This window comes from Moschus berezovskii, chromosome 7 (assembly GCF_049115385.1).
Source record: "Moschus berezovskii isolate FMDL1 chromosome 7, NW_MosBer_1.0, whole genome shotgun sequence".
Classification (NCBI taxonomy): Eukaryota; Metazoa; Chordata; class Mammalia; order Artiodactyla; family Moschidae; genus Moschus; species Moschus berezovskii.
The window spans coordinates 15,416,609-15,695,117 of record NC_142466.1 but is presented as its reverse complement, the minus strand read 5'-3'; the positions used below and the strand labels follow the sequence as shown (position 1 = coordinate 15,695,117).

The following is a 278,509-nucleotide window of genomic DNA, read 5'->3' as shown; positions in this document are numbered from 1 at the left end:
TGTTTGTAAAAGAGCTGTCCTTTTTGACCGATTGTTTTAAACAGATATTTCTCCATTAAACTTCTACTGAGCAAATGGTTAGTAAACGGGTTGGTTGTTTCTTTAACTGACAGCACAGACTTCAGATATACTGTCAGAGCTGCCTCTCCTGGGAGCCAGCGGCCAAACGCAGGTGACTATTTTATGTGAAGTGTGTCGAGCAGGAACACTCTGACTGTGCTGGGTCCCCAGATCCAAAGCCTGCAGCTGTGTGATTGGACCCAGCGGGCGGGATGGTGGAGGGGCCAGGCTACTGCACCCCACCCTCAGTTTCTGACTCACTAGAAAGTTGCATCTTGAACAATTTCCAGGTGATGCAGCATTTGCTGGTTTGGGACCCTCTGGATGGGGTCGAAATTAACTCAAAACATGTTAAGGTGGGTAATATAGTTCAGCCAAGAAACCTCTGGTCCACCCAAATGGAGTGACTGAGGTGAGTCAAACATCTATACAGATAGATAGGGGGCGTGGGAAATCAATAGGGAGGGTAAGGGGCTCTGTTGGGGAACTCGGGGGAGGGGGTGCCTGGTGAGGTGAGGGGTTACTGGAAGCCAGCGAGGACTGTAGCTCCCTCTAGTGGTCAGAAGGGAAACAGCCACTCACTGTGCAGGGTAGTACGGTCGGCGAGATTGAACAACTCTCTCCCTTCCAACTCTAGCCTGGCGTCTCCTGTTGGTCAGACTCAGCTGGAGCCAGAAAGTTAGGGGGTCCTCGGATGCAGCCACAAAGGTGGGCCTGGGAGGGTCCAGAGCTGCAAATGGACGATGTCCAGCCCAAAGGCAGTAAACCCCTTTAAAGGCGGGGTGCAGGAAGGCGGGGTCGGGGTGGCGGGCAGCAGCAGGAAACCACAGTGATTCTTAGTCTTTCTTAGATTAAGTGGGGCAAGGACAGGGGAAGGGGGAGAAAGGGGCCCTCTGATCTACACCAAGGGAGGAAAAGGCCAAGGACAACCTCTCCCACAAGGCTACTGAGCTGGATTGACTTTGGCAGAAATCTAGTTCTTAGGTCTTCTCCGAACAGCTTCACACCTCCCTGCTGGGTGCTGTGAGGGGGTCCTAGGACCCCCTCCCAGGGCAAGACAGAGCTTTCTGTGCCAGCTCCCCTTCCACCCAGGCCAGCTCTGAACCAGCCACGTGTGCCATCACAGGACACAAAACCCACGGGTTGACGGGGGCAGCCCCTGTCACTCCCCAGGGCTAACACACACTGCACAAGCAGAAGGTGGCTCGTCCTCTCCTTAGGCACTTGCCGGCTCCCCAACAAATTCAGGTCCACAGCCGGGAGCTTCTCCCCACTGTCAATAATGCAAGCAAGAGAGAAAATGGTTATTTTCCTAAATCAAGGAAGTCACTGATGTAAAAAGTCAAAGAACAGTGGTTGCTTTTATGAGGAAAAGAGGAATAGCACCTTGCTAGAGGGCTCCCCTGGTGACTCAGACGGTAAAGAATCTGCCTGCAATGTAGGAGACCTGGGTTTGATTCCTGGGTTGGGTAGATCCCCTGAAGGAGGGCATCGGAACCCACTCTAGTATTCTTGCCTGGAAAATCCCCAGGGACAGAGGAGTCTGGAGGGCAACAGTGCATAGGGCCAAACAGAGTCGGACACAACTGGGCAGCTAAGCACAACACAGAGCTACAATGGCAGTTTCTGGAATGCTGGCCACAATCTGTTTTTTTAAGGAATGGTGGATACTTAGGTGTTTGCACTGTAATAAACCATTAAACCGTAAAAATTAAAATTAGAGATTAGGAAGAAAAAAGAAAATGGTTATCTCCTAGATTACAATCCTAGTGCCATTATTTCCCAGATGATGACTTTGGGCAAGTTTTCTAACCTCTGGGCCTCAGCTTCCTCATCTGTAAAATGGGAGTGATGAAATGAAAATAAATTAATAAATTTTTTAAATAATTTTATTTTAAAAATAAAGTAAAAATGGGACTGACAACAGTAATTCCTTCGTTGGTTATCCATGTAAGCACTTGGCCAGGTCCCTGATAAATGTTGCCTGCTGTTACTATAAGCAAATGAGTGTACACACTTCTCCCCCAGGGCTTTTGCTTGCTTAACACCAAAGATAATGATAATCTTATCATCTGCAGGGCAAGAGGGCAGAGGGACAGGCACACATCAAATCAGACAATGTACCATTTTATTCCTTATAAAATATATTTCATATTGTTGCTGTAAAAACATTATATTTCACATTTTTAAAAAAATTTTTAACAGTAAAAATAATACTTGGAAGACAGCTGGGGGAAAAGGCGCCAATAAAGACAAGTTCACAGATGGGATTTATCTCCCTCTCCTTTTTTTTTTTTTTGCCCCTGGTAAAGTCAGAACCTGCGAGGCCCAGAAAGTAACAGGACAGATTTCTTCCAACAAGTCAGAGTTTCCACATCCAAACCCATTATGTCCGTCAAAGAATCTAGCCTGAGGCCAACAGCAACACTGTGGATGTTGCTCAGAACGTGTTCCGCAATTACACAATTGCTTTCACAGCCGGCTTAGAAGTCAGATTATTAAATCTAAGCCATTTTACTCACCTGTTGGTCCCTGTGTTCTGCACCTGTGACCTCATTTGACCACCAGGAAATGGCAAGTCACTCCAGTCTTCTTGCCTGGGAAATCCCACGAACAAGAGCCTGTTGGGCTACCATGAGGCTGCAAAGAGTCAGACAGGACTCAGCGACTCCACCACTACCACCACCACTATTCACTGGACTCTCTTTGCACGGAAGGTGCGAGCATGGGTGCAGATTCAGTATCATTAAGGCTGCTCAAAGCAGGCACCACAGACTCCAAAGGTACTTCCAAAATATTGTGAATAAGCATAACATCCCCGGAATAGAGTTTCCCAAGACGCTTGCTTTGCCAATCCGTCCTGTTAGTTTCCAAAACACACTTGTCGCCTCTTATCTTCCATCAGATTCCGCCTCCCAGGATGGGCCGGGAAGTAGGGAGAGATACAGAGATGAAGAAAACAGGCGTGACGGTGGGATCAGTTCACAGACCACCCCCTGCCCTCCGAGAAGAGACTAATGGGACAACCCCGGGACAGACCACACGTCAAGAACCCACACAACAGCCACAGATGGAGCAGAGAGGCTATGCCACCACCAGGCCAACAGCGAAAGCTGCACCAGAACATTAAAAAAAAGCAAAAGACCTCAGTTCTGAAATTGTTGCATCAATTTCTTCTCTCTTCCTTTTCTGCCCTGTGCAGCAGTGACCCGAGAAACCTGCCTTACTTCGAGAAAGTCTTGATATCCAGTTGCACCTACATGGTCCAAACTGAGGGGGAAATGAAAACAGGGTCTCCCAAGGGGAGATCCAGCAAAAGCTCTGCGTAAGTAGGCAAGGGGAGACGCTGTTGGGCAGGGCGCCCCCACCCCGCCCCTCCCTCTCAAAGGTCCCCTCCCCAGGTGGGTAGGGCCTGCAAGTGTACAGGGCAGGGAGTGGGGAGTCAGCGCTAGGAAGCTGGGAGCTTGAAGGAGCACGAGGAAGAACCCAGCACCTCTTGCTGGCCTGATTTCCAACTTTACCAAGGGACAGAATTCCACATACATTTTTTTTTTTTTTTACTAAGTTATAAAAATATACCCCATCACCACCAAAGACACTCATGGGTAAGAGTGCCTTTCCCTTCTGTCACCAAACCCAGGTCACCATCACCCATCACACCCCCGCTTCCCATCTGCCGGTTTCCAACGTGAGGCGTGTCACAGACAGAAAGGCATCTATTGGGTTCCTGCAGCCAGGTGAGCCCGCCTGGAACGGGAAGGACAGCCTTGCTCACAGCCAAGGGCTGGATGCCGCTGTGCAAGCCCCAGAGAGCTGGCCTCATAGTAGAGTTCCCTGAGCCCCTGACATTTGGGACGTGGGCCCTGAGGAGTCCCCAAAACCAGTCCCACTTGGCAGAAAGGTGCGGCTTTGAGCCAAAAATGAGCCCTCCCTCAGCCCTGCTCACCCAGGGACAGAACCCCCTGCCTCTACTTCTCCTTCAACAAAAATGGATTCATGTATTTAGCTCTCAAGTCATGCAGTCCTGGGTCCCTTCCATTCCTGAGGCCTCCAGTAGATGCTAAATCAACCCCAGTCCCCGTCACGTGACCTCCTCAGGCCCCCTAACCTGCCCCATCCCACCTTCAGGCAGAAAAGACACCCAACAGGTGCCTGGAACCATGACACCACATCCAAGTGACCCACCCCATCACAATGACTGGACCCAGCAGAAGCCCCCTGAAGAGTCCTGTCCTGCCCGTCACCTTAGGAAGAAAACCAGACGGTCCCCAAAGGGCCAGGTGAGCCCGTGGAGCCACGGGACAGCTCTGTGCCCTCTCACCGTGGCAGAAGCTGCCACCTACCTTTCTGTCTGTTCTCTTCACCAGTCCGACCCTATGGCCTTGGAGGAACATGGGAAAATCCATGGTTCCCATGAGACCAAGAGGGACCTACCTCAGGGCAGGATCTCTCGGCCAAACAAAGCGGGAATCTTTCATCAGAAAGAGGCTCCTGAATACACCATAAGTGAAAACACAGTGTTTCCGGAAGGGTGTCTTTCAGAGCTGGTGGGGAGGGGTGGGTGTGGGTTCACCTGGGGAACAGCAAAGAACTCTCACTGAGGACTACACCGTCTGGTCTCTTCTCAAGGAAAGAGTGGGCAAGGTAGTCTTGATCTGCCACACTGTATGATGTGAATTCTTTTTAGCCTTTTGGCTCAGCTTCCTGGGGACAGTCTTTTTACAAACCTACGAGTCTAGGCTTGGAGAAGAGGCCACACCGTATCTGTTGGGCTGCAACCTGACCTGAGGGACCCCAGATTGGAGCAGCTGGCACCAGAAAAAGGGCTTTCCTTGGATTATGGTGGAAGCTGCTGGGTGAGGACAATCTCTCCCTTCTCCTAGATCTGGGTGGAGAAAGGGGGCCGGCTGCACCTCAGAAAGCTCACACATCAGCCCCGTCTTCCCACCCCAGCCTCAGCAGGTCCTGTTCTCTGAGTCATCAGCCAGAAATTTCTTTTCCAAAAAAAAAAAGAAAGAAAGTAAATCCATGTTGCTCACAGTCCCTTCTGGAAGAGTGGAGAAAGCAAAGAATCCACCAGCTCAGCAGGAAACATAATGAGCTGTTCCTTCCTTCCATACGGTACACATTAATCCCCTGGGGAGATGGGCTGTGGGGAGAAGAGGGGGCGTCATTTCTTTGGTCTCTGGTTTGCTGCAGAATACCCTTGGTCAGTTTTGGCTCTCTCTTATTTTAGGGGAAGAAAAAAAATAATTATTATTTTGTTTCTATTAAAAAAAAAAAAAAATTCCCATGAGGGAGGGGAAAATGTTTTGAGTATTCAACCTTAGCCAATAGAGCCCAAACTCCCCGTGTCCACTCTGTAGCTTTTAGGCTTCTGCTGTGGGCTTGGGACCCATCTGCCTGTGTCCCCAGGCCGCCGGGAGGGGCCGTGGTTCAGTCCAGGAAGCGCTGGCAGGCCTTCTTCCAGCGGCAGGCGGTGCACCACTGGTCCCGGTGCTCAATGCCGTACACCTTGCGGCACTTCTTAGCTTCCCCACGGGCTTTCCTGCAAGACAGGGCGACGAGGGGACGGTCACCCGCTGGCCAGCCAGCAAGGGGAACCACCGGGGCCGGAGGACCGACGGCCTCCCTTGCATCTGAGACATCCCCCACTGGCTCCCTGGGACCAACCCGGGGGACGAGGGGCGGGTGGGGACAGGAGCCCCCAAGGAGATCTCGGGAGAGGACAGGCTCACCTGGTGGTGCTCTGGGCCCGAGGCGGAGACGTGACGATCAAGTGAGACTTCACGGCCGGGGGAGGCTGCTGGGGCTCGCTGAAGCTTAGCGACCGGCTCCGGACCTGGGCGCAGGGAGAGGGGCTGTGAGCATGAGGGCAGACGCGAGGCAAAAGGACCATCCCGGGGCACAGCCAGCTACCCCCACCCCACCGTGTGCCCAGAGGCCTCCTCTAGAAGAGTTCAGGGAGAGGTGAGCAGGACCAAGAAGGGAGCGGAGGTAGAGAGGGAGGAGCCAGCCTTGAAAGGCACACTCCAGCCAGGAGAAGGGGCCCCAATCAGGAAAGCCACTCAGCCTGGTCCCTCGTGGGCTGCCACCTGCAGATTGAGAAGAAGCTACCATACTGGGGCAGAAAGAGGGACGGCACAGCCTCAGCGGCACCTCCGGGCACGTGGGTTTTACAGCGTGTGGTGATGCCTTCCTGCAGGAGGCGTTTCAGACTGCAGCACCCTAAGGGTCTCTCAGTCGTGTCCAACTCTTTGCGACACCATGGACTGGAGCCCGCCAGGGCTCTTCTGTCCATGGGGATTCAAAATAGCTTCCGATCTATTTCAGTCTGGGGGCGAGCAACCTAACGCGCTGGTCCGCGGTGGCCCGGGGGGCTCTGATCCACCTGCACAGCCCCCCACACGCCCCTCTCTCCCCTCTCACCCTCCCTCTTGCTCTCCAGCTTCCCCATGTCCTCTCCCTCCTCCTCCTGGCACCAAAACCTTACCAAGCACCACCAGGGGCTCAGGGTTAAATAGGGGCTGATCCCACCTGGCCTCATGATCTTGGCAATAAACTGGGTCTGGTGCTCCCCGCCAGCACGCCCCTCCCACATTCCATGGGCGCCTGTGACCCTCAGTGGTGGGGGGGCAGTGGGCAAGGGTATGAAGACCTTCCAGAAGCTGGGGTGCAGGAGGCAACGAGCTCAGGGGGAAAGGCCTCCAGCACGGGGTCTGTGTGGCTGAGCCCCCAGCTGGCTCCGGGGCCCCTGGAAGGGCTGCGGCGCTCGGGGCGCTGGGCGCACTCACCGGGGACAGGGAGGAGGCGCTGGAGGGGGCGGCGGCCCAGCTGATGCTGGTGTAGATGTGCGGGGAGACCGGGATCTGGAACGGCGGCAGAGCCTGCGGAGACAGCGCGCGCTGGCCAGGGCCCACCTCAGGACGCTCTCAGGGCCCTCTTCCCACCCCAGCGACCTCACGGTCTGCAGCAGCAGGTGCACCTCACACTACAAAGCCCCGGGACACCCCAGAATGCTCCTCCCGCAAGAAACAGCAGAGCACCGGCTCTCCAGAGTTGCCTCTGTCTCGGGCTCCAGTCTCTTTATGGAGCTCTCCCCGTGGAGCTGGTTTAGGTGCGAGCCTCATGACTTGATCATCTCCACAGATTAACTCCTTGGCAGGATCACCTACCAAGAACATGCTCGGGGCAGCTCCCCCAGAAATTCGGCCTTGTGAGTAGGGGCACAGGCACCGCACTAACGGTCTGCCGTCCCCTGGGGCAACCGCGTGGAAGCAGCGACTCTCCAGGTCAAGGTTTGTTTCTAAAAACACCAACCACCCTCTCCAGCTCTCATGTCACAGGGACAGCTGGAGGCCTGAAGGGCCACCTGAGTTGAAATAGCTGAGCAACCACTCATGACCACTCGTTCTAATGAGGAGGAGAGTTGGCTCGCTCTCTAAAGGCTTTCCAACGGAAAGCACTGCTTCTTAATTACTAACTTGCAAATCACCCTACAGTCAGAAAAAACCAAGCAGTAGGGATCAAAGGATTTTAAGAAAAACTTGCACATGGCAAGCAGTCTCTGGCACTTACTACATGCGGTAAAAACCACCCTAAATGCCACCCGCTCCAGGACTGCTTTCCCAACCCAATGGGGATACCTTGGTCTTTACAGCTACTGTTGTTTAGTCACTAACTTGTGTCCGACTCATGAACTGTACCCTGCCAGGCTCCTCTGTCCATGGGATTTCCCAGGTAAGAATACTGGAGCCGGTTGCCACTTCCTTCTCCAGAGGATCTTCCCAATCCAGGGATCGAACCTGAATTGCCTGCATTGGCAGGTGGATTCTTTACCACTGAGCCACCGGGGAAGCCTCGTCCTTTCTGTACCCACAATTGCTTGTGCCTCCAGTAAGATATTTTAACTACTTATTATAATTAATCATAGTTACACATTCATTTCTCTCTCCAGCTAAACCGTACACTTCACAAGCTCAAGAATTATATATCTTATTCTATCTGCAAAGCTTATCCTGCAGCTTGACACACAGTAGGTATTCAAAAAAATGAGTGCCAGATTATTTAATGTAGTACAATTCTGAGAATTGGGGATTTGCTCTCGGAAACCCTACTACACTAGTCTACCCTCTTATAACCAGCGATGGACCAGTTCCCCCGTCCAAATCCATCAACCTGGTTTCTCAGGGATTCAGCCAGATTTCTTAACCACTGAATTCAGCCAGATTCGGTAACCACTCATGACAGTCACCAAAGTCCAACTCTGGAATTCCTGTGTTTATTGAGTGTGAAGTCATTTTCCTTATAGAAGTAAGAGATGGGTAATTCAGCTGAGGACTCAGCCTCCAATCAGTGTGGTCAGTGGCCTGTGATCAGGCTGACCAGTGACAGGCACGGAATGCCTCATGGCCCCTAGGCTGAGCTCCCAGGGGGGTCCCAATACCTGGTATGCATGGTCGGCCTGAATGTGCCAGAAGGAGCCAGGAGCTGACTTGCTGAGAGCACCGGAAGGCAGGTAAGACTCCAGGCCAGGGTGATCCGGGCCTGAGGACTGGGTTTTGGGAGGAGGCGGTGGGGGCAGGATGGTGAGGGGTGGGCTGGTCACGCTGGGGGTCGGAGCTGGGTCGGCTGGGGGGCCACCAGCCGCAGCAGCTTCCCCCTTCAGCTGCACCTCTGTGTAGTAGAAATCCTCCTCCCGCTTGAACTGGTCAGAGTCCACGGTGTCCCTGCAGGGGAGGGAGATGCGGTGACAACCACGGACAAGCTGCCCTGGTCCAAACGCAGGGGACAGCGAGGCATGAGGGCAGCGCCTGCTCAGGGCCACCAGCAAGTCACAGGAGAAGCCTGGGAGGACAGGTGGGAGCCCAGGTCCCGACACGGGCTCCCAGGGACTGCACCCTGGCACGTCAAGGGGAATTCTTTTCCCTAGCACTGGAGGCTTCTCCTATGGCCAGATCTGCTTCACGCTTTGCCCTGGGTCCTCTCTTGACCCCACTCACTCGCGGTCACACTCTCCAGCAGGGCAAGGACTGTGAGTCGGTCCCCGTGGCCGTATGCAGCCCCAGCTCCCCAAGGGGAAGCAAGAGGCTCGAAGTAACTAACCACCCTCTGTGTGCCCAGAACTGAACCATCTTCCTTCTGGGGTGAGAAGACATACCCATCAACAGCATCAACATCTACCACCACCACAGGAGGGCCTCCTTCCCAGCAAAGATCCCAGCAAAGGGGCTGTTCCACGGGGCCCAAGATCAGGGATGGGTGGGGTCCTCAGCCAGCCAGTTTCTCAGGAGCATTTGGGGGTGTGGGTCTCAGGGAATCAGCGGGTGGAGGACGTCTGAAGAACACCCTAGGCAGAGGAGCTCTGCGCGCGCACCTACCCCAGGTGGAGGGCTTTCACGTGGCGTTTGATGCCCACGATGGAGCGCAGGACTTTGCCACAGCTGGGCCACAGACACTTATACATCACCTTAACCGAGTTCTGGAAGGAAAGAAACAAGGGATGAGGAGGTCATGTCCCCTGCTCAGCCTCACCCAGCAGGGCTCAGCCTCACCCAGCGGGGCCCAGCCCCACCCAGCAGGACCCAGTAGGAGGCTCAGTTGAGTAAAGGGATTCCCAGAGACCAGAGAGACCGACAGACAAGGGCAGAGAGCTGGTCCTGGGGGCCGGCATCAGTCTGGAGTGGAGATGAGGGTGGGATTGGGGGGCGGGGGGTGGAGGAGAGGAGATGCAGTGGGGGAGGGGAGATGGGCTGGGGGACAGGGGAGGACCTGATGGAGGTCTCTGCAGGAGAGCCAGGTTGGGCAGAGGTGAGAAGGCCAAGATGTGGCATCGGAGAGGAGAGGCGGGCTTCTGGGAATATCAAGAAGAAAGAGGAGCAGCAAAGGAGAGCTGAAATGATGGCCCAGGGTCTGGGACTCTGAGCTCCCAATACAGGGGGGCCGGGGTTCGATCCCTGGCTGGGGAACTAGATCCCGCATGCCACAACCACGATCTGCTGCAGCCTAATTAATTAATTAATTTTTTAAAAAATGGATCACTGGAACAGGATGGAGCCCGAGAAGGCCCGGGAAACCAGGCCTGGCCTCTCTGCAGCTGAGCTTGAAAGCTCAGGCCACGCACCTTTCTTTTTCGGGGAGCTGGTTCATCCAACAGGAAAGCGTCCGGATCGGTCTCAAATCCATTATCAGTCTGGGGAGAGCCGAAGGCGTCCCCCAGGTACTTGGGGCTGGCCTGGGGGTGGGGGGGCGAGGGGGTGGAGACGCCGCTGCTCCCGCTCCAGTGCCCGCTGGTGGTGCTGCTGCCGCTGTCCGACACGTCGCCGCTCTCCTTCCACGGGTCGCAGGCAGTGCGGGAGGCTGGAGGGGAGAAGACAGAGGATGCTCGGTGCCTGTCCCTTTGCTCACACCAGATTCTTCACGGACAGCCCAGGTCGGGGGCAGGACACACTAGTTTAGAGTCTGGGTTCCTGGGCTTCCCTGGTGGCTCAGTGGTAAAGAATCCACCTGCCAATGCAGGAGACACGGGTTTGATGCCTGGTCTGGGAAGATCCCACAGGCCAAGGAACAACTAAGCCTGTGCACCTCAACTGCTGAGCCTGTGCTCTAAAGCCTGGGAGCTGTAATGACTGAAGCCCGAGCACCCTGGAGCCTGTGCTCTGCAACAGGAGAAGCTGGCTCACTGCAGCTAGACAGTAGCCCCCAGCTGCCACAACTAGAGAAAAGCCTGGGCAGCAACAAAGACCCAGCACAGCCAAAAATAGAGATATAAGGAAGAATTAGTTTCTTAAAAAGGCTGGGTTCCTGAATCTAATGCCGGGTTCTGCTTGCCTGGCTTTGTACTCCAAGGGGGAAAAACAAAAACCGACAAAGCACCCCTCCCCTAATAAAGCCCTCTCCTTTCTGCTGCTGCTGCTGAGTCACTTCAGTCGTGTCCGACTCTGTGAGACCCCAGAGACGGCAGCCCGCCAGTCTCCCCAGTCCCTGGGATTCTCCAGGCAAGAACACTGGACTCCCCTTTCTGGGCTTCAGTAAAAATGAGGAATGGGTCCCTTCGTTGCAGCACCGTCTGTGGGTGGCAGACTGCTCTGTTCTCATGGACCCTTCCTGCCACAGCTGTGCTGATAATCACTGACCGCCAGACACACTCTAGCTGTATTTTGTGTGCAGGTGTCCCCCAGTTTTCGAAAGTTCAATTTATACCTTTTCCTTCGTATGCAAGACCTGCAGTCAGCCCTCCAAATCCCCAGTTTCCACACTGAAAATATTTAGGAGAAAGAATTCCAGAGAGATCCCCACACAACACTTGAATTTGCCACACAGCAACGAAACATTTAAACAGCAACATTTAAAAGGCATTCACATTGTCTTTCCAACTACTTACAGCATTGGACACAGCATTTACCTTGTGTTAGGTACGATAAGTAACCTAGAGATGATTGACAATATGCAGGAGGATGTGCATAGCTAACATGCAAGTACAATGCTGTTTTACACATGGGACTTGAGTATCCATGGATTTGGGCATCCGCAGGGGTCCTAGAACCCAGGACCTGTTTTCACTAACTGAAAGAAATCTAAGGAGGACTTTCACTTTATGAACAAAGGTGACAACAGTATTCAATGCTGGTTCTGCAGTGAGCTGTTATGGAGGCAGGGCGCCCCAAACAGTGAGAGTGGCCCCACCAAGCCCCTTCCGAGCAACCACACTCAGCATCTCAGCACCCAGCCCCCAGAGCTTTGAACTGAACCTGTGAGTATCTGTGCTTTATCACAGTGTATTTTGTGCATCCGTTAGCAAGAGGCGGCCTAAGGTAATGGTTTCTTTGCCTTACACCATAGTTTTCGAAAGTTTTCACAGAAATGCTCTACTTTCAGATAGCAGGGGAGACCTGTATTATTAATGGAAAGATAACCTAATCAAAACATGCTTCTCACTTTAAAGGCAGGGGCAGAGCAGGGAGAGGGGTGAGGAAAAGCCTCTCCTGCCCCTACCCGGCTCCCGCACACAGACAAACGGGCTGGGCACCACTTGGGAAGTTTTCCTGGCAGTGGAGTAGCATGCAGAGGCCAGGAGAAGGGCTTGTTAACCAGGCTTTCTCAAAAGATGCCTTTTGATAATTTAAACCCAGGCAAGTTACATCAAAACCTGCGTGAGAAAAGCAACCATTCAGCCAGCTCTCACAGCTGTCGGGAGGTGAAGCCTTTACCAGAGCTGGCTCCTGCTTTTATCCACAGGGAACACATTTAGAGCAGGAAAGACAAGCTCCAAGAACGGTTCAGACTCATCACGAGATGACAGGAGGCCTGCACGCCTGACGGGGCCTGAACTCGCTGTCCTGATCCCAGCAACACATCTGAACAGGAAGATCAGTCAGACATGTGAAATTTTCAGTTTTTAAACTGCCCCCCTTTGGGTTGCTTTAAGCCCAGCCCAGACTCTTCCATGCCTGGGCCATAAACCTGTACTGACAACTTATTGATCAGAGACCCATTAACACGTCTTCTGTTACCCGAACATTATGGATCGGCGATGGTGTAGTATTCACTGACATGACAAATCGGCGGTCGCAGGCATTGGTTCTACAAAAATTCTTTGGTCAATAATGTGCTAGTTTACACCGTTTTGTTGTTGTTGTTCAGTCACTAAGTTGTTTCTGACTCTTTTCAACCCCATAGACTACAGCCCACAAGGTTCTCTGTGAGATTTTCCAGGCACGAATATGGAGTGGGTTGCCATTTCCTACTCCAGGGGATCTTCCTGACCTAGGGATCGAACCTGCATCTCCTGCATTGACTAGTGGGCATTGGCAGGTGGATTCTTTATCACTGAGCTGCTAGAGAAGCCCAATTTATACCAGAGGAGAACCTGAAATTTTGATACACAGAAAGAGCAAGAAAAGGGGAAAAACCTGTGACACATTCAGGTATGGTGGCCTTGTCCCCAAGCCCCAACTTCCACATGGGCAGTGGTCCACAAGGCCTCCTTACCCTGGATTCTGAGACCATCTACCACATCCCCTGAGGCCAGGATAAGCTGCCCACTGCTTTCCTCTCATCCTATTCCATATTCCAAACCACTTTCAGGCTAACCTAGACTCCCAGCATTCCACGTTTCCAATGCAGGCTCTCCTTATTTAAGTCTCAGATGCTAAGAGAAGCCTGCCCAAACAGAATGGGTCAAATGAACTCTCCCCTCCCTAAGGATCACTGTCAAGTCTCAAAGTTATGACTTCCTGCAAACTGACAGTTTATGACATCGACACATAAGGCTAAAGATAGGGTAGCCCTTCAGGAAAGAAATCAGGAGCCGCCAAGGATTCTCACAAGTCCACTAAGGAAATCAATCAGGGAGAGATGAGCGAAGGGGAAGAACGCTACATCTGGCATCAGAACAGGAGAAGAGAACAGGCCTGCCCCACAACACGCCGTCTTCCACGGAGGAACCGCTCAAGCGGCTGAGTGCCAACACTGGCAAACTGGCACATAAGGAAAAATGCAAAACAAAGCTAAAAAGCGAAACCCACAAATTAACCTGTATCTTTCAAGTGAGACAAAGTGTTAGTCACTCAGTCATGTCCGACTCTTTGCAACCCCATGGACTGCAGCCCGCCAGGCTCCTCTGTCCTTGGGATTCTCTAGGCAAGAATACTGGAGTGGGCTGCCATTTCTTGACCCAGGGATTGAACTCGGGTCTCCTACATTGCAGGCAGATTTTTTACCATCTGAGCCATTATGGAAGCCCCATATATCTTATAAGAGGAACATAAATCACTCTACCTTAGATGATACAATTTTCCAGGGCAGGGTCAACAGAGATTCTGTACCAGGAAAACAAAGTGTTCCCTGGCCAATGCACCCTGAGCTTCTAAGAAATCCTTGTAACGCCCTCTGCTCTCCACAAGCCCATGCAGAGCCTTCCTAACAATACAGATACCAGGAGGAATGGGTGGATTCTGCAAAAAGCAACCATGATTAGAGCAAGGTTTTGGTTGTGGTAGAGACCTCACCCTCCAGACTACGTCAACATAATTAGCTGCCAAGGGGGCCTGATCTTCCCACTTACTTCAACAGAAGATCAGAAATATGTTGTTATGGGAAAACACCATTAACAGACAATAACAAAATGTTTATCAAAGGGAACTTCAGATATCACAGCATATTATCAGTTAGATGAGTATATGCTAGCGTTGGGGTGTGTGTGTGAACATATATGAATGGATTATACAGACAGGTAGACACACACACACACCCCACCCCCACCACCCCACCCCCACCGAGGGGAATTTCAGTCAATGATTTTCTTTCCCTTTATGATATTTTCCTGGATCTTCTTCCTGTTGACCAACCTGCTCAATCTCCTAAACTTGCAGAGTTTCCTGAGAACTTAAAACTGACTCTGTGGGACTTCCCTGGAGGTCCAGTGGCTAAGACTCTGAGTTCCCAATGCCAGGGGCCAAGGTTCAATTTCTGGTCAGGGAACTAGATTCCTCATGCCAGAACTAAGAGCTCCCATGCTACAGCTAAACTTCAGTACAACCAAATAAATGAGTAACTTTTAATTGACTGCTCTCCTCCTGTGTTGCTGGTGTGGGCCCCAGGCATCAACAGAACGGGTGTGTGATGCTCTGCTCTTCAACTGGTGCTGTCAGACTGCAATAGCTTCTTCTAGCAGTCTAGCCATTGATGATAGGCCTTGGGTGAAATAAGTAAATCTTATCACTTCCTTAAACTTATTTTCTAAGTAGGGAGATTACTTCTGAGGGATGCTTTGTAAAGGCCACTTTCCACCTGATATGTTCAAAACTGACTCCATTATTTTCCTACAAGCTTTTAAGAAGCTCACGATTCAGTTAGATCTCACCAATGAAAAAGTTATTCCCTGGGAGTAAGTTAGGCCAGCCAGATAACAAATTAAAAAAAAAAAAAAAGTTCAGATTCACCACAAATCTTGTCAAACTACTAATATCCAGCAACACCCCTTCCTCCCATATTACTCATAACGTATTTGGCGGCGGGAGGGGGGGGTTGTGCTAGCATTTTCTTTTAATTTATAAATTTGTTATGAAGTCTTTCTATTGGTTTGCGTTAAGCAATTAGATTTATTTCAGACTTCAGATCATTTATTCCACACTAATTTACGAGGCTAAATCAGGCACTTGGAAGGGGGACGTGAATTGGCTGAGGCCACGAGGGGATCATTTAGTACATTCCTACCTTTACAACTAATGTTCCTCTACTGGCCTTGTGCAGCCTGAGTGCCTTGCTTGCTTACTCCCGTGGAAGAACTTACTCAGGTGGCCAGTGAGGCTCAGTCTCGCACTCAACCATCTTCATAATGCATCAGGAAACTTCTCCCCAGAGGAGGAAACTGAGGAGAAAAATGGAAGCCTCGAACTCCGAAAAAATGGAAGCCTCGGCCGCACCCAGAACCCATTCGGCCCTGTTCCTCACCAGAAAAGTTGGCCTCGCCCCCGGGAGGACTCTGTACGACAGGGCTGCAGGACAGGGACGTGAGCACCATGGCCGCCATCATCTCGTCCATTTCCACTGCATCCGACTTCCTGGATTCAGATGGGTGAGAGTCAGAGGTTACTTCCTGACACAGCAGGTCAGGTGAGCATCTTACATTCCTGGAATGTCCCTTCTATGCCCCCACTCTGATCAGTCGGTGTGTGGTCAAGTAATAGAGTTGAATAAAGCATTCGGACCTCTCCTCATTCTTCATGAAAAGTACTCAGTTCTGAGTGTCACTGATAATACCAGTCAACTCCAGGGAAAGCAGGCTGGGCCCCATCCCACTGCTGACACCCAAAGGCAGCTCCATTCTCCGCGGAATTCACTTCCTAACTCTCATTCTGCAGCTTAAAATTAGGAATTTTATTTGAGGGAAAGGAAGACATGCCCAAGCAATGAAATAAAGCAAGGGCATAAAAGACACCTGGCTAGAATTTGAAAGCACTATAATTACCTTCCTTTTCTATTTTTATATTTAAATTTTTAAACATTTATTTGTTTATTTCATGTATTTGACTGTGCTGGCTCTTACCTGCAGAACAGAGTATCTTCAATCTTAGCTGCAGCCTGTGGGATCTAGTTCCCTGACCAGGGATCAAACTCAGGCCCCCTGAATTAGGAGCAGAGTCTTAGCCACTGAACCACAAGGAAGTCTCTATGTTTACATTTAAGGGAGAACAATTCCACTCACCAACTCCCTTTCCCTCCCCTCAATATTAGTGATGAGATAATATGATAGCTTCTGAATGTCAACAGTATCTGGCACATCAGCCAATGAACAAAATATCTTCAGAAATACTAAAATAAATCTCCCAACAAACCTCAAATGCTTTCTTTATACAGCAGAGATCTATGAAATTTTACACATAATTTTCTTAATCCAAAGTTACACTATTTGAAAATAAAATGAAAGCCATCAAAAAGGTAATGCTAAAGTATGAAAAGTGAGTTCTGAAATAAATTTCCAGGTGGCACCTCTATTTCAAAGGACAGTATTATACACTTCAGATCCACTAAATTATACGACACGAAGCAGCTAAATCAAGACTAGTAATGTATTAGACATGTCAGTAGCCCCCTTTCTGAATGATTATTTGTATTTTTATTTCTATAGAATATAAAGACAAATTCTTTGCCAGTGTTCCACTGAAACAATCACAAATGTTATTTATTGCTCTGGTCTCAAGACGCAGAATGTACTGTCAATAACACACACAGATTGCGGGGGCGGGGAGTTCGGCTGCTTACACATCCTGTATAGAAGAATCTCTGGGCTTCCCTAGTAGCTCAGCTGGTAAAGAATCTGCCTGCAATGCAGGAAACCCCAGTCTGATTCCTGGGTCAGGAAAATCCCCTGGAGAAGGGAATACTCTACCCACTTCAGAATTCTAGGGCTTCCCTGGTAGCTCAGACGGTAAAGAATCCACCTGTAATATGGGAGCCCTGGGTTCGATCCCTGGGTTGGGAAGATCCCCTGGAGGAGGGCATGGCAACCCACTCCAGTAATCTTGCCTGGAGAATCCCATGGACAGAGGAGCTTGGTGGGGTTCAGTCCACCGGAGTTGCAGAGTCAGACACAACTGAGCGACTAAGCATAGCACAGCACAGAAGAATCTCACTAGCAGATTTTCTTTTTTAATCTGAAAAGATCAATGTGCATACAGAATATAACATAGAGCTTCCCTGGTGGCTCAGACGGTGAAGAATCTGTCTGCAGAGTAGGAGACACAGGTTCAATTCCTGGGTTGGAAAGATTTGCTGGAGAAGGGAATGGCTACCCACTCCAGTATTCTGGCCTGGAGAATCCCCATGGACAGTGGAGCCTGGTGGGCTACAGTCCAAGGGGTCACAGAGTCGGACATGACTGGGCAACTAACACAGTATAGTTTGTATTCTCAGAGGAAAAATTCATGTCATAAAATTCTAAAACAGGGACTTTCCTAATAGTCCAGTGGTTAAGACTCCATGCTTCCAGGGCAGAGGGCAGGGGTTCGATCCCTGACTGGGGAACTAAGATCCCACACACTGTGCAGTGGGACCAAAAACAAAAAAAATAAAATAATTTTTTAAAACTTCTAAAGCAAAGTACACATTTTTCATTCAAAATCAATTTAAACATCTAGCTGGGGCTCTGTAATCTCTTGACTGAGCCTACTGTCTGTTTTTGCCTGGTTTGAAAGTTAAGAATGGAATAACTTTTTAAAGTTTACTTGTTTATTTATTTGTTTTTGGCTGTGCTGGATCTCCCTCACTGTGTGAGGGCTTTCTCTAGTTACAGCAAGCTGCTGCTGCTGCTGCTGCTGCTAAGTCACTTCAGTCGTGTCCGACTCTGTGTGACCCCATAGACGGAAGCCCACCAGGCTCCCCCGTCCCTGGGATTCTCCAGGCAAGAACACTGGAGTGGGTTGCCATTTCCTACAGCAAGCTAGGGGCTACTTTCTAGTTTGTCGGGTGCAGGCTTCTCACTGGGGTGACTTCTCTGGTTACAGAAAGAGGGCTCTAGGGCCCTCGGGCTCAGTAGCTGTAGCTCCCAGGCTTAGCTGTGGCATCCTCCCAGACCAGGCATCGAACCTGTGTTCCTTGCATTGTCAGGTGGATTCTGAACCACTGAACCACCAGGGAAGTCCCTGGCTTAACAATTTTTAAGTGGTTTTACAAATCAAAAGAAGGATATTATTTCTTGACATATGACACATGGAAATTACATGAAATTGAAATTTGAGTGTCCAGAAGTTAAGTTTTATTGGAGCCCAACATGTACGCCTGTTTAAGTTCTGTCTGCAGCTGATTTCTCAAGATCACAGCCAAGCAGAGTAGCTGTGATAGAGACCTTGTGTCCCACAAAGCCTACGTAATATTTACTATCTGGCCCATTCTGGACATGTTTGCTGCCTCCTGATCTAAGACACTTTTCTCTCTCATTGTGAAAAACTAAGAACTAATTTTAGTTTAAGCTGGAAAGGGAAAAAAATAGCCCTCAGCCAGATGGAGTTATATATATACTCTTAACAGTTACCAGGGATTCCCTGGTGGCTCAGTGGTAAAGAATCTACCTGCTAATGCAGGAGACTCAGGTTTGATCCCTGGGTTGGGAAGATCTGAAGGGAAATGGCAACCCACTCCAGTATTCTTGCAAGAGAATCCCACAGACAGAGGAGTCTGGTGGGCTACAGTCCATGGAATTGCAAAATAGACAGGACAGTGCAACTAAAACAATAACAGAGTTATGGGGAAGAAAAGATGCCCTTTTAGGTTTTTTTTTTAAAAAGGATGCCCTCTCACTGTATCTCATCTGACTGGTATCTTCACTAATGGACAGACATCTGGAGTTCTACCTTCCTTCCCCAACCCAAGGCATCCCAAAGCCCCTACCTCAACACCCACGTATCTTTCAGAGCCAAGGTTCTCCCACACGAACCTCTTTGGGACATCAATGTTCCTGGACACAGGCCTGTAGGCTGGCGCCTGGGTTCCATGCTCTGGAGGTGGCACCTGGGGGATGCGGCCCTGTGGCTCGGCCAGCCACACTTCCTCCGCTTTGCAGCAGATCTGTAACTTCTGGTCCAACAGCCAGACAGTCACTTTATCCTCTGCCCAACTATGCCGCTCCACCAGTCCCGTGCACTCTTGACCCCCATACCACACACAAACCTGGAGAGAGAAAAAGACAGCAACCAGTGGTCAGCACTTGGGAGTTCTCACTCCACGTGTTCTAGGTCCTGAGACCCAGGAGCTATCTGCCACAAACTGCATTCTCTGACTCATCTTTAGTTCATGCAGATGCTCCCGGGTACCTGCTTCCTACCTGAACATCCAGACCAGCCAAAGTGGATCAGTTCTTACTGAAACAAATCTTCACAAATTCTTTAGATGGAGAGAGCAAAAGTATCAATTTCTGAGACTTCTTTTTTTAAACTTGGAGTCTATATACAACTAAAGTTGTCATCATCTTAAAATAGACTTATGTTTTCTGTAAGCTTCATGGTAACCACAGAGAAAAAATTCTAGTAGGCATACAAAAGATAAATCAAAGCACAGGACTACCAAAAAAAAAAAAAAACACCTCACAAAGGAAGACAGCAAGAGAAGAAGAAAGGAACAAAGGAATTATAAAACAGGGAAAAAATGAACAAGATAGCAATACCAAGTCCTTCAGTCAGTTCAGTTCAGTTCAGTTCAGTCGCTCAGTCGTGTCCGACTCTTTGCGACCCCATGAATCACAGCACGCCAGGCCTCCCTGTTCATCACCAACTCCCGGAGTTCACTCAAACTCATGTCCATCGAGTCGGTGATGCCATCCAGCCATCTCATTCTCTGTCATCCCCTTCTCCTCCCGCCCCCAATCCTTCCCAGCATCAGAGTCTTTTCCAGTGAGTCAACTCGTCGCATGAGGTGGCCAAAGTATTGGAGTTTCAGCTTTAGCATCAGTCCTTCCAATGAACACCCAGGATTGATCTCCTTTAGAATGGACTGGTTGGATCTCCTTGCACCCAAGGGACTTTCAAGAGTCTTCTCCAACACCACAGTTCAAAAGCATCAATTCTTCGGTGATCAGCTTTCTTCATAGTCCAACTCTCACATCCATACATGACCATGGGGAAAACCATAGCCTTGACTAGACGGACCTTGGTTGGCAAAGTAATGTCTCTGCTTTTTAATATGCTGTCTAGGTTGGTCATAACTTTCCTTCCAAGGAGTAAGCGTCTTTTAATTTCATGGCTGCAATCAGCATGCACAGTGATTTCAGAGCCCAAAAAAATACCTATCACTAATTACTTTAAATGTAAATGGATTAAATTTTCAAATCAAATGAATTTGGAATCTGTATCCATCCTCTTGAGTTCTTAACCAGACTTGCCTCTAAAGTTGTATATATCTGCTGGTTCCCAACTATTGCCTTGAATTGCTCACACCCTGCATTTTCCCCTTCAGAAAATCCTGAGTCTACCTGGGAGCAAGATGGTAGTGATGAAATGCAGACTGATTGCCTTCAGAGGTGCCCAGCAGTTGGCAGGTTCCTCACCTTATGGGAAAAGAGGTCTGGACCACACAAGTCTTGAAAGAGAGGCAGAAAGTGCAGCCTTTATTATCAGCTCTTGGGAAAGCAATGAAAGAGAAGCCCACTTATCTGGATCTAGTGATAACATGAGGCCAAACAGACCGAGTGATTACACAGAGGAGCAGACACTGGAACAGAGAATCCAAATGGCATTCCAACTAACCAGACACCTTCCTCTCTTGAAATGCCTCAAGGTAATTCAACAGTGCAATCTTCATTATTGTTGTTCAGTCGCTAAGCTGTGTCCAGCTCTTTGCAACCCCGTGGACTTCCCTGTCCTTCACCATCTCCTGGAGTTTGCTCAAACTCATGTCCCTTGAGTCGGTGATGCCATCCAACCATCTTATCCTCTGTTGTCCCTTTCTCCTCCTGCCCTCAGTCTTTCCGAGCATCAGGGTCTTTTCTGGTGAGTTGGCTCTTCGCATCAGATGGCCAAAGTATTAAAAATTCAGCTTCAGCATCAGTCCTTCCAATGCGTATTCAGGGTTAAATTCCTTTAGGATTGATTGGTTCAATCTCCTTACTGTCAAAGGGACTCTCAAGAGTCTTCTCCAGCACCACAATTCAAAGGCATCAGTTCTTCGGCGTTCAGCCTTCTTTATGGTCCAACTCTCACATCCATACATGACTGCGGGATGCAATCTTCTGTCTCTCATAAATCTGAGCTCCTTTCCCTTGTTTTCGTAAAGTTGTAAACTGGGGCAGATTAAGAGAAACTGAGCTCTGGCCATGCTTTGCACTGAAGTTCTGAGCTGGCTTGAGCCCAGAACTGTCATGCAGGAGCCCTGGATCTGCTAAGAATGGCTCAATCTCTTGAGAAGCCTGCTGTCCGTGGGCTCATATGGCAGCAGGGAAAAGGTCTGCACTCAAGTCACTGCCCAGAGAGTTTCTGGCCTGTCATTTGGGACACCACTGGGCTGCTGAACCCCAGCATGGGAACAGCGGACACTTGTCTACTTGGGGATCAACCTACCTTCTGCCCGGGGTGAAAGGCCACCTGCTGGAGGCCTGAGGTGCCCGGAGCCTTGAGGACTTCCTTAGGCTGCTCCTGGCAGGATGCATCCTTGGAGGCAACAAAGGGCTGGGGAGCCGCCCCCTCCAGGAGCTCTGCCTGAGGTTCCGAGTGTGGGGCAGCCCCAGGCGGTCCCAACACCCGGGCTCCCAGAAGGGACCGCTTTCCGAGGCGCCGGGACAGGACGCTGGCCATGCTGTTACCTTTCCTGGGGAGACAAAAGAGACACAGGGTCCTTTATCCGGTAGCTGGGGAATCAGGAAGATGCCCCCCACACAGCCTGAGCCCATGAGTGTCCATGAAAAACAATGAGACACTTTAAAGTAATTTTTACAACGGTTTTCTTTCTACAAAAGCTAAACACCTGTTACAAGTAGGATATCAAGAATATCCTAATAAGCAGAAAAGCAAATCACTCAAGAAGAAACTTCCCAGAGAAACACCCATGTTTCCTGGACAGTGTTCCAGGCTTTCTTCTACACAAGGGTTTACATACTTGCATTTCTACAAAAAACAGGATCACGGCTTGGTAAACGGGGAATTTTCACTTACCCTGTGTCGGCTGTACTGTATCATTAAATGTTATTCTACAAAAACTCTTTTGGGAGACAGAGCTGTGTTTTCTTAGGCTGCTACATCACTGCTAATTTAACAAATCCCTTATTATTGAGCCTAATGGCTGTACCCTTGGGTTGTGTTACCGAAACTTCTCTGCCCACAGCGAGCATCTTAGCAGCACCTCAGTACATACACCAAGGGTCACTTTCCAGGTCAGGATCCTATTAAGATAGTGAAAAGTCAGAGCAGGGGCCTCCCTGGGTGGCTAGCAGTACAAAATCCATCTGCCAATGCAGGAGACATGGGTTTGATCCCTGATCTGGAAAGATTCCCTGGAGAAGGAAATGGCAACCCACTCCAGTATTCTTGCCTGGAGAATCCCCATGGACAGAGGAGCATGGCGGGCTACAGTCCATGCAATCACAGAGTCAGACATGACTAAGCAACTAACAACAACTAAGTTAGAACAAGAGGGTGTCTGTCAGATGCTCACAGAATCCCACACTGAGCTGGCTTCAAAGCTGCAGACAGCCACAGAAGTGAGCCACGGTAACTCTCCTTGTTTTACACTTAAGGAAACTAACCCTGGGAGCTTGAGAGACTTATTCATGGTGATAAAGGTTGTTGGTGTCAGATAAATGAGATCTGGTGTCCTGATTACAAACCCAGATCCTCTCACTGCCTCCTACAGCTTGGGCCACTTGTGAATTCAGGGCTGATAGAAATGCAGGACCACAGGCCTGACATGGACCAAAGGAAGACCACTCCAGGCCTCTGCAGTCATCCCATGAAGGGCAGGAGCTGCTCCAAAAACTGGACATATCATTTCTGCCTGCTCAAGAGGTGTCAGCGCACCCTCCACCTATCATACTCCAGAAAACAGAGCCCTGTCCTCTGCATTTTATGGGGGGAAAAGCTAGAAAGGTGGCAAGACAAGACGCTTGGTGATGCTCCTTTGGTCAAAATCCCACTGCCTGAGAGGTAGGTTCTAACCACCTGGCACTCTATAAGTCCCAGGGCAGGGGAGGTTGAGGGGGAACCCCTTGACCTTCAGGAGCCCATACCATTCCAGAAAAGAGGAAGTCAATCTTCTAGGGCCTCTGAGAATCAAAACAGTCAACAAGGTAGCTCTTGGGAAATCCCACCTATGCTCCACAGCCTGTCTGCTAATAATAGTTGCAAATATGGAGGAGAAGTGTTTGACACATTTTTATATATGTTTACTCAGAGCTTCACAGGTTAGAATCAGGGAGTATGGTATTTCCATCATGAATTCCCTAGAAAGCAAAGAAGAGATAAGAAAAAGGTCAAAATCAGACCACACTACAGAATTCCTCTCTAGGTATCTAGTGACTTTATATTTAGTAATATTCTATTGGAAAGTTTTACTATGCATGTCATCAAAAGGAAGAAAAACATAAGAAGTAAATTCTTCACCACTATCAAAAAGAAAGTCTCCACTCAGTCACCTACTGTCATCTTCATGCATCAAGCCAGAAACAAGAACCTCTAACTCTCACTTTAAGCACTTCCCAGGTGGCGCTAGTGGTACCAACGCAAGAGTCACAGGTTGGATCCCTGGGTTGGGAAGATCCCCTGGAGAGGCGAATGGCAATCCACTCCAGTATACTTGCCTGAAGAATCCCATGGACAAAGGAGCCTGGCAGGCTAGAGTCGATAGGTTGCAGAGTCGGACATGACGGAGTGACTGAGCACACAGGCGCGCGTGCGCGCCCACACACACACACACACACACACAGAGTCACTCAGTTGTGTCCGAATCTGTGTGATCCCATGGACAATAGTCAATCAGGTTCCTCTGTCCACGGGATTTCCTAGGCAAGAATACTACAATGGATTACCATTTCCTTCTCCAGGGGATCTTCCTGGCCCAGGGATGGAACCTAAGTCTCCTGCATTGGTAGGCAGGTTTTTTGTCACTGAGCCACCAGGGATGCCCATAACCCGCTGTTTAACGTCGCTGAGCTGTAAGCAAAGCCACAGTGCCACTTAGAGACGTCAGATGGCAGCAACCATCCAGAGAAAGAAATAACCCTGCTCTTGACCAAAACACACACACACACACAAAACCCAGTGGCCACCCCCACTTTCCAGAGCAGGAAGTTTGAGGTTTCTACCACTGAACATGAAGAAAGGGTACTATTTCCAAAATTCCTGGGCTTCCAGTCTTCAGACGGAGCCTGAAATATTTGGCTAACAGTCTCTGATGATTTTTTTTTCCTAAGTCTTTTTTTTTTTTTAACGTAAAGAACACTTTTTATTTGGTTTGTGAAGCTGCACCTTCCAAAGCCTGCTGGATTTGCACAGCTGGTGAACATGCCCACTTCCGGCTTCTTTCCACATGCATTCTCTGGCCTTTCTCCTTTGACTGGCCTGAATTCCACCCTGAAATACATTTTATGATTTGCTTTATTTATAGTGCGCTCAAATCTTAATTTTTAAAAGCAGAAGAGAAAGAAGGAAGGGAAACTGCCTTTATTAAATGCCCAATAGCATGAGCTTTCACAAACTGTATCTAGTTTCATCCTCAGAACAACTTAAGACAAACATATGGTCTTTTATTTCTGATGAGGAAACTGAGCCACTGCCAGCTTAGGTTGCCAAGGCAACACAACCATGAAAGGCAGTCCCAAGGGACTGAACTCTTGCCTCGTTGGTGTCAAAGGGCATGATACTGCCATTAGTCCAGTAGGTATGAGATCTCTCAAAAGAAAACATTCAAGTTGCTTCTGACCTACATGGGTATTTTTTCCCTATGTCAGTGAACCTCGACAGGAAAAAAACAAAGCAAAACCAAATAAAACCCAGCTCCCAATCCTGCAAGTTTCAGCATCCATCTCCTGTGCTTTTTTCTTTCCTTGAAAATCCCTTTTCCACTTGCACCTTAGCCTTCTACTTACAAAATAAAGGTCAATGCTTTCCTCTGATCTTGTTTAACAGTCCAGGTCACTGTTAATCATCTAGTTGTTTGGGAAGAACTTTATACACATATTGCCCTCGTGAGGGTGCAGAGAGATACAGAATCAATCCCAAAAGTTAAGGAAAATTTTAGACAAACTTACAATGGGGACTGATAGCATGGAAGTGAAAAAATATGACCCTAGGCTAAATGGAGCCTGGGCGGGATGGCCAAGTGTGTTGACCAGCACTGAATCAGAAACACGGCTCGGGAGATAACACCATCCCTCAAGTCCTTCAGGAATTCAGAAGTGAACTCAAGCACCTACAGAGGTGTGCCAGGCTTCCCAGGAGGCGCTAGTGGTAAAGAACCCACCTGCCAATACAGGAGAGTGAGAGACGCATGTCTGATCCCTAGGGTCGGGAAGATCCCCTGAAGGAGGGCGTGGCAACCCATTCTGGAGAAATCTTGCCTGGAGAATCCCCATGGACAGAGGAGCCTGGCAAGCTATAGACCAAGAGTCGGATATGACTGAAGTGACTTAGCACGCACACACGCACAAAGGTCTGCCATGCAGCCAGGCAGAGGTGGCAGGTTAATACGGAATTTGCCAGGGACTTTCCAGGACTGCTTGTCACTTTATACCTTAGATCAAGGGTCCCAACTCTCTCCCAGTATGTTTCTATCAATATAACCACTGCCTCCTTCAAATCTTGCTTCCCTGATCTCTACTTTCTACTCACTTTCTTCAGAGCTACAGATGTTCCATATAAGCCAGTCAGTCCCTAACTTGCCACAGGGTTCTGGTACCATAAAGAGAAATCAAGAAACATCTATTTCAGGATAACAACAACAGTGTTTCCACAAGTAGGCAAATCCAACTTTACAACGTTACATTCTTGAGTTAGGGAAGTCCTTGACTAAAACATAAACTAATGCTAAAAAAGACTTCCTGGCTGATGTAGGGTTTTAAGAGAACCTGCTTCTCTTTGCTTCTCATCCCCTCTGCTGTCCCCCACCCCGCCAGGGTGCGGCTGGCTACCGGAGATGTATTTTGGTCCATGTCCAGAAGGGGTGAGCCCTTTTCCAAGCTCAGCAAACATCTTCTGATGTGCTAATAGCTCGTAATAAGGACATCTGCCATCAGTTTAATAACTGGAACAGACAGAAGAAAACAAACCCTCTCTGTGGTTCTAAGCTGCAAATGGCCATTTGACGTGTGACTGTTGCCAGACAACCCCTCGTGTGAGCACATCCACGTGTGTGTGTGCACGCCCTCATGCACAATGATTGCTCTCTTTAGCCTCCCATGGCAACCAGCTATGACATCACTGAGTAGTGCTTGCTGGACACAGGTCAGAGTCAGACTGATTCATTACACAACCAAAGGGGTTTTTTTTGGGGGGGAGGGGTTGTTTTGTTTTCCTGTTTGTTTTTGTCATTAAAGAGGGTGAGGCTTGGAGTAAGACTTCCATACACCAAAGGGTGGAAGGCTGCTGCTTCTCTAAGGAACAATTTGGGGACCAAGGTGAGGGGCGTCACTCCTCTGCTGAGATTCCCCACTAAACCTCAGCTTTCTCTTTCTATGATCTCCCCTGGGTAACGACTGCACAGAGCAACGATTTGAGTTTTTAGATCTTTGGCTAATATTTCGCATATTGTTCTTAATCTTTTATCAGCGTTGCTATTATTTTCTTTCAAATCTGTACAGTTTTCACTTAGTGTCTTCCTTCCACGTGACATTCTAAGCTCATGTAAAGGTCAAAAATGCTGCAGCACACCACATCTTTTATTGCCTCGTGGAATTCAGTGGAGAATGGGACAATTCATTGGTCCCAAACAATTCATTTTTCAGCAATCCTTGCCCAGGGATGATCTCTGCTGAGAGATGCCGCGTGCGTTCACAGCATACTGGTGGTTATATGCAAATATATTTGTGGTCCTCACCATCTGAACTTTGCTTGGCAGAGAGAAGCAAGTTGTCACACTTTGTCCTCACTGCCCAAATGCTACCTGGTTCTCAAGCTTTGTTTTCTTCTGGGTGCCTTCTTCAGGAAAAGTAAAAAAAAAAAAAAACCCACCTCACTTCATTGAGCATATATTGATTATTTCTTCCCAGAGGACCTTTTTCTCAGCCTGGTTTTGGACCAAAAAATCTCCAAGAGTAGCCAAGGGCCTGTGCTAAAACATCTAGGTCTCTCAAGTTACACATCAGGCCCTGTGACACCATTTTTTAAATGTGTAGTGTGCATTTTAGGTTTTTCATGGTATGAGCTTAAGATCATAGCATTGAGCATATTAGTAATTGATTCAATGCCAAGATTTCTAAATCAGCTGTTCAGAGAATGACCATTTGGATTCTCAAGTCATCTTAATCGTTGTCTTCATCTGAAGGTTTTTAAAAGCCTGATTATACTGTCTCAATGTATAACAGTTTAGACTGCTGGTAAAATTAAAATTAGGTGATCAGGACTGGCAGGGATCTTAAAGGCTGCCCATCTCCCCTTCAGGGCTGGATCTTCTCCACAGCATCTCCTGTAACCAAGTGTCCAGCCTTCCCATCGTTGAGTAATAGAAGTAACAGAAAAATGGAAGGGGAAAATTAGGGCCCCAAATAGCAGTGCTATTTTCATATCCCAGTATATGGGCTGCAGAAACAGGTCACCTGATCTGGTTACGCTGAATTTTCTCCAGCAAACAATAAATGACCCCGATCCACAAATACTTTTGCTGGTCTGACTGCACAAGAGCCATTCAGGTCAAGTAAGAGACCATTCTGATTGTGCTGCCCACAGGGAAGGAAAGGGTTTTCACAGTTCAGTTCAGGAACAACTGTACTTCCTCTTCCTTCACACCTACCTCCTCATCTGCTTACAAAACCAGCAGCGCCCTTTATTCACGGCTCTGTCATGCATGCACTGCTCTGTATGAAACACAGGGCTCAGGGACCTGAGACTCCAAGGGACTCCATCTCCCCAAGACAGCAAGCCCCTGCTTATCCCATTAAATGCATGATTTTGAACAGATGTTGCTATTCCCATAGGTAAAGAAAGCCCCAGATTAAAAAATAATATGCTGTGTGCACTTCCCTGGAGGTCTAGTGGTGAAGAATCCACCTGCCAATGCAGGAGATGTGGGTTTGATCCCTGGTCTGGGAAGATTCCACACGCCATGGAGCAACCAAGTCCAAGCGTCACAACTGCTAAAGCTCACGTGGTCAACAGCCTGTGCTCCACGAAAAGCCACCTCAATGAGAAGCCCTTAAGGAGCAACAAAGACACAGCGCAGCCAAAAATAAATAAGTAAAAATTAAAAAAAAGTTAAAAAAGTACTGTGTCGTAAGAAATAAGACCTGCTGCTGCTGCTGCTGCTGTGTCGCTTCAGTCGTGTCCGACTCTGTGTGACCCCATAGACGGCAGCCCACCAGGCTCCCCCATCCCTGGGACTCTCCAGGCAAGAACACTGGAGTGGGCTGCCATTGCCTTCTCCAATGCATGAAAGTGAAAAGTGAAAGTGAAGTCGCTCAGTGGTGTCCGACTCGTAGCAACCCCACGTACTGCAGCCTACCAGGCTCCTCCATCCATGGGATTTTCCAGGCAAGAGTACTGGAGGGGGGTGCCACTGCCTTCTCCAATAAGACCTACTACTCACCCTAAAATGATAGGCTGATGTCAAAAGTAAGGGTAGCATTTTAGCGTTTAGACTTGGTTCTAAGAAAGTACAGTAAGTCCCCAATATACAAACAAGTTCCGAAAGAGGGTTCCTAAGTCCAACATGTTCATAAGTCTAACAAAGTTAGCCTAGGTATCCAGCTAACACAATCAGTTATATAGTACTGTACTGTGATAGGTTTATGATATTTTTCACAAATAGTACATAAAAAACAAACACACATTAAAAAGAGAAAATTGCTTTTTATCTTACAGTACCTTGAAAAGTCACTAGTATAGTACAACAGCTGGCACGTAACAGTACCAGGTACATCACCGCTGCGTTTACACTTACTTTCAGATGTGTACATCCTAAATCGCTTCAGTTATGTCAGACTCTGTGCAACCCCATGGACTGTAACCTGCAAGGTTCCTCTGTCCACGGGATTTTCCAGGCAAGAATACTGGAGTGGGTTTCCATGCCCTCCTCCAGGGCATCTTCCTGACCCAGGGATCAAACCCAAGTCTCTTATGTCTCTTGCATTGGCAGGCTGGTTCTTTACCAGTAGCGTCACCTGGGAAGCCCTGCTTTTGGACATCCTGGGGTTCAAATAAAGACACTGTACTCTGTAAAGTACACAAAAGTACAACCACTTGTAGAGGACACACGCACGTGATAATGCATGCCAGACACGTGAACTAATTTATGAGGGGAAACATGAGAATGCACGTTCGCATCTTTGAAAGTTCACATCTTGAAGGTTTGCGTGGAGGGAACTTGCGCAGTGTGTTCTTGAAAACAGGTAGAGCATGCTGTCTAAGGAAGCGGGGATAGGTAAAAACACGCCTACAAACATGCCAGGCGAGGTGCAGGGCTGGGCCAGCAGTTTGCCTACCTGCACGGGGCACGCATGCACGTGTGTACATGTGGGTGCCTGCACTGTGGTTAAACCTGATTCGGCTATACCAAAACTATGTGAGAGTTCCGGGAGGAGGAAGGGAGATGCCTGACTGCTGACTCGGCATTCTACCCAGAGCCAGCGGGCAGGGGGAGGCGGGAAGAACCGGCCTCAGAGCCCTGACAGTTCCCTCCAGCAGTTTGCAGAGAAAGCGTCCCACCTGCACATTAACCCAAACCACCCAGGAATGCCTGAATAGCACTAGGGATTCCACGTACTTTGATACACACATCTGGGGGCTTCCTTTTTTCCCTGACCTCCCAGCAACTCAAGAAAACACGGAGGGACAGTTTAATCCCAATTTTATAGCTGAGAAAAACGAGGCTCCTCCAGAAGGCCACTGCTTTGCTGGCCTCGTCAGTTTGGTTGTCTGCAGCTTTTCCTAGTTCATCCCTGGACTCGTTCTCTCTTCCCCGAAAGTGGAAACTCTGCAGCAGGACAAAGGCTCAGATGGAAGGGCTTCGGAGTTCCCTGGGGTCTTCGCGTTGCCTTGTCTGATCCTCACAATGCTGTGAGGAAGAAAGTGTGAGCTTCATTGGGAAGAAGGGATCTGTCAGAGGTGCTTGTGTGTGTGCATGCTCAGTCACTCAGCTGTGTCTCAGTCTCTGTGACCCCATGGACTGGAGCCCGCCAGGCTCCTCTGTCCATGGGATTCTCTAGGCAAGAATACTGGGGTCGGTTGCCATACCTTTCTCCAGGGGATCTTCCTGACCCAGGGATGGAACCAGTGTCTCCTGCATCTCCTGCACTGGCAGGCGAGTTCTTTACCACTAAGTCACCAGGGAAGTCTATCAGAGGCACTTACAGTTATGAAAAGGGAAAACTGGCATCATAAGACCCACCTTCCCAAATCTAAAGCACAGAGAAGAGAATTTAAAATGCCCAACGGGGACGTCCCTGGTGGTCCAGTGGCTCAGACTCCAAGCTCCCAAGTGCAGGGGGCCCTGGCTGGATCACTGGTCATCAGAGAACTAGATCCCACATGCCACAACTAAGACCCAGCACAGCCGAATAAATAAATATTTTTTTAAATAAATAAAAATTTAAAAACAAAATGCCTAACAACATGGGACCCCTTAGGTAAGTCCCTGAGTGGTGCACACCCCAGAAAGGGAAGCTGTGTGACTGCGATGCCTGAAATGCTGATCCCGAGACACAGGGGCCCCTTGTGTTCCTGCCCCTCTGAAGGCAGAGATATGCAGGCTTTATTTCTTCACTGAAGCGGTTACAGCAGAAAACCCACGTGGAACTCAGCAGTCATTTGAATGAATAATCACCTACCCTGGCAATCCTATATAAACAGACTGGGGGTGGGGTGTGGGGGTGGTGTCAGGGGGGTTGTAGGGAAGGTGAGAGTCACCTGGTGACTTTCCTGGCCAGAATCAATAGGTAATAAGAAGGCAGGAGCCCTCTCCCAGGGTGGACACTCAGAGCACACAGGGTTACAGGTACCCAAGAAAGGAGCCACCTGGTCTGGGGGCTGGGTCAGGAGAGAGGGAGCCAAATTTATGGATCAGAAACCATGCACATGCAAGTAAGAATGGGCCAAGCAGAAAAGAGCAACATGGAAGGGAAGGGCCCAAATACCCCTCCAGAATCCAAGTCCCACCTGGGAGCCACCAGAGCCAAACATGAGCCAGGACAAAATAAAGTGTAGTCTTGGAAATTACAGGTAATGAGACAAGGAACACGTGCTGTTGGAATGACAGAACATTCTAGTGGCCAACAACACTTAAAAACTTGAAATAAGAGCTGGATAACTAACAGAACTGGTTCCAAGACCAGAATGGCTGACTGGCCAAGGGAACGTACCCCGCTTCCACGGATCAACTTTTTTTGCAGGGAGGGGAGGGCTGTGCCACGTGGGACCTAGTTCCCTGACTGGGATGGCACCCTGGCCCCCTGTATCGGGAGCTCGGAGTCTTACCACTGGATCACCAAGGAGGTCCTTCCATGGATCAATTTTTCATCTAAATGTTGCCTCCAGTCTGACTCCTCGCTTCCCAGGACAAGTTTCCTGTTTCAGCATGGGGGCAGTTCACCCACACTGTCACTCTGCACCTTCTCCTGGGAGACCACCCTTCGCTCCTGGGACTGGAGCATTTTCCCCAAGAGCCACAAGATGCTTCCCATCCCCCAGGAGCTCTGTGGCCAAGGGGAAAAATGAAAGGCTGGATACACCTGAGTGACTGAGACTCGCTCCTCAAAATGGAACCAGAGAAGCTGAGTCTGGGCACACTGCCAAGGGCAGCGCTTCAGGAAAAGCGCTCCAGGCAAGCCCATGACCCTGACCTGTGTGACGCCTGGCAACAAGCCACCACCTCAGAGTCTCAGTTTCCTGCCTCACCGTGAAAAACGAGACTGCTTCCCAGCGTCCGGAAGGGTCTCCACAGATGTGTCCCCTCCTCTGCTGCCTGGTTTCAGACCAGCCCTAGACAGCTCACAGACACGGCCGGCCACTCGGACAGCTTAGCAGCCACAGTCCAGTTGGCACCTGGGAACGGAGGTTGCGAAAGGCTGTTCAACCAAATCAGTGATGCAGCTACTGACTCTAAAGGGAATCAAGAAGCTGGCCATGGGGACTTCCCTTGTGGTCCAGTGGTTAAGACTCCTCGCTTCCAGGTCAGGGGGCATGGGTTCGATCCCTGGTCATGGAATTAAGATCTCACATGCTGCAAGACACAGCCAATATTAATATATAATATTATATGATATTATATATTATATATAAATATATTTTATTTATATGTTTATATTTTATATATTATTTATGACTAATGTATAACATATAATTATATATTATATAATATTATTTATTATAAAATAATAAAATACTTTTTAAAAAAATGCTGACCATGAGTGAGCTACTGATTAACTGAAATCACAACGGAACTGATTTCGGCAAGCAGGGGAACTGAGAAATTCAACATATTCCACTTAGAGGACAGCTGGCCATGGGGAACCAACCCCAGGGCTCCCAGCTTCGAGCTCAACACCCAGCTGGCCAGCTCTGCCCTGAGCCCAAAGCAGGGCCCATGTGACTCGCCCCTCACCTGGCTCTCAGAACATAGTTCCAAGTCTGCCCCCCTCCCCCCACCCCGCCAAAATCTCCGTCTTGGTGGCCTGCCCGGGGCGGTTCAAGGCCCGCTGCCAAGCCTCCCCGAGGCAGAGCGTGACCAGCGTGACCAGCCTCTGCGAGCAACCCTCCCAAATCTGACACCTCGGTCCCAGATCCCAGCTGCCTGGATCTGGACATGCATTCACCCGTGCAGACCCACCCAGCACACAGGGCAGCGCCAGCTCACCGGAAACCCAGGGAAAGGGGCACCACAGGACCCAAGCACCTGCGAGCTAAAATAATCTGCTGGTGCTAAACATACGTGCCAGGTTCCTGCCCGTGAACTGAACGGAATAACGAAGAAGCCTCAGCTTCAGACTCTTCTTTCAGAGAATTTTAGGCCTCACTGAGCTCCACTTGCATCCCACACCCAGCTCTTGTTTATCAAAGCACTTCATACGCTCAAGAGTGACACTCATAAATCTGTGCAGTACCATCAGATGAATGGATCAGAATCTGCTTCTTTCAGGAGAAGGCAAAAAAAAAAAAAAAAATCAGCAATTTGAAACCAAAGCCGTTTTTAAAAAGATGGTTTTTAGGATGAAGCTTGTAAACGCAGATGACTATGCATGTTAATATTGTCAGTGCTTGACACAGTTAAATCAAAATAAAATGCTATGGGTCAGAAAAAAAAAAATCTGCTGAGTGACTGGAGGGTGAGGGAGACAAACACGTTTCCTCCAGAAAACAGAAAGTCAGCCTAAGTGAATACCGTATAGAAGATGGTTTAAATAAATACACCGTGAAAATGGGCACAGTGAGGGAGGGGGCTTGACCCAGGCACAACCCACCGAGGGAGTGGCTTTCTCTGGAGTGGCCATTTATGGAATTCTCAGCTCCCCAGGTAGCTCAGTGGTAAAAAATCCGCCTGCCAATGTGGGAGATGCAGGTTCGATCTCAGGGTCGGGAAGATCCCCTGGAGAAGGAAATGGTAACCCATTCTGGTATTCTTGCCTGGGAAATCGCATGGACAGAGGAGCCTGTCTGTTGGACTACCGTCCACGGGGCCACAAAGAGTCGGACACGACTGAGCTCATGCACACACACGTCCCAATAACCGTGGGCCTGCAAGCCGCTCCAGTACTCTTGCCTAGAAAAATCCCATGGACAGAGGAGCCTGGTAGGCTGCAGTCCATGGGGTTGCTAAGTCGCACACGACTGAGCAACTTCACTTTCACTTTTCACTTTCACACATTGGAGAGGGAAATGGCAACCCACTCCAGTGTTCTTGCCTGGAGAATCCCAGGGACAGGGGAGCCTGGTGGGCTGCCGTCTATGGGGTCGCACAGAGTCGGACACGACTGAAGCAACTTAGCAGCAGCAGGAGCAGCAGAGGATGAGTTCAAAGGCTGCAGAGAGATGGAGAAACAGGCTAAATGAGTGGGCATGCCTGTCTGAGCTCAGGATATCTGGGCATCTACTCTCGGATGTTTTTCCTGAAATGGACAGAGGATGAGAGCACATTTGCTGGTGACTGACCCAAAGTAACAAAGTTAATGTGGACCAAACGGAAGGACCAGCGGGCCCATGCAAATGCACTCTGAGAAAAGAGAAGAAAGACCCTGGCATGTGGTGGGTCGCCGCAGTGGCTGCCCAGCACTGGTAAGCCACTGCTGGCCCCTGGGACCACATGAAATCCCACCCCAGGTCAGGCAGGCAGGGAGACTGAACTTAGGGCCACGCAGACAACTAGACTCAACAGAGAGGAAAGGCCCCGGGCTGTTCACAAGCCCCCAGATCACATTTATCTGCTTCGTTAGAACTGTTAGAGTCAAAGGTAAGAGAAACCCAGCATTCTGTCCATCCTGCAGCCTTTCGAAGACTATAGTTCTTCGGGAATGTTCTGAGAGCTACCATTACTCAAAGACAGAAGGGCTGGCCACTGGCTATATTATTTCACAGGCTGTATCTCACAATAGCCCAAGAGATAAGCAGTATCACCGCCTCCAGTCGACAGATGAGGAAACTGAGACATGGGAAGGCTGAGCAGCATTCCCAAGGCCACAGAGCTAGGAAGTGACAGAACCGTGTATAACTGAGTCACTCTGCCGGACAGCAGAGACTAACACAGCTGTAAACTAACTAGACTCCAGTACAACTCTTTTAAAAAGAAAGTGTTCCCTGGCGGCACAGTGGATAAGAATCCACCTGCCAGCGCAGGCAGGCCAGGTTTGATCCCTGTTCAGGGAACAAAGATCTCACATGACAATTAAGACCCAATTCAACCAAATAAATTTTTAAAAAATAATTAAAAAAAAAAAAAAAAGAAAGAGAGAGAGAGTCACCAAGATCCCCTTCCTAGAGATTCTGATCCCCCAGGTCTGAGAGAAAAGCCCAGGAAAGAATGGGAGAAGAAACCTCCATGGCTAAGTTCAATAACGTTAGCCTTAAAAATGGCACCAAGCTCTGGGCGGTGATGAGACAAGATTACAGGGAAAACTTCGCTCAAGGAGGGGAAAAGCTGACAGTGAAGCTGAACACTGACAAGGGCAGTGTAATACATTTAAGGGGGGAGGGGAAAGAGAAATCATGGAAGAGCTCTGACACAGGGACCTCTGTCTGTGTAGACTGGACTGTCATCCTACTGTGGTCACAAAGTCAAAAAAACAAACAAATCGTCTTGTCCAGCACCCATGCAAAAGTACTAAAGCAAAAGAAAACACGCTACCCACCGCCACCTATAAACTTAAGAGAATCATCCATACTGGGGACAAAGGTGGCTGCCCATGGAGAAAGAACTTGCGAAACCCCAGGACAGTCAGCTCAATGGGCTGTCATGGGGAGGGCACACTCAAAGGACCAGAAAGATTAAGGCCAATGAGCCCTGGGAGAGTCTAGCAAGTGAGAGAGATAAAACACGGTCCCAACCTTGACCGAAGCAGGTCAACACCCCCAATGAAGGCAATATAAATTGCCTTACTGGGTTTGGACAACTGTATGAGCGCAATCAGTGGGGGGCCCCTGGAGTCAGAACCAGAACTGTTTTCTAACCTCTGCGTAAGAAATCTGAAGGCGAATGCATGTGGGATGGCTAAGGTTGCAACGGGACCTTGCCCTCACCAGCTGGGTGACCAGTGGCACCAGCATGCTCCATTCAAAAGGGACAGAGCCAAGCCCTCCCTTGTCATACACCCTCCTAAAGGCATGGGTTTGGCCTGACGATGACTTTTCCTGTCTTCCAGGAGTTCTCAGAGATCTAGAGATGACTGGAAGAAGGGTAAACACAGATAGACACACTCCATCCTTCTCCAAGCACAATGGAACTGCTAACAGGAGTAACACAGACAGTGTTCTAGATTTTGTTTTAAGAACACAAAAATGCTTCCACAGGCCTGATCCTTAGCTTGCGTGTTGAAGCCACACTTTGTATTCTGAAGATGGATAGAGAACCATCACAGATGGGTTGAAGGTCTCCAGCCAGGGAGTGAACTAGGTTTAGAACTTACCATCTAGGGGCCACCACTGCTGCTCACCCATCCAGTGATTCTTGTCCAACACACTGGTCAAAGTCCTCGGGGAACCAGACCCAACTGACTATGGGGTTCAACAGATTCTCCCCAACACCCAGCCTCCCAGCCAAACTGTATACTCGCACACCCTGGGGCCTGCCCCATTCTTAGAAAACAACTGCTTTGTGTCTGAGCCCACCCGAAGAACTTCTGGCCTACATCATGCCTAAGCTCAGAAATGACCCTGTCTTTATTATTTTTTAAAATTAAAGTATCAGGACTTCCCTGGTTGTCCAGTGGCTAAGACTCCGCATTCCCAATGCAGGGGGCCCGGGTTCCAGCCCTGGTCAAAGAACTAGATCCCATGTGCCTCAACTAAAGATTCCACACGCCACAACTGAGACCCAGCACAGCCAAATAAATAAATACAAAAATAAAAATTAAAGTACCCTGTTACCCAGCAAGTCCCCTTTCTCATGGTCCCATGCGTGACAAACAGGCATGTCTGGCCATATTTACTGTAACAGCATTTGTATCAGTAGGGGGTTTGGAAATACCTTCAATGGCCATCAATTAGGCTAAATTAAACAACTGTTTGGGTGTGTGCTAAGTCGCTTCAGTCATGTCCAACTCTTTGTGACCCCATAGACTGTAGCCCACCAGGCTCCTCTGTCCATGGGATTCTCCAGGCGAATACTGCAGTGGGCTGCCATTCCCTTCTCCAGGGGATCTTCCCCACCGAGGGATCAAACCCACATCTCTCATGTCTTCCACACTGGCAGGCAGGTTCTTTACACTAGCGCCACCTGGGAAGCCCAAAAACAATGGTTTAAGGAAGGTTCTGCAGGAGTTAAAATCTGTGAGACCTATCCACAGTGACAGAAAGCCATCGCCAAGATGGAAGGGGGGTGGGGGGAACACAGCACTACTTGCAGTGCACTTTTTTTTCAGTTCTACAGGTATAAATGTAAGTATGTTAAGCATCTGAGAACACCAACAAACTCGTAACAGTGGTTAACCTCTGGGGAAGGACTGGGATTACAAGTGGTTGTTAAGGAAGATTTGGTTTTGCTCTGGAAGGTTTGCCTTTTTTTTTTTCCTACAGAGAATGTGTTCATGTACTACTTGTATAATGAAAATTGCATTTCACCAAGTGATTAAAAAAAAAAAAAAGAAACTGACCTTGTTCTGTACATTTCAGTCCTGTTTGGGGGCAATTTCTACCTAAATCTGCCATACAGTTCCCTCGGAGGCTGAAAGCAGAGTGGTGCAAAGCAATGGGCTGTGCAACACAGACCTTACTTTAAGTATTAGAATCCCAACTCTGTGACTCTGTGGATGGTTCAATGCATACAAGGAAGAGGCAAGAAAAAATGAGAAAAGCATGTCAGAGGGCTTCTGGGTAATATAAAGGGATGTCCTAGGAAAGATTTCAGTTGTTCGAGTTGAGTATTCCAGCTGTCCAACATTACACACTCACTCACACACACACAGACTTGCCCATAATGGCAGTGCTCACCCAACCACACGTAATCCACACCAGGGCCCCTAGCCAACCAGCTGTGCTTCAGACCCTTCCATCTAGGAATCAGGATTTCTAACATCAATTCCGATCCCATGGGTTCATGAGAAGGAAGAAGCTGACCACCACATCAGACAAGCTCCAAAATCTCATTTACTTCTGGGGACCCCCTAATCACACAAAACGCTGATCTTTTAAACAAACACACATACTCTCCACCTCCTCAAAACGCCACGCGAAAAGTCCATAGAAACACAAAAGTCTATTATTAAGGACCTAGGGTCACCCAAACTAGCCTAGGGTCTTAGAAATCAGAGTTGTGGTCCTTCTGGTTGCAGTGAGGATTCACTCAAAAAGGTCACAAGAACACCTCGGAGGTGATAGAAAGGTTCTGTCTCGGGAAGCATTTGTCAAAACTGATCAAACGGCACAGTTCAGATCTGAGCATTCCACTGTATGCAAATTACACCTCAATTTAAAAAGAAAACTGCCCCAGCACCGTTTCTCCCTGGCTGCAGCAGAACTCTGAGCTGTCCTATGAGCTATCTGAAATCTCTGCTGGGCAATGAAAAGTGCACAAGTACCATGGCGACAGTCACCATAAAAATAGATAGCAAGATTAAAATGGAGAGAGGACACAGGAATTTAAGAACGGCAAACCAGGAGCAAGTCGTGTTCGGCTGGAGAAGAAAAATAGAAAGAGGACAGGGAGGTTTTCATTCCACCACCACCACCACTCCCCCGCCCCGCTGCGCTTTGAAAAACAGCCACCCAGTGTGGTTGTTTTTACTAAAAGAGTTTTACGGCTTCCTAATACTCAAAGGACAAAAACGGCTGAGAGCTGTTATTTCTTATCGTGTTTTTCCTTAAAAAAAAAAAAACAAAATCTGATAGCCTAAGTTTTTCCCATACTCACTGTTATGTGGCCCAGGGAACTGATTCCGAGCAACTCAACAAGTGCAGTCGATGTGCCATATACTGTGTGAGATCCAAGTGATGCTGAGATAAAGGCGGCCTGAGCCCTTCATCATCAAACGCACAGAGATTTCCCACTTCAGTTCTCAGAGTTCTGTCTGTACTTTTCACATACATCTAAAACTGACGCCCCCCTAGGTATGCACCCCGAAATTATTCCACATGAGGAAAGCACTTTCGGGCTTCCCTGGCAGCTCAAAGGTAAAGCATTTGCCTGCCAATGCAGGGGACACAGGTTCAATCCCTGGTCCAGGAGGACTCCACGTGCCTGGGAGCAACTAACCCCACACGCCACAACTACAGAGCCTGTGCTCTAGAGCCTGGGAGCCGCAACTGCTGAAGCCGCCGAACCATAGAGCCCACGCTCCGCAACAAGAGAAGCCGCTGCGACGAGAAGCCCGCGGACCGCGACTGGACAGCGCCCCCACCCGTCTCAACAAGGGAAAAGCCTGCATAGCCGCAAAGACTCAGTCCAGCCAAAAAATAAAATTTTTAAAAAAGCACTTTCTTGCCTAATACTGATTGTTTCAAATGCCAAAAGGCAGGCATGAATGGCCTGGTGACATAAATCTTGCATTCTTCTCCAAAAGATGAGATAAACCTCTATTCTCCTTGCGGAATTTCTGAGAAACATTTGCTATGTGAGTTATCCCTGACAGTGCTCCCAACAAAAGGAATCCAAAAATACCAGCAAGAAAATCTAAAACGTTTAACCAGAGCGGATTCTAAATAAACCATATATTTAAGTAAAATTTAGGCAAAATTAAACTTCCACACGGAAGCAACAAATAAAAAAAAAGTGAAAACAAAAACGTTTACTCAAATCACAAATTTACTGTCTAATATAAAATAACACTAACATATGCATTTCTGGAAAATCCCACCCCAAAGTTTCTTTATCTGTTCCTTGCTGTCACTGTCACTAGATTCACAGAGCAGCCACAAGGGTCAGACTCATCCCTGGTGTCAGGATGGCATTTAACGTGCTGAGGGCCTTCCAGGCAACTCAGATGGTAAAGAATCAGCCTGCAATGCAGGTGACTTGGGTTCGAGGTTCGATCTCTGGGTCCAGAAGATCCCCAGGAGAAGGAAATGGCAACCCACTCCAGTATTCTTCCTTGGAGAATTCCCATGGACAGAAGAGCCTGGCGGGCTGTAGTCCGTGGGGTCACAAAGAGTCGGACACGATCGAGTGACTGAGCACAGTAACAGTAACCTGGTAATATAAATCTGCCTGGAAACCATGGGGAAGGAGACAGTCAAGGACACTTCCAGGTCCTCCCCAGCCAAGCAGAGGACCCCAGGAGTCAACTGAAGGCCCCCATCTTGATTCATTCACTATACTGAATACAACTGCCCAAAAAACACGTTAGTCTTCCATATGTCAACACACTTTGTTTATTGTTATTTGCCATCTCCACTCCACCTCTGTCTTCTCGGTCTTCCTAAAGACAAAATTCAATTTTCAGCAGTCCTGGCCACAAACTGACTCCTGAGACACCACTCAATAGTTCTCTTCTTCCTTTCTAAAATTACCCCAGCGGATTTCTTGAAAATGTTGGGACCCACTTATTAACATTTTCTAAAAAGCTTACAATAATGATGTTGACCCTAGTACTGTACAATTAGAGGTATATCCTTATTTCACATTGTCTTTCAGCTTTGACAAGTCACACAATAACCTAAGAATTGGAAAGGACTTTGGAAGCCAGCCTAATTCTTGTTCTCTTCTACAGCACCCTTAATCCACAGCATTCAGGCCAAGTTGAATACCTCCAATGATGGGGAGCTCACTACTCCATGGGAAGACATTACCACTGTTTGTCAGACCTGCCAACTAGAAAATTCCTCTGATGGTCCAGTGGCTAAGACTCCACACTCTCAGTGCAGGGGTTTGACCCCTGGTCAGGGAACTAGATCCCACATGCTGCAACTAAGAGTTCAAATGTCGGAACTAAAGATCCTGCATGGCAAAAAGGATCAAAGATTCTGTGTGCCGCAACTGAGATTTGGCACAGCTAAATAAAAAAATCAAATTAAAAAAAAATTCCTTTTCCGACAGAACTGAAATCTGGTCTCCCAGTCTTTATGGTTTAAAGGAACCTTAAAGCTCATCACCTTCAGTGTAATCATTCAACAGGTAAGGAATCACGTAAAGCAATCATTCTACAGAGGAAGAATCTGAAGCCAGAGAGGATAAAGTAATTGTCCCATCCATTGGTCATATTCTAACACGAGGAGCAGAAATGAAAAAGTCAATAACCATGAAAATATTTTAAAGCTCTACTGGGTACCCACGCCCCTGAGTATACTCCTGTCATTTCTAATCCCACAGCACCCCAGTCTCCTTCCTGTGGGTAAAGTCTTCTTTGTTCATGTTTCCTTTAAATCATAGCCCCACAGTGGTCCAGATGTCACAAGACCAGCATGGTCTTGACATTAGTGAGTTAATTATCTGGTTTTAATGTCATTAAAACCAGATCCTGTGATTGGACTGATGAATTTCTGATTCAGTTATGAACAGGATTTGAATTCTAAAATAGTGCTTGCCCAGTGGCTCAGATGGTAAAGAATCTGCCTGCCAAGGCAGCAGACCAGGGTTTGATTCCTGGGTTGGGAAGATTCCCCCTAGAGAAGGGAATGGCTACCCACTCCAGTATTCTTGCCGGGAGGATTCCATGGACAGTGGGGCCTTGTGGGCTACAGTCCATGGGGTCGCAAAGAGTCAGACACGACTGAGCAACTAACACTAACGTCTAAAAAAGCCTCATGTTACTCGGGGCTCCCATTAAACTTGTGAACAACAGAACAATCTCAAACTTTTCCCCACATGATCTGTCCCCTCCTTGGCACCTGGAGGGCCACTGGGGCCACACTGTGCTTGTCTGTTTGACTGCTGGTCTCCTGCTTTCAATCAGATCATCAAATTCAGGTCAGAGATTGAGTCTTCTTTGGTGACTCCAGTCAGTGCTTGACACATGGCAGGTAAATAACTCCAGATTAGTCACGGAATGAATCATCTGCCTTTACCCCATCCTGCCCCTGAACCATAAAATGTTTTTCAAAAACAGTGCTCAGGAGAGTCAAGAGACAAACCGCAGGCTGGGAGAAAATATTTGCAAAGGACACATCTGATAAAGGACTATCATCCATACTATACAAAGAACTCTTAAAACACAACAGTAAGAAAGCAAACAACTCAATGTTAAAAAGCGAGCCAAAAACCTTAACAGATTCCTCACCAAAGAAGACATACAGATAACCAAAAAAGCACATGAAAAGATGTGCTCACAAGTCATTAGGGAAATGCAAATTAAAATGATACCGCTACCCACCGATGAGAATGGCCAAAATCCAGATAACTGACAACGCCAAATGCTGGTGAGGATACAGAGCAACAGGAACTCTCATTTATTGCTGGTGGGAATGCAAAGTGGAGCAGCCACTTTGGAAAACAGTTTGGTGATTTCTTCCAAAACTAAACACTCTCTTACCATACGATTCAGCAGTTGCATTCCTTGGTATTTATCCAAAGGAGCTGAAAAATTACATCCACATGAAAACCTGCACACAGATGTTTACAGCAGCTTCATTCATAATGACTGCCCATACTTGGAAGCAACCAAGGTGAACAGATAAATACACTGTGCTATATCCAGATAATGGGATATTATTCAGTGCTAAAAAGAAATGCTGAAAAGAATCTTACTACCAAGCCAGGAAAGGATATGGAGGAAGATTAGATGCATATTATCGAGTGACACAAGACAATCTGAAAAGACAACACACTGTACAATTCCGATGATACAACATTCTAGAAAAAGCAAAACTGTGGAGCCAGTAAAAATAAACGGGGCTACCTGGGGTTAGGAAGAGGGATGGATGAACAGGCTGAGCACAGAGGATTTTAGGGCAGTGAAAATACTCTATATGATACTGTAATAGTGGATACATTTGTCCAAAATCAGAATATCCTAATATAAACTATGGATTTTGGGTGATTAGTAATTGTCAGCGTAGGTTCATCAGTTACAACAAATGTACCATCTGGTGGGGGATGTTGATGGCTGGAGAGGCTATGCATGTGAGGGGCAAGGAGTATGTCGGAAATTTCTGTATCTTCCTCTCAATTTCGCTGTGAATATAAAACTGCTCGAGAAAATAAAGTATATTTTTAAAAATATATATATGGGAGTGTTTTTCCCACTGTGACATACATACACCCTATAAAAAATATAAATAGCAAACTTAAAACATTAAAAAAAAAGTCACTCAACTCATCTATCTAGAAGTAACCAATATTAGTATTTTGGTATTAGAATTATTGGAATACTTCCTTCCAGTCATTTTCTATACACTTTTTTATTTTAAGATCTGAAATCACAGGGGCTTCCTGGGTGGCTCAGTGGCAAAGATTCCGCCTGCCAACGCAGGAAACACAGGTTCGATCCCTGATCCGGGAGGATCCCACATGCCTTGCAGCAACTAAACCTGTGTGCCACAACTACTGAGCATACTGCTCAATAGTTCAACTATTGCTGCTCAACTATTGCTCAACTATTGCTGCAGCTGCTGAAGCCTGCGTGCCCTCGAGCCCGTGCGACACAACACGGAAGCCCCCACCACGAGAAGCCCGCACATCACAACTGCGGAGGAGCCCCCGTTCGCTGCAACGAGGGAAAAGCCCACGAGCGGCAGCAAAGACCCGGCACATCCAGAATAAGTAGAACTACTTTCAAAAAAACTTAAAAAGATTTGAAATCACACTGTAGATGCTCCTTAACTTTTCGCAGAAACATCTGTCCATGTTATTTTAAAATGTTCCTAAACATGATTTTTAATGCTGTAATATTCCATGATGAAGACACATCCATCAGAATCACTTATGGATTACTTCCTGCCCAGTCACACTACTGGGGGTGTTTCCAATTTTTCATTATCGTTTAAGAAAAAACACTCCGAATAATCTCTGTGTACAAAACATCATGTACATTTGGGACGTGGTCTCCAGGAGGGGGATTATCTTACCAGAACGTATAAGCATTAAAATTCAAAATTTAAAAACTAAATCAGACTTTACATTTATCCCTTACGGAATTTGTTCTTTAAATTTGAGCCCTCATTCTGTATATCTCTGAATCCTGGTTTATCTACTAAATAAGCAGTTCCTCCCACCTCTACACTGTCAACAATGCTGACAAATATACCTTCTGTATCTTCATCCACAATGATGGAAACAAATGATGAACAGCTTAACGCCAAGAATAGAACCCTATGGCACTCATTTTTAGACCCCTTTCCAGGCTGACTCAGTGCCACTAATTAAGTTTTTGCATACAACTGTCAAATTAAATTAATACCACCACCCAGCCCACATTCCACCACTTATTTTATATGGACCATCCTACCTAGAGAAACTGATAAATACTTTACTAAAGCCAAAGTGTACCATAGCTGACACATGGCTTCTCTGATGTAGTAACTGAGCCGTTATATAAAACAGGAAATGGGGGACTTCCCTGGTGGTCCAGTGGTTAAGAATCCACCTTCCGATGCAGGGAATTCGGGTTCCAACCCTGCTTGGGGAGCTAAAACCCCACGTGCTGTATCTAGAGAAGCCCTCGCACTACAACTAGTGAGCCCACAGGCGTTCTGGAGCCCACACAATGCAATGAAAGACTCCGTGTTGCAACTGAGCTCTAATGTGGCCAGTAAATAAATAAATGAAGATATAAAGTGAAAGAGGGGCATTGGACACTTATTTTTAAAAAAGCAGGAAATGGGTTTTAATTTGATATGATTCGGCAGACTTCTGGTTATCCTTGCATCCTATGGTCACGTATTTTTAAGCAATTTGGCAAAAAGTATTTCAACTTTTTTTTTTTTTTTACAAAGACTGTATTTTAGGGGCTTCTCTGGTAGCTCAGTGGTAAAGAATCCACCTGCTAATGCAGGAGACACTGGTTCAATCCCTGGGTCAGGAAGATCCCACATGGGCAGCACAGCTAAGCCCGTGCGCCACAGCTACTGAGCCTGTGCTCCAGAGCCTGGGAGCCTCAACTACTGAGACCACACGCAGCAACTACTGAAGCCCACTGGTCCTCCAGCCCTTGCTCCCCAACAGGAAAAGCCACCGCAATGAGAAGCCTGAGCACCACTGCTAGAGAGTAGCCCCCGCTCGCTGAAACTAGAGGAAAGCCCACACAGCAACACAGACGCAATACAGTCCTCAATAAAGAGATTTTCTTAAAAACTGTATTTTAAAATAGGCCGCACATCTGTAAAAAGCAGGGTGGCTCTTCAGTCCCTGTCACCTGTGGCTTCCCCCGGGGATGGACTGTCAATCACGGGTACTTATGGACCCCCTAGTTTTCTAGGAGTCATTTGCACTCATACCTGGTCTTGAACCAATTATTATATAGTCATTATGCATCCTGGATTATCAGTCTCTGGGTCCTGGAAGCCCACCTCCGAGACCACCCTAGGAAGGATTTAAGAGAAGAAATGACACCGTCTCCTTTACCATTTCTTTATTATTGACTCACAGAACCAAAGCTCCTGAGAACCCAATGTCAAATGGCACTTGTGACTCACATCTCACCAAATTATTACCTCAACATGGTTCCCAGAAAGTACGTGCCAGGAGTCACCATCTAACCAGGCCAGCCAGAAGTGGAAAGGGGGAGAACTGAGAGATCCTGGGGGCCACTAGAAACCGGCCTCACCAGAGAATATAGTCCAAGGCCATCTCTAATTAGTACCATTCCAATCATCAGGAAAATATTTCAAAGTGCCAGCCGGCAGCAACTCAAAAAATACTACTGACAAGCCTCAAATAAGTCATCTGCACACAAAGCTCTCAAATTCAGTGTCACACTCCTACCCGAATCCTCTGGTGGCAATCCCAAATTCCCTCCTTGGCCTCTGAGTCTCTTGGAAACTCAGGTCACAAACCCAAAGGCCTGCAGAGCTGAGCAGGGAACTGATATCAACTGGATTAAAGCAGCGGAGAGCAGGGGAACCTGAATGGCTGTCGGCCCACCCTCCCCCACAAGGGTGGTGCTGTCTCCCATCTCCAGGGGTCAGCTGCCACTCAGTTGCACAGGCCAGCCTGATCTGACTTTTTAAGAGAGTTCCAACTTCAGAGGTTTATCTGGACTGCTCCTGATTTTTGAAAACCTCTGTGGGGCAGAAAACCTCCCAGGGACAACCCCAGTCTGCAAACTGAACACATTCTTCGGGCCTCCTGTTTACAACCCCTCCACTACCCTTTGATCCTAACCAACCTTTCCAGTCTGACTGCTCCCTCCTCTTTCACAAGGACCTCTTCTGCACACTGTGTACACCCCTAACCCCTGGCCGCGGGCTCCCACCTGTGCAGCATCATAGTGATAAACCTCCTACCTGTGAGGCACCATGAACTACCACAAAGGAATCACCCCAGACTTCCTTCCCTATTTCAGAAGTTTTTTCCAAGTCACACAAGCATAGCTCCTTCCCTTGTACCCTGTGGCTACTTATTTTTCATCTTGGCATTGCATCACCTTGCCTTGCTCCTTAATCACAGGCAGACCTTATCTCTCATGGAGCCTGTAAACTTTCAGTCCCTTCCTCATGCTTCCTTCCACCTTCAGCACTAATCAGAGGCGCTCTGCACAGAAGCAGTTTACTCAATACTTTTTCGATGTGAAAATGCTCTTTAACTGTTTTCCTAACTGTGAGTTATGATCCATTACAGACTCATTATGTTGACTTGGTGGAAGACAATAAGCATTTGTAAATGAAAAGTAATAGAACAGAAAATAAAAGTATCAGGATTGAGATTGACATATACACACTGTGCTGTGCTGAGTTGTGTCCAACTCTCTGCGACCCCATGGACTGTAGCCCACCAGGCTCCACTGTCCATGGGATTTCCCAGGCAAGAATACGGGAGTGGGTTGCCATTTCCTCCTCCAGAGAATCTTTCCAAGCCAGGGATCAAACTCGTGTTTCCTGTGTCTCCTGCGTTGCAGGCGGATTCATTAGCCACTGAGCCATCAGGAACTAACAAGAAGCTACCGTATAGCACAGGAACCTCTATGCAACTCTGTAATGATCCATATGGGAAAAGGAGCTACGAAAGAGTGGATGTATGTATATGAATAACTGATTCACTCTGCTGTACCCTGAAAAACAACATTGTAAATCAACGATACTCCAATAAAAATTCATTAAATAAAAATATCAGAGGAGATTGCACCAAGCAAAAGAGGTAGTACTCATGAACTTAAATTAGGTTTTTACATACATGATTGGGTGTACTAGTTTATGATGTAAATTTTATTTCTTAATGTAGGTCATGGTTGAAACAGTGTAGAAAACACTGTTCTGTAATCAGTAGATTAGTTCTAGCGGTGCTCCATGTAACATTTTTTTTTTTTGACAGTCATATATTCCCTAAAAAAAAAAAAAAATCTGATGGCCACCTCTCCCCATATGAGCCAGTTTGCCCTGCTAATTCATTGATCCTGCATCTCAGAGGAAGAAGGAGACTAAGTAGCTGCAATTACATTGTCACTCATTCTGCAACTCTGTGCAATCATATCCTTCAAATTCACCAGCCCTGGGATGTTGCAAGTTGAGGCTTGGGGAATTTGTTCAGTAAATCACTCTTGCTCAGCCTTGCAACAGAAAAGCAGAATTCAGAGCTCAGGAGAAGCACCCTCTGCAGACAGGCAGGTGGCTGGCTTCCTGCGACCCGGCTAGGGCTCCAGTTAGGAGGAACCTGGCCCTGGAAAAGGCACTATCCCACATTTGGGTCCAAAATTTCCTCCTTCCTCTTTTAGGTCATCTGGCTGTCCCCTTGTCTTGTTGCTTCCCCCACGCACACCTGCAGTGGGACACTAGGACTAGACTGAAGGTCTCTGTTGAGAGCAAAACTCAACACGTTTCAAAGTCCAGCAATTTATGTGCTTAGTGAATTCCATTCCGGTTCCCACCATTCTCCAATCCCTCCCTCCCAGTTAGAAGAAAAAGTGTCCATATTCCTTGGAGCCTCAATTCCTCTGAGCTGCTTTGCTAACTTCAGGTTCAGGACCAGGTGATGTCATCTGAATGGCAAGATAGAACAAAGCCTTCCAACTCAGACCCCAGATCCCCTCACCAACATCCTCTACTGCACCCCCCATGACCAGGAAGACACTCATCAGAGTGCCTTCTGTCCCCTGGCTCCAGCAGCCTTTCCCACCCTATACACCCTGGTTTCCCACCAATCTCAGGGCTGCAGTTGCTAGCAGGATACCTATGTTTCAACTTCTTAGCAAACAAAAGAAACTTCTCTGCAGCCCTAGTATCAATTACTTCTCTACAAAACACACATTTCCGATTTCTCCAGTTACCAAGCACAGCAGCTCCAAGGCCCTGGCGTGTAATCAATTTCCACAAAGAATTAATTTGCATTCATCTCCTCCTTCACCCTGCCCCTGTCAACAGATTATTTAAACCGTAATGCTTCTAAAACTCATCCACTTTTGTATTTCCAGTTACCCCAGTCCAAATCCTCAGCATTCCACAACTGTTAACAGCCTACTAATTTGTCTCGTAACATAACTTTTCAAAGGTCTTCCCTGGTGGCTCAGCAGCAGAGAATCTGCCTGCCAATGCAGGAGACTCGGGGTCAACACAGGTTTGATCCCTGGGTCAGGAAGTTCCCCTGGAGGAGGAAATGGCAACCTACTCCAGTATTCTAGCCTGGAAAATCTCATGGACCGAGGAGCCTGGAGGAGGGCTACAGTCCATGGGGTCGCAAAAAGTCAGACTAAACAACATTACTTTTCAAAATCTTTCCAAAGACCCTCTCGTGACATCACTCTCTGGCTCAGAAACCTTGACTGTCTCCCCAGTACACACAGAGTAAAGTCTCAGCCTGGCCTTCTAGGATGTTTACAACCTCCATCATTGTCCTTCCCCATCTTTACTCCTACTGCTCAAGAAACATCCCCAGGTCTGACCAAGGATATCTCCTGTCTCTCAGGAAAGTCATGTCCGTTTGCACCTTGTGGCCCACCTGAAGGGTCTCTGGGAAAACAGTTCTGTGATTCCTACCCTATTCCTTCTCTGAACTCCAACAGCATCTATTCTACACTTTGCAGCTTGACAGGTAATTGTGCCCTATCTTGAAGCCTTATTTCCCATGCTCAAGTCTTTCTGTCTCCCCTCTGAGATGATAAACCCTGGAGGGAATCATCTCCTGTATCTTTTACATTCTCCTCACTGAATACCTGTCTGAACCTCTTCTCCTCCAATATGCAATCCCTTTCTGACCTCTCACACCTGTTACTTCTTCCTCCCCTACCTCTGGCCTTTGCCAGAGTTATTTTCGACGTGCATAATTGACTTCATAACTTAGGACTCTAAGTCCAGTCCCCAGCTCTGACCTTGCCTTTGACAGTCCCCCTGTCCCCCATCATTTAGTCACTCAGGCAGTCAGAGTATATTAATTGGAACTTGAGCTCTCAAATCACTTCCACCTTTCCTTGGGTGCTCTCTCCCAGACAGCCTGGCATGGTGCTGAGAAGGCCTGCAGTCCCCCAAAGGTACCTATGGAATTGAACTTAATTGCTGTTTTCTGGTGTTTTGAGTGTCCTGGGACCCGGAATCTCTATTTACAGAAAACCTTATGAGGATGTCAAAAAGGCCTTGGATACCTGTTGACCACTTGCAGGCAAAACGCACCATATGGGGTGTAAAGAACGGATCGGTGGCCTGCAGGTAACCCCTGCACCTGGCTGCCTGACATCTGGAGAACGCTCGCCTGCAGGAAGCTCTCCAAAGTCACCGGGCATTGGCCAAGGCCGTCTGAAACCAAGAGGCAACGGAACCCCCTCGTCCCCTGGCAGGTGAGCTTCTTTAGATTTCTGAGTCCGTCCTAAAATGAAGGCGCTGAGCCCCGAACTCCCAGGCAGGGAAGAAAACGCTGCCTTGGAAACTGTTTGCACACGACAAACTCCCCGTTCAGGCCCCCACCCGGGCACCCCACAAGCCCTCAGTGCCTGCGCCCCGGGCTGCCGGCGAGGAGAGGCAGGGTGAAGGCGCGCAGAAGGAAGCAGGGGGTGGACAGAAGGGCAGAAGTGGACCGGGAGGGTGGGGGCCGGCCCCCGAGGTGGAGGGTGTGTCACGCCGCGCGTCCCGGAGCCCGGCACTCGCCCGCCCGGCCGCTCGGCGGAGCGGGCAGGAACGCGCGGGGCGCCGGCACGACTGGGCCTGCCGCCCAGCCGGAAAGGGTCAGGGAGGGGGCAGGCCACCCTCCGGCGGAGAGGCGACTCCGGACCGGCGCTCAAAGTTGGGGAGGGGATTCCTCGACGAGCGTGATAAACAAGGCGGCGCGCGGGAGGTGGGAGGGCGCGAGGCCGCCCCCCTCCCGGCCGGCGCGGCCACCGCCGCAGCGCCCCCGCGCCCCGGCCGGCCGCTGCCCCGGCGGCGCCCGCCCCCCGGCCCGCCGGCCCGGCCCCCGCGGGCGTGCAGAGCGTGGGAAGTTCCCGGGCCGCCCCCCGTCCCCGGGCTGCAGCGCCGCGAGGTCCTCGCGCAGCTCACCTCGCCCCGCCACGAGTGGCGGCGCGGGCCGGGCAGCTCCCCCTCGGACAGCTCGGCTCGGTTCGGGGCTGCGGCTGCCGCCGCCCCCGCCCGCCCGCCCGGCGCGGCCCACCGCCCCGCTCCGCTCCGCCGCGGCCGCCCGCCCGCCGAGGCTCCGTTCGCGCCCACCTGGCCGGCCTGCCCTCCCTCTCCGGGACACTGCGCTCACGTACGCGGCCGCGGCCACAACCCGGCCCGGATTCCCAGCCCGGGAAGGGAGCGGAGGCGCGCGCCAGCCAGCAAGCGCCGGGGCCAGGCTGGAGACACACCCCCTAGCCGCCCTCCCCGCGCGCGCCCCGGACCCCGGCGCCGCGCGCACCCGCGCCCGCGCCCCCGCCGCGCGCCCGGCGTGCACACCCCGGCCGCCAGTAGACAGTGGGCGCTCAATAAGTGCCGAGCGACTCCTCGCGCACATGCGCACTTGAACGTGACCGAGGGGCGACGCCCCCCGCCTCCCCCCACCGCCACCCCCAAATCCCACCCGGCGGCTGCAGCCCCGAACCAAACTTGAGTGTTTGCCTGTTTTTACTTGAACCGCCAACCGAGCCAAAGTTTCGCGCTGGTGTTTTTCCAGGCCGGGCTCTGGGACCGGCTTCACCGAGACAGGCCGAGCTCGCCCCAGGGCGGGAAAGGCCGCCAGCAGGCTCCGGGCGCCACCGACGGACGCTGGGCGGCAGCAATGGAGACCCAGGCCGCGCAGCCCCGGCCCGCCGAGCGAGAACGAAAGGCCGGAGGGAGTGAACGTTGCAACCAACCTTTCCATCTTCCTTTGCTTTAATGTTTTCTTCTCCATTTTATGACATTTTACTCGAGCTCACTCGTTTGTAGTTGTAAAGTGAGGCGTTTTTTTACTGTTTCTGGAATTAACAGGAGAGAAAGTTAACTATTAGCTTTCAGCCCTTATGTAAACAATACCAGTTGCTTTTGGCACCGTTAGGCTCTGGCTTTTGTATAATTTGTAACGAGGAGAATTGAAGCTGTTCCATTGTGTTGCTCTGTGTTTTTCAGAGATAAGACCAGAGCCACAACGGTAGTGAAGGGCCCTAGTGCCTGTATGCGTGGGCAAATAGATTCATATTCAAGTAAATTTAAAGGATAGAAGAAACCAATCCTCTACCCCCAAAAGTTTTAAAATATTTTTGGACTTACTTGTTGAGTTTGCAGTCAGTTCACCTTCAATTTGAAGTGTCCTGTTTTTCTTGCAGTGAGACGGTGGGGAGTGTGCAGGAAAGGACTAGAGGCTTTGCAGTCAGACAAGCCTGGTTTGCAATCCTGATTTTACTGTCGAACTACTTTTATGCTTTTCAGCAGGTTCTTTTTTTATCTGAACCTCAGTTTCTTTATCTGTAAGATGAAATAAAAAACATGGGTACAGTGCCTAGCTCACACCAAAGAAACACTAAATATTCTTTCCTTTCCCTCATGGTCCACCATTTGTTAACATAAGAAAAATCGCCTTTAAAAAACTCCAAAGTCCCTAAAGGATATCAGTGCTCAACTAGGGGTGACTTTTGCCCCCTAGAGACATTTTGGCAGTGTCTGGAAGTATTTTTGATTGTCACACCTGGGAGCAGTGGTGCTCCCAGCATCTAAACAGGAATAGGGCAATGATACTCCTAAATGTCCTGCAAGGCACAGGACGACCCCACAGCGCAAAGAATGACCTGGTCTGAATTGTCAACAGTGACACTGTTGAAAAATCCTGCTATAGGCTGATTCGACCATCAAACAATACACCAAAGACTGGTTCCCCCTTTTCCTTCTTATCAAGGAAACATTCTTCTTTTGCATTCAAAAGAAGAACAGAAAGCAAAGCATTTGGGGGATCACAGCAATGACATGAATATGCAAAACCTCCCCTTAATGGGAAAATGCAGATTTGAATTTTACTTTTTATTATTAAAGGAATATTCTACTTCATTAACAACCAATGTGTGCACCCTTATTATTAAGGTATCTTGATGTATTATGTATTACTCCAGTTCACAAATGTACTTCCCAGGTGGCACCTGTGGTAAAGAACCCACCTACCAATGTGGGAGACTCGGGTTCGATTCCTGGGTTGGGAAGTTCCCCTGGAGGAGGGCATGGCAACCCACTCCAGTATTCTTGCCTGAAGAATCCCTTGGACAGAGGAGCCTGGCGGGCTACAGTCCATAGGGTCACACACAGTTGGACACGACTGAAGCAACTTAGCACACACGCACAGTTCATGAACAGCTTTCGGTTCTGTTTCCCTTTCTCTTCAAACCATTGGTGCTTACCAACTTCTGCAGATTCACCTCTCTGCCAAGTCCCTCACTGATCCTGACATTTATAAAATAGTCCCTGCCCCCAAGGGACATCCAGCCTAGTTGGAAGTAAATGAATGCACGCACAATAATTAAGGAACAATACAAGATAGCATATAATTAAGCTTTAATTGCAGCACCCAGACCAAGGTAGTAAGGAAACTGATTTCCAGCAACACCAGGTGCTACCTGGCTGAGGTGTTCTGCCAATGTTTGTTGATTGAAATGAAATAGTGAACACTTTTGACACCAGATAGGACTCTAGGTAGTATATAAATTCTATTCCAGTCTTTAAACTGCTACCCTTTGTAAAGGGATGTCGGTGCCTGGCTGTGAGTTTATTATTCTTAAAACATCCAGTTCAAACTTGTCACCCAACCTATATATTTCTGAAAATGATTGAACTTTAATAAAACGGAAACAATCATTCATTTGACAGCTATGTCAGTGCCTGCTGTGTGCAGTGTGAGCCACCGGTCTCTAAATTTGCACAAAACCCAGAGCTTGTTCTGTTTGAGACAGGCCGTCCAAAGGCATGTGCTCTCTTACTGCATATATTGAATGAATATCCCCTTTGACTGCAGGTATGTACTTGTCAGTATGCATTCCAGAGTTTTGCACATTAATACAGACTCTGAACTTTCCCTCACAAACATCCATTCCCAAACGCATACCCGGCACTCGGTCTCCTGGCCCTGTCCTGAACACACCCCATAGCACACCAGAAACAAAGCAGGATGTGCTTAGAAAGATTATAACTGGTTGGTTTCCAATCTTGGCTCCCTCCCCTTAACCCCAACCACCAGCACTACCTCCAAAGTAGAGCTTACCCTCCCTGGAGGCTGTCCCATCTGAGAACTGCCCTTCCCTTGCTTTCTCCCATAGCCTGGCCCCCTATTAAAATGTAGGCACCTGGGGACTTCCCTGGTGGTCCAGTGGTTCAGAACCCACCTACCAATACAGGGTACACGGTTTGATTCCTTGAACCTGGTCCAGGACGTTTCCACATGCCTTGGGGCAACTAAGCCCAAGCACCACAACTCCTGAACTCTGGTCTAGGGCCTGTACTCTACATCAGAAGCCACCACAATGAGAAGCCCAAGCACCGCAACTGGAGAGTAGTCCCACTCACCACAACTAGAGAAAACCCACTCACAGCAACAAAAACCCAGTGCAGTCAAAACTAAACAAATACAACAAGCAAACATTAAAAAAAAAAAAATGTAGTCATCTGGTACCTCCTCCCCTTCAAAGTCATTAGCTTCTCAGAGCTGTTAGAACTGTGCTTGTGCTCAGTCATGTCCTACTCATTGTGACCCCATGAACTGTAAGCCCACCAGGCTCCTCTGTCCATGGGATTTCCCAGTCAAGAATACTGGAGTGGGTTGCCATTTCCTTCTCCAGAGGACCTTTCTGACCCAGAGATCGAACCCAAGTCTCCTGCATTGACAAGTGGATTCTTTACCACTCATTAAGCAGAGGTTCAGCAAAGCAGACTCAGGACTTATCTCTCACTTCTCATATTATATGGACACATGCATAGGAGATTTTCAGGGTAAATCTGAACTTGCCACTGTCTCCCATCACCTGATGACTGTTTCCAGGCTTGCCTCCCTCCAGTCCATGCTTTTACACCAGCCTCTTTTCTCTGGTCCAGACTCCTCAAAGGCTTCCTGTAGCTTTTATAATAAAGTCCCAGCATTGCTCATTAAGATCCTTCCTGGTGGGGCTCTTAGTTAGTTCTCCAGCCACTACTTGCCTCTCTCTGCCTCCACCCCCTTCACTCTGCACTCTATATACACTAAACTGAACTTCTGTCCTTTGCCTGAACAGACTTTCTCATTGCATGACCCAAGCTGTTTTCTCCGCCTCGAATACTCTCCATCCGTCTCTCTCATCTCTTTATCTTACTATTCCTGCCCATTCTTCAGGAGTCGGCTTAGACAGCACTTTCTCTGGCCTCCCCAAGACTGGATTACCTGCCTCTCCTTTAAGTCCAGCAGCACCTCTACTCGCCCCACCTTGCCCTCAACACTGCATCATGCCGAAATCTCCATTCCCTTGTCCTAACCTCCCACAAGTCTGAACATTCTAGGGACTTCTCTGGCAGTGGCTAAGACTCCACGTTCCCAATGCAGGGAGCCTGAGTTTGATCCCTGGTCAGGGAACTAGATCCCACATGCCACGACTAAGAGTTCGCATGCTGCAACAAAGATTGAAGGTTCCATGTGCCGTAACTAAGACCCAGCACAGCCAAATAAATTAAAGAATATTTTTTTAAAGTACTGAACATCCTATGCAGACAAGGAGTGTGTCCTGCCTCCATGCAACACCCAGCATTCACAGGGTACCTGGCATGAGGTGGGCACATGATAAACACTGGTGAATAATGAGCTGCTTGCTGAACTTTGGGGAGTAACTAGAGCTTTTCCATCCATAGTCCAGGCAGTTCCTAGTTGGAAGCATGCCTCAGATGCCCAGAAGATGTCAGGACGGGTGAAGACTTTCTAACCATTTATTAATTTTTGGAACAGGATGCAGCCTATGGAATGAACTCAGTTTTGGGGTTCCACCAGAGCCTCATTTGATACTTAACCTGGCTTCCTGAACACCAGTGATCTACTTGACACCTCCACTTGGATGTTATCTCAAAGGTCCATGTCCAGAGTCAGACTGCTAGTTTCACTCCCAGTCGGCTTCTCCCCATTCCAGTAAGTGGCAGTTCCATCCTTCTAGTTGCTCAGGAAACAAAGAGACAAGCGAGACCTTAGAGTTTTTTCTTTAATCCTTAACTCCTTTCATTTTCTTACACTCCACATCAAACCCACCAGAAAATCACTGAAATATATCCAGAATCAATGATATTTCTCCATTTCCAGTCCTCTTTCCCTAGCTGGACCACCATCTCCCTGAGTTGGATTTCCAAAATAGACTCCTATCGACATTGGCAGGCGGATTCCCAACCACTGAGCCTCCGGTGAAGCCCTCTCCTTGCTTTTTTGGTTGCCTCTCTACACTCTCTACTCAACACCACAGCAGCCAAAGTGATCCTTTTAAAACCTAAGTCAGATCATATTACTATTCTGCTCAGAACCTTCAACTGCTTCCCACTTCCATTACTAAAAGGTCTCCAGTCAAGTCTCTGGCCCCAAAACCTACCACGCTTCCCTGGCTCTCCCAATGCCAGCCACACTAGCCCCCTTGCCCTTCGTTAGACCCACTTTCAACTCAGCCTTTTCAAAGCTTTTCCTTTGGGCTGGACAGGTCTTCATCCAGGTATCCACATGGGCAGCTCTGCCACTTGACTCAGGTCCCTACTCAGCACTCTAATGGGAAAGACATCCCCTCCCTCACCTATCTAAAGCAGCACCCCCCAGCCATCCCTTGGCCTAGCTTTATTTTCCTCCTTAGCACTTATCACCGCCTGACAGGCTTTCTCCATTCGATTTAAGTTCAAGGAAAGTAGAGACTGTCGCTTTGTTTATGTGTCCCCAGCTTCTAGAACAGTGTCTAGCATATTGTAGGCATTCAGGAAATAATCACAGGACTTCCCTGGTGGCACAGTCGTAAAGAATCCATCTCTCAGCGCAGGGGTCATAGGTTTGATCCCTGATCCGAGAAGATTCCACATACTGAGGAGCAGCTAAGCCCATGAGTCACAACTACTGAGCCTGTGCTCTAAAGCTCTCAAGCTGCAACTACTGAGCCTGCATGCTGCAATCACTGAAGTCTGCATGCTCCAGGGCCTGAAAGCCACAACTAATGAGACCCTGTGCCAAGATTACTGAAGCTGTGCACCCTAGAGCCGGTGCTTTGCAACAAGAGCAGCCACCACAATGAGAAGCCCGTGCTCAGCAACTAGAGAGTAGCCCCCACTCACCACAACTAGAGAAAGTCCAAGCGCAGCAACGAAGACCCAGCACAACCAAAAATAAGATAAATAACTAAATGATTTGTTTAAAAAAGAAAGAAAGAATCATGAATCAAGGATAGGTATCCACTACTTTAATCTGACTCATTTGAAAAGACCCTGATGCTGGGAAAGATTGAGGACGGGAGGAGAAGGGGACAACAGAGATGAGATGGCTGGATGGCATCACCGACTCGATGGACTTAAGTTTGAATCAACTCCAGGAGTTGGGGATGGACAGGGAGGCCTGGCGTGCTGCAGTCCATGGGGTTGCAGAGTCGGACACGACTGAGCAACTGAACTGAACTGAGTCTCCTGGGAATACCAGCTATATAACCATTAGGATAGCAGTTGCTCAACTGCTCTGCCACCCTGCTTCTCACCCACTTAGACCAGGGACTTCTGTTACCTCTCTGCTACACAGTTTGAAACTCAGCTTGCATACCTCAACCTCAAACTAGCTATGAGTTTCAAATGAAAAGGATAATACTGCCAATTTTGCAACTGTAGCAGACTTGATGCTTTTCTGTTGATTGAGAAAATGTCACAATGTTTCCTAGTGACAAAAACTCCTATTTTAAGTTTTTCAGGCTAAAATGTATAAGACTTAGGAACTCTAAAGAGAAAGTCATTGGTAGGTAGGCCTGTGGCAATTGGCATCTTCTCTCTAATCTACCCAATTTGTAAGGCTTTCCTGGAGAAGCTGGGCTTTGTATTTCATTGAACAGGAAGGACTGATAGGTTGCAAGTAGGCTGTTCAAAGTTTAAGGATACCTGGAGTAGTTGCTTAGATCTACACAGCCACATTGTTGTTTAGTAGTTGAGCTGTGTCCGACTCTTTGTGACCCCATGGACTGTAGCCCACTAGGCTCCTCTGTCCATGGGATTCTCCAGGCCAGAATACTGGAGTGGGTTGCCATTTCCTCCTCCAGGGGATCTTCCCGACCCAGGGATCAAATCATGTCTCTTGCGTCTCCTACATTGACAGATGTGTTCTTTACCACTAAGCCACCTGGGAAACCCCTGCACAGCCATATTTTTGAGCAAACAAGCCCCCACGTGTGTGAAACTACCCACAGACACACCCCAGTCCATAAACACCCAGATCCCTGCTTATCTCTTCCCAGCTCTGAAACTAGGAATATGAGCAGGAGTACATATTCAAAGCAGGGAAGAAATGAGCTGGCTTTGGGAACGCAGACCAGAAAGCCCTGTGACTCTGGGTATGAAAGAATGTGTAAGCCCAGGCAGGCTCTCTGTGCACATCTGGTTTTCCCTTTTATGCTTCTGTGATTTCTATGACACAGGAAATCCACTCTGGAACAACTCTGTCTGCTTTCTAGTGAGTACATAAAAAATGAGGATTAAAAGTCTGTTTATCTCACTGTTGAGGGCAGGAAGATAAAATCCAGAACAGTACCAATTTGGGGGGTGGACAAACTCTGGCTTCATTCTCCACTGTGCCCCAGGGGAGATGCTAAGTAACTGAGACCAGAGGAATGAGAGGCCAAGCAAAAAAATTCTGCACAGGCTTAAGATTATCTAGGCATGGCTCTCACTCTGCAGCAGACCAAGTACAGGAAAATACCACGTGGTGAAAAAAGCAGTTCAGTCAACTCAACCAACATTAATACTATTGGAACCACTCTCAGTCTCACTGGGAGCCCTTCTCCATTTGGCTTTCACAGTGTAACCTTTGTAAAAAGAGAGAGTCTTCTCATAAAAAGTCCTTAAAGTGGGCAGAAGCAGCCAGCTTTCTCACTCCATGAGACAACACAGAGCTGTTTCAGAGAGGAGCAACATTAAATCAGGTGGCAAAGGACTCCAAAAGGGAAAAAGAGGACTGGGTCCCACCCCAGTGGGGGTTAGGGGTGAAGTTATCTCACGCCCTCGATAATAAGCATGACTAGAAAAACAGATTGGGAGAAAAGAGAGATCAAGCAAAGGCCCAACAAGCAGTAAGAAGCCAAGAAGTGCCAGAAAATTGTGTACTGTGAATGCACACCCAGGCCACTCCTTATTTTAGTTTCTTAGGTTCCAATCAATGGTAATTACTTTTCGGAAATTCCCTGGTCCAGGGGTTAGGACTCTGAGCTTCCACAGCAGGGGGCATGGGTTCGATCCCCATTTGCAGAACTAAGATCCCAGAAGCTGCCAGATGCAGTTAAAATAAAAAACAAAAACAGTTGTTATTTTTTTGCCCCATGTTGCTCTGAAGTCTTTTGTTTGTTAGTTTATTCTGTGCCAGGCAGCAAGTGAGATCTTCAGTCCCCGACCAGGGACCCAACCTGTGTCCCCTGCAGTGGATGCATGAAGTCTTAACCACTGGACCACCAGAGAAGTCCCAATCCTTCTATTTTTATTTTCCTTCCCATGACAGTGTACTCCATCCCCTCCGCAGCCTCCCAGAGAAGGGGTTAGTGGCCTTTTCTCTGGAGAGTTCACCCGAGTTTCATTTTGTTAAGCTGTTAACCTTCATCCCCTCAAATACCAACCATTCTGTTCACTGGCCCCACAGAAGCATTCTGCTCCTCTTCCTTATTCTTCTGTGAGACTAAACTCATGTTTGCCGCAACCCAGACTACCCAGATGGTTAAGAATGGCTCAGGGATTTCCCCGGTGGTTCAGTGGCTAAGACTCTGAACTCCCAATGAACCCAGGTTTGATCCCCAGTCAGGGACCTAGATCCCGTATGCCGAGACTAAGAATTCGAATGCGGCCACTAAGACCCGGCTCAGATAAATAAATTAATTTAAATAAATATTAAAAAAACAAGAGAGAGAGAATGACTCAGAGCCTGGCTACCTCCTCCAAGGTGGAATGATCATCTGGGAATACCAGTTTTGGACAAGTGACAGGCAAAGGGCACAGAAAGATCTGAACCCAATACACCCTATGGGATGACAGCACCACAGAGCACTGGGGCAGGCTAACAACCTCCACAAGGTCACACCAGTGATGTGCTAACTAACCATTGCCCAGGACTGGCAGTGATGAACTGGATGACTTCTTAACAAACAAAAATGAAAGAAAATTTTTGTTTGTTTCAGTCCATAAATCCATAAACCAATTAGACAAAACCCCAACTATAAAAGCCAGTTTTAAAAAGCAATTTCAAGGCTGCCAGTCATTGGATGACAATTTCTGGCTCTTCTGAATTAAACAGCAGCCACTGTTATACTGCAAGGAGATCCAACCAGTCCATTCTAAAGGAGATCAATCCTGGGTGTTCATTGGAAGGACTGATGCTAAAGCTGAAACTGCAATGCTTTGGCCACCTCATGCGAAGAGTTGACTCACTGGAAAAGACTCTGATGCTGGGAAAGGTTGGGGGCAGGAGGAGAAGGGGACGACAGAGAATGAGATGGCTGGATGGCATCACCAACTCTGTGGACATGAGTTTGAGTGAAGTCCGGGAATTGGTGATGGACAGGGAAGCCTGGCGTGCTGTGATTCATGGGGTCGCGGAGAGTCGGACACGACTGAGCGACTGAACTGAACTGAACTGAACTGAACTGTTCCCTATTTGTACCAGACATCTTACTGTATTTGCAGTCAGCACGGTTTTGTGCATCCATCACAGGTTGGCCTCTATCATGACCTGGTGGGCTGTTCAACTTCATAAGACCAGTTCTAAATCTTGCGAGGCTGAAGGCGATTGATAGACACTATTGAATTCCCTCTTGTTTTCGGCATAGATTGCAAGATCTGAAACTTAGACTCTCCTCCAAATTTGTTTCAAGTTGAAATCATTTATGGACAGAGGTTTCTACTCTTTCCATGTTGTTGTTCAGCCCCTCAGTCGTGTCTGGCTCTTTCCAACCCCATGGACTGCAGCACGCCAGGCTCCCCTGTCCTCGACTGTCTCCCGGAGCTTGCTCAAATTCATGTCCATTGAGTCAGTGATGCCATCCAACCATCTCATCCTCTGAGGCCCCTTTCTCCTCCTGCCATCAATCTTTCCCAGCATCAAGGGCTCTTCCAGTGAGTCAGTTCTTTGCATCAGGTGGCCCCAGCATCAGTTCTTTCAGGATTGATTTCCTTTAGGATTGACTGGTTTGATCTGCTTGCTGTCCAAGGGCCTCTCAAGAGTTTTCTCCAATGCCATAAATTGAAAGCATCAGCCTTCTTTATGGTCCAGTTCTCATCATAGACCTCTTTCCATAGACCTGCCTAAACTAATTTAGATGAAAGGAGTGAACCTTCCTGGTCTTCGGTTTTCTGAAGAAAGTCAAGCCAATACTCGCCTGTGAAACCCATAACTTACCTTGATAATATATGCACATAATCACCATAGTGATTCTCTTAACCTGCAATTCATCTAGCTTTAGGCCACGTCCTGCCTTAATAATCCTAATATATTAGAGTAGAAATCCTGTGAATTAACAAAATCCTGTTCAATTACCCTTTTGCATTATCCACCTGGGAGCACTCCAATTTGCCAATAATTGTTTTCAACATGGCCATTCACAATCTTCTCATTTATAAATTGTTGAACCATCAAATCTCCACCTTCTCCATCTGACAGTGTAATTGATTGCCTCTCAGATCACCCCTGACAAGCCTGAAATGATTCCCAAAGGCAACAGAAATGGCTAGCACCTAGGTTTTCAGCCATTTAGCATCCAAATGTGGGAGTGAAGATCTGCCATATATAGGAACCAGACTTCTATCCACTCCCAGACCATCCTAGGTTTTTTGTTTTATTTTTTTAACTAATTAATTAATTAAATTTTTGACTGCCCCAGGTCTTTGTTGCTGGGTGTGGACTTTTCTGTAGCTGAGGCGAGCTGGGGCTAGTTGTGCTGTGCTGACTTCTCATTGCAGTAGCCTATTTGTGCCGCACAGACTCCAGGATGCACAGGTTTTAGTAGCTGCAGGACTTAGTAGGTCTCAGGAGTTGCGGTGCATGGGCTCTAGAGCACAGGCTCAACAGTTGTGATGCTCGAGTTTAGTTGCTTCACTGCATGTGGAACCTTTCCAGACCAGGGATCGAAACTATGTCCCCTGGATTCTGAACCAGTTAGTCCCATCCCTCTGATATTTCTCTTCTTCCTACATGGCTGATCTCCTGATCCAAACTAATCACCCAAAGAGAAGTCTGGAAATTCACTAGCTGATAATCTGCCAAGCTTCTCTGATATGAGTACTCAGAGCCAAAACTGACTGGGAAATCATTACTATCATGTACTTTCACATCCGTTGGCCTCATGGCCAACATGCTAACCCACCACTTGATAAATGATAGTTCTCATTGTCACTCTGATCTCCTGTTGGGAAAGGTGCAGGAGGTGAGACGCGATATCACTCTCAGGGAGCCAGAGAGGTGATGAAATGCAGAGGACAGTCTTATGAAACCTGGGTGACACAGCCAGGAGAAACACCAATTCAGTTCAAAAAAGCCTGAAAAATAATGCAAATCTTTGTTGACATTTTCTTTAGGAGGAAGCCAAGGAGGAATTTCATCTCACCACACACAACGAAACTTCCAAAACTCCTCTTTTCAAGCTTCTGTCCCCCAGTTCCTCCTCCTTTTGGCTTCCGCTGTCCTCACCTCGTTCTCTTGTCTCCTTGTTACCCCCTCTCCTTCCTTCTCCTTCCTCAAGTGAAGAAAGAGGCTGCTCCTGACTTTGGTCTCTTAACTTTGTCAGAGATCTGGCAGCTGAGGGAGCCAGCCAAGAATCCTCTCCCCTGAAATTAGGGAGTGGCAAGGGATTGGTACTGTATACACTGAAATTTTAATGTTTCTCTTTTCTTCATCTCATGACAGCAGTATTAGTATCAGATCAGTTCCAGGCTCGCTGGGGCCTCCACAGTTTTATCCCCAGACCCTTAGAGCAGCTGACAAAGGATGGGAAAGAGGATTTGTCCCTGCTCTCTTTGGACCACTGACCGACTTTTATGTTGCTCCTCAAAAACTGACCATGACCCTTCCAACACTTCAGCTTGAACCCACTAATACAGTAGTTGTTACTGGACCCACTTGCTTTACCATTTCACTAAAAACCTTCTAATAATCTCATCTCAAAAATCTCAATCTTGGGACTTCCCTGGTGGTCCAGAGGCTAAGAGTCCATGCTCCCAATGCAGGCAGCCCAGGTTCGATACCTGATCAGGGAACTAGATCCCACGTGTTGCAGCTAAGAGTTCGAACTCCACAACTAAAAGATACCCCACGTGGAATCCACAACTGAAAAAAGAACAGCAGGCTGCAAGGAAGACTGATGACCCCAAGTGCCGCAACTAAGGCCTGGTGCAGCCAAATACATACATAGATGTTAAAAGGAAACACCCCAAACCCTCAATCTTATCCTCTCCATGACTCAGACTGTCACAACAGACCAAGGGTAAATGTTATCTACCCAACTCTGAATTCAGGTTTGTTGGCTGGTGTCCTGTTCACCATACAATAATATTGAGGAAGAATTCTAGTTTCTTCTGTTTATCCATATCCATGGGACTCTCGTTTGGTATGACTCATGGGAACTAGAATGCTGAAGAAGTGATAGTTGTGGCCAGCACCCAACTTCCATTATTTTCTGAAGGATAAAGAAATAATATTGTGCCAAACTTATTAGTCAAGCCTCTCTTTGGAAGCAAGTGACAGGAACTCAATTCATGCTAACTTAAGCAAAAAAAAAAAAAAAAAAGAGAGAGAGAGAGAGAATTTGTTGGCTCACTGAACTGGGAAATTCAGGAGTTTGGACTGGCCACAGGCATAGCCAGACCTCAGGTTTAAACAAAATTGTCAGGGTGTGTACTCCAAATCTCTCCTTTCTGCTTGCCTTTTCTTAGGAGTCCCCTTCTTTCCTATCTCAAACTACCACCACCCCCCAATAAAAACAGCTTTCTTCATACACTTTGGAACCCTGTTGCTGGCAACTACCAACTATGACATCCCCATTTAGCAACACCAACAGAAAACAAAACTAACTCTCTCAGTGTTCACTTATCCGTTCCAGGGAGAGCCTCTAATTGATTCTGCTTAGTTAAAATGCCCCACTTTGGACTACTGCTGCCAGAGCGATGGGTTACTAGGATTTCGAAGCTAAATCAAACCACAGGCAATAGAGGACTGATGTCCCCAGAGGAATGAATGCTGGAGAGACGTTACATGTGTCCACTACAGAAACGGGAGCGAGGGAGGGGAACACAGCATTTGGGAGTCAAAGGACTCATGTTCCTCTGCTCGTTTATCAGTTGGGTCATTTTAGCCTCAGTTCCTCAGGTATAAAATGGTTACGTGGTAGTTACTAGTTACAATCTTAAATGATATGTTACAGTGTCTCTGTATGGTACCAGGTGATTTTTCAGATAATGGAATACTGACTTAGTTGAGGAAGGCATTGAAACAGTGCCCTCCGTCCTCTTAATTTTATACGGATACATTTATAGAGCACTTTATATTTTACCACAGGCTTTTTTCATCTACCGTACAAATTGCAAAATGAAGTTCAAGAGGCTGCAATGCCTAGACTAGAAGCCGAAATTAACTTATTTGTGTAACTGCAGCCCCACGCAGACACACAAAACACATGACGATCCTGCAACTGAATCATTTCCTGGACTGAGAAGCGGCAGAGACCCGCTGCGGGACAAAACGCACGCAGGCATCCACCTCTTAAGGCAGCGATCCCTACGAGCACGTCCGCACAGCCTCTCCTCCGGGGAGGGGAGCCCAATCTAGGTTTCAGGAATTTCGGTCCTAAAGGACTGCGGGCGAGTGAGGGAGTGTGTATGTGGGGGGCGGGGAGGAAAGGGCGCGGGGGGAGGAGGAGAACTGTATAGGCTAGGAAATCAGAAACCCCCCCGAAAACAACAACAAAACCAAAGCTGTGCTTGGCATCTTCAGCTCGACCCTTCCAGGAGCGCTGCAGCCTCGGCACCTTCGCAGCAGTCAGTCCCGCCGCACGCCCCTCCTCCGCCCCACGCCCGCTCCGGCAGCTCGCAGATCCAGCTCCGCGTTTTCCCGGCCGCCCTCCCGCCCTTCGGGTTAAAGCTCCCCCGCCAGGAGTAAACAAGTCTCCGACTGGCAGCCGGGAGGACCGGCCCCCTCTCCCCGTTTCCTGCGCCAGCCTCAGCAACAGGCCCCGCCCTTAGCGACAGGCCCCGCCCCAGGCCATCGGCCCTCCCCCTCGCGGCGTCCGCCAGCGCTAGCCGGGTCCGGGCGGCGGGCCCAGGCCCCAGTCCGCCCCCGGAGCCTCCTCCCTGGGGACCCCGCGGCCTGCCAGCCCGCCCGCCCCAGGCCCGCGCGGAGGGATGGTGCGTGGCGCACACGTGACTCGTGTTGTGGGCGGAGCCTGCGCGGGCCTGGGCTGCGAGGGCCGGGGCAGGCGGGCGGGCCCGGCCTCGCCTCCCTCACTCTCTCCTGCCCGCCTGGGCCGCGGCCCGCGCCCGCCCCTCCTCGGGCCCGACTGGGGCCCCGCTCTGGCCCCGAGCCCGGAGATCGCTGCGCTAGGCCTCCTAGTGACTTTGCCACTGTGGCTGCTCCTCCTCGCGCAGCCTCCCGGCGCAGCCCGGCCGCTGGGCTCGCCCCCGACTCCTTGCCCCCAAGTCCCCACTCGGCAGAGCCTCTCCAGTTTCCTGCCCCGTCTGTAGCCCTGCGTACTCACAAGCCTGCACGGACACACCGCCTTCCTGCCTACACCAGCGGAGACGCCCTCCTGCACACACAGACCTGATTGTACAGTCTTCGCACACTTCTCCATTCATCACCACTCCGTAACACGAACATGAGAGGGATCCGCTAGCTAGCTCACCCAGCCCACCTCCCTTCCCTTTCTCTTACTCTGAAGGTGGGGGAAAACCTGAGGTTCAAAAGGTGAAAAGAGTTCCTAGAGCCGGAGCCAAGACCAGACCTCCGGGTGGCCAGGGCCTTTCTGTCTGCCCTGATCCTTGCCTGCTATTCAGGGTCAGACTGACTACCCAGAACCGGTAGTTCCAGCCTCGGTTATCAGTTAATACCCTCTAGATCTTCCCCTCCCCGGGGGAAAATGTATCTGTCCTCTACCTCCTGTCTGTCTCAGGGTAGCTGAGGAAATTGATCAGAACTGGCTGAATGGAAAACCTTTATCGAGAGACAGTTTGAGCCAGAGGTTGGAAGAGAAGACTTGGAGGCAGACGGCCTCAATTCCAGGCTGAGCCCTTCCTCCTACTAGGTGTCTTGGGCAAGCCATGTGACTTCTGTCTGCCTCTAGCCCCACGTCTGTAGATGGAAGATAATGTGAGGATGAACCAAGTTAATGTAGGAAGAGGCAGAACTGGCACTTTTCATATAATAAAGCCATCAAAGAAATTACTCTGGACTAGTCATTGTGCTGGGTTTCTTAATGCCCTATCCTCTCCTGGTGCTTCCCTCCGGGTATTGCAGCCAGATTAATTTATTGGACCAGGCTCAGCTTTGGAGGAGCGACTTCAAGCTCCACGCAGATAGTGACTGGAAGGGCAGAGGCTGTGGTACCCTGGTGGCTGGGACCTCCCCAGGCTGAAAGCCCCACAGCTGAGCTCTAAGCCAAATGGAAAAGGTGGTGTGCCAGAGGGAGGGCCAGGCAGGGAGCCTCCGAGCTCTGCCCTTTTAGAGTGCCCAAGGTGGGGTGTTTAAGTAGGGGGAAAGCTGGGATTCAGGGCAGTGGGGAGACAAAGGCCACTACTAGATAGAATGTCAAATACTCCACTAGTTCCTGACCTTTTAGCTCCTGACTCTTCCTTCAGTAAAGTCCACAAGTGAGTGTGTGCATCTAATCCTCCCTTGCAACTTTCTTGAGAACAGGCTCTGTTTTGAACTCCTTTTCTCATCCTAGCTCAGTACTGTGGACATAAGTCATCAACAAATGCTTGGATTTTTTTTTAATGAAATTATAACTTGCGTATCACTGAGTTGGGGGCTTGAGGAGAGGGTCCTAATTTTTAAGAAAAGGAGTTAAGAGTTTCCCTGTCCAGTACCCTGACTTCTGAGTTAATTTGCCCTGGGGTTACACAGAAAGTTAGAAACAGAAGCCAAGTCTCTGCTTTCGGTCCGATGTTATTTCCATGACATTGCACTGAACTTACAATGCAATTGGAAGGAAAAACAAACTCCCTAAAAGCTATAAAACAAAATAAGGCAGTGCACGGTTAATTCCTGACTGCATGGTTCAAATGGGAGGACTGCAATCCCCAGGGCCTGGGATCAGTCGGAAAATTCTCCCTGCAGGAGAGGGCACCAGTCTTCAAAGATAGGTAGGATCCAGGACTGTGAAGAGGAGAGACAATTCCTGGCGTTCCCTGAGGCCCTGGTGGTATTTAAAGATCAGTGAAGAAACCAGTCTGGTTAGAAGACTGGTTTGGGTTGGGTCCCGGGGAGGGAGGGGGGTGTCAGAAGGTTAAGTTGAATCCTTTTTTTTTCTTTTGGACACACTGCTTGCAGGATCTTAGTTTCCCAACCAGGCATTGAACCCGAGGCCTCAGCAGCGAAAGCAGAGTTCTAACCACTGGACCTCCAGGGAAGTCTCAGAAGGATAAGTTGAGATTTCAGGAAATTTCAAATACCAGGATAAGGAGTTTCGACCTTGGCCTGTGGATAATTGGGAACCCCTGAAAATAGACACCGAGCTCAGTGCTGCACCAAGACAAGACACCAACCAGCTATCTGCCAACTTGGTCTGATTTGCATCTTTCGTAGACAGTTGCTTGCCATATACGTGCGTTTATTTATACCCACACGAGAAGGAAACTCCACTCACCAGTTTGTCTATATTTGTTTCATCTCCAAATGTACATGATATCTGTGTGGGAACAGAGGAAAGAGAGGGAGACTCAGAGAGTGTGCGTGCCTGCTGTCGAGCAGACACTTTCATCTGTTGCTGTCTCAGACATCCCTGTGTGGAACCCTCACAGTCTTGTGGGGTGTGAGTTTTACTGCTGATGTAACTAACATCAGAGATGGTAAGTGTTACGTGACTTACCCAGATCACAGAGCTCGGAAGTGGTGAAGCCAGAATTCAGACTCAACTTTGATGCCAAAGCCCTTTCCAGTCCCCTGAGAAGGTACAGGAGTTGTGTTCCCACTCTCAGTTTCCTGCTTAGAGAGGTCAAGTGTGCAGATGACCCGCTAGACTCACATTTCTAGGAGTGCTTTCTCATCCCTGGTTTTCTATTTTTATGTTTCCAGGCTTCCCCAGTGGTTCAGAGGTAAAGAATCTGCCTGCAGTGCAGGAGACTCGGATTCAGTCCCTGGTTCAGGAAGATCCCCTGGAGCAAGGAATGCTACCCACTCCAGTATTCTTGCCTGGAGAATCCCATGGACAGAGGAGCCTAGCAGGCTACAGTCCATGGGGTTGCAAAAGAATCAGACATGACTGAGCGACTAAGCAACAACGAAATGCTTATCTATTCTTACCTTTCCTAGTCTTATTTTTAAGATCAGAACTCCTTGAATAGGCTTCGGCAAGCCCTCAACCCAATTTAGCCTTGACCTAATTGTGCATTATTGTATGTTCAGAGGGCTCCAACAGTTGTATAAGCTTCAGGCCAGATAAAACCTGGGTCAGCCTCATCTGGATGACTTAACTCGGTTATTTAAAGTAACCCAAGTTATTGTCTGAGACTTAGTTTCCTTGTCTGTGTAAAAAACATGCTAGATTCTGGTCTACCAGCTGAACATCTGTTGACACATAGGACTAAAGATACTGAAGTAACTTAAATAGCCTGATCTTTCCTCACCTTAGGCATAAAAAAAATTGTCTAATGGATCCAAAAAGACACATGTATCCCATTGTTCATTGCAACACTATTTACAATAGCTGGAACATAGAAGCAACCTAGATGCCCATCGACAGATGAATGGATAAAGAAGGTGTAGTACATATACACAATGGAATATTAATCAGCCATAAAAATGAATGCATTTGAGTCAGTTCTGATGAGGTGGATGAACCTAGAACCTATTATACAGACTGAAGTGAGTCAGAAAGAGAAAGATCAATATCATATTCTAATGCACATATATGAATTTCTGAATAATTTATTTACAGGGCAGAATGGAGAAACAAACAGAGAATAGACTTATGGACATGGAGAGAGGGGAGGAGAGGGTGACATGTATGGAAAGAGTAACATGGAAACTTATATTACCACACGTAAAATAGATAGCTAACGGGAATTTGCTGTATGGCTTGGGAAACTCAAACAGGGGCTCTGTATCAACCTAGTGGGGTGGGATGGGGAAGGAGACGGGAGGGAGGTTCAAAAGGGAGGGGATATATGTATACTTACGGCTGATTCATGTTGAGGTTTGACAGAAAACAACAAAATTATGTAAAGCAATTTAAAAAATTAAAACCTTAATGGATCTATTTATTAAGCAGTTCAGTTCAGTTCAGTTCAGTCGCTCAGTCGTGTCGAACTCTCTGCGACCCCATGAATCACAGCATGCCAGGCCTCCCTGTCCATCACCAACTCCCGGAGTTCACTCAAACCCATGTCCATCGAGTCGGTGATGCCATCCAGCCATCTCATTCTCTGTTGTCCCCTTCTCCTCCCGCCCCCAATCCCTCCCAGCATCAGAGTTAGGTCCAAACAATTTATTTTTAAATTTTAGCTGTACTGGGTCTTTGTTGCTGTGGGGTGGGGGGTGGCTTTCTCTAGTGTGGGCTACCCTCTAGTTGGGGTGCCCAGGCTTCTCATTGTGGTGGCTTCTCTTGTTTTGGAGCACAGGCTCAGCAGTTGTGGCACACCAGCTTTGTTGCTCCATGGCATGTGGGAGCCTCCCTGGCCAGGGATTGAACCTGTGTTCCCTGCATTGGCAAGTGGATTCTTAACCACTGGACCACCAGAGAAGTCCCCACCTGTATCCTTGTTCAAGGTTTGCCACAGTGTTACTATTCAGCCCTGTGCCTGTGCTCAGTCCCTCAGTTGTGTCCAGCTCTTTGCGACCCCATGGACTGTAGCTCACCAGGCTCCTCCGTCCATGGGATGTCCCAGGCAAGAATACTAGAGTGGGTTGCCATTTCCTTCTCCAGGGGATCTTCCCAACCCAAGGATTGAACCAACATCTCTTGCGTCTCCTGCATTGCACACGGATTCTTTACCACTGTGCCATCTGGGAAGCCCTTATCACTCAACCATCTACAGGAAATCCTGAAGTTGCCGTTCCAGCTGTCTCTCCAATCTGGGTCATGGCTATTTACATGCCATTAACAATACAAGGAATCATGGTGGTTTGTTGGAAGGCCTGGGCTCCAGTTCTAGATCTGTCACTTGAGAGGTCCAATGCCTTGACCATAAGTTTCTCTTTACAAAATTCCTTCGAGCTTTAAATATGTATGAATCTATACTCAATCTTTCTCCTGAGCAACCAGAGTTTTTTAATGAACTTGACTTTAAGTTGGCCTTAGAAGACCGCTGTTGTTCAGTTGCTCAGTTGTGTCCAACTCTTTGTGACCCCATGGACTGCAGCACACCAGGCTCGCCTGTCCTTCACCACCTCCTGGAGCTTGCTCAAACTCATGTCTGCTGAGTTGTTGATACCATCCAACCATCTCGTCCTCAGTCATCCCCTTCTCCTCCTGCCCTCAATCTTTCCCAGAATTAGGGTTTTTTCCCCAATGAAAAGGGAAATATTTCTTCTGTTGTACATATGTTGGATGCTAGGAAGCTGCAGAGTGTGCCATCCTCAAGTCAAATAAAAATCCCATTTTGAGGGAAGGAGAGAGTGAGACAAATTGAGACAGTAGCACTGAAACCTATGCATTACCATGTGTAAAACAGATAGCCAGTGGGAATCTTCTGTATGCTGCAAGGAGCTCCCACCCAGTGCTCTGTGACAGCCAAGATGGTTGGGATGGGGTGGGGCAGGGGGGAGGTTCAAGAAGGAGGGGACATATATATACCCATGGCTGATTCATGTTGATGTATGGCAGAAACCAACACAATATTGTAAAGCAATTATCCTCCAATTAAAAATAAACAACTTTAAAAAAATCCCATTTCAGACAAATTTATGAAAAAAGGGAAGAAAAATACAACAAAAAGTCTGTGCAGGGGGGCTTTTGGGGTGATGGAAATGTTGTTTCTTGATCTGAAGACAAGTAACTGGGTGTGTTCCGTTCAGGAAAATTCATCACACTGTACACGTTTGGTATTTGCATCTCTATGTCTGTGTGTGTGTGTGTAACACTTTACAAAAAGGGAGGAAAGCAAATTGCAGAACTGAAGCAATATATAAGTTACATTAAAATGTAACACAGTATTTTTAAAATTAAAAATTAAAACCAAAAAATCCTGACAATAAACTGTAAAGATTCTGTTCCTGTGTTGTTTGTGGTAAGGTCTGTTTTGGTTTTTTTCTTAATGGTACATAGTATGCTGCTGCTGCTAAGTCGCTCAGTCATGTCCGACTCTTAGCGACCCCATGGACTGCAGCCTACCAGGCTCCTCCATCCACGGGATTTTCCAGGCAAGAGTACTGGAGTGGGGTGCCACTGCCTTCTCTGGTACATAGTATTCCATAGTACAAATGCAGAATAGTTCTGTTTTGTTATGTTTTTATTTAATTTTGGGGGCTACACTGGGTTTGCATTGCTTTGAGCAGTCTTTCTCTAGTTGCGTGAGCAGGGGCTGCTCTCCTGCCGCAGAGCGTGGGCTCCAAGAGCACAGGCTCCAGCAGTTGCGGCACGTGGAGTCAGCAGTTGCGGTGCACAGGCTTAGTTGCTCTGCAGCACGTGGAATCTTCCTGGACCAGGGATCAAACCCATGTCCCCTGCATTGGCAGGCAGGTTCTTTACCACTGGATCACTAGGGAAGTCCTGTGATAAGGTTTTAAAATAAATTTTAAATCATTTGAAAGAAGAAATAAAGTAAACCTCTTGCCAGCTCCCAGGAAGCTTTAAGACTTGGGCCAGGAAGAGGGAGGCTCTGTTCCTTCTGCATGAAATAGCAGGATTTTTGAAAGGTGCTCCTTTGTCCCTGCTCTTCTCCCTGTCATACCACTGAGGGTCAGGTGCTGAGCCAGTGCAGGCCCATTATGGGAACTCCCTGGCAGTCCACTGGTTAGGACTCTGTGCTTTCACTGCTGAGGGCCCAGGTTCCAATTCCTGGCTGGGGAACTAAGATCCTATAAGCTGGGCAGCCTGGCCCAAAAAATAAGAGAGAGTTTATTAGGATATTCTGCAGAATGAGGACAAGCAAAATCCACATTGCTCAAGAATTCAGGATTAGCTAAGCAATCATCCTGAAGAGCCAAGAGACAGAAGTTTCTGCTCATCTCAGGGCACTGGTGGGTTACCCGTGCTCATCTCCAGAGCTTGGAGCTGAGGAAGCAACCAGTCACCAGAGGCTGCAGGAAAAAGCACTGGACACCCGTGTCCTAGCCTTTGCCTAGCCTCAGTGACTCAACTAGCTGAGTGACCAGAACACCTCTTCTTTAAAATGATGAGTAGAGGGCTTCCCTGGTGGCTCAGGGATAAAGAATCTGCCTGCCAATGCAGGAGACACGGGTTCAATTCCTGATCAGGGAAGATCCCACATGCGTCACACAGCAAGTAAACCAGTGAGCCACATCTGTTGAGCCTGCGCTCCAGAGCCTGGGAGCCACAATCACGGAAGCCTGCCCAGCGTAGAGCAGAGCCCATGCTCTGCAACAAGAGAAGCCACTGCCTGTGTCTCACAACTAGAGAAAAGCTTGAGAAGCAACAAGAGCCAGCACGACCATAAAAAAATAAATAATATCATTTTAAAAAATGATGAGTAGACACCAGCAAAGGTCTCTTCTGGCTTGATAATTCAGTCATTCTGTGATTTAGTGATGCTAAGAGAAGCGTTCGTTGTCTTAACGAAACTCCAAGGAAGTAAACAACCCATCCACTCTGAAAAGAATAGTGAAAGCAGTTTTTAAAAACATCACAAGGCCAGGGGCCCAGATGGGCGATGCAAGGCAAATATATGTATATAACTAATGTCAAAGATGAGTTTGAGCAGGCTCTGGAAGTTGGTGATGGACAGGGAAGCCTGGCATGCGGCAGTCCATGGGGTCGCAAAGAGTCAGACACAACTGAGTGACTGAACTGAACTGAACGTCAAAGACAAGGCCAGAACAGGAGGCTCCAATGGCAGCAGCAGGAGTGAACTGAATTACGGGGCTGGAAATGCAGGCCAGCCTAATGAATAGGACACGGGAAAACCACATGATGACACATGCGTGCCCAGATAGAAGTAAACATGAAAAGTGGGTGCTGCTGCTTTTTGATTCCATCAGTGCTGTGCTATGATTGGGAAGACCTTTACACAGGGGGTTAGAGTTTAAGGGAAAGTGCAGATCTTGTTCGTATTCACACTTTCTCTGCTGGTGCAAGGGGGTAAAGGAGAGAGCAACAGATTCTATCTGTGACAGAGTATCAAGGGATCAGACAAACCACTCTGACTTCAGTGTCTTCAACTGTAAAATGAGGGCCATGCATAATAAAACTTCCTCAAAGGGTGATTATGATCTAACTCTCAGAGCATGCCAGCTCCTGCTCAATAGAGTGGCTATTATTATTTATTCTAGTATTCATTGTTGCTAAGTCTTTAAGTCCTGTTGACTCTTTGTGACCCTCAAGGACTGCAGCCCACCATGTTCCTCTGTCCGTGGGATTTCCCAGGCAAGAATACTGGAGTGGGTTGCCATTTCCTTCTCTAGGGGATCTTCCCGACCCAGGGATCAAACCCTTGTCTCTTGCATTGGCAGGCAGATTCTTTACCACTGAGCCATATTACTTACTACACTATGACGAAGCTCCAGAAAGTCACTCAGAGTCCCTTCAACCACTCAGATTTGGGGAATCTAGTATTGTGACTTGCCAAGCAAGTCCTGCATGGAGAGGCACTCCAGTTTTGGAGAAGAAGAGATTTTTTTTTCCTCCTCTTGGCATTTTGAATTCACCTTTATTATAGCTCTTGTCGATTTAAATGTTAATATTTTGTGGAATAAGGTCACTTGTATGCACAGTGTTGTTTATTTTCTATTTTATTCTCTAAGGTCCCAGCAATATGGGACTTATTAAAAATTATTTATTTATCTATATTATTTTCGGCTATGTCTGGTCCTAGTTGTGGCATGCGGGATCTTTCCTTGTGGCACGATGCAGTCTCTTCACTGGGGCGCTGGAGTTCAGTCACTGTGCACAGGCTTAGTCACCCTGGGGCATGTGGGATCTTAGTTCCCAGACCAGGGATTGAACCTACATCTCCCGCATTGGAAGGCAGACTCAACCACTCAACCACCAAGGAAGTCCCTATATGGGACTTTTTTAAAAATTGAAAAGTATTTGACATATAACATTGCTGCTGCTGCTGCTGAGTCACTTCAGTCGTGTCCGACTCTGTGTGACCCCATAGACGGAAGCCCACCAGGCTGCCCCGTCCCTGGGATTCTCCAGGCAAGAACACTGGAGTGGGTTGCCATTTCCTTCTCCAATGTGTGAAAGTGAAGTTGCTCAGTCGTGTCTGACACTCAGCGACCCCACGGACTGCAGCCTACCAGGCTCCTCCATCCATGGGATTTTCTAGGCAAGAGTACTGGAGTGGCTTGCCATTGCCTTCTCCGACATATAACATTATGTAAGTTTAAATTGTACAACATGTTGAACTGATACATTTACAACGTGATTACCATTGGAGCATTAGCTAGCACTTTGATCACATCGTAAAACTATTGAATTTTTGTGGTGGGAAGAATTAAGATCTAGTCTCTTGACAAGTTTGTTTATAAAACAATATGGTTGTCCATAATCCCTGCACTGAGCACTAGATCTCCAGGACTTATTCATCTATAGCTGCAAGCATGTATGTATCATTACGGTAGCCCAATGGTAAAGAATCCGCCTCACAATGCAGGAGATGCAAGAGACTCAAGAGATGTGGGTTCAATCCCTGGGTGGGGAAGATCCCCTGGAGTAGAAAATGGCACCACGCTCCAGTATTCTCACCTGGGAAATCCCACTGACAGAGGAGCCTGGTGGGCTACAGTCTGTGAGGTTCCAAAGAATCAAGACATGACCGAGTGAATGAGTGACGGAGTGCACACAGACACACACACACACATACACACCCTTATACAACACCTTCCCTAATCTGCCACCCCCAGACCATGGTAACCACCATTCCATTCCATTTTTACCAGTTTTTTTTTTTTTTAGATTCCACATAAAAGTGATATCATACGGTATTGTCTTTCTCTGTCTGACTTATCCCACCTAGCATAATGCCCTAAAGACTGAATTATGTATATCTGGTATCTTCTTTAGCCATTCATCCTTCTACCCATACTTAGGAAGCAGAGATTTCTTTTCTTCCCCCACCTACCCTTGCCACATGGCTTGTGAGATCTTAGTTCCCCCACCAGGAAATGAACAAAATTCCCAGTAGTCTGGTTGGAACCCAGGCCTTTGGCAGTGAAAGTTCCGAGTCCTAACCACTGGATGGCCAGGGAATCCTCCCCTCCCCTGCCAAATTCTTAATAGGAATAATTACTTAACACCTGCACTTTGAGGACTTCTTGGCCTGATCCCACGGGAGCCTCTGCATCTATTAGCAGGCTGCATCCTGAGTATTTCCACATACTGTGAAGGAAGCTTACCTGGAGGGAGGAGGGCAGCTGGCTGAAAGAATTCTGGCTGATTCCTCTTTCATCTTTAAGATACCCATTGGGTGGTATCCTTTCAAAACTTCAGGGGAACAGAAAATGGTGGGGAAACTGAGAAACAAGAACTGGCCAAAGTCCCCAAGTAGTCTGAACGTCCGAGTCCAAAAGGCTCTGAAATTTTCTTTACGTTTTTAATGAAAGGAGGCACGTGGAGCAGAGGCTTGGTGCCTAGGAGAGACCAGGTTACTTATTCAAGACCTCGGAGTCTTTCTCTGAACAGTATACATGGGTGTATTAAGTCTGGCCATTCATTCAGTGAGACTGGAAATATAAATTAGTACAGTCTTTGTGGAGAACAATTTAATATTAAGAATCAGGAACTTAAAAAATATTTTTATCCTTTGAATCTTTAAAAAATACAGTTACATTTTGCTACAGCTGGCCAATGTTAGCACAGAATCATGCGAACGACGTGTTCATGGATACAAGGAATATTTTCAAGCTATTAAACACAAAAATCAAGATACCCCAAATAATTTACACAGAATTATCAACTATGTAAAAAGAAATACATAACGTCATATGAAGAAATATCCCCAAATGTCAATTGTTTGCTTGTGGTTAGTGGAATGATGTGTACTTTTTTTCCCTCTTTCTTTTTGGTCTGATTAGTTACACTTCTGTACTGGGCCCAGTTTATACAGTAAGTACATTTTACTTTGATTATGTGGTGGCAGGCGGAGGTTGAAGCCGACCTCAAGTCTCCTTGGGTTCCTTCCCAATTCTTTGAATCAGGTTAATTTCCCCCTTTTAAAAGCGTTGAAGCCTGCGCGGGGCCCTTCAGACTAGCTCTGCGAGGCTGGCAAGATTCGAAAGGCTGAGGCGCGGCGAGGAGGGCGGGCTTCCGCGCGGTCCTGCCCCGCCGCCAGCGCCGCCCGGCGGTCCTGCCCGGCGCGTCCCGCCTCGTTTGCACCCAGGACGCCCCCAGCCCGCGCGGGGCCACGGCTGCCAAGGCCCTGGGCGGCCCGACGGCCCTGCTCCGCCTCGCCCCAGGCCCGGCGCCCGAGCCCCGGCCACGGCCGGCGGAAGCGCCGGGGCCCAGAGGCAGCGCGAGGCTCCTCCCCGCTAGCTCGGCCTCCAGCGCGGGGCGGCGGGGGCGGCGGCGCGGACGTGCCCGGCCCCACGGAGGCCTCCCTGCGCCGCCCAGGCGCGCGGCCCGCGGGCGGGGAGAGCGGAGCAGACGCGGGGAGGGGACGCGAGGCCAGGCGGCCCCGCAGCCCGGACGCGCTGCCTGCCCCACGCCCAGCGAGGCCTCTTTGTTCCCGAGTTGTGCTCGGCCGGCGGATGGGACTCGCGTCTCCGGGCCGTGGGTGCGCTTCTGTGCCCGGGTGGCAGGCCTCTCCTGGCGTGCGCCCTCGCGTCTAGTCCTGCGGACTCTCTACCAACCAGATCGATCGTTAAGGTCCGCTAAGTCCTAGACTCCAGACAAGAATTTCAGTGGGCACTTGGCTTGTCCTCAGCCAGTCCCCTCACCTTCGTGGCCTTAGCTGTCTTTTCATCGACTTTGCTCCTGTCCCGCTGTCTGTCCAAGGCTAATTCTACCTCCCCGAGGGCCTTGAATTCACTTTGGCCCTGTCTCTAAATCCATCTTCCCTCCCCAGCTTCGGTAATCTCGTTCCACCGTACACTACCCCCGGCAAACACACGTGTCCTAGGCTAAGTGAAATTTCACCTGTGCTTGCTCCTGGGACAGGGTACCGCTCTATGCCTACCACTTACAAATATTCCCCAAAGAAAGAATAGTTTACACTTGGGGGTCACTCAGAAGCAGCTACATAAATTTGCAGGGTCCCTGAGGGACCTCATGCTTAGAATTTCAGATGGGAGGGAAGTTCAAGAGGGAGAAGACAAAGATATGCCTATGGCTGATTCATGTTGATATTTGGCAGCCTTAGTTGCTCACTCGTGTCCAACTCCTTGCAACCCCATGAACTGTAGCCCGCCAGGCTCCTCGGTCCGTTAGATTTTCCAGGCAAGAATACTGGAGTGGGTTGCCATTCCCTCCTCCAGGTTTGGCAGAAACCAATTATCCTTCAATTGAAAATAAATGAAATTAAAAAAAAAAAAAGAATTTCAACAGCATTAAACCAAGCTTTTGACTCTTCTAAAAGGCTTCCCCGGAGAAGGCAATGGCAAGCCCCTCCAGTACTCTTGTCTAGAAAATCCCATGGATGGAGGAGCCTGGTAGGCTGCAGTCCATGGGGCCGCTAAGGGTCGGACACAACTGAGAGACTTCACTTCCACTTTTCACTTTCACACATTGGAGAAGGAAATGGCAACCCACTCCAGTGTTCTTGCCTGGAGAATCCCAGGGATGGGGGAGCCTGGTGGGCTTCCATCTATGGTGTCACACAGAGTCGGACACGACTGAAGTGACTTAGCAGCAGCAGCAAAGGGCTTCCCAGGTGGCTCAGTGGTAAAGAATCTGCCTTTTAATTCAGGAGATGCAGAAAACGTGGGTTTGATCCTTGGGTTGGGAAGATCCCCTGGAGTAGGAAATGGTACCCCACTCCAGTATTCTTGCCTGGAGAATCCCATGGATAGAGGAGCATGGTGGGCTACGGTCCATGGGGTCACAAACAGTCAGGCATAACAGAGCATGCACGCACGCACACAGGTTATACACCCAGGATGTTGGCCTTGGCAGTACCCTTTCTGTCCTCAAGCCTATGCCCTAACCACTCCCCACCCCCATCCTCACCATCCTAACCACCCCTCCCCGCCATGTTTGTCCAATGCATATAAGAAACAGCAGAGAATGTCTTCATTGTGGCTAGTTATCAGAACTAGGGTTCCTTCCTTGGTCAGCCATCTCCTTTAACTTCTTTGCAGCACTCACGTGGCTGACGTCTCTTTTCCTTATAAAACCCCCTTTGCTTTGGTTTCTGTGATGCCGCACCGTTTGGTTTCCCTCCCTCTCTAATGCATTCCTTTAGGTGCTTTGCAGGCTCCCCTTCTCCTGCTATACTGCATCTGTGCACATTCCTAAAGTTTAGTTCCCCAGTTCCTGTTTTCTGATTCCCTTGGAGAGCTTACCATTTCAATCATCACCTTTGTGCATATAACTCCCCAGCCTTGATCTCCAGCCCAGATTTCCCTCCCAAGCCCTAGTCTTGCTCTTCTAACTCTTAGGTATCCTGGCAACTCAAATGTCACAAGTCAAAACTTGAATATTGGGAATTCCCTATCTGTCGGGTGGTTAGAGGGCTTCCCAGGTGCCACTAGTGGTAAAGAACCTGTCTGCCAATATAGGAGACCTAAGAGACTCAGGTTCAATCCCTGGGTTGAGAAGATTCCCTGGAGAAGGGCATGGCAACACACTTCAGTATTCTTGCCTGGAGAATCTCATGGACAGAGGAGCCTGGCAGGCTCAGTCCACAGGCTCAAAAAGAGTTGGACATGACCGAAGGGACTTAACATGCACACATGCCCGCGCCCAGTGGTTAGGACTCTGAGCTCTCACAGCCAAGGGCAGTGGGTTTAATTTCTGGTTGGGGAAATAAGATCCCCAAGCAGCCCAGCAGGGTCAATAAATAAATAGTAAAAAATTGGGAGGGACTTCCCTAGTGGTCCAGTGGCTAAGACGCCATGCTCCCCATGCAGGGGTCCCGGGCCCCCTGGTCAGGGAACTAGATCCCACATGCCACAGCTAAGAGTTCTAGTGCTGCAAGTAAAGACTGAAGATTGTACATACCTCAAGTAAGACCCAGTGCAGCCAAATACATACATATTTTTAAAAACAATAATTAAAAAAATTTTTAAGTTGAATGTATTCCTCTTTGCCCCTTCTTTCTCTTCCTCTTTCTTTGTAAGAAATGAACAAAAATAAACCAAACCTGGGACTCTTCTAAGTGCAGGGTCCGATACAACTACACAGGTGGTACTGCCACAAAACCAGCACCCTTTCAAATATTCTCTTCACAATGTATTTTAGTCATTAGATAGGAAACTGGCAGATACAGATGAAGATCAAACCCTGAAGTTAACATGACAAGTAATGAGATAAATCACTTTGTTGATGCAGTGAGAACACAGTCACTTCTGTAACAGTCTGATCAGAGATGTATCGCCGGGGTCTAATACGGAGGAAACCATGCACAAACCTAAACGGGAGGACAAGCCTATAGAATGGCCTGTAATATTAAAAAATGTCACAGCCGTGAAAGTAAAGGAAAATCACAGAGCTTTTCTAGATGGTAGGAGATTTGAAAGATGTAATAGCTGAGTGCACTGAGTGGCCCTATGTTGTGTCCTTTTCTTAAGAAGGGCATTATTGAGACAAGGGTGAAAGTCTTATCTCAAATATCTTGTACTATTCTTTCCGCGTAAATTTTTTTTATCTTGTTTTTGTGTGTGTGGGAGCCGCATCGGATCTTCACTGCCGTGCTTTGGCTTCTCGAGCTGCAGTGCACACACTCAGAAGTTGCAGTGCACAGGCTTAGTTGCTCTGCAGCACGTGGGATCTTAGTTCCCAGACCAGGGGTCAGGATTGAACCCATGTCCCCTGCATTGGAAGGTAGATTCTTAGCCACTGGACCAGCAGGGAAGTCCCTCTTTTGGTATAACTTTTCTCTAACTTGAAATTATTGCAAAAGATAAAGAAAACTTGCCATTACACATCCCCCTCCAAATTAACTTTTCCTCTGCTTCTGCTGCTGCTGCTAAGTCGCTTCAGTCGTGTCTGACTCTGTGCGACCCCATAGACGGCAGCTCACCAGGCTCCCCCGTCCCTGGGATTCTCCAGGCAAGAACACTGGAGTGGGTTGCCATTTCCTTCTCCAATGTGTGAAAGTGAAAGTGAAGTCGCTCAGTCGTGTCCGACTCTTCACGGACTGCAGCCCACCAGGCTCCTCCGCCCATGGGATTTTCCAGGCAAGAGGACTGGAGTGGGGTGCCATTGCCTTCTCCGAACTTTTCCTCTAGGCATCTGTTAATAGCAGCAACTGTCTCCCAAGTGCTCAAGTTCAAAAACTTTGAGTTCACCATGGATTCCTCTCCCCTGCTGCTCTTTACCCCACCAACCAAACACTCACTAAGTGCTGTCAATTTTTTTTAAAAAATATTGCTCACAAGGACTTCCCTGGTGGTCCAGTGGCTAAGACTCCATGCTCCCAATGTAGGGTGCCAGGGTTCCATCCTTGGTCAGGGAACTAGATCCCACATGTTGCAACTAAGAGTTCCCATGACACAACTTAAAAAAAACCCATTTGCGGCAATTAAAAGACTGAAAATCCTGAGTGCTGCAACTACGATTTGGTGCAATCAAATAAATAAATAAAAGTGAAAACAAAATATATTGCTCATATAGCCACCTTTTAAATTAAACTTTCATTTTTGTTTGTTTTTTTAAATGACATTTCTTTCCTCACATAATCGTTTTAGGGAGTGCCTGTAAAAAGAATGTGTATAACCGAGTAGATTAGATAGAAGGCCCTGTCACTCCATCTCCAGTCTGGATCACTGCTGTTTACTGCTGGAATCTCCTAACTGGTCTTCTTGTCTTTGGTTGCTCCCTTCAACAACCCAGTGTGTATACAGTTACCAAAGTAATCTGCCTAAAAGCACACCTTTATCCTTTCCGGGCCTTACTTCCCACAGTTGACAGTGGGACTTAATACATTTTCTCTGGGAAGTCTGATGTTCTATAAGCTGAACCAAGGTGGTCTGCCCTTGTGACCCTTCTCCAATTCATAGAGAAAAGAACATTTAATGGGTAGAATTTCCTCAACTTGTAAGTTCCCTCCCCCCACCCCCATTTGTTTTTCTATAGTAAGGATCCAAAATTAACTGCTAGCATTGAAGTGTTAGTCACTCAGTCATGTCTGACTTTTTGCAGCCCCCTGGACTGTAGCCGGACAGGCTCCTCTGCAATTCTCCAGACGAGAGTGCTGGAGTGGGTAGCCATTCCCTTCTCCGGGGCGGGGGTGGGGGGTGGGGGGGGTGGTCTTCCCCCTAAAGAAGACCCAGGGATCGAACTGGTGTCTCCTGCATTGGCAGGCCGATTCTTTACTGTTTGAGCCACCAGGGAAGCCCATCTGCTCGCATTAACTGATGACAAACTGGACGAACAAGCAGCAAGTAAATAATAAAAGATTTGGCAATTGGAAGTCATATTTATTTTAACAGCTTGGTTTTCTCCCAGGCACTCAGACTTGTAGTTGTGATCATTACAATGTTAAAGATATGGTCTTTTTCTTTCTTAAAAATTGTTTCTTTTTGGGATGATGGAATGAAATGTATCAAAATTTCATCATGGCACATTAGAGAAAACACGGACCTCCCGAGTAAATACTTTGGCCTCTTCTTCAGAGTTTATTCAACCTTATCACTACTACTCCCCTTCATGAATCCTTGACTTCAGAAAAAGTTTTCTAATCTCTGTTCACATTTGCTTTTTTTTTTTTTACCCCTTTGCATAAACAATTTTATCTCCCTGAAACTCTGTCCTGGCCCACGCCTTGCATACAAATCCCATCCAGCCTTAAAGGAACAAATCAACTCTCTACTTGGTGAAAACCTCTAAAATCATAACAATTTCTTGTTCTAACTCACAATTGTATGTTGCTATGAAAAGTGCATGGGAAAAAAACAGAATGGTATACAACAGTGTTCTTCAAACATAAACGAACATAAGAAATATCTGGGAATCTTTTTAATTAAAACTATTTATCTATTTGGCTACACCTGGTCTTAGTTGCTGCATGTGGGATTTTTTTTTTTTTTAAGATGCAACATCTTAAAAAGGGATCCCCATAAAGGGATCTTTAGTTATAGCATGTGGGATCTACTTCCCCGACCAGGGATCTAACTCAGGACCCCTGCATTGGGAGCAGGGAGTCTTAGCCACTGGACCACCAGGGAAGTCCCTCCAATTGTTACTTGTCTATAAGTAACCTTCCTGTTACATTATAGTTTCCTTAATTGCAAGGATCCTGTTCACCTTTAGAATCCTTTATGGAGTCTCAAAGAGAAACAACTTTTTTAAGTACAAAAGGATGGTATCTTTGTTAAATACACTGATGACAAGTTAGTGGGGGCTCATGAAAAACTCAGTTATTAGTGTTTCAATGATTTAGCAAGGGAGTAAATAAATAAATAAATACAGCTGGGCTTTTCCACAAGACGATCTTGTAACAGAGCCATCATTCTCAACTCGGGGTGCATGCCCTCCCAAATTCTAGGATCACGTTACGAACCCCGATTTTTATGCACTCTCCCAGAACCATCAGCACAGAGTCATAGGAGCGTCATGTCCCTCGAGTACATCGGGGTGGAGAACCATCATAACAGGAATTGAAGATGTTTGTGGTATTTGTTAAGAAAAGGTTATTTCAGTCCTACTGGGTTAGAACTGCGCCTTTCTGAGAGTATGTAACTTCTTAGTTCTTTGACAACTGATGAGTAAGGGAGTCTGCTAGACTAAGTAGGGTAGAATATGCCAGGTCTAGGAGTTAAACCTGTGTCTCCACGCCAGCAGGAGGGGCAGACCACCCCGACAGCTCACCTGCTCTTGCACAAGGATTTCTAGACCAGCTGACCCTCCACTTGCGTGCGATTGTGCACTCAGGAGAAGGCAGAGCCTCTCATTCCCAGCTTCCGCCACTCATTGGCACCTGTGTATTTTTCCTTACAGTACACACACTTTTTTTTTTTTGGCCATACTGCTGAGCATGTGGGATTTTATTTATTCATTTATTTGGCTGCACTCGGTCTCAGTTACAGCACTCAGGATCTTGGTTCCCTGATCCATAAACCCGTGCCCCCTTCATTAGAAGCGCGGAGTCTTAATCAGGGACTCCCAGGGCAGTCCCCAGATTATTTTTTTCTTATTCCTCACAGGTAGGATTTTTGGGGAAGTAAATCTCTTCCTCTGTAAGGAAACTGAGAAATTAAATGATCCCCCTACACCCTCAACCATGAAGCCGAGTGGAGCAACCCTGTCCAGAAGTGCCTAAGACCCCTCCCGCCCCATCTCGTCTTTAGGAAATAAATAAGACAGCCTCAGCGGCTGAGTGTGGGGTGCTGGCAGAACACCCAGAGCACAAACACCCTATAAATCAGGGGAAAGAGAGGATGACGTGAGGGAGGGGTGTTGTCCTCGAGGACAGAGATTTGGGAGTCATCATCATACTCGGGTGAAGCTGACAGGGCTGAGCACCTCTCAGGCAAGATCGCAAAAATGTCCCCGGAGTAAACAGAAGGTCGCTGCAGATTCAAGGAACAGACCACGATTAAGGCAAGGGAGGAGAAGCAGGGCTGGAGAACCTGGCGGTGTATGGAAGGCAGGGAAGACGGCAGCGAGAGGCGAGGACAGGCTGCAGCAGCAGTCAGCAGACGGGGTGTGCGTGTGTGCTCAGTCAGTCACTCGTGTCCGACTCTGTGTGACCCCGTGGACTGTAGCCCGCCAGGCTCCTCCGTCCTTGGGATTCTCCAGGCAAGAGTACTCGAGTGCGTTGCCATGCCCTCCTACAAGGGATCTTCCCAACCCAGGGATCAAACCCGAGCCGCCTGCTTCTCCTGCATTGGCAGGCGAATTCTTTCCCGCTGAGCCACCGGGAAGCCCCATGAGTGGAATGAGCACCCTTATAACGGAGACCCCGGAGGTGAGGACACGGGAAGGAGGTATGGGGCCTGACCAGACGCGGAATCTGCGGCACCTTGATCTCGAACTCCAGCCACCAGAACTCTGAGGAATAAATGTCCGTGGATTTGAAGCCCCTTGATCCACAAGTATTTTGCTTTGGCAGCCCAGGCTGGACTGAGACACCATGAGAGTTAAACTGCCGTGAGGTGAGGGCTGAGCCCGGGTTTCCTGGTTTGAGGAGAGGAGGGAGATATTAAAGAACAAAAGAGAGACACACATGGAACTTGCAGGCAAGTGTTTGGTGGAATGAAGGGGAGGACAGGGCTGAGTGCAATGATAGCGGTGTGAAGACGAGTGGTTGCGTGTGGGTGAAGCATGCGCGGCACCTGAGAGGCGCTGAGCGCAGGCAGTGTGGCCCCAGCACCGAAGCGGACGAACCAGGAGCCCAGATGGGGGGACACCGGTCACAGCAGGGGCCGCGCTCAGAAACTGTGGCTCTCTCCCTCACCAACACGCTCGGTGCACGGTCGTGAGGGTCTTGGCACCTTGGCAAGAGCTAAGGCTGTATGTGAAACTGGGCTTAAAGACACATCTTTCTCCGTTCTTTTTTTTTTAATTCTTCCATTTTTAAATGTTATGCTTTAGTAGAATTAAGTAGATTCATATTGTTGTGCAACCTCCAACACCATCCGTTTCCAGAACTTTTTCATCTTCCCAAAGCGAAATTCTGTATCTACTAAGTGCTTGGTAGGACTTCCCTGGTGGCTCAGTCGTAAAGAATGTGCCTTGCAATGCAAGGGATGCAGGTTCAGTCCCTGGTTGGGGAACTAAGGCCCCACCCACATGCTGCGGAGCAACCAAGCTCATGCACCGCAACTAGAGTCTGTGCACCAAATTGAAAGATCCTGTCTGTCACCATGGGGATTGCACATGTCTCAACTAAACCCAACACAGCCAAATAAACAAATAACTTAAAAGATACTGTCTTGGTTTTAAAAATAAAATAAATGCTTGGTACCCCTGGTAACCCCCATTCTACTTTCTATCTCTATGAATCTGACTACTCTAGGGACCTCCAATAAGTGGAACCACACGCTGTCCTTTGCCATCCACATTACAGCATGTGTCAGAAGTGCTTTCCTTTTTAAGGCTTGATACGATTTCCTTGTATGTTACGGACTTCCCTGGTGGCTCAGTGGTAAAGAATCTGCTTGCCAATGCAGGAGCTACTGCTGCTAAGTCGCTTCAGTCGTGTCTGACTCTGTGCAACCCCACAGACAGCAGCCCACCAGGCTCCTCCATCCATGGGATTTTCCAGGCAAGAACACTGGAGTGGGTTGCCATTTCCTTCTCCAATGCATGAAAGTGAAAAGTGAATGTGAAGTCGCTCAGTCGTGTCCGACTCTCAGCGAACCCATGGACTGCAGCCTACCAGGCTCCTCCGTCCATGGGATTTTCCAGGCAAGAGTACTGGAGTGGGGTGCCATTGCCTTCTCCCCAATGCAGGAGACTCAGTTTCAATTGCTGGGTCGGGAAGATCCCTTGGGGAAGGAAATGGCAACCTACTCCAGTATTCTTGCCTGGAGAATCCCATGGACAGAGGAGCCTGGCGGGCTACAGTCCATGGGATAGCAGAGTTGGACATGACTGCGTATGTTGCACTGCCATTCATCTGGCAGTGGATACTTGGGTTGCTTCCACACTTTGGTTATTGCAAATAATACTGCTGTGAACATGGGTGTACGAACAGCTCTTTGAGTTGCCACTTTGAATTCTTTGGGGACTACATCCAGCAGTGAACCTGCTTGACTCGTATGGTGATTCTATGCCTGATTTTCTGAGGAGCCACCACACTGTTTTCCATAGCAGTTGCCGTTTTACCTTCCACCCAGCAACACAGAACGCTTCTAGTTTCTCCACATCCTTGCCAACACTTGCTCTTTTGCATTTTCAGTAAGAGCCATACTAATGGTTTTTTTAAATAGACGCGTCTTCCTTAAATCATAAATTCTTCAAAAATTATGTTGATATTAGTTTGATTCAAATGGAACCAAAGACTTGAGCTGAAAAAAGATCTTCCTAAGTGTGGCGGTGTAAATATTCAAAACGCCCCCAGATTAGTTTAAAAACATGTTTCTATTAATGTCCATCTCAGTTTACAAGACCGGAACTCAGATAAGTGGGGAAGGAGTGCCCTCTTGTGGCCTTTCTCTGCCCACGTCAGTGACTAAAGAAGGTAGTCGAGAAACGACCGTTTCACTCCAAGGACAACAAACGCCAGTCATGTGCTAATGGGTAAAAGAACTTGTGAAAACATGGACAGAGTGAAACTAGGGTCTTTAAAGAAATCCCAATCTAGAAGGGGTATAGGAACAAAATACATGCAGAAATAACAGTAAAAGACATGCAAAATGGATGGATTATCTATTAAGACTCTGCAGGAATTAGGCCAAGATTCACATCAAAATAGAAGTGTGGCTGGTTACAAAGGAGCTCAGGTTGGCTCTCGGGTTTCTTTTAAGGCTCCAGTTCTAGAAGGTCCCTGACCTAGGAGGGCGGCCTCCCTGTCGGGACCCCTTCATGGCTGTCAGTTTGCTAGAGTCGCTTCAGATATTTAGACAAGCTCGCTGTACACTCCCATCTTGGGGAGGGAGGCCCTGGAGACTCCTCCGGTGTTCCTTTCTTCCATGTAGTATCCTGCTCATGGCTACCTGTCTCTTGAGTTTCATCTCCTTCCCCCAACCCTCTGGGCTTCCCTGGTGGCTCAGATGGTAAAGAATCTGCCTGCAATGCAAGAGACCCAGGTTCAGTCTCTGGGTGGAGAAGATCCTCTGGAGAAGGAAATGGCAACCCGCTTCAGTATTCTTGCCTGGAGAATTCCATGGAGAGAGGAGCCTGGTGGGCTTGCAAAGAGTCAGACATGACTTAGCAACTAACACACATCTCCCCACCTCCCTAAACAGGCTGTTGATGGGCACATTGTCTCCGTAGCCTTGATGTTCACGAAGATAATTATCAGAAAGTACGGCTTGCAGAGTTTTGCAGGTTTCATCAGCACGGGGACCAGTTACAGAGGATGAAGATGCTCTCTTGCAAACCTTGCTCCATCAGGCAAGCAGCCATCAACTGGCCTCTTAGGGCCCTGAAGGAGACAGTCCTTACCTTGTCTGCATCTTGCTTGACTGCTGAATAAAGACAGAATCAAGGCATGGCAGTACACTGAACACAAATCCAACTGGGTGGAAACTAGGGAGCTCACTGGTGGAAAGAGTCATTCTTCAGAGTCAGACACAGGTGGGTTTTTATTTTTTTTAATGTATCTTTTTTAAAAATTTACTTATTTAATAAATTTTGGCCACACCCTGTAGCATGTGTGGTCTTAGTTTCCTGACCAGGGATCGAGCCTACACCTCCTGCATTGGGAGGTGGAGTCTTTTTTAAAAAATTATTTATTCATTTTGGCTGCACTGGGTTTTCACTGCTGCGCAGGCTTTTCTCCAGCTGTGGTGAGTTTTCCAGGGAAACCACCAACTCTCTAGTTGTGGCACTCACCCTTCTTACTGCGGTGGGTTTTCCAGTTGCGAAGCATAGGCTCTAGGGCGCATGGGCTTCGGTAGTTGTGTTCTGTGGTTTGTGGAATCCTCCCTGATCAAGGATCGAACCCATGTCCCGTGCATTGGCAGGCGGACTCTGACCCACTGGACCACCAGGGAAGTCCCCACAGCTGGGTTTAAAGCTCAGCTCTGCTGCTGTGTGTCCGTGGCCCTCCAGGGCATGTTACTTTATCGCCATTCAGCAGCTCTGAGATGGGAATGACAGTCCCCACCTTCCTCTCTGGTAAGATTCTCATGAAGCTTAAACAAGACAGAGTACACAGACCTTGAGGAAGTATCTAGTGTCATAAATGCCCCTCTGCTTCCCCCTCTCACCCCAAACCTCCTCTCCAACCTGAGCATGTCGTAAGTCTCCTGGCTGCGTGCGCCCGAGACCTCTAGGGCAATTGCACAATAACTGAGATTTTAGGTCACCAAGAGCTGTCTGGGAAGCAGAAGAAAGGCTGCTTTGTTTTGTATTCTCACGCAGGGTGCAGTGGGGAAGGTATTTCCAAACCGTCTTAATTACCTCCCAAGGCTTTTTCCACTTGCCCAAGCCAGCAACCTGGGAGTCATCCTTGACTTCCCCTTGTCTCTCACCTCCCATATGTGTATTTCTAAGGCCTGTTATTCCTCCTTAAGATATTCCGAATCCTCTGGGTCTCTTCATCTGCCCCATCGTTTGACTTTCACTCTCTATCGCTGTTCCCTGGAAAACCACCACGGCTTCCTGAATGGCCCTCAACATCGTCCCTCTTCCTCATCACCCAGCAGATAGAGCTGTTTCTAAATGCCAGTCTCTGGGGATGATGGGAGAAGTTGGGAGATTGGGACTGACACATTTACACTACTGATTTGCATGCATGCCTGTTAAGCCCTTTCAGTCGTGCCCAACTCTCTGCGACCCCATGAACTATAGCCCACCAGGCTCGTCTGTCCCTGGGATTCTCCAGGCAAAAATACTAGAGTGGATTGTCATGCCCTCCTTCAGGGGATCTTCCTGAACCAGGGATTGAACCTCTGTTTCTTCGTCTTCTGCATTGGCAGGCAGGTTCTTTACCACCAGCACCACCTGGGAGGCCCCACACTATTGATATTATATACAAAATAGATTAACTAATGAGAATCTGCTCTAGAGCACAGGGAACTCTACCCAGTGCCCTGTGGTGACCTAGATGGGAAGGACATCCAAAAAAAGACAGCAAGGAGATCCAAACCAGTTAATCTAAAGGACATCAACCCTGAATATTCATTGGAAGGAATGAAGCTGAAGCTCCAATACTTTGGCTACCTGAAAAGCCAAACTCACTGGAAAAGACCCTGATGCTGGGGAAGACTGAAGGCAGGAGGCAAAGGGGACGACAGAGGATGAGATGGTTGGATGGCATCACCGACTCAATGGACATGAGTTTGAGCAAACTCCAGGAGATGATGAAGGACTAGGAAGCCTGGGGTGCTTCAGTCCATGGGGTTGCAAAGAGTCAGGCACGACTGAACAATAATATGTACAGCAAAGTATATAGCAGAAACTAACACAACATTGTAAAGCAGCTCTACTCTGATAAAAATTTAAAAATAAATAAAGTCACATTGCAGATTACATAAAATAAATAAATAAGTAAACATTACAATAATTTGCTGTAGAAAAAAAATCTGGTCTCAGCAAGTTGCTCCCCTACTTAAGATCACTTACTGATTACTTGCTTCCTTGGCAGCTCAGTTGGTAATGAATCCACCTGCAATGCTAGAGACCCTGGCTGGATTCCTGGGTGGGGAAGATCCCCTGGAGAAGGGATAAGCTACTCATTCCAGTATTCTTGGGCTTCCCTGGTGGCTCAGGTGGTAAAGAATCTGCCTGCAATGCAGGAGACCTGGGTTCAGTCCCTGGGTTGGGAAGATCCCCTGGAGGAGGGCATGGCAACCCACTGAAGTATTCTTGCCTGGAGAATATCCATGGACTGTATTGTCCATGGGGTCCAAAGAATCAGACATGACTGATCGAGGAAGCACAGCACAGCGGCACCGAGTACTCAACTAGCTCCAAAAGAAAGGCTTACCTCCTGAGCATGGTTCAGTTCCTGTTTGGGCTCCTGCCTACTTTTCCAGCTTTTCCCCATCAACCCTGCTGCAACCCTCCTCCTCCGGGCACCAGCTCTACTGCACTATTTACACCTCTACCCATAAGGCTCAGCGACGCCGAGCTCTCCCGGAAGTGGGGTTTTTAGTACTAAAACCAGGACAGCCCCGGGCAAACCAGGATCCTGGTCACCCTAGTTCTGTGTATCGTCTTCCTCAATCCTGAATGCTCCCCCTTGTCTGCCCCACCCCGTGTTTACTATCCAGTACTCCTCACCTCCGTGTCTGCTTGCACATCACTACTGCCGCCCCCAGGGAGTGGTTTATTCATCCTATCTAGGCGCTCTGGGGTTTCCCAGGAGGCACTGAACAGAAAGTGAAGGGTTAGTTGCTCAGTCGTGTCCTGACTCTTTTGCGACCCCATGGACTGTATCCCGCCAGGCTCCTCTGTCCATGGAATTCCCAGGCAAGAATACTGGAGTGGGTACCCATGCCCTCCTCCAGGAGATCTTCCTGACCTGGGGATAGAACCCAGCTCTCCCGCATTGCAGGTGAAATCTTTGCCATCTGAGCCACCAGGGGTGCTAGTGGTAAAGAACCCGCTGCCAATTCAGGAGACCCAAGAGATGTGGGTTCGATCCCTGGGTCTGGAGAAGGAAATGGCAACCGACTCCAGTATTCTTGCCTGGAGAATCCCATGGATAGAGGAGTCTGGCGGGCTACAGTCCATGGGGTCTCAAAGAGCCGAACATGACTGAGTGACTTAGTACAAATGCTCAAGCTCTCCTGGCAGCGACCACTGTGTTCTAACAGCTGCTCTGTCACTCTTCAAGTTATAAAATCATTAAAGACTGAGGCAGTTTTTTTCCTTCTACCTATAATCTCAGAGCCTAGCAGAGATTCTGGCACACAGTAGGTGTGCAATGAGGTTTTCCTAATTTAATGACTATCAGTATCAACGTATCAAGTATCATCTATTTCATATCACTACATGGGGTGTTATGGACTGAATGTTTGGGTCCCCTCCAAAACTCGTATGTTGAAGTCTGAACCCCCAGAGGGCTGTATTTGGATGTGGGCCCTTTAAGGAAATGCATGAGTGCGTGCTAAGTCGCTCAGTCGTCTCCAGCTCGTCTCCAGCTCTCTGCGACCCCCAAGGACTGTAGCCTGCCAGGCTCCTCTGTCCATGGGATTTTCCAGGCAAGAGTACTGGAGTGGGTTGCCATTTCCTCCTCCAGGGGATCTTCCTGACTCAAGGATCAAGCCTGTGTCCCAGTGCAGGGGGCCTGGGTTTGATCCCTGGTCAGCAAACTAGATCCTACATGCCACAACTAAGCCCTCCTGTGGTAAAATAAATTTTTTTAAAAATTCAAGTAACACTAAATTCAACACTACACTGTAAAAACAGCATGTGCAGACTGAGTCTATTCCTGTTACAATCGCTCTATCTATGTAACTCTCTATCCACCCTTCTATTTGTTATAATGGTGTTCACCATTATATTTGTAGTATTTCTGTGATCATAAAATCAGGATGATTTGAACTTAGGAAAAAAAAGATGAGACACCAAGAGATCGCTCTCTCCCCCCTCCCTCCATCCCCCTCGCTTTTCCCCCCTGCAAAGTCACCCAGGAAAGACCATGTGAGCACACACTGAATAGGCAACCCAAAAGGAGCTCTCAGCAGACATCCACCCTGTCAACCCCTGTGTTTCAGGCTTCCAGCCTCCAGAGTGGTGAGAAAACAAATTTCTGTTGTCAAAGCTACCAGCCTATGGTATTTTGTTATGGCAGCCCCAGCGCGGTAACACAGGGGACGTACCCAGTTCATATAACCATGCTGTGACCAGTGATGGGCGCGGTCACACAGGCACCCTCCTGAGGCAGAGAGCTGCTTTCTATTCCAAAACAGTTCCAGTAATACTTCCCATCCCATTTTAAGAACATAAGTGTTCAACATGACAAGATTGACAGACTTATTTTTCTCTCATTCTGCTTTACTTCTGCAAAATTAGAATAGTAACTTCTGGGACTGGAAATGGTTACATGAATACGTGGTTCCGTTTCGAATGTATGACTAATATTTTTTGCAGCTAAGTAGCATTTTCTGTTTTCCGATGATACTTTAAAGCCCATTTATGTTACCTGAGTATGCATAATTAATTCCTCCTTTGGAAATGTCTGTTTTCTCCACTGAGCTGGTGATTCTTCATCATCCCACTCAAATTCTACCACTCCCCTCCCACCCCTGGCCAGACCTGTCAGCCCGTTCCCTGCCTCAAAGCCTGACATCTACAAGCGGCAGCCCCCAGGCCTCACTGTTCTCAGCTCCTCTTTCTTGGCTCTTGGCCAAAGGGAAGCAGTATCAGAGTGTGAAGGGAGGAGTGCGAAGGGCGGGGAGAGAGAGGGGTGGGCCTTCTCCCTCCCTCTCTGCCAGAGCCTGGTCTCCACCGTGGGTGCCTTCCTCTGTCATAGAGCACCCAAGCTGGGCGGCCCCTCTCCTGTGACCATAGCTCTGGATGGCTTCGAGGAATAGCACAGCCTTTCTCTTTTGTTTCCCCAGCCCCAAGGATGACAGAGGCTTCTGCTGCTAATAGTTCCCAGTGGCTTCTCCATCTCATCTTGATTCTCTTTACCTTGCCCACAGTGTGAGTTAAGGGTTGAGTTGTAACCCCTGCCCCCCAATCCTATGTTGAAGTTCTAATCCCCAAGACCTCAGACTGTGACTGTCTTAGGAGTGTCTTCAAAAAGGTAATTAAAGTTAAACAAAATCACATAGGTGGACCCTAATCCAACCGGATTTGTGTCCTTATAATAAGAGGCCCAGGTGGCACAAGTGGTAAAGAACCCGCCTGCCAATGAAGGAGACATAAGAGATGTGGGTTCGATCCCTGGGTCCAGAAGATCACCTTGGAGGAGGGCATGGCAACCCACTCCAGTATTCTTGCCTGGAGAATCCCATGGACAGAGGAGCCTGGCGGGCTACAGTTCAGGGGGTAGCAAAGAGTCAGATATGACTGAGCAACTTAGCATATACACAGTAAGAGAAGATTAGGACATTGACATGCAGAGAAGGAAGACAGTCTGTGGGGAAGGCAGTCATCTGCAAGCCAAGGAGAGAGGCCTCAGAAGAGACCAACCCTGCCCACATCTTAATCTTGGACTTCCCAGCCTCCAGAAAATAAATGTCTCTTGTTTTTGAGCCACTCATCAATGGTGGTGGTGGTTTAGTCACTCAGTCATGTCCAACTCTTTGTGACCCGGTGGACTGTAGCCCACCAGGCTCCTCTGTCCATGGGATTTCCCAGGCAAGAATACTGGAGTGGGTTGCCATTTCCTTCTCCAGGGCATCTTCCCCACCCAGGGCTCAAACCCAAATCTCCTGCATTGCATGCTGTTTCTTTACCTCTGAGACGTCAGGGAAGCCCACTTATCAATGGTACTTTTGTTACAGCAGCCTAAACGGACTAAGACTTTGTTACAGCAGCCCCAGCAAACTATGACACCACGGTCAATCGTCCCATCACTAAACCGCTTGTGGAGCCTCGGGGATGTGCTGGTTATATCCTTCTCGGACCTGGCCTCACACAGCCAACCTCACCAAGACACTATCATATGTCCCTTTATCCACTCCACGGTATCTATCATCACATTCCTAAGTTTATAAATATGTCAACATTTGTGTGGTGAATACCTGTTCCTGAAATACTGCAGGACTCGTTTTCACAATAAGGTTCCAAGTGACATCCAAGTCTCTGTGTAGAGCATCTTGTCATTTTTGGAAAAATCTTTTCACGTTTTTTCACATCAGCTGCTGCTGGAAGGCCTGGGGTGATGACTGAAGTCCAGAGAGCTGCTGGAGATGCTGTGTGAGAGTTTTTGTTGCTGCTTCAGTGGCTGGGAGGCCCAGTGGCTGGTGAGAAAGCCAAGCAAGGTGAGCTGGAACATGTAGGGAGGCCCTGGGTTCCGCATTTAAGGAGATCTAGGGAGGAAAAAAGATACCGCTAGAGTGAGAGTTGTTAGAATAGCAGAAAAAGCTATCTAATTCAACTTATTTAAGGAATATAAAGGGCTTCCCTAGCGGCTCAGTAGTAAAGCATCCACCTGCCAAGCAGGAGATGTGGATTTAATTCCTGGGTTGGGAAGATCCCTAGGAGAAAGGAATGGCAACCCACTCCAGTATTCTTGCCCTGAGAATTCCATGGATAGAGAAGCCTGGTGGGCTACAGTCCACAGGGTTGCAAAAGAGTCCGACACAACTTAGTTACTAAACAACAACAAAGTAGTATAAAACAATTTTATAAAATCGTAGGACGGGATGGGATTTATTGAGACATCCCAGTTTTACCACCTTCCCCCTCATGCAACCCCTCAAGTATTGAGTTACTCCTATTAAATACATTTCTTTGTCTCCAAAGCACCTTCACAACCATATTTCATTTGAGCCTCAAGGAAACTGTGTGAGGTAGATAAGGAAGTATTAACGTCTCCAATTTACAAATAAATGAAACTGAAGAGCAGGTAGTTGAAATGCCAGGGTTCAAGGAGTTAAAAGGTGTTAGAGCTGGGTCTGGAGACTCGTGATCCTGAGTCCAGGTGGGTATTGATAGAGTTCCCATCATTTACACTCCCTGCTCATCTGGGCATGCACACAAAAGACTGACGTCACAGGTGGACATTCCATCCAAACTCACAGCGAGGAAGGGCTTCTCAACATCTGGCCGTGAGCAGAAAAGGCAGAGGAAGGGAGAGAGCGAGAGACATAACATGAGCTGAGTTTACAGGGAGCCGGAGGGGGCACATGCACCCTTATCTCGGCCCCGACTGGGCAGAGCAACACAGGAGAGCCAGCAGATGTACAGAGGCTGAGCCTCTCCGAACACGGTCCCCCTCCCGACTCCATATTCAGCTGGCAGGTCCCAGGAGTCGGGTCATCTGTCACCTCCCTCTAATGCTCTGATGGATACGTTTGCAACACACAGGGTTTCCATTAATCTGGGGAAGATCCTACTTTAGGCTTTCACTGAATGGGACATTGCTTCAGCCATGACTGCTGTCTCCAGTGAACTGGGTCCCTCTTCCTCCACAGAGATGCCCCACACAGGCTGGTCTCGCCTGCACCCTCCACCTGCTTGTCTCTCTATATATATTGTTTAAATTGACGGATAATTACCTTACAATGTTGTGGTGGTCTCTGCCATACATCAGTGTTAATCAGTCATAATGATGTGTGTGTGTGTGTGTGTGTATCTCCCTACCCTCTTGAGCCTCCCTCCCCCTGCATCCCAACCCTCTAGGTCACCACAGAGCTCCAGGTTGGGCTTCCTGTGCTATATAGCCGCCTCCCACAAGTTATGAGCATATATGGGGCTTGCTTGGTGGTTCAAATGGTAAAGCATCTGCCTGCAATGCAGGAGACTCAGGTTTGATCTCTGGGTTGGGAAGATCTCCTGGAGAAGGGAATGGCAACCCACTCCAGTATTTTTGCCTGTGAAATCCCATGGACAGAGGAGTCTGGAGAGCTGCAGTCCATGGGGTCTCAGAGAGTCAGGCACACCTGAGTGACTCTGAGAGCGAGTGAGTGTGTACACATCAGTGCTGCTTTCTCAGTGTGTCCCAGCCTCTCGTTCCCCCGCCGTGTCCACAAGTCCATTCCCTATATCTGCATCTCCGTTTCTGCTCTGTAAATAGGTTCATCAGTACTGTTTCCCTAGATTCTGTATATATGTGTGGTGCGTGCATGCTAAGTCGCTTTGGTCGTGACTGTGGTCATACAGACCCCACAGCCTGTAGCCTGCCATAATGCATATCATACATGCATTAATCTACAATATTTGTTTTTCTCTTTCTGACTTACTCACCTGCTCTCTTTACTCCTTCTCTACATCTACCCTTAGAGGCCCACCTTCTCCAAGAAGCTTGAGTGTTTCAGCCCTCAGGGATTTTGTCTCAGCTGCATTCCTGAAGCCGTTATCATCCAGACCCCGACCTTAGCACTGAACATATGCTCTTCTGTACTAGTTCTCTGATGAGACGTCAGCCCCCGGAGACTCAAGCTGGAATCCCACACCCTCCTGAATCTACGTTCCTGCTAGAAGATCCATGCATGTTAGGTGTGACTTTTCTGGGAAAGAGTAGGGAAAACTGGGGTTAAACACAGCCAGTCGTTGGAATCCAACAGGAAAGGGGGAAGGAGTGGAAATTAATTGTCTTCCCGTTTTGGAAGTTTTCGGTGTTGTTTCAAGATACGCGTACAGTCAGCATTTTCATGTTGCTCTAAGATTAGCACAAGGTAAGAGAACAAACAGAAGCCTTCCTTTGTGCTATTTTAGGAACAATGAAAATAAGATAATACCTGCCAAATGGAGGGAAAGCCTAGCTTTCCGTGACACAAGAGTGGGCTCATAACACCTCGGCTGTAACAGTTTCAAACGGAATCCTATTACAGTGCAAAGTATATTTATCACTGTGCTGAGGAACCGTGTCTCCTAAGTCCCCCCAGGGGCAGAGCCACAGGCCCAGGCAGGCTCCTCTCCAGCTCTGCTTTTCCACCCCGGCAGGTCCCAGGGACTCCCCCGCCCCACCACCTCTCTTCTTGGTAATTGTCGCCACCTACCCAAACTGTCAAGTTTCTCACCCCTTCCTGAGGGGCTCTGGAAGCTGGTCTCTTTATGCCCACCTATTGGACTGCACTTCACAATTCTACAAAGCCTGCATTTGCCCAGTTTCAAGACTGAAAAAAGCCCGGAGTGGGCAACAGAGGGGCTTCCCCCATGGCTCAGCGGTGAAGAATCCACTAGCAATGCAGGAGACACAGGAGATGGGGGTTTGATCCCTGGGCCAGGAAGATCCCCTGGAGAAGGGAATGGCAAACCCAATCCAGTATTCTTGCCCGAAGAATCCCATGAACAGAGGAGCCTGCCAGGCTACAGCCCATAAGGTTGCAAAGAGTCAGACATGACTGAAGTGACTTAGCATGCACACATGCATCAAGCAACAGAGACATCAGTGGTTTGACAGACGGGGAGCTTATGTGTCTGAAGCAAGTCCTAGAGCAACACCCCCACCCTGTGCAGCAGACACCTTTAGGACGTGGCAGCAGTCTTTGTTCCTGGTGGAGGGGAAGATTGCCAGTTACAGGGAAGTTGATGTCAGATGGGCTCATCGATTACCAGGGAAACCAACAGAAGGGCACACCCCTCACCGCCCCTTTGATAAGAACAATTACTAGCTGGGGCCCAAGGCTAGTATGTAGGAAGGCCAGAGTCAGTGTAAGTGAAGCAGGCACTGGTCGGGCAGGGGATGGACATAGAGCAAGGGAACAGCCATCTTGAGTGGGCTGGTCAGCCACCACCTTTCCTGGTTGTCCCTGAAAACAAGCTTGTATACCCTCTTCATTTTAAGACTTTAATGCCCATCATGACAAGAGGAAAGACAAAATCTAAGGAGGAAAGACAAAATATGGGGAATTACATGAGTATGTGTGTGTGTCCAGTGGCTAAGTTGTGTCTGACTCTTTGCAACCCCGTGGATTGTAGCCCACCAGGCTCCTCTGTCCACGGAACTTTCTAGACAAGAATACTGGAGTGGGTTGTCATTTCCTCCTCCAGGGGATCTTCCCGACCCAGGGATCAAACCTGCATCTCCCGCATTGGTAGGTGGATTCTTTACCACTTGAGCCACCTGGGAAGCCTGAGGAAATACACAAAGGGTACAAATCTGACAGTCTTGAGTTTGGTCCAGAGCATCTGATGATCTGGTTGAAATAACTGGAAATTTCTTTTATGTCACGTTGGGTATTGTAAGCAGATAGGGGAGGGGGTCCCTGGAGAAAGAGAACCAGGCATGACATCTTTGACATAAGAGAACCCATTTTGGTCCAAGACATTTTGTGATCTAAGCCTGGCCACAATGCTTGCCCTTAAACAGGTCTCAGTAATTAATGATCTTAAGGGAAGAAAGGACTGCAGGAATGAAGGGAAAGCAGTCAAGAAACAATGGTTCTAGGACTCCCTGTGGTCCAGTGGCTAAGACTCCGATCTCCCAATGCAAAGGGGCTGGGGTTCCATCCCTGGTCAGGGAAGTAGATCCCACATGCCACAACTAAGAGTTTGCACACCCCAACTAAAGATCCTGCATGCTGTATGATGTGGCCATTAAAAAAAATTGGTCCACATTAAAAAATATATACCTTAAAATTTTTTTAAATAGAGAAATAGAGGTGAGCAAGAAATAATCAACACAGCAACAGGCCTGTTTTTGTTCTTCATTTGTCTTTAGCTCTGGGGTAAAACCGTCAGTTGTGGGGGAAAGGCTAGAAGATTCTAGCCAGGGTTTTGAAATTTAAGTCCAAGATTATGCGATGGTACCGTTCAGCCTCCCACGTAGGTGACATAAAGTTGGGATGTGCCGCCAAATATGCACAGGACATAGAATTCCTATGGTTGTTTGTTAGTAGGGACTATGAATTTACATTTCAAAGCATCCATGCCTGAGAAAATTGGCTTCTGATGCAGTTTGTTGTAAAAGCCAAACTATTTAATACAAAGGGTTACAAACATGGACATACAGATAGACTACATACACACACATATATTTTCTAAAGATGTTTTTGATGTGGACCATTTTTAAAGTTGTTTATTGAATTTGTTACAATATTGCTTCTGTTTTTTGTCTTGGTTTTTGAGCAGTGAGGCATGTGGGGTTTTGGTCCCCCCATCAGGGATTGAACCTGCAGCCCCTGCGTTGGAAGGCACAGCCTTAACCATGGCACCACCAGGGAAGTCCCTTTTGTTTAACTTTTAAGCAAAAACAAGAAGCCATTTGGCCCCAGTCTAAATATTCAGGGAAAGAGAAGCAAGTAGAATTACTCCTGTTGGAAATACCACGGTGATTTATTATGCGTAGCATGATCAAACAAGAGGCCACAAGACAGAACAAGCAGACGATGCTCTTTCAGGTAAAAGAGAAACGCAAAGACGCTAAGTCGTGGTCCTCCTGAGAATTAATTTTACCCCCAGGATTCTTAGCAATTAGGTCTTTTCATCTTGGAGGTATCAGAGGCAGAGCAGGGCGCACAGCACCAAATCCACGGCACAGAGTTCAACACACAGTATTCTACCTGGGGGCGTGGAATCAAAAACCCAGCACTGAGAAGGAGTCATGCACAGACACAAGATTTATGGAGGCCATGCAGGGAAAGGAAATACATGGGTTTCATGTCATACCGCTCTGGATGCAACCATTTTTCACACAGCAGAAATGGCTTCTTGTGAGAGAAAAGACAAAGGAGAAAAACAAAGAAAAGTGGGGAGGGGCTGTCCCTGGTGGCCCAGTGGTTAAGAGTCTGCCTTCCAATGCAGGGGACGAGGGTTTGATCCCTGGTGGGGGAACTAAGATCCCACAAGCCACAGGGCAATTAAGTTTGCAAGTCACAACTACTGAGCCTGGGAGCCACATCTAGAGAGAAGCCCGCACCACACAGTGAAAGACCCCACACGCTGCAATTAAGACTCACCACAGCCAAAAAAACAATCAATTAAAAATATTTTAAAAAAGAAAAGTGGGAAAGTAAAGGTAAAATCGAGAAAGAGAAGGTTGGAGCCTCCTCCTGGCCGCCTGGCTGACCCCTCGTCAGCAACTCAGCAGCCACTCAGCATCAGCACTCTCTAAGCATCCCTGCTGTCTCCATGGTGATCTGATGTGATTCTGATGGATGTGACTAGTTCATGAATGCTTCCTGGAGCTGGGCACTGTTGTTGCTAACTCCATTTTCCAGATGAGAAAACAGTGCTTCCGAGATTGTTAACAACTTGTCCCAAATCACTGAGTTGCTGAAATTGTGGGATCAGGCATTAAACCTAGGCTGTTTCAGGCCCCAGAGTGTGCTCTTGGTCAGCAAAGTGAAAAATAAGATGGTGTTTAATGGAGGAGAACGTGAACATGTACTGAGTACTTAATATATACCTAGCATGTAATCCTCACAACAGTCCTGCAAGGGAGGTATCATTATTCCCATTTTATAGAGGAAGAAACTGAGACTCAGTGCTCACTGTGGCAGCACATATACTTAAATTGGAATGATACAAAGAAGATTAGCGTGGCCCCTGCTCTAGGATGACATGCAAACCGGTGACGCATTTCATGTCTTTATGGCAGAAACCATCACAACATTGTAAAGCGATTTTCCTCCAATTAAAAAATGAAGTTAAAAATGTATGAATAAAATGGAAAATTTTTTTAAAAATTAAGGCTCAGAGAGGTTAAGTAACTTATCTAAAGTTGCACTGCTTAGTAAAAAAGCCCTGGTCTGGGGCACTTCACCCCCTCTCGGTGTCTATGCTGAGAGTTTTATACCTTCTCTCTGAAATAAATCCTGTTTGCTTGCTACCATGAAAAAAAAAAAAAAAAAAGGCCAGGTCTCTCAGACTGCAAAGCCCATATTCCTTTTTTTAAAAAAAATACGTTGTTGTTTTGCTCCTAAATTTTATTTATTTATTTGGCTGCTTCAGGTCTTCACTGTGGCATGTGGAATCTAGTTCCTGACCAGGGATCAACCCCAGGCCCCCTACATTGGGAGTACAGTGTCTTAGCCACTGGACCACCAGGGAAGTCCCCCATATTCTTTCTTATTCTTTCTTCCAAATGGAATTCTCAGGAATTTCACGGATTGAACTAAGTAATTAAAAATCTCTTCTTTAGATATTTTTAGTTCTGCACATCCAAACCAAACACCTAGTGTATTTGTCAGAATTTGAAAGAAGTCTGTTAAAGACTGCTTGCAAGAAAACCACTGTATAAACTATATTTTATAAATTATTCTGTTTTAATTAATTAGGGTTTCTGCAAGGAGATCCAACCAGTCCATTCTAAAGGAGATCAATCCTGGGTGTTCATTGGAAGGACTGATACTAAAGCTGAAACTCCAATACTTTGGCCACCTCATGCGACGAGTTGACTCACTGGAAAAGGCTCTGATGCTGGGAAGGATTGGGGGCGGGAGGAGAAGGGGACGACAGAGAATGAGATGGCTGGATGGCATCACCGACTCGATGGACATGAGTTTGGGTGAGCTCCGGGAGTTGGTGATGGACAGGGAGGCCTGGCGTGCTGTGATTCATGGGGTCACAGAGAGTTGGACACGACTGAGCGACTGAACTGAAAGTTCAAAGGAAAAAAAAAGGAGACAGAAACCAGTTTTTAACGATTTATAATTAGGATTCATGAATACGCTGGATTCTTTTTTGGTATTAATGGAAAGCAGAGAGTAAATGTGGGGGGAAACAATGAGGGTCCAGAGATTCAGACTTTAGCCTGGAAGAGACATTAAAGAGGTGTTTCAGGGACTTCCCTGGTGGTCCAGTGGCTGAGACTCTGTGCTCCCAATGCAGTGGGTGTGGGCTCAATCCCTGGTCAGGGAACTAGGTCCCACATGCCACAAGGAAGACTGGAGATCCTATGTGCTGCAACTAAGACCTTAATAAAGAAGATAAATATTTAAAAGAAACCTCAAGTATTAAAAAAAATACAATTCTAATTTATTTTAGAAATAGCTTGAGTGTCTGCTAGTCAACAGTAGAGCTAAGGCCAGAACCTGGGGTTTCCCAACGCTTAAACCATTGTTCTTGCTTTAGAGAAAACTCCTTTCTCCTCCTCTCTTAAACCAGATAGGGGGAAAAAAAGTGAGAAAGCTTAAAGACTATTAAAAAACAATCAGGACATTAAGAATCAAGTTATCCTGGAAGGAGGTCAAGACGGTAACCACAGAGGCTGGAGTTAAGCACGAAGCAAGATAAGTCTTATCTAAAGCAATTAGAGGAAGCAGGCAATTAGAAGCTTTTGTTACTTGTATTTAGCTGAACACTGTGAACAGAAAGCTTTGTGAAATCGTTGGCTAAATCAAAACCTGGAAGGTGAGGACTTCTAACCTTCAAGCAAAAAAGCTGAGCGTGAGACAAAAAGGTATTTGTTTTTATACTTAACTTGGTAGGAAAAAGAAAAAACAAAAAACAGACAAAAAACAAGATGTCAGCTCAGCTGGGTCCCAATTCCAGTCCTGGGAAGCCCAAAGCCCACCCCTCTTGGTTTTATTTTTAAGGATAGTATTTTTTCCTCCCCTTGGCCAAGCTGAGTGTGTGGGATCTTAGTTCCCTTACCAAGGATCAAACCTTCACCCCCTGGAAGCGTGAAGTCTTTACCACTGGACGGCCAGGGAAGTCCCGCCCTCCCCACCCTGGTTTTTGTAAATAGTCCTGAAGGTCTTTCTTGGTTTCTAGACTACTGCGTTCTTGCTTCCATGTGTAAATTGAGTACAATTTCCTAAAGAGATGGAAGGCAGGCTTTTTACATCCCAGTAATAGGGAACAAATTTGATTGGGAATGGCTGAGTTACCATCTAACACTGACATGTCATTTTCCCCTGCCCAGGCTCAGCTTCCCTCCATCCGGCTGGCTTTTCTTTCCTGGTCTTATTTCTTTCCTTTCTGCCCTCTGCCCCCCTCCCCTCTCCTTGCAGGAGCAAAAACAAGAAACTCTTCCTCTAATCTCCAGCCTGGCAGGTTTTCCCTCCCCTGGTGTCCAGGTGCCTGTAGCATTTCTCCTCAGTGGCTTTCCCCAAGGAGACAGCTCCCTCCTTCCTCTTCCCAAAAAGGAATTGTGGGGCCAGCTGTTAAGATTTTTAGAAATTATTTTTTTCACGTCTTTACTCAAGATGGGAAAATCTCTGAGGTTTAAGATGGCACCTGGCTGTACTGTGGTGCTTATATTTTTTCATGGCTTTGTTCTGTCTGGAATTTTACTCTAATAACTAATGATGGGACCTCCCTTAATGGTCCAGTGGTTAAGATTCTGAGCGTCCAATGCAAGCGGTCACAGGTTCAATCCCTGGTCAGGGAATTAATATCCCACATGCCACATGGTGTGGCCAAAAAGCAAAACAAACAACCACCACAACAAAAAACTAATGGGAATGAACATACCTTGATGTTTATATCATTTTAGTAAATCACCTTCAAAATGATAAAGCATTCGTGATCGAATAGGCAGAGATTCGCTCAGTCGTGTCCAACTCTTTGGGACCCCACAGACTGTAGCCCACCAGGCTCCTCTGTCCATAGGATTTTCCCAGGCAAGAATATTGGAGTGGGGTGTCATTTCCTCTCCCAGGGGAATCTTCCCAACCCAGGGATCAAACCCGTGTCTCCAGTATTGGCAGGTGGATTCTATACCACTGAGCCACATGGGAAGGCTAGCTTCTATCACTGATTCACACCAAAAGGTGGTTCAATGAAGCAGCTGTGATGAGGCAGTGCTAGAATTAAAAGGGGAATCAGGTACCTTTGAAACTCAAACCTAATAATAGTAGAAAACATCACCCACTCACAGCAGTATACACAGATCTGAAACTGTTTCCTTGAGAACGTTTCTGTTTGGGGGGAGAATTCCAATAGCTCATTCTAAGTAATGACAGGTAAACAGGGAAGATGCCTCAGTGACCTGATTGCCATGCCCTCGAGAGATAGCCGAGAGAGGGGTCCCCAACCTCCCGGATCTAATATCTGATGATCTGCGGTAGAGCTGGTATAATAATAATAGAAATAAAGTGAACAATAAATGTAATGTACTTGAATCATCCTGAAACCATCCCCCCTTCCCCAATTCACGGAAAAAATTCTTTCATGAAACTGGTCCCTGGTGCCAAAAAGTTTGGGGATATTCAGAGGAATGTTCTTTGTCCTTCACACCTGTGCTGTTTTTCCTCTAACCGCCCCATCCCACAAAGCTTTACCCTCTCCAAGTGTCACACGCCCCTTCTCACTGTGAGGGGCAGGGCGCCCGCCAGTGCTCAGGCCTCAGGGCCCCCCTGGGCGCTGGTGGTCTGTCCTTCTCATCCTGGCTGTGTGAGGTGTTCCCCTAAGGTTTTCCTGCTCCCCCGTTTCTCTAGTTCCTCCCGAGTCTTCCTAGATAGACCTGTCTAAATGATGCAAGAACTCTCTATCTAATGAACATGTGATTCCCTCCACTTTAATCACACCTGGGCTGTGTCTGCCACACTCTCTCCACAGCTGCACTTGTCGTTTCTGTCTCCTTTTCAGCTGTGTATTTTATACTGGAGTACAGCCGATTAGCAAAGTTGTGATGGCTTCAGGTGGGCAGCAAAGGGACTCAGACATACGTACACATGTATACACTCTCCCCCAAACCCCTCTCCCATCCAGGCTGCCACGTAACATTAAGCAGAGCTCCCTGTGCTGTACAGTAGGTCCTTCATTATCCATTTTATTGTCAGATTTTATTTACTCCTTACTTTCCTTATGTCCCCTAAATGAGTTTCCTCAAAACCCAGTTCCTCTCGTCTCAGGCCCCACAGCTAGTGTTTCATTGTCACAGTCAGCTTGCCTCATGTAGGAGGCTGCTCCTTTCCTCCGAGGGAGGGGTGTTGGGGGCGCAGTGAGGAAGGGGGCCTTCGCCACCTGCAGCCTGTGGCCCAAACAGCCGCAAGGCTCCCCAGTGGCGCAGTGGCACAGACGCTGCCTGCCGATGCAGGAAACTCGGGTTCCATCCCTGGGTCTGAAAGATCTCCTGGAGTAGGAAATGGCAACCCACTGCAGTTTTCTTGCCTGGAAAACTCCACGGAAAGGAGGAGCCTGACAGGCTACAGTCCATGGGGTCGCAAAGAGTCAGACAAGACTGAGCATGCACGCACATCACAGACACCAATGTGGAGTCAAACATCGCAGCTCACTTTTGGAGGGTTTCAGTTCAGTTCAGTTCAGTTCAGTCGCTCAGTCGTGTCCAACTCTTTGTGACCCCATAAATCACAGCACGCCCGGCCTCCCTGTCCATCACCAACTCCCGGAGTTCACTCAAACTCATGTCTATTGAGTCAGTGATGCCATCCAGCCATCTCATCCTCTGTTGTCCCCTTCTCCTCCTGCCCCCAATCCCTCCCAGCATCAGAGTCGTTTCCAGTGAGTCAACTCTTCACATGAGGTGGCCAAAGTATTGGAGCTTCAGCTTTAGCATCAGTCCTTCCAATGAACACCCAGGATTGATCTCCTTTAGGATGGACTGGTTGGATCTCCTTGCAGTCCAAGGGACTCTCAAGGGTCTTCTCCAGCACCACAGTTCAAAAGCATCAATTCTTCAGCGCTCAGCTTTCTTCACAGGCCAACTCTCACATCCATACGTGACCACTGGAAAAACCATAGCCTCGACTAGACGGACCTTTGTTGGCAAAGTAATGTCTCTGCTTTTGAATATGCTATCTAGGTTGGTCATAACTTTTCTTCCAAGGAGTAAGCATCTTTTAATTTCATGGCTGCTTATGCCTTAATGCTCCTTATCATAATTAAGCAGAAAAAGTGATTCTAATTAGCATATTTACAGAAACCACACAAGTATGCTTCCCTGGTGGCTCAGATGGTAAAGAACCCACCTGCAATGCAGGAGACCCAGGTTTGATCCCTGGGTCGGGAAGATCTCCTGGAGGAGGAAATGGTTGCAACCCACTCCAGTATTCTTGCCTGGAGAATTCCATGGACAGAGAAGCCTGGTGGGCTACAGTCCACGGGGTCTCAAAGAGTCAGACATGACTGAACAAATAACACACACAAGTAGATCCATATAATCGCACACTTCACTTACTCATAGCTTAATGGTGTTCCATCCTTGTTTACTTTGCCCTGCTTTCCCTTTCAGCTTGAATGAACACAACTTTTGAAGTCTTTAATTTATGACTATTTTAACTTAAGCAAGCCCTGCTAGAGGGTGACAGATGGTGAATGTCAAAAACCCAGAGGGAGGGTTTCTGTTTAGCCTTTGATTTTTGTTTTGTTTTTTTAAGCCAGAGAAATGTCTGATTGTGCTCATAGTTTGTAAGCATACGTCACCAAATTTTATCTTTCAGCAAATTCCCCGTTCTCCCCCAGATTTCTCTTCTACTTCTGGCTGAGGAGGGGCCGGCAACTGGGCAGCCGCATGCCTGAGTGGCTTAGGTGATATTTTTCATAGTTATTTTTCCCAATTAATGGTTTTCACTGACAATTTTACTGCTCTATTTTAAGCTTCCTCATTCCCTTGGGCCTCCGTACATATGTCTGTGATAAGTCTCATCCCGTCCAACCAGATTGTCTCCTCAGAATATAGACTAACCTATTTCAAAAAGCTCATCTCTCTCTCTCTCTTTTTGGAACATAACACTTGAAAATGCATTGAAACAGAAAGTAATTAAGCTTTAAAGGAGAGCTATAAAAGTAATTTATTCATGAGTACACACTTATCCTTCTCCCAACTGACACCCATTTTATATTAATTTTCCTTTAGTGTGTATCTGCAGCCTTTTTCTAAATCTTTACTACTAATGGAAACTTTTTATTTCACCCTTATTCCCTTCTACTTGGCTCCAAAGACTCTCATATGTGCTGAAAGGGATCCATTGGGGGTACAGAACCACAATTTGGGAAATTCTGCTCTGAAATAATAATGCTCCCTAGTCACAACCACTGACTTTTATTAGGTTGTCAATTAGCTATTTTTTAATTAGGGGAAGAAAAGTTCTTAATTCGTTTTTTTTCCTGAAGTTATTTAGAATGCACTCTTATCATCATGTTCCACTGGTGACAGAACAACTATGGAACGCGTATCAGGCCGGCCAGAACGTTTGGGTTTTTCCATAAGATGTTAAGGAAAAACCAGAATGAAGTTTTTGGCCAACTCAATATCTTTTTCTTGGGCTTGCCAGGTGGTGCCAGTGGTAAAGAATTCTCCTGCCAATGCAGGAGATGCAAGAGAAGGTGGGCTTGATCCCTGGGTCAGGAAGATCCCCTGGAATAGAAAAAGGCAATCCATTCCAGTATTCTAGCCTGGAAAATTCTGTGGACAGAGGAGCCTGGCGGGCTACAGTCTATGGGACTGCAAAGAGTTGGACACAACTGAGCGACTAAGCACAGCACAATACCTTTTTCTTAGGTCAGTGGAACTTGTATTCTACAGAGAAGTAATTTCTACAAAGAAATTTCTATGGGCTCCCCTCTCTGACCCCAAAAGACTCACAGAAGAAGAAAGAAACAATGATAATAATACTTCCTTTATATTATATAGTTTTCAAAGCAGATTCACACACATCAATCCATCCAAGCTTTTAAAAAACACCGAGGCTCAGAGAGATTAAATAAAGGGCATCTTCAAGGTCACACAGCTAGCCAGTCAGTGTCAGAGACCAGAATTTAAACCATTACTTGATGGTTCCCATAAAAACAAAAATCAATCTCAAGAATAGGATTATAGAGATCCAGCATTTTTCATTAACATTATTGCGGGGGGAATGTTTTGTAAGCAATACTTACCAGCGACTGTGTTTTTCTTAGTTTAGATCTGTCCTGTGATTTATTTTTCTTATCACGTGATTGTCGGTTGAAAGCTGGAGTCATTTCATGTCTTTTCCTTCTGTTAATTGGAGAGCATTGGGAAAACTATAAATATCATTTTAAAGCTTTGGTGGTTGGCATAGCTGTTTGTCTATTTGATTTTGTTGTTCCTGTGGTTTAAAAGATTATCTTCACTCAGCTGGAAACAAGCCAAGTGTCTATCAATAGAGAAGTAGTTGAATAAACTCTGACACATCCACACAACGGAGGACTGTGGGCTGTAAAGAGGAGGCCAGAGTGTTTCTTTATATACCTGTGGAGTGAGCTCCTGGGTATATTGTTACAGGAAGAAAGAAAGCAGGATAAAGTGGTATGTACTGTGTGACACCATTTCTTTCAGAAAGGGGTGCGTGTGTCTGTATTTGTTTATACTGTTTTCATCTGCCCCACTTCCCCTCCTTTATGATTTTTTAAATGTAAGGACATTTTAAAACATAGTTATCTATCCATAGGATTCCCCTGTGATCCAATTAGGAACACGAAACAGTATTGGAGACTTCTCCAGATACACTTTGTTTTATATATTTGACTTTGGAACCATCTCAAACTTATGAAATAAAAGAAAAAAAATTCTAAAAATCTAAAAACAGCTGGTGGTGTTAACCCACACAAAGGAATAATTTCATGGGACTTTAACACAGTCATGTGTCTGAATAGCCTCAGTAGAACATATCCTAAGGACAAAAACACAGGCAAAGACATCTTAAACTGTTTTCAGTAATCTTATTGTTTGTATTAACATTAATATTTGTTTTTTAAAATGCTTACATATAATAAATAGGATAAAGTATGGATCCACATTATTATTATTATGAGTTTATACCCTCAGGTTAAAGGCAAAATGAACCAGAAACAAACATTGAATTCTAGTTAGCAAATTTGTTTTGACAATGATATGTTAGCAATTCAGAAATTACTTTCAGAATTTGTTAAGTAAATATATTGTCTGTGTGTATACTTCATATATTTTTTATACAAAATTATGCTATACTGTGCTTAGTTGCTCAGTTGTGTCCAACTCTTTGTGACCCCATGGACTGTAGCCCTCCAGCCTCCTCTGTCCATGGGGATTCTCCAGGCAAGAATACTGGAGTGGGTTACCATGCCCTCCTCTAGGGGATCTTCTCAACCCAAGGATGGAACCCAGGTCTCCCACATTGCAGGTGGGTTCTGAACCACCAGGGAAGCCCATACAAAATTATGTATGTACATATATAATCAAATATATATATAATATAATCATATATATAATTATAATCATACACATAATATAATCATATATATTATATATATAATCAAATATATATATGTATATCAATGTCATAGAAGGGACGCGTAAATATGGAAAAGGAAAAGACTATAATGAACCCTATGGTGCTGGACTGGAATCTGAGCTATTAAAATATTAAAAGAAGCTATAAGGAAATCATTTCCTGGGTGTTCATTGGAAGGACTGATGCTAAAGCTGAAACTCCAATACTTTGGCCACCTCATGCGATGAGTTGACTCACTGGAAAAGAGTCTGATGCTGGGAGGGATTGGGGGCAGGAGGAGAAGGGGACGACAGAGAATGAGATGGCTGGATGGCATCACCGACTCCACAGACATGAGTTTGAGTGAACTCCGGAAGTTGGTGATGGACAGGGAGGCCTGGCGTGCTGCGATTCAGGGGGTCGCAAAGAGTCGGACACGACTGAGCGACTGAACTGAACTGAACTGAAGGAAAGCATTACAGCTACAAAATGCAAACAAATCCTAAAGAAAAGGTCAAATTTACCAGTAAAGTTTCATTTACTTTCAATCACTTTTTGCTTCTTGGGGCTTCCCTGGTGGCTCAGCAGTAAAGAATCCACCTGCAATGCAGGAGATGCAGGTTTGAGCCCTGGGTCAGGAAGATCCCCTGGAGAAGAGAATGGCAACCCACTCCAGTATTCTTGCCTGGAGAGTCCCCGTGGACAGAGGAGCCTGGTGGGCTACAGTCCATGGGGCTGCACAGAGTCTGACATGACTCAGTGACTAAACCACCACCACCAGTGAAAAGCATTTATATTTCACAGTAGCTTCTGTTTTCATCCTTCCGTAGACCAAAGTGCCAGTAAATTGTTTCTAAAAGGAAAGAAATGGAGAAGGGCACAGTTCTTACCCTTGCCAGCTGTGTTCAGTGGGGTCACAGTTGTCCAGGTAATTGAAGCGAATGATATCAGTTGGATGCTTGTCAGAAGACCTCCAAGGTGGGAGTTGTTTCTCCCCTGGGTGGTTCTTCTTTCTTAAAGAGGAAGAGGATCGGAAGGCGGATGAAGGAGACAGCTTTCCCCCTGGAGAACTGCTTCTAATGGGTTGAACATCCGCAATCACAAACCCATCTTTTGGAGGTGTCTAGAAGGAGAAAATTATTTCTGTTCTCAAAACACTATAATAAAAACAAAAGTAAAACAAAGAACATGGACTTCCCTGGTGGTCTAGTGATTAAGAATTTGTCTGCCTGCAGGGGACACTGGTTCAATCCCTGGTCCAGGAAGATTCCACATGCCCGTGTGCCACAACCACAGAGCCAGGGCTCTAGAGTCTGTGCTCTGCAACAAGAGAAGCCATCGCAATAAGAATCCTGAGCGTGGAAGGTAGAGAATAGCCCCTGCTCACTGCAGCTAGAGAATGCCCAAGGGCAGTAACGAAGACCCTTTGCAACCAAAAATGAATAAATAAATAAATGCTTAAAAACATCATTATGATCATCACCATGATGGCATTGATAATGGTGGCAATGATTACAGCAGCCACCAACCCAGAGGTACTTGTATGTGCCAGGCACTGTCTCAGGAAGTATTCCTTCATTATTATTATTTTTTGAGGGGGGTTATACAGTGAGGCACGCGGGATCTTAGTTCCCCCTACCAGGGATTGAACCTGCACCCCTTATATTGGAAGCACGAAGTCTTAACCACTGGACTACCAGGAAATTCCCATTCCTACATTACTTTACTTAAACTTCATAATAACTTTAAAAGGTACTCATAACTACTTCCATTTTACAGAAGAGAAAACTGAAGGTAGGATAAACTGATTAATTTTTCCACTACTACTATTAAGACATAAGTAGGAAGACACAGGGTCAGAATTTGAATACAGGACTCTCCAGCTTCAAGTCCCCACAATGAACTTCTCTATCCTGTATTGCCACCTCTCCTACTGTATCATTATACACTTATTCCACAACTGTAGTTAATTTGTTCATAAAAATATACATTCTTAAAAACAGTACCCTGTCCTACCTATCTAAAACACAGAGACAATTTCCATTATGCAAGGCTAAACTATAGATTTTATCAATTATCAAAACTTCAGCCATTTCCAAAGAATTGGGAAATGAAAGTCTATTTTTTTTGGAAAGTCTATTTTTTAATTGCCAAAAATGAAAGTCTGATTTTTTTGTGTGTGTATAAAATTTGTAAGGGTTTTTATGCAGTTGAAGCCTAAGGGAAGAGGTACTGCTATGTTGAGAAGCCATTAAAGGCTTAATTTTTGTTCTTTAAGAGATTAGGGAAGCTTTGCTCAGTAAATTGGTTTGCTTAAATTGTTTGTGAAAATTTAAAAATTCCCCAAGTTCCTCCAAGCAGAATCAGTTAGTTTCTTATCCTTGTTTCAACTGCTCCTTGTACATATTTCTATTACATGATAGTACTTCGTATTCAATGTGGTAACTATCTGTTTGTCTGTGTCCTGGGCCATAGACTCGGCTCCCAGAAAGTGGGGTCAAGACCATTGTACCCTTAGCACGTAGCACATAACAGTATTTAATAAATATTTACTGATTTAGTGAGTGATTGTAAGTAGTAGAGTAAAAAGACATTTTACTTTTACATAATTGATGGCTCATTGCTAGATTAGTATTCAATGTTTTGTGTGAATCCTAGAGGAGGGCATGGCAACCCATTCCAGTACTCTTGCCTGGAGAAGCCCCATGGACAGAGGAGCCTGGTGGGCTACAGTCCATGGGGTTGAAAAGAGCCGGACACGACTGAGCAACTAAGCACAGCACAGTGCGGATCTCACTTAAAATGGACATTCAAGGAACTCCCTGGTGGTCCAGTGGTTAGGACCCCATACTTTCACTGCTGAGAGCAGGAGTTTGATCCCTGGTCAGGGAACTAAGATCCCAAGTCACGTGCGGTGGGCAAAAAATAAAAAAAATAAGATAGACATTTATTTCATTTTTCTGAGTTTATATTGAATGAAATATATTTTTGCTGGAAGATGTCTCATTTAATACCACTGGTAATAAAGAATACATGATAATAAAAAAGCAGTTTCAGGGGAGAAAATTTAGGCATGAATGCTAGCAACTATATACATAAATAAACATCATTAATTTTGAAACGTACAAAACATTGACCCATTAACAAAATAGATAATAATGAAAACTGATGACTTTTCTGTTAAGTAAACAAAAAATTTGTTCCCTTTACTCAAAGCCTTTTGAGACTTTTTAAAATCGCAAATGTTGAAAAAATTTTAAATGCTTTTGTTTGCATATATTGAAATGACCATATATCTTTTCTCTTTTATTCTGTGAATTACATGGACTGATTTTTGAATATTATGCCAACCTTACTCTCCTTGAGTACACTCCACTTGGTCATCATGTATTATTCTTTTTTTATATATTACTGGGTTTAATTTGCCAATTTTTTCTGTGATAGAAAAACTGAAATTTACTATAACAAAGTACTCCCTAAAGAAATTAAATACTAAGCAACAATGTGTCAATTTTCTTGTATCAGAACTATTCGTTATTTTAAAATATGTGTGTGTTAGTTGCTCAGACATGTCCAACTCTTTATGATCCTATGGACTGTAGCCCACCAGGCTCCTCTAACCGTGGGGATTCTCCAGGCAAGAATACTGGAGTGGGTTGCCATTCTCTTCTCCAGGGGATCTTCCCGACCCAGGGCTTAAACCTGCATCTCCTGCGTTGCAGGTGGATTCCTTACCATCTGAACCACCAGGGAAGTGCATAAATAGTTTCTGGAAAAAGAGTTATTGTTGAAGACCAAGTATTAAAATCAGTATTACATACAATACTCAAAACCTTTTTTCATTCTACAACCTGGTTAATCACTTTTCTCTCCTCTGCCCCAGAGCAGCCCATGCTTCAGCTATTGAAGCCTTTCCCAGCCTATGAGTGACTTCAAATGAGAGTTAAGGAAAGCCTTGTGATAAAAGGATTCATAGCTATTGTAATTTTTAAAATAACTCTTCCACGACTGCACTTAAAATTTTTCTTTTTAAAAGAAATTCTCATGAAGAACAGCTATCATTGAAATCAGAATGACTGCTTTTATCATTGTAATTATAACAATATTAATTATGCAGTGTATTACTATATTAAATGTAGAGGGTTTCTACTTCAAGTAAACACAATACAATGAAACGTAAATGAGCATGTTAAGAACCAACTATTTGTATTTCAAAAGGATTCTTCAATTCAAATAGGACTCACTGCAGCTTTTCTATATAAAAAAATCTCTGTGGTTTTAAAAATAATTTAAAAATTTTAATTTACACATAATTTTCAGGAACTCTTCTATTATACAAAATGATGCACAACTCTGCATGTATATAGATCATGCCATAAAGAAAAAGCTCATAAAAATTTCCCATAAGTTATCTAATTAATGTGACTATAAGAATGAACATAAGCATTGGTTATAATGCATAGAAAACCACTAGAAAATTTATGCTCATATTGTTTACTGTTTATGATTCTATGTAAGGACTTTACATTGCTAGTTTCTAAAGTAAAAAGAATTTTAATATGCCCATTATGTCCTCTCCTAGTTACTAATTTATTGCAAAACTTTTCTTTATAAATGATAGAAACATAAACTTCAGTTTGCCTGGTAGAATCACAGAAAATTTGAATTAGTTAAGTAAAATTTGATGACCCATAGGTAATAAATACTGCACATTACCCACAGAATCCCAGTGTCAGAATTGTGTTCTGTAGGCATTAGAGACACAGAAATCCAGGAATCTGGAGAGAACGAGGATTTCCAAGTCCTAACCTAGGTGGAACTGTGGTTTGTGAGTGTCAGATGACTTTCAACTAACATGGATATCTTGGAAAGAGCTGTTAAGTTCTTTGAACAAGGGAATTTTGAAGTCATGGTATATTTCTTTTGAACCAATGGCCTTCTGCAACTTAGTTCTAGAATTCCTAAGTAGCTGATGACAGTAATTCTGTTGCTTCTTTTCCCAAATTTACCTTGGGCTTGGTAACATGGAGTTCTTTCACCATTTGAATATAATGCTTCTTCCATACACCCTGCTCATAGGGGGTTGGGGAGAAATTGATGTACCAGTTAAACCTTAAACATTTTAGCATCCAGAGCTGATCCAGTTCAGTTAAGTTCTTCCAATGCCAGCTCACCTGGAAAAACAATGTTAAAAAACTATTCAGTTTACACTTCCACTTTCTCTAGGTTTTGAGCTGTCACCCTGGTACTGAGAGAACTTCTTTATTTTTTTTCTGGAGCGGGTCGCCGTGCCCTCCTCCAGGGGATCTTCCTGACCCAGGGATCGAACCCATTTCTCTGTTTCCTGCATTGCAGGCAGGTTCTTTACTGCTGAGCCACTGGGGAAGCCCATGAATGAATCAGAGCAAACATAATTTTAACTATATAAACCAGGACTGGAATTCACAACTAGTTTCTTTTTGGTCCTTTTCCTCCAAATCACAGCTGAGTTACCTCCTACCTGAAGTGCTTCCTAACCAGGCAGGAGGATTTTTTTTTAAATTGGAGGATAATTACAGCATTATGATGGCTTTGCCATACATTGGCCACAGGTATACATGTGTCCCCTCCAACCTGAGGGCACTTCCACCGCCCTCCCTGCCCCACCCCTCCAGGTTCGCACAGAGCACTGGCTTTGGGTACCCCTCCTTTTTCTTGTTTTTTTAAAAAAATGTTAATTCAGACAGAATCCAAGTCAACTAATATTTATCGAGCACCTATTAACCATCCTCATCACAACTTGAAGGGCAGTATAATTAATATTCTCTGCAAGCAAATGGGGAAACTAAGCTTCAGATAAGACTTTAGAACTTCCTAAAGATCTCTGGAAGTCTGCATATGAAAGTTATAAGAAGGCTACAGAAACTCCAGTTGGCATATTGTTTATTTTTTCATGATATGCTTCTGTTTTCCCTCCATTCTTATGATTTAACTAATTATAAATTTTATAAAGGGAACACAATGAGTAATACTATATTGGTGTGTCCTAAATAGCCTTTGAGATTCAATAGAGCATTAAGTATTTGTCCTGGGGACTTCCCTGGTGGTCTAGTGGTAAGATTCTATACTTTCAGTGCAGGGGTCCAGGGTTTGATACCCGGTTAGGGAACTTGATCCCACGTGCCGCAACTGACATCTGGTGCAGCCAAATAAATGAATTTTTTTTCTAAAAATGTATTCCATTTTCATAGCATTATGGTCAATCCTACACATTCAGCAAATGGTGGAGGTGACCCTATTATGTGTAGTAGTGTTTAAAATAATTTATTCCAGGTTTTAAATAAGTCTTAGTAGAAACTAGAGTCAAGTCCATATATAAAGTTGAGACTAGGCGTTCTATGTCTCTTATCAAGAATTGCAGAGATGACAGCCTATCTTCACATTCATTTCATCCTTGGAAAACCGGCCTTTTTCAAGGTTAACTCAGTAATAAATAAGGTTTGAGTGCCCCCCAAAGGAGTAGAACACTCTGTAATGGAACTCGCTACCCATCCATCTGTTTATCTATCTGACTCTCTTCCTCCTTCCACCCATTGTGTATGGAGTTTCTATTACATCCAGGATTATTTTATGGGCTGAAGATAAGACATGTGGGGGAGAGGGAAGCAGAAGGGGGCACAATTAGGAGAAACAGTAGGTTTAGGATCTAGATGGAGGAAAAGGCTTAGAGAATCTGATACAATACTGCAGGCAGAAACAGAGATCATAACCACTTTGTGCAACCCAGAATGAAACTGCTGCTGCTGCTGCTGCTAAGTCACTTCAGTCGTGTCCGACTCTGTGTGACCCCATAGACAGAAGCCCACCAGGCTTCCCCGTCCCTGGGATTCTCCAGGCAAGAACACTGAAGTGGGTTGCCATTTCCTTCTCCAATGTGTAAAAGTGAAGTTGTTCAGTCGTGTCCGACCCTTAGTGACCCCACGGATTGCAGCCTACCAGGCTCCTCCATCCATGGGATTTTCTAGGCAAGAGTACTGGAGTGGCTTGCCATTGCCTTCTCCACACAGAAAGGGTTACTGAAGCTTAAAACTGAAAAAAGTTCACAAAACCAGGAGACAAACATGTCTCTGACCCAAGATCAAGAGAGCAATCCTTTGGAAAGATTATGTTATTTTAAATCTATTTAAAAATTCATTTTTAAAAGGGCACAACACTACTCAAAATTTTGGAAGATTTTTTAAGCTAAATTTCATTCTACAAAATCCTACTGTTCAAAGTTTAACAAAATCAAATTCAAAACAAAGATTTGCATTGAATGTGGAATTCCCAAAGCAAGGTATAAAAAGCAAAAAGCAAATGATATAAAACTTCCATAGAGGCTCAATCAAAAAGAAATACCAATTTTTAAGTACTTATAAGGCAATCACATTCCACTTGTTATATGTTTGCACTGATAATATCTAGTTAATTCAATCAAGATGTGGCGTCTGGGAGGGAGGGGATGGGGAGAAAGTTTTTCTCAATTCTCACCCTTTTTCTCTTTTGACTTAGATCTGGTTTAGACCTGGGTAGTTAAGTTGGGGTTCCTCCCCTACACTGGGGGTAGACAAAATTTTGCTTTGTTTTTTTATTTTTGCTGCTTTTTGTTTGTTTAAAACTAAACAGGAATGAGGAAAGTTGAGGGTAATTAAGAGCTTTCAAAACTGTAAGACAACCCCCACCACATTTTTAAACAGCTCAAAGCTCATCTTGGTGCAATGACTTTACTGTTTACTTTAAATCTAGCTAAAGAACAATTGCTTCGCAGTCAGTTCTGGGAATAAAATATGATGCTGAAATCTACCAAGATTGACATATGGTACACATAGATGAAAAGATTAGCTATCTCGTATCACATCTCCCTGGAATGATAACATTCTCACTGTGAAAAACACGGAAAATTCTGAGAAACTTGTAGAAAAACAATACCCAGAACCCTGTCAATCAGAGATGACCAAACATTATTAACAAGCTGGTAGAGCTTGTTTTCTAATGACTGCCTAATAATTAATTATATGGCTGAATGATACTCTATTACTGGGCATTTAAAACACTATGCTTTTTTTAAAGACAAATTGTTTCAGGCCTGGCGTGCTGTGATTCATGGGGTCGCGGAGAGTCGGACACGACTGAGCGATTGAACTGAACTGAACTGAACTGAATATGTGTACATCAATACTAAATTCAAAGATACCAAGGGGCACATGGTAAAAAAAGTAAGAAAAAAAAAATCTCTCATCCTTGTCATCTAGCCACTCATTTCTCTCCCTGAATGTAACCATTGTTACTGGCTTCTTGTGTGCCATTCCAGGAGGTTAACAAATATGGATACATTCTTTTATTCTTTCCAAAATGGTAGGACAATTCTGCACCTTTGTTGTTTTATTAATGATATATTGAAGAGATAGTTGCAACCAGTCTGCTATTGGCAGACATTTGCATTGTTTCCAATCTTTTGCTACTACAAACAATGATGCAGTATTCTTACATAGACAGAAATTTTGTATGTGTTGAAGTATACACATCTACAAATTCCAAGAAGTGGAACTACTGGCCAAAGGTAAAAAAAAATTTAAGTTTTAGCCATATCTCATGGCATGCAGGATCTCAGTTCCCTGACTAGGGATCAAACTCACATTCTTGGTAGTGAAAGCACAGAGTCGTTACCACTGGATCTCCAGGGAATGGCCAGGAATCTTTATTTAAAAACTGAACACTACCAAACTGCTCTCCTTGGTGTTTCCATCAATTTATCTCCCAACAACATATGAAGGTGCTTGTTTCCCCACACTCCCAACAATATAACATATGATCATTAAAAAAGAAACTAAAAAAAGATAAAAAGTAAATCCATCTGAGTCACAAACGATGGCATAAAAATGAGGGTAAGCATTTGACCTATTTTAGAAACATCTGCTTTTCTTTCTGTGAACTATTTGTTCACTTCCTTTGCTCATTTTTCTGCTAGGCTTTGATTTTTTTTTCTTCTTAATGTAGATTTATCACCATTCTTTAGAAAATAAGAAAATTACCCCTTTGCTGGCAATATGTTTTTTCCCCCTGTTTATCTTAATTTTTTTTCTGGCCACACTGCAACAGCTTGTGGGTTCTTAGTTTCCCGACCAGGGGTTGAACCTGAGCCCTCATCAGTGAAAGCACTGAGTCCTGACCACTACCGGGGAGTTCCCTTCTGGTTACTGTTTGTATTTATCTTCAGTTTTCTTCTCTATGGAGAAAATTTTAATTTTTATAATCACAACTTAAAATCTTGCTTTCTTTATTTATAAAGCATATATAATATATTCACAAAATATATAAAATACATAAAGCAAGATTTTAAGTTATACATTTTCTTTTGAGGCTCTGAATACAACAGATTACTCACAAAGGCTTCCTTCCTGAGGTTTCCTTTAATTACATTTTTTTCCCCTTTAGTCATGCCTGGTGGCTTATAGGATCTTAGTTCCCCAAACAGGGATTGAACGTCTGCCTTCAGCAATGAAAGAGCAGAGACTTAACCACTGGACCACCAGGGAATTCCCTCCTTTGAGTAGGAAATGGTTTCCTATAATTTCATATCAGTCTTTTATCTTTCTAGAATTTTTTTCCAGCTAACTGCCCGATTGTCCCAACACCAATTATTAAATAAGTCATCTATCTTACTGCATTCATTAAAAACTTTTTTTTCATTTTATTAATTTTAAAAACTAAAGTTACCATGTGAATGCACAGTAACAGATAATTTCTGGTCTTCCTAGACTATGAAAAGAAATTAACAAAATGACTATCAATTTTATATCTTAAAAAATATACTTGAATACACCATGGAATTACTTGTAAGAAAACAGTGGTCAGATACTTTTCCAACCTGTGAGTACACCTGCCCACTCTGAACTCCTTTAGTCTCACATGCTTCTGTATTTATCACATTAACACCTTATTTCATGCTTTTCTATTTATGAATGGCCTGCACTCTACACTTTAAGTTTTACTGTGGTCCTCTGCTGATGAACTATTATATACATGTGTCTATATTTCCCCAACTGGCTAATTCTGTTTTACGGACACTTAGCGCTGGCTGACCTTTCCTCCCCTTTGAGCACTAAGCGCACAGCCAGACACAGAGAGATGGGGGCCGATCCAAACCGCACAGACTGCACGCAGTGAGCGTCTGGCCGGCGCTTGGTTTTGTCTGCGTGCTTGCTTTTTCTTCCTCAAGGTTCAGCGTTTCCTAGGCTGTCTTTACAGAACACCGAACACCGCTGCTTCACCTGTACCTGTGCACACCGACAAAGGCTTCGGGGGTCCAGGAAAGAAAAGATATATAAAGATAACACCCTTGGGAGCTTGGTAGTAAAATCCAGCGCTTCTGCTGGAATTTTCTCCTGAAGCTTTCGACAGCAGAACTTTTGCTGTGACAGGGAGCAGCGTTCTAACAGGCCTGTCAGGATTCTTCTCCTCTGAGTGTCCGTCCATTTGTCAAACTGGAAAAAAAAAGCAATGTAAAAAAAAAAACAAAACACTCCAGGTTTAGTCTGACACCAGAGATGCATTATGAAAGAGATAAAGAACTGCATAGAAAGTTTAGTAACTTATTCTTAACGAATTGCATGCATTTCTTTCCCTAACAAGTACACCCCACATTTCGCAACCTACCTGTTCTTTCTCACATTTGTGTGTGTGAGCCCAAGCAAGGCTGGTGTGGACACAGACGTGCACCTGACCTCAAAACTTGGAGTTACAGAAAAATTTGGGAGCTGGTCATAGTCATAAACTGAGACTATATGTAGACTTGTAAAATATAGACCTTCTTTAACCTCTGATGGGGCTATATCCCAATTAACCCATCATAAATTGAAAATATCATAAATTAAAAATGCATGTGATACACTTAACCTACCAAACATCCTAGCTTAGCCCAGTCTACCTTAATGTGCTCAGAACGCTTACATGAACCTTGATGCTTGTTGCTGTTGTTTAGTCGCTCAGTCATGTCCAGATATTTTGCGACCCCATGGACTGTTGCCCACCAGGCTCCTGTGTCCATGGGATTCTCCAGGCAAGAATACTGGAGTGGGTTGCCGTGCCCTCCTCCATGGGATCTTCCTGACCCAGGGATCAAACCTGAGTCTCCTGCATTGACAGGGGTATTCTTTATCACTGAGCCACCAGGGAAGCCCTCACATAAACCTACAGTTGGGCAAAATCGTCTACCACAAAGCCTATTTTATAATAAAGTGTTGACTAGTTCATGTAATTTATTGACTACTACACCTGGAGAAGGGAATGGCAACCCACTCCAGTATTCTTGCCTGGAGAGTTCCATGGACAGAGGAGCCTGGTGGGCTACAGCCCATGGGGTCACACAGAGTTGGACACGACTGACGCAACTTAGCATGAACACAAGCACACTGAACGTGAAAACCAGAATGGCTGTCTGGGTGCTGATGGTTTTAGTGTATTTGGCCTGTACTCTTGTGACCAAGTGGCTGACTGGGAGCTGTGGCTCACTGGCTGCCCAGCACCGTAAGAGAGTATCCTACTGCACATGGCTAGCCACCCCTCAAAAACAACCCAAATAAAAAATTTTAAATATGGTTTCCATGGAACGTCTATCACTTTTGCATCACTGTAAAGCCAAAAAGTTGCTAAGCCAAAGCATCTTCAGCCACAGACTGTCCGTACAACCTGAACAGAAGACACCCGGATAGTTAGTCTCCCCCAACAGTTTCTACATGAGCTCATTAGTGATTAAGACTCCAGGACCAGAAACCAGCCTTTGTGTTCACAATTAGAGATAAGGCAATATGAGCAGATATCTCTTAGAAGGGGCATATAGAGGGCTAAAGTCCTGTGTGTGTGTGTGTGTGTGTGTGTGTGTGTGTGTTCTCAGTCACTCACTCTTGTCTGACTCTTTGCTGAGCCCGCTAGGCTCCTCTGTCCATGGAATTTTCCAGGCAAGAATACTGGGATGAGGTGCCATTTGCTATTCCAAGGGATCTTCCCAACCCAGGGATCGAACCTGTGTCTTCTGAGTCTCCTGCATTGGCAGGCAGATACTTTACCACTAGCACCACCTGGGAAGCCCCAGTTAAAGTCCTACTAATATGTAAAATGATTGATATCATTGGAGAGGAAAAGTTGAAAGTAGGACCTGGAAAAAAAAAGAGTGCCAGAGACAGGAAGTACATGCCAAAGCAGTCTGGGGCATGCCAAACAAACGCTTGGGTTACTTCACAGTTTTCCCGAGTGATGACAAAAACCAGTCCCAAGATTAGTGACTGATCAAAGATGAGAATGTGAGAGCTGGCCAAAATCAAAAGAAAGGCTCTTATGGGAACTGTTACCAGCTGAAGGAGCTGTTATCAGAGTCTAAATCTCTGTTTTTCTTCTTTAGTCCATTAGAGAAGAGAAAACAAGGAAGTTTGGGGCTACTTGTACTTTACACGCTATTGCATTTCATCAATAGGTATTTGCTAGTCATTATAAAGTAATCAGAATTTTATAATACTTTAGTTGTAATCATAAAATACATTAACCACCTAAAAAGGCATATAAAGTAAAAAATGTATTTTTGACACACCTTAAGAGGTGGCAAGAATACACAGAAGAACTGTACAATAAAGATCTTCACAACCAAGATAATCATGATGGCGTGATCACTGACCTAGAGCCAGACATCTTGGAATATGAAGTCAAGTGGGCCTTAGAAAGCATCACTACGAACAAAGCTAGTGGAGGTGATGGAATTCCAGTTGAGCTATTTCAAATCCTGAAAGATGATGCTGTGAAAGTGCTGCACTCAATATTCCAGCAAATTTGGAAAACTCAGCAATGGCCACAGGACTGGAAAAGGTCACTCTTCATTCCAATCCCAAAGAAAGGCAATGCCAAAGAATGCTCAAACTACTGCACAATTGCACTCATCTCACACACTAGTAAAATCATGCTCAAAATTCTCCAAGCCAGGATTCAGCAATATGTGAACCGTGAACTTCCAGGTGTTCAAGCAGGTTTTAGAAAAGGCAGAGGCACCAGAGATCAAATTGCCAACATCCGCTGGATCGTGGAGAAAGCAAGAGTTCCAGAAAAACATCTATTTCTGCTTCATTGACTATGCCAAAGCCTTTGACTGTGTGGATCACAATAAACTGTGGAAAATTATGAAAGAGATGGGAATACCAGACCACCTGACCTCCCTCTTGAGAAACCTGTATGCAGGTCAGGAAGCAACAGTCAGAACGGTACATGGAACAACAGACTAGTTCCAAATAGGAAAAGGAGTACATCAAGGCTGTATATTGTCACCCTGCTTATTTAACTTATATGCAGAGTACATCATAAGGAACGCTGGGCTGGAAGAAGCACAAGCTGGAATCAAGATTGCTGGGAGAAATATCAATAACCTCAGATATGCAGATGACACCACCCTTATGGCAGAAAGTGAAGAGGAACTAAAAAGCCTCTTGATGAAAGTGAAAGAGGAGAGTGAAAAGGTTGGCTTGAAGCTCAACATTCAGAAAACTAAAATCATGGCATCTGATTCCATCACTTCATGGGAAATAGATGGGGAAACAGTGTAAACAGTGTCAGACTTTATTTTTTTGGGCTCCAAAATCACTGCGGATGCTGATTGCAGCCATGAAATTAAAAGACGCTTACTCCTTAGAAGGTAAGTTATGACTAACCTAGATAGTATATTAAAAAGCAGAGATATTACTTTGCCAACCAAGGTCCGTCTAGTCAAGGCTATGGTTTTTCCCGTGGTCATGTATGGATGTGAGAGTTGGACTGTGAAGAAAGCTGAGCGCCGAAGAATTGATGCTTTTGAACTGTGGTGCTGGAGAAGACTCTTAAGAGTCCCTTGGACTGCAAGGAGATCCAACCAGTCCATTCTAAAGGAGTGTTCATTGGAGTCCTGGGTGTTCATTGGAGGGACTGATGCTAAAGCTGAATCTCCAATACTTTGGCTACCTCATGCGAAGAGCTGACTCACTGGAAAAGACTCTGATGCTGGGAAGGATTGGGGTCGGGAGGAGAAGGGGACGACAGAGAATGAGATGGCTGGATGGCATCACCGACTCAATGGACATGAGTCTGAGTGAACTCCGGGAGTTGGTGATGGACAGGGAGGCCTGGCGTGCTGTGATTCATGGGGTCGCAAAGAGTTGGACACGATTGAGTGACTGAACTGAACTGAACTGATGACAAGTCAACTTCTTTATAATCATAGGATCTATTTTTCTTAATTAGTTGGAGTACTTTTGATTAAAACCATTCACTGTGGGACTTCCTTGGTAATCCAGTGGTTAAGAATCCACCAGGGCAGGGGATACGGGTTCCATCCCTGGTCTGGGATGATTCCACGTGCTGCAGGGCAAGTAAGCCTGAGAGCCACAACTGCTGAGCCCACATGCCATGGCAACTGAAGCCCAAGCACCCTGGAGCCTCTGCTCTGCAACAAGAGAAGCCACTGCAGTAGGAAGACTGCTCACTGCAAGTAGAGAGGGGTGGTCCCATGCTCACGACAACTAGACAAAGCCCACACACAGCAACGAAGACCCAGCTCAGCCATAAACAAATAAATAAAAAGAATCTGCCTTCCAGTGCAAGGGACCAGGGTTGATGCCTACTCGGGGAACTAAGATCCCACATGCCACAACTAGAGGAAGCCTGTGTGCTGCAACAAAGAGCCAGTGCAGCCAAACAAAGAATTTTAAATCAAACAAAACTATTCACTGTTACCAGATCTATTCAGTGCTCATGAATCTCACTGTGGACACTATCATTCAAGGGGGAGGGGGGAGCTCTAAAATGAAAAACAAAATCAGAAACCTTAACTTACAAATAAGTGAATAAAATGTATTCATGTATGAATGTTCCCAGATTTCCTCTCGGCCTGTTTCTGCACAGTCCATATTTCCAACTAACATAAAAAGAGACTTCTTTCCTTTGGGGATGGATTATTAGAATGATAGAGAATTCAGACCAGAGTGGCAAGGCCCAGGGGAAGGATCAGCCCACGATGCTGCGGTGACCTATAAAACAAGGAGTCAGTGGGGGGCATATGGAGACAGGAAAGCTGCAGGGTTTTGGCTTGAAGGGAGCTTGTGGCGGTTCAGACTGTAACTGCCTTTCCAGCAGTTATACAGTGTGAGAGAACTGGGGAATGAAGAAAGGGGATCTGGTAAGTAGTGTTATGAGTTCTGAATTGGATCCCCTGTGATTTTTTTTGACAGACAACATGAAGATTGGTATTCATCTTTAAAATTACTTTGGGCAGTGCTACGTGCTACTCTGTAGAAACTGAGCTACATGGAGACCCAGGATGATTAGGGTTATGAAAAAATTTTTATGGGATATAATCATCGCTACAGTAAATCAGAAATAACCCCAAATGCCTCACAATAGTGAATCAGCTCAGCAACATGATAAGAGAAAATATGGTATTAAGGATGCATGGGGGCTTTGGGAATGAGGCCATTCAGAGTCTCACTAAGAACCTCTTAATTTCTTCATTTATACACTGAGAATAATTATATCTAAATTTAGAGTTACTGGGAAGATTAAATAAATGAAAATATGTATAAAATTCCTAATAGAGTGTGTGGCTCATTGTAGTCATGATAGCTAATATTATAAACAGTGGTCCCCAACCTTTTTGGCACCAGGGATCAGTTTCATAGAAGAGAATCTTTCCACGGACTGGGGGGACAGGCAGAGAGGGATGGCTTCAGGGTGATTCAAGAGCACTACATTTTGTTGTAGTTCAGTCGCTCAGTCACGTCCGACTCTTTGCAACTCTATGGGCTGCATCCTGCCAGACTTCCCTGTCCTTCGCCATCTCCTGGAGCTGGCTCAAACTCATGTCCTGAGTCAGTGATGTTTTCCTACCATCTGGTCCTCTGCTGTCCCCTTCTCCTGCCTTCAATCTTTCTCAGAATCAGGGTCTTTTCAAATGAATCAGTTCTTCGCATCAGGTAGCCAAAGTACTGGAGTTTCAGCTTCAGCATCAGTCCTTCCAGTGAACACTCAGGACTGACTTTCTTCAGGATTGACTGGTTTGATCTCCTTGCAGTCCAAGTGACTCTCAAGAGTCTTCTCCAACACCACAGTTCAAAAGCATCAATACTTCATCACTCAGCCTTCTTTATGGTTCAACTCTCACATCCATACATGACTACTGAAAAAACCATAGGATTACATTAATTGTGCACTTTATTTCTAATGCAATGCCACTGCTGATCTGATGGGGGGTACCAACGGGTCTGTGGCCCAGATTATAAAATATCATAGTGATGTTAAAAATAATAAGGGGTAAATCATTGGATATGCAAATAATTAAATTGCAAAGCATAAAGTTACCATGTTTGTACATTAACAAGGACAAGAAGCACATTTGGAAGGATTGAGTTCAGCTCAATTATTTTCATGATGCCCAGAAGAAGAGAACAGGCTCAGATTGAGGAACACTGATTTAGAATGAATATAAAAGAACATTAGGATTATAAAGTGCTGAAGAAATCTATAAAAGAAAACATTCAAACCTTTCCCTCTAGAGATTAAAAAGATAATTACATTGGTTTCTCATTTATTTCCCTGATTATAACAGTCAAAGATCATTTATATTTGGCTTTGATAGGTGTTCTTTGCCTCGGGGGTTTCTCCTTTCTAATTGTGCTTATTTAGTCTAACAGAAAATGAATTTGCATTCCTTGAACTCCTACCAGTTGAAGGTGGGTAGATGACTGAGAAGAATGCTTAACAGCTGGGGAAAATCCCCTTGGAATTTAAAAGGTGCTGGGAATAATCCAAAAAGTAGATAATCCATGGAAGAATTAACTGTACATGAATTTGGTAATCGCCCAGTATCTTTCTCTTTTTCTAAAAAATTTCTAAATTGAAGCACTGTTATTTTACAATGTTTTAGGTAGATAGCATACACACACACACACACACACACACACACATTCTGTTTTAGATTCTTTTCCATTGTAGGATATTATAAGATATTGGATATAGTTCCTTGTGCTATAGAGTAGGTTCCTGTTTTTTTTAATCTATTTTATATATAGTAGTATATGTATCTATCCCACAGCTCTTGCTTCAGCTCTTCAAGAAAAAAGAGCCATAACATCATAGCCAGGGATCTAATGTGTGAGACAGGGGAGCAGCTAGGACCATTTTCTTATCCTGGTAGCGTGTACGATACCTCATTTTACAGTTAGTTCCTTTTTATATCATATATAATTAATATACGACATTGTGCTATATTATTTTATGCTATACTATCTTAAATGGCCATCACTGGTGACTCAGTGGAAAAGAATACGCCTGCCAAGCAGGAGACAGGGGGTCAATCCCCAGGTCAGGAAGATCCCTTGAAGAAGGAAATGGAAACTGGCTCCAGTATTCTTGCCTGGGAAATCACATGGACAGAGGAGCCTGGTGGGCTTTCAGTACACAGGGTCTTAGTGACTAAACAGCAACAATACTATCTTATATCATATCATAATTATATTTTATAGTTACTTTTAATGCCTTTAGGGATTTCTTGACAATAGGATTGTGAAAATCCCATTTTCAGAGTAGTTGTTACAAGGATTTTTGCTGCACTTTCAAGATATGAGGACAATTGCTAGGGCATCAGTGCCACTCATCTCACACCAAATGGCAAGGAAAGGAAAGTTCTCAGGCAGTGAGGTCAAGATAAAGGAAGAGGCTTGTTATTTTTTGCTTTTTGGTTATAATATCTTGGGCTTCCCTGGTGGTTCAGCTGGTAAAGAATCTGTCTGCAATGTGGGAGACCTGGGCTTGATCCGTGGGTTGAGACGATCCCCTGGAGAAGGAAATGACAACCCACTCCAATATTCTTGCTTGGAAAATCCCATGGACAGAGGAACTTGGTGGGCTACAGTTTATGGGGTCTCAAAAGACTCAGACACAACTGAGCATGCACACGTTGCTAACTATAAAATACTTTTTGGACTGTCTATTATTGAATAGGTTTCACATTATATCTTGCCCCTTACTATCCAGGTTGTTTTAAAAAGTGACTTTACTTCTAATATGAGATTGAGCTTTAAAGCCAATACTTGAGTCCTACAATGAAAATCCCAAGTAATGCTAAGTTTAACAGTCAGTATCCTTGGGCTTCCCTGGTGGCTCAGTGGTAAAGAATCTACCTGCCAATGCAGGTGACATGGGTTTGATCCCTGATCTGGGAAGATCCTACATGCGGCGGAGCAACTAAGCCCGTGTGCCACAACTACTGAGCCTGTGTTGATCCCACATGCCACAGCTTAAACGAGAAGGCTCTAGAGCCCATGCTCTGCAAAAGGAGAAGCCATGGCAATGAGAAGCTTGCACACCACAACCAGAGAAAATCCTGTGCAGCAAGGAAGACCCAGCACAGCCATGAATAAAGGAAAATTAAAAAACCTGTATCCTTACTTCTCTCCTTTCTTCTTTATTGAAAATGCATTCCTTATGCTATCTGTTATGTTGTTCATAAAACACACAGACAAAAAAAGCCTAAAACCTAAAATGGAGAGAGAAAACTGAATAAAAATAAACTGGAAATATCCCCTTCAAACTTAATTCATGTGGCTTTCATGAAGGTATGAAGATTACCATCTGATCTAGTGAATTTATGGAATAAGTTTGTCGTTAGGCAAAAGACAAAAACCAGTGAGTATCATTTATTCATTTTGAAAATATTTATTAAATGCCTGATAGCATCAAGCAATGTACAACAAGGAGCATGGTAAAACCATGCCTGACCCTGTAGTTTGGCTGATTGGAGTAGAGAGATAATTAGTGATCTTTGCAAATATCAGTGACCTTTGAAATATATGCTTCTATTAGTTATGGTAAAAGAAAAGAATTAACAAGATCTTTTTAAAAGTTTGAAGACCTTGAATTTTATCCAGGGTGATATTAAAAATGTTTAACAACTGGCAATGCTACCAACCAATCAAAATAGTCAGCCATACCAACGAATTCTGCCTGAACATTAGCTCTAGTTATATTAATTTAGGGATTTCCACTCATAGTAAGTAGAATGAAAATGCAAATATAGTCATTTAAAATATGTCTCTTTTTATTTTATCTATTTGCTTTTTTTGTCTCTTTTTTAAGTTGTTGGTAACAAAGTTAGTTAGCTTAAAAACACAAATACAATATGAGAAAAACTTAGCTAGATTTTAAATTTTGGGTATTTTTAATTTTGTCACTTTTAGTGAATTTACTTTGTAAAATTTTATTATTATTTTGAATAGGTATTACCTTCACATGATTAAAAACATTCACAAGATTAAAAATTCAAAAGACACAAAAGGATTTCCAGGTAAGAGTCTCTTCCATCCTTCAGACAGTTTTCCTGAATGAAGGAAATCAATATTGCCCCTTTTCTTGTAAAAGTAAAGTGAAGTCGACCAGTCGTGTCCAACTCTTTGTGACCCCACGGACTGTAACCTGCCAGGCTCCTCTGTCCATGGAGTTTTCCAGGCAAGAATACTGGAATGGGTTGCCATTTCCTTCTCCAGGGGATATGTAAAGTCTTCCAGAAACACTGTGTACATGACTTTTTTTTCTTCTTTAGGTTAGTAAATCTCCTTAGACTGGAGCTTGTAGACCAGCACAGAAAAGAAGTGGTGACTAAATCAGACAAACAAGAACAGTAAGATACAGCGCTTTATCTTAGTCTTAGTGGGATGGATTGAATGTTTATGTCACCCCTAAATTGAAACCCTAACCCTATGGTAATGACACAGGGAGGTGGGTGGGGCCTTTGAGAGGATTAGGTCATGAGGGAGAGCATTCATATACGGGACTGCGAGCATGCATGCTCAGTCGTTCAGTTGTGTCTGGCTCTTTGCAACCCCGTCGTGGACTATAGCCTGCCAGGCTCCTCTGTCGATGGAATTTCCCAGGTAAGAATACTGGAGAGGGTTGCCACTTCCTACTCCAGGGGATATTCCTGACCCAGAGGGCGAACCCGAGTTTCCTGATTGGCAGGCGGATTCTTTACCACTGAGCCACCAGGGAAGCCCTCATGAATGGGTTTAGTGTCCTTTGTTAAAGAGACTACAGCGTGACCTGTTATCCCTTTCGTTGTGTGAAGACACATGGAGAGTCTCTGAGCCAGAAAGAGGTTCCCAGTAGACACCGAGTCTGCTCGCACCTTGACCTTGGACTTTCCAGCCTCTAGAGCTACGAGAAATAAATTTTCTGCTGTTTATAAGCTCCCGCTGCCACCAGTGTTTTGTTATAGCACCTGGAATGGACTAAGACATACGGGAAAATGAATCTCAGTAACTCCCAGGGTATCAGTATCAGGATCAGTTCAGTCACTCAGTCGTGTCCGACTCTTTGCGACCCCATGAACCGCAGCACGCCAGGCCTCCCTGTCCATCACCAACTCCCAGAGTCCACCCAAACCCACGTCCATCGAGTCAATGACGCCATCCAACCATCTCATCCTCTGTTGTCCCCTTCTCCTCCTCCCCTCAATCTTTCCCAGCATCAGGGTCTTTTCAAATGAATCAGCTCTTTGCATCAGGTGGCCAAAGTATTGAAGCTTCAGCTTCAACATCAGTCCTTCCAATGATCACCCAAGACTGATCTCCTTTAGGATGGACTGGTTGGACCTCTCCAAGGGACTCTCAAGAGTCTTCTCCGACACTACTGTTCAAAAGCATCAATTTTTCAACGCTCCGCTTTCTTTATAGTCCAACTCTCACATCCATACATGACCATTGGATAAACCATAGCCTTGACTAGACAGACCTTTGTTGGCAAAGTAATGTCTTTCTTTTTGATATGCTGTCTAGGTTGCTCATAACTAGGGTAAGATATTCTGTTTACTGCTATATTCTGGGACAAAGATGCTCCCTTAAAAGGAAAGAAGGCTTTGACAGTATGCTTTAAAGATGGACTATTTCAAGTTCATTATATACATCTAGAGTTAAAGAAATACAAGTATAATTTTTTAACAGGGATCCTGATTTGTTTTTTAAATTAAGGTACAATTCATATGCCACAACACCCAGCATTTTAGTATATTCACAAGGCTATAAAGCCATCACTACTGTCTAATTTCAGAACGTTTTCATTACCCCCCAAATAAATTCCATACCCATTACAGTCAGTCACTCCTCCCCTGCTCCCTGGCCCCTAGAAACCACTCATCTATTTTCTGTCTGTATGGATTTGTCTGTTTTGAATATCTCATGTAAATGGAATCATATACTAGGTGGCTTCGGTGTCTGGTTTCTTTCACTCAGCACACTATGTTCAAAGTTTATCTATGTTGGAGCATATATCAGTACTTCATCCTTTTTTCTTGCCCATGCTTTTAAAAATTTATGGCAAAATTTATGTATTACAAAATTTATCATTTTAACCATTTTTAAGTGTACAGTTCAGTGACATGAAGCACACTCACATTGTTGTGCAACATCCCCACCATCTGTCTGAAGAACTGTTTTTAAAACTCAAGCTGAAACTCTGTACCCGTTAAATAACGTCCCTATTTCTTCATAACCTCTATTTTACTTTCTTTCTCTGTGAATGTGCCTATTCTAAGAACTTCATAAAAGTGGAATCATACAATATTGGTGCTTTTGTGTCTGGTTTATTTCACGTAGCACAAGGTCTTCAAAGTTCATTCATGTGAGTAGCTTGAAACAGAGCTGCCTTTCAGTTTAAGGCTGGATACTACTCCATTGTTTTCAGTTTAAGGCTGAATACCATTCCATTGTTTTCAGTTTAAGGCTGAATACTACTCCATTGTTTTCAGTTTAAGGCTGAATACCATTCCATTGTTTTCAGTTTAAGGCTGAATACCATTCCATTGTTTTCAGTTTAAGGTGGGATACTACTCCATTGTTTTCAGTTTAAGGCTGGATACTACTCCATTGTTTTCAGTTTAAGGCTGGATACCACTCCATTGTTTTCCTTTTAAGGCTGGATACTACTCCACTGTTTTCAGTTTAAGGCTGGATACTACTCCATTGTTTGGACAGACCCCATTTTGTTTACCTATTTCTCACCAAACGGACGTGTGGGTGTTTACATTTCTGACGATTCTGAACAATGTCACTATGAACATTCAGTTCAGTTCAGTTCAGTTCAGTCGCTCAGTCGTGTCCGACTCTCCGCAACCCCAGGAATCACAGCACGCCAGGCCTCCCTGTCCATCACCAACTCCCGGAGTTCACTCAAACTCATGTCCACAGAGTCGGTGATGCCATCCAGCCATCTCATTCTCCGTCGTCCCCTTCTCCTCCTGCCCCCAACCTTTCCCAGCATCAGAGTCTTTTCCAGTGAGTCAACTCGTCGCATGAGGTGGCCAAAGTATTGCAGTTTCAGCTTTAGCATCAGTCCCTCCAATGAACATCCAGGATTGATCTCCTTTAGAATGGACTGGTTGGATCTCCTTGCAGTATAAGGGACTCTCAAGAGTCTTCTCCAACACCACAGTTCAAAAGCATCGATTCTTCGGTGATCAGCCTTCTTCACAGTCCAACTCTCACATCCATACATGACCACGGGAAAAACCATTGCCTTGACTAGACGGACCTTGGTTGGCAAAGTAATGTCTCTGCTTTTTAATATACTATCAAGGTTGGTCATAACTTTCCTTCCAAGGAGCAAGCGTCTTTTAATTTCATGGCTGCAATCAGCATCTGCAGTGATTTTGGAGCCCAAAAAAACAAAGTCTGACACTGTTTCCACTGTTTTTCCATCTATTTCCCATGAAGTGATGGGACCAGACGCCAGGATCTTTGTTTTCTGAATGTTGAGCTTCAAACCAACCTTTTCACTCTCCTCTTTCACTTTCATCAAGAGGCTTTTGAGTTCCTCTTCACTTTCTGCCATAAGGGTAGTGTCATCTGCATATCTGAGGTTATTGATATTTCTCCCAGCAATCTTGATTCCAGCTTGTGCTTCTTCCAGCCCAGCGTTCCTCATGATGTACTCTGCATAGAAGTTAAATAAGCAAGGTGATAATATACAACCTTGACGTACACCTTTTCCTATTTGGAACCAGTCTGTTGTTCCATGTCCAGTTCTAACTGTTGCTTCCTGACCTGCATACAGGTTTCTCAAGAGGCAGGTCAGGTGGTCTGGGATTCCCATCTCTTTCAGAATGTTCCACAGTTTATTGTGATCCACACAGTCAAAGGCTTTGGCATAGTCAATGAAGCAGAAATAGATGTTTTTCTGAAACTCTCTTGCTTTCTCCATGATCCAGCGGATGTTGGCAATTTGATCTCTGGTTCCTCTGCCTTTTCTAAAACCTGCTTGAACATCTGGGAGTTCACGGTTTACATATTGCTGAAGCCTGGCTTGGAGAATTTTGAGCATGACTTTGCTAGCGTGTGAGATGAGGGCAATTGTCCGGTAGTTTGAGCATTCTTTGGCATTGCCTTTCTTTGGGATTGGAATGAAGACTGACCTCTTCCAGTCCTGTGGCCACTGCTGAGTTTTCCAAATCTGCTGGCATATTGAGTGCAGCACTTTCACAGCATCATCTTTCAAGACTTGTAATAGCTCAACTGGAATTCCATCACCTCCACTAGCTTTGTTAGTAGTGATGCTTTCTAAGGCCCACTTGACTTCACATTCCAAGATGTCTGGCTCTAGGTCAGTGATCACGTTATCGTGACTATCTTGGTCGGGAAGATCTTTTTTGTACAGTTCTTCTGTGTATTCTTGCCACCTCTTCTTAATATCTTCTGCTTCTGTTAGGTCCATACCATTTCTGAACAATGTCACTATGAACATTAGTGTACACATTTTTGTATGACCATGTTTCCAGTTCTCTTGGGTGGAAGAGACTCTCAATGAGACTGTAGAGGAATTTGATGAGTAATACGCATTAGCCAGAGATGGACAGAGTAAGTCCCCTCATACAAACATTTGAGTTTCGAACTTTCAAAGATGCGAATGTGTGTTCGCATGTCCAATCACATTAGTTTACCTGTCTGGCATGCACGGTCATGTGTGTCCATCCTCTGCAAGTGGCTGTGCTTTTGTGTACTCTATAGTACAGTAGGGCAGGTTTTTAATTTCAAGCCCAGGATGTCTGGAAGCAAGCTTACAAACAGCAGGATGTAGCCAATTGTGTTAGTTGGGTACCAAGGCTAACTTTGTTGGATTTATGATCAAATTGGACCTATAAATTCGCTTTTGGAACAGAATGTATTCATACATAGTGGAGTTACTGTACTTTGATCATGGACAATGGTCATTGAGACTGTGTTTCCTTTGAGGAAGTGTGAAAGTAACTTAGATATGGATATACAGATACATAGATTTATATACATTCCTTTGTTAATGTTCTCTTTCATTACGGTTTATTCCAGGATACTAAATATAGCTCCCTGTGCTATACAGTAGGACATTGTTGCTTAGCCACTCTAAATGTAACAGCTTGCATCTACCAACCCCAAACTCCCAGTCCATTGCTCCCTCCTCTCCTCCCACTTGGCAACCACAAGTCTGATCTCTATGTCTGTGAGTCTGTTTCTGTTTTGAGGGTAGGTTCATTGGTGCCACAGTTTAGATTCCACATATAAGTGATATTCGTATGATGTTTGTCTTTCTCTTTCTGACTTAGAATCAAGTATACTTTAAATAGTTACCCATTTTCCAAGCAGAGCTCTTCTTTCTTCAAATACCTACAATTAAAAAAAAAAGATGGAATGATTTCATATTTCGCGGTTCAAAATACCCATTAAAAAGACACCTTTAGGACTTTCCTGGTGGTCCCGTGGTTAAGTATCTGCCTGCCAATGCAGGGGACATGGACTCAATCCTTGGTTCCAAAAGATTCCACATGGCTCGGTGCAACTAAGCACATGTGCTACAAGTGCTGAAACCTGCATGCCCTAGAGCCCCTGCGCCCCAACAAGAGAAGCCACCATAACGAGAAGCCTGCTTACTGCAGCCACAGAGTGGCCCCTTCTTGCCGAGACTAAAGCCTGCGCACATCAATGAAAACCCAGCACAATCAAAAATAAAATAAATAAATCTTAAAAAAGACATCATTAAAGGATCAATCACTAAATATTGACAGTCTTTTCCATTTTATCAACTGAGTATAAAGAGACAGATTTTGTACTGGAAAGGGTAACTTTATTTAAAACTTGGGCAACTTTCTTTTTTCTCAGTTTCTCCAAGTGAATCAATTCATCTTAAAGAATAAATAACTTTTTAAAGGCAAGAAGTAAGAAAGGAATGGAACTAATAAAGTGGAATCACTTTTGGAATTTGAAAGATGATGACAAAACTGACAAAGGAAAAATAGGAAAACGGAGAACCTCCCTCCACATATTTCAGCATTACTAGTATTAGAACTTGTGCAATTTATGAGTGAGCAGCTCTGTTTTTTTATTTCATGAGTTCACCTATCAGTGGGTGTGCATTACATGTATGTTTGAATATGTGCGCCTCTGGGCCTATAGCTCAGTGTTTATCTGTACAGGTTTGTTGTTATATACCATCGAGGATAGAAATTATGTCTTATTCACCTTGACGTCTCCACTGCAGAGTGCTGTGCATGGCATATTACAGATGCTCAAGCTTGCTGGAAGGAATGAATGAATATGCTTGTGACAAATGAATATCCTTTGGATGTATTGCTACCATGTGAGTGTATTTACATGTTAGTGGAGAGGTGTTTTCCTGAGCTCCAGTCATTTGTGTTTCTATCTGAATGGGTGAGGAAGGGACAACTAGAGTGAGAAGGTCTGGCAGAGGAGGGCGATCTGGAGCCAGGAAGCAAGAGACAGCAGGAAACAGGTGTGACTGTCTCTCTCACGCCCACACTGCACTCTGTCGGCTTTCAAAACTGGGCTCCATGTTTTTCCCTTCCTCTTGGCACTTTCTAAATTCTCTCTCACTGTCAGAACATTCCTGTTTAGAAACTAGCTCAGGCCTATTTCTTCCCTTTTGAGGAGGAGGATGAGGAGCTGGTTTCATGCTTCCAACAGATCTGTTTTCCTTCTTTTTTTAGACTCTCAAATTCTGCTTTCAAAGGGCAGGCAAAATGGAGACTGAAATAATTGATTCAACAACAACCTCAAGGCCTGTAAAATGCCTTCTTTGCTACTAACCAGGGAATATCATATATCACAGGTAGATACTTTTTATACTTTAGAGAAGAAAAAGAATACCATTTTCTCCTCCCTCCTAATTAACTGCCCCCTGGGCTACTAGGACCCTCAAATAACAGTGACAGATAATCTCAGAATTTCTAGATGAAAATAGGGGATTTGGTCCAGTGGTCCACTGGTTAAGACTCTGTGTTCCCACTGTAGAAGGCGAGGGTTTGATCCCTGGTTGGGCAATTAAGGTCCCACAGGCCAGTGTTGTGGTCACAACAAGCAAACAAAGAAAAAGAAAATAGAAGAGAATCTATAAAATAAAATAAAATAAAAACCTACAGAATTTTTCAGAAGACTGAAAAATCAGGATTCAGGGCTTTCATGGTTGTCCAGGGGTTAAGAATCTGCCTGCCAGTGCAGGACATACGGGTTCCATTCCTGGTCAGGGAAGATTCCACATGCCTTGGGACAAGGCCAAGCCAGTGATCCACAGCTATTGATCTTGCACGTCCTAGAGTCCACGTACTGCAGCTAGAGAGTAGCCCCCACTCGCTGCAACTATAGAAAGCCCTCGTGCATCAATGAAGACTCAGTGCAGCCAAGAAAAAACAAACAATAACAAAAAAAAGAGAAAAATCAGGATTCACACATTTCCTGAACCGTTCTCTTATGTCTAACAAAATCCTATCAAGCATCTAATTCCCCTCCCAAGTCTCGGGCACCAGCATTTTTCTGGTACCCACTGGTATCACTCTTCCCAACTCCTCCTCCACTTGCAGCCTATGCTCCACTTGGCCTTTCTAGGATTTGCTATTGCCCACCAGGTGATTCTGTTCATTTTCGCTTCCCAGGTAGATTACAGCTACTTTCCCTTATATGATCCACAGGTTCCAGGGGAGGCTCTCAACAAAACACTTGCTGACTGAACAACAAGAGATTCAGATGTCATAGAATTTTAGGGCTAAAAGGAATCTTAAGATCTTTTTGTTCAATTTTTCTGTTTTAGAGAGGATAAGCAGAGGCCCAAAGGGTTACCTTTATAGATTTTAAAGAAAAATCATTGGTTTCAGACTGTATGTTCAGCTGAATAATATACTTGGTTCCTCACTAGAAAGCCATGCGGTGCAAGCATGCTTAGTCATGTCCAACTCTTGGAGACCCCATGGACTATAGCCCGCCAGGCTCCTCTGTCCATGGGATTTCCCAGGCAAGAATACTGGAGTGGGTTGCCATTTTCTACTGAGGGGAATCTTCCTGACCCAGGGATCAAACCCATGTCTCTTGCATGTCCTGCATTGACAGGCAGATTCTTTATCACTAACACCTAGGAAACCCTGCTAGAACCATGGTCTTTCTATTCTGACCCCCAACCTTGATCTTCCTTTTTCTGACCTCAGGCCCTACATTCTCAATGAATTGTTGCCCATGGTTTGACCTGACAGTGGGGAAAAAAAAACAATTAGGTCCCAGGATGACAACCTCCTTTCAAAAGGAGGTTGGGAGGACCATTGTGGTGTCCAGAAGGCATCAGAAAGAAAGGGGCACTGACTTGAAGGGGTGTGGAGAGTCAGCAAGAAAGTGGCAGGGGGATTTCCCTGGTGGTCTAGTGGCTAAGACTCCAAACTCCCTATGTAGGGGGCCCGAGCTCCATCTCTGGTCAGGGAACTAGATTCCACATGCTGCAACTAAAAAGATTCCACACGCCGCATCTAGAGATCCTGCGTGCCGTAATGAAGACCCAGTGCAGTCAAATAAAGTAAAATAAATATTTAGATAAATAAATAGTAAATAAAGTCAGTCATTGATAATAAAATAAAATAAAGAGGGTGGGAGATAGGGTCTTTAGAGGGCCAATGACCAAGTCTAAGCAGAGTCCAAATAAATCCAGTTCTTCACCAAAAGGCGATTAGAGTCAGGTAGGAACTGATAGGCATGAGGGGCAGAAAGAGAAACACTAGACAAACTCAGATCTGCTTCTGACTCTACCCTTGACAAGAAGTATAATTTGGAACAAATTATTTAACTGTCAGGTCCTCAGGCAGACTCAGAATCTTCTAGTCTCTGGTTGGGAGCAAGTCTTCATTCCAAGGATTTGCAATCAGATTTTTGATTTTAAAAAACTGGAAGAGGGTTGAAGGGATAAATTGGAAGTTTGGGATTAACATATACAAACTGCTATATATAAAATAAATAACCAACAAGGACCTACTTGTAGTACATACACTACTCAATACAGTGTAATCACCCATAAGGGAAAGAACATGAAAAAGAATAGATATATATATGTATAACTGAATCACTTTGCTGTACACTTGAAACTAACACAACATTGTAAATCAGCCATACTTCAATTAAAATTAAAAAAGAGCCCGGAAACAGTATCACTTCAAGTGGAAAACATTAGAGAGAATCGTCTTTGCTTGCAGAATGCTGCAGTTTGTTTACATCACAGTTTACTAAGAGCCTGCTGTTAAGTCAAAATCCCATGGTTGTTATTTTAGTCTGTTGACACTGTGGTTGCATATTTCACCATGTGACATCATTACCATGGAGGCGTAAGACATTTTGGGGCTCCTAAATTATGACCGATGGATGGTGGTTAGGTCCTTTTTCTCAGAACACCCTTTTAACTACATGTGTACTGTACTACGTGTGTGAACCATATTAAAAAAAAAAAAAGAAATGTTGATCACTTTCAATTAAAACACTAGATGGAAAAAAATCCTACACTAGACAGCAAAGAAATACATACTTATAAAACATTCCTCCTCTCAGAATTTTCACAAGGCCTGAATTATTTTGTAATCTGATGATGCTATAATTTTGGCATCTACATTTGAATTCAACCTCTCTGCTTAAAGCCTCTTGTGAAGTTAAACTCCTAAGAGGTTTATTTTAGACTGAAACCGTTTCATATTTCTCATTTCACTACAGAATAAAAAAAAGGCAAAATTGAAACAAAAACCAGGGACTTCCCTAGTGGTACAGTGTTTAAGACTCAGTGCTTGCAATGCAGGGTGCATGGGTTCTATCCCTGGCCTTCAAACTAAATTCCCATATGCTGTGCAGTATGGCCAAAATAAAAAAAGAGGACCTCAAAATTACACTGATCATTGGCAAATGCCCTGTTGTAGAAGTGTAGAAAAGCCCTTGAAGTTATCATATGGACATGGTCTGCCCAGCTATAAACTTGGGCATCTATTTTTAACCCCTTTCACACAATCAGAATGTTAGACCTGGAAGGGACCTTTGAGGTCATCTGATCCAAGCCACTCAATTTCCAAAGGCAGGTAGTAAAGATCAGAGGCATAAGAGACTCATTGAAGTCAAGCAGGAGATTATTTAGTGCAGCTGATCTGGAACCTGTGTTTTTCAATTCTCAGCATTACTGTTCTTGGCTCGCTTTCACTTATATTTGTTTTTTAAATTGTTAAATATCATTGTACTGTATACAGTAAAAAACAAAAACTCTCTCTTCTAACAGACTTCCCTCCCACTCTTCCATGTTGTCCAACCTTTTAGGGGAAACCACTATTGATAGTTGGGCTTCTCTGGTGGCTCAACTGATAAAGAACCCACCTGCCAATGCAGGAGACATAAAGAGACATGGGTTTAAACCCTGTGATGGGAAGATTCCCTGGAGGAGGGCATGGCAACCCACTCTAATATTCTTGCCTGGAAAATTCCATGGATAGAGGAGCCTGGAGAGCTACAGTCTATGGAGTTGCAAACAGTTGGACAAGACTGAGAACATGTGCACACACTATTAACAGTTTGCTGTATACATGTGCAAATTCCACATGTGTGTCCAAGTACTGATACATTCATTCACATACATATAGGTATATACACGGGCCAAGATTTTTGTGTGTGTTATATTTAATTTTTATTGAATTAAAATTGACATATAATATAATTTTAGTTTCAGGTGTACAACATAGTGATCTGACAGTTTTTTTAATTTTAATTATTTTTTTATCGAAGGATTCTGCTTTACAGAATTTTGTTGTTTTCTGTCAAATCTCAACATGAATCAGCCATAGGTATACAAATATCCCCTCCCTTTTGAACCTCCCTCCCTATCCCACCCCTCTAGGTTGATACAGAGCCCCTGTTTGAGTTTCCTGAGCCATACAATAGATAGGCAAATTCCCACTGCCTATCTGTTTTACGTATGGTAGGCTAAGATTTTTGAAAATACTTTTACTACAAACTAGAACCTAACTAAACCAAAATAAAAATGAGGAAGGGAATAAAATGGGAGTTCTGAACAACAAAATAAATATCATTTCTAATAGAAATTGTTATTTCTCTTATCATTGCTCGTCTAGAAATTATCATGAAATTTTTAAACATTTTTATTTATTTGACTGCACTGGGTCTTAATTGTGCCATGTGGGTTCTTTAGCTGTAGCATGCAAACTCTTGCAGCATGTGGGATCTAGTTTCCTGAACACAGATGGAACCCAGGCCCCCTGCATTGGGAGCACAGACTCTGAGCCACTGGGCCACCAGGGAATTCCCTAGAAATTTTCATAAAATTTAACAAAAGCTTTCAGGCTTCCCAGGTGGCACCAGTGTTAAAGAACCCACCTGCTTGGACTTCCTGGTGGTCCAGGGGCTAAGACTCCATGCTCCCAATGCAGGGGGCCTGGGTTTGATTTCTGGTCTGGGAACTAGATCCCACATGCTGCAACTAAGAGTTTACATGCTTCAACAAAAATTGCAGCCAAATAAATTAAAAAAAGAAAACTCACCTGCTAATGCAGGTGATATAAAGGACACCGGGTTTGATCCGTGGGTCATGAAGATCCCTTGGAGGAGGTCATGGCAACCTACTCCAGCATTCTTGCCTGGGGAATCCCACAGGGAGAGGAGTCTGGCCAGCTAGAGTCCATGGGGTCCCCAAGAGTCGGACACGACTCAGTGACTGACACACACGAAGGGTCCTCAGTGCCGTGCGCGGCGGGTAGGGTGGAATTTATCCTTGGGAGCAGTCTGTTACCGGTTTTGCTTCACAGGATTAGCTTGGTATTTTAGAAAGATCGTTTTGGGACCAGAATAGGATGGATTAGAGACAGCGAAACCAGCTGAGGGGTTACTGCAATGTGCCAGGGGAAGGGGGGTGAGTGTGTGAACTGGGAACGTGGAGCTGGATGCGCACAAGTCACAGGAGAAGAGGGGTCTGGATGCAGAGACCCCGGAGGAGACGCACAGAGCCTGAGAGCCCGCTGGATACGGAGGCGAAGGGAGCTGGCAGACACTCCGCCTTCTCATCCCCTAAATATTTTTTGAAATATTTATTTATTTATTTGGCTGCCCTGAGAAGGCAATGACACCCCACTCCAGTACTCTTGCCTGGAAAATCCCATGGACGGAGGAGCCTGGTGGGCTGCAGTCCATGGGGTCACTGAGGGTCGGACACAACTGAGCGACTTCACTTTCACTTTTCACTTTCATGCATTGGAGAAGGCAATAGCAACCCGCTCCAGTGTTCTTGCCTGGAGAATCCCAGGGACGGGGTAGCCTGGTGGGCTGGCGTCTGTGGGGTCGCACAGAGTCGGACTGAAGCGACTTAGCAGCTTAGCAGCCCTGGGTCTTAGTTGCAGCACACAAGGTCTTTAGTTTCAGTGTGTGGGACTGAATTCCCCGGCCAGTGAGTGAACCTGGGCCCCAGCCCTGGAAGCAGAGCATCTTAGCCACTGGACCACCAGGGAAGCCCCTAAGATCTTTCTTTCTAAGCTGGAACTCTGTATCTCTTGCCAACTCTGGCCATGTAACTGGAGCTCAATTAAAGTTTTCTTTTTGTTCTAAATTTATTTCAATTTTTTTCAATTAAAAAGTTTGAAGAAATCTTCATTTTGTTTTTCTTTATCCACTACACAATCCTAAGCAATTCCTGTTCATGTTTTGATTACCAAATTTTTAATGCTTTTTTTTCCTTTAAGGCATGATTTCAACTAACAAAATAGTTCTTATTACTCACCCGGTCATTCAAAAGCTGATGGTTTAGGGGTGTCCAGGTACTCATCTTTGTCTGCATTTTGGGACCATCTGTGTTTTTTGGAGGTGCAAATGCCATCATGAAATAACTGGATATTCTTCTGTAAGAAAAACTATACCTGCAGGAGAAATAAATCAGACAATCTTCAGAATACTAAAAATACTAACACCATATAATCTTTTTTAGTACACTGGGACAGGGACTAGGGGGAGAGGAACATTTATATTCAGGCACTTAACAGGTTTGCTCAATTAAATCCCATAACAATATGGTAAGGTGGTGGGTTTTAGCTTATTTTACAGATGAAGAAAATGAGGCTCATTGAAGTTACATGCTTCGCCCAGAGTTATACAGACAGTAGGTGGTGAAACAGGGATTCAGACCCAGGTCTGTTTAACTCTGTTTGATTTTCATTGGACCAAGGGGAAAAAACCAGAATCACTCTTAGCTAAGAACATACCATATTGGTCAGAAAGAAGTATTTATAGAATCACCGTGCAATCTGAACTACTCCACCTTTGTCCCTTGTGACCTCCTTCTTCCTCTCTTAACTTTCTGACATCTAGCTAACAAGGACTCTAGCTTGCTACCATATTTAAGAAGTAGAATGGTACAATGGACAAGGCCAAGAATTTACATATGGACAGATTTGGGTTTACTGGGGAAAATACACTGGTTTTAGACGCCCAGGACTGTATATGTCTGCCTTCATTTTTGTGGCCTCCCGGCATGTGGGATCTCAGTTCCCCAACCAGAGAGGGAACTCACATCCCTTGTATTGGAAACGTTGAGTCTTAACCATGACTGCTGTTGTTCAGTCACTAAGTTGTGTCCAGCTCTTTGCAACTCCATGGACTGAAGTACACCAGGCTTCCCTGTCCTTCACATCTCCCAGAGTTTGCTCAGACTCATGTCCGTTGAGTTGGTGATGTCATCCAACCATCTCAACCTCTGTTGCCTCCCCTCTCCTCCTGCCTTCAATCCTTCCCAGCATCAGGGTCTTTTCCAAGGAGTTGGCTCTTCGCATCAGGTGGCCAAAGTTTTGGAGCTTCAGCTGCAACATCAGTCCTTCCAATGAATATTCAGGGTTGATTTCCTTTAGGATTGACTCATTTGATCTCCTTGCTGTCCAAGGGAGTCTCAAAGGTCTTCTCCAGTACCACAATTAAAAAGCATCAATTCTTCAATGTTCAACCTTGTTTATGAAACAATTCTAACCATTGGACAGCCAGGGAAGTCCCTATGTCTGCCTTCATTGGATTAAAGCACTCTAATTTCCATGAGGAATTACTTTTCCCTCAGTGTTTAGGGTCTGCTGGGTTGGTTAATCAAGGTGGCCTCCCCTTGCCCAGTCATGAGACTAAGCTAGGCCAGGTAACTTTTGCTGGCTTATCCTTACTTTACAGCCAAGGTGATCATTCAAAGTACCGTTGATGTTCTGAGTAGACTGTTAAGCTGTTCTTAGACTCTTCTTGTAGGGGCTTCCTAGGTGGTGCTAGTGGTAAAGAATCTGCCTGCCAATGCTGGAGACATAAGAGATGCAGGTTTGATCCCTGGGTCAGGAAGATCCCCTGGAGGAGGCTATGGCAGCCCACTCTAGTATTCTTGCCTGGAGAAGCCCTTGGACAGAGGACCCTGGTGGGCTATAGTTCACAGTGTCACAAAGAATCAGACACGACTGAAGCAACTTAGCACACACACATCCTTTCTTATCCATTTTGTGAGCCACCTGATAGCCTTCAATAAATTTCACCTGCATCAGCTAGAAGACCCTTCTTGTAGGGGCTTCCCTGGTAGCTCAGACGGTAAGGAATCTGCCTGCAATGCAAGAGACCTGGATTCAACCCCTGGGTTGGGAAGATTCCCTGGAGGAGGGCATGGCAACCCACTCCAGTATTCTTGCCTGGAGAATCCCCATGGACAGAGGAGCCTGGCGGGCTACAAAGAGTCTGACACAACTGAGCGACTAAGCACACAGCATGCACACATTAGCTAGAATCTATTTCTATTGTTTGCAGCCAAAACTTTGTACATTACACAGTTTGGATCCTGGCTCTAAAACTTATTAGCTTTGTAACTTTTTGCAAGGAGTCACTCAGTCGTGTCCGACTCTGCAGCCCCATGGACTGCAGCACGCCAGGCTTCCCTGTCCTTTACCATCTCCCGGAGGTTACTCAAACTCATGTCCATTGAGTCAGTGATGCCATCCAACCACCTCATCCTCTGTCATCCCTTTCTCCTCTTGCCATCAATCTTTCCCAGCATCAGGGTCTTTTCTAATGCATCAGATCTTCGCATCAAGTGGCCAAAGTATTGGAGCTTCAGCTTCAGCATCAGTCCTTCCAATGAATATTCAGGACTGATTTCCTTTAGGATTGACTTGGACAGGTACACACTGCTATATTTAAAATTGATAACCAACAAGGACCCACGATATAGCACAGGGAACTGTGCTCAATGGCACCTGGCTGGGAGGGGAGTCTGGGGGAGAATGGATACATGTATACGTATGGGTGAGACCCTTCATTGTTCATGTGAAACTACCACAATACTGTTAATTGGTTATACTCCAATACAAAATGAAAAGTTAAAAAAAATAAAGTAAATAATATCACCACAGACTTTCTTAGAACTTCCTGTTATTTACAGAGTTCTTCAAAGCCTATACTTGAAGGGGGCACAACAAAATATTTTAAGGTGAAAGATATTTTAAGTAGATTGATGGCATTTTCAGTATATATCCTCAGTGTTTGTTTGTGCCTTCTTCCTCTCCGAAGGTCTGTTTTGTATCCAAAGCAGCGGTGCTGAGTTGGGGACTGCACAGGATTTGCCTGCCTGACCATATAAGACAACTTTTAAAAAATATTTATTTTTATTTATTTATCTGGCTGAGCCAGGTCTTCGTTAGGGCGTGTGGGATCTAGTTCCCTGACCAGGGATAGAACCCAGGTCCCCTGGACCACTAGAGAACTCACTTGGACAATTGTTTGATCCACACGCCACAATTAAGACCTGGCATAGCCAAATAAATAAATAAAAATAAATATTTTTTAAAATTAAAAAACCATTAGTTTTTGACTTACAGAGGATTCCCCCAAATGTTAGATCTGAAATTTTGTGACTCTCATTTGACATGTAATATTCCCTCTCAGGTTTAAATCAGAGCTGAAGATAGAGCCAATGTTTTAAAACCTCAAGGTTTTAAACCATAAATAATATCTTCCTGCAGTTGCCTGCTGATACCACTCCACTGGAATAAGGGGGAACTGAGGAGGTTCAGATGAGCCCTCACATTCTTAGCTCCTAACAGCTAAGTTGCAAAGGTGTAAGAAATGATTTCATTACAGTATTATTAATTGGCTGCTATAAAATACACATGAGCAAGCAAATATATAAAGCACGGTCACTGAGTCTAGATCTGCACAGTTAAAAATCACATATTTCCTTTTTTATTGCTATTTATGCATGTTTGAGCTTTCTTCTATTTAAACTGATTGAAGTTTTGTGTTTTTATTTTTTAAAAATTTTATTTATTTGTTAAGGCCAAGCCACTCGGCTTGCAGAATCTTAGTTCCCCAACCAGGGATTGACCCTGGCCCTCGGCAATGAAAGAACAGAGTCCTGACCGCTGGATGGCCAGGGAATTCCTTAAACCAATTGTTTTTAATCTTTTTTTTTTCAAGGCCATAAAACTCTTTCAGGATATGATGAAAACTATGAATCTCCTCCCTAGAAAAATGCATAGTAACATTACATTTTGCTTACACCAGGTTGAAAACTTCTGTTGTAAGTTGCTGCTGCTGCTGCTAAGTCGCTTCAGTCATGTCCAACTCTGTGCAACCCCATAGATGGCAGCCCACCAGGCTCCCCCATCCCTGGGATTCTCCAGGCAAGAACACTGGAGTGGGTTGCCATTTCCTTCTCCAATGCGTGAAAGTGAAAAGTGAAAGTGAAGTTGCTCAGTCGTGTCCAGCTCTTTGCCAGTGGGTTGACATTGCCTTTTCCAGTTGTAAGCTGAGAAACTCTCTTTTCCCAGTTTGAGTAGAAAACAATCTGACTGATTCTAAGCACGACTTCTGATTAGGACAAAGCAGCTTTTCCAGGGCCTCCCTAAGGTTTTGCATTGTTTTTTTTTTTTTTTTCCTTCCTGGTTCCTCAGAGCTTCTAATTATTTGAATTAGGCTTTTTTCAAATCAGCTTGAATAAAGTTTGGTTTTCAGCAGATGGGCCTGGCTGAGAAAAAGAGCCCTCTTGATAATAGTCTTACTGAAGCAGGCAAATGGAGGTACCCCGCCCTGGTTTTTGTCATTATCCTTTTACAGTTTTCTCCTCCGTCCCTTCTAGAAGACCGGCAGTGTGCATATCTGCATGCCCACACTGGTTCACAGCACAGACCACTCAGACACTTTCATACAACATACAAAAAAAATAACAAGACAAAGCAAGTTGCCTTCCCCCTTCTACATACAAAGCTTGCTGTTGTTTTTTCATGACCTCTTTCCCCCTTAATGGCTATCCTTGCATGTTCCCCTTTAATTTTTCCTTGGATAAAGGGGAAGAAAAAGGGCTTATCGCCCTTACCCCTAAAGTGTGCTTCTAGTGCCATGCTTAAAGGCAAGGATAGGTCCTCTGGCAAAGTTCCAGTGGTTGCACACCTCCAATTCCATCTTCAAAGCCATTCTCCACACTGTCACCATTGCACAACTTCACTAAAGACCTATGAGGTCTGTATTAGAGGCATAAAGACAAGTCTTGACTATAATGGAGGTTACAAGAGGGTTTTTTTTTAACAAACAAAAATGTATATATTTAAGGTGATGCTTTAATATATGTACACATTGTGGAATGCTTACCGCAATCAGACTATGTAACATATCCATCACCTCCCATAGTCACTGTGTGTGTGTGCATGTGTGCGTGTGTGTGCATGTGTGCGCTTCTGTGTGTGTGATTTCCCTTGAGATCTACTCTTCTAGCAAATTTCAAGTACATGATATGTTATTATTAACTATAGTCGCCATGACCCCTGGGCAGGAAGACGCCCTGGAGAAGGAAATGGCAACCCACTCCAGTATTCTTGCCTGGAGAATCCCACGGACAGAGGAACCTGGTGGGCTACAGTCCATGGGGTTGCAGGAGTGGGACACAAGTTAGCGACTAAACTACCACCACCGTCACCACATAGTCACTCTGCAGTACATAAGGTCTCTAGAAGTTACACATTTTATAACTGAAGGTTTGTACCCTTTGATCAATATCTCCACATTTCCCTACTCCCCAGCTTTGGCTAACCACTACTCTACTCAGGGAAGTAGTTTTTAAAAGGTCTGTTAGTCATTTTTCAGCTCAAAAACCTTCAGAGACTCGATAATGGCTACAGAATCCTTAGCATGCTAATCTAGGTACAAATGAATTCACCTTTTTGGTTCATCTTCCTTTCTCTCCCTTCATGCACTATCTGTACAGACACACTGAACTTCAGATCAGAGAATGTGGTACGAAACCGGTGTTTCTGTGCTAATGTGGTTTTCTGAATGCGCTCACCTGAACCCTAAACTCAGTAGTACACAGTAGGTGCTCAATAAAAACTTGACTAAATCAGCTGAATGAATGAGCACGATAGTGGAGGTGAGGCGGTTTAAGGATTAAAGCTGGTGGCAAAGAAGGCAAAACTCAACATTAGAAACAGCACTGGGGTTAGACTCAGGAGAATCGGTTTTTTATTTGGCGTTTGGTCCGGGAGTTGGTGATGGACAGGGAGGCCTGGCGTGCTGTGATTCATGGGGTCGCGGAGAGTCGGACACGACTGAGCGACTGAACTGAACTGAACTGAACTAACACACAGTTCACCCATTGTACACTGCAGTATCATCAGAGAAGGAAACAGAGATTACCAGGAAATGATCAGGAAATAGGGTACGGTTAGATTTAAAGATGAATTCATCTTACATTCAACTAGGTGGAAACAAAGAGAAACTATAAAACAATGCAAAGAGCTAGTGCTTTGATAGGCATAGAAATAATTATCTGTTGGTTGTTAATTTCATATATATGATGCATCTGGTAATTTAACTGCTAACACAGAGCAAAATGCAATTCCCGGGGTCACTGTCAAGGCTCGTGAGAAGCCCAGAAGGACCTGAGAGAAGAGCTCTCAAAAGAGTCTCCATCTTTTTCATGCAGTGATCACTGCTCTCACCTCTTTAAGTCTTTCTTTCTCTTCAAGTCTTTCTCCTCAAGCCTCTAGCGCTGGTGTTGCCATAGCTCCTGTTTCTGTGACTCCGTCTAGCACCCCCCCGCCCCTTCCAGCAGTCCAATCACTACCTATAAATCTTTCCACTGGCATCCGGGGTCTCTTAGGCAACAATGTGTGGTCTCTTGATTGGCCGGAAGATCCAAGAGGGCTGGTTCCAAAATTGGGCACACGGACAAAATGGAAAAGTGTGAGCGCCCAGAGGGTGGGAAAGGCTGCCATCTCTCAATATAATGCTGGGACGAAGATGCAGCCAATCCTGAAACAAACAGCATTAAATGCCCCCATTCAAGCCATAAGTGTGTTCTAAATCAGGCCAACCTACTGAGCATGCCCAGTTACATCGTTCTGGTCACTCCGGGGTTCTGCAACGTAAACTCCATTTCTCCGGGTTTTAAGAGTGGCCAACAGGTAAAAGAAGGTTGCAGGAAAAACAATTCTGGAGAGGTTCAATGAAAGAATAGCACCTGCACACAGGAAGTGGAAGAACGTGAGAAAATTGCCCAACACACAAACTCAGCAATGCTTCAACATGAATTTTAATTTATTGGATTAAGGCATTCAGGCCGACTAACAGATACACCAGGGAACCAGCAGATGGCATGCCTGAATAAGGATAACTCCGAATTTGGGAAATTTTACGATCTGGTCTAATTTAATTAATTAAATTTATAAAGCACCTACCATGTAATGAGAGGCAGAGTGAGAATGCAAGAATAAAAGAAGAAATCTAATGAGGAGGATTTGAAAATGCAATGTAGAAATAACTACTGTGATAGAACTATAATGCTGGAGAAAAACAACGTTTCAGAAGGGACATCTGGGAAGTGTACAACAGTTCTTATGGGCAGCAGCTAACCAAATAAAAAAAAGACTTTTCTCATTATCTCATGTTTCCTAAAATAAATAAAAATGTACTCTCTTCCAAGGTAAATAAACGTAAACCCTATGTTTATATTGTTTCATTGTTTTGAAATAGGCAGCATTCCTATATCTCCCATTTAAAAAGAAAATGAAAAGTAAATGTCATAGAGGTCGCTGCTTTCTTTAGAGTTGACAAAGGATCAGTAAGTGGCCAAATTGAAATTAGAACTTATGTTGTCTGAATGCCAGCCCAGTGGTTTTAAGTACAGTTGTATGTTTTATGACCAGGTTGTATGTAAAATGAATAAACGAAGACTTTTGCAGGGGTGGAGGCCTGGGGGAGGTAAGTAGATGCAATACTAAAGTACCATGTATTACCAGTTAACATGGATGGTTTCAAAACGGGTTCATCCAGAAAGAGACCAGTTTTAACAACTCCCTGGGAGAGTGTTGGGTCTCGGTGAAGTTCCTGCTCATTAAAGACTTTCTATTGGTGGTTATAACATCAAATGAAAGAAACATGGGATTAAAGAGAGCCTGACACTTTATCCCCGTTAGATCTGAATAATTTTATCCCTGAAAATAAGGTCCCTTTCATTGATCCTCTCAACTAGCATCTCTGGACCTCTCCTTGTTCAGCCCTTCATCAGTGTGACTGCTGATCCCCCAATGAACACCACCATTCACATTGTGTTCACGGTGAGCACATTGGCTCAATGTCCTTGAAAATTCAACATTACTTTCATTTCAAATTTTTAAAAATTCCTTTTGAAAACATTTATTTATTTGGCTGCACTGGATCTTCGTTGCAGCACACACGATCTTTGATCTTTAGTTGCAGCATGTGCGATCTAGTTCCCAGTTGTTCTTCAGTCGCTTAGTCGTGTTTGACTCTGCAACCCCATGAACTGCAGCACGCCAGGCTTCCCCGTCTTTCACTAGTTCCCAGACCAGGGATTAAACCTAGGTCCCCTGCATTGGGAGGGTGGAATCTTATTACTGGACCACCAGGGAAGTCCCTCAACATTATTCTTAAAGGAAACATTTCAACCATAAAGAAAAGTTTACAGACCTGCCTAAGAAACACCCTTTTCTCCCTGCAGAGATTTTTCAAAATGTTAACATTTTGCTTCCTGTGTGTGATTAACAGTTGAAGCTCCTTTTACATGCTGTCCAGATCTCCTTTTCCACGCTGCCTGCCTAGAGGCATCCAGTGTCATGAAGTTAGGGTGATGCCCACTTGTCCACTTTTTATGCTTATTATATATACATGTTTGGCCTCATAAACAGTGTGACTGTTTTAAAGAGCTATCATAATTTACGTACTTTGTAGTTCGCGTCTTTCACTCAGTGGACTATTTCTGAGATGTGAGCATGTTGATACAGTCAATGATAATTTCTACATCATTCCCACCTCCCACTAGGAGCCAAGATCTGTTCTATGCCTGACAGTTTTCACAAGACCATGTGTAAATTGCATAAAAATGTGAGAGCAGCACATCTCTAGAGGCTCTGAAGGTACAAGGGATCCAGAAGTACCTGAAGCAGGTCCACAGTGATTTTCATAAATGCTCTTAGCTGCTTCACTCACCCTCAGTAGAGGCAGTGTTGGCTCCACAGAACACAATGACTCAATAAGAATCAGTTTAAGGATCAACATTACCTTTTTTAAAAAAAGTATTACTGCATTAGTATTTATTAATGAAATTGAAAATGTCATTTCATATCTCTTTTACGATGAATTTCCCATAGCTCATCTTCTGATGTTAAACTATATTTATGAATGTCTAAGCTCAGTATTTATTATCATTTAACTAAAGAGCCTCTTGATGAAAGAGGAGAGTGAAAAAGTTGGCTTAAAGATCAACATTCAGAAAACTAAGATCATGGCATCTTGTCCCATCACTTCATGGCAAATAGATGGGGAAACAGTGGAAACCGTGGCTGACTTTAGTTTTCTGGGCTCAAAAATCACTGCAGATGCTGATTGCAGCCATGAAATTAAAAGACACTTACTCCTTGGAAGGAAAGTTATGACCAACCTAGAGAGCATATTAAAAAGCAGAGACATTACTTTGCCAACAAAGTTCCGTCTAGTCAAGGCTATGGTTTTTCCAGTGATCAGGTATGGATGTGAGAGTTGGACTATAAAGAAAGCTGAGTGCCAAAGAATAGATGCTTTTGAACTGTGGTGTTGGAGAAGACTCTTGAGAGTCCTTTGGACTGCAAGGAGATCTAACCAGTCCATCCTAAAGGAGATCAGTCCTGGGTGTTCATTGAAAGGACTGATGTTGAAACTGAAACTCCAATACTTTGGCCACCTGATGCGAAGAGATGACTCATTTGAAAAGATCCTGATGCTGGGAAAGATTGAGGGCAGGAGAAGAAGGGGACGACAGAGGATGAGATGGTTGGATGGCATCACCAACTCGATGGACATGGGTTTGGGTGAACTCCGGGAGTTAGTGATAGACAGGGAGGCCTGGCATGCTGCGGTTCATGGGGTTGCAAAGAGTTGGACACGACTGAGCGACTGAACTGAACTGAGGGAGCACCTTTAAAAAAGATTGTTTCGCTGGTGGCTGAAACAGTAAAGGATCTGCCTGCAATGCAGGAGACCTGGGTTCCACCCCTGGGTCGGGAAGATCCTCTGGAGAAGGGAATGGCAATCCACTCCAATATTCTTGCCTGGAGAAATCCATGGACAGAGGAGCCTGGTGGGCTACAGTCCATTGGATCTCAAAGAGTTGGACAGGACTGAGGGACTAACACTTCCACTTTTCTTTGTATAAAATAGTTGCCTGTAATTAAAGATGCCACAGAGATGTGTCCCAGGGGTTTGGACAAACCACAGATTATATAGCTGTTTTTGGTCAGTCTCCTAAGATGGGGTGGCAAAGGTTCAGACAGAAAATTATATTCAAATACACCATCTTAACCAAGTGTACAGTTGAATAACGTTAAGTACAGTCATACTATTCTACAAGATCAAAGTATTTCTTTAAGTCCTTTGTACTACCACAGAACAAAATGATGCTTGTGAAGTCTAGGTTGAAGAGAGAGGAAAAGGAAGCGAAAGGAAGGTAGGTATAATGTTGGAGAAAAAGGTAACAGCTTGTAATGAATGAATCCAGACTCAGCCCTTAAAACGCTGCTTGGCTTTGGCTAAGTCTTTTAAACCTTTCTGGACCGTTCTTTTCCGCGTCCGAATAATGAGAGGTTAGGTTTAGATGATTTCTAAGTAATCTTTAAGTTCTGCAATTGCTTATGTTGAAAAAAATAATAAAATCATTTATGAAGAAAAAGAGAGAAGAAACATTTCCCAAAGAACAGAAGATGGAGAATGACACCAATAACCTCAAGCCACCTGCTCACCAAAGTGGGTGTTGGTAAAGAGGATATATGCTCGGCTGCTTCAGCCTGGAGCTCTGCAATATGAAAGCTGACTACCTCCATCTGCACCCAGTACCACTCTCAGCACCCGCCTCTTAGCCATCTCCAATTCCCGGGTCCCCAGGGTGCACGCTGGTTCTCCAAACAGGTTTTGGTGGTCTCGCAATAATAGCGTTCCAGGCTTGAGTGATGAGAGTCGCTGCACTGTCTCAGCAGGGAAGGGAGGGAGAGCTTTGAAAAAGAGACTGAGGGCATTTAAGAAAAGCTTCCAGAGCTCGGGACGACTCCGCCGGAGCAGGACAAGTCAGGCATCAGCCTCGGCGCGAGGTAAAGAACAACGAAACCTGCAGACGCGTATCCATAAGCTGGGCTCAAAATGCGAGGGCGCAGCCGAGCGTGCGCAGCGCGCCTGCGCCGTATGTGCGCGCGCATGCGCGCCCCCCACCGCCCGTCCGCGCGCCCCGCCGGTCGCGAAAGCTCGCGGTCGCTCCGAGGCGCGCGCAGGCGGTCTTCGCTGGCTCCGTTTACCTGAGGGACCCGCGGCCGCCCCCGGGAGCCGGCCCCGAGGTGTGAGGTGAGTCCCGGGTCGTGCAGGCCCCCTCCCGTCCGGCGCAGCGGGAAAAGGAGTCGGGAGTGGGGACTGAGGAGGTGCTGCCGTGGCTGCCCGCTCCTCGGTCTGACCCTGTGCCGAAGAGCCACCCGCAGCCGCGGCACCTCCTCCTCAGGGAGCGTTATTCTCGTCGCCGCCGAAACAAAAGCCTTGGGCTCCGCGCCGTGGACGGGTGTCTCGGGGCTTTTTCGGGGTGGGCGGCGGGCCGGCGGGGCGCGGGGGAGCCCGAGTTTGGGGCTGGGCGCTGAGGCGGACCGTTGCCCGCGGACTGGATTAACCCTCTCGGGCCCGAGCCCGCGCCGAGCAACCTGTTCGAGTGTGGCCCGCGCTCCCTCCGCGCCGCCCCCGGCCCAGCCCCGGCGCTCCGTCGGCGCCGCGGGGCGTGTGGCGCTCCCGAGCCGCTGGGGGCTGTGGGTGCAGGACGCGGCCGCTGGCGGGGCGGACCATGCACCGAGGGCTGGGTGCGGGGGCGCGGGGGGCGTCGCAGCATCTGGACTGCCTCCTGTTTCTAGTCCTGAAAGTTGTCCCCTCTCCTCCCTCCCGTCCGTTTTGCAAAGTCTGCATGTTCCTCCTCGAGGCTTCCCCCTCTGCCCCCTTGGACACTCTGTGTGTTTGCCCTGGGGTACCGCGGGGGAGGTTCATCCATTGCCTCTGAAATAAGGTGCTGTTAAACATGTCAAGACGTTTTAGCATCTTCCTAGAGACCTTTTTCAGAGTTAGGTGCCTTCCTCAATAAGAGAAAAAATGGTGTTCTTTCTTTCTTTTTTAAAAGAACAAAAACATATGCCACTAATTTAGACAGAGGAGTCAACTTGAAGTTGCAAAATATCTAGGAAGGAGGAAAAAAAGGTCTTGTTTTTGGCCCAGAATAAGTGAAATTTTGAATTTTGGTTTCCTTCTGAATTTAGGCAGACAGAGCAGCAGAGCAGACCAGCAGCTGTAGAAATAAACGACTGCTCCATAAGGTTGGTCAAACAAGATCTGATTTTATAGAAGTAGTTTGGAGAGACCTGTAATGTTTATTTACAGGAATTGGGTTACTTGGCAAAGCCAATACCGCCGGAGCAAGGAAACAAAGACTTGACAACTGGGGGATGTTACCTCCCTCTTGAGCCTTCTTTTAGTCTTTAGTGGTGTGCTGACAGTCAAAGGGATAGAGAAATCCGTAGTTTTGTTCTTAAGAACCATTTACTCCTCAAGATAATGCTTTCCATCCGTACTTTTTTTTCCCCCCATCCGTACTTTTAAGCAAATCAATACCATCTTTTACCTCCAGAAGAAGAAAAAAAAAAGTGTTTGCTTGAAGTACCAAACCACAACACAGAGGTAATAAGATAGGAAAGTGATGTAAAAGCTTAAGTGGGCAGGCTTGCAAGGAGAGAGCTGAAAATAAAAGATAATTGAGATGCAGTTCTTACAGTGTTGCCTTTTATTTAGTGAAATAACAGGTTCCTCCTCTACCCGCCTCCCTCCAGGTGCTTTGAAACTGTCAGGAAAATAAGGTAATTAGTAAAGCCTACCGTCCTACCTTCTCTTTCCTCCTCCTCCGTTTTTTTGTTTTTTTTTTTTTCTCATCCACTAATATTCCCTGCCTCTACCTCTCTCCCGAATCTACCAGTGCCCTATTAATAGAAGAAAGGACTATAGGTTCTTTCATCCCTTTTTTCATCTTAGGTACTGTATTCCTCTGAGCTTTGTTTTGTGCTTTGAACATTGAGGTGGATTTTTCTAGAGAGATCCCCAGCCATGATTGAGATATTTGAAATAGGGAGGCTTGAGGTGAAGATAATAGTAAAGTGCACGTTCTTTCTTTGTATAGCACAATGCTGTGAGAGGTCATCATTGGACAGAGAGAGGGGGTTTTAAAGTCGCGGTAAGTCCTCTGTTGCCCACTTGACGGGAAAAAAATCTCTTTCCCCAACTTAAATTTCATATGTGTTAGTAAAACTATGAGATTTCATACTGAAAACTTATTCTGAGCACGTTAGTTTGTTGATGTTAGACTGCTGTTGAGTTTATTTTCTTCAGGAGACATGTGATAGGAAACAGTTCTACTGCATCTTTACTTTCACAGGGAAGAGCAGTGTTGGCCTCAAGTGTTTTTTAACCCCTACATCTCTAGAGTTAGAGACGTTTAAAACTGCAGCTGCCCACAAAAAGAGCAGTAGTGCAAATGAAAAGCAAGACTTTGAAGTACGTATGAGAGGAATTGTTCAGTATAGATTTATGAGAAGAAGGGTCACAGCGTCTTGAGGAAAGAAGTGAAGGTTTTTAATAGTGGCATTTCCAGAAGGTTAGGAATGAATGTTTGAAGAGTAACAACTCCTCTTTGACTAGAAAGCAGTTTTAACTGACTGTTGCATCAGAAATGATGAATCTATCTTTGAGTTACAATCTTTGAGTATGCTGAGAACTAGCAGCAGTTTTGGTGGATCCAAGGAATGTGCTGTGAATGAAGTTTAAGAAAAGCAACTAGGCCTAAAAAAAAATCCTGGTCCTCAAAGTTTATCTCATTAAACTAATTTTATAGTCAAAACATGCAACCTTGCTAAAGGGGAAAAAAAAAATCAGGAGCTTGATATTAGAGCATTTTCTGAACACATTTTAATGGAAAAGGGAAACCAGGCTGGAATTTCAAGCTAATTTTTTTTTTTAAAGTCCGGACTCTGGCCATCTTTTAACTTTCCAATTTTGTTCTTAGTTTTAAAAGACCTTCTGCTTTCTCTAGTCTTAAAAGTAATTATAATTTGTAGGATAAACTGGATTTTGATGCCTATTATTCATTTTAATTTTGAACTTTAATGTATTTGTTTTTCCTGTATTTTTTTTTAAGCCCCATCACTCAGCACACTGGAAGATTAGATTATCTTTCGTAATCAGTAGATGACTCAGTTCAGTTCAGTCGCTAGACGGACTTTAAAAATTAGATAAAGTAGCAAAGTGATACCTTGAGATTAGTAAGAATCTAGACCCTAAGAATTAAATATGGAGCTATATAAACTTTAGCAACCAGAAAACAGTATCCTCAGAATGAATTTATTTTTTAAATAAGATATGGAAAACAAAAGGCCAAAACCCACATGAGTTTTAGGAAAAGGAATCTAGCACTTTGAGCAGATGATATGCTCTCAGTGTATACTTTGCTCTCTAACAAGATGATAATTTCCTTGAGAGAAGAAGCTTCAGAGGTAGTGAATGCTAATCCTTACGATGCAGTCTTGGAAAACTCTGAAAGAAGACAAAAGAATATCCTCCTGTTCCCATTGTAGCCACTGTGTTTGAGGCAACCTTTAATTTCTGAGTTGGAAACACAAAATGTTGCTGCTGCTACTGCTGCTAAGTCACTTCAGTCGTTTCCGACTCTGTGTGACCCCATAGACGGCAGCCCACCGGGCTCCCCCGTCTCTGGGACTCTCCAGGCAAGAACACTGGAGTGGGTTGCCAGAAATAGTGTGTCAAGATAAGTAAATCTAAGCTGAGAAAGATGAAAGGAATCAGTTTCTGTACAGGAAGTGTGAATTGGAATAGCATTGCTAACATCTTTTGTTGCAGGGCCCTGCTGACAAGCCCCCAGGGCCCACTTTTGTCGTTGTCTCTTCTGGGATTCAGCCTGGTTTCTTTCCTCTTCACAGTTGCCATCTCCTGCTTTTCCCACCTGAGTTCTTTGGCTCTGGCTTTGTAGCCAGCCTCTGAAGACAGTCTTCCAAGATTGCATCCCCTTTATTGCTGTTCTTCAGGACAAATACCTTATTTTAGGGACTTTTACTTTTTATCATCAAAAGAGAACTGGTAAATTGGGGAATATCAGATTCCTGATGTTACACATTGATAAAAATTAAGCTGTAGGGTTAAATGTATCTAGTCCTTTTTGTTTTCTGATGAAATAATCATCAGGTCACTTAATCTGAAATTAGTTTTCCCACATATCTTATATTGCTCTGTAAAGAAGTGAATGTTTCTTTTCTCAGGGTTAGGGCATGAAAAACTGTTGCCAGACCCCTCATTTTTTACTGGTCCTTGGCGTCTGAGACTGTTCCCTCCAGTTAATCCAGCAATTCCCTTTATTCAGCTGAGATTCTGTAGATTCCTATAGTAGAAGATATAATATCAAAAAGAAGGCAAAAAAACTTTCAACCTTTATGTGATGAGTTGCTATATTTTGTCAGTATTTCTTGGTTTCCTCAGTCTTTGTGTCCTGCTGTCTGAAACTTATGGCTTCTTCGAGGATGATTCTCTTAGGAAAAATGACTGTTGCTATCCATACTCACGTGATCCTGATTAGAAGCATTTATTTCATCATGTTCTTGAAAAGGAATTTAGAATATAAAAAGTTTAACTGTGCATAATATTTGATTCAGCTGAGAGGTGATCTGATTTTTTTTTTCAGTATTGAAAATCAATTTTTCTAAGTTTATCATCATTTTTTTTTGCTTTTCTTGCTGCCTGTAGTTGGGCTTTTTTGTGTCCCTTGGCTTGTTACTTAATCAACAGCCAGTAAATCATTGATTCAACTAGTAGTATTGTCAGCACACATTTATAGATTTAGCAGACTTAATTTTTCCATACACAGATAACATGCAACAGATTTTAAAATAACATTTCAGCATTTATAATACTTTACCATTTTTTTGTTTTGTTTTTGTTTTTTGACCACGCTATGCAGCTTGTGGGACCCTAATTCCCTGACAGGGATCAAACTCGAGCTCCCTGAAGTGGAAGTGTGGAGTCCTAATCACTGGATTGCCAGGGAAGTCCCTATAATATTGTATTTTTAAACAGTTCAGGTAGTTTTATTCTGTTCCATGTATGTATATTTTTGACAAAAGTGGGAGACTATATGCTGTTTTGTAAACCATTTAAATTTTTATTTTTCACTTATTGTATTGTTAACTGTCTTTTCAAGTCAGTATATACAGATCCTGCTCGTCATTTTTAATGAGTGTGTTATGTGTTGGTTGTACCCTAGTTTAATCAATTCCTTATTGGTAGACTTTCAGATTGTCTCTGGGTTTTTATTTTATAAACAACATTGTACTAACATTTCAGTTATACATCATGTGTACTTGTGTTTACTTTCTTAGAATAAATTGTAGAATAGGTTTGCTGAATCAAATTATATACATTTTAAGGGCTTTTGATATCCGTAGCTATTTTTTTGAAATACCAACTAGTTTGCTTTTCCTCCAGTAGTATTTGAAAATGGAGAATTTCCTGGCAGTCTGGTGGTTAGATACTTCACTACCCTGGCCTGGGTTCAGTCCTTGTTTGGGGAACTAAGATTCTGCAAGCCGTGTGGGACAGCCAAAAGAAAAAAATGTATTTCCCAGTGTTGGAATGTTGAATCTATTCTTTTTTCTGCATCCTCTCCTGTACTGTGTTCTGTTATTCTTGCTTTGCTCATCTGATTGGCAGAAATGTTATATATTATGTTTGTATGTTTTTATTAGTAAAGTTGAATATCTTTTCCTATGTTTGTTGGCCATTTGTATTTCTTTTGTAAATTTATGCCCTTTTTCCATTTTTCTATTAAAGTAGTATTCTTTATCTGCTTTTTTAAAAATTCATTTTATATATTACTTTTGCTAAGCACATAATTATGTGCAAATATCCTATACTGTTTTAAATTATTCTATTTTAGGATAGCATTTCTCAAAATATGACTTATAGATCACTTGTAACAGTACCGAGATAATCGTTAGAATGCATGTATATCATTCATTTTCCGAGGTTCAGATTTCTTAGACCTGTGGGGTTTCTGTGAATCTGCTTCACATTAAAATTAGGGAACCTCTGGTTTGGAAGAAATATAAATTCCTTAATATTTTTACTGTTCCTATTTTTCTTCTTGTCTCATGGCATTCTACTATTGTTTCTTATTTATCTTAATAATCATAAACTACAGTCTTAATGTACTAAGGTTTTATCCTCCCCCAGTCTAACAATAGTTTTACAAAAATATTTTGATATATGGAAATTTGAATGTTAAAGTCCATAAAGGAAAGCACTTTTGTAAGTCTGTGAGAAGCATTGTTTGTAAATGAGGCAAAAGGAATAACTGAGAGAAAAACAAGTAAAATAGAGTAGACAGAAGTATAGGGGGTTTCTCATGTGGTTTAAAAAAACTCAGTATTACTTTGTTTCTTCCTCATGTTTTGTATGGTAATCTTCTTTGAACCATAAAGTTGGAACCCATACTGCTTGAAAAATAGTCTAAGTGAAATTTTTGAAATTCTCATTGTTAGGTACATATTCAGTAGGGAGCAGTGTTCCCTTTAATTTTTTTTTAAGTTGCAAGCAGATGAACATGCTGCGTAAGCAGCAAACTACAAAAATGGAACTTATATGGATGTTTTGATACTGTAGCCAAATAAAGCTTTCAGGGCTTATTTGACACATTTAATGATATGCATAATTGTTACTGTGCTGTATGGTAATTAAGCTTAAATATACATGACTGTGTTTAATATCACTTTTCCATAGCCAGACATCACATTTCTGGGCCCAGCTTGAAGGAGGAAAAAATATGGCAGGCCAAGAAGCTTTAACAAATATTTCTGATTTAGAGATTTCAGTGTTAGATTAGATGTTTAGGGCAGAGGTTGCTTGTAACTTTGGTGTTCCTAATTCCTAAGGTTGTAGACTTTTCCTTTTCCCTTCTTCTACTCAAGACCATATGCTTGAGGGAAAAATTGGGAAGATTCAGCCATGGCTTTACTTTCTCCAAATGGTTTTTTCTGCCCAGTAATTAAAGCTTGGGATGCAGAGGTCCCTGCCATTGGTAGTGCACAAAGGACAGTTTCTTTCTCTGCTTTAGCCAAGGCAGTTCAAGTTTTCAAGGTCTAAGCTGTCACGGGCCCTCATATCTATTTGAGTTGTCCTGTTAACCTGGGTCTCTGAGAATTTCTGAACCTGACTTTCTCATGTTTTCCCAGCCGAGGTTGTGTACTTCAAACAGAAATATTTGGCATCTGTGACACGAAAATAAAGTAAAAGCAGACTTAACATCATTACAAAACCAAATGGAAGTATGATAGTTTTAGAATATGCTTTTCTCCTACCAAACCTGCCTTCCACTCTACCTACCCTTCCAGCCGAAAGTGAAAGTCGCTCAGTCATGTCCGACTCTTTGCGACCCCATGGACTGTAGCCCATCAGTCTCCTCTGTCCATGGGATTCTCCAGGCAAGAATACTGAAGTGGGTTGCTATTTCCTTCTCCAGGGGATCTTCCCGACTCAGGGATCGAACCCAGGTCTCCCGCATTGCAGGCAGACACTTTAACCTCTGAGCCACCAGGGAAGCCCTCCAGCCCCAAAAGAGATGCATATTTTTGTCTCTAGGAAAAAAGTGAAAGTTGCATCCAACTCTCTGCAACCCCATGGACTGTAGCCTGCCAGGTTCCTTTGTCCATGGAATTCTCCAGGCAAGAATACTGGTGTGGGTTGCCATTTCCTCCTCCAGGGACTCTTCCCAACCCAGGGATCAAACCCATGTCTCCAGCATTGCAGGCAGATTCTTTACTGTCTGAGCCACCAGGGAAGCTCCTAGGAAAGGCAGTGTCAAATCAGACTCTGAAACTTGGTAGAAACTCTAACTGGAAATCATTCATATCCCAAGCTGTAACTTTCTAGGGTTGACTCTTCTCTGCAGCCTGACTGTGTGTAATGAAGCATTTGTTGGTCAAACGTTTTCTCTATCTATGTACTAAATTTTTGTACTATCTAAAAGGATGAAGCATTGTTGGGAAAATGTCCTGATACTACTTTTAGAATCTTCTGTTTGCCAGTGCAGTATTGGTTGATAGAAGTACGTCTTTGTATTAGCTGTAATGTAAAAGAGGAGAGTGAAAAGTTTGGCTTGAAGCTCAACATTCAGAAAACGAAGATCATGGCATCTGGTCCCATCACTTCATGGGAAATAGATGGGGAAACAGTGGAAACAGTGTCAGACTTTATTTTTTTGGGCTCCAAAATCACTGTGGATGCTGATTGCAGCCATGAAATTAAAAGACGCTTGCTCCTTGGAAGGAAAGTTATGACCAACCTAGATAGTATATTAAAAAGCAGAGACATTACTTTGCCAACCAAGGTCCGTCTAGTCAAGGCTATGGTTTTTCCCGTGGTCATGTATGGATGTGAGAGTTGGACTGTGAAGAAAGCTGAGCGCCGAAGAATTGATGCTTTTGAACTGTGGTGTTGGAGAAGACTCTTGAGAGTCCCTTGGACTGCAAGGAGATCCAACCAGTCCATTGTAAAGGAGATCAATCCTGGGTGTTCATTGGAAGGACTGATGCTAAAGCTGAAACTGCAATACTTTGGCCACCTCATGCGACGAGTTGACTCACTGGAAAAGACTCTGATGCTGGGAGGGATTGGGGGCAGGAGGAGACGGGGACGACAGAGAATGAGATGGCTGGATGGCATCACCGACTCGATGGACATGAGTTTGAGTGAACTCCGGGAGTTGGTGATGGACAGGGAGGCCTGGCGTGCTGTGATTCATGGGGTGGCAAAGAGTCGGACACGACTGAGCGACTGTACTGAACTGAACTGAAAAGTTTGATGTTGCTTTACCTTTTATAGAGTACATTATTTTATAGTTCACTCATATACCGTCTTTGATAGGACGTGCAATTTTTCGAAAGGAAAATTCTGAGCTCAGAGAAGTAAGTGATTCACATAGTTGGGAATCATATCTTTTGATTTCTTTATATTTCACACCTTTCACAGATACCATCTGCTGAATCATTTAATGATTAAAACATATATAGTAAAATTTAAATAACTTGTTATTAAGTGTGGCAGACATTTAAATAAAATTTAGGACAACAGCATGCAAGTTTTTCAAATGAGGCAATTATGTCTTGTGACAAATGAAAAGCTACCATTATTGATGGAAAATTAAACTATATGTTATATAAACAACTGAGGGAGGAGATAGTGCCTTTAAATGTTGTTTATGGATTCTCTGGTATGTCTAGAGCAAGAATGATAAGGTAGGAAAACTATGGTATTTTTCTATGAGTTACCCATGTATTTTATCTGTAAGGCAGTGTTGTATCTCTCCTCAAAGTCTGTGATTGTTGTTGTTGTTAGCCACACGCCCGGCATTTGGAATTTTAGTTCTCCACCAGGGAGTGCACTGGTGCCCCAGCAGTGGATGTGTACAGTTTTAATCACTGGACCACCAGAAAGTCCCAAAGGCAGTATTTTAAAATTTCTCTTTCTAGTAGCTGAGTGTTAGTGTGTAGAAACGCAACTGGTTTTTGTATACTGATTTTGTATCCTGCAAATTTACTGAGCTAATCAAAGTTTTAATATCAAGCCTATAATATTTTAAGAGGAAATTGCTAATTTCTCCCATTTTTTAAAAAAATTATTTTTCAGATATTTCAATCAAAGGAAGAAATAGCTCTTCTCCTAAGATGGAATCTGTTGTTTGGGAATGTGGTTGATCAACTTGACACATTGGCCAAATGGTGCCCGATGTAATAAAATGAAAAGAAGAGGCAAGATGATGTCATTTTCCCATATTGTGAAACCAAAAACAAATGCCTTTTGTGAGACCGAGCTAACAAACCTCTGACGGTGCAAAGAGTATTTCTGTTTGAAGAACTTAACAGTACGATAGAAGAAGTACTTTCAAGCTGAGACCTGCAGGTGTACAAAGATCTAAAATACATATTGAGTAGGCCTGATCATCTGAATCTCATTCAATTGAGGAAGCATGGCTATGAGTAGGATCGTCTTCTATCTGTGGCCCTTGACAATGTTTGTGGGCCATATAGGTGGGCACAGTTTGTTTTCTTGTGAGCCTATTACCTTGAGGATGTGCCAAGATTTGCCTTATAACACTACCTTCATGCCCAATCTTCTGAATCATTATGACCAACAGACGGCAGCTTTAGCAATGGAGGTAAGACTTCATCTGTTATTTGGCATGTCGTAGAAAATTATTCTTGTATTGCCCTTTTAATCAGTCTAATGAATGTGTCTGATAATAGGAACAACTAATATGTTATTGTTAACTGCATCTTGTACATTAAAAAGTTATGTATTTAGGTTCAGACTCTGATAGATTGAAGATTTCATGTTTGGGGAATGTTACTCATCTTAGTTTTCAGATATTATTCTTGAAATTTGAAACATTGGAACTGGGGAAGTAATAGCCTTTCAGAAGTTTAAATTGTCCAAGTTATGGTTACATCTTTTCTGCTATTTGATAATAAGACTTTAAAGAGCAAACTATAATAATAATATTCATAATTCACTTAGTAAATATTGAAGGTAACATGATTTTGAAAATGAGTTCTTTGGTTCAGCCTTTAGGCTGGTGGGTTTACAGTATTTACATTGTCTTGAATACTTAAGATGGTATCCTGGTCTTACTGTCTTCACATCAATTTAAGAACAGCAACTCCTACTCAGTGATAAAGGTTTTGTTGTGTGAATTATCTGTTCTTGACCTCTCAGGACTTCATGAAAATCTATTGCCTTACTTGAATTTTTCTAATGATAATTCTTTAGGCACGTTTTAATTATTTTACTTTAGAAGCTATGACAAATTAATGGATATAGTTAATAACAGGTTTAAATAATTTTGTATGTGTTTTAATAATGGTTTTAGAATTGTGGACAAAGATATGTTTACCAGATAGGAATTAGGAGGCAGTATCCTGGGTGTTCATTGGAAGGACTGATGCTAAAGCTGAAACTGCAATACTTTGGCCACCTCATGCGACGAGTTGACTCACTGGAAAAGATTCTGATGCTGGGAAAGGTTGGGGGCGGGAGGAGAAGGGGACAACAAGAGAATGAGATGGCTGGATGGCATCACAGACTCAATGGACATGAGTTTGAGTGAACTCCGGGAGTTGGTGATGGACAAGGAGGCCTGGCGTGCTGTGATTCATGGGGTCGCGGAGAGTCAGACGCGACTGAACTGAACTGAAACTGACAATAAGAGGTAAAAGCTTTGGAGTTGTACAAACTGCAGCAGCAGCTACCATTTTCTATCTGTATTACTTTGGGCAAGTTATTTGAACTTTCTTACCATTGTCACTTTGCTTGTAAAATAGAGTTAACACTTCGGAAGGTATGACATGAAGCATTTGTAAAGTACTTGGCACAGTGCTTTTGGAAATGCCAGGAGAGAAATTTCAGAATTGGGGTTATTTCTAATTTGCTTATTATTGTTCACAGTTAACAAGTTGGGTGTTCTTTCATTGTGTATAGAGAATTCCTCCTCAATACTTTGACTGAAATTGGAACATGTTCAAATAAATGGGGTGAATGTCCATTTATTAAATTGGAAAAAAGATCCTTGTTAGTATGTTCAGTTCAGTCGCTCAGTCGTGTCTGATTAGTATCTTAGTATGTTTATTTCTCTCACTTTACAAAACGTGTGTTTCTACATAAACACACACATTAAATTTTTAAGTTCTTTAGTTGATGTTTGTCTTTTTCCTGAGTATTGTGGCTTTTAATAGAAAAAAGATTGCTCATTCCTGAGTTTCCCACACCAACTGTCTAAATTGCCAAGTAAATTTTTAGGAACTGTCCAACATGGACAACAAATTGTCATTAACTATTTTTACGAACCTACATGTTACCAGGTATTTATGATTTTATTGGTAATGAAAGAGATCTGAGCATTTTTTTTTTCTATATTGAATAATTAAGCCCCGTTGAATAGGACAGGTCCAGTTTATTGGAAGAAGCACTAAAATAGGAATAGAAGGACTTGTATTCTGCCACTACCTAATCTTGTGACTCCTTTGTGTTGGTTTCTTCTAGGAAGTATTTTCCCTGTCCCTTTTACAAAGTTTTTGTTAAGATCAAATGGTACAATTTATGTGTATTTTTAAAGAACTTTAAAAAGTTAGAATGCTCTTCAAATACAGAGCATCATTCTTTGTTGCCTGTCATTCTGTTTTAGTTAGATTGTGGAATAAGCAGTCTTTAATTTCTTTGGGAGGTTGATTGCTTTTTTTTTTTTGAAACTAAACCTGTATAGGATAATCACAGGAAAAAACTCCCGGGATGGTTCCTACTTGCCTCCATTTCCTGTTTTCTTTTGTAATTCTCATTAAAGATTTTCTTATAGCATGAGAAACTGGCAGGTGCATAGATCCTAGTGGAAACAGAGATCTTCAAAGCCTGAACATTTTTGGTATTCTTTATGGCTCATTAAGAACAAAGCATGTTTGAACTAGTTTCCCAGTTATCCAAACTCAAATTTTAGCCTTTTCTCCCTGCAACTTTTTATTATGAAAGGTTTCAATTATGTGGACATATATGGAACACCATATACCCATCATCCAGCTGCAAAAATTATCAACTCATACTAGTCTTGTTTCATTTATGACTGCACACCCAGCTGGGTTCAGTTTAGTTCAGTTCAGTCGCTCAGTCGTGTCCGACTCTCCACGACCCCATGAATCACAGCAAGCTAGGCCTCCCTGTCCATCACCAACTCTCGGAGTTCACTCAAACTCATGTCCACAGAGTCGGTGATGCCATCCAGCCATCTCATTCTCGGTCGTCCCCTTCTCCTCCTGCCCCCACCAGCTGGGTTACTTTGAAGCAAATGCCACACACCATAATTTCATCCATAAATATTTCCATATATATCTCTATAAAGTAAGGACTCTTTCAAAATATGTAAACATATCACTTCCTCAGTATTTTCAAATATATGTTTCAAATTAATGTTCAAATTACCCTTGTACTGTTCTTAGTCTCTCAGTCATGTCCAACTCTTTGTGACCCCATGGACTATAGCCCACCAGGGATAGTCCATGGGATTCTCCAGGCAGGAACACTGGAGTGGATTGCTATGCCCTCCTCCAAGGTATCTTCCCAACTCAGGGATTGAACCCAGGTCTCCCGGATTGCAGGTAGATTCGTTACCATCTGAGCCACCAGGGAAGCCCAAATAACATTTAAATTTCAGTTTTTTAATAGTTGGCTTTTCAAATCAGAGTTCATACATTACATTCAATTGCTGTGTCTCTTAATTTATAGTTTCTCCGTTTCCCCTCTTCCTTTTTTCTTGTTAACACACTTGCCCTACAGATTTTCTCAGACTTTATTTTGCATCCCTGTGGTGTTTTTGACCATGTTCCTCTGTCTGTTTTTGTTTTGAAAGAATACTTCCAAGGCACTGTAATATCTGCTTTTTACTCTATAATTTAATTAGGGGTTTGTTAAATGGTCATATCCTGTCTTTCTTCATTTCTCAGCTAGAATACTTCAAACAGAAACTTTCTCATTTTGATTATTGGACTGTTGAGTTACTCTCATGTTCAGTTTATATAAAAAAGAGAGTAAATATTCAGCTGTTCTCCTTTGTTAGTTTTTAGGTTAATAAATTGATGCACATGAATCTTTCAAAAGCGACTAATGAGATCTTTATCCTTTCAGATATCATTGTTCTCCTTTCAAGTATCAGTGTGAACTCATGGATTTTTACCATATTTTGTGTGTTTCAGTCCATTGCAGGTGTTGTTTTGTTGTGGCTCAGTCTGTTCTGTTTTTGGTAGTGAGCACCTCTTCAAGATAGCTCCTAAGTGTTTTTGACACTACCCTAGTGGTTTCTGATAGCTTCCTTGCTTTCTGGTATGATCCAACCTTATTTCATAAAATTCTACCTCAGAACTTGAATTATCACTTTCTTTGGGGAGTGCTGGTTCCTTTTAGTTGGAGAGAATTTTCATGGATTTTTACAGACTGCTATCTGGGTGCTATGCTTATTGATACTAGGTTAGTAATTTACAGGTCTCTTCAAAGATGGAACTAGGAAATACTTTCTTTAAAAAAGACAGTTCAGCATGCGTTTATACTGATAACTTGTAATTAAATAATATTGGAGAGTCTTTATTTAATACTTTAGATTTTTGTTTCTTCTCATAGCGAAACCTTATGATATACAGACATTACATAATTTCAGAATAATATCAGTATCGTTATTGAAAGCCCTGTAAGGTTTCTTTGTATTTCTTATGTCCTTAGGATGTATTTCACCAAGGATGTGCAGTCAGATTACTGTGTTTTAGAGTTAAGTATGCCTCTATTTGGTTTAACTCAATACACAGTTTAGGTATGTTTTTCATTTTGATTTTGAGGAACGACTTAAAGTTTTTTTTTGTTTAAATTTATTTTATAATCATGTTTATAAACTTGATATATACAACAAGGTACATTTAGAGGAGTCTAGTTTCTGGACTGTGTTTGTGTTTAGTCGCTCATTCATGTCTGACTCTTTGAGACCCAATGGACTGTAGCCTTTTAGGCTCCTCTGTCCACGGGAATTCTCCAGGCAAGAGTACTGGAGTGGGTAGTCATGCCCTCCAGGGGATCTTCGCAACCCAGGGATCGAACTCAGGTCTCCCGCATTTCAGGCAAATTATTTACCATCTAAGCTACCAGGGAAGCCCATGAATACTGGAGTGGGTAGCCTATCCCTTCTCCAGGGCATCTTCCCGACTCAGGAATTGAACCGGAGTCTTCTGCACTGCAGTTGAATTCTTTACCAGCTGAATCCTAACCTTATTCTTTCCTTCCCTTGGGGGTAGTTGTTTTTTTAAAGCTTTTTGTTTATCCTTCCATTAAAAATTATAGTAATTATAGAAAATGTCTGTATAATATCTGGGTATAGCTATAGCGACTGAACTGAACTGAACTGATAGCTATATATTCTTTCATGCTCTTTTGATATAGTGTCATACTGTTTGTTTTCTCTACCTTGTTTTTTTACTTAACAATATATCCTGGCTATTTCATAGTAGCACTTATAGATAATGTTCCTCAGAATTTTTTTTTTAATTGTGGCAAAATATGCATGTTGCACTAGTGGTAAAGAAACCACTGGCCAATGCAAGAGGTGTGGGTTTGATCCTAGGGTCGGAGAGATCCCCTGGAGGAGGACATGGGTTCCCAATCAAGTATTCTTGCCTGGAGAATCCAGTGGACAGAGGAGTGTGACAGGCTACAATCCACAGTGTTGCAAAGAGTTGGAGATGACTGAAGTGACTTAGTATGCATGTACACAAAATATATATAACATAAAATTTACCATTTGAACCTTTTCTTGTTTGTTTTTTGGCATACCATGCAGCTTGTAGAATCTTAATTCCTCAACCAGGGATTGAACCCAGTCCCTGGCAGTGAAAGTTCGGAGTCCTAACCATGAGACCACCAAGGAATTCCCCCGTTGCAATCATTTTCAAGTGTGCAGTTCAGTGGCATTAAGTACAGTCACCTTGGTATGTCATTACCACTATCCTTCAGCACTTTTTCAGCTTCTGAAACTGAAACACTATACCTATTAAACAATAATTCCCTGTTCTCCCCTCCCCTTAACCTCTGGCAACTACCATTCTACTTTTTTTCTTTCTCTCTGAATTTGACTACTCCACTTTAAGTGAAATCATAAAATATTTGTCCTTTTGTGTTTGGCTTATTTCACTTAGCACAATGTCTTCAAGATTCATCCATGTTGTAACAAATGTCAGAATTTCCTTCCTTTTTAAGACTGAATAATATTTCACTGTATATTTATGCCCAACATTTAGTTTAATCATTCATTCATCAGACACTTGAGTTCCTTCCACTTTTTGGCTATTATGAATATAGCTGCTATGACTACAGATGTATAAATATTTTTTCCAGTCTTAGGTTTAAATTTTTTTTGGGTATTCCCAGAAGTGAAATTTTAGGATAGCGTGATAATTCTGTTTAAGTTTTTGAGAAACCGCCGAACTGTTTTGTATAGCAGCTGCTCCATTTTACATTTTTGCTAGCGATGCACAAGGGTTCCAGTATCTCTATATCCTCACCAACACTAGTTATTTTCTGGGTTTTTGTTTTGGAAGAATAGCCATTGTAACGGGTATGAACTTGTCCTCATTTTTTAGTTCAGGTCCTACTGAAGGACATTTGCTTTTGAAAGCAGAACTTGCTATTGAGGTCCTTATTCATCTTTGTAGGGCCAGCAGCTAACATAGTACCTAACACATAATAACTTCTAAATAAATGTTTGAGTGAGTTAATTAACTTTATAAACTGTGAATTCCGGCAGAGGTGACAGTAGTCATGGTTGTGGTTATAGAGCTTTACCTAAGCACATGGTCTCCTGGAATTGTAAATAGTTGTTGGGGTTAGTAATGGTAGTCCTGACAGGAGTACCAAAGATACCTGAACACTAGTGTTTTATTTTGCCTTTATTTTGGGAGAGGGAGAAGGTCAAAGTGACTTGAAGCTTTCAACATTATGTGTTTACACTTGTAAGTGGTATAATAAAGGAATAAAACAAACCAGCTTTCTTATCTCTAGACCTCTCATTCTCTTTCTGCCTAAATAATCTCATCTCCATGTTTGCCTGTCAAATTCTAATGGTTGTAGTTGATGTAGCCCACCAGTCTTCTCTGTCCATGGGATTTCCCAGGCAAGAATACTGGAGTGGGTTTGCCATTTCCTCCTCCAGGGAATCTCCCCAACCCAGGGATTGAATCAACGTCTCCTGCTTGGCAGGCGGATTCTTTACTATTGAGCCACCAGGGAAGACAAACTTGATACATTAACTAATAGGACAAAAATAGGAATAGATAATGAAATAATATATGTGGTATCATCCTGTTTTTGTTGAAGAAAAGAAGTATATTCATGTTCATGTAGCGTAAGTTATCTGGAAAGATTTTTGTCAAGACCAACAGTGATTACACAATTTATTTGTGTTTTCTGTTTTTCATTAAATGTTTGTGTTTTCTGATTTTTCTGTCAGAAACACATTGTGTTTTTAAAAAGCAAAATTAGTACAGAAACTTTATTTTTAAAAATCCCAGCTGTCCTTTTTTGTCTAGCTCCCAGTTGCAGTGTCTAAGACTTAGTATTTATTAGATATGTTTTTATTTGAATGACTGAAACTTAAGGAAGAACTTGGTAAATGCCATAAATAGGCATAAAGTGCTGAGAGGATTCAAAAGAGAAAAGGATCATGTGTGGAAAGGATCAGTTGCAGATGATGTTTGAATTGACCTTGAAAGGCAGAGTTCTGTTTTTTTTAAGAGGATACTATAATTTAGTACCCCTTTGTACCAGTGATTAACATTTTGTGGATAGGCATTTGAGGAAACGAAATGTCTTTGACTGTATTTATTCTTTAAATTCATGGCTTATATTTTTAGGATACATGTATTATCCAGCAGACTGACTTATTATCTTCTGTTTAGGTTACTATTAATAAGGTGGTTTTCCCTAAGCAAACAACAGCCTGGTGAAGTGGATAGAAGAGCCTATCATGTGATAGGGAAACCAGCCAGGAATTAGGAAACTTCTAAATGGGAAAATGTGAAAAATGCACAAGTAGTGGAGAATTAACTGCATTTAGTTATTTCTGACTTTAGGAAAAAATAAACTTTTAAAATTTTAATTGATTTTCTTGCATGATAGATCACTTTAAAAGAATGCCTTAAAATGCTTATTTTAAATTAAAGTATTAAGTCTGATGAATTTGGTTTGTAAAGTTTTATCTTTTGAGACAGACTATAATTCACTACCATTTATGATACTTGAAATGTTAAAAGTTTACTTCCTGAAGAAACGTCAAATTTTATGGGCTGCTCCAGAGCTCCCCTTTGACTTAAGATAAATATACTCCTGTGATAAAGTCATATTTCTGCAAACTAGCTCACTGAACTAATATTGGAAAGTATTTAATATGCTGTCATAAGACATTAACAAAATAAATTTGTAAAAGAAAAGCAAATCTATGGGACTAAAGGTAAATTTATATATATATATATAAAGTAATTCTTAAAGTTTTAGACCTTTTCTCTTTAGAATTTTATTCTTACAAAAAAGTTTTTAAAGGTCTTATTTTACATCACTTAAAATTATTCTAAAAAGTTTTTTTTTAAAATAATTTCTTACTCTAATTTGGATCTAAAATAGAATGAATACCATTTTTGAATTTTCAAGGCCATTCCACATTGGGTTTCACATTCAGTGAATTTAGTCATAATATTCCCAAACCCAGTAGGATACAGTTTCTATGGTTATCAGACCCTTTGTAGAGTAACAAAGATTGGAATTCTGATTCTCATGAGTCAAATTTTGGCCTTTGACTCTGTCCCCCTTTCACACTCCTTGCTAAGCTTGGGCTGTTGCTATGCTTGAAGGCCTGTCAGCTAGCAGGTTCCTATGGTAACAGGAAGGGGAAATTTCAAAGAAGAAAGAGAACAGGAGCACAAAGGCTTGGTTGATTTGAATTTGAACAAAGAATAGAAGGTTCCCTGTCTTTCACCTTTGTTGAAGAAACCAGAAATTTAATTTTAGAAAGTTATTTTTCAGTTTGTAAACTTCATATACCCTGGTCTTAATTTAGTTAATAGAAGTACTACTTCTTAGGGGAGTACTCAGTAAGAATTTTTAATCAGCTGAAGATTCTTTTTTCCTCCTTTATAGAGCTTTGATAGTCTGTGTTCCTTATATATATATTCTCAACTTGGCAGTGTGCTGGCTAACTCATTTAATTTTTACTTTGCTGAAGTTAAAAACTGTTAGAGTTATAATCAGGGCAGCTTGCTTATTTGAAAAATATTAATGTTTTTTGTTTTTACATAACTATTGAGGTATGATTTGAATACAGTTAACTGTACCCATTTAACAGTGTTCAGCTTGAGTTTTTACAGAAGTATATATCTGTGAAACCATCATCACTATCAAGATGTCATACATTTCCATCACCTCAAATCTTCCTAGGGATCATCCCTGTGGTTCAGACAGTAAAGAATCTGCCTGCAGTGCAGGAGACCCAGGTTCGATCTCTGGATCAGGAAGATCCTCTGGAGAAGGGAATGGCAATCCGCCAGTATTCTTGCCTGGAGAATCCCATGGACAGAGGAGCTTGGCGGGCCACAGCCCGTGGGGTTGCAAAGAGTCCGACACGACTGAGCCACTAACACTGCTGCACTAGAGAAGCTTCCTTGTGCCCATTGTAGCCCACCCCTCTGAGTTGACTCCCTGCTGTAAGCAACCACTGATCTGCTTTCTGTCACTGTGGATTAGTGTTCATTTTCTAGAGTTTTATATGAATGTACATATAGTATCTACTTTTTAATGTCTGGTTTCTTTCACCCAGAATCGTGATTTAGAGATTAATGCGTGTTTTATTTTGCTTTTTGAAAACACCATTCCAGTTGACAGTTGACTTTTTCACTTGGTAGTTGAGCACAGGAAATTGAGCAGGGTTCCTCGTGCCCATCAAATAGGCCTTCTGTGGCTTTATTAATTTGTAACTGTTTCCTAATCTCTTTTTCAGCTGTCATTTACTAGGTGCTGTATCCTATTTTATATATTCTTATTTGTATATATTGTTGTTCGGTTGCTAAGTTGTGTCCGACTCTTTGCAACCCCATGGACTGCAGCACTCCAGGCTTACCTGTCCTTCACCATCTCCTGGAATTTGCTCAAACTCATCTCCACTGAGTCTGTGATGCCATCCAGTCATCTCATCCTCTGTCATCTCCTTCTCCTCCTACCCTCAGTCTTTCCCACCATCAGGGTCTTTTCCAGTGAGTCGGCTCTTCACATCAGGTGGCCAAAATGTTGGAGCTTCAGCTTCAGCATCAGTCCTTGCAGTGAATAGTCACGGTTGATTCCCTTTAGGATTGACTGGACTGGTTTGATCTCCTTAATACATCTATATGTATTAACACCCTTTTATCGAGGAGAAGCTGAAATTTAGAGAGGTTACAGAGAACAAACTGGTTAATAAGCTCAAGGGCTCTGGGTAAGAATGCCAGGGTTTAACTCTTGGGACTGTCTTTGTAGCTGTGTGATCTTCGGCGAGCTGCTTAACTTTCTATGTCTTCTTTTCTTCACATTTATTATAAAATGGTATGACTCATTATAGTCCCTCCCTTATGGGATTGTTGAGAAGATTGAGTTAGGTGTGTGAAGCATTTACAGCACTGCCCAGCCTGTAGTCAGTGTCCATGAATGCTAGCTGAGATACGGCACAAGATGCTTCCAGCTAGTGAGTGACAGAAGCATAAGCTCAAAGCCTTACACTCAGTGCAAGGAGCACAAAATAGTGATTCAAGTCAATGTTATAATTCTTGATGGGGCTCACAAATGGAGGTTTTACTAATATGTCAGTATCAGATTACTTGGTATTGTATAGTTGAGGACTGAGCAAGTTTGAGACTGACTTAAGGCAGACATATGCTTGTATGTATGATGTCTATACACACATCAGCGTGTGAATATAATGCATTTTTAAGCTTTGAGGTTTTTTTTTTTTTTTTTGGTTGCACTGGGTCTTCGTTGCTGTGCACAGTCTTTCTCTAGTTGCGGTTTAAGAGCTTCTCCGTTGCAGTGGCTTCTCTTGTTTCAGGGTACAGGCTCTAAAGTGTGTGGGCTTCAGTAGTTGTGGAACGTGGGCTTAATAGTTGCAGCTTGCAGGCTCCAGAGCCCAGGTTCATTAGTTGTGGCCCACTGACTCATTTGCCCTGTGGCATGTGGGATCTTCCCAGACCAGGGGTTGAACTGGTGTCCTTTGCATTGCAAGGTGGATTCTTAACCACTGGACCACCAGGGAAGCCCTAAACTTTAAAATAATTATAGACTCACTGGAAGTTAAAGTAGTGTAGAGATTCTATATACTGTAGCTAGTTTTACCAGGGGTCTTGCTATCTTATGTAGCTATTAGTGTCAAAACTGGGACGTTGGATTTCCCTAGTGGTCAAGTGGTTAAGAATCCTCCTGCCAATGCAGGGGACACCAGTTTGATCCCTGATCCAGGAAGATCCCATATGCCTCGGGACAGCTAAGCCCATGAACCACAACTGCTGAAGCCTCTATGCCCTAGAGCCTGTGTTTGCAACAAGAGAAGCCACAGCAATGAGAAGCCTGCACTATGCAACTAGAGAGGAGCCCCCACTCACTGCAGCTAGAGAAAGCCTGCACTCAGCCATGAAGACCCGGCACAGCCAAGTAAATGAATAAAAATTTTTAAAAGTCACAGGTGATCTGAAAAAAAAAGGAAAGTTATCATTGGTATACTCTTTAGCCCTTTATCATATTTCACCAGTTTCTACATGTGCTCATTTTTGTGTCTGTATGTGCACATGTACATGTATTTTTATTGTCTGTGCATTTTTATCACATGTATAAGTTCACGTAGCCATCACTTTGGTTAAGATACTGTGGAAATTCCCTGGAAGTCCAGTGGTTAGGATTCTGTGCTTCCACTGCAGGGGACATGAGTTCAGATCCCTGGTTGGGGAACTGAGATCCCACAAGACCCACAGCATGGCCAAAAACCCCACAAAACACCAAAACGATACAGAACTGTTTTTATCACATCTTCTTTGTGCTTCCTTTCTCCCTGCCACCCTTTCCTGTTTCCAGGCAATCACTAATTTGTTCTCTGTCCCTATAATTTTGTCATTTCAGGAATGTTATATAAATAGAATCATACACTATATAATCTTTTGAGAATGACTTTTTTCATTTAGCATAATACCGTTGAGATCCATCCAAGTTGCTGCATGTACCAGTAGTGACTGTTTATAATTGCTGAGTAGTATTCCGGTATTCCCATCTCTTTCAGAATTTTCCACAGTTTATTGTGATCCACACAGTCAAAAGCTTTGGCATAGTCAATGAAGCAGAAATAGATGTTTTTCTGGAACTCTCTTGCTTTCTCCATGATCCAGCGGATTTTGGCAGTTTGATCTCTGGGGCCTCTGCCTTTTCTAAAACCTGCTTGAACATCTGGAAGTTCACGGTTCACAAATTGCTGAAGCCTGGCTTGGAGAATTTTGAGCATGACTTTATTAGTGTGTGAGATGAGTGCAATTGTGTGGTAGTTTGAGCATTCTTTGGCATTGCCTTTCTTTGGGATTGGAATGAAGACTGACCTTTTCCAGTCCTGTGGCCACTGCTGAGTTTTCCAAATCTGCTGGCATATTGAGTGCAGCACTTTCACAGAATCATCTTTCAAGATTTGAAATAGCTCAACTGAAATTCCATCACCTCCACTAGCTTTGTTCGTAGTGATGCTTTCTAAGGCCCACTTGACTTCACATTCCAAGATGTCTGGCTCTAGGTCAGTGATCACGTTATCGTGACTATCTTGGTCATGAAGATCTTTTTTGTACAGTTCTTCTGTGTATTCTTGCCACTTCTTCGTAATATCTTTTGCTTCTGTTAGGTTCATACCATTTCTGTCCTTTATCGAGCCCATCTTTGCATGAAATATTCCCTTGGAATCTCTAATTTTCTTGAAGAGATCTCTTGTTTTTCCCATTCTGTTGTTTTCCTCTATTTCTTTGCATTGATCACTGAGGAAGGCTTTCTTATCTCTCCTTGCTATTCTTTGGAACTCTGCATTCAGATGCTTATATCTTTCCTTTTCTCCTTTGCTTTTCGCTTCTCTTCTTTTCACAGCTATTTGTAAGCTCCTCCTCAGACAGCCTCCTCAGACAGCCATTTTGCTTTTTTGCATTTCTTTTCCATGGGGATGGTCTTGGTCCCTGTCTCGTGTACAATGTCACGAACCTCCGTCCAGAGTTCATCAGGCACCCTCTATCTATCAGATCTAGTCCCTTAAATCTATTTCTCACTTCCACTGTATAATCATAAGGGATTTGATTTAGGTCATATCTGAATGGTCTAGTGGTTTTCCCTACTTTCTTCAATTGAAGTCTGAATTTGGCAATAAGGAGTTCATGATCTGAGCCACAGTCAGCTCCTGGTCTTGTTTTTGCTAACTGTATACAGCTTCTCCATCTTTGGCTGCAAAGAATATAATCAGTCTGATTTCGGTGTTGACCATCTGGTGATGTCCATGTGTAGAGTCTTCTCTTGTGTTGTTGGAAGAGGGTGTTTGCTATGACCAGTGCGTTCTCTTGACAAAACTCTATTAGCCTTTGCCCTGCTTCATTCCGTGCTCCAAGGCCAAATTTGCCTGTTACTCCAGGTGTTTCTTGACATCCTACTTCTGCATTCCAGTCCCCTATAATGAAAAGGACATATTTTTTGGGTGTTAGTTCTAAAAGGTCTTGTAGGTCTTCATAGAACCGTTCAACTTTGGCTTCTTCAACGTTACTGGTTGGGTCATAGGCCTGGATTACTGTAATATTGAATGGTTTGCCTTGGACACGAACAGAAATCATTCTGTCATTTTTAAGATTGCATCCAAGTACTGCATTTCCGACACTTTTGTTGACCATGATGGCTACTCCATTTCTTCTAAGGGATTCCTGCCCACAGTAGTAGATATAATGGTCATCTGAGTTAAATTCACCCATTCCAGTCCATTTTAATTCACTGATTCCTAGAATGTCTGTATTCACTCTTGTCATCTCCTGTTTGACCACTTCCAATTTGCTTTGATTCATGGACCTAACATTCCAGGTTCCTATGCAATGTTGCTGTTTACAGCACTGGACTTTGCTTCTATCACCGGTCACATCCACAACTGGGTATTGGTTTTACTTTTGCTCCATCCCTTTATTCCTTCTAGAGTTATTTCTCCTCTGATCTCCAGTGGCATATTGGGCACCTACTGACCTGGGGAATTCCTCATTCAGTATCCTATCATTTTGCCCTTTGAGATGGGAATACCAGACCACCTGAGCTGTCTCTTGAGAGACCTGTATGCAGTTCAGGAAGCAACAGTCAGAACTGTACATGGAACAACAGACTGGTTCCAAATAGGAAAAGGAGTACGTCAAGGCTGTATATTGTCACCTTGCTTATTTAACTTCTATGCAGAGTACATCATGAGGAATGCTGGTCTGGAAGAAGCACAAGCTGGAATCAAGATTGCTGGGAGAAATATCAATCACCTCAGATATGCAGATGACACTGCCCTTATGGCAGAAAGTGAAGAGGAACTCAAAAGCCTCTTGATGAAAGTGAAAGAGGAGAGTGAAAAGGTTGGCTTGAAGCTCAACATTCAGAAAACAAAGATCATGGCATCTGGCCCCATCACTTCATGGGAAATAGACGGAAAAACAGTGGAAATAGTGTCAGACTTTATGTTTTTGGGCTCCAAAATCACTGCAGATGCTGACTGCAGCCGTGAAATTAAAAGACGCTTACTCCTTGGAAGGAAAGTTACGACCAACCTTGATAGTATATTAAAAAGCAGAGACATTACTTTGCCAACAAAGGTCTGTCTAGTCAAGGCTATGGTTTTTCCCATGGTCATGTATGGATGTGAGAGTTGGATTGTGAAGAAAGCTGAGCGCCGAAGAATTGATGCTTTTGACCTGTGGTGTTGGAGAAGACTCTTGAGAGTCCCTTGGACTGCAAGGAGATCCAACCAGTCCATTCTAGAGGAGGTCAATCCTGGGTGTTCATTGGAAGGACTGATGTTGAAACTGAAACTCCAAAACTTTGGCCACCTCATGCGATGAGTTGACTCACTGGAAAAGACTCTGATGCTGGGAAAGGTTGGGGGCGGGAGGAAAAGGGGACTACAGAGAATGAGATGGCTGGATGGCATCACCGACTCTGTGGACATGAGTTTGAATGAACTCTGGGAGTTGGTGATGGACAGGGAGGCCTGGTGTGCTGTGATTCATGGGGTCGCGGAGAGTCGGACACGACTGAGTGACTGAACTGAACTGATTCCGGTATAGAGATGTTCTGCAATTTTTTTATTCATCCACTGAAGGATACTGAGTTGTTTCCAGCTTTTTGCTATTACAAATAAAGCTACTATGAACATTCATGTACAGGTTTTTGTGCAGACATAAATTTTCCTTTGGGGGGAATAAATGCTCAGGAGTGTGATTGCTGGGTTATATTATAAGCCTGTATTTGAATTTTTAAGAAAATATTCAGCTATTTTCCATAGACGTTCTGCAATTTTACATTCTATGAGCAGTGTATGAGAGATGTATGTTCTCAGCATTCTTACCATCATTTGGTATTTTCACTATTTTTTATTCAGCTTTTCTCATATGATGTGATATCTTACATGATTTTAACTTGCATTTCCCATATGGCTAACAAGATTGAACATCTTTTCATGTGCCATTCATATATCTTCTTTGATAAAATGTCTGTGAATGTCTATTGTTCATTTTCAATTGAATTGTTTTTTACTTTTGAGTTTTGAGAGTTCTTTGTATATTCTAGATACAAATCCTTTATTGCAAAGGTAGTTTGTAAATAGTTTAGTCTATAGCTTGCTTTTTCGTCCTTTTAACAAAGTCTAGGAGAATAGAAGTCTTAAATTTTAACAAAGTCCAGTTTACCAAATTTTCTGTGTTTTTGGTGTCGTTTATAAGAACTCTTAAGTGGGTCTCAAATTCTGTGAAGTTTTTTACTTTTATGTCTCACATTTAAATCTATGATCAATTTTGAGTTAATTTGTATAAAGTAAGTTTCATTTTTTTTGCCTGTGAATATCCACTAGCTTCAGCACTATTTGTTGAAAAGGCTATCTGTCCTTCCACCATTGAACTGCTTTTGCTTCTTCCTCAAAAATCAGTTATCTATCCTTGTATAGATTTATATTTGGGTTCTCTATTCTGTCCTGTTGATCTTTGTGTCTGTTTTACCACCAATACCAAAGTGTCTTGATTTTTGTTAGCTATACAGTAAATCTTAATTAAAATTGGATAGTAAGATTTTTCCCACTTTTTTTTCCCAAAATTGTTTCATTTATTCTACTTTTTTTTTTCATGTAAAATCTCAAATAAGCTTTTCTTTAACTACTAAAAGTGTTACTGGATTTTGACAGAAATGTTATTCAATCTAGAGATCAGATATTGAATCTCCAGTCCATAAACAGTGTTGTTATGGATGACTTGAGTCCCCCTGAAAAATGAAAGTGTTAGCTGCTCAGTTGTGTCTGACTCTCTGTGACCCCATGGACTGTAGTCTGTCAGGCACCTCTGTCCATGGAATTCTCTCCAGGGAAGAATACTGGAGTGGGTAACCATTCCCTTGTCCAGGGCATTTTCCCAATCCAGGGATTGCACCTGGGTCTCCTGCATTGCAGGCAGATCCTTTACTGTCTGAGCCATCAGGGGAGTCCCTTGAGTGCCTCTAATAAGCCCTAACCTCCAGTACCTCAGAATGTGACCTTATTTGAAAATAGGGTCATTCTAAATGTTATTAGTTAAGACAGATTTATACTGAAGAAGTGAGGGACTCCTGTTCCAATATGACAGGTGTCCTTAGGAAAGGTAATTTTGGACACAGGTACACATAGAGGGAAGATACGTGTAGAAGCATGGAGAGAATGCTGTGTGAAGGTTAGGTTTGTGCTGCCACAAGGCAAGGAGCTACTAGAAGCTAAGAAAGATACCTGGAACATATGTTTCCCTATCACCTTTAGAGGGAGGATGGCTATGCTAGCACCTTGATCTCAGACTTTTAGCTTCCAGAAATGTGACACAATCAACTTCTGTTTAAGCCACTCAATTTGAGGGACTTTGTTACAACAGCCCTAGCAAACTAATAAAAACATATATATCTGTTCATTTATTTATATCTTCCTTGATTACATCAGCATTTTATAGTTTTCAGCACACAAACCATATATGTTTTGTTAAGTATATACCCAGGTGTTTCTTTTTTAAAAAATAAATGTGATTATAAATGTATTGTTTTAATTTTGTTTCTACATGTACATTATATATAAAAGCACAATTGTATACAGAAATTTAATTTTTAGGTATGTTTTTCTTGTATGCTGCAACCTTGTTGAACTTACTCATTCTAGGACTAATAAATTTGATTAGTTTTTTGTTGTTGTTACTAATTTAAAAATGTGTTTTTGAGATTCCTTGGGATGTTCTATGTAGGCAATAATGTCACATGCAAATAGGGACAGTTTTCTTTTTCCAATCTCTACACTTTTTAAAATATGTAATAGATGTTGAGATTTATTTATTTATTTTGTGTTTTATTTATTTATTGGAGGCTAATTATTTTACAATATTATATTGGTTGGTTTTACCATACATTGACATAAATCCACCCCGGGTGTCCATGAGTTCTCCTTCCTGAACCCCCCTCCCACCTCCCTCCTCCCCTTATCTTCCCTCTGGGTCATCCCCGTGCATCCTGTATCATGTGTCGAACCTGGACTGGTGCTTTGTTTCACATATGATAATATACATGTTTCAATGCCATTCTCCCAAATCATGCCTCCCTCGCCCTCTCCCACAGAGTCCTTTAGAAACTGATGCAAACTTTTCTAAAAACAAGTTTGGAAATACAAATCTTTTTTTTTTTTTTTTCTGCAAGTGTAATGTATTACACTTCCTTAGACAGTTCATTTTTAATTTTTTTTATTTTAATTTAAAATAAAATAGTTACCACAAAATAGTTTTTTTTTATTGGAGGCTAATTACTTTACAATAATATATTGGTTGGTTTTGCCATACATTGACATGAATCCGCCCTGGGTGTACATGTGTTCCCCATCTTGAACCCCCTCCCACCTCCCTCCCCATCCTATCCCTCTGGATCATCCCAGTGCACCAGCCCTGAGCATCCTGTCTCGTGCATTGAACCTGGACTGGCGATTCATTTCACTTATGATAATATACATGTTTCAGTTCCATTCTCTCAAATCATCCCACCCTTGCCCTCTCCTACAGAGTCCAATACACTGTTCTATACACCTGTGTCTCTTTTGCTGTCTCGTATACAGGGTTATCGTTATCATCTTTCTAAATTCCATATATATGCGTTAGTATACTGTATTGGTGTTTTTCTTTCTGGTTTACTTCACTCTGTATAATATGCTCCAGTTTCATCCATCTCATTAGAACTGATTCAAAAGTATTCTTTTTAATGGCTGAATAATACTCCATTGTGTATATGTACCAAAGCTTTCTTATCCATTCGTCTGCAGATGGACATCTAGGTTGCTTCCATGTCCTCCCTATTATAAACAGTGCTGCAATGAACATTGGAGTACATGTGTTTCTTTCAATTCTGGTTTCTTCAGTGTGTATGGCCCAGGAGTGCGATTGCTGGGTCATATGGCAGTTCTATTTCCAGTTTTTTGAGGAATCTCCACACTGTTCTCTATAGTGGCTGTACTAGTTTGCATTCCCACCAACAGTGTAAGAGGGTTCCCTTTTCTCCACACCCTCTCCAGCATTTATTGCATGTAGACTTTTGTATAGCAACCATTCTGACTGGTGTGAAATGGTATCTCATTATGGTTTTGATTTGCATTTCTCTGATTATGAGGGATGTTGAGCATTTTTTCTTGTGTTTGTTAGCCATCTGTATGTCTTCTTTGGAGAAATGTCTGTTTAGTTCTTTGGCCCATTTTTTGATTGGGTCGTTTATTTTTCTGGAACTGAGCTGCAGGAGCTGCTTGTATATTTTGGAGATTAATTCTTTGTCAGTTGTTTCATTTGCTATTATTTTCTCCCATTCTGTAGGCTGTCTTTTCACCTTGCTTATAGTTTCCTTTGCTGTGCAGAAGCTTTTGATTTTAATTAGGTCCCATTTGTTTAGTTTTGCTTTTATTTCCAATATTCTGGGAGGTGGGTCATGGAGGATCCTGCTGTGATTTATGTCAGAGAGTGTTTTGCCTATGTTCTCCTCTAGGAGTTTTATAGTTTCTGGTCTTACATTTAGATCTTTAATCCATTTTGAGTTTATTTTTGTGTATGGTGTTAGGAAGTGTGCTAGTTTCATTCTTTTACAAGTGGCTAACCAGTTTTCCCAGCACCACTTGTTAAAGAGACTGTCTTTTCTCCATTTTATATTCTTGCCTCCTTTGTCAAAGATAAGGTGTCCACAGGTGCGTGGATTTATCTCTGGGCTTTCTATTTTGTTCCATTGATCTATATTTCTGTCTTTATGCCAGTGCCATACTGTCTTGATGACTGTTGCTTTGTAGTAGAGCCTGAAGTCCGGCAAGTTGATTCCCCCAGTTCCATTCTTCTTCTTCAAGATTGCTTTGGCTATTCGAGGTTTTTTGTATTTCCATACATATTGTGAGATTATTTGTTCTAGCTCTGTGAAAAATATCTTTGGTAGCTTGATAGGGATTGCATTGAATGTATAAATTATTTTGGGTAGTATACTCATTTTCACAATATTTATTCATCCAGTCCACGAATACGGTATATTTCTCCATCTATTAGTGTCCTCTTTGATTACTTTCAGCAGTGTTTTATAGTTTTCTATGTACAGGTCTTTTGTTTCCTTAGGTAGATATATTCCTAAGTATTTAATTCTTTTCGTTGCAACAGTGAATGGAATAGTTGCCTTAATTTCTCTTTCTATTTTCTCATTAGTGTATAGGAATGCAAGGGATTTCTGTGTGTTGATTTTATATCCTGCAACTTTATTCATTGATTAGCTCTAGTAGTTTTCTGGTAGAGTCTTTAGGGTTTTCTGTGTATAGGATCATGTCATCAGCGAACAGTGAAAGTTTTACTTCTTCTTTTCCAATTTGTATTCCTTTTATGTCTTTTTCTGCTCTGATTGCTGTGGCCAAAACTTCCAGAACTATGTTGAATAGTAGTGGTGAGAGTGGATACCCTTGTCTTGTTCCTGACTTTAGGGGAAATGCTTTCAGGTTTTCACCATTGAGGATAATGTTTGCTGTGGGTTTGTCATATATAGCTTTTATTATGTTGAGGCATGTCCCTTCTATTCCCACCTTCTGGAGGGTTTTTATCATAAATGGATGTTGAATTTTGTCGAAGGCTTTCTCTGCATCTATTGAGATAATCATATGATTTTTATTTTTCAGTTTGTGTAATGTGTATTACATTGATTGATTTGTGGATATTGAAGAATCCTTGCATTCCTGGGATAAAGCCCACTTGGTCATGATGTATGATCTTCTTAATGTGTTGTTGGATTCTGATTGCTAGAATTTTGTTAAGGATTTTTGCATCTATGTTCATCAGTGATATTGGCCTGTAGTTTTCTTTTTTTGTGGGATCTTTACCAGGTTTTGGGATGAGGGTGATGGTGGCCTCATAGAATGAGTTAGGAAGTTTACCTTCCTCAGCAATTTTCTGGAAGAGTTTGAGTAAAATAGGTGTTAGCTCTTCTCTAAATTTTTGGAAGAATTCAGCTGTGAAGCTGTCTGGACCTGGGCTTTTGTTTGCTGGAAGATTTCTGATTACATCATCTATTTCCATGCTTGTGATAGGTCTGTTAAGATTTTCTATTTCTTCCTGGTTCAGTTTTGGAAAGTTGTACTTTTCTAAGAATTTGTCCATTTCTTCCAAGTTATCCATTTTATTTGCCATATAATTGTTGATAGTATTCTCTAATAATCCTTTGTATTTCTGTGTTGTCCGGTTGTGATCTCTCCATTTTCATTTCTAATTTTATTGATTTGGTTCTTCTCCCTTTGTTTCTTGATGAGTCTGGCTCGTTGTTTGTCAATTTTATTTACCTTCTCAAAGAACCAGCTTTTGGCTTTGTTGATTTTTGCTATGGTCTCTTTTGTTTCTTTTGCATTTATTTCTGCCCTAATTTTTAAGATTTCTTTCCTTCTACTTACCCTGGGATTCTTCATTTCTTCCTTTTCTAGTTTCTTTAGATGTAGAGTTAAGTTATTTAGTTGACTATTTTCTTGTTTCTTGAGGTGTGCCTGTATTGCTATGAATCTTCCCCTTAGCACTGCTTTTACAGTGTCCCAGAGGTTTTGGGTTGTTGTGTTTTCATTTTCATTCATTTCTATGCATATTTTGATTTCCCTTTTGATTTCTTCTATGATTTGTTCGTTATTCAGCAGCGTGTTGTTCAGCCTCCATATGCTGGCATTTTTAATATTTTTTCTCCTGTAATTGAGATCTAATCTTTCTGCATTGTGGTCAGAAAAGATGCTTGGAATGATTTCAATTGTTTTGAATTTACCAAGGCTAGATTTATGGCCCAGGATGTGATCTATCCTGGAAAAGGTTCCGTGTGCGCTTGAGAAAAAGGTGAAATTCATTGTTTTGGGGTGAAATGTCTTATAGAGATCTATTAGGTCTAACTGGTCTATTGTATCACTTAAAGTTTGTGTTTCCTTGTTAATTTTCTGTTTAGTTGATCTATCCATAGGTGTGAGTGGGGTATTAAAGTCTCCCACTATTATTGTGTTGTTGTTAATTTCCCCTTTCATACTTGTTAGTAATTGTCTTACATATTGCAGTGCTCCTATGTTGGGTGCATAAATATTTATAATTGTTATATCTTCTTCTTGGATTGAGCCTTTGATCATTATGTAGTGTCCTTCTTTGTCTCTTTTCACAGCCTTTGTTTTAAAGTCTATTTTATCTGATATGAATATTGCTACTCCTGCTTTCTTTTGGTCTCTGTTTGCGTGGAATATCTTTTTCCAGCCCTTCACTTTCAGGCTGTGTCCCTCGTTTTGAGGTGGGTCTCTTGTAGACAACATATATGGGGGTCTTGTTTCTGTATCCATTCCGCCAGCCTTTGTCTTTTGGTTGGGGCATTCAACCCGTTTACATTTAAGGTGATTATTGATAAGTATGATCCCATTGCCATTTTCTTTATTGCTTTGGGTTCGAGTTAATACACCCTTTCTGTGTTTCCTGTCTAGAGAAGGTCCTTTAGTATTTGTTAGGGAGCTGGTTTGGTGATGCTGAATTCTCTCAGCTTTTGCTTGTCTGTAAAGCTTTTGATTTCTCCTTCATATTTGAATGAGATCCTTGCTGGGTATAGTAATCTGGGCTGTAGGTTACTTTCTTTCATCACTATAAGTATGTCTTGCCATTCCCTCCTGACCTGAAGAGTTTCTGTTGAAAGATCAGCTGTTATCCTTATGGGAATCCCCTTGTGTGTTATTTGTTGCTTTTCCCTTGCTGCTTTTAATATTTGTTCTTTGTGTTTGATCTTTGTTAATTTGATTAATATGTGTCTTGGAGTATTTCGCCTTGAGTGTATCCTGTTAGGGTCTCTCTGGGTTTCTTGGACTTGGGTGATTATTTCCTTCCCCATTTTAGGGAAGTTTTCAACTGTTATCTCCTCAAGTATTCTCTCGTGGTCTTTCTTTTTGTCTTCTTCTTCTGGGACTCCTATCATTCGAATGTTGGAGCGTTTAACATTGTCCCAGAGGTCTCTAATATTGTCCTCATTTCTTTTAATTCGTTTTTCTTTTTCCCTCTCTGTTTCATTTATTTCTACAATTCTATCTTCTAGCTTGCTTATCCTGTCTTCTGCCTCCATTATTCTACTCTTTGTTCCCTCCAGAGTGTTTCTCAGCTTATCTATTGCATTATTCATTGTATATTGACTCTTTTTTATGTCCTCTAAGTCCTTATTAAACCTTTCTTCCATCTTCTCAATCCTTTTTTCCAGGTTATTTATCTGTAACTCCATTTTGCTTTCCAGATTTTGAATCATTTTCACTATTAAAATTTGAAATTCTTCATCAAGATTCCCTATATCTTCCTCTTTTGTTTGTGTTGGTGGGCATTTGTCCTTTTCCTTTACTTGCTGGGTATTTCTCTGCCTCTTCATCTTACTTATACTGCTGTGCTTGGGGTGGCCTTTCATCTTCTGACAGTTGGTGGAGTTCTCTTAATTATGTAGTTTCCTTGCTGTGTGTGGGGTTGGACAGGTGGCTTGTCAAGGTTCCCTGGTTAGGGAAGCTTGTGTCAGTGTTCTGGTGGGTGGAGCTGGATTTCTTCTCTCTGGAGTGCAATAAAGTGTCCAGTAATGAGTTTGAGATGTCAGTGGGTTTGGAGTGGCTTTGGGCAGCCTGTATATTGAAGTTCAGGGCTATTCTCCTGTGTTGCTGGCAAATTTGCATGGTATGTCTTTCTCTGAAACTTGTTGACTCTTGGGTGGTGCCTGGTTTCAGTGTATGTATGAAGGCATTTGATGGGCTCCTATCAATTAATGTTCCCTGGAACAGGAGATCTCTGGTGTTCTCAGGATTTGGAGTTAAGCCTCTGCCTCTGGTTTTCGGTCTTATTCTTGTAGTAGGCTCAAGACTTCTCCATCTGTCACATCCAAGGCCGTTCTTTCTGTTTAAGCTCTTCTGTTTACTGGTCTCTTCCGTGTCTAATTCCCGCCCTGATACACGGGGGCGGTGGTGGACATTTTAATAGGTTCACCTGTTCCGACGTGCTGTGGGGAGGGAGGGATGCTGCTAGCAAATATCCCTGGCGTCTGTGGGGAGTGCTTACAGTGTCTCAGCTACACTGGGATTGCCCCCGCTCGCAGCATGTGTACTTTTCCTGTTTATGCTGCTCAGGCTGTAGGTTGCTCTGTCGGGAACTGTCCACAGCCGGCGCTGGGATGCATGCACTTCCCAGGTCTGAGTGGCTCAGGTTCAGGTCCTCGGGTTCAGGTACTCCACAAAGGCGCAGACTTGGCTGGGCCTGCGTTTTGTGCCTTCCGCGGTCTGAGCAGCTCAGGTGGCCAGGCGTTTGGTGAGTGTGGTCGCTGCGACTTATTGCCTCCCCAGTCCCTGCCGCTCGGTTTTCTGGGTGTACAACCGGCTCACCTTCTCAGGCAGATATCCACCGGCCCGAACCCAAGAAGTCTTGGTTAGCAAGGAAGCCTGCCTGCAGCTTGGTATGGGAGGCCTCTCTGGGGCCGCGGTTTCCCCTTCTGGCGCTGGCTGCCCTCCCTGCCTGTCCCAGTGGGGGTTGGGGGATGGGCTGATCACAGCCGGCTTGCTCTGCTCAGGCCTTTGTTCTGTGAGCGGGGCTGGCGGAGTCTTAGGTTGGGACTTTTTGCCTTTCCGCAGGGTCGCTATCCCACCTTCTGCTTAGCTATCTCCTGTTAACGCCCTCAGATTGCCCTCGGGGCATTCAGGCCTGGTCCTCTCTCTAAGCGCTGCACAGACGCCTCCCTGCCCAGCTTACCCTTGCTAGTGTTGGGTGTGGGCAGGTTGCACCATTTCTCCCCTGAGAGTTTCCTCTGAGCATTTAGTCTGTGGGTTTTAATTATTTATTTCTTTTCTCTCCCGGTTATGTGGCCCTCTGAGGTTCCAAGGCTGGCCACAGACTCGCCAGTGACTGTTTCCAGGCGTTTGGAAACTTCTATTTTTTTTAAGCCTCCCTTCCCCAGATGGAGCTCCGTCCCTCCCTCTTTTGTCTCTCTTTTTATTTTTTATACTCTTTCCTACCTCCTTTTGAAGACACTGAGCTGCTTTTCTGGGTGCCTGATGTCCTCATTCAGAAGTTGTTTTGTGGAATTTACTCAGTGTTCAAATGTTCTTTTGTTGAATTTGTGGGGGAGAAAGTGGTCGCCCCGTCCTATTCCTCTGCCATCTTCTAGCCTCCCAATCTCTACACTTTTTATTTCCTTTTCTTGTTTGGTGCTGATGGGACTTCTAGTACTCTGCTGAATATGAGTGGTGGGACTAGGCATTCTTCCCTTGTTTCCAACATTAAAGATAGAAATCCCATATTTCACAACAAAGTCTGATGTTTACTATAGAGTTTTTGTATATATACTTTATCAAGTTGAGGAAGTTACTTTCTATATCTCGTTTGCTGAAAACTTTTAAAATCACGAATGCTTTTTCTGCATCATTTGGTACGATTGTGTGATTTCTCTGTTATGTTAGCCTGTTGATTTGGTGGATTACATTGATGATGGAGTATTGAACCAGCTTTGGATTTCTGGAACAAATCCTACTAAGTTGTGTGTTGTGTAATACTTTTAATATATTCTGGGACTTGATTTCCTACTATTTTATGAAGGATTTTGCATTTTTTAAAGGGGGTAGTATTAGTCTATAGTTTTCATCTTTTGTATTATCTTTGTTGGGCTTCCTTGGTGACTCAGTAAAGAATCTGCCTGCAATGCAGGAGACACAGGTTCAATCCCTGGGTCAGGAAGATCCCCTGGAGAAGGGAATGGCACCCCACTTCAGTATTCTTTCCTGGAGCTTTCCATGGATGGGAGGAGACTGTCGGGCTACATTCCATGAGAACACAGAGAGTCAGATATGACTGAGCGACTAACACACTTTTGTTTTGCTTTAATATTAAGGAGATCGTATGTGTATTCTTGCCACCTCTTCTTGATATCTTCTGCTTCTGTTAGATCCATGCCATTTCTGTCCTTTATGGAGCCCATCTTTGCTTGAAATGTTCCCTTGGTATCTCTAATTTTCTTGAAGAGATCTCTAGTCTTTCCCATTCTAGTGTTTTTCTCTATTTCTTTGCACTGATCACTGAGGAAGGCTTTCTTATCTCTCCTTGCTATTTGGAATAGCAAGGTTGTTTAACTCCATAAAGGACAGATATGGTCTGGACCTAACAGAAGCAGAAGATATTAAGAAGAGGAGGCAAGAATACACAGAAGAACTATACGAAAAGGATCTTCACGACCCAGATAATCATGATGGTATGATCATTTAAATAGAGCCAGACATCCTGGAATGTGAAGTCAAGTGGGCCTTAGGAAGCATCTACGAACAAAGGTAGTGGAGGTTGAGCTATTTCACATCCTAAAAGATGATGCTGTGAAAGTGCTATACTCAACATGCCAGCAAATTTGGAAAACTCATCAGTGGCCACAGACCTGGAAATGGTCGGTTTTCATTCCAATCCCTAAGAAAGGCAATGCCAAAGAATGCTCAAACTACCGCACAATTGCACTCATCTCACACACTAGTAAAGTAATGCTCAAAATTCTCCAAGCCAAGCTTCAACAGTATGTGAACCATGAACTTCCAGATGTTCAAGCTGGTTTTAGAAAAGGCAAAAGAACCGGAGATCAAATTGCCAACATCCGTTGGATCATCGAAAAAGCAAGAGAGTTCCAAAAAATCATCTATTGACTGCTTTATTGACTGTGCCAAAGCCTTTGACTGTGTGGATCACAACAAACTGTGGAAAATTCTGAAAGAGATGGGAATACCAGATCACCTGATCTGTCTCTTGAGAAATCTGTATGCAGGTCAGGAAGCAACAGTTAGAACTGAACATGGAACAACAGACTGATTCCAAATTGGGAAAGGAGTACATCAAGGCTGTATATTGTCCCCCTGCTTATTTAACTTATATGCAGAGTACATGAGAAGCACTGGGCTGGAAGAAGCACAAGCTGGAATCAAGATTGCTGGGAGAAATATCAATAACCTCACATATGCAGATGACATCATCCTTGTGGCAGGAAACGAAGAAGAACTAAAGAGCCTCTTGATGAAAGTGAAAGAGGAGAGTGAAAAAGTTGGCTTGAGGCTCAACATTGAGAAAACTAAGATCATGGCATCTGGTCCCATCACTTCATGGCAAATAGATGGGGAAACAGTGACAGACTTTATGTTTTTGGGCTCCAAAATCACTGCAGATGGTGACCGTGGCCATGAAATTAAAAGATGCTTGCTCCTTGGAAGAAAAGTTATGGCCAACCTAAACAGCATATTAAAAAGCAGAGGCATTACTTTGCCAACAAAGGTCCATCTAGTCAAGGCTATGGTTTTTCCAGTAGTCATGCATGGATGTGTGAATTGGACTATAAAGAAAGCTGATTGCCGAAGAATTGATGCTTTTGAACTGTGGTGTTGGAGAAGACTGTTGAGAGTCCCTTGGACTGCAAGGAGGTCCAACCAGTCCATTCTAAAGGAAATCAGTCCTGAATATTCATTGGAAGGACTGAAGTTGAAGCTGAAACTTCAATACTTCAGCCACCTGATGCGAAGAACTGACTCATAGGGAAAGACCGTGATGCTAGGAAAGATTGAGGGCAGGAGGAGAAGGGGACGACAGAGGATGAGATGGTTGGATGGCATCACCGACTCAATGGATATGAGTTTGAGTAAACTCCAGGAGTTGGTGATGAACAGGGATACCTGGCTTGCTGCAGTCCATGGGGTCTCAAAGAGTCAGACACGATTGAGCAACTGAACTGAACTGAATGTTAAGTAATCCAGTCTTCATAGAATTTGTTCAGATTCGTTCTCTGCTGTTTTCTGAAAGAGATTGTGTAGAATTGGTATTCTTTGAAAATTGTTAGATTTTACTAATGAAAACATCAGGCCTGAATACCTTTTTTCAGGAGATTTTAAACTACAGGTTCATGGAGAAGGAAATGGCAACCCACTCCAGTGTTCTTTCCTGGAGAATCCCAGGGACGGGGGAGCCTGGTTGGCTGCTGTCTATGGGGTCACACAGAGTCGGACACGACTGAAGTGACTTAGCAGCAGCAGAACCCCAAGTTGGAGTCCATTTGAAGGGCAGTATCAACATCTGTCCACCTGGGGTGAGCAGCCCCAGCCACCTCCCAGGAGTGGGTCTGGGTTCCAGGTAATGCACTAGTCTTCTAGCACCCTGGCCTCTTTAGTAGGCTTATTTTTAGTCTGTCCTTCTTTTCTGGCATGAAATAAATTTTAATATAGAAAAAAAAAATAAACTACAGGTTCAATTTGTTGAATAGTTATAGGACCGTTCAGCTTATCAGTTTCATCTTGGGTGAGTTTTGGTAGTCTGACTTCTGAGGAATTGGTCTACTTCATCTAAATTGCCTGGTTTTTATGCATAGAGTTGTTTGTAATATTACTTATATATTTTTAACATTTTTTTGGAAAGTGAAAGTTAGTTTTGGCTGTGCTGGGTTTTTGTTGCTGCATGTAGTCTTTCAGTAGTTGCAGAATGTGGGGGCTACTCTTTCCTTAGGCTTTTCATTGTGGTGTCTTCTCTTGTTGCAGAGCATGGGCTTTAGGGTGTGTGGGCTTCAGTAGTTGTAGCACACAGGCATGTCACTCTGAAGCATGAGGGATCTTCCTGGACCAGGGATTGAACCTTTGTCCCTGCATTGGCAGGCGGATTCTTAACCATTGGGCCACTAGGGAAGTCTTTCCTTATTATATTTTTAATGTCGATAGAGTAGTGATACCCTCTTTTTCATTCTTGATATTGGTTAAGTTGTGTTTCTCTCTGTCTTTTTTAAATCATTCTTACTACAAGCCTGTCAATTTTACTAAAGTTTTCAAAGAACCAGCTCTTGGGTTGAGTGATTTTTTTTTTTTAAATTGATTTTCTTATTTCAGTGTCATTGATTTCTCTTCTTTATTATTTCCTTTCCTTTGCTTGCTTTTGCTTTATTTTGCTCTTTTTGGTTATTATGAATAACTCAACTCTGTTATGAACATTCATATGCACATTTTTGCTTCAGTTCAGTTTAGTCGCTTAGTCATGTCTGACTCTTTGCAACCCCATGGACTGCAGCACGCCAGGCCTCTCTGTCCATCACCAACTCCTGGAGCCTGCTCAAACTCCTGTCCATTTAGTCAGTGATGCCATCCAACCATCTCATCCTCTGTCATCCCCTTCTCCTCCCGCCTTCAGTCTTTCCCAGCATCAGGGTCTTTTGCAATGAGTCAGTTCTTCCTATTAGGTGGTGAAAGTATTGGAGTTTCAGCTTCAGCATCAGTCCTTCCAATGAACACCCAGGACTGATTTCCTTTAGGATGGACTGGTTGGATCTCTTTGCTTTCCAAGAGACTCTGAAGAGTCTTCTCCAACACCACAGTTCAAAAGCATCAATTCTTTGGCGCTTAGCTTTCTTTGTAGTCAGTCTCTCACATCCATACGTGACCACTGGAAAAACCATAGCTTTGACTAGACAGACCTTTGTTGGCAAAGTAATGTCACTGCTTTTTAATATGCCATCTAGGATGGTCATAACTTTTCTTCCAAGGAGCAAGCATCTTTTAATTTCATGGCCATGGTCACCATCTGCAGTGATTTTGGAGTCCCCCAATAGTCTGTCACTGTTTCCATTGTTTCCTTGTCTATTTGCCATGAAGTTATGGGACTGGTTGCTGTGATCTTAGTTTTCTGAATGTTGAGGTATAAGCCAGCTTTTTCACCCTCCTGTTTCACTTTCATCCAGAGGCTCTTTGATTCTTCTTTGCTTTCTGCTGTAAGCGTCGTGTCATCTGCATATTGGAGCTTATTGATATTTCTCCTGGCAATCTTTATTTCGGCTTGTGCTTTGTCCAGCCTGGCATTTTGCATGATGTACTCTGCATATAAGTTAAGTAAGCAGGATTATTTTTGCTTAAACATGATTTAAAATTATTTGGAGTATATTCCTAGGAGTGGAAGTACCGGCTCATGTGGCAATTTTATGTTTAACTGCTTGAGTGGTTGCCAAACTTTTTCCATAGTGGTTGCCTCATTTTACATTCCTATCAGCATATATTCTTTGTACCTACTCCAGCAATCTTACTCTCTTATGTAGTTGATATTTCATTTATATATAATGCAATTGGTGATGTACTTGGGTTAATATCTACCACCTTTTATTCGATTTCAGTTTTTCCAAACTGTTTGCCTTTTTCTCTCATATCTTGACTCTTTTGTATTATTCTCTTTCTCTCTTTGTTACCTAGTTAGTTTTGCATTCTTTTATTCCTTACCCCATAAATTATGATATGTACTCTTAATTTGCAATATTCTAATAAAAACAATAACTTTGATCACTCTCCCATTAGTGTTCCTCTGACCCCTGTCTTTATCATTTTATTATTACACATAATTATTTTGTATTTTATATGTCTTTTAAGGCATTATTTTTTGTTTTTACAGAGAATATTCATTTCTATTTTCCCACATATTCACCTCTTTTGTGGATTTTAATTTCTTTTGAATTTTCATCTAGATTACTTTTATCTTTTAGTGTAGGTTTGGGCCAGTAATTTTTCTGTTTTTGTCCATCTGAAATGTCTTTACTTTGCATTCACTTATTAAAGGGTATTTCTGCTGACCCTAGTATTATGGTGAGCAGCTGTTTTCTCTTAGCTCTTTAAATAAATCATTCTGTTGTTTTCTATTATTCCAAAGTCCAGCAGTAGTTGTTCTGTTAAGGTGTCATTTTTTCCCCTATTGGTTTTTTTTTATGGTATTTTTCTTTGGTTTTCCACAGTTCAAATGCGATATGCTTAGGTATATTTTTTGTATGTATTCTTCTGGGGATTTGCATTACTTTTTGAATCTATAGGTTGTCTTTAATCGGTTTTGACAAATTCTTGACCCTCATCTTGTTATATATTGCCTCTGTTCATTCTTTCTTCCCTCTTTTGAAGTTCCAGTTATGTATATCCTAAACATTTTCATGTGTTTTACACATCTATTATGCTTTTTTCTGTATTTTTCAGTAGTTTTTGGTCTGTGTGCTTTTTCTATTGCCTTGTTTTCCATTTTGCCAGTTCTTTATTCTAATATATCTAAAGAGCTCTTAATTTCATCATTTATGTATTTCACTTAGAGAATTTTCATTTGGTCCCTCTTATGATAGATTCCCCAGGTTGGTAGGTGCCAATTATGCTACTGGAGATCAGTGGAGAAATAGCTCCAGAAAGAATGAAGGGATGGAGCCAAAGCAAAACCAATACCCAGTTGTGGATGTGACTGGTGATAGAAGCAAGGTCCGATGCTGTAAAGAGCAATATTGCATAGGAACCTGGAATGTTAGGTCCAAGAATCAAGGCAAATCGGAAGTGGTCAAACAGGAGATGACAAGAGTGAATGTAGACATTCTAGGAATCAGTGAACTAAAATGGACTGGAATGGGTGAATTTAACTCAGATGACCATTATATCTACTACTGTGGGCAGGAATCCCTTAGAAGAAATGGAGTAGCCATCATGGTCAACAAAAGAATCCGAAATGCAGTACTTGGATACAATCTCAAAAATGACAGAATGATTTCTGTTCGTTTCCAAGGCAAACCATTCAATATTACAGTAATCCAGGTCTATGCCCAAACCAGTAATGCTGAAGAAGCCGAAGTTGAACGGTTCTATGAAGACCGACAAGATCTTTTAGAACTAACACCCAAAAAAGATGTCCTTTTTATTATAGGGGACTGGAATGCAGAAGTAGGAAGTCAAGAAACGCCTAGAGTAACAGGCAGATTTGGCCTTGGAGTACGAAATGAAACAGGGCAAAGGCTAATAGAGTTTTGCCAAGAGAACGCACTGGTCATAGCAAACACCCTCTTCCGACAACACAAGAGAAGACTCTACACATGGACATCACCAGATGGTCAACACCGAAATCAGATTGATTATATTCTTTGCAGCCAAAGATGGAGAAGCTGTATACAGTTAGCAAAAACAAGACCAGGAGCTGACTGTGGCTCAAATCATGAACTCCTTATTGCCAAATTCAGACCAATTGAAGAAAGTAGGGAAAACCAATAAACCATTCAGATATGACCTAAATCAAATCCCTGATGATTATACAGTGGAAGTGAGAAATAGATTTAAGGGACTAGATCTGATAGATAGGGTGCCTGATGAACTATGGCCGGAGGTTTGTGACATTGTACAGGAGACAGGAACCAAGACCATCCCCATGGAAAAGAAATGCAAAAAAGCAAAATGGCTGTCTGAGGAGGCCTTACAAATAGCTGTGAAAAGAAGAGAAGTGAAAAGCAAAGGAGAAAAGGAAAGATATAAGCATCTGAATGCAAAGAATAGCAAGGAGAGATAAGAAAGCCTTCCTCAGTGATCAATGCAAAGAAATAGTGGAAAACAACAGAATAGGAAAAGCAAGAGATCTCTTCAAGAAAATTAGAGATACCAAGGGAACATTTCATGCAAAGATAGGCTCGATAAAGAACAGAAATGGTATGGACCTAACAGAAGCAGAAGATATTAAGAAGAGGTGGCAAGAATACACAGAAGAACTGTACAAAAAAGATCTTCACGACCAAAATAATCACGATGGCGTGATCACTCACCTGGAGCCAGACATCTTGGAATGTGAAGTCAAGTGGGCCTTAGAGAGCATCACTACTAACAAAGCTAGTGGAGGTGATAGAATTCCAATTGAGCTATTTCAAATCCTGAAAGATGATGCTGTGAGAGTGCTGCACTCAATATGCCAGCAAATTTGGAAAACTCAGCAGTGGCCACAGGACTGGAAAAGGTCAGTTTTCATTCCAATCCCAAAGAAAGGCAATGCCAAAGAATGCTCTAACTACCGCACAATTGCACTCATCTCACACACTAGTAAAGTCATGCTCAAAATTCTCCAAGCCAGGCTTCAGCAATTTGTGAACCGTGAACTTCCAGATGTTCAAGCAGGTTTTAGAAAAGGCAGAGGCCCCAGAGATCAAATTGCCAACATCCGCTGGATCATGGAGAAAGCAAGAGAGTTCCAGAAAAACATCTATTTCTGCTTCGTTGACTATGCCAAAGCCTTTGACTGTGTGGATCACAATAAACTGTGGAAAATTCTGAAAGAGATGGGAATCCCAGACCACCTGACCTGCCTCTTGAGAAACCTGTATGCAGGTCAGGAAGCAACAGTTAGAACTGGTCATGGAACAGACTGGTTCCAAATAGGAAAAGGAGTGCGTCAAGGTTGTATATTGTCACCGTACTTATTTAACTTATATGCAGAGTACATCATGAGGAACACTGGGCTGGAAGAAGCACAAGATGGAATCAAGATTGCCGGGAGAAATATCAATAACCTCAGATATGCAGATGACACCACCCTTATGGGAGAAAGTGAAGAGGAACTCAAAAGCCTCTTGATGAAAATGAAAGAGGAGAGTGAAAAGGTTGGCTTGAAGCTCAACATTCAGAAAACAAAGATCATGGCATCCGGTCCCATCACTTCATGGGAAACAGATGGGGAAACAGTGGAAACAGTGTCAGACTTTGTTTTTGGGGGGGCTCCAAAATCACTGCGGGTGCTGGTTGCAGCCATGAAATTAAAAGACGCTTACTCCTTGGAAGGAAAGTTATGACCAACCTAGATAGCATATTAAAAAGCAGAGACATTACTTTGCCAACCAAGGTCCGTCTAGTCAAGGCTATGGTTTTTCCCGTGGTCATGTATGGATGTGAGAATTAGATTGTGAAGAAAGCTGAGCGCCGAACAATTGATGCTTTTTAACTGTGGTGTTGGAGAGACGCTTGAGTGTTCCTTGAACTGCAAGGAGATCCAACCAGTCCATTCTAGAGGAGATCAATCCTAGGTGTTCATTGGAAGGACTGATGCTGAAGCTGAAACTCCAATACTTTGGCCACCTCATGCGACGAGTTGACTCACTGGAAAAGACTCTGATGCTGGGAGGGATTGGGGGCAGGAGGAGACAGGGACGACAGAGAATGAGACGGCTGGATGGCATCACCACCTCGATGGACATGAGTTTGAGTGAACTCTGGGAGTAGGTGATGGACAGGGAGGCCTGGCGTGCTGTGATTCATGGGGTCTCAAAGAGTCAGACACGACTGAGCGTCTGAACTGAACTGAACTAATGATAGATTCCAATTTTATGAAATCCTTCATCTTTTATTTTCTCAAACATATTTCTCATCTACAGTCTTGGGACTGAGCTGAGTTGAGGCTGGGTTTCAGTTTTGATCGGTCTCTGCCTCCCTGTTATTTGCCCCCATTGGTGAAGTGTGGTCACTCAGGGGAGGGGCTTCCAGCTGCGAGTGATTTATGCTCATTTCCCCTAGCTGGACTTGAGCCTCTAATTTATGTTTCCTCATACTGATAACACTGCCCAAATCTTCACTCTGCTTTTCAGAGGCTTTGTGCTTAGCTTTTTAACCTCCTGCCCTGTGCGTCTCCAAAATTTTCAAATATCCTGAAGGGAAAATTAGCTCTGTGTCAGGCCCAAACCTAGGTACTTCCCTGTTCACCAATCTTTCACTTTTGTTTTGAATTTTGTCTGTAGTCTTTTTTTTTTTTCTTCTAATTTTTATTTTATATTGGAGCATCATCGATTCACAGTGTTGTGTTAGGTTCAGGGGGTACAGCAAGGTGATTCATGATACATGTGCTGTCTATGGTCTTGCACAACTACCAGAGCCCTGCTGGTTTCTTGGTTCTCTAGCATTAGTCTGGGCAAAACTTGCTTCTCAGTCTCTGCCTTACACCCAGGTTTAACAGATACCTCTTTGGAGAAGTGGCTGCACTTATCAGGCCACCTCTGCGTGCTTCCCTGCTCTCTGATTCCTGGTGTGTCTAGTTCTTTTCCTTCAGTAATTCTCTAGTAGCCTTCAATAGATACTTTAAAACTTTTCCTATATTTTGAAGTTGTTCTTGATGGAAACATTGATTTAATTTAAAGTTATTAATTTAAATTATTTCTTCATGCTTGGAAGTGCTGATTGCATATAGTTTGTTATATGTTATTATATATAAATATATGTTATATTTATTATATATAGTGTATATATAATATTATATATAGTGTTATATTTATATATTAATATATATATTCTATATAGTGATCATGATAATAAGTGGTAAAGTGATCATCACATACAGTTATATATTAGTTATCACATCTCTTACACAGTTAACTTCTTTTAACATAAGTTTCTCTAAGTGACTCTTGGTTTTGTGACTGCGTTCTGTATAGAAGCCTTCTGGAAAATGTTTTATATCAATGTAGAAATAAATTGATTGAGTCTTAGTGGAAAGGCCTTGTGGTGAGAATATGTTACTATTTAAAAATCACCAATGACTCTGAAACCAGTTATATAAACATGTGAAAAAAATATTTGGTAGTCAAAAGCCCAGATGTACATTTCTTGGGATAATTGATCTATTCCTGTAGTTATTATGATAATTTTAATATGGTTTTATGTTTGGGGCCACTATTTTTTCATTTCCTTAATATCATAATACAGTGTTAGCTCTGTTTACTTCATATGATTTCAGGGTTCAAAGAATTCTAGTGTATATTTCTAAAATTTTCCTTTAATGTAAAAAGAACAGGAAAATATGAGACCAAAGTGGTATCTCTTCCTTTACCTCCCACCTCAAAATATGTACTACTGTGTATAATAACGACTACTCTTCCTCTCTTGTTTGGAAGGATTGAAGGCAGGAGAAGGGGACAGATGGTTAGATGGGATCACTGACTCAATGGATGTGAGTTTGGTTAAACTCTGGGAGTTGGTGATGGACAGGGAGGCCTGGCGTGCTGTGGTTCATGGGGTCGCAAAGAGACAGGACTGAGCGACTGAACTGAACTGAACTTCCTCTCTTACGCTTTCCTTTCATTTTTTGTCCTCCTCTCCTATTGATATATGTTAGTTGACAAAAATACAGAAATTGAAGTACATAAGAAAAAGAAAATTGAAATTTCTTATAATCCCATTCAGTTCAGTTCAATCGCTCAGTCGTGTCCGACTCTTTACGACCCCATGAATCACAGCACGCCAGGCCTCCCTGTCCATCACCAACTCCCGGAGTTCACTCAAACTCATGTCCATTGTCTCAGTGATGCCATTGAGCCAACTCATTCTCTGTCGTCCCCTTCTCCTCCCGCCCCCAATCCCTGCTAGCATCAGAGTCTTTTCCAGTGAGTCAACTCGTCGCGTGAGGGGGCCAAAGTATTGGAGTTTAATTAGGTTTCTGAGCATTTGACACGTATCTTTTTTGGATTTTTCTTTGCAAAATGGACTGTATTGTTATTTGTTGTTCTCAGCCAGGCCTTTTCATTAATATCACCTGTAATAATTAACATATCCATAGGGATTCTGCAATACACCTCATACTTAACCAAATCAGAATCTCTAGGTGATTCTGGGTAAAAGAGGGTTTTGTTGGAAAAAACAGAAACTTCCCTTCAGAAAATTTTGATTGCCTTCAGAAATCTTCTAAAACAGAAAAAACAAGAATATTGCCATGTTATATATGAAGAAAACTTTAACTTATATACAACTCTTCATCTAATGATGTGATTTGAACTTTTTCCTAGCCATTCCACCCTATGGTGAATTTGGATTGCTCTCGGGATTTCCGGCCATTTCTCTGTGCACTCTATGCTCCTATTTGTATGGAATACGGACGTGTCACACTTCCCTGCCGTAGGCTCTGTCAGCGGGCTTACAGTGAGTGTTCGAAGCTCATGGAGATGTTTGGTGTTCCTTGGCCTGAAGATATGGAATGCAGTAGGTGCGAAAATCATAGATTTTTCATGGACTATTGCTTCTTTTGCAGCATATTTAAAATTATTTGTTTTCTACTTTGTCAGTTTTTAAGAACTTCTCAAAGTGTGTATATTATAATTTTGAACGGAAGTTTCATGCCTCAGAGCTGTTCATTTCCTTAGGAATTTGGAATGAAATGAAAAAGATGGAAAAAGAAAAACATTTCTATGAAGAAAATTTTAAAATAATTAAGAAAAACGTAATCAAGATAAGATTGTTGATATCTTTTCTTTACAGTTTTTTTTTCTGGTTATAAAAGTAATGCCATTTATAAAAGATTAGAAGATATAGAGAACATAGTCATCTGTTGCCTCATTATTAATATCTTTCATGATGACTTAAGGGGACTTGAATATCTTTATAATTTCAGTGTTAATCACTATAGTAGTTTTGTCATTTCTGTTTTTCTTTCTTTTTTTTTTCAATTTTGGTTTTTTGACTGTGCAACATGTGGGATCTTAGTTCCCTGATTAGAGATAGAACCCATGCCCTCTGCACTGGAAGCATGGAGTCTTAACTACTGGACTGCTAGGAAAGTCCCTCAGTTCTGTTTTACTGTCATGTATTAACATACCCAGACCCAGAAAATGTCAGATACTTTTCAGATCACTTTCAATATATAGATTGTAAGCACTTCCTAAAGGTTTGAGGATATTTACCTGACAGTCTTATAGATTTGTATAAGAGAACATAATTGTTAGTAATAACATGTATGGTAGTGATATTGCATTTTTTATACTATAATGTTGTACCTTTTTGTGTTCTTACACGTTTCAAGGATAAAGCATAGATGAATACCTATAAAACTCTTACTGTCTAGCTTTGTCCAGTAGCATTTTGCAGTGTTTGCTTCAGGTTTTTTTTTTTTTTTCTTGGCCACACCCAAGATCCATATGGCTTGCAGGATCTTAGTTCCCCCAACTAAGGATGGAACCTGGGGCCCCGACAGTGAGACTACCGAGTCCTAACCATTGGACCACCAGGGAATGCCCCAGATTTCTTTTTTAAAGAAGTAAAACAGGACAGGTAGAGTTGAAAATTCCTTTGTTAGTATCCATCTTGATTTCATTTCCTTCTTTTCTCCCCAGAGATGAGATAATCATTATGCTGAATTTGTTGTTAATCCTTCTTATGTTTGTTTTTATACTCTTACTATACATTACGTACATATCCATAAGCAACATTATATACTTTTTTACATTTCATATATATGTAAATATATAATGTTGTTTATGTATCTGTGTTTATATCTGTATCTGTGTTTATATTTGTTAGTCTGGTTCATTCCTCTTAATTGCTGTGTAATGGCCAATTGTGTTAATATTATCTATAGTTATTTAGCCATCTTCTATTGATGGTCATTTAATTATTTCCAAGGGTTTGCTATTATGGGCAGTGCTGCACAGATCACTTTTTTTCTCCTTCATGTTTAAAATTAATTTTATTTATCATCTATCAATAGCCCTTGGAGATAGGTAAAAAGCCCATGTTGTTACTGTCATTTGATAGATGGAAAAACTAAAACATTGTATTAGTTACTTGTAGTCAGTTCAGTGACAATTTGCTTTCTCTTATTTGTCCATGCTATTTTCCACCTATTTGACATACTCTTTTATCTAGCCCCATCAAACCATTCATCCACTGTCTCCTGAAAACCTTACAATATTTATAGTTCCTCTTTTAGAAATTTAAATTTCTTGGTATTTATAATAGCAGTTATGAATTACTTCACTAGGAATCCTATTTTATGTTTTGTGTCTAGCTCCTATTGTTTAGTGGTCTTTTTATTTTAATAGATTATGTACAGTTATAGAAATGTCATTGTGATCTCTGTTTTGATAGTATTAAATCTATTGTATGTCCTCACTGTTTTGCCTGGAATTGCCCAACTCTGAATTCCTCCTTAAATTCTGACAAACTGATCTTCCATAATAACCTTCATTCTCCCACATCTCTCATATCCTCATTCATCCTGTCCCTGTTCTTCAGTTTCATGGATACCCCAGAGTTTTGGGGTTTTCCCCCACCTTTCCTAATAGCTCCCTTTCTGATCTCATTTCTTTTCTTACTTAGGTTAAGCTTTGTTGTCCATTACATAAAATAATACTTTTGCTAACAATTTCAACTTATTCCTTCTACTGTACTTGTTTAGATCTCTAGCTGGACCAATTCAACTGATTTCTTACAAATTAATTATGCTGCATATTTAATTATTTAAACCATAACAACTCCTTTTTTTTTTTGGTCTGCAGTCCAGATTCTATCATTGCTTTATTATATTTGCTTTATCACATCTGTCCATCCCTCTGCTAATCCACTAATCTACATTATTCTTTGAGTGTATTTCAAAATAAACTAGAGACAGCAGTTATTGTCCTCACAAATATTTTATCAGGTCCTTCACCAAACATTTGTCTATAGTTTTGTGGAGCTTTTTTATATTTAAAACTTTACAAGGAAATGCACAAATCTAAAGATAGCACCTGAGTTTTAACAAAAATCTGCAGCTTAGAAAGCCAAATCCTTAGAAGGATATAGAACAGGATCATTACCATTACCTCATGCTCTCATGCTCCTTGCTAATCAGCCCATGTCTATACCATCCTCTGGAAGCATCTACTGTTTAGTATCCTTCCTAAATAATTACTTTGTATATTCTAGAACTTCATACAAATAAAGTCATACGTTGTATAACTCTTATTTTGCTTGAGTTAAGATTGCTCTTTCTTGCTCTGTTTTCAAGACTCATTAATGTTTTTGTGTTCATTAATCATTCTTTCCTTGTCTTCTGTTGTATAGATTACTATATTTTGCATCCATTCTCCTATTGATAGACATTTTAAACTGTAGCCGCTATATTTGTCCTTTGTCTTTAGTCAATTTCCAGTTTGGTCAACAGGAAATTTTCTGTTCATTCTCCTCAGCGCTTATGCCAAATCTGTGTCACTCACTTCAAACCTATGTTTCATTTCACCTTCATTCCATATTTGACACTTACTCCCCTGAACCTCAGTCTATCCTCCTTTCCTGAAAATCACTTCAGCATTTTGTGCAAACTGTTGTGGTCTGCTACATCTCAGAAGTCCTTCTCAATTTCCTTTCTTGCATTGTCAGAAGACAATGGTGCTTCTTAGCAATCTGTTTCTGTTCTTTTTGATTCTACATGCTTCCCCTGGATAATTTCATCTCACTGATTTTAACTGTTCCTCACGTGCTGCTGCTGCTGCTAAGTCACTTCAGTCGTGTCCGACTCTGTGTGACCCCATAGATGGAAGCCCACCAGGCTCCCCCGTCCCTGGGATTCTCCAGGCAAGAACCCTGGAGTGGGTTGCCATTTCCTTCTCCAGTGTGTAAAAGTGAAGTCGCTCAGCCGTGTCCGACCCTTAGCGACCCCACGGACTGCAGCCCACCAGGCTCCTCCGTCCATGGGATTTTCTCGGCAAGAGTACTGGAGTGGCTTGCCATTGCCTCACATGCTGATGACTCCTAAATCCAAATCTATAACCTTTGCATCTTTCTGGTAAGTTCCAAATCTGAGTAACAAGCAGCCATTGGATATCCTAACCTGAATTTGTCTCAAGTACCTCAGCTTCAAAATATCTAAAATTGATTTTACTCCTTGCTCATTTTTTTTTTAATTCCTGAAAGGCGTATTCCTCCTTCATTGACCTAAGCTTGCATATCCAGTCAGTAGTAGATTCTCTTGCTTTTATTTAACGAATTTCATAGCTATGTCATTCTCACTGCCTTATCTGTTTTTTCATCAGATATCTCTGCTCTCAATTTTGTATAGCTCAAATATTTTCCATATTCCTTCTAGTCATCTTTCTAATTAACTTGTATGTGTGGTGAGCGCCTTGTCATGTACAACTCTTTGAGACCCCATGGACTATATATTTAACCCACTGGGCTCCTCTGACCATGGAATTTTCCAGGCAAGAATATTGGAGTGGGTTGCTATTTCTTTCTCCAAGGGATCTTTCCAACCCTGGGATTGAACCCACGTCTCTTGCGTCTCCTGAATTAGCAGGCAGGTTCTTAACCAGTTGAGCCACCAGGGAAGCTGTTAAGTTGGGTAAGGGCTATATGAATATATTTAGTCAACAGTCATCAATTCAGCAAATATTTAGTCAACAGTCATCCTTTCAGCAAATATTATTTGGATGTCTTCCATGTGCTAGACACTATTCCAGATAGTGAAGATGAGTAGTGAACAAAACGTGGTCTTCTTATGGGGCTACAGTTCTAGTGATGGTTGTAATGGTAGGATATAAATAAGTAGATAATGTCAGATAGCGGTGAATGCCAATAAGAAAGAATAGAGCTAGGTGATAGTGGTACAGTATGGAGACATTAGGGAAGTCCTTTTTAATGAGACAGTGGAAGAGGGACGTGAATGAAATGAGAGAACAAATTATGATACAGATATCTAGGGAAGATCAGTCCAGGCAGAAGAAGCAGAGCAACATGTGCAGAGGCTCTGAAGTGGAAGCGTGCTAGTTATATTCATAGAACAATGGGGATAACACAGAGGCTTGAGCCATGTGAGTAAGGGAGAAGGGAAGGAAATTTGATCAGAAAGCACTGGGGTTGAGGGGTGTCTTTAGAGCTCCTTTATGGAATTTGGGTTTGATTCTGAGTGAGTTAGATTTTGAGCAGAAGAGACATGATCATGAGCACAGGGGTGGCATGTCTTTAAAGGATCACTCTGGTTCTTGTGTACAAAGGGAGATGAACTGGAAGCCACTCCAGAAATCCAAGGATGAGGTACTAATCGCTCAAACTGGGTGGACGCTGTGGAGGACGTGGAAAGTGGTCAGATTCTAGATACGAAGTCAAATGGCAGGAAGTGCTCGTAGGTTGTGAGGTGGATATGACAGAAGCGGTTTCAAGGAGGACCCCAAGGGTTTCGGCCTGAGCAACTAGAAGAATGGGCTTACCATTTGTGAAAATGGAGAAACTAAGGAGTGGAAATCAAGAGTTTGGTTTTGGAAGGATTGGAAAGTAAGGAATGTGTCTATGGTGAGTTGGCAGTTGGATGTACAGATACGTCCATTGATATGTTTATTTTAGTGTTTACACACACACGCAGACACACGTTTCTGAAAGTGCTTACTTCTTGTGCTTACAGTTCATGCACTCTTCATGTCCCAGCAATACCACACACACCGTGTTCAAACCTCTGTGCCTTTGCTCGCATTTTTTGTTAGAATACTGATTGCCATACTGCTAGTACAGGCAAATACTGATTCAAAAATCCTGTGTCGAGGGACTGACATGAAGTCTTTCATAATTTTGATTGCTTCATACATCATGCTGCTGTACCTTGTATTGTGTTTACAAGTTTGTGCCTTCCTTTCGACTCAAAGATAGAGTGTTTTTAGGTGTTTTTCTCTTAAAGCCCTGGCTTACTTCAGAGTTCTAATAAATGCCTCTGTGCAATAAGTTTCTGTCATTTGGCTTTAAAATCCAAATCTTGTGAAGAAAATGGTTTGTATTAATCAGCTTCAGTGTAAGGTTATACTTGTATTTGGCAAACTTAATATCAGTGATAGTTTATTGAGATTAATCAGCTTCAGTATAAGCTTATACAGGTATTTGGCAAACTTAATATCAGTGACAGTTTCTTGGAAACTATTTGATCCATATAACTACTGAATATCTAGTTGATGGGAGTCTGAAGGCTTAGAAACTGATGCTGCCAAGAAAATTGAAAATGCAGGAAGTTCATGAGAGCAGTACTTCCGATCATGTGAGAATGTCTGCGGCACGCCCCTGTTTTTTCTGTACTGTGCCTCTGATGATTTCTGAAGTCTGGAAAATTGTCAAAATGCAGATTTCTTGGGAACTAACTAACACAGGCATAATGAAATAGAATTTGAGGTGGTGAAGAATGTCTCACCCTCTCCTACTCTCTCCCCATGTCCATAAGTTTATTCTCTATGTCTCTTTCTCCATTGTTGCCCTATAAATAAATTCTTCAGTACTATTTTTCTAGATTCCACATATATGCATTCAGTTCAGTTCAGTTCAGTCGCTCAGTTGTGTCCGACTCTCCGCGACCCCATGAATCACAGCACGCCAGGCCTCCCTGTCCATCACCAACTCCTGGAGTTCACTCAAACTCATGTCCACAGAATCGGTGATGCCATCCAGCCATCTCATTCTCCGTCGTCCCCTTCTCCTCCCGCCCCCAACCTTTCCCAGCATCAGAGTCTTTTCCAGTGAGTCAACTCGTCGCATGAGGTGGCCAAAGTATTACAGTTTCAGCTTTAGCATCAGTCCTTCCAGTGAACATCCAGGATTGATCTCCTTTAGAATGGACTGGTTGGATCTCCTTGCAGTATAAGGGACTCTCAAGAGTCTTCTCCAACACCACAGTTCAAAAGCATCGATTCTTCGGCGATCAGCTTTCTTCACAGTCCAACTCTCACATCCATACATGACCACGGGAAAAACCATTGCCTTGACTAGACGGACCTTGGTCGGCAAAGTAATGTCTCTGCTTTTTAATATACTATCAAGGTTGGTCATAACTTTCCTTCCAAGGAGTAAGCGTCTTTTAATTTCATGGCTGCAATCAGCATCTGCAGTGATTTTGGAGCCCCAAAAAATAAAGTCTGACACTGTTTCCACTGTTTTTCCGTCTATTTCCCATGAAGTGATGGGACCAGATGCCATGATCTTTGTTTTCTGAATGTTGAGCTTCAAGCCAACCTTTTCACTCTCCTCTTTCACTTTCATCAAGAGGCTTTTTAGTTCCTCTTCACTTTCTGCCATAAGGGTGGTGTCATCTGCATATCTGAGGTTATTGATATTTCTCCCAGCAATCTTGATTCCGGCTTGTGCTTCTTCCAGCCCAGTGTTCCTCATGATGTACTCTGCATATAAGTTAAATAAGCAAGGTGACAATATACAACCTTGACGTACACCTTTTCCTATTTGGAACCAGTCTGTTGTTCCATGACCAGTTCTGACTGTTGCTTCCTGACCTGCATACAGGTTTCTCAAGAGGCAGGTCAGGTGGTCTGGGATTCCCATCTCTTTCAGAATGTTCCACAGTTTATTGTGATCGACACAGTCAAAGGCTTTGGCATAGTCAATGAAGCAGAAATAGATGTTTTTCTGAAACTCTCTTGCTTTCTCCATGATCCAGCAGATGTTGGCAATTTGATCTCTGGTGCCTCTGCCTTTTCTAAAACCTGCTTGAACATCTGGGAGTTCACGGTTTACATATTGCTGAAGCCTTAGAATATAATATTTATCTTTCTCTTTCTGACTCACTTCACTCTGTATAATAGGTTCTAGGTTCATCCACCTCATCAGAACTGACTCAAATGCCTTCCTTTTGATGGCTGAGTCGTATTCCATTGTGTATATGTACCACAACTTCTTTATCCATTCATCTGTCATGGACATCTAGGTTGCTTCCATATTCGAGCTATTGTAAATAGTGCTGCAATGAACAATAAAATACATGCGTCTTTTTCAACTTTGGTTTCCTCAGGGTATATGCCTAGGAGTGGAATTGCTAGGTCATATGGTAGTTTTATTCCTAGTTTTTTAAGGAATCTCCATACCATCTTCTGTATAGTGGCTGTATCAATTAACATTCCCACCAACAGTGCAAGAGTGTTCCCTTTCCTCCACACCCTCTCCAGCATCTATTGTTTGTAGATTTTTTGATGATGGCCATTCTGACAGGTGTGAGGTGATATCTCATTGTAGTTTTGATTTGCATTTGACTGTGTCGATCACAATAAACTGTGGAACATTCTGAAAGAGATGGGAATCCCAGACCACCTGACCTGCCTCTTAAGAAACCTGTATGCAGGTCAGGAAGCAACAGTTAGAACTGGACATGGAACAACAGACTGGTTCCAAATAGGAAAAGGTGTACATCAAGGTTGTATATTGCTTATTTAACTTATATGCAGAGTACATCATGAGGAACACTGGGCTGGAAGAAGCACAAGCTGGAATCAAGATTGCTGGGAGAAATATCAATAACCTCAGATATGCAGATGACACTACCCTTATGGCAGAAAGTGAAGAGGAACTAAAAAGCCTCTTGATGAAAGTGAAAGAGGAGAGTGAAAAGGTTGGCTTGAAGCTCAACATTCAGAAAACAAAGATCATGGCATGTGGTCCCATCACTTCATGGGAAATAGACGGAAAAACAGTGGAAACAGTGTCAGACTTTATTTTTTGGGGCTCCAAAATCACTGCAGATGCTGATTGCAGCCATGAAATTAAAAGACGCTTACTCCTTGGAAGGAAAGTTATGACCAACCTTGATAGTATATTAAAAAGCAGAGACATTACTTTGCCGACCAAGGTCCGTCTAGTCAAGGCAATGGTTTTTCCCGTGGTCATGTATGGATGTGAGAGTTGGACTGTGAAGAAAGCTGATCGCCGAAGAATCGATGCTTTTGAACTGTGGTGTTGGAGAAGACTCTTGAGAGTCCCTTATACTGCAAGGAGATCCAACCAGTCCATTCTAAAGGAGATCAATCTTGAATGTTCATTGGAGGGACTGATGCTAAAGCTGAAACTGCAATACTTTGGCCACCTCATGTGACGAGTTGACTCACTGGAAAAGACTCTGATGCTGGGAAAGGTTGGGGGCAGGAGGAGAAGGGGACGACGGAGAATGAGATGGCTGGATGGCATCACCGACTCTGTGGACATGAGTTTGAGTGAACTCCGGGAGTTGGTGATGGACAGGGAGGCCTGGTGTGCTGTGATTCATGGAGTCGCGGAGAGTCGGACACAACTGAGCGACTGAACTGAACTGAATATTGAGCAGTGTTGAGCATCTTTTCATGTGTTTGTTAGCCATCTGTATGTCTTCTTTGGAGAAATGTCTGTTTAGGTCTTTTTCCCACTTTTTGGTTTGGTTGTTTGTTTTTCTGGCATTGAGTTATATGAACTGCTTGTATATTTTGGAAATTAATCCTTTGTCAGTTGTTTCATTTGCTGTTATTTTCTCCCATTCTGAGGGCTCTCTTTTCACTTTGCTTATCATTTCCTTTGCTCTGCAAAAGCTTTCACGTTTAATCAGGTCCCACTTGTTTACTTTTGTTTTTATTTCCATTACTCTAGGAGCTGGGTCACAGAAGATCTTGCTTTGATTTATGTCATCGAGTGTTCTGCCTATGTTTTCCTCCAAGAGTTTTATAGTGTCTGGTCTTACATTTAGGTCTTTAATCCATTTTGAGTTTAATCTTTGTGTAGGTGTTAGGAAGTGTTCTAATTTCATTCTTTTACATGTAGATGTCCAGTTTTCCCAGCACCATTTATTGAAGAGCCCGTCTTTGCCCCATTGTAAGTTCTTGCCTCTTTTGTCAAAAATAAGGTACCCATAGGTGCATGGGTTTATTTCTGGGCTTTCTATCTTGTTTCATCAGTCTATATTTCTGTTTTTGTGCTAGTACCATACTATCTTGATGACTGTAGCTTTGTAGTATAATCTGAAGTCAGGAAGGTTGATTTCTTCAGCTCCATTCTTTCTGAAGACTGCTTTGACTATTCGGGATCTTTTGTGTTTCCATATGAATTGTGAATTTTTTTTGTTCTAGTTCTGTGAAAAATGCCATTGGTAATTTGATAAGGATTGCATTGAATCTGTAGATTGCATTTGGTAGTATAGTCATTTTCACAATGTTGATTCTTCCTACCCAGAAACATGGACTATCTCTCTATCTGTTTATGTTGTCTTTGTTTCCTTTCATCAGTGTCATATAATTTTCTGTGTACAGTTCTTTTGTCTCCTTCAGTTCAGTTCAGTTCAGTCGCTCAGTCGTGTCCGACTCTTTGTGACCCCATGAATCACAGCACGCCAGGCCTCCCTGTCCATCACCAACTCCCGGAGTTCACTCAAACTCATGTCCATCGAGTCGGTGATGCCATCCAGCCATCTCAATCTCTGTCGTCCCCTTCTTCTCCTGCCCCCAATCCCTCCCAGCATCAGAGTCTTTTCCAGTGAGTCAACTCTTCACATGAGGTGGAGAAAGTATTGGAGTTTCAGCTTTAGCATCAGTCCTTCCAATGAAGTAAGTTTATTCCTAGATATTTAATTTTTTTTGTTGCAGTGGTGAATGGGATTGATTCCTTAATTTCTCTTTATGATTTTTCATTGTTAGTGTATAGAAATGCAAGTGATTTCTGTGTATTGATTTTGTATCCTGCAACTTCACTAAATTCACTGATTAGCTCTCGTCATTTTCTGATACTGTTTTTAGGGTTTTCTATGTACAGTATCATGTCATCTGCAAACAGTGAGAGCTTTACTTCTTCTTTTCTGATCTGAATTCCTTTTATTTCTTTTTCTTCTCTGATTGCTGTAGCTAGGACTTCCAGAACTATGTTGAATAATAATGGTGAAAGGGGACACCCTTATCTTGTTCCTGATCTTAGGGGGAATGCTTTCAGTTTTTCACCATTGAGAATAATATTTGCTGTAGGCTTATCATATATACCCGTTACTATGTTGAGGAAGGTTCCTTCTGTGGCCATTTTTTGAAGAGTTTTAATAATAAATGGGTGCTAAATTTTGTCAAAGGCTTTTTCGGCATCCATTGAGATGATATGATCTTTTTTCAATTTGTTAATATAGTGTATCACATTGATTGATTTGCATATATTGAAGAATCCTTGCATTCCTGGTATAAACCCAACTTGATCATGGTGTATGAGCTTTTTGATGTGTTGCTGAATTCTGTTAGCTAAAATTTTGTTGAGGATTTTTGCATCTATGTTCTTCAGTGATATTGGCCTGTAGTTTTCTTTTTTTGTATTGTCTTTGTCTGGTTTTGGTATCAGGCTGATGGTGGCCTTGTAGAATGAGTTTGGAAGTGTTCCTTCCTCTGTAATGTTTTAGAGTTTAGAAGGATAGGCATTAGATGTTCATCATGAGAAACGATGGGCTGGAAGAAGCACAAGCTGGAATCAAGATTGCCGGAAGAAATATCAATAACCTCAGATATGCAGATGATGCCACCCTTATGGCAGAAAGTGAAGAGGAACTAAAAAGCCTCTTGATGAAAGTGAAAAGGGAGAGTGAAAAAGTTGGCTTGAAGCTCAACATTCAGAAAACGAAGATCATGGCATCTGGTCCCATCACTTCATGGCAAATAGATGGAGAAACAGTGGAAACAGTGTCAGACTTTATTTTTTTGGGCTCCAAAGTCACTGCAGATGGTGATTGCAGCCATAAAATTAAAAGACACATACCCCTTGGAAGGGAAGTTATGACCAACCTAGACAGCATATTAAAAAGCAGAGACATTACTTTGCCAACCAAGGTCCGTCTAGTCAAGGCTATGGTTTTTCCAGTAGTCATGTATGGATGTGAGAGTTGGACTGTGAAGAAAGCTGAGCACTGAAGAATTGATGCTTTTGAACTGTGGTGCTGGAGAAGACTCTTGAGAGTCCCTTGGACTGCAAGGAGATCCAACCAGTCCATCCTAAAGGAGATCAGTCATGGGTGTTCATTGGAAGGACTGATGCTAAAGCTGAAACTCCAATACTTTGGCCACCTGATGCGAAGAGTTGACTCATTTGAAAAGACCCTGATGCTGGGAGGGATTGGGGGCAGGAGGAGAAGGGAACGACAGAGAATGAGATGGCTGGATGGCGTCACCGACTCAATGGACATGAGTTTGGGTAAACTTCAGGAGTTGGTTATGGACAGGGAGGCCTGGTGTGCTGCAATTCATGGGGTCGCGAAGAGTTGAACACAACTGAGCAACTGAACTGAAATGTTTGATAGAATTCTCTTTTGAAGCCATCTGGTCATGGGCTTTTGTTTTTAGGGAGATTTTGGATCACAGCTTCAATTTCAGTGCTTGCAATTGGGTTGTTCATAATTTCTATTTCTTCCTGGTTCAGTCTTGGAAGATTGAACTTTTCTAAGAATCTGTCAATTTCTTCCAGATTATCCATTTTATTACCATTTATAGTTGTTCATAATAGTTCATAATCATTTGTATTTCTGCATTGTCTGTTGTAACCTCTCCTTTTCATTTCTAATTTTATTGATTTGATTCTTCTCTTTCTTGATGACTCTGGCTAAAGGTTTGTCAATTTTGTTTATCGTCTCAAAGAACCAGCTTTTAGTTTTATTAATCTTTACTACTGTTTCTTTCCCCATCTATTTCCCATGAAGTGATGGGACCACATGCCATGATCTTTGTTTTCTGAATGTTGAGCTTCAAGCCAACCTTTTCACTCTCCTCTTTCACGTTCATCAAGAGGCTTTTTAGTTCCTCTTCACTTTCTGCCATAAGGGTAGTGTCATCTGCATATCTGAGGTTATTGATATTTCTCCCAGCAATCTTGATTCCGGCTTGTGCTTCTTCCAGCCCAGCGTTCCTCATGATGTACTCTGCATATAAGTTAAATAAGCAGGGTGACTATATAATATACAACTTTGACGTACTCCTTTTCCTATTTGGAACCAGTCTGTTGTTCCATGTCCAGTTCTAACTGTTGCTTCCTGACCTGCATACATGTTTCTCAAGAGGCAGGTCAGGTGGCCTGGTATTCCCATCTCTTTCAGAATTTTCCACAGTTTATCATGATCCACACAGTCAAAGGCTTTGGTATAGTCAATGAAGCAGAAATAGATATTTTTCTGAAACTCTCTTGCTTTCTCCATGATCCAGCGGATGTTGGCATTTTGATCTCTGGTGCCTCTGCCTTTTCCAAAACCTGCTTGAACATCTGGAAGTTCACGGTTCACATATTGCTGAAGCCTGGCTTGGAGAATTTTGAGCATGACTTTACTAGCGTGTGAGATGAGTGCAATTGTGCGGTAGTTAGAGCATTCTTTGGCATTGCCTTTCTTTGGGATTGGAATGAAGACTGACCTTTTCCAGTCCTGTGGCCACTGCTGAGTTTTCCAAATTTGCTGGCATATTGAGTGCAGCACTTCCACAGCATCATCTTTCAGGATTTGAAATAGCTCAACTGGAATTCCATCACCTCCACTGGCTTTGTTCATAGTGATGCTTTCTAAGGCCCACTTGACTTCACATTCAAAGATGTCTGGCTCTAGGTGAGTGATAACGCCCTCATGATTATCTTGGTCATGAAGATCTTTTTTGTACAGTTCTTCTGTGTATTCTGGCCACCTCTTAATATCTTCTGCTTCTGTTAGATCTATACCATTTCTGTCCTTTATCAAACCCATCGTTTCTTTCATTTCTTTTTCGTTTATTTCTGCTCGAATCTTTATGAATTCTTTCATTCTTCTAATTTTGGGTTTTTTTGTTCTTTTTTCTTCAGTTGTTTTAGGTGTAAAGTTAGGTTGTCTATTCGATGTTTTTCTTGTTTCTTGAGGTAGGGTTGTAATGTCATAAACTTCCCTCTTAGAGCTGCTTTTACTGTATCCCATAGGTTTTGAGTTGTCGTGTTTTCATTGTCATTTGTTTCTAGGAATTTTTATATTTCCCTTTTGATTTCTTCAGTAACCTGTTGGTTATTTAGAAACATGTTGTTTAATATCCATGTGTTGTGTTTCTTACAGTCTTTTTCTTGTAATTGATATCTAGTGTCATAGCATTGTGGTCAGAGAAGATGCTTGATACAATTTCAATTTCCTTAAATCTACTGACTTGACTCACTGGAAAAGACTCTGATGCTGGGAAAGGTTGGGGGCGGGAGGCGAAGGGGACGAGTGAGAGTGAGATGGCTGCATGGCATCACTGACTCTGTGGACATGAGTTTGAGTGAACTCCGGGAGTTGGTGATGGACAGGGAGGCCTGGTATGCTGTGATTCATGGGGTCGCGGAGAGTCGGACACGACTGAGTGACTGAACTGAAGTGAACTGACTGACGTTTGATTTGTGACCTAAGATGTGGTCTAGCCTGGAGAATGTTCCATGTGCCCTTGAGAAGAAGGTGTATTCTGCATTTGGATGGAATGTCCTCAAGATATCATTGAGATCAATGACACATCTAATGTGTCATTAAAACTTGTGTTTCCTTATTAATTTTCTGTTCTGATGATCTGTCCACTGGTGTGAGTGGGGTGTTAAAGTTTCCTGCTATTATTGTGTTGCTGTCAGTTTCTCCTTTTATGTCTGTTAGTGTTTGTCTTATGTATTGAGGTGCTTCTCTGTTGGGTGCATAGATTATTTATAATTGTTATGTCTTCCTCTTGGACTGATCCCTTGATCATTATGTAGTGTCCTTCCTTATCTCTTGTAATTTTCTTTTTTTTAAGATCTACTTTGTCTGATATGAGGATTGCTACTCCAGCTTTCTTTTACTTCCCACTTGCATACAATATATTTTTCCATCCTCTCACTTTCAGTCTATATGTGTCTTTAGGTCTGAAGTGGGTTTCTTGTAGACAGCACGTATATGGGTCTTATTTTTGTATCCATTCAGCCAGTCAGTGTCTTTTGGTTGGAGCATTTAATCCATTTACTTTTAAAGTAATTATTGATATATATGTTCCTATTGCCATTTTCTTAATTGTTTGGGGTTGATTTTTTAGATCTTTTTTCTTCTGTTGTATTTCTTGACTGTATAAATCCCTTTAACATTTGCTGTAAAGCTGGTTTGGTGGTACTGAATTCTCTTAACTTTTGCTTATCTGAAAAGCTTTTTATTTCTCCATCAATTTTGAATGAGATCCTTGCCAGGTACAGTAATCTTGGTTGTAGATTTATCTTGCCATTCCCTTCTGGCCTTCAGAGTTTCTGCTGAAAGATCAGATGTTAAGTGTATGGTATTTCCTTTGTATGTTACTTGTTGCTTCTCCATTGCTGCTTTTAATATTCTTTCTTTGTGTTTAGTCTTTGTTACTTTGATTAGTGTGTGTCTTGGTGTGTTTCTTCTTGGGTTTATCCTGTGTGGGACTCTTTGAGCCTCTTGGACTTGATTGACTATTTCCTTTTCCAGTTGGGGAAGTTTTCAACTATAATCTCTTCAAAAAATTTCTCATACCCTTTCTTTTTCTCTTATTCTTCTGGGACCCCTATAATTTGAATTTTGGTGCATTTGCTATTGTCCCAGAGGTCTCTGAGACTATCCTCAGTTCTTTTCATTCTTCTCAGTCTCTGTTAATTGATTTTGCATTTTCTCCATTTTGTTTTCAAGGTTTTTGATCATCTTTACTATCATTATTTTGAATTGTTTTTCAGGTAGTTTGTCTATTTCCTCTTCATTTATTTGGAATTCTGTGTTTCTAGTTTGCTCCTTCATTTGTGTAGTATTTTTCTGCCTTTTCATAATTTTTTTTAAATTGTTGTGTTTGAGGTCTCCTTTTCCCAGCCTTCAAGCAAAGTTGGAATTCTTTCCTTGAAGAAGGTTCAATTCTTTCTTTTGGTTTCTGCCCTCCTAAGGCTGGTCCAGTGGTTTGTGTAAGCTTTGTGTAGAGTGAATTTTTTTTTTTTTTAGAGTGAGATCTGTGCTGAGTTTTTGTTTATTTTTCCTCTGATGGGTAAGGCTGAGTGTGGTGGTAATCCTATCTGCTGATGATTGAGTTTGTATTTTTGTTTTGTTTGTTGTTTAGATGAGGCGTCCTGCACAGGGTGCTACTGGTGGTTGGGTGACGCTGGGTCTTGTGTTCACATGGTTTCATTTGTGTGAGTTCTCACTATTTGATACTCCCTACGGTTAGTTCTCTGGTAGTTTAGGGTCTTGGAGTCAGTGCTCCCACTCCAAAGGTTCAGGGCTTGATCTCTGGTCAGAAGCGAAGATTCCACAAGTGGTTTGTTATGGCATTAAGTGATATTAAAACAAATATCCAAAAATGAGAAACCAAAGATGAACCCCAGACAAATGGCAGTTACAAAATCAGGCAAATAATAATTAAAATAATGGAATATACACATACACTCATGAGCAAAGTCAAAACAGTCTAACAAAAATAAAGTATAGTTGATTGATCTGGCAAACAAAGGAAATAAAAAATTATATTTACCAGTTAAGAACAAAACTAACTAAAGCACAAACTGGAAAACAAAACTCAAGCAAGGTGCGAAGTGGAGAATAAAGCAATGAAAACAAAACTAACAAATATGTTGAGAGGAAAGAAAGGAAAGAAAAGAAAGAATGGATATGCAAATTTAAATAGAGATAGATGAAGATTTATATACATTACAGATTTACTGCAGGGGGAAAAAACAGTAGGAAAGGCAAAGAAAGGGATAAATGTACAAAAAATAAAATAGGTTTAAAAAAATTAAAATTATAAAAAGGAGAAAAGAAAAAAAAAACAGAAGAAGAAAGAAAAAAAGGAAAACTCCACAGAACTGCAAAAGCCCAATGTAGAGACAGAGGTTTATAACAGCATTAAAAAGTGTGACTGAATATACACATATACACCCATAGGCAAAATCAAAAAGGTCCAACAAAAATAAAGTACAGTAGATTGACCCAGTGAACAAAAGAAACCAAAAATTATATCTACCAGAACAAAACTAGCCAAAGCACAAAGTGGAAAACAAAACTAAAGCACGGTGCCAAACTGGGGAATAAAGCATTGAAAATAAAACTAACAAATGTGTTGAAAGGAAAGGAGAGAAAGCAACAAAAGAAAGAATAGATATGCAAAGTTAGATAGAGGTAGATAAAGAAGATTTATACACGTTAAAGATTAACTTCAAGAGGAGAAGAACCGTAGGAAAAGCAAACAAAGGAATAAATGTAGAAAAAATAAAAACAAGTTTAAAAAATTAAAAATTAAAATTGAGAAAAGAAAAATAAGAGGAAAACTCCACAGAACTGCAAAAACCCAGTGCAGAGGCAGAGGTTTATAACAACAATAAAAAATGTGACTAAGGAAAAAATAAAGCTCAAAAGCTTAATTGGATTTCATAGTGCCAGTAAAATCGATAGCTACAACAGAGGGGAAAAAGGGGTTGGGGGGAGGAAAAAAATCCAAAAGAATCTACAGAACAAGTCAAAAAATAAGAATAAAAAATGTTTTTCTTGAGTCATTGCTGTCAGCGTCCTTTCCCTTGCTGGGAGTCATGGTCCACTTTACCTCCCTAGGATGCCCTCCAACACTGTACTGATCTCTGGACCTGGTGTGGGGGCAGCTCAGATTCTCATCTGGTCCTACTCCTGTGTGTTTTTGCCTCCAATGTCCACAGCTATCAGAACTAGTGAGTTTTCTTTTGTGGGAGCTCTCAATGACCTTTTATATATTCCATAGACACAGAGTCTGCCTGGTTGATCGTGTGGATTTAGTCTGCAGCTTTACAGCTGGTGGTAAGGTTTTAGGTCTTATTCGTTAGCCACACTGCCCCTGGGTTTCAGCTGTGGTTTTATTTCCACCTATACGTGTAGGTCCTCCACTGGGCAGCTCCTGTGGCTGCCCTGGAGGGCTTGGGTTTGCCCCGGTGAGGGCCAGGTGTGGAGGTAGTTCAGCTGTTTGGGTCACAGGGGTTCTGGCAGCACAGGTACTCAGGGGAGTTGGTGGATAGGGCAGTAGGAAATACAGTGCTCTAGAAGGGTATGGCAACCAGTATTGGCCAGTATGCTCCAATATTCTTGCCTAGGGAGCCCCCCTCCCTGACAGAGAAGCCTGGCAGGTCACAGTCTACAGGGCAGCAGAGTTGGACATGACCAAAGCGACCCTGTGGGCATAGACGCAAGACTTTTTTTGCCTGTGGCAGCTCTGCCCCAGTGAGAGTTGAGCATGAAGGTGGCACAGCTGCTTGGCTTGCAGGGACCCTGGCAGCGCCAACTGTACAAGGACACGGACTGCTTCCACTGCAGGAGTTATGTCCCTATCGGTGTCTTTTCAAGCTTCTTGTAGCTGGTGATCAGAAGGCCTCTTTGGCCATTCTATCTGTTCAGGCACTTAGAGGGCTACCTTGCCTGGGGTCCTTCTCTGTTGTTTGGTGTCAGGCACATAGAGGGGCCCCCCGGCTGGGGTCCTACTCTGCAGATAGGCAGGTCAGGCACTTAAAGGGGCAACCTGGGTGGGGTCCTACTCTGTAGTTCAGTGTGTCAGGCGTTTGATGAGCCAGCCTCTCTTTTGTTCAGCTGCAGATGCTGGCTTGTGGGGAGAGAGAGGCTATGGTGATGGCTCCATCACCTACATGACTCAGCAGTATTGCCTTGCTTCCATGGCTGCCTGGCTTTCCTCCACAGGCATTTCCCACCACGATCCCCTCCCTCATAATCCCCTCAGTCTGTCTCTGCTCCTTCACATCCCCTCAATCCATCTCTCCGCAGTCAGCAACAGCCCTTGCCCTGGGATTGCTCCACAATCCCTAAACTCCAACTCCCAGCTGCTGCGCCTTCCAGGGGACCACTGTTCCTGTCTGGGGTATATATGGCTGCTGCAAGGACTCTCTGATTCTCATTCCATTTAGGCTGCGACAGATCAGCTGTTTCACTCTCAGCCTTAAATGTTTGTCCTCTGACTCAGACAATTGCCCCGATGTGGGATCGGACCCCCTGCTTCAGTTCCTCCACCAGCTGAGGGCAGATCCAGTCCTACTAACACTCCTGTTTTTCCCTGTAGTTCCTTTGTCCTACTGAGTTTGTGTGGTTCTATATATTCTTTTCCGCTGGTCAGGTGCTCTTGTCCCCTGTTAGCTGGTGTTCTGCATGTACTTCTGTGTCTGAAGGTGTATTCCTGCTGTATCCTTGGAGAGAGATGTATTCCACGTCCACTGACTCCTCTGCCATCTTGTTCTCCTAGGGAAGATTTTTACCTCTTATTTTTAAGAAAGTTCTATTTGAGTCTAGGGTAAATTGAGGACTATTTTGTAATTAAACAAAAAAAAACTTTTAGCTACTATTCTACTGGAGCTTTTATTTATGTATGTTTATTTTATATATATACTTCTTTATAGTTTGAAGTCTTACTGTAAACTGTGTGTCCTAAATAAATAGTATTAATTACACTACTTATTATTGGCTATGCCTGTTTTAAGATCATGGCATCTGGTCCCATCACTTCATGGGAAATAGATGGGGAAACAGTGTCAGACTTTATTTTTTGGGGCTCCAAAATCACTGCAGGTGCTGATTGCAGCTATGAAATTAAAAGACGCTTACTCCTTGGAAGGAAAGTTATGACCAACCTAGATAGCATATTAAAAAGCAGAGACATTACTTTGCCAACCAAGGTCTGTCTAGTCAAGGCTATGGTTTTTCCTTTGGTTATGTATGGATGTAAGAGTTGGACTGTGAAGAAGGCTGATCGCCGAAGAATTGATGCTTTTGAACTGTGGTGTTGGAGAAGACTCTTGAGAGTCCCTTGAACTGCAAGGAGATCCAACCAGTCCATTCTAGAGGAGATCAATCCTGGGTGTTCATTGGAAGGACTGATGCTGAAGCTGAAACTGCAATACTTTGACCACCTCATGTGAAGAGTTGACTCACTGGAAAAGAGTCTGATGCTAGGAGGGATTGGGGGTGGGAGGAGACGGGGACGACAGAGAATGAGATGGCTGGATGGCATCACCAACTCGATGGACATGAGTTTGAGTGAACTCCAGGAGTTGGTGATGAACAGGGAGGCCTGGCGTGCTGTGATTCATGGGGTCGCAAAGAGTTGGACACGACTGAGCGACTGAACTGAACTGAACTGAATATTTTTGAAGCCAAAACAAAATTAAGTATACGTTTTTCGTTTTTTTGCCAACTGTGGAATATCTCATTATATGACCCACAAGCAAGATATTTGCATCATTTCTTCGATATATCGTAATGTTCTCCAAGGACATAAGCATAAATAAGCCACAACTGCTAAATGTGAAAATCCAAATCATAAGGTTCCCAATAAGTAAATGATTCTTGTCTTGTGTTTTTAGGTTCCCAGATTGTGATGAGCCGTATCCTCGGCTGGTGGACCTGAATTTAGCTGGAGATCCTACTGAAGGAGCCTCAGTGGCAGTGCAGAGGGACTATGGCTTTTGGTGTCCCCGAGAGTTGAAAATTGATCCTGATCTTGGCTATTCCTTTTTGCACGTGCGTGATTGTTCACCTCCTTGTCCAAATATGTACTTTAGGAGAGAAGAGCTTTCATTTGCTCGGTATTTCATAGGATTGATTTCAATCATTTGCCTCTCTGCCACGTTGTTTACTTTTTTAACTTTTTTGATTGATGTGACAAGATTCCGTTATCCTGAAAGACCCATTATATTTTATGCCGTCTGCTACATGATGGTGTCATTAATTTTCTTTATTGGGTTTTTGCTTGAGGACCGAGTCGCCTGCAATGCATCTAGCCCTGCACAGTATAAGGCTTCCACAGTGACCCAAGGATCTCATAACAAAGCCTGTACCATGCTTTTTATGGTACTCTATTTTTTTACTATGGCTGGCAGTGTTTGGTGGGTGATTCTTACCATCACGTGGTTCTTGGCAGCTGTGCCAAAGTGGGGTAGTGAAGCTATTGAGAAGAAAGCCTTGCTGTTTCATGCCAGTGCGTGGGGCATCCCTGGAACGCTGACCATCATCCTTTTAGCGATGAATAAAATTGAAGGTGACAATATCAGTGGCGTGTGTTTTGTTGGCCTCTACGATGTTGATGCCTTGAGGTATTTTGTTCTTGCACCCCTCTGCCTGTATGTGGTAGTTGGGGTTTCACTCCTTTTAGCCGGCATTATATCCCTAAACAGAGTGCGAATTGAAATTCCATTAGAAAAGGAGAACCAGGATAAACTGGTGAAGTTTATGATCCGGATTGGTGTTTTCAGCATTCTGTACCTCGTCCCACTCTTGGTTGTAATTGGATGCTACTTTTATGAGCAAGCTTACCGCGGCATCTGGGAAACAACGTGGATACAGGAACGCTGCAGAGAATATCACATTCCATGTCCATATCAGGTAAGGGAACCTTTGTTCTCAATTTCAGAATGTTTAACAGTGAAAAGAGCTAATCTTAGCTGTTTTGTTTTAAACTCTTCATGAAAAACCTGAACATTAAAATTTTGAAGTGAAGTTAGTGAACAAATTTATTGTAATAAGAATGTCATACACACATTTCTGTTAACATCTTCCTTTTAAAAGATCACTTTCGTGAGTCCAGGCCATGGGCTTTTAAGCACTTTACTTCTGTTACCACAAAATAGTTGCTTGTTGATTATTTAGAAGTCTGCAGGTTTGAGGGGAAGATGTTGATTAAAAGACAGTGTCTGTGAAAATTTTACTGATACTTAGAACAGGAGTTTAACAGTTTTGAAAAAAAATTAGAATGCATTTGTACAAACAGTTTCATCTTTTAGTTGGTCTTAGTTTTTCTTTTTTGCATACTGAATATTTTGTGATTTACCTTTTAATTTAAAGAGATCGGATAATCATAGAATTTTCGATCTAGAGAGGACCTTAGAGATTATTTACTCAAGTTCCCTCTATAATTTAGAGTTCTTAAACATCTATTTCATTTGAGGCTTAGAAATATTAAGTGACTTGCTCACTTTATTAAAGTACTTGTGCATTATATATAGATTACTTCCCTTTACTTGTCTCTTTCCCCAATAGACAGTGAACTCTTTAAACGCAAGAACATCTTTTTCATCTTTTTTCAAAGCACGTTCTATAGGTTAGTGGATGATGGCATTGAGAATGGGAATGTGTAGATTGAGAAGAAAAGACATTTTTAAGACATGTTCCAGTTTTACTGGAAACAGGGAGTGTGTGATTAGCACATAGTCAATTCTCGTAAATACTTGATGACTGAAAATGCCATTTCCTTTTCTATTTTATGGTATAAATAATTCTACACAAAATTACATTTTTATTGTATAAATATTAGCTACCACTGGCTTTTAAAAAACCAGCCTATAATTGAGAGACCAGAAAAAATGAATAATTGAAATTTTATTACGTTTCCTGATAGAATTGCTTATTGAAAACTCTTAATATGAGTTTTCAGGCCTGAAGCTAAGTAATCAAATTTTGCCTCTAATGAGAGAGACAGAGATGATTGTATTATATCTTATGCTTCTCCATGTAAGGTTTCCAGGATTCCAAATATATATTGTCTTAGGAGTATAAAAGAAATAATGTTTGGTTCTGAAATAATGATCTGAAAAATACCAGACCTCAAACATGTAAATTAGTAAATTAGAGTAGTTGGGACGCCACTGTTTTCAAGACATTCCTAAGAATCTTTTAGCATCTTTAGAACCAGTTTGAGCTATACAAAAATGTGTGTGCGTATTCATTTCTTTATAGTCATAGTTTCTATAAGTGTTTTTTATTTCCAACTTACAAAAATAATGTTGGATTTCTAACATCCCAAAAAGAATAGAAAATGGTGTAATAACTAACATAGTTATTAAGCTGTAAAGTCTGGGTCAGGAATCCTGGTTTCATATCTTATTATTTACTGGTTTTATAGCTTTCGATCAGCTTCACCTCTCTCCACTTCATTCCTCATCTGTAGGATGAGTAATGGAATCTCACAGAAATAAAAGAGTAATCGTGCCAGATAGAAATAGTAGTAGAATCTGTTTCCTAGGGCTGTTTTTAGGCACCTACATGCAGTTAGAAGTGTGCCTTCTCTATAATAAGTGCTCAAATGTTAGTTCTGTTACTTATTTTTCATTAATTGTTGCTGCTGTTACTGTTATTTTACACACACACATACATACATAAACTTTTTTAAACCATTCAGCACCACACTTTAGCCAATGCCATGTTTAAGTTATTGAGAATATACATAACAGTATGTGTACCTATAACTTGTTCATTTTAACTGCAGTAGAGAGATTTAATGTACAAATATACTTTAATTCATTTACTCATTATTTTGCTGATGGACGTAGAGTTTCCAAGTGTTTTACTATTGTAATACTATCTTCCTTGTACACGACCAAGAATATTCATGGGGTGTGTACCCAAAAGTGTAGTCGTGGCATTTTAACATATAGGCATCTGCAACTCAAGTGGTTATTTTAATTTACAATCGCAGTGTAGAGTTGAAATTCCCCATTTCGCCCCGTCTTGGTGTTCTCAGGCTTTTAGGCTTTTGTCAACCTTTGAAACAATATCTCAAGCCTGTCTTGATTTTTATTTTTATTTCCCTTATGCCTCAGTGTTTTCGTATGTTTATTGGCTGTTTGGGGTTTCCCTTCTGTGATTTGCCTATTTGTTGCCTTTGTCCACTGCTCTGTCAGGTTATTTGCCTTTTGTTGTTATTCTTGTTTTGTCAGTTAATTGCGTTGCAGATATCTTATCCTGCTCTGTAGCTTGTCTTTTCACTTTGTGTTTTCTTTGCCTCTTGTGTTTTAAGAAATCCCTCCCTACCTCTAAAAATCATAAAAATGGTCTGCCATTTTTTCCCAGCAGTTTTTAAATTTGATTTTTTAATTCACAGCTCTAATCTCTTGAAATTCATTTTTATCTATGTTATAACAATTTCAGTTTTTCATATGAATGGTGCTTTTTGCACCATTTATCAAATAGCCCATCTGAATAGTAATGCATTGCTGTAATATACAAGTTCCATTTTTAGGCTGTCTTATTTACTGCTCTGTTTGAACAGTCTTGTTTCAATCCCACATTTCCTCTACCTTATGCTTCTTCAAAATTATTTTAACTGTTCCTGGCACTCTTCTGTTTGAATTTTAGAATAATTTCTTCATGAGAAACAGTTGGTATTTTGTTGAAATTGTTTCAGGTTTTAAATGAATCCAGAGAAAATTGCTATCTTTGTGATACTGAGTTTTAGTATCTTTTTGTTTCTTTATGTATGTATTCATTAATTTGTTCCTAGGTACCTTACAGTTTTTGTTTCAGTTGTGAATGAGGTCTTTTCTCTGTTACATTTTTCAGTTGGTTATTGCTGGTTTACAAGAATGCCACTGATTTTTATATATTGACCTTATATTGAGCATCCCTGCTGAACTCTTCTGTTAGCTCTAATTGTGTGTAAATTCTCTTTTATAGTCTTTGTAGAAATCCTGTTGCTGCAAGTAAGGCCAAGTTCATATCTCACATTCCAGTTCTTATGTTTTATTTAAGATTTTTGTGTCTATACTCATGAGAGATATAGACTGTGATATTAATAGCTTTTCTTTTCTTGCCGTGTATTTTTCCTTTTTGGTGTCAAGGATTTAATAGCTTCATAAAGTGAAGTCTTTTCTTCCTGTTCTTTGAAACAGTTTTTACAATGAATAGGGACTGTCTGCTCTTTGAAAGAGTCGGTATTTCATCCTGTAAAAATCCTCTGTCATGGTATCTTTGAAGTAGAGAGAGAGAAATTTCATCTTTCCAAACTGAAATTCTGCAATTCCCCATTCCTCCCTGTCTCCTGACCTTTGACAACCATTGTTCTACTTTGTTTCTCTATGAATTTGACTGCTCTGGGTACCTCATATTAGTGAAACTCAAACACTAGAATTTTAATATTAGTTTTCATTCAGGATTTTACCTCAGAGGAATTTTATACAGACTTGTAAATTGAGCACTCGAGCTATTGAATTCCTATTTGAAGTAATATCCATACATAATTGAATAAGATTTACTATTACTGAGCATGCCTAAAAGAATCCTTGTTAAGTTTTGATGCTAATTCCTAATGAGAGGTTTTTAAAATGTATTAAGCAATGATGTTATCCTTGAGGTAGCCTCCGCAGGTGTCTTGGAGAATGTAGTATTTGAATATATATTCACATGAATATCAGTGCGGTTGCTTTGTAGTCATTTCTCAAATTAATGAAACTTTCAAACATTTGAAAAATCAGAATGTGAGGTAGTTGATCACATTTTTCAAAGTACCCAGTTGGGTTTAAAGTAAATTGCATGTATTTAAGTCTTGAAGTTCATGATTTGAAGAAAAGTGGGCTTGTGTACAGTATTTTAAAATATTTAAAATGAACGTCCTTGTTGAAAACAGGAATTCACTGCTTGGATTTTAAAATACTTTACACCAACTGTTTTTTGCAAGAACACTTTTTTAAAAATGTATATTAAATAATTCTTGTAAAAGTAATGCCTGAAAAGAGTTGGTCATGAAATATAGCTTGAGTTTTCAGAATAATGTATATTTTACAGTTTAAAATCAGTAAAGTTTATTCCTGGAATATGTTTCATCTTATGTATTATTTTAATAGCACAGTAATTTTCCAGGTACTTAGTGTTTTTTTTTTTTTTCTTTTAAAGTATTTCCTTCTATTTATTTAGAGGCTTCTAAGAGGCTCAAAGCATTTTATGAAAGAGTTACACATTTCAAAGTTTGTTGATATTTCTAGAAAGCTATTCACATGTAACACATTTATTAAAAACATGGGGTTTAAAGTCCTGTCTGTAACACTTTGAGTCTTAGTTTCCTCATGTAAAATACAGGGAATGATATGTTAAATACAGTAATATCTACCTCATAGGCAGCTGTGACGATTAAATGAGAAAATAAAGTTAAGCCTCTTACTAGAATGCCTTGCCCAAAGAAAAATTTCATTATTCTGTTGTTGCAAGTACATAATTCCTGAGGTTTAAAAAAGAATTGTTCTTAAATTCTGTATTAGAATCATTTTGTCTTTTAAATACTGATTTTCAAAGAACCTGTTTCCTTTCCTAAAGTTTCCCCCTTCATTTTTTTCTCTTTCATCTATCTAATCCAATGATGTATGTCCCAAGGAATTTTGATACTGGAACCTGTGTTTCAATAATAGAAATGTGTTACCATAATAGAAGCAGCTTAGCTAAGACTGTCAAGTTCACTTTAGAGCCGTTTGTAGAATTTAAAAAAAATTATTTGTGTAGAAAACAAACAAAAACCCCATTATTTCTATTTTAAGCCACAGAAGGCAGCCCATCTGTTGTTTATCTAGTCTTGATTCAGAAACATATAAAAATAGAAGAATAACATCATATCCAACTTATGATTTTAGCTGCATTTTCTGATAAGAGTGTTTCCCCTTTACCAGACAATACCAAAAGGAATCAACATTGTTTATGAAAGGACCATAAGGAAATGGGTATGTTTTGCCCTTCCAACATTAGTGACAGCAAATAATTCTCAATAAATATATAGTATGTACTACTAATCTTTTCTTTTTTCCTGCTACTAATCTTTAAAATGGTAAGTACATTGCCTGTGACATCCTCGCACCAAACTGATTTTTCCTCAAAATTGTTCAGTGCCTATAATAGAGGGAAAGAGGGAGAGTTAACTGAAAAAAATATTCTACGTCTCTTATAGGAAAATATTTTGAAATATATTCTAGAAGTGTAGAATATTAAATTTATTTTTAAATAATTCATACTATTATGTACAGGCTGTAAAATGCTATCAAGGGGCACTTTTGGATAAATACTTTAAAATATACAAGTTATTTTGGCCTCTGCTAAACAGACTATGCCAAAGCCTTTGACTATGTGGATCACAATAAACTGTGGAAAATTCTGAAAGAGATGGGAATACCAGACCACCTGACCTGCCTCTTGAGAAACCTGTATGCAGGTCAGGAAGCAACAGTTAGAACTGGACATGGAACAACAGACTGGTTCCAAATAGGAAAAGGAGTACATCAAGGTTGTATATTGTCATCCTGCTTATTTAACTTATATGCAGAGTACATCATGAGGAACGCTGGTCTGGAAGAAGCACAAGCTGGAATCAAGATTACCGGGAGAAATATCAATAACTTCAGATATGCAGATGACACCAACCTTTTGGCAGAAAGTGAAGAGGAACTCAAAAGCCTCTTGATGAAAGTGAAAGAGGAGAGTGAAAAGGTTGGCTTGAAGCTCAACATTCAGAAAACAAAGATCATGGCATCTGGTCCCGTCACTTCATGGGAAATAGATGGGGAAACAGTGGAAACAGTGTCAGACTTTATTTTTGAGGGCTCCAAAATCACTGCGGATGCTGATTGCAGCCATGAAATTAAAAGACGCTTACTCCTTGGAAGGAAAGTTATGACCAACCTAGATAGCATATTAAAAAGCAGAGACATTACTTTGCCAACCAAGGTCCGTCTAGTCAAGGCAATGGTTTTTCCCGTGGTCATGTATGGATGTGAGAGTTGGACTGTGAAGAAAGCTGATCGCCGAAGAATTGATGCTTTTGAACTGTGGTGCTGGAGAAGACGCTTGAGAGTCCCTTATACTGCAAGGAGATCCAACCAGCCCATTCTAAAGGAGATCAATCCTGGGTGTCATTGGAAGGACTGATGCTCAAGCTGAAACTCCAATACTTTGGCCACCTCATGCGACGAGTTGACTCACTGGAAAAGACTCTGATGCTGGGAGGAATTGGGGGCGTGAGGAGAAGGGGATGACCGAGAATGAGACGGCTGGATGGCATCACCGACTCGATGGACATGAGTTTGAGTGAACTCCGGGAGTTGGTGATGGACAGCGAGGCCTGGCGTGCTGTAATTCATGGGGTCGCAAAGAGTCGGACACAACTGAGCGACTGAACTGAACTGAACTGAAACAGACTGAATAGCCTAAGCCATGAGTTCCGTTTTAGTCTTAACTGCAAATATATCTGGTGGTGGTGGTGTTCATTCGTTAAGTCGTGTCCGACTCTTTGTGACCCTATAAACTGCAGCACACCAGGCTTCCCTGTTCTTCACTATTTTCCAATGTATACTACCTAGTGTACAAATGGTTTATACATGTTTAGGAAAAAATTCAGTGTTCTTGCCACAGTCTACAGCAGAGCACAGCAAACTTTCTCTGTAAGGTCATATAGTAATTTTAGGCTTTGCCAGCCATGTGATTTTTGTTGCAACAACTCAGCTCTGCTGGTGTAGTGCTAAAGCAGCTATCAGTCAGTTCAGTCGCTCAGTTGGGTCCGACTCTTTGCAACCCCATGGACTGCAGCATGCCAGGCTTCCCTGTCCTTCACCAACTCCTGAAGCTTGCTCAAACTCATGTCCATCGCATCAGTGATGCCATCCAGCCATCTTATCCTCTGTCATCCCCTTCTCCTTCCGCCTTCAATCTTTCTCAGCATCAGGGTCTTTTCCAGTGAGTCAGTTCTTCTCATCAGGTGGCCGAAGTATTGGAGCTTCAGCATCAATCCTTCCAATGAATATTCAGGACTGATTTTTTTTAGCATTGACTGTTTGGATCTCCTTGCAGTCCAAGGGATTCTCAAGAGTCTTCAACACCACATTTCAAAAGCATCAATTCTTCGGCGCTCAGCTTTCTTTATAGTCCACCTTGCACACCCATACATGACTACAGGAAAAACGATGGCTTTGAGCAGCGACCCCACAAGAGAGTTGACCCAGACTTGCCTGTGAGTGTCCAGGAGTCTCTGGCAGAGGTGTGGGTCAGCAGTGGCCTGCTGCAGGATGTGGGGGCACTGAGTGTGCCAGTGCTTGTAGGAGACCTTTTGAAGGAGGTCGCCATTATCTTCATCACCACCACCATGGTTTGGTCTCAGGTGAAACAACAGGGAGGGAACACAGCCCCACCCATCAACAGAAAGTTGGATTAAAGATTTACTGAGTATGGCCCCACCCATCGGAACAAGTCCCAGTTTCCCCCACAGTCAGTCTCTCCCATCAGGAAGCGTTCATAAGCCTCTTATCCTTATCTGTCAGAGGCTGGGCATAATGGAAACCACAATCATAGAAAAGCAGCCATAGACAGTACATAAGCAACTGGAAGTGTTTCAGTAAGACTTTGTTTGCAGTGACATAATTGGGGCAGATTTGCTTTGTAGGTTATAGTTTGCCAGCCTCTGAACTATAGCAAGCATTATTCTCTATCACCTGTATTAATTCTTTCATTACAGCGGTTAGTGACCTATGGCACTTTTCTGTCCCATGGAAACTGTCACTGTTTCATTCTCATTACTGCTTTTGAGGATCATCATTTTACTCTATCACATATGGTATTAAAAATACTCAATGAAATAAATTCTAGTACATCACTATAATAAAGATATGCCAATAAATCTTATTTCCAGTTGTCTTTGAAGTCATACCACACCAGAAAAATTTGAGTAGTTTATGGGAATAGTAAAATAGAAACAACATAATGTAATAGTCATAGAAGCTTCTAGTTACTAAGTATGTACTGTGCATCAGGTTCTGTATTCAGTGAATTTATACACATTATCTTCTTTAATTCTCAGAATAGCACAATAAGATTGTATTCTGCTTTACAAATGAGGAACTGAGTCTTATAATTAAATACAGCTTATCTAGATTCTTACAGTAAGTGATAAAGCTAAGGTGTGAATTGTATTTCTGATTCCAAAGACTACTAACCACCTACGTGATCATGTCGGATATGAAGTCTTCCATTTTATTTCCTCTGCCTGCCTACCTGCTCAGTCGCTTCAGTTTTGTGTGACTCTTTGCAACCCCATGGACTGCAGCCCGCCAGGCTCCTCTGTCCATGGGAGTCTTCAGGCAAGAATGCTGGAGTGGTTTGGGGATCTTCCCAAACCAGGGATTGAACCTGGGTCTCCTGCATCATCTGGATTTCAGGCAGATTCTTTACTGCTGAGCTACCGGGGAAAACCCTCTAGTGAATCACATATTTTATCAGTGATATTATAAAATGTGTTAAGGTAATTTGGCTTCCCAGATGGCACTAGTGGTAAAGAATCCACCTGCAGTGCAGGAGACGCAAGAGATATGTGTTCATTCCCTGGGTCGGGAAGATTCCCTGGAGGAGGAAATGGCAACTCACTCCAGTATTCTTTCCTGAAAAATTCCATGGACAGAGGAGCCTGACAGGCTACAGTCCATGGAGTGGCAAAGAGTTTGACATGACTATGCGCACTGTAACTGGTTAAGGTCATTGAGTTCATTAATATTGTTAAGTTTGTTAAAGAGCTAAGAAGTTTGTCTTAAAGTAGAGCATTAGGAAAATAATTAAATATACTCAGGTTTCCTCAGACAGTATGACTTCTGACAATATGTCTGAGTAGGAGCATCAGCAAAGTCTGAACCAGTTAAATCTGGAAAGAACTCACTGTTTGAGATATCATAGATATTGCATGATTGAGGGGAGATCTCCAAAGAGTCCCCCACTTCAAAAATTATTATGAATTGGGACCAGCCCAATAAGGAGCTATAGGGCTGACTTGTCAAGCAGGGGCTATTAGGTGGATGAGATGGGAAAGGTCACACAAGTGTGGTTGCTATTTATTGGTGAAAGGTGAGCCTTGGGCCAGTTGATAAGTTGAGAAAGGGAGCCAAGAACTCCCTTGCTAGCCTAAATCACCAGGGCCATAGGCTGGTGTTTGCAGGTTAGTTGTGCCTCCTATCAATCAGCTAGAACAATACTTTCTCCAGGATTCCCAGTGATTGATTCACCGAATAGCTCAAAATATAAAGCCACCAAACACATGAGAAAACAAGCCACCATGACTATGAGTCACAGGATCAAACTTAGAACTGCAGATACTGAAATTGTCAAATACTGAATGATAGAATAGGTAGTATGTAATGTTTATAGAAATAGGAAATATAGTCACAGGTTACCAAGCTATAAGAAATTACTTGAAATAATAGATTTTTAAAAAAATCTAGAAACATAATTTTTTAAATGGAAACTCATTTGATAGAATTCCTGAACTATTTAATATGAAACATCACTTTAGGCTGCTGTTTGAAGAGAAATTTAATGAACTGGTAGTAGGTGAAAATAAAACTATCCAGAATGCCATAAGAGAGACAAGGAAAATGTGAAAATGATGTTAAGAGAAATGGAGGGCAGAATGAGAAGGTCGAATAGGAGTATATTGGGTTGACCAAAAGATGGTATGGGCTTTCTATATCTGAATGAACTTTTTGGCCAACCCAATAATTAGATTCCCAGGAGGGAGGGAATTGAGAGAATCTAGCAGCAGCAGTACTTTAAAACTCTATTAACCTTTGCCCTGCTTCATTCCGCGCTCCAAAGCCAAATTTGCCTGTTACTCCAGGTGTTTCTTGACTTCCTACTTTTGCATTCCAGTCCCCTATAATGAAAAGGACATCTTTTTTGGGTGTTAGTTCTCTTTTTTTTTTTTAATCTTTATTTTATTTTATTTTTTTTAAATGAGGCTTTTAATTAATGTTTGACAGAGCTGATTCTAGTTGAAAAGACTAAATTTCTTTAAACAAACTTACTTATACTCCAGAGTCCTTTAAAAACTTAATAGCATTTATACATTGAAGGTATTTGATTTTCTTGTAACTAGCACTTCAAATGCAACAAGCATTTGAAGCAACAAGCATTTGACCCAACAAGTAAAACTTTCTACAGTTCATAACTTTTATAAATAAATTAAATGTACAGTGAATAAGTTCTCTGAAATATTTCAATATTTCTGCAGGTTTAGTAACATCGTAAAATACATTTCAACTAAAATTCACAAATCTAAAAACCTGTTAGGCATTTTTAGGCGTTTTAAGTTGGAAATGAAGACCAATGTTACATCGTAATATGCCAATTACAAATAGTACTTCAAATAGCAAATACTACAGTTTGTCCCAAACTTTAAAAACTATTCATGAACTCAACACTGAACTATTGATGGCTATGAGAATTGTTTCCTAGCCTTTTTGAAAATTTCAACCCATTTACGTTTAAGGTAATTATTGATAAGTACGATCCCGTAGCCATTTTCTTTATTGCTTTGGGTTCAAGTTTATACACTCTTTATGTGTTTCCTGTCTATAGAAGATCCTTTAGCATTTGTTGGAGAGCTGGTTTGGTGATGCTGAATTCCCTCAGCTTTTGCTTGTCTGTAAAGCTTTTGATTTCTCCTTCATATTTGAATGAGATCCTTGCTGGGTATAGTAATCTGGGCTGTAGGGTATTTTCTTTCATCACTTTAAGTATGTCTTGCCACTCCCTTCTGGCCTGAAGAGTTTCTGTTGAAAGATCAGCTGTTATCCTTATGGGAATCCCCTTATGTGTTATTTGCTGCTTTTCCCTTGCTGCTTTTAATATTTGTTCTTTGTGTTTGATCTTTGTTAATTTGATTAATATGTGTCTTGGAGTATTTCGCCTTGGGTTTATCCTGTTGGGGACTCTCTGGGTTTCTTGGACTTGGGTGATTATTTCTTTCCCTATTTTAGGGAAGTTTTCAACTATTATCTCCTCAAGTATTCTCTCGTGGTCTTTCTTTTTGTCTTCTTCTTCTGGGACTCCTACGATTCGAATGTTGGAGCGTTTAACATTGTCCCAGAGGTCTCTAATATTGTCCTCATTTCTTTTAATTCGTTTTTCTTTTTCCCTCTCTGTTTCATTTATTTCTACAATTCTATCTTCTAGTTCGCTTATCCTGTCTTCTGCCTCTGTTATTCTACTGTTTGTTCCCTCCAGAGTGTTTCTGATCTCATCTATTGCATTATTCATTGTATATTGACTCTTTTTTATTTCTTCTAAGTCCTTATTAAACCTTTCTTCCATCTTCTCAATCCTTTTTTCCAGGTTATTTATCTGTAACTCCATTTTGCTTTCAAGATTTTGAATCATTTTCACCATCAAAATTTGAAATTCTTTATCAGGTAGATTCCCTATATCTTCTTTTGTTTGTGTTGGTGGGCAATTATCTTGTTCCTTTACTTGCTGGGTATTTCTCTGCCTCTTCATCTTGCTTATATTGCTTTGCTTGGGGTGGCCTTTCCCTCTTCTTGCAGTTTGTGGAGTTCTCTTTATTATGTAGTTTCTTCGCTGTGTGTGGGGTTGGACGGGTGACTTGTCCGGGTTCCCTGGTTAGGGAAGCATGTGTCGGTGTTCTGGTGGGTGGAGCTGGATTTCTTCTCTCTCCTTTAGAAGACAATGGGCTGCTTTTCTGGGAGCCTGATGTCCTCTGCCAGTATTCAGAAGTTGTTTTTTGGACTTTACTCCGCGTTCAAATGTTCTTTTGATGAATTTGTGGGGGAGAAAGTGGTCTCGCCGTCTTATCCCTCCGCCATCTTGTTCCTTCCTCCCCAGAACACTGGATTCTTATATTCCACTTGGTCGTGGAGTATCTCTTCACAGCTGCTCCAGCAAGGCGCAGCCGCTGTACCTTACCTTGGATGAGGGGTATCTCTTCAAGGCCACCTCTCCTGCTTTGAATGTGGAGCAGCTCCTCTCGGCCCTCCGGTGCCCAAGCAGCCACCGCCGCTTGGACGTGGTACAGCTCCTCTCGGCCACTGCCCTAACCCTGGGCGCGGGGTAGCTCCTCTCAGCCACGATTCTGCACGTGGTCGGTTGTGCCGGAGCCGGGCGTCTCTCGCGTCTGCGCCGCGGGAGCCGGGCGTCTCTCGCGTCTGCGCCGCGGGAGCCGGGCGTCTCTCGCGTCTGCGCCGCCGGAGCCGGGCGTCTCTCGCGTCTCTGGGTGTTAGTTCTAAAAGGTCTTGTAGGTCTCCATCGAACCATTCAACTTCGGCTTCTTCAGCGTTACTGGTTGGGGCATAGGCTTGGATTACTGTAATATTGAATGGTTTGCCTTGGAAACGAACAGAGATCATTCTGTCGTTTTTGAGATTGCATCCAAGTACTGCATTTTGGACTTTTTTTGACCATGATGGCTACTCCATTTCTTCAAAGGGATTCCTGCGCACAGTAGTAGATATAATGGTCATCTGAGTTAAATTCACCCATTCCCGTCCATTTTAGTTCACTGACTGCTAGAATGTCTACGTTCACTCTTGCCATCTCCTGTTTGACCTCTTCCAATTTGCCTTGATTCATGGACCTAACATTCCAGGTACCTATGCAATATTGCTTTTTACAGCATCGGACCTTGCTTCAATCACCAGTCACATCCACAGCTGGGTATTGCTTTTGCTTTGGCTCCATCCCTTCATTCTCTTCCAGCAAAACAAGACTGTACAAATGGACATCACCAGATGGTCAACACTGAAATCAGATTGATTATATTCTTTGCAGCCAAAGATGGAGAAGCTCTATACAGGTAGCAAAAACAAGACCAGTAGCTGACTGTGGCTCAGATCATGAACTCCTTATTGCCAAATTCAGACTTCAATTGAAGAAAGTAGGGAAAACCACTAGACCATTCAGATATGACCTAAATCAAATCCCTTATGATTATACAGTGGAAGTGAGAAATAGATTTAAGGGACTAGATCTGATAGAGTGCCTGATGAACTCTGGACGGAGGTTCGTGACATAGTACAGGAGACAGGGACCAAGACCATCCCCATGGAAAAGAAATGCAAAAAAGAAAAATGGCTGTCTGAGGAGGCCTTACAAATAGCTGTGAAAAGAAGAGAAGCGAAAAGCAAAGGAGAAAAGGAAAGATATAAGCATCTGAATGCAGAGTTCCAAAGAATAGCAAGGAGAGATAAGAAAGCCTTCCTCAGCGATCAGTGCAAAGAAATAGAGGAAAAGAACAGAATAGGAAAAACAAGAGATCTCTTCAAGAAAATTAGAGATACCAAGGGAACATTTCATGCAAAGATGGGCTCGATAAAGGACAGAAATTGTATGGACCTAACAGAAGTAGAAGATACCAAGAAGAGGTGGCAAGAATACACAGAAGAACTGTACAAAAAATATCTTCACAACCAAGATAATCACGATGGCGTGATCACTCACCTAGAGCCAGACATCTTGGAATGTGAAGTCAAGTGGGCCTTAGAAAGCATCACTACGAACAAAGCTAGTGGAGGTGATGGAATTCCAGTTGAGCTACTTCAGATCCTGAAAGATGGTGTTGTGAAAGTGCTGCACTCAATAGGCCAGCAAATTTGGAAAACTCAGCAATGGCCACAGGACTGGAAAAGGTCAGTCTTGATTCCAATCCCAAAGAAAGGCAATGCCAAAGAATGCTCAAACTACCGCACAACTGCACTCATCTCACACACTAGTAAAGTCATGCTCAAAATTCTCCAAGCCAGGCTTCAGCAATTTGTGAACCGTGAACTTCCAGATGTTCAAGCAGGTTTTAGAAAAGGCAGAGGCACCAGAGATCAAATTGCCAAAATCCGCTGGATCATGGAGAAAGCAAGAGAGTTCCAGAAAAATATCTATTTCTGCTTCATTGACTATGCCAAAGCCTTTGTGTGGATCACAATAAACTGTGGAACATTCTGAAAGAGATGGGAATCCCAGACCACCTGACCTGCCTCTTGAGAAACCTGTATGCAGGTCAGGAAGCAACAGTTAGAACTGGTCATGGAACAACAGACTGGTTCCAAATAGGAAAAGGAGTGCGTCAAGGTTGTATATTGTCACCCTGCTTATTTAACTTATATGCAGAGTACATCATGAGGAATGCTGGGCTGGAAGACGCACAAGCTGGAATCAAGATTGCCGGGAGAAATATCAATAACCTCAGATATGCAGATGACACCACCCTTATGGCAGAAAGTGAAGAGGAACTATAAAAAGCCTCTTGATGAAAGTGAAAGAGGAGAGTGAAAAGGTTGGCTTGAAGCTCAACATTCAGAAAACAAAGATCATGGCATCTGGTCCCATCACTTCATGGCAAATAGATGGGGAAACAGTGGAAACAGTGTCAGACTTTATTTTGGGGGGCTTCAAAATCACTGCAGATGCTGATTGCAGCCATGAAATTAAAAGACACTTACTCCTTGGAAGGAAAGTTATGACCAACCTAGATAGCATATTAAAAAGCAGAGACATTACTTTGCCAACCAAGGTCCGTCTAGTTAAGGCTATGGGTTTTCCAGTGGTCATGTATGGATGTAAGAGTTGGACTGTGAAGAAAGCCGAGCGCTGAAGAATTGATGCTTTTGAACTGTGGTGCTGGAGAAGACTCTTGAGAGTCCCTTGAACTGCAAGGAGATCCAACCAGTCCATCCTAAAGGAGATCAATCCTGGGTGTTCATTGGAAGGACTGATGCTCAAGCTGAAACTCCAATACTTTGGCCACCTCATGGGATGAATTGACTCACTGGAAAAGACTCTGATGCTGGGATGGATTGGGGGCGTGAGGAGACGGTGATGACAGACAATGAGATGGCTGGATGGCATCACCGACTCGATGGACATTCATTTGAGTGAACTCCAGGAGTTGATGATGGACAGGGAGGCCTGGCGTGCTGTGATTCATGGGGTCGCAAAGAGTCGGACATGACTGAGCAATTGAACTGAACTGAGGACGGTAAAGCGTCTGCCTACAATGCCTACCCTGTGGGAGACCCGGGTTCAATCCCTGGGTCGGGAAGATCTCCTGGAGAAGGGAATGGCACCCAACTCCAGTATTCTTGCCTGGAAAAACCCCATGGATGGTGGAACCTGGTAGGCTACAGTCCATGGGGTTGCAAAGAATTGGACACGACTGAGTGACTTCACTTCTCAGGAGAGACAATATTTAAAGAGATAATGACTACACATTTTCCACAACTACTAACCACGTGAAATCACAGACCAAGGAGGAACTGTATACCACTAGCAGGATAAATAAAAAGAAATCCACACTTTCAAGAAACTGCAGAACTCCAAAGACAGGAGTCATAAAAAACAAGTCTCAGAAAAGGGGACAGATCTTCTAAAAGAGACCAACAATTAGAATGACAGCAGAGTCCTTAACAATAACAAAAGCCAGAAAACAATATATTTTAAATGTTGAGAGAGAAAAAAACCTTTCAACCAGAATTTCGTAGCTTGTAAAACTCTTGTGGGGATGCATGGCCAGATCACCTTCACAGAAAGATAAGCCTCTCAGCTGCAGGGAGTGGGGTCACTAGACATCCTTCAGGTGGAAAGCTGGCTTATCTGAAGTGGGCCTGCAACCAGCGATTGTTAGGTGGGCTTAGAAGGCTTGGCCGTTGGCCCAGCATAGGACCCTCTGATGGTTGTTATTTGCTCTGGAACTCCCTACCAGTTTGGCTGAGGCTTTTCTGAGAATGTATGGCAGGTCACTTTCTTCTGTCCAATTGTAGATACTGTTCCCGAATAAATATCTTGCACCCAAACTTCATCTCTGCATGTTCTGGAAAACGCTGATTTGTTCTCAAGAATAGAGATAAAGCCATTTACATATAAACAAAAACTGAGTTTACCACCAAAAGATTTGTACGAACTTCTAAAGGTTATATTTCAAGAAGAATGAAAATAATCTCATAGATAGTAGGAGATGCAAGAAGAAATGATGAAGTAAAGTTGTAAACATATATGTAAAGCTAAATGTTTCTATAAAATACCAACAACTGTGTACTTTGGGGGTTTAAAAAAATATCTAAAGATCTATAGAGAAAAAAATACACCAAAAAAAAATGTATATATGTATATAGAGACCAGAATTGGGTTAATGCTGTAATCAACTGTATCAGATGTATTGATGATCTAGGACCCCTGACAAATGCCTGCTCCCCACCCTCTTTTTTTTTTTTTTTTTTTTTGCTCTTCTCATAGGCCTCTTGTTCTTAAGGGTTTTAAAATTTTTGATGTTTTTTAATTTAATTTTTTGGATAGGTGATTTGTAATGTTTATAACGTTAAAAATAGTAAACGTATTTATTGAGAAGCATTATTCCTACTCTTGTTTCTCATGTTCTCAATTTTTGCCCCCTCTTCATCTCTACCAGTAACCACCATATATATCAATAATTTCTTGTATGTATTTCCAGAGTTTCTTTTTCCACATGGTTGTTTTGAATAGTAAGTCATAATTATAAGAGCCTGTCACACACTAAGAGGTCACTAAATTTAGTTCCCTTCTCTCCATAACCTTCTTAGCACCTTAAGACCCAGAAAGAATAATTTTCCTTAATTTCGCTACTGAATATCACATTTTTTGCTTTATATCTATAAACATAAATTGGAACCATAAAAGCATGTTTCATGCATGTCATATTCTTAATAAAAAGTTCATGGAGCTTTCCTAGCCTTGGCCTAGAACAAATTGTAAAGGCAGAGTATTTTTTAAAGATGTGAATATGATTAATAGAACCTTGCGTGTTTTCTGGAGAGTGATTCTGGTGTTTCACAATGTGGTATCATAAAACTAGAAAGTTTAGTTGTGCCTATTTTTTCCAAGATGCAAATTGTTTATTATTTCAAGTATTATAAAATGTGAGATTAGATTTTTTCTTTTAATGGAGGAGAAGGAAAGAGTAGGTTTATTGCTTTGCCAGGCAAAGAGAGAACACAATAGGCTAATCCCCTAAGAACTATGCCCCACTCTCTGGAGATTAGTTTTGTCTTTTTAATTGGGGTGTAATTTACATATTACTTACTAGTTTCAGGTATGCAGCATAATGATTTGATATTTGTATATATTGCAAGTGATCACTGTAATCTAACATCCATCACCATACAAAAAAACAAAAAGTTTTTTTTTCTTGTGATGAGAACTTTTAAAATCTACTCTTAGCAACTTTAAAAACTGTAGTACAGTATTATTAACTACTGACACCAAGCTGTACATTACATACCTATGCCTTATTTCTTTAATGACTTGAAATATGTACCTTTTGACCACCTTCACCCGTTTCATCCATTGCCCACCCTTTGCGTCTGGCAACCACCAGTCTGTTCTCTTCATAAGTTTGGTGGGTTTTTGCTTTTTTTTGAGATTCTATATATAAATGAGATCATAAGGTATTTGCTTTTCTCTGACTTGATTTCCCTTAGCACAAACCTTCAGGGTCAATCCATATTGTCACAGAATGGCAAAATGACATCTTCTACAGCTGAATAGTATCCATTGTAAATGTGTGCCACATTATCTGTTCAGCCGTCCGTGGACAGTTCGGTTGTTTCCATGTCTTGGCTGTTGTGACTAATGCTGCAGTGAACATGAAGTGCAAATATATTTTCAAATTTGTGTTTTTGTTTTCTTAAATACCCCAGAGTGGAGTTGTTGGGTCATATGGTGGTTTTATTTTTTTATTACTTGAGGAATCTCCGTACTCTTTTTTCCATAGTGGCCACACCACTCATTCCCACCAGTAGTGCACAGTGGTTCACTTTTTCGACATCCTCATCAATGTTTGTTATTGCTTATCTTTTTGGTAATAGCCATTCTGTCAGTTGTGAGGTGATATTGTGGTTTTGATTTGTGTTTCCCTAAAGATTAGAGATACTGAGCACCTTTTCATGTACGTGTTGACCATCTGTGTGTCTTCGTTGGAAAAATGTCTATTCAGAACTGTTGCCCATGTTTTAATTGGATTGTTTGGGTTTTCTTTTTTTTTTTTTTTATTTTTTTTTTCTTGTTTTAATTTTATTTATTTATTTATTTTTTTGCATTACAATAGTTTAATATGAACAATCAGAACTAATTAACAGTATAACAATATTTTACAACTGAAATAATTAAAATAAACTATAAAATTACTACATAAAACAGGTCTGATCTAGCTTATTTACTTTCTATAATCTCTTCAGTGCTGCAAAACCATTTATTTCTTTTTTTTTTTTTCATGTTTTAATAAACACTTCGTCTTTTTGTATTGCTTTTTTTTTTCATCATGTTTGGGTTTTCTTAATTGAAATTGTATGAGTTCTTTGTATCTTTTGAAAATAACTCCTTAACGTATATATGATTCGCAAATATTTTCTCCCAGTTAGTTGCCTTTTCATTGGGTTGATGATTTCCTTTGCTATGCAGAAACTTTTTACTTTGATATAGTCCTGTTTGTTTATTTTTACTTTTGTTACCTTTACTTTTTGTATCCAAAAAAATTTTTAAAAATCATTAGGAAGACTAATATCAAGGAGCTTGCTATTTGTTTTCTTCTGGGTGATCAAGTCTTTAATCCATTTTGAATTAATTTTTGTGTATGGTGGTCCAGTTTCATTCTTTGACATGTGGTGTCCAATTTTTCCAACATCATTTATTGAAAAGACTGTTCTTTCCCTATTGTGTATTCTTGGCCCTTTTATTAGAAATTAATTGACCATATATGCACAGGTTTATTTTTGGACTCTCATGTTGTTTGATTACTATAGGTTTGTAATAGTTTGAAATCAAGGAGCATGAATGATACCTCCAGCTTTGTTCTTTTTTCTCAAGATTGCTTTGGCTGTTTGGATCTTTTGTTGTTCCATATAAATTTTAGGATTTGTCCTATTTCTGTGAAAAATGCTGTTGGAATTTTGATAGCAGTGCAAAGAATTTGTAGATTGTTTTGGATAGTACAGATATTTGAACAATATTGATTTTTCCAGTCTTTAAGAATGGAATATCTTTCCATTTGTCTTCAGTTTTTTCCACTAATGCCTTATTTTCTTGTTGTAAATCATGAGATTATAGGACAGTTTTGTGGAGTTTCAAAGAACTCATTTCTGAACAGAGTCTTCCCTCTAACATAGTCTTTCCATAGTTTTTTCAGGGCTGAGGAAGTTGATCTATTACCGTAATGTTTAGGAAAGTCTAAGCTGTGTTTTGTGTTTCATTATTCTATACTTAATAACAAGCTAATTTAAATTTTTTCCTGGTTAATTTTCAGTTGATATTTAGAAGAGAGAATGGAAATTTTCAAAATTATATTCACCTTCAGTTTGATTTGTTTTGAGAAAATAGCAGTTTGTTACTTTAATCCAAAAAAGAAAGGTTATGCTTTTCACGTGATGAATGAGCATCATTATACTGTGAATTCTGATGAATAGTTCTTTATGTACATCAAGACTAAGTGTAAATTCTGCAGTTTTTAATTATTTGTTTCCAAGTTATTGCATCCATTATTGTAAAGTATATATGTAAAGAATACTGTTCTGTTTTCTAGCTATTTCCAGTTCTTAAGATTAAAGTGACATAAGAGTGATGATCATTTCCCCCTCACTATAATTAGGATGAAAGTTCAAGATGTTGTCCTTTGCTTAATCAAATGTAACTTCTGTATAAGTAATTTTTTCTACTTCATAATGTCATCAAAGCAAAGGAATATAATTGATGTAATTATTATTTTTGTTTTCAACTTCTTGAGTGAACTTTGGCTTTAAGCCTTTTCTTACCTAATTTGTGAGTTTTCCATGAGGTTCAGTAAATAATAGGCACAGTATATTCAGATGTCATAATAAATCTTTGTGATGTTAATATTCTGTGGTGACTCTGAGAATGTATGCTCTGTACCAGTCAGTTCCTTCAAATCAGGCATGTTCTCCTTTATTTCCTCTCGGTTTACTGAAACCATTTTCTCATCTTTTTCCCTGGCTAGTCTTTCACTTGGAAAGTTGTCTATTCCTTAGATAATGGGAATAAAAATTTATTCTTTAATCATTAAATTTTATCTTCTTTTATCTAAAAGTTGACATCACCCACAATTTAACAGTAGTCACTGGTAAAGTCAATTATGATCTAAATTAACTTTCCTCATTGCCATTAGCCATTCTTGAATTTAGAAGACAACATTCTTTTAAGGTAGTCTCAGTGCTTGGAAAGGAAAATGAGATTATTTGCAAAATATCTGTAGTGTGGAGTTTATATTTTGTCATTTCCTCTATTGATCGAAGGGAAGCTTGGAAATTGAAATGCCAGCTTATTATACCTATTTTTCACTGGGTCACAAATAAATTGGTGGTCCAATAATGGGAGAAGGTAAACTTAGAAGTAAAAGGAAGATAGGTTGATAAATACAGATCTGGGTAAAGAAGTGAATTACTAATTAGTTCTCTATTTACCTTACCTTGTGCTGCTTAATTTCAAAACTCAGTTCAGTTCAGTTCAGTCGCTCAGTCGTGTCCTACTCTCCGCGACCCCATGAATCACAGCACGCCAGGCCTCCCTGTTCATCACCAACTCCCGGAGTTCACTCAAACTCATGTCCACAGAGTCGGTGATGCCATCCAGCCATCTCATTCTCGGTTGTCCCCTTCTCCTCCTGCCCCCAACCTTTCCCAGCATCAGAGTCTTTTCCAGTGAGTCAACTCGTCGCATGAGGTGGCCAAAGTATTGCAGTTTCAGCTTTATCATCAGTACTGCCTCTGAAAGTAGCAAGGTATATTGAAGTTATTAGGAGCCTTGACTGCCTTTTTATCCTTTATTTTTTATTTTAATTATAACTGTTTCTAACATATAGGTATACACACACGCACATATATATGCATGTATATATTGGATTGATCATCAAGTTCATTTGAATTTTCCATGAAAAGTTACTGAAAAATCTGACCCAGATAATCACGATGGTGTGATCACCAACCTAGAGCCAGATATCCTGGAATGCGAAGTCAAGTGGGCCTTAAGAAGCATCACTATGAACAAAGCTAGTGGAAGTGATGGAATTCCAGTTGAGCTATTTCAAATCCTAAAAGATGATCCAGTGAAAGTGGTGCACTCAATATGCCAGCAAATTTGGAAAACTCAGAAGTGGGCCAGGACTGGAAAAGATCAGTTTTCATTCCAGTCCCAAAGAAAGGCAATGCCAAAGAATGCTCAAACTACCACACAATTGCACTCATCTCACACACTGGTAAAGTAATGCTCAAAATTTCCCAAGCCAGGCTTCAACAGTACTTGAACTGAGAACTCCCAGATCCTCAAACTGGATTTAGAAAAGGTAGAGGAACCAGAGATCAAATTGCCAATATTCGCTGGGTCATCAAAAAAGCAAGAGAGTTCCAGAATAACATCCATTTCTGCTTTATTGACTATGCCAAAGCCTTTGACTGTGTAGATCACAACAAACACTGGAAAATTCTGAAAGAGATGGGAATAGCAGACCACCTGACCTGCCTCTTGAGAAACCTGTATACAGGTCAGGAAGCAACAGTTAGAACTGGACATGGAACAACAGACTGGTTCCAAATAGGAAAAGGAGTTCGTCAAGGCTGTATATTGTCATCCTGCTTATTTAACTTATATGCGGAGTACATCATGAGAAACACTGGGCTGGAAGAAGCACAAGCTGGAATCAAGATTGCCGGGAGAAATATCAATAACCTCAGATAGATATACAGATGACACCATCCTTATGACAGAAAGAGAAGAACTGAAGAGCCTCTTGAAAGTGAAAGAGGAGAGTGAAAAATTTGGCTTGAAGCTCAACATTTAGGAAACTAAGATCATGGCATCTGGTCCCATCACTTCATGGCAAATAGATGGAGAAACAGTGAAAACAGTGAGAGACTTTATTGTGGGGGGGGGGCTCCAAAATCACTGTAGACAGTGACTGCAGCCATGAAATTAAAAGACGCTTGTTCCTTGGAAGAAAGGTTCTGACCATTTTAGATGGCGTATTAAAAAGCAGACATTACTTTGCCAGCAAAGGTCCATCTAGTCAAATCTGTGGTTTTTCCAGTAGTATTGTATGAATGTGAGAGTTGGACTATAAAGAATGCTAAGCATTGAAGAATTGATGCTTTTGAACTGTGGTGTTGGAGAAGACTCTGGAGAGTCCCTTGGACAGCAAGGAGATCCAACCAGTCTATCCTAAAGGAGATCAGTCCTGAATATTCATTGGAAGTACTGATGCTGAAACTGAAGCTCCAATACTTCAGCTACCTGATGTGAAGAACTGACTCATTGGAAAAGACCCTGATGCTGGGGAAGATTGAAGGCAGGAGGAGAAGGGGATGACGGAGGATGAGATGTTTGGATGGCATCACTGAGTCAATGGATATGAGTTTGAGTAAACTCTGGGAGTTGGCAATGGACAGGGAGGCCTGGTGTGCTGTAGTCCATGGGGTCACAAAGAGTCAGACCCAACTGAACAACTGAACTGAACTGAAAAATCTAAACGAATTTTTTGGCCAATCCAATATGTCATGTACATATACATGTAAATTATAAAGAACAATACATTGAACAACAATAGATTTATCACTCATTTCATAAATGAAACACAAAACACCAGATCCCCCTCCTTGACTGAATCTCCTTTGTAAACTATTATTATCCAGAACTTGGTGTTATTGTGTGTTTACACTTATATGTATTTACCTAAACAATGTATTGTATTCGTTGAAGTATTTTAAAACTTTGCAGTGTCAAAACTGCCTGTATTTTTGGAGCTTGCTTTTGTCATTCGTTATTTTTGTGAGATTTATCTATGGTAATATATACAATGTGTGTTTATTTGCTGTCTTTGCTGTTCAACGTTCTGTTGTATGAATATATCAAATTTGTTTATGTGTTTTACTGTTAATGGATATTTAGGTTACACATTGTTTTTACTCTGTTATAAATAATGCTGCTATGAATATTGTGCATTTATGTGAGATTCTCTAGAATGTATAACTAAAAATGTAACTGTTAGATCTTGTGAATCTTCAGCATTACCAGATGTTGCCAAATTGTTTTCCAAAGTTGCTGTGCCATTTAGAACCTCATCTGAAAGTGCAGAGAGTTCTCATTCTTCTACATGCTCATCGTCACATGTAAAATTTTGACAATCCTCCTTGCTATTTTAATTTGTATTTTCCTGATTACTAGTGAAATTGAACTTCCTTTTTCTTACATATATAGCTTATACTAGCTAAATAACTTATTATTTATATTTCCTCTTCTGTGAAGTGCTTGTGTATATACACACTATATTCTGGTAAATATATTCTGGTATAATTTCTTAATCAGTTTTATGCATTACAGATAAAGTCTAACTTTGGTTTTTCATTGTTTTAATGGTGTCCTTTGACAAGCAGAAGTTTAAAATTTTAAAATATATTATTCTTTTTCTTTGTTTTTTTTTTTAAATTGTTTAAAAACTCTGCTCAAAGATTGCAAATAATATTCTCCTTTGTTTTCTTTAGACAGTTTTAAAGTTTTGCTTCTCAGATTTGGATTTTTTTTATATAGAGTTTATTTTTAGATCTGGAGTAAGGAGGTGATATCTTTTAAAAACTACGTAGATGTCTAGCTAGCACCATTTATGACTAGTCCATCCTTTCTCCACTGATTTGTGATGCTACCTCTGTCATACAGTATCTACTTTTCACTTATGAAACTTATTTTGCTATTCTATTCTGCGGTCCATTTTCTGTCCTTGTCTTGACCTTCTGCCATTGTCCTAATTCTGATAGGTCTTTATATCTCATAGGGCGAATAAGTGAATTTTCAAGGCAAAATAAAAGTAAAGGCAGACAAAGCTATGCAATGTAGTAGGGCACAAAATTTGAAATCAGAAGACTTAATTCCAGAACTGTAGTCACTTATCAACATGGATGAGCGTGATCAGAAGTTTATTTTTGTGTGGGCTTTTGATGACCATAAACCAACATTTTGTAATGAATTTTTTTTAACAAAAGCAAATCTAATACAATGTAGGTCTTCTTAGTAAAGAATGGATTCCACTTGATTGGGAAAGAAGCCAAAGACTCTGCCTGCCTGATTCAAAGCCAAAGTCTCAGAAACAATAATTGAATTTATGCCACCACAATAACCATACATATGTCCTTGGTGTTTCTCTTCTTCTGTGAGGATGTTCCCCCCTTTAGCATGAATACTTTTTTCTATTTAATTTAAAAGAATTTAAGCTCCAGGGTCTTTGGTAGATGATGGATCTAAATTGGGAAAATATTTTCCATATTTTTATCAAATAAAGTCACATTGCAAAATTCTGTTGATTGAAATTAGAGTGGTGTTAGTGGAGACTGGTTGTTGAAAAGATAGTTCAGTTCATTTCAGTTCAGTCGCTCAGTCGTGTCCGACTCTCCGCGACCCCATGAATCACAGCACGCCAGGCCTCCCTGTTCATCACCAACTCCCGGAGTTCACTCAAACTCATGTCCACAGAGTCGGTGATGCCATCCAGCCATCTCATTCTCTGTTGTCCCCTTCTCCTCCCGTCCCCAACCTTTCCCAGCATCAGAGTCTTTTCTAGTGAGTCAACTCGTCGCATGAGGTGGCCAAAGTATTGCAGTTTCAGCTTTAGCATCAGTCCTTCCAATGAACACCCAGGATTGATCTCCTTTAGAATGGACTGGTTGGATCTCCTTGCAGTCCAAGGGACTCTCAAGAGTCTTCTCCAACACCACAGTTCAAAAGCATCAATTCTTCAGCGATCAGCTTTCTTCACAGTCCAACTCTCACATCCAAAAAGATAGTAAAAGTAGGCAATTCACAGCGAGGCAGGCAGTTGTAGAAAAAGGACAATGACCAAGATATAGGGATAGCAGTGGAGGCTGATTGTCTGCCTTTTCTGCTGGGGATTCTCCTTCAGTTCCCAGTAAAGAGACCAAAGAAATATATCAGATGAGGCTTTTCAACTGTTAGGTGGTGTTTTTTTAATTTAACTTTATTTTATATTGGAGTAATGTTGATTTATAATATTGTTTCAGGTGTACAGCAAGGCTATTCAGTTTTGCATATACATTTATCCATTTTTTTTGTATTCTTTTCCCATATAGGTTATTACAGAATATTGAGTACAGTTCCCTATACAGTAGATCCTTGTTGATTATCTGCTTTATATATAGTAATGTGTATATGTTAATCCCAAACCCAATTTATCCCTCCTTTCTGCCTTTCCCCTTTTTTAACTGTAAGTTTATTTTCAAAGTCTAGAGTCTGTTTCTGTTTGGCTTGAGTTGCTTTCTCACTGTATCGGTATCATGGCAGGTACTGAATTGTCTTCCCTGGAATTTTTGTCTTTAACCACAACTGTGTAATACAAAATGTCCCACGTTACAACCCTCTGTCCTCCAATTCTCCTCTTTACTGTCTTGCCTAACTGAAGGTTTTGGTTTTTGCTGTTATTACTGATTTTGTTTTTAGCACTCCTTTAATTGAAGCATTTGCGATATATGGACAGTATTTCTAATTTTTGAAAGATAATACAATGCAGTTTAAAAGTACTGTAGGAGTCATCAGATGCGGTTTCTCTCCCAGGTTCCCTTTTTTTCCTCTCCTTCTTTTCTGGGTACTTATTCAGTCCCATATTTTGGATTATATAGGTCAACTCTTCTTCTGAACTCCAGACATGTATCTGTTTATATGACATTTCCAACTTAACATGTCTAAAATACAATTCTTAATTTTTCTTCTTAAACCCTGTTCCTGCTTTCCATCCCCAATTATTTTCATTCAGTAAATGGTATTGTCATCTGTGAGTAGTTGTTTATTTGTTAAGTCATGTCTGACTCTTTGCAACCCCATGGACTGCAGCCCACCAGGCTCCCCGTCCTCCACTATCGCATAGAGTTTGCGCAACTTCATGTCCATTAAGTCAGTGATGCTATCTAACCATCTTATCCTCTGCTACCAGCTTCTCCTTTTCTCTTCAGTCTTTCTCAGCATCAGGGTCTTTTCCAGTGAGTCGGTTCTTCACATCAAGTGTCCAAAGTATTGGAACTTCAGCTTCAGCATCAGTCCTTCCAATGAATACTCAGGATTAATTTCCTTTAGGATTGACTGTTTTGATGTCCTTGCAGTCCAGGGGACTCTCAAGAGTCTTCTTCAACACCACAATGAACTAAAGCATCAATTCTTCAGCACTCAGACTTCTGTATGGCCCAACTCTCACAGCTGTACATGAGTACTAGAAAGACCATATCTTTGACTGTATGGACCAGTCCAGATATAATCATGTGCCAGTTAGAGCTAAAGTGTAATAAGGGAATTTTTAAGCAGAGTCAGCCTAAAAGACAAAATAAGCTAATTTGTAGACTAGAAATGCAAAATGATGACTGGAGATAAAAACGTGGGCTACTAGAATCCAGGTGTGAAGTGGCTGGGGTGGCTGCGCATTCAGTTTCTATGTGTATACAGAAGTAAAAGTGTTACATGGGAGTTAGAGGACTAGAACTAGGCTTACCAGTTAAAAGTAGGAGTTGGAAATGGGACTCTCCTGCTCCTAAAAGAAAGTTTATATGAAAGGTGCAACAAACTCTTTCCTAAAGCTGCATTTAGCATTAAAAATACTTAAAATATTTATCTAGAGATGTGAGAGGGCCAAACTGTAATGATTCAGTAGCTGAGTCAATGGTAGCTGATAAGGTCTGGAGTGTGCAGTCAACATATTAGACCTGGTTTTTAACTAGGGTCCCATAGAGTAAAGTAAAGTGAAATCACTCAGTCATGTCTGACTCTGCGACCCCATGGACTGTAGCCCACCAGGATCCTCCGTCCATGGGATTTTCCAGGCAAGAGTACTGGAGTAGATTGCCATTTCCTTCTCCAGAGTATCTTGCCAACCCAGGGATCAAACCGAGGTCTCCCACGTTGTAGGCAGACACTTCACCGTCTGAGCCACCAGGGAAGTCCAAAATGAATGAAACATGGTGGATAAATAGGGGGAGTGAGGGAGAGAGAACAAGAGAGAGAGAAAAACTCTCTTACTCAAGATCTGTAAGCAGAAATTCCAAAGTGTAATTAAAGAAGAAAGCTAAACCTAAAAAGTCATTCAATAAAATCAACAGTCAGGAGATGGATTCACTCCCAAATGTAATAAAAGTAATAAATAGAAAGTAATAATTTTCTAAAGACTTATTTTTAAAATATGTATGTTTAGGGTTCTTCAATAGATTAATAATAAAAAGCACGTTAAAAGAAAAAGAACTTAGATAAATTAGCAGACGTGAAATAAGAATAGACAAACATAAAAGCCAATTTGCCTAGAAATGTAGTTATAGGAATTAAGTCAATAGATGGAATGAATTCTAAAGTAGACATGATTAAAGAGAGAACTAGTGAAGTGGAAAATTGTTCTAACTCTCTAGATGACCCAGAATGCATAATAGAGATATAAAATACTCAAAATTATCTAATTATGCCATTAAGAGATACTAAAAATAGGTTGAGAAGCTTCAGTATACATCTAATGGGCGTTCTACAACAAGGGGCTATAAGAATGACTAAGAAATGATAAGAGCTACATCCTGAATTTTTCAGAACTGAAAACTTGAAACCTCACAGTAGAAGTACGCTCTGCATACTAAGCAGGACAAGTAAAAACCAATCACGATGAGAAACATTCTTTGCAACTAGAAGGCTAGAGCAACTAGAAGGCCAGAGACATTAACAGATACAAGAGAGAAGAAATCTCCAAAAGATTATCAACTGTGCAGGCTTATCAACAGCAACAATAGCAGCTAGAAGATAATGAACTAATATCTGTAAAATGCTGAGTGATGATAACTTTATCCATCTAAAACAACACTGAAGATTGAGGACAAGAGAAAGACATTTTGGGACAAGACTAATTTATCTCTAGCATACCCTATCTGTAAGAATTTCTAAAGAGCATCCTTTAGCAGAAAGAAAAGAGAACCCCAAGATAGGCTGAGGGTGTACTTTGTGGCAAAGTCACTTAACAATGATAATAACAAGACCAATTATTTTTGTAAAGGTTATTCTGAGTCTCTGGAAAATAATAACAAGGAGTATTAGGTAGCTCAAGTGTCCTAGGAGCATAGTCTTGTTCAAGAAGATGGAAGTGCTGAATACTTTTAACTATAACTTTTTCTCATAAAGCCAAGTACATATTGTAAATGTATGTATGTATTTATTGAGCACCTGCTATGTGCCAGACACTGATCTAGGCTCTGGGAATAAGACCACTGGGGGAAAAAACTCCTCATTGAGTTTATACTTTAATAGGAGGAAACTATATATTGTTTAAAAACAGTAGTATAGCGCAAACAGGTTTGAAAGAAACACATTGGTAAATAGGAAAAGATACACTTGAAAAATATGATGGTATGATGAAGAAAAGAGCTGGTGTGGCAATATTAAAGTCAGATAAAATACTGTTGTGCTGGAGAAGACTCTTGAGAGTTCCTTGGACTGCAAGGAGATCCAACCAGTCCATTCTAAAGGAGATCAATCCTGGGTGTTCATTGGAAGGGCTGATGCTGAAGCTGAAACTCCAATACTTTGGCCACCTCATGCGAAGAGTTGACTCAGTGGAAAAGACTGATGCTGGGAGGGATTGGGGGCAGGAGGAGAAGGGGACGACAGAGAATGAGATGGCTGGATGGCATCACCGACTCTGTGGACATGAGTTTGAGTGAACTCTGGGAGTTGGTGATGGACAGGGAGCCCTGGCATGCTGTGATTTATGGGGTCGCAAAGAGTCGGACATGACTGAGCGACTGAACTGAACTGAGATGAAAATACTGTTTAAAGTGAGCACTAAAGTATATTGGGTAGCTAGAGTATTTATATAACAGCTAACACAGACTTAAAAGTGAAAAGTGACAGGATTAGAAGGAAAACTGATGAGCCCCCAGATTAGCATAACTCTTTAAACAGATAGGTAGGGACTTACCTGGTGGTCCAGTGGTTAGGAATTGCTTTGCAGTGCAGGGAGTGTGGATTTGATCCTTTGTAAAGGAACTAAGATTCCACGTGCTGCAGGGCAACCAAGTCCACACACCACAGCTGAGACTCGATGGAGCCAAATAAATACATATCCTTAAAAAAAAAAAAAAAAAGAATTAGGTAAGCAGAAAATTTGTCAGGAAAACACATATACCTTGTTTTATTGCACTTCCCTTTATTATGCTTTGCAGACACTACAGTTCAGTCACTTCAGTGGCTCACTCATGTCCGACTCTTTGTGACCCCATGGACTGCAGCACGCCAGGCCTCCCTGTCCATCACCAACTCCCAGAGTTTACTCAAACTCACGTCCATTGAGTTGGTGATGCCATCCAACCAGTTCATCGTTTGTTGTCCCCTTCTCCTCCTGCCTTCAATATTTCCCAGCATCAGGGTCTTTTCCAGTGAGTCAGTTCTTTGCATCAGGTAGCCAAAGTATTAGAGTTTTAGCTTCAGCATCAGTACTTCCAATGAAAATTCAGTACTGATTTCCTTTAGGATGGATTGATTTGATCTCCTTGCTGTCCAAGGGACTCTCTAGAGTCTTCTCCAACACCACAGTTCAAAAGCATCAATTCTTCAACGCTTAGCTTTCTTTATAGTCCAACTCTCACATCCATGCATGACTATTGGAAAAACCATAGCCTTGACTAGACGGACCTTTGATGGCAAAGTACTATCTCTGCTTTTTAATATGCTGTCTAGGTTGGTCATAACTTTCCTTCCAAGGAGTAAGTGTTTTTAATTTTATGGCTACAGTCACCATCCACAGTGATTTTGGAGCCCAAAAAAATAAAGTCTGAAACAAAAGAAAAAAAAAATAAAGTCTGACACTGTTTCCACTGTTTCCCCATCTATTTGCAGTGAAGTGATGGGACCAGATGCCATGATCTTAATTTTTTGAATGTTGAGCCTCAAGCCAACTTTTTCACTCCCTTGTTTCACTTTCATCAAGAGGCTCTTTAGTTCTTTGCTTTCTGCCATAAAGTTGGTGTCATCTGCATATCTGAGATTATAGATATTTCTCCTGGCAATCTTGATTCCAGCTTGTGCTTCATTCAGTCCAGTGTTTCTCATGATGTACTCTGCATATAACTTAAATAAGCAGGGTGACAATATACAGCCTTGATGAACTCCTTTTCCTATTTGGAACCAGTTCTAAATGTTGCTTCCTGACCTGCATACAGGTTTCTCAAGAGGCAGGTCAGCTGGTCAGGTATTCCCATCTCTTTCAAAATTTTTCCACAGTTTTTGGTGATCCACACAAACGCTTTGGCATAGTCAATAAAGCAGGAATAGATGTTTTTTTGGAACTCTCTTGCTTTTTCAGTGCTCCAACGGATGTTGGCAATTTAATCTCTGGTTCCTCTACCTTTTCTAAATCCAGTTTGAGGATCTGGGAGTTCTCAGTTCAAGTACTGTTGAAGCCTGGTTTGGAGAATTTTGAGCGTTACTTTACTAGTGTGTGAGATGAGTGCAGTTGTGCGGTAGTTTGAACATTCTTTGGCATTGCCTTTCTTTGGGATTGGAATGAAAACTGATCTTTCTTGTGGCCACTGCTGAGTTTTCCAAATTCGCTGGCATATTGAGTGCAGCACTTTCACAGCATCATCTTTCAGGATTTGAAGTAGCTCAACTGGAATTCCATCACCTCCATTAGCTTTGTTCATAGTGATGCTTCCTAAGGCCCACTTGGCTTCAGATTCCAGGATGTCTGGCTCTAGGTGAGTGATCATACCATCATGATTATCTGGATCTTGAAGGTTATTTTTGTATAGTTCTGTGTATCATTACCACCTCTTAATATCTTCTGCTTCTGTTAGGTCCATACCATTTCTGTCCTTTATTGAGCCCATCTTTGCATGAAATGTTCCCTTGGAATCTCTAATTTTCTTGAAGAGATCTCTAGTCTTTTCTATCCTATTGTTTTCCTCTATTTCTTTGCACTGATCACCGAGGAAGGCTTTCTTATCTCTCCTTGTTGTTCTTTGGAACTCTGCATTCAAATGGGTGTATCTTTCCTTTTCTCCTTTGCTTTTTGCTTCTCTTCTTTTCACAGCTATTTGTAAGGCCTCCTCAGACAGCCATTTTGCTTTCTTGCATTTCTTTTCCATGGGGATGGTCTTGGTCCCTGTCTCCTGTACAATGTCACGAACTTCCGTCCAGAGTTGATCAGGCACTCTATCGATCAGATCTAATCCCTTGAATCTATTTGTCACTTCCACTGTATAATCTTAAGGGATTTGATTTAGGTCATACCTCAATGGTCTAGTGGTTTTCCCTACTTTCTTCAATTGAAGTCTGAATTTGGCAATAAGGAGTTCATGATCTGAGCCACAGTCAGCTCCCAGTCTTGTTTTTGCTGACTATATAGAGCTTCTCCATCTTAGGCTGCAAGGAATATCATCAATCTGATTTCAGTATGGACCATCTTGTGATGTCCATGTGTAGAGTCTTCTCTTGTGTTGTTGGAGGAGGGTGTTTACTATGACCAGTGCATTCTCTTGCAAAACTCTGTTAGCCTTTACCCTGCTTCATTCTGTACTCTAAGGTCAAATTTGCCTGTTATTCCAGGTGTTTCTTGACTTCCTACTTTTGCATTCCAGTCCCCGATAATGTAAAGGACATCTTCTTTGGGTGTTAGTTCTAGAAGGTCTTGTAGGTTTTCCGAGAACCATTCAACTTCAGCTTCTTCAGCATTACTGGTCAGGGCATAGACTTGGATTACTGTGATATTGAATGGTTTGCCTTGGAAACGAACAGATCCTTCTATCATTTTTGAGATTGCATCCAAGTACTATATTTCGGACTTTTGTTTTGCAGACACCACAGTTTTTACAAATTGAAGGTTGGTGGCAACCCTGTGTTGAGCAAATCTGTTGGTGCCTTTTTTTTCCAAAAGCATTTGCTCACTTCCTATCCCTGTGTCACATTTTGGTAACACTTGCATAACAGACATATCTCTGAGATATTGCAGGTTTGGTTCCAGACCAGTACAATAAAGCAAGTCACACAATTTTGGGGATGGATTTACATGTAAAAGACTCTCCATGGGCCTCCCTGTTCACTTAGACACGATATTGAAATCAGGTCAACTAACCTCACATGGCTGCTAACGGTTCAAGTGAAAGGAGTTGCATACCTCTCACTTTAAATCAAAAGCTAGACATGATTAAGCTTAGTGAGAAAGGCATGTTGAAAGTTGAAACAGGCCAAAAGTTAGGCTTTTTGAGCCCAACAGCCAAGTTGTGAATCCACAGGTAAGGTTTTAAAAGTAAATTGAAACTGGTACTCCAGTGACTTCATGAATGATAAGAAAACAACACAGCCTTATTGATATGGAGAAGGTTTTGGGATCTGCATAGATCAGCCAGCCATAGCATTCCCTTAAGCCCAAGCCTAATCTAAGACAAGGCCCTAACTCTAATTCTGTGAGGGCTGAGAGAAATGAGGCAGCTGCAGAAGAAAGGTTTGAGGCTAGCAGGGGTCGATTCCATGAAGTTTAAGGAAAGACGTCATCTCTGTAGTATCAGAGTTCATGGCAGAGCAGCAAGTGCTGATATAGAAGCTGCCACAAGTTATCCAGAAGATCTAGCTAAGATCATTCATGAAGGTGGTTGTTCTAAGCATAGATTTTTATTGGAGACAGAACAGTCTTCTATTGGAAGAAGATGTCACCAGGACTTTTATAGCTAGAGAGGAGAGGTCAGTGCCTGGCTTGAGAGCTTTACAGGGTAGGATGACTCTCTTGTTAGGGGCTAATGCAGCTGGTCTGGTGGCTCAGTAGTAAAGAATCTACCTGCCAATCCAGGAGACGTGGGTTTGATCCCTGAGTCAGGAAAATCCCCTGGAGAAGGAAATGGCAATTCACTCCAGTATTCTTGACTGGGAAATTCAATGGACAGACGAGCCTGGTGGGCTATAGTCCATGGGATTTCAAAAGAATAGGATATGACTTGGAGACTGAACAGCAACAAAATGCTCATTTGCCATTTTGAATTATGCTAAATCTTCTCTTCCTGTGCTCTGTAAATGGAACAACAAAGCATGGGTGACAGCACATCTGTTTACAACATGGTTTACTAAATATTTGAAGCCCACTGTGGAGATCTGCTTCTCAGAAAAAGGAGGTTCCTTTGAAAATATTACTGCTTATTGACAATGTGTTTGGTCACCCAAGCGCTCTGATGGAGATGTACAAGATTAATGTTTAATGCCTACCTTCTTAACATCCATTCTGCAGTCCACAGATCAAGGAGTAATTTCAACTTTCAAGGCTTTATTATTTAAGAAATATATTTTGGGAGTGGCATACCTCACAACTTGTAGGATCTTAGTTTCCTGATCAGGGATTGAACCTAGGCCACCACAGTGAAAGTGCCAAATTCTATCCACTGGACTGCCAGAGCAGTTCCATAAGAAATACATTTTTAGGCTATAACTACCATAGTGATTCCTCTGATGGATTTGGGTGGTTAAATGAAAACCTGGAAAGGATTCACCATTCTAGATGCCATTGACAATATTCATGATTCAAAGGAAGAGGTCAAAATATAAATATTAGCAGGAGTTTGAAAGAAGTTGATTCCAACCCTCAAGGTGCCTTGTGAGGCTTTAAGACTTTGATGGAGGAAATCACACCCAGTGTGGTAGAAAAATAGCAAGAGAACTAGAATTAGAAGTGGAACCTGAAGATGTGACTAAATTGCTTCAATCCCATGATAAAACTTTAATGGGTGAGGAGTTACTTCTCATGGGTGAGCAAATGATTTCTTGACATGGAATCTACTCCTGGTGAAGATGTTGTGAGGATTGATGAAATGACAAAAGAGGATTTAGAATATTACCTAAACTTAGTTGATAAAGCAAAAGTAGGGTTTGAGAGGATTGACTTCAGTTTTGAAAGACATTCTACTTTGGGTAAAATGTTACCAAACAGTAATTCATGCTACAGAGAAATTTTTCTTGAAAGGGTCAATGGATGTGGCAGACTTCGTTATTATCTTAAGAAATGGCCACAGTCATCCTATCCTACAGGAACCACCCCAATCAGTCAGCAGCCTTCAGCATTGAGGCAAGACCCTCCACAGCAAAAAGAGTATGACTCACTTAAAGGCTCAAGTGATGGTTAACATTTTTTTAGCAATAAAATGTTTTTTAATTTAGATATGAGCATTGTTATTTAGACTCTTATGAGTAGATACTACATTCTACATTATAAACATAAGTTTTATATGTACTGGGAAACAAAATAATACCATGACTCACATTATTGTGGTATTTGTTTATTGTGGTGGTATGGAACCAGACTCACAATATCTTGAGAATGCCTATATAGAAGATTTGAACAACACAACTAATAAAGTTGGTCTAATACATATAGAAATTTTGTACCTAACAAATAGAGAGTAAGCGTTATTTCTGAGCACACAAGGAGTACTTTAAAAAATGGACTATGTCCTAAATCACAAAAGAAGTTTCCAAAATATAAGGTAACCAGAATCAAATAGACTACATTCTGTGACTATAATAATTTAACTTGAAATCAACAATAAAAAGAAATCTTAAAAAAAACTCACCTGAATAGAAACTAAAAAATATACTTATAAATAACTCATAGGTTAAAGAGGAAGCTTGAAAACAGCCAGCAAAGCAGACATGAAAGGAGGAGCATATTAAATAAAAGAACAGAAACTAATAAAATGGGGGAAATGATTAACACTTTCATAATTGTATATTGTGATAACCAATGATAGGATGAGCAGAATTGGCCAAGAAGAATATAGGCATTATTTGAGCCTCTATTCCTATTCATAGTTTGTTTTCTATATTAGTAATCTTTTCTTTAGACAATATCTAATATGGGCTAGTAAGAAAATTATAGAACTCAGGCTATAGAATATATAGTCATTGTTCTTGCCTGGAGAATCCCGGGGATGGCTGCCGTCTATGGGGTCGGGCGGAGTCGGACACGACTGAAGCGACTTAGCAGCAGCAGTCAAATTTTCAGCAGTGTGTCTTTTCCATATAATGAGAAAATTATAGGACTGTGTAAGTGCAAACATCAGACTTTTATAGTTTTACTATTCATTCATAAGATTTTACAGTGGTCTTTAATAGAAATTTCTGTGTATATATTTAAGATATTCTTCTTTCCCTTCTTATAGGTTACTCAAATGAGTCGTCCAGATTTGATTCTCTTTCTAATGAAATACCTGATGGCTCTCATAGTTGGTATTCCTTCCATTTTTTGGGTTGGAAGCAAAAAGACTTGCTTTGAATGGGCCAGTTTTTTCCACGGTCGTAGGAAAAAAGAGTAAGTTGAAGTAAATTATCATGGTGTTCACAGGCTTCACATTTAAATAATTTTGTGTGTGTGTGTTTACTGTGTTGAAACAATTTGGATTTGAAGGAAATATTCCAAGATTATAACCTCAGCTGCCACCAGGTATGATTAAATCTTAAAAACTTAACTCAGAAAAGATAGCCAAGTAGAACCAGGCTTAAGGCCTGTTCCTTACTAATTCAGAATATTTGAGGGAAAGCCAATCTTTTTTTAAAAACCCAAATTATAATCTTCTTTAAAAATGAATGTTTATATATGTATATTCTTATTTGATCTTTTTGACATTTCTGTGACGACTAGTATTATCATCTCTGTGTTAAAGATGTGAAAACTGATGCACAGAGAGGTTCATTGCCTTGGCTAAAGTCGTACAGTATTAGACTTCCATTTCCAGTTGTCCATTGTTCTTCCAAGTTACACCATAAATTATTTAAAGGGGTAGCATGTTATTTTATTCTGAGTCATACACAGTAAAGCCAAAGTAGTAAAATGATATTAGCAGATAAAATGAAATATGTTAAAGATGTTATTTAATTCATAGTTGGCCAAATTGCATATTAGAGAGTCATGGTAAAATATAAGATTTGGGCATATTTGAGGAATCTTTCATTTTTTGACCCCTTAATTAATAGAACAAAATAAGACCCTGCAGTATTCACAAAGGAACAGATGACTTCAAACTTTTTATTAAGTAAAAAGCTAATATTTATACTGTATTTGGATTGTCACAAATTCTAAGTTAGTGGAATCCATATTCTTATTTTATTTAACCTAAGTTACATGGAAAATTTTGGGAAAATGAATTTCTATAAAAGTCTTAAGATTATATGTAAGATGTTATTGTGTTTTGTATGGGTTAATGTATTTTTAAAATAGATCTTAAATTACCACATTATCAGAATCTTGTGTTTTCTCAATTATCACTAATTAGCAGCTTCTGTTACACAGATTAGATTGAAATCTATAAAAACCACAATTTAAAAATATACATTCCTTATTACCATATCTGAGACTACTGCTAGTGATATCAGACAATGCATTTCTCCTTTAAATGCAATTTCATTTGGCAGAGAAGGAAAGAAGGGGAAAGGTTAATTCAACAATGACAAAAATGTCTTTTCTGGGAATTCATCCTTTGACAAAGACATTAATGAGTTGTTACAGTGTATCAGCTATTCAGTGATGCCACAGGTTCAATAGCAAACAAAACAGACCAAGTCCTTGATTTCTGTGGAACAACCTTACTTTGGAGATTTATCTGTGTATTCTTTGAAATTTTTAAATGTATTTTAATCACAGTAAAACATAATTCTAAGGAGACGGTTTGAAATAGCGTTCCTGGTCACCTCTGGGCCACACACAAGCCATTCTGTCACACAGCAATTCTGTTGTGTTAGAAACTCCAGATGGGGCTAAACTAAACCAATGCTGCCCTTTTGGGGACTCATCCCAGTTATTTGGGGGATCCTGACTGGGCCAGAATCCTTTTGAAACTGGTTAGACCTCCCCAAAACCCTTCCATTTGGTTTTCTGGAACCATGGACCACCCACTTCCCTGACTCAACAAAGTCATTTTGACCCTCCCAGCTGGGACTGTGCTCTGGGCTAGGGTGTCATTCCTCCAGAGTGTGAGCAGCCTGCAGTCATTTCTAGCATCTGGTTGAGCCTTTGAGAGATGACTAGAGAGTAACCATAATAATAGTTTCCAATCAATTGAGCCCACTTAATACTCCAAGCACTTGTCTAAGCATTAAATCATTTAATCCTCTAGACAACCTTGTGAGGAAGATTGTCATTTTACAGATCAGAACACAGAACCAAGGTTCAATAGCTAGTGAGTGGTAGAGCTGAGATTCAAACCCAAGCAGTCTGATGCTAGCCTCTATTCTTTGCTGTTAACCTCTCTGTTATACTGTGCTGGCTTCTAAAATTATGCCAATCAAATTAGTGTTCTTTCTCTCAGTGAAGCAACACTTAAGATTGCTTATGCTAATAATTCTGACACTGGTTGAAATATTTTTAGAAATCTTGTTTTGGAGCTATCTGGGTCACATCACTTCATTTTTCTGGACCCCTGTTTTATTTGTGAAATGAGGAGACAGACCTTCACCATTTGAAGGTAGATTAAATTTTTGAAATGACCAGAAGTCAGCTTGAACCAATTTTTAAAAATAAGTTTAGAAAATAAATTCAGCCGACCAGAGCAACTTTGGGTGTATGTACATGTGCACAGGGCCATTGATGACAGAAGAATAAATGTGGTAATAACTATGTTTGAGTTGTTCTTTCTTCTGTCTAGTTTTTGATACTTTCAGGACATATATAAACATTATGTTTTATCATTACTTTATGATTCACTTTGAAACATTTAAACTTCAGTTTGATTCCCAGCTATTGTTCTGCTGTATGACTTTTGAAAAGTTCTTTAATCCCTTGTGACCTCAGTTTCTTCATCTGTAAAATGGGGATCACAGTATTTACTCTTGATGGATATCTACCCCACAGTGTCTGTTCAGGAGTTAATCTCCATAATAAAAACATTATTAATAAAGATTAACAGAGAATATATGTAGAACACCTGGCATTATGCAGGTACTCAACAAATACTAGTCTTCTTTGAGTCCTTTTACCGCAGCACTAAAAATAACAATGTCAATAACAGCAGTGATTCTTTTCTAATTTGAAAACTTAGAATATATGCACTTTGTCAATTTATGATCTAATCTTTACATGTCGGAACTTTTTTTTAAATGATATTGTCTAATTTTAACTTTACGATTCTTATAGTCACTTATTTACCCACACTGATACACTGACATTTGCCCCTATTTAATTGGCTCTTTAATTACCATTTTGTTCATCAACATAAACACCTATCTGCTTTTAGCCTTTTTATCGCAGTTAAAAACTTTGGCTCTGGACATAATTCATCCCCTTAATTCTTTTTTTCTTAAGTCTTTATTATGTCTGGGACTTCATTGTATGTTTGCTTAAATTAATTTTTCATACAGCTTGTTCTTCTACGGTCATTCATGTTTATTCAAGCACTAGACAACAGCTTCTGTCGTAAAAGCAACTTGTAACCTTAAAACAACTGCTCTTACAAATTAAAAAAAATGAGTCTATGCCATGATAAAGCCTCTACTACTTCTATTAACCCCATGCAAGAAAATAATATTTTTACTTTATAGTAGTACCTTTGCAATATTTCAGTGTCCTTGAGAATGATAAATTTCTTTAGCCAAAAGGTACCTTTTAAAAATGATGTAATTGTATGCCTTCATTTTATAGATGAGGAAAATTAAGAAAAGGGGATAGTGACTTGCCTAAGATCACATATTTATTGATAGAGTTGAAACTAAACTCCTCATTTCCTTATTCTAATATGAAACTCTTTACCGGTTTAGGGGACAGCTTGACAGAGATTTTTGTGTTAGTCTCTCTTCTGTCAACAGTGTTACCTTATATCTGTCCTAAAGACATTGCTTGGAGAGCTTTTTTTTGAAGAATAACATCAGTCTGTCAAAGTATTGTTTTCGGTCTTAGGGTTATCTTACACTTAGTATTTTGCTATCTAGGATAGTGAACGAGAGCCGACAGGTACTCCAGGAACCTGATTTTGCTCAGTCCCTCCTGAGGGATCCAAATACTCCTATCATAAGGAAATCAAGAGGAACTTCTACTCAAGGGACATCCACACATGCTTCTTCAACTCAGCTGGCCATGGTGGATGACCAGAGAAGCAAAGCAGGGAGTGTCCACAGCAAAGTGAGCAGCTACCACGGCAGCCTCCACAGGTCCCGTGATGGCAGGTGAGTTTTATCGGCAGCTTCGTTTATATCATGTGCTGAGTTAGAGTCATATGGTGTCCGAAGGAAGAGCAGCCAGTTCTGAAACACAAGTTGATCATTATTAACCTTTCTGAACTTTGCTAGGTTCAGTTGTCGCAGATTATGGTCAGACTTAATGCCAGTCAGAGGAGTTTAGACATGATGAAGCGAGCAATGTGGAGTCTGCTCATCAGAGAGAAGGCAGCGTAAAAGTGGTTATTTTAGTAAGATTAATTTAGCAAACAATTATGGAATACCTACTATGTCAGAGACTGTGTGAGTCTCTGGGAATACAAAGCTGATTTAGACATGATCTTTGTTTTTAATAAGCTCAAGAAAAATAGGGTAGTCATTATTTGTGTTGTAGTTGAAAGCATGGGGTCTAGAATAATAAGCCTCGGTTTCCTCATCTGTAAAATGGAAATAGTAATAATATCTGTCCCTTTAGCAATGTTGTAAAAAATAAATGAGATAATATACCTAATTGCTCAGAACTGTGCCCATCTCAGTAAGTGCCTGTTATCAACTTTTATTATCAATATGATAAGGTAATAATTAAAGTAAAATGCAAAAATAATGGTATAGTCCAGAGATTATAAATTTTTTCTATAAAGAGAAAAATAGCTAATATAATAAATCTTGTATTATAAATGAAATAACATAATAAATAACTTTAGGCTTTGTGGGTCACGTGGTCTTTGTTGGCACCATTCATTTCTGCTGTTAATACCATAGACAGTATGCAGTCAAAATAGGAGTGGCTGTGTTCCAGTAAAACTGTTTACAAAAATAGGAAGCGGCCTGATTTGACCAGGAGGCCACAGTTGGCCAGCCCCAGTTTGGTAGCATGGACGAGGGGGTGATTAACTCTGGCGGGGAGGAGGTGGGAGAAGGCTTCACAGAGAGTGTCTGAGCGTGGGCAGGATGTGCTTTCTTGTTATATTTGGTGGTAGAGACACTAGAATTGGAAACCTCTTAGGAGCTCTGCAGTAGTTCAGTTAAGAGACGATGGAGGTTTATGAAAGAGCAGTGACAGGGCCAGGAGAGTAAGAGCAGATCTGAAAGATATTTAAAAAGAAGAAATGAAATAATAGGACTTGGTGATGGATTAAAAGCAGTTGGAGAGAAGGAATGTACCAAAATAAATTTTTTTTAAGATTTCTAAGCTTGGGAACCTGAAAGAATGAAAATTATGATGCCTGAAATTCTGTTCTGTGTTTCCACGGCTGTCCTGTGTCCTTCCAGTCTCTTTCCAGCCTTTCTTTCAGTCTTCCCTGTCTTTATCATGTAGGATATGATTCCTAGATGTACTCTCTTTTTAGACCTTCTTGTTTGTCCCCTCAGCTTGCTTTCTTTTGCCTTCTAACTTGGTCAGCTACTCTAGGTTTTGAAAAGGAGCAGCCTTTCTTTGACGTGTTTTCTATCTTGTATCCATTTCTTTTTATTTTCCTTGCCGTATTTTTGAAATATTTTGAATATTTCCTTTCTACCAGTTCCACCCTTTATTCTTTGTATTTCTGGTCTTTTTCACCTTCTTGCTGCTGCTGCTAAGTCGCTTCAGTCATGTCCGACCCTGTGCGACCCTGTAGATGGCAGCCCACCAGGCTCCTCTGTCCCTGGGATTCTCCGGGCAAGAACACTGGAGTGGATTGCCATTTTCTTCTCCAATGCATGAAAGTGAAAAGTGAAAGTGAAGTCACTCAGTCGTGTCCGACTCTTAGCGACCCCATGGACTGCAGCCTACCAGGCTCCTCCATCCATGGGATTTTCCAGGCAAGAGTACTGGAGTGGAGTGCCATTGCCTTCTCCATTTCACCTTCTTACCCAACTTACAACCAATGACCTATTTTTAAACCACCATCTAAGGTCCTTTCTCTTTCCTGCCTTTTACTTTCATTCAGCACTCCTAAGTGAAAAGCATTCTTCTAGGTGCTGGGAACGCAAAGATGGAAGACAAAAGAGTAGTAAGTATGATACAATCATACACAATGTTCTTTGGGAATCCAGAGAAGAAAGCCTTTTAAGTCACTGTGGAAAGTCTGGTTCACAAACAAGGTAGTACTTTAATTTGACTAGGGTACAGAGGCTGCTGCTAAGTCGCTTCAGTCATGTCTGACTCTGTGCGACCCCATAGATGGCAGCCCACTAGGCTCACCCATCCCTGGGATTCTCCAGGCAAGAACACTGGAGTGGGTTGCCATTTCCTTCTCCAATGTGTGAAAGTGAAAAGTGAAGTACAGAGGAGGCAGTTGGAAATCTCAGACAAGGAAACAGCATGTGCAGAGGCAAGGAGGACAAAAAGGCATTTAGGTTTCAGGGCTTCCGTAGGAGATGAAACATGCTGAGGAGTTGGGGTTTTTTTTCCCTTAGAGCAATGAGAAACTATTAAAAGACTTTGAGCGTTAGGGTGATAAAATCAGATTTGTGTTTTAGGAAGATGACTTTGACAATAGCCTAGGAGAGGAGGTTGTAAGGAAGCCCAGTTGGGAAGTTTCTAGAGTAAAATTAGAGCTCTTAACTTAAAACACTCAGAGAGACAGGAAACCAGAGAATCTTTCAGAAAACCTGCATCCATGAACTGCTAGCTCCAGTTGGCGCTAGTGGTAAAGAACCCTGCTGCCAATGCAGGAGACTTAAGAGACATGAGTTCGATCCCTGGGTTGAGAAGATTCCCTGGAGGAGGAAATGGCAACCCATTCTTGCCTGGAGAATCCCATGGACAGAGGAGCCTGCCATGGGGTCACAGAGAATTGGACGTGACTAAAGTGACAGCATAGCATGACTCCATGAACTGACTTTCAGCAGTATTTGATATTTGACAGTATTAGCCTCATCCTTTTCAATAAGGAATGGACAGTTATACTACAGCTCTTATGCATGTGGCATTCTGTGTATTAAGAGATACATAGAAGAAAGCTAAAGTATAATTTCTGCTTTCCAGGAGAATAGAACCTTCCAGGAAAGGTAGGACATATACATAATAACCAATTAAAAATTGTTGAAGCTAGCATATAATTAAAATGGTGAGTGTTAGAGATGATCAGTGAACTTCAGGTGATCAGATTGGCTCCTCTGAAAATATCTCAGAGGAGATAAATAGGGTGAGCAAATGGTAGTACAAGTAATGAATTCCTATTGAGCAGAGAATTTGAAGGGAGTTAAATATAGGAGAATTTTAGCTTCTGTAATCTAAATGGGAGAAGGCAATGGCGAGCCACTCCAGTACTCTTGCCTAGAAAATCCCGTGGATGGAGGAGCCTTGTTGGCTGCAGTCCGTGGGGTCGCTAGGGGTCGGACACGACTGAGCGACTTCACTTTCTCTTTTCACTTTCACACATTGGAGAAGGAAATGGCAACCCACTCCAGTGTTCTTGCCTGGAGAATCCCGGGGACGGGGGACCCTGGTGGGCTTCTGTCTATGGGGTCACACAGAGTCGGACACGACTGAAGTGACGCAGCAGCAGCAGCAATCTAAATGAAAGTTTAGGTAAGAAAGCTTATAATCTAATGGCATTGAAACATGTATGTTGTCATATGTGAAACGAATCGCCAGTTCAGGGTCGATGCATGTTACAGGATGCTTGGGGCTGGTGTGCGGGGATGACCCAGAGGGAGGATAAAGGGAGGAGGGAGGTGGGAGGGGGGTTCGGGAGGGGGAACTCATGTACACCCGGGGCGGATTCATGTCAATGTATGGCAAAACCAACCAATATAATATTGTAAAATAATTAGCCTCCAATAAAAAATAAATAAATAAAATAAAAACATGAGTTGGAGTAGCAAAAAAAAAGCTTATAATCTTTAATATAAAGTAGTGGTAATTAAAAAGCTGTGGGATGGACTTCCTTGAAGCTGAATAAAAAAGGACATACCAAGAACAAGATCATCAGTCATCATCATCGGTTCAGTTGCTCAGTTGTGTCCAGCTCTTTGTGACCCCGTGGACCGCGGCATGCCAGGCCTCCCTGTCCATCACCAACTCCCGGAGCTTGCTCAAACTCATGTCCATTGAGTCAGGGATGCCATCCAACCATCTCATCCTCTGTCGTCCCCTTCTAGGAGAAGAACAAGATACAGTAATGAAAACAATACAGTAAGAATAGCCTAGCATGTGATTCAGAGAAAATGCTTATAAACACATGAAGGTCTCTGTGAAAGTTTAGTGTCATGGAAACTAGGGGATAAGCATATGACCTCCTGTGATGGCCTTTCTTCTCTCTCTGCTTAATTAAAATCACGCTCATCCTTTAAGTCCTGCTTAATTCCCATACCATGGCAGCTAATTAATTGCTTTTTAAACATTCTTTTAGTGTGACCTATTTTCAGTACAGTTTTTTTTCCTCAGCTAAGTTTGCAGTTTCTGGAGAATGTGAACTCGCTGACAGATATCTGTATATCCCTTGACAGTATCTAGCCCTGTGTTGTTCTTTAGTTGCTAAGTCGTGTCCAACTCTTTGCGACCCCGTGGACTGTAGCCTCCCAGGCTCCTGTCTATGGAATTTCCCAGGCAAGAATACTGGAGTGGGTTGCCATTTCCTTCTCCAAAGAATCTTCCCAGCCGGGGGATCGAACCCATGTCTCCTGCATTGGCAGGCAGATTTTTTATCACTGAGCCATGAGGGAGGAAACAAATAAATCTGTCAAACTTTAGAAATAATTTGGGCATGCCATCTCATGGATATTTCTTTCTGCATCAGTCAGTATTTAAGTTTACACATTAGCACTATATTTTGGCCATTGTTTTCTCATCATCTCATGTTATGTTCGGAGAAGGCAATGGCAAACCACTCCAGTACTCTTGCCTAGAAAATCGCATGGACAGAGGAGCCTGGTGGGCTGCAGTCCATGGGGTCGCTACTAGTCGGACACAACTGAGTGACTTCACTTTCACACATTGGAGAAGAAAATGGCAGCCCACTCCAGTGTTCTTGCCTGGAGAATCCCAGGGATGGGGGAGCCTGGTGGGTTGTCGTCTATGGGGTCGCACAGAATCAGACACGACTGAAGCGACTCAGCAGCAGCAGCAGCAGCATGTTACCTTGGCTGTGAGATTACACATATGCACACATATCTGCTTCTCATTACTTACTCTGGTCCAGATTCCTTGATGGATAATTACTGATCTCAGTGCTATGTAAAATAAAATAGACTTAGGTAAATATACCTGCACATATATATCGACTTCAAAGAATAAGTAATTGGTAGTTAGATGAGAGGATATAGAAAAGGAAATGGATGAGTAGCTGGGTGGAATTTGAGAATGAGTGGTTAGTTTGGTAAGTGGGTGACATTTTACTGTGTAGTTGAGTCCTGATTCGATGGACATGAGTTTGGGTGAACTCCGGGAGTTGGTGATGGACAGGGAGGCCTGGCGTGCTGTGATTCACGGGGTCACAAAGAGTCGGACACGACTGAGCGACTGAAATGAACTGAACTGAACTGAACTGAGTCCTGATTATCCATGGGCAGGTGGTTCATATACTAGAATTTTGTGAATAACCCTATATTTCACTTAAATAGACATAACTCAGTTTTTTCTATGAAAAAGGTATTCTTTGAGTCTTACTAAATTAAACTTAAAGATTTAGGTTTCAGTTTTAGGAAATGTAGTTCACATTTTTAATTACTTTGATATCATCATATTTTGCTTTTTTCATTTACCATATTTACGTGAATTAGATACTTATGAAGTCAAGAGGTGAAAGTTCTCCAAATTAGCTAGCAAGTCATAGAAAAATTTTCAGTTTAGGGCAATAATTATTATGTAAAATAATTATTAACTAGAATAACATGCTTATTCTATTTTCATTATTAAATATTTGCAACATTGTAATTTTTAATAAAAACTTACAAATCAAATTTAAAACCTTTATGTTCTGAATGTGAAGTCTTTTAATAAATAAAAATTAAATGCTCTTTTATCGATTAACTTGAGGAATTTAAAGAATATTCTAAAGGTAGTTTTTCATTCTTAAATTTTCTTTTTTGCTTTACTCAAACGGGAGAAGAAAGACATGCTTTCTTTTATCATTTTAAAAGGACGGACTTAATTTTTAAACTTTCTGATCTAATGAAAACATTGTTTGATAAGCACTGTTATATAAGACTAGATCACTTCAGTAGTATATGAATCAGTCTTCAAAATCTTTAAATTTTACAAATGATTCATAATGAATCATGAAATTTGTTATAATCATTAACTGAGGAAGATGATAAATTAGTATTTTCTGACAGCCAGTAGGTCTTCAGCTGTTCATGACTAGTTCTCTTGATGACTTTAAAAAAGGACAAACCTGTGCTACCTCCTTTTTATTTTTAGAAATACTACTAAAAATTTAATTTATTAATTATATTTGTTTTTCTTTGGTTGTTTTTATTCTAAATTAAATACTTTTTACAAAACTGTATAGTTATATGGGGTGGCTTTTCCGGTGGCTCAGTGGTTAATAATCCACCTGCAATGCAGGAGCCACAGGAACCACAGGTTCAGTCCCTGGGTCAAGAAGATCCACTGGAGGAGGGCATGGCAACACACTCCAGTACTCTTACTTAGAAAATCACATGGACAGAGCAGCCTGGAGGGCTACAGTCCATAGGGTCACACAAAGAGTTGGACATGACTGAGCGACTTAGCACGCACACACATATATATGACTGTGAGTTTTCTTAGCTCTAATGGAGACTTGGTGAATCAGAATCGCAGCAAAAGAACATTTTAGCAGGTCCCCTGCTGCCTTTCAAGATAAATAGAATGATGGAGAGGATGGCCTGCGATGAGCAATGGAGCCCAGTTGACACACTCAAAAGCTGCATCTTGGGGAAGGGATAAGGAGAGAATTTGCTTCTGAGGTAACATGGGTTACAAAGTGTTAGGAGGTTGTTAGTTGTGTATTTAAGTCGATGTAGCTTTTATGATGGAGAAGGCAATGGCACCCCACTCCAACACTCTTTTCTGGAAAATCCCATGGACGGAGGAGCCTGGTAGGCTGCAGTCCATGGGGTCGCTAGGAGTCAGACACAACTGAGCGACTTCACTTTCACTTTTCAGTTTCATGCATTGGAGAAGAAAATGGCAACCCACTCCAGTGTTCTTGCCTGGAGAATCCCAGGGACGGGGGAGCCTGGTCGGCTGCCGTCTATGGGATTGCACAGAGTTGGACACAACTGAAGTGACTTAGCAGCAGCAACAGCTTTTATGAACTAGCATCCTGACAGCCTCAAGCCCTAATGAAAAGTAAGACCATTTACAGGTAGTTAATTGAGCTTTTAACTGGGCTCTCTGGAAGGAAGCTGTCCACACTTAGCATCATCATTGCTTGCAAACTCCCTCACTTTTTTAAGGTTCCGCTAATTTCTCCTCTAATTTCATATGCTCCCTTTTCCACTCCCAGGGTTATAGTGAAATTGGAGTTTGCTGTACCATGACTATCACCATTCTTCTAGATTGCCTGGGACAATGCCATATTTCTTCTGTTCTTGTTCTTCCTCTCCCGGGACCCACCTCACAACCCAAAACTTATTTGAATGAGAAAAGTATCCTTACTTAGCGTAGTTCTAGATCAGTTGGCTCTGCTTAACTTCAGCTTCTTTCTTTTTGCAAGGTAGCTCTTAATTCTGAGCCTAATTAGTATATTTTTTCTCCCTTTTGTTTGGCCACTTGAATAATTCAACATTGTAAATCATGAAATTATTTTGTAAATCAGTGTTATTTTCATGAAAAACTTTAGTGTTATTTTCTAGTGTGTTCTGTTACCTCCCACATTAGGTACACTCCCTGCAGTTACAGAGGAATGGAGGAGAGACTACCTCATGGCAGCATGTCACGACTTACAGATCACTCCAGGCACAGTAGTTCCCATCGGCTCAATGAACAGTCACGACATAGCAGCATCAGAGATCTCAGTAATAATCCTATGACTCACATCACACATGGTACCAGCATGAATCGGGTTATTGAAGAAGATGGAACCAGTGCTTAAATTGTCCTGTCTAAGGTGGAAAATTTGTGCTGTTTAAAAAGCAGATTTTATTGTTTGCCTTTGCATGACTGATTGCTATAACTCACTGTTATGATGCTTTCAGTCAGGTGCAGGTTGTGTCTATTGAAAAGTAAATTTTTGCTTTTTATATTGCATCAAACTTGGAACCTCAAGGCATCCAAAATGCTAAGAATGATATCATCACATAAATAATTCTTACTACTAGGTTATGAAGAAATAATTATTTGTCTGGTAAGCATTTTTATAAACCCACTTGTTTTATATTTGGAAAAATCCTAAATGTATGGTGACTGCTTTATAGTGAACTTTCATATAATATCAACTAGTTGTGAGGTAACATTCTGGTAGTTCTGTTAATAAAACAAAATTTCAGAATTAAAGAAATTTTCTATGCAAGGTTTATTTCTCAGATGAATAGTGGGACTTTGTAGTTTTCTTTCCACTAAGTGAAAAAGAACTGTGTTTTTAAACTGTAGGAGAATTTGATAAATCAGCAAGGGAATTTTAGCTAATAGAATATAAAATCAACTGAAGAATCTGATTAGTCTACTGAAGACTCTTTTGAAATTCTGTCAAAATAGTCTTTATCCAGAGAAATACAGGAGTAGGATTAGCAACAGAGTAAAAGCGGAGATGGGCATTTTTTCCTCAGTAATTGTGCTGTTTTCATTACTTTTGTAAATATTACTTTTACTGGCTGTGTTTTGTATATTGATAACTTATCCGTATGCATGACGGAAGATTTTTACTTTTAGCCATTTTTTCCCATGTAGTAGTATTGATTTATAGAGAACTTCATGTTCAGATATGTTCTATGGAAGCATGTAATAAGATAAGCATCACACACTGTAAGCCTTTTTGTAGTAACCATAGTTACAAAACAGCAAAGTGTTTCCTCTGTATCTGTTATTGTGTTTTTTGCAGTGAGATGTAATCTTGCCAAAGCCACCAGATGTTGGTATCCAGGCCCCTCCTATCAGTGGACTTATTGTTCGCACTTGCATTGCCCAGTAGCCAATAAGCTACAGCTTTTGTCCCACACCCTTACCTTCAGGTTCTGGTTCATTCTTGTTTACAGCTGAAATATATGTATAACTCGAGTCCACAGTGGTGATTAATTTGGGATATTTGAAATTCATTGTAGCTTAATGAAGCATGATTAATCCTGCTGTGAAGTATCTTTTAACTTCAAAAATATCAACTCAAAAATCTTTGACATTTTGTCTTGTAATATTTAAATAACTTATAATAAAAATTTTAAACTTTATTAGGCATGATAATGATCGGAAGGGAAAGAAAAATTCTGAAAAATGCTGGATGTGTTATATAGACAAGCATATTTAAACAAGCCATCCTCAACCCTGACTACAGATAAGAATCACTTGGGCAATGCCCAACACCTTCCTCTCATTGGGTAGTTTTATAAAAAGCTTCCCCAGTGATTCTAATCTGCTGCAGGCCTGACTGCAGGCTGTTTGAAACTAACTTGCTCCTGCTGACAATGTGATGGCATCATATTATATCACGTGAAAACCTAGCTGGACTCAATTCTGGACCCCACTCCTAAAAATTCGTACTCAGTAAGTCAAAGGTGATGGTAGGACTTTAAAAATCTGTCGTCGTAAAAACATTAATATCATAGGTGATTCTTATGCAGATATCCAAGAATCAGACTTTAAAAAATATTCTAGACTCCAGAGAGGTCTGGCTTTGCCATGTGCTAGTTTTTGACCTTTTATAAGTTAATTTCTCTGAGCCTCAGTTCCCTTGTTTTTGAATGAAGATAGAAAATAAATACCTACCTCACAAAGCTGTCAATAGGTATCAGACGAAAAATCATATGAAAGCTGAAAGCTCTTTGAAAACTTTAGTGTTATGAACTAGAAGGGATTAAGATTATTGAGGATTTAAGATATTTGTTTGAGGGCTACCATAATACAATCTTTGACATGTGTTTAAATTCATGTGGCCTTTTTCCTCTCCTTTAAAACAAAATGTACCAAGAAATTTGGTATTGGAAAAACTTTCATCAGGCACAGAAGTCAGTTTTCTGGTAATAATAATTTGTTTGCCTGTCATGTTTTTTCTTTCAAAGTACATATTTCTTAAATATTTATTATGAATTCTTCATAAGATATTTGAACATTTGACTCAAATGCTTTACTTTTTCCTCCATCCTCATTGTCTTTCTCCTTGAAACTGTAGTTAATACTCAAGACAAGAAGAGTTCATCCCTCACATCTGACAGTAGACCTTTACTCTGAAGATCAAAGTGGTAACAACTCATTTATAAATAAATCAGTAATTCATGAGGCTTTTGTCTGAGAATTTCTCCTGAGAACAGCATGAAAGACCAAAACAAACATTCAGACACAAAAATAAGTTAACATAGAAGGTACCGGTTTGAGCTCAAAGATGCTGTCATTCATTGCCATCTGCATTATATCATCAGTTGCCAAAATGTTAATTGGTTTCTTTGTGGGCCAAGTTTAGACAGTTAAGTGAACATCAATATGAAAATCTTAACCCTGTGTTTTCTGATTTTTAAATATTCATTTGTATCTTCTCTATTAAACTGTTGCTGTATTTGTAAATGCTTTATTGGCCTTTCAGTTACTTTCACTATCTTAGTTTTGCGTCACAGAATTTACTTAATATTGTTAATCTATCGTTTTAAATAACAGTATTTAGTTTGGGTTGTGTTATTTATCAAACTAGTGCTCCGAATTAAGACTTTTTTCTTTAAAGAGACAGTTGAAGAACTACAGCAAAACAACTGTTTCAAGTCTCAACTAGCTTAAACCAACTTGAACAAATCCGGACAGCTTTCTTACCATATGCTTAATTTGTGTTGTGATTGGCAGGTGATAATGTTTAGTATTTTTTTTGTTCAGTTGATAACTGAGAAAATAATAGTTCTCTCTACAATGTTGACATATAACCAAAAAGTTTTCGAAAAGTACTCTGATTTCAGCAATATTGTATTGAATTTTTTCAGTGATTAAAGCAAACAATTCAAAACATTATTAAGCTCGAAACAATAATTAGTTTCAAAGAACAGTTAATAACTCAGCAACTGGAAGAGAGCATGGTAGGTTTTCAATTAAAATATTTAAATAAATGAATGTTATGCAACTCACTTTAGTCGTGATAGTCTCAGTTCAAAGAATTTGAAGAGTCTAAATTTAAGCTGAGTGAAATGAGTCTCTGCTTTCCTGGAATAATATGTGGCAAGTAATAATTGTTGAATTGCACCAAATATAGTTTATTTCTCCTAGAGTAACAGCGCATATTACTATTTTAATTAAACATATATACAAACTTATGCTAACACTTTGTATTAATTTTAAAAGGTGAACAGCAGTTTTTAGAAGTAAGTAGGTTCTTGTTGGTTTTATGTGAAATTAGATCTTTGTATACTAGTTGGATGAATGAATAATCAAGTAAACCTTTATTAATGATGATTTTCTAAAACTGTTTCTTGGAGCAGATTTAAGAAAATTCTAAGAATCTCTTCGAGTGAGGAAAATTAACTACATTTTAACCTACCTCATTAGTTTTTTTGTGATAATAGCTGGAAATAACTGAAGTTGTAACTTTATTGGTGTAGACTATATCCCCATGAAATAAAAGAAACTACTTAAAATTTTTTGATAAAACAGTGGATCATTGGCTGGAGCTTAGAAAATGTTAACATACCAAATTTTCACTATGATGATATTTATATTGCTTTTGACATGCCAAAGGTATATTTATATATTATCATACTTGGATGATTAACTTAGTCTAGTGTAATGAAAATTGCCCTGGGCTTGGAATTCAAAAAACCCATAATAATGATGTAAACTGAACAGGTCATTTAATTTCTCTTTGTCTCAATTTCTTTGATGTAAAATGAGGATAAGGTAATTTGGGGCTCTGAGGCCTGCTTTACAGGACATTGTGAAGATCAAATGAGCTAACAAGAATTATAGTGCTCTTTAAAAAAACACTGATAGTATTTGTTTTTGTTAGAATTTGGGGGTTACAGAAAGCAAGCATAGTGGTATTGAGCAGTAAAAACAGAATAGGCGGTTAGGCCAGTATTCTTTTGACATGTCTTCAAATCAGCAATCCAATTGACCCTTTAAAAATGAGATTCTTTTTCTAGAATGACTGTGCCCTTAGATTGTATTGGCCATTTATTATATGTTATACGAGAATATGCTCTGAAAATTTATATGATTGAATTTATAGGTCACTTTCAAGAGAAATTTGGGGATATCCATTATATGTCTCCTTTGATATGGAATGATATAACTACATTAGTTTGGCAAGAAAAATATAAAGAGAAGTGTAGGCCCTGTTACTTTTTTTCCTTTGAGGTCTTTCATATGCCTAATTACTTCCAATTAGGAACAATTCTTTTTTCTTAGTGATTACTGTAACTTATTTGTTTTCATCATGGCAAAACTTTAAATTTTAAGTGATACTATTATATTTGTATATGTAATTTTTTAACCTGCATAAAGTAAGGATTTCTGCATTCTTTTCTACACATAAACACACAAAAGGGCAATTTTATAGAACCTAGATGTACAAAGGAACTCATGATTCTTTTAAACTTCTTTTATGCCTTTTTACAACTGAGTAAAGAAAGGCATTTATGTTTAATTCAGCTATGTTTCTTAGTAGCTGTATGATTTTATACATTATTCTTGTGTCATTTTTATGTTTTTTATGAAAAAATTATGTTGACATCTCTTCATATTTTAATTCGCTTCAATTCTGTTTTGCTCCAATTACATGATTTTTGAGAAAGGAATGGGAAAACTAAGCAACCTTTACCTGCCATCTTATTGTAATTACTCTCCTGGATTTTTTCCTTATGTAAATTTTATACTTCCTTAATAGACAAATTGATAGGATTATAATAATTTCTCTCGAGATCTGAAGTCTTCTGGGAAAGAGAATATTAAGGTTTATCCAGAACCAGCCATCTTTGTAGATGTTCCTATTTGGTTGATTTATAAAGATTTAATACAGTAAGTTAATAAGCATATTTCTTATTCTGTGATCTCTAATTAGAAAGTAACATTTTTGTTGCCATAAAGATAAAAGAAAGTAAATTTTCACTTACATTTTAGTCAAATCCCATGCCAGTACAACATTACCTCCTGTAAAAGAGAGTAGTTCAATCTACTTAAATGCATTGAAGAATGGTTTCCTTCAGAATTTTTTTAATAATCACTTTTCTCAGGAAATCTGTTATGTCCTTTCTTGGACATTTTCACTGGTGTAATAGCGTTCTTTATAATTTTTTTTATCATTTCATTGGTCACTGTCAGCAGTTTTCCCTGATCAAGAGAAGCAAGTATTTACCTTAGAGTAATTCAGATCTTGAAAATTCAGTGTTTTGTTATTTTCATAATTACTGTTCATTGATAACATTAATTTTTATAAGGCAGTGATATTTTTCAAGCTTGTTATCATATTTCCTGCAGTAGGATGAGCTATATTTTTATTATAGCCCTGGGATTTTTGTTATATAAGTCAGCTTGTTATGTATTGCTAACTTGCAAGTATTACTTTAATTGTGTTGACATGCTATTGACATAAAAGAAAGAACTTTGGAGCTTAATAGTTTCTTTTTTCTAAATTGGCAGATTTTTTAAATTCTTAGTAAAAATACATTATTTTAATTTTTAAATCTGACAAAACTGTGTCAGAGGGCTGATTTGTAGTGTTGCCTCTGTTTTCAATGAGCTGTGGAACTTTGCTTGGGACCTCAGTTTAACCATCTGTAAATGAAAGAAAAAGAGGATTAGACCAGGTCGTGTCTCAGATTCCACCTGTTTCTGGTTTGGTTATCCCTTGACTATTTTATAATCATTATCTTATTCTTGTCATTCCTCCCATGAACTTTAAATACTAAATCAGCCTGCAGTGTAATGCAGGTTGCACTTAAATTGATAGGATTCAGCTATGTTGCTGATTTTGTTTTTCATTCTTGATTTTAGGTAATTTTAAAGGAGGAAAATTATATTACAGATTGTAAAAGTAAAAAAAAGTTTACAGATAATCGACATTACCTTTTTTCCTCCCAAGGGAAAAATCTCCTAAGGAACCAATATAAGCACCTTAAAACTGATGTACAGAAAAAAATATATCTAAAATTTTGTGGTCTCTGTTCTCTTAAATATGAGCATAGCTATTTAGGCTAAACTTTTAAACAAAATGTATTAAGGTAAAATTAGTAAACAAAGTATATAACAGTTATATGGCCCATATAACTAATTAAAAAGCTATTAGGCTTTGCTGACATTAAAACAATTATAAAATAAAAAAATAATTGAGGACTGGATTAAAATTTGTCTGTTCAGTAATTACCCGTAAGCTGAATTCTTAGATTCTTTGCATAACTACAGTTGCCAGATTGCCACAAGCAAGTGAATGTACTGCTTTAAAATATCCTTAGAGATAAATGTGGTTTGTTTATTTTTTCAGCTCTGCAGAACATGTTTCTGTGAAGCCTCCTTCTGTAATAAAATGTAGAGATTCTATTACTTCCATCTCTCGACAGAGTTCTCTTGTAGATTTATTGATAACTGCATTCTCTGAGAACCAGGCTGTAGAGGTTCCTGTTACACTTAAAGATCATTGTCTTTGTTCTGATTGTCTTCATTAACTCCTATCAATCTCTTGAACCCTTGGCCTGTAGATTTACAATCTAGGTACTGGGTTTGGTGTCTGGTGGGTAGAGAAGAATAATGGAAATTGATACAGGAAGGTGCGCTGGTTTCTGATGTAATTTGTTTGGCTGTACTTGATTCCTTGTCTTTGGTCAGTTCACTGGATCAGGCAGCTCTCCTGACATCCAAAAGTTCAGTTAAATGCCCAGCGTCTCTCATTCACACATTGCTATGTTACAGTGTTATATTAACCACCTGTTAAGAACAACCACCACAACTCTCTTTTCAGTTCTCTGACTCTGTGTGTTTTGCTATTATATTTGTTAAACCTTGAGTCTGAGGTCTAAACATTTCATTGAGTACTTTCTGAGTTTTGATAATGGGATATTCTATAAGGTAAAACAGATAATCCTAGGGTGGTTTAATTTATATTTATCCATCCACCATTTTTCTGTTTTTCTAACTGACCCCTCCTCAGTTTTGAAAATTAAGTTTATAAATATCTTCTGTCTCTCCCTTAGGCCTGCCTCAGATAATTTTTCTTTGAACTACTCTTGTTGGCAGAAAGGTTTAATATGAAATGATTCTGTGTTTCTGAGACAAGGTCAACACAGTAGTTCTTTACATTGAACAGAGGTGAACATGTATTTGAAAATGTTGCAATTTCTTTATATGTGAACTTAAAATTATTTTTTTTAATCGTGAAAAGGACTCTCTGATTTGAAAACATTAGTTTGGAAGTTCTCTTGTCATTAGGTACTATTTCTACCCTAGCCGTGAATTATCATAATAAATCTGTATTCTTTATCATTCATCTTTTAAAAAAAGTTCATGCCTCTAGAATGATCCCATTTCACAAATCTTTTTTTTCCCCACAAATCTTTAATACCAACTTCAAACAACTTTTCTGCTTTTATTTTCAAATGCCAGACTCTGTTTTTAAGTTTTATTTTTTCACTGAAGTTCAAACATATTACATGTGTGAAGGAGTGACTGCAATTTGAACATTTACTTTGGCATAATAAAGAGAGCTACACTATCTGTAATCGCTTTCTCCCAAAACCAGAAAGAAAAGTTTGTTTGACACTTAAAAGCTGTTAAATTGTCTTATTTTTATTTGAAAGAGCTATGGAAGCTGTTTCTTCTCATTTAAACTTTTTAAGAAAATGCCAACTTTGCTGTATTTTAATCTGATAGTGAATTCGAATTATTTATAAAAGTATGTATGTCTACAGTTTATCATAAAAGTGAGATCGCTCAGTCATGTCTGACTTTTTGTGACCCCGTGGACTGTACCCACCAGGCTCCTCCATCCAGGGAATTTTCTAGGCAAGAGTACTGGAGTGGGTTGCCATTTCCTTTGCCAGGGGATCTTCCCAACCCAGGGATTGAACCCGGGTCTCCCGTGTTGTGGGCAGACGCTTTACCGTCTGAGCCGCCAGGGAATCCCACAGTTTATCATAGTTAATAGTTGTTTCATTTTCTGTAATATATGATACCTGAAGCTCACATTTATTTAATGTAAGTGGGTTTTTTTTTTTTGAGCCCCTTTTTTTGTTTTGTCTTTTATTTTCTTAGTGCTGTACATTATTGTGTATGTTAGGTTATCATGGTCATCTCAGTAGAAAGCTCTTGAGTAGATGGTTTTTGTTTTTGAGAAATCAGCCCAAGGAGATTCATATTACGTGGCCATAGCTGGGTAATATTCTGAGCTATGTGAAGTTGCTGGTTTTGTTGATCAAATGTTAGCAGTTTCATAATACATATTCAAGAAACAACCAAACAAAAGATCTTTTAGAAGAGATGTTTCAACTTTCCAATTCAACTCTTTTAACTGACCTACCAGAGGCTTTATGAAGATTCAAACTACAGATAACTAGAGGCCTATCAAGAAAATTCTGCTTTGTTTTGCTGTTAAATTGCCCAGTTTTCAAAGGTATTTAATCAAAATGACTTCAGTAATTGAAGCAAATATCTTTTGGGAATGCTTAAGTTACCTAAGTTTTTCATTAAATCTATGTATAGTTTTTCAGCTTTCATTCACTGAGATATTGTCATATATCAAAGGATTAGTCTGTGAATATCATTTGAAAGCAAAATAACTACCCCCTGCCAGTATCTAATATGGACTCAATTTTGCCAGCTATAGAATTTTGTCTTCTTAGTATGCATTCTAAAATAATAATATTATGTTATGTAGCAAACAGATTTGCCTAAACATGCCATTTTAAAGATTTTCTTTATACCTGTGTTTCAAGTTATAAGAATTAAAATGTATGAGTATAAAAAAGGATATAAAAATGAGAAGCTCCTACATAGGAAATCCCCAATTTTAAATAGAACTGTGTTTTGAAAGGTTGTGGATTGGTTTGTCCCAAAGTCAGACTACATCTCCTCATATATATTATATTTTAAATAACAAGGGTAGCAGATAGCCAACAAGAGCTGACCTAATGCTCTCCAAAACTAACCTAGGGGTCTTGGTTTGAAATAAAGTGTTCGTGACTATAGCCCTTTCACCTGTTTTAAAAAAACAAATACATTGTTATTAGCACAGATGACTATCAATTAGAATAAATATTTAGCTTTTAAACAAAAGTGGAAATAGTTCAATCAGTGTTGGTGAAACTATTTTGAGACAAGAGATTTCATTTAGGTGACTTAAGTTGGGAATCTGCTCCTCTTTCCAAGAGCCCATGTGATGACTGAAAGTGCTGTGTGTTTTCAGTGACCTTGAGGAAGGGAGCCAGTCATTTCTTAAGGGTCTTAAGAAGTAGGGGCCTTGCTGATCTCATGCTTTTCAGTTCAAAAACTGTCTGGAACATCTTAGATATCCTTCACCCACATTGTTCAAAGGCTGTCTGTATTTCAGGCTCAGTCTACCCTAACTTCAGCTGAGCCTGTCTTCCAGCTCTGCTCCCTCATACTAAATTTACAGGTGGGCATTCTCCATTCTTATTTTTTTTTTAAAGTCTTTACTCATTTTACTGTTATGAGAAATGACCACCACCTTCTCCTTTTCTCAAGAAATATAAAGGTAGAAGAGATATTCCTTTTCCATTATTTTTAAAAGCTGTTGTTTTTGAACTGCTGGCACTTAGCAGTTTAGTTTTAAGACCCTAATCTGAATTAAGTTGATGGAGGTAATCCTAAAATTGATCTAAAGTTTTAATCTTTTTTTTTATCATATAAGCATCTGGTTGGAAACTGTGCTGATGAAGATTTGTATTTTGTGGCATTAGTTCTTCATGTTTCTTTTTTATGTATTTAAAATCGATCATTAATTTCCAGACGAGTGGAGAATTTACTGTTGTTGAGCTGTATAGAGGGCAAGTGTGCTTGTTTAGAGCATGAACTGTACTTTCACATTAGCTGATGTGCTTTGCACTCTGCTCTTGTAGATTTATTTTGTTTACAGTAGACTGATGTCAAGTTTTTGTAAATGTTTTTACTTAGCACTTTAACTGTGAGTGTACAAACTGATTTTAAATGTAGTGGTTGTATATTTTGGTTATAAATTGGAAATTTGTAATAAAAATTAAATGATTTGTTCTCTATTTTGTCATCAGTACCTGACTGAGTGTAATTTTCTACATCATCTACACTGCTATTTTTAAATTAGGTTCCATATTTTATGTTTTTCTAATTACTGATTTTTTTCATTCACAATAGCATAGACTCCACAGTAATCTGGAATATAGCTACATCATTCTGTATTGTATCTCTGGAATATAGCTACATTGTTCTGAATGCTCTCCCATCTCTATTCATTATTATATCCCCATGCATATCACTACCAGGTACATAACAGGAGGAAAAGATGAATGCATTAAAGTACCTATATCAATTTCCCCAATAGGAAGTCCTACCCATGTAAGCAAATCAGTTTTTTGTTTTGTTTTGCCATACACAGGACAGCCGATTAAGACTTAAACTGGTACTAGAGTGTTTTTTGCCTAGATTATGCATTCTTTAGTTGGAAGGGACCTTAGAAATCATAAGGTTCAACTTCCAACCCAGTACCAACCTCCTACAAAACCAGCTTTTATAAGCCTCTGCTTGAATGATTTCAGTAACAGGAAGCTTACTACTCTAAGGCCTTCCATTCCATTTTGAAGTCAGCCGACAACCAAAATGAGCAAAGTGAGCAAGGAAATTAACACTCTCCTAAAGTCTTCATAATAAAGGAGCTGCTGGCATCTTCATTTCAGCCCCTTGAGACCCATGTCAGACTTCTGACTTACAGAAGGTGATAAGTTGCTTAAGTGTTGCTTAAGCCCATAAATTTAGGGTAATTTATTAGAGCAGCAGTAGAAAACTAAAATATTCAGCCTCACACTTGCACTTCTGCAAAGCGTGGGCAATGAACAAGCGAGGAATAGAAAATGGCCCAACGAATCCATTAAAGACCAGAAACATTGCACAGAACTGGCCTGTTGCCATGAAACAGACTGTTGAGGTGGCTTGGAGAAGTTGGAGGTACTGAGATTAATAAGAGCAGTCAGTCTCTGGTGCCCTTCTTCCAATATTATCCTTCAGTTTTTTTCACCATTATTGTCCAGTTTTCTTTTTATTCCCACTTCTTTATCTTCTCCTCCATCGTACTTTCCTTCGTTTTTAAACAATGCTCTTTATTTTCCTCTGCTAATCAAGTGTTTTTATCAACCTCACACTCCCACTAGCATAGCCACCCAATTTGTTGGAAGGAGATAAGAAGCAGAAAATGAGAGGAGCCTTGAGAGAAGGTTGAGATTTTCCAGCGTGCCAAGAATGAAAAAGGTAAGGAATGTAGCTTTACCGCCTGGTCTCTGAGTACTCCAGTGCAGCACACGAATTCACTAATGAGGGTTATATACAAATCCATTTATTAGAAAAAAAAATCGAAACTAAGCAGGCATGCAAAAGTATTTTGAAAATAATAAAAGTTTTTTGCTAAGGTACTGATTAGTGACTGTTTTCTATTTTGCTGGTGAAAAATTACGTTGAGCCCTTTTCACTATCTCTTAGCTCAAAACTAAGGCCACCTTAAGGAGCTAAGGGAAGGTTTTCATCAACTTCAAGTAACATTAGATGAGCTACTGAACAATGATAAATACAATAGAAGCATCCAAACACTTAAGTGAATCAATGAAGCATGTACATTTTTATTTTAAGGATTGTTTGGCACCAGATTTTTAGGAAAGTGTTTGCTGAGTGTGATGACTAAGATCCATGCACTAATATCTATGTACAAGCTTCTGATTTCCTACATGTCCTGCTGGCTACAAGGGCAGAAAGGACATTGTTCTCTGGTGACAGATTGGGCTTTGGTGGAGCCAGTTTAAGGGCACTATTGGTAATAACCCCAGGGGCACAAGTATTACCTCAGTCATCAGTCTAATAGATTGCAAATTAACCTTTAGCACAAAGACAAGGAGAGAAGTTTCTTTCATTTCCAATGTGATGATAAGCATTTCTGAAAATTCCAAAAATTATGTGGGCCACATGACTGTCAGAAATTGGCTTGTTTCTAGAGCCATTGCTGCAGCAGTAAAATTGATGAGCAAGTGCAGAGGAGAGCAAAGTCATTTAACCTGAAAGTCCTTTTCTTCCTCTCTTTTGTCCTAGTCATTGTTAGGAGTTCTTTTGCCAGAAGCATGACATATTTAATCAGAGGCTTGTTTTTGCTGTCACAGTTTTAGTTGTTTTTCCAGAATCAAAGGTTATGTTCATATTGTTTTCCTTGTCTGTTGATGAAAGTAATTTTAGAAAATGATTTTCAAGTCTCTGTGACTGTTCACTAGCATTCATTCATTTATTCAGTAAACATACATTTGTTTACCTACTCCTTTTCAGGTAGTGAATAAGACCCTAGAAATTCAAAGAAGAAAATGTCATGATTTATACTCCTGCAAAGTTCACACTCTAGTAAGGAGATAAGCTTGTAGACACCTGAGTACTATAATGGTGGTGTGTTCAAAATGTTATTTGAGCACAAATGTGGAAGTAGTTACTTCTGCCATGAAGACTGGATGTTCAGAGAACTATTAGAATATGAAAGATCCAATCGATAGGAATTTATTAATCACCTAATAATTGCTGAGGTTATGGTAGGGAACAAATAGACAGTTGTCCTGTTGTAGTTCTGTAATTGAAATTTTGAGTCTAGAGAGAGGAAGCAGACAATAAGTAAAGACATTAACAGATTAGTTTCAGATAGTAATAAGTGTTATGAGATACAACTAAGCGTTCTGTAGGGAAAGGCTTAAGGGTCTTGGTTAAACAGTATGGATTTTATTCAA

At 42.4% G+C, this 278,509-nt stretch overlaps 3 protein-coding genes and 1 non-coding gene across 11 annotated transcripts; 2 read left to right on the top strand and 2 right to left on the bottom strand.

Moving 5' to 3' along the window:
• Window positions 1-2,174: 2,174 nt before the first annotated feature.
• Window positions 2,175-51,677, bottom strand: ZNF395 (zinc finger protein 395). Of its 7 annotated transcripts, XM_055428080.2 has the most exons (11): window positions 51,561-51,677; window positions 51,167-51,268; window positions 21,609-21,855; window positions 18,995-19,227; window positions 15,514-15,623; window positions 10,184-10,419; window positions 9,441-9,541; window positions 8,507-8,789; window positions 6,855-6,947; window positions 5,799-5,902; window positions 2,175-5,608 (listed from the first exon to the last, which is right to left on the bottom strand). In XM_055428080.2, exons 2-11 carry the CDS (start codon window positions 51,202-51,204, stop codon window positions 5,497-5,499), a joined length of 1,557 nt encoding a protein of 518 aa, XP_055284055.1. In that variant the 5' UTR covers window positions 51,205-51,268; window positions 51,561-51,677; the 3' UTR covers window positions 2,175-5,496. The 7 variants fall into 7 exon arrangements, with proteins under 7 accessions (XP_055284055.1, XP_055284060.1, XP_055284061.1 ...); XM_055428085.2 differs by lacking the exons at window positions 51,167-51,268; window positions 51,561-51,677 and adding an exon at window positions 50,541-50,649; XM_055428086.2 differs by lacking the exons at window positions 51,167-51,268; window positions 51,561-51,677 and adding an exon at window positions 50,373-50,526.
• A 39,817-nt stretch (window positions 51,678-91,494) lies between these two features.
• On the bottom strand, window positions 91,495-151,590 carry FBXO16 (F-box protein 16). Its single transcript, XM_055428079.2, has 8 exons — window positions 151,379-151,590; window positions 140,323-140,458; window positions 132,873-132,908; window positions 118,497-118,703; window positions 113,211-113,375; window positions 109,092-109,324; window positions 106,868-106,967; window positions 91,495-93,504 (listed from the first exon to the last, which is right to left on the bottom strand). The coding sequence occupies exons 2-8, from the start codon at window positions 140,419-140,421 to the stop codon at window positions 93,325-93,327; spliced, it is 1,020 nt and encodes a 339-aa protein (XP_055284054.2). The 5' UTR covers window positions 140,422-140,458; window positions 151,379-151,590; the 3' UTR covers window positions 91,495-93,324.
• Window positions 99,567-99,673, top strand: LOC129557690 (U6 spliceosomal RNA). The gene has a single exon (XR_008686282.2). It is a non-coding gene; the product is annotated as a U6 spliceosomal RNA (small nuclear RNA).
• On the top strand, window positions 151,291-277,858 carry FZD3 (frizzled class receptor 3). Of its 2 annotated transcripts, none has more exons than XM_055428078.2 (7): window positions 151,291-151,424; window positions 160,845-161,373; window positions 197,136-197,332; window positions 217,159-218,176; window positions 253,549-253,697; window positions 257,306-257,539; window positions 265,323-277,858. In XM_055428078.2, exons 2-7 carry the CDS (start codon window positions 161,185-161,187, stop codon window positions 265,534-265,536), a joined length of 2,001 nt encoding a protein of 666 aa, XP_055284053.2. In that variant the 5' UTR covers window positions 151,291-151,424; window positions 160,845-161,184; the 3' UTR covers window positions 265,537-277,858. The 2 variants fall into 2 exon arrangements, with proteins under 2 accessions (XP_055284053.2, XP_088693950.1); XM_088837824.1 differs by lacking the exon at window positions 151,291-151,424 and adding an exon at window positions 152,385-152,425.
• Window positions 277,859-278,509: the final 651 nt, after the last annotated feature.

What these genes read in the sequence shown, in the direction of transcription:
- ZNF395 (XM_088837826.1), bottom strand. Translation starts at nt 26,406, where the DNA reads ATGAGGGCGTGCACACACACACGTGGATGTGCTCACACGAGGGGTTGT. An exon ending in CCTTTCACCCCGGGCAGAAG is followed by an intron (nt 19,228 to 21,608) that starts GTAGGTTGATCC and finishes TTCTCTCTCCAG; the next exon opens with GTTTGTGTGTGGTATGGGGG. An exon ending in GTGAAAGCCCTCCACCTGGG is followed by an intron (nt 8,790 to 9,440) that starts GTAGGTGCGCGC and finishes CCTCCCCTGCAG; the next exon opens with GGACACCGTGGACTCTGACC.
- FBXO16 (XM_055428079.2), bottom strand. Translation starts at nt 140,421, where the DNA reads ATGATGGCATTTGCACCTCCAAAAAACACAGATGGTCCCAAAATGCAG. An exon ending in ATCAGCTTTTGAATGACCGG is followed by an intron (nt 132,909 to 140,322) that starts GTGAGTAATAAG and finishes TTTTAATTGTAG; the next exon opens with GTATTTGAAGAAAGAAGAGC. An exon ending in ACTGAACACAGCTGGCAAGG is followed by an intron (nt 106,968 to 109,091) that starts GTAAGAACTGTG and finishes TCCAATTAACAG; the next exon opens with AAGGAAAAGACATGAAATGA.
- FZD3 (XM_055428078.2), top strand. Translation starts at nt 161,185, where the DNA reads ATGGCTATGAGTAGGATCGTCTTCTATCTGTGGCCCTTGACAATGTTT. An exon ending in CGGCAGCTTTAGCAATGGAG is followed by an intron (nt 161,374 to 197,135) that starts GTAAGACTTCAT and finishes ACTTTTTCCTAG; the next exon opens with CCATTCCACCCTATGGTGAA. An exon ending in GAAGATATGGAATGCAGTAG is followed by an intron (nt 197,333 to 217,158) that starts GTGCGAAAATCA and finishes TTGTGTTTTTAG; the next exon opens with GTTCCCAGATTGTGATGAGC.